At 48.6% G+C, this 234,024-nt stretch overlaps 12 protein-coding genes and 2 long non-coding RNA genes across 46 annotated transcripts; 7 read left to right on the top strand and 7 right to left on the bottom strand.

The window, feature by feature from the left end:
• Positions 1-9,943: 9,943 nt before the first annotated feature.
• On the bottom strand, positions 9,944-38,804 carry ZNF318 (zinc finger protein 318). 2 transcript variants are annotated; one of them, XR_008237972.1, is made up of 11 exons: positions 38,350-38,804; positions 31,916-32,061; positions 26,427-27,060; positions 23,879-25,303; positions 20,772-20,871; positions 19,709-19,995; positions 16,603-16,806; positions 16,021-16,120; positions 14,855-14,973; positions 10,304-14,407; positions 9,944-10,187 (listed from the first exon to the last, which is right to left on the bottom strand). XR_008237972.1 is itself a non-coding variant. In XM_052806214.1 (10 exons), exons 1-10 carry the CDS (start codon positions 38,704-38,706, stop codon positions 10,979-10,981), a joined length of 6,801 nt encoding a protein of 2,266 aa, XP_052662174.1. In that variant the 5' UTR covers positions 38,707-38,804; the 3' UTR covers positions 9,944-10,978. The 2 variants fall into 2 exon arrangements, 1 of the variants encoding a protein (XP_052662174.1); XM_052806214.1 differs by having other exon boundaries at positions 9,944-14,407.
• A 594-nt stretch (positions 38,805-39,398) lies between these two features.
• LOC128150213 (uncharacterized) lies at positions 39,399-41,288 on the top strand. The gene is made up of 3 exons (XR_008237973.1): positions 39,399-39,662; positions 40,295-40,526; positions 40,974-41,288. It is a non-coding gene; the product is annotated as an uncharacterized LOC128150213 (long non-coding RNA).
• Positions 41,289-47,274: 5,986 nt separating this feature from the next.
• On the top strand, positions 47,275-63,669 carry ABCC10 (ATP binding cassette subfamily C member 10). Of its 2 annotated transcripts, none has more exons than XM_052806216.1 (21): positions 47,275-47,471; positions 48,430-49,798; positions 51,068-51,295; positions 51,506-51,662; positions 52,373-52,512; positions 52,996-53,075; positions 53,218-53,389; positions 54,395-54,493; positions 54,727-54,916; positions 55,300-55,377; positions 55,772-55,963; positions 56,395-56,530; positions 56,932-57,127; positions 57,914-58,257; positions 58,417-58,586; positions 58,895-58,986; positions 59,481-59,734; positions 60,060-60,205; positions 60,687-60,784; positions 60,984-61,096; positions 63,152-63,669. In XM_052806216.1, the coding sequence occupies exons 1-21, from the start codon at positions 47,311-47,313 to the stop codon at positions 63,285-63,287; spliced, it is 4,551 nt and encodes a 1,516-aa protein (XP_052662176.1). In that variant the 5' UTR covers positions 47,275-47,310; the 3' UTR covers positions 63,288-63,669. The 2 variants fall into 2 exon arrangements, with proteins under 2 accessions (XP_052662176.1, XP_052662175.1); XM_052806215.1 differs by having other exon boundaries at positions 58,895-59,055.
• A 677-nt stretch (positions 63,670-64,346) lies between these two features.
• DLK2 (delta like non-canonical Notch ligand 2) lies at positions 64,347-78,520 on the bottom strand. 2 transcript variants are annotated; one of them, XM_052806217.1, is made up of 6 exons: positions 78,186-78,520; positions 72,829-72,930; positions 70,766-70,829; positions 68,014-68,144; positions 67,195-67,339; positions 64,347-66,652 (listed from the first exon to the last, which is right to left on the bottom strand). In XM_052806217.1, exons 1-6 carry the CDS (start codon positions 78,256-78,258, stop codon positions 65,875-65,877), a joined length of 1,293 nt encoding a protein of 430 aa, XP_052662177.1. In that variant the 5' UTR covers positions 78,259-78,520; the 3' UTR covers positions 64,347-65,874. The 2 variants fall into 2 exon arrangements, with proteins under 2 accessions (XP_052662177.1, XP_052662178.1); XM_052806218.1 differs by lacking the exon at positions 78,186-78,520 and adding an exon at positions 75,077-75,191.
• Positions 78,521-87,132: 8,612 nt separating this feature from the next.
• On the top strand, positions 87,133-127,766 carry TJAP1 (tight junction associated protein 1). Of its 8 annotated transcripts, none has more exons than XM_052805251.1 (12): positions 87,133-87,292; positions 88,301-88,375; positions 110,563-110,640; positions 112,228-112,282; positions 114,184-114,342; positions 117,376-117,404; positions 118,521-118,682; positions 119,330-119,396; positions 119,865-119,894; positions 121,132-121,239; positions 121,961-122,044; positions 123,750-127,766. In XM_052805251.1, the coding sequence occupies exons 5-12, from the start codon at positions 114,217-114,219 to the stop codon at positions 125,064-125,066; spliced, it is 1,923 nt and encodes a 640-aa protein (XP_052661211.1). In that variant the 5' UTR covers positions 87,133-87,292; positions 88,301-88,375; positions 110,563-110,640; positions 112,228-112,282; positions 114,184-114,216; the 3' UTR covers positions 125,067-127,766. The 8 variants fall into 8 exon arrangements, with proteins under 8 accessions (XP_052661211.1, XP_052661208.1, XP_052661212.1 ...); XM_052805248.1 differs by having other exon boundaries at positions 110,563-110,657; XM_052805249.1 differs by lacking the exon at positions 87,133-87,292 and adding an exon at positions 87,335-87,541 and having other exon boundaries at positions 110,563-110,657.
• Positions 127,767-129,398: 1,632 nt separating this feature from the next.
• LRRC73 (leucine rich repeat containing 73) lies at positions 129,399-136,066 on the bottom strand. Of its 2 annotated transcripts, XM_052805274.1 has the most exons (6): positions 135,368-136,064; positions 134,752-134,912; positions 133,631-133,753; positions 132,297-132,397; positions 131,461-131,644; positions 129,399-129,857 (listed from the first exon to the last, which is right to left on the bottom strand). In XM_052805274.1, exons 1-6 carry the CDS (start codon positions 135,637-135,639, stop codon positions 129,787-129,789), a joined length of 912 nt encoding a protein of 303 aa, XP_052661234.1. In that variant the 5' UTR covers positions 135,640-136,064; the 3' UTR covers positions 129,399-129,786. The 2 variants fall into 2 exon arrangements, with proteins under 2 accessions (XP_052661234.1, XP_052661235.1); XM_052805275.1 differs by lacking the exon at positions 133,631-133,753 and having other exon boundaries at positions 135,368-136,066.
• Positions 136,067-136,553: 487 nt separating this feature from the next.
• On the top strand, positions 136,554-142,375 carry LOC128149823 (uncharacterized). 2 transcript variants are annotated; one of them, XR_008237866.1, is made up of 3 exons: positions 136,554-136,718; positions 137,278-137,437; positions 142,033-142,375. It is a non-coding gene; the product is annotated as an uncharacterized LOC128149823 (long non-coding RNA). The 2 variants fall into 2 exon arrangements; XR_008237865.1 differs by lacking the exon at positions 136,554-136,718 and adding an exon at positions 136,730-137,195.
• Positions 140,688-146,050, bottom strand: YIPF3 (Yip1 domain family member 3). Its single transcript, XM_052805271.1, has 9 exons — positions 145,889-146,050; positions 145,602-145,808; positions 145,406-145,512; positions 144,720-144,765; positions 144,242-144,334; positions 143,766-143,897; positions 143,135-143,248; positions 142,545-142,668; positions 140,688-141,177 (listed from the first exon to the last, which is right to left on the bottom strand). Exons 1-9 carry the CDS (start codon positions 145,967-145,969, stop codon positions 141,056-141,058), a joined length of 1,026 nt encoding a protein of 341 aa, XP_052661231.1. The 5' UTR covers positions 145,970-146,050; the 3' UTR covers positions 140,688-141,055.
• Positions 146,051-146,217: 167 nt separating this feature from the next.
• Positions 146,218-160,658, top strand: POLR1C (RNA polymerase I and III subunit C). Of its 6 annotated transcripts, none has more exons than XM_052805267.1 (9): positions 146,218-146,387; positions 146,473-146,544; positions 146,645-146,752; positions 147,259-147,391; positions 147,484-147,630; positions 147,798-147,950; positions 148,129-148,278; positions 148,851-148,967; positions 160,627-160,658. In XM_052805267.1, exons 1-9 carry the CDS (start codon positions 146,319-146,321, stop codon positions 160,641-160,643), a joined length of 966 nt encoding a protein of 321 aa, XP_052661227.1. In that variant the 5' UTR covers positions 146,218-146,318; the 3' UTR covers positions 160,644-160,658. The 6 variants fall into 6 exon arrangements, with proteins under 6 accessions (XP_052661227.1, XP_052661228.1, XP_052661225.1 ...); XM_052805268.1 differs by lacking the exon at positions 160,627-160,658 and adding an exon at positions 149,107-149,302; XM_052805265.1 differs by lacking the exon at positions 160,627-160,658 and adding an exon at positions 149,309-149,621 and having other exon boundaries at positions 146,219-146,387.
• Positions 152,054-183,939, bottom strand: XPO5 (exportin 5). Of its 10 annotated transcripts, none has more exons than XM_052805245.1 (34): positions 183,740-183,939; positions 183,293-183,414; positions 182,555-182,627; positions 181,917-182,054; positions 180,283-180,465; positions 179,222-179,263; positions 178,311-178,337; positions 177,831-178,016; positions 176,893-177,024; positions 176,468-176,544; positions 175,919-176,018; positions 174,421-174,504; positions 173,879-174,004; positions 173,541-173,631; positions 172,309-172,437; positions 171,436-171,551; positions 170,307-170,462; positions 169,851-169,892; positions 169,168-169,275; positions 167,604-167,803; positions 166,885-166,984; positions 165,794-165,975; positions 160,769-160,869; positions 159,557-159,653; positions 158,918-159,054; positions 158,202-158,299; positions 157,656-157,702; positions 157,353-157,447; positions 156,426-156,488; positions 155,834-155,916; positions 154,962-155,069; positions 154,644-154,781; positions 154,323-154,487; positions 152,054-153,758 (listed from the first exon to the last, which is right to left on the bottom strand). In XM_052805245.1, the coding sequence occupies exons 1-34, from the start codon at positions 183,842-183,844 to the stop codon at positions 153,618-153,620; spliced, it is 3,792 nt and encodes a 1,263-aa protein (XP_052661205.1). In that variant the 5' UTR covers positions 183,845-183,939; the 3' UTR covers positions 152,054-153,617. The 10 variants fall into 10 exon arrangements, with proteins under 10 accessions (XP_052661205.1, XP_052661194.1, XP_052661195.1 ...); XM_052805234.1 differs by having other exon boundaries at positions 178,311-178,334; positions 183,740-183,931; XM_052805235.1 differs by having other exon boundaries at positions 169,168-169,257; positions 183,740-183,930.
• Positions 183,940-184,092: 153 nt separating this feature from the next.
• POLH (DNA polymerase eta) lies at positions 184,093-194,180 on the top strand. Its single transcript, XM_052805255.1, has 10 exons — positions 184,093-184,266; positions 184,369-184,503; positions 184,598-184,827; positions 185,258-185,427; positions 188,731-188,834; positions 189,892-190,011; positions 190,632-190,755; positions 191,412-191,477; positions 192,178-192,341; positions 193,200-194,180. Exons 1-10 carry the CDS (start codon positions 184,130-184,132, stop codon positions 194,050-194,052), a joined length of 2,103 nt encoding a protein of 700 aa, XP_052661215.1. The 5' UTR covers positions 184,093-184,129; the 3' UTR covers positions 194,053-194,180.
• Positions 194,181-196,271: 2,091 nt separating this feature from the next.
• Positions 196,272-208,498, bottom strand: GTPBP2 (GTP binding protein 2). Of its 7 annotated transcripts, none has more exons than XM_052805258.1 (12): positions 208,403-208,498; positions 204,765-204,791; positions 203,942-204,126; positions 203,529-203,637; positions 202,780-202,977; positions 202,326-202,500; positions 201,456-201,675; positions 200,877-201,012; positions 200,411-200,469; positions 199,486-199,657; positions 199,029-199,193; positions 196,272-198,599 (listed from the first exon to the last, which is right to left on the bottom strand). In XM_052805258.1, the coding sequence occupies exons 1-12, from the start codon at positions 208,475-208,477 to the stop codon at positions 198,402-198,404; spliced, it is 1,719 nt and encodes a 572-aa protein (XP_052661218.1). In that variant the 5' UTR covers positions 208,478-208,498; the 3' UTR covers positions 196,272-198,401. The 7 variants fall into 7 exon arrangements, with proteins under 7 accessions (XP_052661218.1, XP_052661220.1, XP_052661222.1 ...); XM_052805260.1 differs by lacking the exon at positions 208,403-208,498 and adding an exon at positions 207,955-208,283; XM_052805262.1 differs by lacking the exon at positions 208,403-208,498 and adding an exon at positions 207,816-207,872.
• A 252-nt stretch (positions 208,499-208,750) lies between these two features.
• Positions 208,751-212,250, top strand: MAD2L1BP (MAD2L1 binding protein). The gene is made up of 2 exons (XM_052805273.1): positions 208,751-209,180; positions 209,821-212,250. The coding sequence occupies exons 1-2, from the start codon at positions 208,776-208,778 to the stop codon at positions 210,349-210,351; spliced, it is 936 nt and encodes a 311-aa protein (XP_052661233.1). The 5' UTR covers positions 208,751-208,775; the 3' UTR covers positions 210,352-212,250.
• Positions 212,246-224,029, bottom strand: LOC128149818 (epoxide hydrolase 1-like). Its single transcript, XM_052805264.1, is given in 11 exon segments — positions 212,246-212,551; positions 213,517-213,642; positions 213,975-214,083; positions 217,490-217,704; positions 218,611-218,740; positions 219,095-219,325; positions 220,127-220,277; positions 220,280-220,312; positions 221,067-221,280; positions 222,202-222,225; positions 223,880-224,029. Coding segments are annotated over 11 exon segments (1,464 nt in total). The 5' UTR covers positions 223,909-224,029; the 3' UTR covers positions 212,246-212,349.
• Between the last annotated feature and the right edge of the window lie 9,995 nt (positions 224,030-234,024).

The raw sequence follows: 234,024 nt of genomic DNA, 5'->3' as shown, positions 1-234,024 counted from the left end.
AAATTATTTTGAACTTTGGGGACAGGGGAGGGGTGTAACACCGTTCACTTCTTTCAGTTGCCAACATCTTCAGAAGGAATGCCATGGATGTGGGTGAAGATGCATTGTTAATAATGGAAAACTCGATTAACAAGATTGTAGAGGATGATTTTGCTTCCTCTTTGTAGTTCTCTTAGGCAGCATTGCCATATTGCCTGGGATGCAGCAGTCCCGCAGAAAGCACATCAGTACTAAAAAGGAAGCATGCATAAGAGAGCAGAGTGTGTTGTAATGGCTAGGCTATGCCAGGGAAAGCCAAGAGCGCTTGTGCCAAAAATAATCCCAGTCCGTCACCAGCAGCGAGCTGATGCTCTGGCAGAGGAGTCCTGGCTGCCTGTACTTCATGAAATTGCCCTTGGCAGGCATAATGAGGAAAAGCAGCGGTCGAATAAGGAGGGATCTTATAGCCTCAAGATAGGTAGGAGGACAAAGAAACAGTACCTCAAAGGGCTAGAAAGAAGAAATTCTTCACTAACAGGCAGCTCAGTCACCGATTCTGCTATTAGAAAGAGGTCAATCTACACATTTAGGGGAAAATTGCCTCCTAAAGACTAAAAACTTAATGTGGAAGGAATAGTATGGGCATTCCTGTTTCTTTGTGTCTTTGCTTCTAGTTGTATAGTGGTTGGTAAAGGGTAACTGTAGGCTATTTACATTTTTTAAAAAACAAAAACAGATTAAGGCTCCTGGCAAGCTGCTTTATCACTGCTGGGCTAAACTTGGCTGTAAGAATTCCCTGCTTTTCCTTTAGTCCATTCATTTTGGGTTTATTCAAAGCATCTCAGGTGTTCTGCCTGGGAGCCTTGCCTGGGTGGGTAGTCCAAGTCAGGGGTTTGGGGGATTGGGTTTTTTCCTCCCAAATTCAACACTGCAGCTGAAGGCTTGTGACACTTGTTTGATGTAATGGTTGGGTTGGGCTTGCTTGCACAGCTGGAAGTATACAAAGCAGGGCAGTATGTCCACAGTCTGCCCCTGCTCCTCAGTTGTTGCTGCTTCTGGTCATGATAATGTTTAGCCCTTATTTCTGAACCTGCATTTTTTCTTGCCCACAGACAAGGACTAAACATAGGGTTTAAAAGCATTCATAGTAGCAAGCAGTACATGAAACAATCATTTTCTTACATGGAGACTGTTTCTGTGTTCACTCGTGAATCCACACCTGTTGAGAAGCAACGATTTTGTGCTAATAATTTCATGGAAATGCTGTCATCTCCTACATTTACTGCAGGTAAACTCTATATTGACACTACTGAGATAAGATAGATAAGATAGATAAGCATAGGCACAGGACATGGGTTGTATTCATCTTGGTGCTCAGCTAACATCTGCCTTTTGTTTATTTTTCTCTGATTTAGTCATGGCAATATGGCAGGGAAAGGACAAGGTGGAAGGCATCCCCTCTAGTCTGTACCGCTCAGTTCCACAACTGCCTTATTTTCCTCTCTGTGCTGTGGGAACCAGCAGTTTCTTGAAAACCATACGGATCTTGTGGCTGGGGAGAACAGTTGGAGATGTGATGCTAACCTGGAGCAGGCAGTTACAATTTCCCCCGAGGACAGGGAAAAGAGCTTTGCTTTGTCATTCTGTGTCTTGTCAGTTGTGATTATTTTTTTCCTAGCTGTGTAAGGGGTTTTCACCACCCTAATTTTAGAGGCATGGGAGGTGTGAATGGCAACTGTGCAGCATCCTGGCCCCTCTAGAAGAAATTCACTTGGACACTGTACAGTTAGTTTTTGTTTTGCATGCAAGTGCTTCTCGAACAAACTAATCTTGTCCCAAACGGTTTGCTGTTGCGCAATGAGATCCATGGCTTTGCAGACCAGTTACTTCTGGGAGTAGCAGCCACTTGGGCTGTCGGCTCACACCAGGGCTGTAACTGGGGTAGCTGATTTCCATGGGCTACCCAAGGCTCTGCAGAAGACTTGTCAAGCTGCAGAACTGAGCTCAGCTCTCCTTATGTTTGTTCTCTCCCTGTTTGGGTTTGTTACGGCTCCTTCCCTCCCCACCCTCACTTGCAGGGAGCTGTAGCTGTGGGAGTCTACATGGTCCTCAGGTAGCTTCACTCCAGCATCCTGGCTTCAGCTGTACATGACTCCCTACGCTGTGTCAGCACTGGAAAAGCCGTGTAATACCAATTTCCCCTATGGGAAGAACCAAACCAGCCCAGACTGCTGCTGTCCTGTCTGTTGGACCCCTGTAAACCCCCTCTGGCCCCCTTAGTGCTGGAGAGATGTGGATGTGTATGGTGGATCTCGGTCAGGTGCTCTCAGGCTGCGAGATACAGGTTAAGAAAGTTGGCAGCCTTTGCGTGGCCTGGGGCTGCACAGCGGCCAGAAATATTTATTCTGAGAGGTGTGAGGTGCTCCGCTGTTCTGATGCCAGTTGTCATTTAACAAAGACAATTGGTTTCCTGTGTATTTGCCTTTTGTGATTGATTGGGTTTCGTGTCCAGGATGATGTGAGCTCTGACTGAAGATAAAGGACTTCCTCCTGAGCAGATTCTCTCACATCTAATAAAGTGTGAGCTGATGTTGCAGCCCCTCCTTCAGCTTTGCACCAAAAGGACCTGCCACCAGAGTGGAGGAGGCTTGTTGAACTTGCCTGGAATGGGTCACTGAGTTTGAAGATATACACCCTGATGGTTTAAACCTCACTTCCATAGTAAACCTGGCCAAAGACAACAACCTTAAGGCAGGCATTATTTAATTACAGCCAAATTATTTTCACAGCATTTACACCACCCCAGCTCAGGTCTTGCCTGTTTGCTCTGTGGTTGTCAAAAATCCCCATGACAGAGGCATCCTGAAATCTGCACTTGTGGAACAGCATGAAACACATTTGAGCATTACAAGGTGCAGTGTGCATGTTAAAGTGCTGCTAATGACTTTTATATCAAAATCAAATTTTTTACTAATTTCTCTGAGGATGCTGCAGCTTTTCGAGAGAGCCTGGATGCAGCAGAATCCAGCCACTGTGTTGCAGATAAGAGCCCACTGGCTGCCAGACATATATCTGTATTTACCAGGTATCTAGGAACATCAGTTCTGGCTCAGACCATGCTCTGGTTAGCCAAATAGCCTGTTGGTAGTATTAAATAAAACCGGATACCATAGGAAGATCAAGAGCAGGACAAGCACGTATGACACTTCCCCTAATACTCTTCCAGCTTCCGACTGCTTTCAGCTCTTCAGACTTTCTTCAGTCCTTACTGCTGTGCTGTCAGGTTCTGCCTGAGAGGATTAGAGATGACAGGGCACCAGGGCCAGCTACAAGGTGGACTGCCTAAGGCCAGTTATTGAAGGGATCCATAGTCTGTGTGTGCCCGTGTTTGTGGATGCAAGGCGGTCTGAGTACCAGCAACCTGAGTGGGGCAGTGGGCCTCGGAGGTGTCTGCAGCTGGAGAGAACAAAGATCCAGGGCCAGCTACTAGATAAATGAGCATCTAAGGCCTGTTACTGGAGAGACCCCTGTTGTATGTATGTCTGTATGTTCCACCAAGGACCTTCATTCCAGAGAGGGGAACAGGATGATGCTGTTGGTCCTGTTTCCACTTGCAGAACTGCCATTTTCTGGATTTATATGTGTTTATCTGCATGGCTGGCCACGTGTATACACATACACATGCTTGTGTGTGCGTACTGGGAGTACACACTCAGCCTTGCTACTGGCTGGACCTGGGGAGATGGAGCTGCAGGCAGCTTCACCTCTGTCAGGCTACCAGGTTTAGCAACTCCAACCAACACCTCTCTCCTACTGCAGGCAGGAGCTAATTTTTGCTAAAGAACAAGGTTAAAACGCAGCCTTTGTGTGGCAGCTAAGTTTTTCACTAGCTATACTGTACCATGTTCCTGAATACCTTATCAGCAGAAATACGTGCTTATTTTATTTTCTAGAGTAGCTGGATCTCTGCTACTCTGCTGCTTTGATTACTGAAGAAGGGGATGAAAGTACAGGCAGTCTCTTCTTGACAGGGTGTTTGAATCCATCCCTGGATTACACCTCTTAGCCAAAGGATGTCAGTGCTATGGTAATTAGTTTACTGGTCAGCCTCTGCAGTAGCAAATTAAGGAAGGAGAAAGGGAAAGTTGATGTATAACACAACAGCAAGCTGAGAGCTGACAATTCAATACTTAAGATTATACAGCTGGGTAAGACTTACCAAGCGCTACTGCTAGGAAACACATTAGCATTGTGTGGAGCTTGTGTGGGGAAAACAAATATTTCTAAAATGCTCTCCTTCCCTGAGCAGCAGCAACAAACTACTTTGTGTTTTTCATCACATATAAATCAGGATGAGCTTATCAACCTACTGTAAAGCAAACTCTTACACATTATTTTCTAGAATAATCAATGGCTATGATAAATCTATGCAAAAAAGCAGGCTGTCTGTTGTTTGTCTTTATTATTTTACGTGCTTGGTAGCTACTGTCAGGACATTTTTGTTGATGAAACATAGCACCATCTCCCTCAGGTGAAATAATTGCAAAAAGAGTTAACAAGGGACTTCTGTGAACATATGACAAAAAATTTGCATGAATAATTTGGTAGCAGAGTTTAAAAATAGCCAGATGCTTCCAGATTAAGTATAGAGATAGGAGTTTTAAAAAGCCTTTTCCCCTGCTTTAAGCAGCTCTTCCAACAGATGTAGAAACTACGTTACTGTAGGGCCATAAAGGCCCTATGAATCAACAAGCTTCAGGATCTAGCACCCTCTCATACCACTATTAATACCTTGAAGTGCACTTTTTTAATCCTCTTTAGAGAATAATTTTTAAACAAACAGCACTCAGGATCCAGTGTTTTTTCATAAAAGTTTAATGTTTGTTTTTAAAATAATACTGTTTAATCAAGAGAAAGGAAGCACCCACACATATACAGTCTTCTTGGATGCTGGCAAAGGAACTTAAATTACAGACATACCCATGAACAGCATGTTTAACCATTAAGAATATAGAAAAAGCCTCACTGATTAATCACATTAATAATAATGAAAAGAATGTGCCCTCATACCAAAGAGAAGACAAAGAGATACCATTCCAGTCATGCAAATCTGCACCCACCTTCTCAGAACAGGATTCCAGAAGTCCAGCAGTTCCAGATAACATTTTCTTAGCTCCTGTGGAAATTAACCAAAAGCCAGCAAAGAGAATGGGCTTGTTACAGCAAACTCAATGCTCATCCTAAAATCCTGCTTGCTGAGCATCTGCTGGGTTTGACTGTCACATTCCCAAATCTGAGGGCCTTTTAATTGTTTTCCCCTCTGCATCAAAAGCTTTCAATACCAAAAGCTTTTGATGTAGTCTGGAAGAAATCTGGCAAGCTTAATACGGAATGAAAACAGCTGTAGCTGAACATACTGTGAATGTAGGTAGTGCACTAGAAGAGATTTGTAAGAACTAGGGTAACTAAAAGCTATGTATTTGATGCTTTTGTCTAGGATGCTAACCTTATAAAGTAGAGGGTTCATGGTACAAACCTGAAATAAACTTTCAACTTGTAAGCCTTTCTTGCATTCTGAAACACAAATGCAACTCTCAGAGGAATAATTACGTTAGTAAGTTAGTATCTTGGATGATCTCTCTTCTGTAGACATTGTAACCAGGTTGAAGCAGGCTGTCCACACCTGTATCTTATATCAAATGCCAGATAGATCAAATGTGAATTATAAAGTACTGTAGCAAATGCAGATATGGCATTCATCCCCCCCCGCCAGCCATACTGAATCCATTGCATGAATTCATTGCACTGAATACATAAAATACAAGTGTGAATTACTTTTGCAATCCTATCTTGGACGATATGGCTAGAGACACAATCAAGATATACTGGGTTTGAACCTAACTGGCAGAGGACATGAAGTTTACACAGTACCTGGAAAGCACCATATTAAATGGGTTTAATTGCATTAAACCTTCAGTTCTTAGGAGAAAAAGCAGTGACTGATACTCCTTTGCTAATAGACATTGTTTTTTCCCCGCTAACCAAGCATTTCTAAATACCCATCTTTCAGATGCATAGCTACATGAGTCCTTCTCTCATCTAATTATCTGGCATTTACCTTTAATTTCTGTTTTTTCATACCTGACAGGAGATGAACACAGCCTAATGTGAGTACTGATGTGACTATTATCCCTACCATTTACCAGATAGCTGTTACAGGGCTTTTCCTATTTCTCACAGCTACCATTGCTCAAAAGGGTTACGCTGTTTCTACATTCATCTAAAGTTTGCAAGCAAATTAAACAGGGCGGTATCCCCAAGTGATCCCTACTGTTTCAGTCAGTGTTGCTTAGGTTCCGCCTAAAGCTCCCCCACAAAAGCAGTTTCTTGAAGAAAAATTATATTAAGAATTGAAAACGTTACCTTGCGTGTGTGCTTTCCTGTCTGTAAACTGAAGATTCTTCAGTCAGCCGACTGGTAAAAGGGAACATCGCTTTCCTTGAAGCAGCTCTGATACAGGTTTTATCTTCTGCAGCTACTCAACTGTTCTCTACCACCTGCCTGAGCAATTCTGATGGCTCTGCTCCCTGCACCCTCAGTTGCTGTACAGCTTCATGGGAATTATTACAGCAGCTTGACTCATTTTACTAGAGCCTAGAACTGCTAACATATGGTAATCAGCCTTCTCATTGCAAGCAAAAAGACAGCCCAAGAAGAGGTGGAGGTGGGATTGCAAAACAAAACCCAGCAACTAATACTGAATATGGAGACTCGGGTTTCTGCTCTAAGGCAGAACGTAACAGTCTGCAGCTGCGTGATTTTGCTCAAGCTGGTTACAACCAGAAATACATTCATATTGGCTGAAAATAGCTAACAGAAAGGATGGTCTAGCAACCATAACCCGCACCTCTCTCTCCTTCTTCATGCTAGACAGATGCAGAGGAGTCAAGTAAAATCAATGTTAAGGCTGCTTTATACTCCTACAGTGGTGGCACGTAGGCTGTTTGCACTTACTCCGTGCAGCAGGCAGAAGAGGACTGAATTCTGTCTCAGAGAATTATTTTGCTCCCTTTACCTTTCTGTAATGTTCTAGGAGAGTAATAAACCAACACAGTATTTCATGAAGTGCCACATAAAAACCTACCTCATGCAACTTTTCTTGCCCTTTGCACTAAAGAAATACAGTTTTATTATGCTTTGGGATGCACTAGTTTGGTGGATGGTTGTGGGTTTGTTTTTTTAAAGAGACTTCTGCCATCATCACTTACTTTCACTTACTATTTCTGACAGCTGTTTGGGGTTTACTAGGCTAAAAAAATAATCTGTCTTTGCCCACTTTTCCTGCTATCTGTTCCCATGGGCAAAATTTTAGATCTTTATGCAGCTTCCCTTAGATAAGAATTAGGCATTTATTTTCACCCTTGGCAAGAATTAAGAAACAGCAGAGACCTTACATCTTAATCTACTACTTGTACTTTTTACCACTAAGACACAAACATTTGGAAAAAATTAATAACAGAATGCTGGTTGATACATTTCTTCCCTGCTCACATGCCATTTAAAAGTCTAAAACAAAGAAACAATCCCCCCAAAAGCCTATCTGCTGCTTAGTTAAAACTTAGTCAAAGACAAGATTCCAGCAAACTAGAAGCAAGATTTGCCTGCCCAAGAGACTACCCCAGGAAAAAAAATTACTGTATTTTGTCTAAAACATTACTTTTGCTTTTAAAGTTTTCTGCAAATTGTAAACATTCGAAGGCTGCTTCTCCTTTCCAAATGCAGCCACAGATGTTAAAAGAAACTGGAAGAAGTATTAAGAAATCACCTGGATGTACAATAGACTGACAGAACACCAGCAGCTTTTCCACGGCTCTTCTTCCACTGCCTCTTAAAAAAGCTTGGTTTTGCAACAAACTTCATCCAGGAGAAAGGCCTTTCTGCCAGCCTCCATCATGGCAAACTAAAGGTTGCAGAATCAAATGAAGGCTTAGAGTTAATCCATTGTCCTTTGAATTTAGTAGGTATTTGTGCCTGGTTTGAAGTAGTGTAAAGAAAGCAACATTCAAACTAGGCTTATTTCCTCCATATCTGCAGCTTTCTAAAAATCAGGAGAAAGGTAACTTCTTATACCTTATGCAGCTTTTAGGGAACTAGGTCGGGAAGGAGAGTTAATGCTGTATTGCACCATTCAAACACACAAGTAAATCCCCTCCATTAACTCACCCCTCCTCCTGAGGATCTGGAGTCAAGAGTCCAAGGCCAGCCTAGAACTTAAGGCTTCCCAGTCAGTGCACTATGCTACAGCTCTGCCAGCACAGGGGACCAGTACAGTGGATAAATCATTTACTGCATGCCTCTGGAAACCACAGCAAAAAAAAAAAAAAAAAAAAGAAAAAAAAAAGAAAAAAAAAGAATATATAAATAAAAATATATGCCATTTCATGAAATTGCAAGACAGTGTTAAAGCCTCTGTCTGCCAATCTGCCTAGATGTCATCACCTACATCATCTGTTTTGTTCTTGTCCATTCCAGCAGTTGGAGGAGTACATTTAGTCCTACCTCAAAAAAGACCAAATTAATCTTTCTTCCAGTGTGAATAAAGGGCATGAAGAGAAGTACTATTTAAGTTGTACCATAGGAAGGTTCAGCTTCTGGAAAGCTGAAGACAAATATGGGATAAGGATCATTTGCAAGGCTCTTGCTTTCCCTTGGTGCTAGCTGCTCTCCATTCGTGGCCAGCCAGGTTCAGCACTGAACACCACCACTACTTGTAGAAGCAACTGTAGGAAAGCAGAAAACAGGGGTATTGGATTTATATTGATGTCCTTTCCCCCAAACTAAAGTTAATCAACAGTATGTCCCACACAGGTAACACAGCATTGAATAAGGTTGTCTGAAGAAGATTGTCCAAATTATTCTGTTTGCCGTTGCATGCACCGAGACCTTCATGAAAACCAATATGGAAAAGGAAACTAACCAGAAAGCATGTCTGTATCCCAAAACAGCACCATCTAAAATGCAGGACTATGGAAAAATTCATCCTTCCCTTTAATATCTCCCTTCCCTGCACTGATATCCCTCAATACAAGGAGGCAAGAAAACCAGTTCCCCTCTTCCTCTGTGGATTTACAAGGGATCAAGCACTTCACTGAAGAAATTGGAGAGTAAATGGGGGGAAAAAAATTTAGCTGTCAACTGTAAACAAATAAACTCAGATATATAATAAAAAAAAATACAGAAGAAAACCAAGAAACAACTACAAAGGACTTTTTCATAAACCAGGATTTAAGCAATCTCTACTCATTACCCAACTCCATTTTAAAAGTATCAAAGCATGTCAAACCTTGCTCTCTTTGGTTTTGACAGCAAATGGTTATTTGAAGAAAGTAGGGCAATGATACTAACAAAGACTTCTTATATTCAATGCAGTAACTGCTTAACATCATAAAAACAGCTTAAAGAGCCTTTCTCAAACCCCTCTTCCCTTCTTAATTACCTTTTTTTTTGTGACGACCATTTATACTAGATTTCCAAATTCAGCTTAGATAGTTCTTACATTTCTAATATGAAAACCACCATAATGACTCTGAAAAATATTTCATACCTTCTTCACACACAGTCATGGAAACAGAAGAAAAATGGTGATTTTTTTCCCCCTCTGGAGGTCCACATGCTGGTAGCGATTACAGAAATATGAACTCTCCTTGGGTTCCCCCCCCCGATGCCCCACCTCGAGCTTTACATAGGGCTCAGGACTTCAAACAAACTTCCGCTGATGATGTTGACGATAGTTCTTCCATTGACTTCAGCTGGGAATAAATAATTTTTTTACTGAGCATGCTAACTGTTGAACATCATCATCATCTACAGTTTCTCTATTTTACCAGCTGCTACAGGAGTTAGAAACTAATTTAAATAAAACAGTTTCCTTGAGTTAAGAAAAAAAAGAAAATCAAGAAGAAAGTCTTGTTGACCACCATATGTTTATTTTTTAAACAATTTACAAATAAAAATGTTATATTTATCCAAGCAAACACATTTAATACTTAGTCTTTAACAAGCTATACAAATGAGAACCATCACACTAGAGCTTTTGATTAGCTCAAGGACCATTCAGGGTAGGCATGCATGTGTCTGTATCACATGAAGCGAGTCCAATTCCTGACACCAGGGTTCTGATCTTCTGCTTCTTCAGAGTTGGTCAGCTGCTAAATGATTTAACACAAATAGTTACTGGATCACAATACAATGAAAGAAAGCCCATTTCAAATCATGTAAGTGACCTCAATATGTCTGGTCCAGGTGTCAGGCCACAGAGCCTTACCGATTAGTCTTCTTCTCCAAAAGCCAGTCGGGCAGATTTGCTCCCCTTGCTTATTGATGTGGCATCCATACATGTGCTTATACAATACAATGAAACAGCTTAAGTACAGATGTAATACAACAATAATTACAAATCACAGAGACAGATAAACAAACAAAATCAACTCTAATCACATTCTTGCATTTCAAACAATGAAAGTAAACAAAACCATGCATTACAGTTTAAAGAAATTTTCAGTTTTAGCTCTTCTGCAAGTCTCCATTTCCTCAAATTCTAAATTGCTGTTCTTGAGCTTGTCCCAGTGGCTGGGCTACTCATGGTGCTACTGACACAAACAGGGTGAGCTGGAAATCATCCAAGAATGGTCAAAGAATAAAAGCCCCCAAAATAAACAACAAAGACGCACGCATTATAAATGAGAGATTCCATTTTAATAGCAGAGTGTAGAAAAGAAATTGGCAAAAAAATTCACATGAAAAAACATTTTACACAATTAATTATGTACAGAATAAAGTATGTGTCTGGTTTCCGATGATGTAAGTTTCACTTTAGTCAAGTCCTACCACAGGATGCAAAATACACCCAAACCCCTCAACTGGAACAAAAACCCAAACAAAAACCATATACATAATCCCAGCTCTGGCTCCTCAAATATTGGGACTGGCTGGGTTCACTTCAACCCACTGGGCTTTCTGCTAAGCTTTCAGCAATTCCTGAATTTGTTGTAGCTTCCAAACTGTCAGCAGTTTCTGTTTGCTCAGTCTTCTTGCTCTGGATGGTGCATACTCCCTTGCTTCCTGAGCCACCTTCCTTTCCATGTGTTTCTTTGAGTTCAGGAAGGAAAGTTTCCATGTACCCAGAAGCCTGACTTTCTGCGTTGCCTCCGTCACAACTCAGTGACAGCATTTCAGCAGCTCCACCTTTGCTCTCCCTCACTTGCAGAAGGATCTCAGACATAGGAGAAATGCCCTGCATTTCTAGAACTGGCATGACCACTTCTGTAGTGTCACTATTTGAGGACTGCAATCCAAGCTGTGGCATATCTTTTTGAGAAATCCGTGTGCAAAATTTATCTTCCTGACTACCAGAAGTCAATGTAGCAAAATCAGTAATCTCTGTTTTATCCACTGTTTTTTCAATGCCCAGCTTCTTAAGTTTATTGGACTCCAACCTAATGGAGGCAATAGTTTCTAGTTTTGAGACTTCTTCCGTATTCTTATTTAAATGTCCCACTGTACAGATGCTGAAGCATTCACGTTTTACCTTAGTATCTCCCAAACTGAAATCAGTGCTTTTAAACTCGAGCTCTGCTTTCTGGGAGGGAGTCTCATTATGTTTCACATCTTCTGATGTCAAAGAAACTTTATCGTTATCCACACAAACATCTGCAGAGAGACTTTCAGATCGCTCAGTGTTCAATCCTGAGTGAGTGCTATTCACATGAAAGTCATTGGCTGCTGAGGTTCTTAAAACCTCATGCTTTGTTTCTCGGAAGTGGACAGCTTCTTCTGAAAGATGCTCCCTATGGAAATCTGCTGATAAAGCAACTACTGACTCTCGGACAAGATCAGAGCGAGCCCTAGAAAAGCCTCCAGTCCCTACTTGTTTTGCATCTCTCTTGATAAAAACATTATCTAATGTTGCATCAGATCCGGTGTGTCCTAATGATTTTTTTTCAACTTCAACTACTAATTCTACACTGGATCTGAGTTCAACAATGTTCGCAGAGCAGGCGTTGACTAACCATGCAACTTCTTGCCTTTGGGTTTGGTTATCTAATACTGCATGGCCTGAAGGTTCAGATCGAACTTTTTCTTGACCTTTTAATATGCTAATTCTAGTTCCTGTGTTGGCAAGACATGTGTCTGGCTGTACCTCTGTCAATTCTGAAGCACTAACTTCATTAGAACCAGTTTTTATTTCTACATTTGGAGTATTTGGTAGATCCCAACCACTTTCAGAACAAGAATGGGTTGTGATGACCTGTTCTCCATTACTACTTCTGGAAGTGTCCCATTCACCAGGACTTCTTGTAAATTCTGAAATCTTATTTTGGGTTTCTGAAATTCGGGGAGCTTTGCCAAGGACTCCTGGCTGAGATACTTCCAAAGCTACACTTTTCAGTTTTACACCTTTTAAGGAGGCATCAATAGAATTCTGTTCTGTCATTACTGCTACTGAAGGTTTTTCTTTTGAGGTGTTTTGAGAATCACAGAGCAAGTCTGGACTATCAGTTTCCGAGTGAGTTCTACAGTTATCACTTAACTTTTCCTCTACCAAATGGGAATTTTCCAAATTTTTAATTTCATTCTGTGTTTCAGGTAACAAGGTCTTTGGGTGTAAGCTAAGCTCAGTCTTTACCGCTTTTACTTCCCAGTCTTTCATCTCTGCATCTTTCTCCAGGGTACCAGGAACATTTGTGTTAGTAATGGAAGTTTTATTTGCATCTTCCTGTCCAAGTTTCTCTTGGACCTCTGTTGTCTGTAGAACACAGAATTCCTGACTGCCTACCTGCTCTCTACCTCCTGTATCCACAAGTCCAATTTCTGCAGGCATCTGGATACCAGAAGCAGTTTTTGTTTCTGGCAATTCTGTGACCAACATTTCCGATAGCTGAGACTGAAGTGGTTTCTTGTTCATTTCAGCCTGATTCTCACTAAGAACCCAATTCCCTGTTACTTGATTATTACACTGTGAGGAATCTTCTTTCAATTTAGTCCGAACATCTGTTGAAAGAGGAAGCTGAAATTTTTGAGCTACGTCTTTCTGAATACCATTTTCAACAGCAGGCCTCACCTCAATATGAAGCATTGAAGTCTCCTGAGTATCAGTTTTCTCCAGCTCTGAGCTTTGCTCAGCTGAGTGGACTTGGCTAACTTCAGTAGCCATGCTCTGAGAATCCTCCTTCATGGAAGATGAGCTATCATTTGTTCTAGGGTTTGCAGATAAGTCTGCAGGTTTTGTTAGGTTAGAGTTTTCTCCATTTGGAAGTGCAGAACTTGCAAGCTTGCTGTCAGCCGAACCCTTTCCACCACTACTGTAGAAAATATCATAGAGATCTTTAGCATTGGCTGTGGCTAAGCAAGAGTTTCGTTTCTCTACCTTTTTTGCCTGATCACTGAAAGCAGTTGAAGGTGGTGGTGGTGGAGGGGGTCTCACAGGCATTGCCAGCATTGTCTGTTCACTTTCAGACACACCTGGAGCTACTTCGTCTGCAGGGATGACAGCTGCCTGCTGAACTGCTGGTGGAGGAGGGCGTGAAGGTGGTATATCAGAAGTTTGAGAAGACTCACTTTTCTCTGCTGCTTTCAGATCCTCCTCTGCCCCTTTTAAAATTACTTCTTCTCCTCCAAAAGCTTTTGAGATGATATCCGGAGGCAGTAGAAGATCTGCATTGGTTTCTTTTACTACAGGCAGTGGTTTGGTGGTAGCTCCAGAGGATTTTATGGATAAAAAAGTGTTCAAAGGTGCTGGTTTGCTAACTGTTGCAGTAGTAGACTTCCTGAAAATCATGGTGGGAACTGGTAGATTAGGTAGAATTTTTGCTGGTGTTGATGTGAAAACAACTGGTGTCCATGGGCTAGTGTGTGGAATAACAGTTTTTCCAGACAGCTTGATTTCAATGGGCTTGACATGGAGTTTCCCAGACTGACACTTGCTCTCCTCTTTGTTTCCTTCTGTACTCTCCTCCTTTGGAATAGCTCCTCCCGGAGTTTTATCCTCTCTCTCAGTCTTTTTCCAGCTGAATTTCCCAAAGGAAGTCTGACTTGGTGATTCCTTTTTAGATTCCTCTTTCTTTTCTTCTTTTTTCTCCTCCTTCTTATCTTCCTTCTTCAGTTTAAGCTTGATACCCATTTTTCGCCCAGAAGAATCTATTTTGCCTTGAGTTTCACTAGTCCCTTCTCCAAGCTCCGGGATGCTCTTTGCTTCCTCTTTCTTTATTATTTTTGGTTTCTTCTCATCCTTCTCTTCTTTCTGTTTCTCAACTAGTTTCCGTTTCAGCTCACTCTGCCGCCTGCGCTCTGTTTCCAGAACTACAGCCAACCCAGCTTGACGGTCTAGATTTCTCCTCTCTTCATAGAGTGGGTTTTCATCTATGTATTTCTGTGGAAATAAATGGCACAATTTTAGCCACTGTTTCCATGAAAAAGAAATAAATAAATTCAGCTCTGTAACAGTTTTGACTTGTTCAGGAAGTGCCATCTCAACACTAACAGAGCAGAAAACTTCTTCCTACCAAGAAACCGCGATGCTACAAACACCACATTCTGTAATTTAATGTGGATTGAGTGGTGGCTTGCAGCAGTGCTGTCACTTTACAGAAGAGTTTGAAAATCAACGCTGGGACTTAAACACCATTTCAACCTCATGCACATAAAAGATTAGTCTCTATGTAGTGGGAAGTTCTGCTTATTTAGTTCAGTAGAATGTAGTGAAGATAACCAAATACATATACTCTGAGGAGTCAAATGTCATTCTTCAGGAAAGGAAGACAGAACAAGTAGAATCTAACACAAGGAATGACTCACTCCTGGTACACCAGTTACCAACCTTGTATTTCTCATTGTGGGGATGACTTTTCACATGCTGCTCTGCTGAGATTTGATCTCCAAAAAATTCATGACAGAGCTGGCAATAATATCCAGTAATGGGAATCAGAAACTCAGAGCCTGAAAAGGCCGAAGAAAACGATCAGAGAAACAAAACTTAATAAATGCCAAGCTCTTAATAAAGCCAGATAAACATATCAAAGAACAACAGCAAAACCTCCAGCCATGTTGCTTTTGGAATAGTTAATGCTGCTCTCCTTAAGCTTACAGTACAGGAAACACCACTACCAGGAGCAAACATGTAAAGTGAAGAAGCTTGATTACTATGATTTAAAAAATTATTTTAGTGCTCTCCATCATATTAAGGCTATCCCCTATTCAAGTAGGTTAACATTTCCTACAGTCTTAATCTATTTTCCATCTTTGTGGCATAGTCTGCTCAAATACTAAACACCTGGTTTATAAAAAGAACGCAAGTATTTTCATTGAAGTTCAGCGAGACTACATCCTTGTGCCTACAGAACCAGCTGCAGTTATCTAACACACTGCAGATTTTCCTTTAGTGGGCACTACTCGAAGTACGTAACAGATTAATAAACTGAGATTGATCACTGGCAGGCCTATTTAGACGTTCAGATTTTAAATCTTGTATTTTCAATTAATTTTCAAATCACTTACAGCCCCTTCCACACAGCTTTCTCAGATTCTCTGTATCCACGCTCTACCAAGTACTTATCAGTGACTTTTCAAGGACACGTCTACTAAAAATGTATTGAATGGAAGAGTCTGTTGCAAGACTGTGTGGAGTACTGCACAAGATCTGCCCAAACACAGCAAGCTCTTGTGGTCATGTTCTGAATTCTAATATGTTAGCAAAAATCACTTCAGAACTATACTGGAGAAAGAAAAAGTCACCTGGTATTCGAAAGAAAAAACTAAACTCTAAAAAGAAGAGAAGGAACCACACTATGTTTTCCTGCATTCTTGCTTCATGACCTTTTCCACAAGAACAACCAGGAAATCAAATCATTTGTCTTTTACCTAATAATACAGTATCTATATGTGCTCCTCTAACAAGGTAAAGGTTTGAAATTCCTTTCTCTGAGCAACTGGAACCTGCTGGAGGGCAAAGGGAGATGATACCCAAGCTAAAAAAAATTAACGTACCTTTGGCAGGAACAGTTATCTTATCGATGCGTTTTATGGAGTCTTGTTTGGTCTCACTCTGGGTCTTCGAAGCCCAAGGTCTGTTGTAAGGATCCAGGGTCTATTTGCACAGTGACAGAGGTATACAGGCTCATATATTACACTAGCAAGGCAAGTACACTTGTCTTTTTCCTTTTTAACATCCTTTCAGAACACTGAACATTAAAATCAACGTGCAAATATTTACAGGAACTATGTTTTCCTCTCCTTCCCCTCCCATTTTGCAATTTATAATGAGAAAATAACCTGTGAAAAGGGTAAAATGTAAATGATAGCAAAGAACAGGTAAACATAAGAAACACAAATATCAAACGCTAGTTTCCGAGTGAACTGGACACAGGCCCCATTTACACTAGTCAGAACACACCGGTACCTGTACAAACTGCTCAAGTCCAACATTAGGGAAAAAGAATTTGATAAGCAACTTCTTGTGTTCATTATTACTTCAGGTTCTCTTGTAAAATGTAGTTCTGTGATGTATGTTTTAGTGTTAACATTTATAGCAATATGAAATGTACTTAGTGAAGGAAGCCTGCAACATACCTGTCTGTGTTTCTTATTATGCATGTGTGTGAAAAAGTCAAACATGGTCCCGCAGATGGTATTGCAGTCTTTGCACCAGTGGTTCCCTGCATCATAATACTCATAAATATTGGCCAACTGGAAAGGATGTTTGGAGGACTGTGAAGAGGATTCTGCTGGCTTCGGGCTTCTACCTCTGGATTTTTCATTAGTAGTTTTTGATTCCTAAATTGAACAAAAGGAAACACTTCTCTAAGACAAGGCAGGACAGACATAATGCTCTAGAACTCAGAACCTGCCTCCAGCAGAAGCCACACACACCAAAAAAAAAAAAAAATTTATCACCTGCTTTTCAGCGCCCAGGCTAATTCCACTGTTTCAGAGAGCTGGTATTGCCGACTAAGACGCTGCATGGCCGCAGTGAAGAGCTTCCAGTAAGGTTCCCAGATGTAATGGCTGGAGGTTGTAGGTAATCAAGGAACCAAATGAACAAATTCCCTATGGCATGCACCCTTCCCACTTTATGGGTTTCACATAAAGATCTGAATAGTTCCAATTTACCATACTAGCCAAACAGTGCCCAGAAGACCTAAAATGGTTCCCCTAGAAGCATTCAGAAATTACTGTAAAGTAGCTTGGATGAAAGCAGAATGAAAAAAGAAGTAAGAATTAGGTGACTAAATGTATTTAACTCAATCAGCTTTATCAGATTATTTGAGAGTTCCTGAATTCTCCAGAAGACTCGTTGCTTAGCATTAATAGAAAGATGGTCTTTTGTTAACTACCTAAGTATATAAGGTGAAGCATCTTGTGATTTAAGCATGTGATATTTGCACTTACATTGAGTTGTACAGAAAGACATCATACATTTCAGGACTCTAGCCAAAATTAATACTATACTAACACTGCAGAGTACCAAAACAAATAATCCCTGAAATAGATCATGAATGAGCCCTGCTAATTTAGATTACAATAGTACTAGATGTATTTTGAGTTTTGAGTTACATTTTCAATGGCTGAAAGCCCATTATGTTATCATTTCTAATCTGCATGGCAGTCTGGAAAGAATAGCATGTTAACTTAGACCCGAGTTGGTTGCATGATTTCTAAGTTATTCACTATTGGTGTTGAACAAATTTACTTAAGCAGATTCAAAACTGTTAAATAACATCTGCCTTACTTGAAATTCCATTTGATAATCAGGGATAGATTCTCTCCTATTAACACCACCCCACACAACATACATTGTAAATCAAACAATGAAGAGACACCCAGGCTACTATGCACCCCACAGACAGCACTATCCCAATACAACCTAGTTCTTGGTAGCAGAGTAGGAAGTGACCGAGTAAATACTTGCATATATTCTGTCTGCAAGAACACTGCAAAGCTGACATTCTCTTAAACAATGAGAAGATCAACTTACGATCTGCAGGAAGTGCATGGAAGGATGTTCATGATGTCTGAGAAGTGTCACTGTTTGTGTTATTTACAGACATACACCCACCCAACATATCCTATAAAAATATTATCTCAATCAGAACTTTTAAAAGACAATGCTTCTCACATAGATAGGTGATAGCCAACTCTTAAACCCAGTTTGTGCTTAACGCCAGCTCAAAGATGCCTTTATAATTTGCTGCTCTTCAGAGCCCACAAGGGACAATCTGTCTGTTTAGTACACAAGGCTCACCTCTTCAACGACTATGTAACTGCAACACACAGACACAGGTTCAGCAGCAAGGGACTACAAAGTAGCTTGCAAATCAGCAGAAAGGCGTACGTTTCTGCCCTTAGGTTGGCAGTCAACCAATCTCAGTGTCAAAAGGCCCGCACCATCTTTCTTTTCATTAAAAAAAAGTTAACTATCAGAATTACAAGGTGAATCTTAGAGACTAAAGGCAGTGTCCTATGTGTCTACAGATATCTGAAAATATTAAATGTTCCTGGCTAGAACTCAGAATTTTCCATGTTAAAATACGGAACTATGAAAAGGGGATCAAGTCATTATGGGCTCGGACAATAGAAACAATGAAAGTTAAAATAATGAAAAATATATTCACACATGCCATATCTCAAGAAAAGAAAGCAATATAACAATGCAATGTAGGATTTAACAGACATTGTTACCTACTTTAGCTTTACAATGTGGTGACTGAAGCAAATGATTTGTAAAATTAAGTGGATACTAAACTTCAGTGATGTTTCAAGAAACAACAAAAACAAAACACAAAAGCAAGTCTTAAAATGAACGGCATCTAATGAGTTCCCTGAACCAGACCGGGATGAAGCATAAGGAAAAGTTTACAGGATACACTGATCCGAGTGACCTTGTAGTTTATACCTCTTATCCTACTAACATTTTCCTCTCTGCAAAAAATATACAGTAAGGTCTACACAAAAAGCATCTACCATCTACCATCTCCCATCAGCTATTTCTGTTAAATATTTGAATAAACATCTGAAAAGCAGGATAATTAATCTTCTGAATACATGCATAACCTTTCAGACATTACTATCATACACTACTTCCAGAGCAAAAACTATCTTCTGGAATGCAATAAACCTGCTTTAGTATATCCAGCACTCAGCAGTATAGACCACGTCAGAGAGACCATACTGATGCATACTGACATTTCTTAAGAGAAAACACATAGCATGTACATAATAATCATTTTAAGCTTACAATCATATGTAAGTCTTGCGATTTGTTAGTATATTCACCCAGTGAGAAGACCAACATGCTCCAAACTTGCAGAGAGCTTTGCTGCTACAAACATTCCTCCTTGACAGGCCATGCCGGAAATGTTGTAGAGAAAAAAAGTCTGTCGTCCTGGTATGGCACTGAGACCAAACAGCTACAAACACTCATGATACTGTTCAATCCAACACCTCAGCAAAACCAAGATCAAAACCAGTAAGTGGTATTGAACTGCACAAACCCTGAGGGAAATTATAAGCACGGATACATTGACTCTCACCTGCATGCACAATCAAAACCAGCATATGAGATGTGATAACAAATGACATCAAATGATCTTCTAGTAAAGGTTTGGGAGCAGCTGCCTCCCCAGTGCCCTCTTCTCTTAGTGGGAAAATCATTAGCATAGAAGCCAGAAGACTTTACCTTGTTGGAGGAAGATGTTTTCTCCAGACCTTTTGCATTTTCTGACTTGCTGTTCTTTTCCAAGGAATCTTTCGTTTCCACGGATGGTTTCCGGGGTTTTTCAAATATGTTAATCCCCAGGATCTGTGCCACTTTGTCAAGCTCAGACTGCTTCTTGTCAGCCGCATCAGATTCTTTATGCAGCTCTGAAATCTCCCTCATAATATTCTCTTGTAATCTGTTCACCTCAACCAGTAAGGGGTCTTTGTGTCCATCCTTCTCACGACGTTTTTTCCTCAACATCTCTCCTGAGCCAATCAAGGAAGTAGAAGAATTGGAAATGCAACAGGAAAATTGTCTTAAGATCTGTACAACTATTCCAGCAACAAGTAAAATACTAATATAAAATATTACAGCTAAATCTTGACTACGGAGTTGTAAAGACGGACCTGACTCTCAGGTACAGCATCACTAAATCTGCACGATCCACCTCTATAAGGATTGCCTTAATATACACCCCTAACAGAGGCACCATAATCCTCGAGAGAGAATCAGTTTAATAATCACTATTTCCCTGTGTGACCAAACAAGCAAAAGTTAATTGTACATTCTACCCTGAAAGTATCACTTTCCAAAGGTGAGGGAAATTAGTATTTACTTGGACCAATCAGAAGTTTTAAAAATAAAAAAAGTTAGTTCTGTCTAGAGAGGACTTTTCCTTCTCCAAATAAGATTCATGAAAAATTGAAAGGCACAATGACTTGTCTTCAATCCCTATTTCTCACTTCTTCAAAAGAAGCGCTAAAACACATGAAGTACAATTCATTTAACTTATCAAGATGCCAAAGAAGATGCGAAAGCAACTATTTGCTTCAGTGTAACAGTCAAATTTTGACATAATTAATTTTAATATAGTAATTAGGTCACTGCTTTCTCAAGAGTTCTGCATTGCCCGGAGTATGAAAATATTAGTTTTAAACTATAGACTATTATTAATATTTTGGTCTTCACTTCTCCTAGCAGGTACTAGGACTTGAGACACACCCCAGTGGAAAAAAAAAAGCAGGGGGGGGATGCACTGTACCTTGCTGTTTACGAAGCCTGTCCAACTCAGTCTTGAGATAGTAAAGCTTCTTCTGCCGTGCTTCTCGTTCATTCTTCAGTTTTTCTCTCTCTTCTGTCACCTAAACAGATTGGAAGGGGACTGGATTTTCTTCTCTTCCAAACACAAGATAATCAGTCTTGCAAGAATGACAGCAAGACCTCAATTTGCCAGTCACAGAACACTGCTCACTGTTCTCAAAATGTTCTCGAGTATTTTAACACAACAAATACACCTCATCCTCTGCATCTGTATGTAACTATATCACGTGCTCACACTTCAACCCTACATGAAGGTGATTTTTTTCTTTTGGGCAGTGTATTCCCCAAAACTGCCTCATTTGTTGCACCATTTCCCAAGGCACTTACACTCAGCTGATTATCTTCTACAGGGGTGAGCAAGATCAAGGCTAAATGGGTCTTCAAAGCTCATGCAGTATCTCTACAGCTAGCATGTTCCATCAGTGACAAAAGACTTCACAGCCCTTTTCCTTGCCTCCTGCTTTGAGTCTGGCCAATTTCAGCTATTATTTAGACTTCTGCTTCAATCTGATCGTAACTGTATCACCAAATATATTTTGCAGGCATAACTGTCTGAAATGAAACACCTGGATGAGGTTTGTTTCTTGCTCAATAAAGTAAACTCTGGCATGAGGAGCTCACAAATCCAGTTTTCACTGGTTTTCATTGATTCTCACAGAAAGAAACCAGGTAATATGCTAAAATGAAACCTGAAAAGTTCTTTCAATTTCCTTTCCAGCTTCATTTTTCAAGAGACAAATCCCAGATTTTTACTTTCACAATGCTCCTAAAGCTTACTACTGACTCCTCCCTTGAACAAACAACAACTGACCCAAGGCCTTGTCTTCCTTAGAGAATCGCTACTACTGTGGCAATGTAAACGTTGGCAGGATCCCTAGATCCTGCCTGGAGTAAGCCCTGGAAGGGGATCTACCAACACAGTTAGGCCACGTCTTAAATGCCACAAGTTTTGGGGGGTTTTTGTGTTGTTTCTTCTAACCACCAAAACACCATCCTCTCATTCTGGGTTTTCTGCCAGCATAGGGGCATCAACTGGAGCATGCAAGTTTTTATACTGCAAGCCATCGCAGCAAAAAAATGGTGGACTAAGCCCAAGCCAAAGACATCTGTAGTACAGACAAAGCCCTAGAAGTTCTGCCAAGATGCATAGGTGAACTACCACGGTATGTCATGGCAGGAGAAAACCACACACCTTCAGCCAACAGAGCTTTTCCAGAAGTGCCAAATTTCATTAAAAACAAAATTTCAACCATGTCAGATGAAGAAATTAATCCTGCAAGCAGTGAAATCTCACTTATCTGCTGATGTAGCACTTTGTGTAAGTACTCCTCTTTAAGTCACTTCAAACAAAAAGCAAAGAGGTTATCTTAGGCTAAAAATTTAAAGTGACTTCTTTTGAGCCTCTCTTGGATTCAGTGGTCCATCCTTCCATGGCCTGATTTGTTCTGAGGAGTATGATGTAACTGAGTAGGCGAAAAGCTTCCAGCCTCTGCCATGTGCTGCTCTTCTACTAGCAGATCTACCAACACAATGTATCATTAGCACAGCTACACTGGAAGAATGTCTCTAATGCAGATACGCATATGTAGATGAAAAATTAGATATGAGCCAGCAATGTGCACTTGCAGCTTAGAAATCAAATTGCATTCTGGGCTGCACAAAAACCATGGCCAGCAGGTCCAGGGAGGTGATTCTCCACCTCTACTGTGTTCTCATGAGACCCCACCTGGAATACCGCATCCAGCTCTGGAGCCCCCAGCACAAGAAAGACATGGACCTGTTGGGGCCATGAAAATTATTAGAGGGCTGGGACACCTCTCTTATGAAGAAAGACTGAGAGAGTTGGGGTTGCTCAGCCTGGAGAAAAGAAGGGTCCGGGAAGACTTTATTGCAGCCTTTCAATATATAAAGGGGGCTTATAAGATGGAGAGAGACTTTTTCCCAAGGCCTGTAGTGACAGGACAATGTGCAGTCGTTTTAAAATAAACGGGGGTAGATTTAAATCGGACATAAGGAAGAAATTTTTTACAGTGAGGGTGGTAAGACACTGGAACAGGTTGCCCAGAGAGGCTGTGGATGCCCCATCCCTGGAAGTGTTCAAGACCAGGTTGGATGGGGCTTTGAGCAACCTGGTCCAGTGAAAGATGTCCCTGCCCACAGCAGAGGGGTTAGAACTAGACAATTTTTAAAGGTCCCTTCCAACGCAAATCATTCTATGGTTCTATGCCCTTATTTTAACAACAAAGATTGAGTGGACACCAGTTTGAAAACCCAAACAACTTTCAGGAATCTTCCAGTCCTTTGATGGTTGTACAACTACAGTTTCCTATTTTCAAATATGTTCTTCACCACTACTCTCTAATTATCATACAAACCAAGGTAACTAGAAGAGGAAAACATTAATACCCATAACCTAAACTGGTGTCAGATGCACAAAGTAAAGAACAGTTTTCCTTAAGTTCTTCTGATTTTGTGATTCTTATAAGAGATAATTAATACAAATGTAGAGGGAAAATTGTATGCAACTGTGAATGATGACATCCTTTAGTATATATTTAAGAATGTCTAACATAAGTATAACCATGGTATTATTGTACCATGTACCATGTTCACACGGAGCCTCCTGTGTTTCAGTTTGTGCCCACTGCCTCTTGTCCTGCCACTGTACACTACTAAAAAAAGCCCAGCTCCATCTTCTTTATACTGCCCTTTCAGGTATTTATAGATTTAGATTCTTCAGGTATTTTAATATCTAAAGCTCAGCAGAACAAAGCCAAGCTGTGGCCACCAGGTGTTTTTTCTGTAAGATTTTGGCTGGCCCCAAGAACTATGGGTATACAACTTTGGGGAATTTTAAACACATTTTTTAAAATTGTCACAGAGAATACAAACAAATGCCTAGAAATCTTTAACAAAAGCAAATATATTCCAACTGCTTTTAAACTGGAGCCACTCAGGAAAAAAAAAGGTGCACCTGAAGAGGAAAAGCTTCTACCCCAGCAATCAAGCAGTCCAACATATTTTGATGTATCAGAACAGATAACATACCTTCTGCTTTTGAGCTGCCCGATTTTTTTCATCCGACATCTTTTCTGTGGTATTTTTGAGAGGGTGTGAAGACAGACGAAGGGGCACTTTGGAATGAGCAGGAGTGGTAGGGACATGAACGAGCACAGAACCATCTCTTTTTAAATCAGGGACATCCTTTCCCATAGAGACTGTCTCAATCACCCGGAGGTTGGGACGTGTGGGGTTCGCTGACATGGCCATAGTAAGAAGACCGTGAGCTTCTGGCAGTGTAGGATTAGGCTGCTGGGCAGGAGGGTACATGGTCCAGCCAGGGGCTGCATATGCCATATAGTGCCCATATGCATCGTATCCTGGAGGAGCCATTGTGGGAGGTGGATAGTTTTGGGGCATTTGAGTGGCAGTGAACTGGGAATAACTGGGAATTTGGTACTGGGAAACAGAAGTAGGTGTAGGCGGCAAACTAGCAGGAGCTGGTGGAACTGAGGGAATGAGAGAGACAGAAGGAAGAGGCTGTTCTGGTGCACGTGGAGGTATATCCTGTCCCACTGGCTTGTTCTTAGTATATTCTGATTTCTGAAGAGAGGGTGCATCTTTAGACTGCTGGAAAGAGATTGGAGGTGATGCTGAGTGCTGCTGGCCTGACTCAGGAGAACGAGTATCACTCCGGCTGCGACGCAAGTCCCAGGGGTCCAGTCTGCGAGGATCTGAAGAGCGACGATCAGGAGAACGAGATGCTAACTTTTTGCCATGAAGACGTTCCTGGGTACGAACAGCCAGTTTTCCAATTTCAGCAACGCCAATGTCGAGTCCAATGGTTTTGAGTAAGTCATGGATCTTCGCATACTCAGCATTAGGCTCTTCTAAAGGATCCAGCTTGACAGCTGGAGCAGAAGAAGGAGGTGGGCTCACTTTCTGGTTTATTATCTCATTGCAACAACTCACTGGAGGCTTCTGAAGAGGGAGAGATTCAGTTTTGGTGTCTTCATCCTCATCACCGTAAAGAAATTTCTCTTCATCCTCAATGTCAGGAAAACTACGCCTCCTCTTCTCCTGAGCACTGACAGAATCAGCCATCATGCCCAGAATTCGGGAAAAACCACTGCCATCCTGACTGGCCCTCTCATGAGGCAGCAGGAAGTCAGAGTGGCGATCAGCAGGCTCTGACTTGGGTTCTAACTTTTCCTTGTGACTTAAGAAGCTTCCAAACTTCTCTTCAAATGTGAAAGCATCTTTGGGAGCCCCAGAAAACGGGCTCCACTCATATAAACCATCGTGCAACTCCTTGTTTGCGGACTCCACAACAGAGTCTTTGTTAAACCGTTTGAGAAAGTTCTCCACTTCAGAGGCAAAAGGAGCCGTGTTGTTGCTCTGGGGCAAAGACGAATGACTAGAAAGAAGAGGAAGATCCTTGCTGGGAGCTGAACTGCTTGAAAAACCCTCAGGCTGAAAGAGAGAGAAGTTACTATTTACTACAGCACCTTCTGAGGTGACCATGCACTTCACAGAACAAACGAACAAACATGTTAATTTCTCCTTGAGTTCACAGCTGAAGAAAAGAGTTAGAAAAAACAATATACAGTTGAAAGAGAACACAGAAGATTACAAAACAAGTTGCCTAATGATTCCAGAATGTCACGTCCAGCAATGAACACTCATCTCAGAGAATACACAAAGTCACAATTATATTTCATTAATTTTTTGCAAGCATAAGAACTGAAACTTTTAAATTGAAACCCCATAACATAATTTTGGCTATGCTTTCAGTTTAATCACAGACAAATAGGATTTCAACACCTTAAGACAGGTAAAAACAACTGCACTGGGGTTATCCCCAGTCACTTCTTCAGATATGCATAATTAATGCCATGTTAAATAGGATTTCTAATAATAGGTATAGAATGGGATCCTCAGTATTGGAGCACCTCCTGAGATAAACATGTCACTGTCAAACCAACACTGATGAGTACCACAGGCAGATCAAAAGTGATGCACTAAAACATGCGAAAAGTCAATTTATCACAGTGGTCGCAACCACTTATCTTTCCATTGCTCTAATTTTGAGACTCAATTGGTATAGCTTGGTAAAAATTAAGTAGGGTTGATCCCAGCCTACAGCCCAAAGGGAAAAAATTAAGGAAGCTTGAAGATGTTTTCAGCCAGAGGTACTGATGATGCATTAGGCAGTTCTCTAAGTCTATAAAGACAAGAAAGAGGCACTGTGACAGGCAGAGAGCTTTGATCAATGTCCTGCCTGCGTGCGGTACAAAAAGACTCAGCTTTTCTATAAAAGCTGGCCCAGATCTCAGCATCCTCGGCTGAATTTCAACAAGGACATTTTATTCTGCCTCAGATTTTATATATGTATGATTCTTGATTAAATGCCTTCACCGATTAAAGTTTCTAATGCAATCCTAACTGCAAAGCTGTAAAAAGATACCTGTCCTCTCAAAGACAGAAAAATTTAAAGATTTGGCTTTTCCATTTTTGAAATCAAACTAACATTCTGTATTATGAAGTGACCATTTTGGAAAGCAGAAACATATAGACAGAGAGACAGAGATCAAACCTGAATAGGAGACTCTACTTCCATCTCCACTCGTTTCTTCAAAATAGATTTTTTGGGCATGGATGGGATTTCCTCAGGCCTATACATATACCGAGGCTCAGAAGTCTGTAGTGTGTTAGTCAAGCCGGGGATCACATAACCACTGCCTGAAACATCATGATTCAAGTTTCTACTACGCTCTTCTTCTTCTCTTTTCCTCCTTGCACGGTCAAGCTCTCGGAATTCTTCATTCAGGTATGATGGGCTCGGGCTTCTACTGCGGCTGTGGCTTCGTCTGCGATAGTTTCGTGTTCCTGATGAGAAACCCTGATGCTCTCCACTCACACCATGCATCTTCTCATCCTTTTCATACCGTGGACGCTTTATTTCTCGTCCCCTCTCTTCTGGCCTCAATGGGTAGGAGGATTTCCTGAGTTTGTCACCGTCTCTGTCAGATCCACGAGACAGCTCTTCTCGACGACCATAATGCAGACTATAATCTGAACGATGGAGGAAAACATCCCGGTTGCGGTAGTCTTCATCATGTCTCATGATGAAGGGACTTGAAGGTTGATCTTCATGCGATGGGTATCTCTCAAGGCCTCGAGGACATGAGAGGCCTCTAGTGAATATTGGACCATCAGCCATATCATCCCTGTGTAAGAGAAGCATAGAATAAACATAAGTATTTGAGTCAGAGTAAACAGTCTCACTCGTACTCAAGAGTAAGAAATTTCCAAATCAGTTTCAGAATAACATCTCCATCACTAACCAGAAGCAACATTTTATGGACTTAAAGGGCAGGGGAGAGAGGGAGTCTTATTTTTAATGGTACTACACATCCCTCCCAGGAAGTCACCTGCAAACACAGTGACATGAACAATTCAATTCATACTGCAGAAGGAGAGCCTTGAAAAATTGATAGGATGGATTTATTTCTGTGAAGGAGAAAGACTACACATTTTAAAAAAAACTTACTATCATATTTCAGACCACAATCCCTTTCCTCACCTCTCCCAGCAAGATGCCAAGGTCACATTTCATATGAATTATTCAAGGTATAATTCAGTTTCAAACTGGCAAATGCAACAAGATCTTCTTTTTCTCTTCAGCTGTAGACAAGGACCACAAATTCTAGCAACATCTTCTATTGCAACCAATCTGTAGACAGGACTGTCACTAATCACATGAACGGCTATACCCAAAAAGAAGCAGTTTTTCATAAGATATCTATGAACCAGGGATAGTAAACGTAATAGTACCATTCCTTTGTGTCAGCCCCTGCATTATTACACACGCAGTGGACGTGCAATGAGCACAACACCAGAATAACTACATCTCTTGGAGTATCTTCTTTTGGACCGATTCCTACACACACATCCAATTAAGAGTACTGTTTTAACTAAGGCCTTTTTCCCCACCCCTAAAAACTTTTCTGGGACTGTTCTTTAGATCGGGCAGAAACAAACCAAACCAAATGTTTAAAATTACAAGCTGCTGGTTTTACTCACAGGTATTCCAAAAACCTAGCAAGATCCTCCAAGAATGGGAAGCAAATGTGCTCCTTAAGTGAAATCAATGTGACCGAAAACACAGAGAAATGTCTGTCCTGAGCAATCAAGACATCGACTTGAGCTAAACTATGTATGATTGCCTGAATCCTCAAAAATCACCTCCTCCTACTCAGAAAAGTCCCTCCATAGATCTGAGAAGGGACAAGTCAAGTCATGCCAGATGACATCTTCAAAAAAATTTGCGATAAATTACAGCCCCAGTTTTTAAAGTCACTAGGCTAAAGAATAACAGACATAAACAGACAAGGTCTTTTTCTTGAGTATTTTCATAGTTTACACATGCATACTTAAGAACAAAACCAGCACAAAACATCACTTTATCTCTAACCTGCATCACTGCAAAGCATTTCATATGTTATTAGACGCTTTATCAGTCCAACACTTCTTATAAGGCAAATATGGCATACATCAGGACCCACAGTATTAGATGGTATCTTCCCAGTTTCCAGCAAACTATACACATGCACCCCCTCCAAAAGCACAAAAATATCTAAAAAGTAGCTAGAATTAAATTTCATATAGGTAAATTTTATAAAGGTATGTCTATCTCCAGTGTCACCTTTTCTCAGAGCCTGCTAAACCTATACAAGCTGCATGAACACATCTGATGGAGTAACAGATGTATTTCACCACACACCTTCAGCTGATTTTTGTGCAAATAATTTGCATGCATGCTTGTCAGGTGTCACCTACAATTCAAGTGCTCTGACCACAGTGACAAAGCAGAAGGAATATTTAATCATACTTTGGAAAGAAAGAAACAGCAAACCTACTATATTTACAACTAGAAAGATGTTCCAAATACACTCTGAACAGCTAAGGTGCAAATTTAAAACCCGAAGATTAAATTCAGGTGTGAGGAAAAGGATTACTTGCCTTACAGAAACTGTGACCCTTTGAAATATGTTTTCTGTGAATACAGTCCAACAGAGATATGTCCCTCTTAACTGGTTTGGGTGCTTTTAGCCAGCAATGTCCACTGCAGGCTATTGCATCCCTGAGAGAAGATACAAGGTGGTACCACTGTGACCATCCCAATTCCTTCACGAACACAGAATCCATGAATTACTGGAATTTGCAGTTTCAGAGAAGGAGAACAGACCACAGACTACATAGACATGATGCCTCAGAGAACTACAACTAGTATAAAGTAAGTTTACTTTTTGGTATACTTATTCACATACACAGAAACAGAAATAAATAATGGTATTCTGCTGTCAGCAACCAATAGGACTCCACCTTAACACACAGTCTTTGAACAGGAAGTCAGATGAGCTGTTCATACTCAAGCCAACTGTCACTCTTGACATTATGCCAAAAAAAAAAAGCTATTTCAGAGCACAGCTTAACACAGACCAAGTCTCTGCAAGGATATGGTCTTATCTTTTGAATTAACCTCAGATGAAAGAATTGGTGGGATGCTGTGTAGCTTATGCCAGCTCAGATAGTAGTAGAATGTCTTAAAAATACTGACAGAGGGAGAGATGGAAGACAGGGAGAGGGATAAGATATATCTTCACTTTGACAGACTGAGATTCTGGAAGACAAAAAAATACTAATCTGTTGAAGTAGAAGACTGAAGCTGCTTAGGTGACCTTGAAGTCACAGGCCAGCAGCATTCAGTATGCTTACTTAGACATGTGCAGGAGGCCAGCTGCCCTAGAAACTCGGGGCAAGTTCTTACAGATGTTTTAGGACCGACCTGCACGTGGGCACGCACCCTTAGAAATTCTCCTGGGGCATCCTGAAAATCCACTGCTGCAGGAGAATCCAAAAGCATCCCTGATTTCCATCCTTTGGTATTTTATTTCCTTTATAGGCTAATGAACCTCTCTACCATCCCAAGGCCCTGCAAATTACAGAAAATAATTTGTAAAAGTGATTGCTGGAAATCTCTAAGTGGAGTAGTTCGCAAAAATAGCTAATAACAACTAAATTCAGAATTATTTGCTCCAATTACTTCAAAATTTGAAAAGACATTTTCAGAAAACACTCCTTTTTTTTTTTTTTTAAAATAAGAATGAGAACATACCACATGCCAAATAAGAATGTGGTATGCCTGGTATTAAACCCAATGATTCACAATAAGGGCTACTTTAAAGCCCAGTGATAGATATAAGGTCAGTGTCCCAGTACCAAGGTAGCCTCTCAGAGGGAAAAAAAAATACATGATGAAAAAATGCATGACAAACAATGTCCTTAACCAAACACAAAGTGTCTTTTAAAAACAACCAAAATGGCTAAACATTGAAGAAATTTGGAAGTCAAAAACAGTACCTAGAAGCTTTAGGAAAAGCTAAGGGATGACTAGGTTGTCACACACTTTAAGCTTCTGGACAGTGGGCACTGCTTAGACAAGTGCAGCCAGCACAAACAGATTGGAGGAAAAAAGTAAATGTAACCACATGGAGTTCTTGCATACCTACGCTACAAATATATGGGAAGTCACTTAAAAACTGAGATCTACACGGTCTCACTTTCTCTTATTCTCATTCTGATTCATCTGTCACTTTTATACCTTTTCAGGAGTCTATTCTGACCTTTTTTTTACATCTATGGGTCCTGCAACAGAGATAAAGTGAAAGTTCTTTGTCATTTTCACTCTTACGTTAAAATAAACTCCAGTGTACCTGATGTTACTTCTAACCATGCATCCTAACCACAAAACAGGTCAAATATAAAACCTCACTGGAGAAAAGGAAGCAATGGGACAAACACGCACCCCCGCCCCGCATGTTCTTAATTTGCCAGAGCAGTGCCAGTTCTCCTACATACCATTTCCTGCTCCTTCCAACCACTGTACTCTCCCTGCAGGCTGCACAGGGGATTTACAAATTGAACACTGATCCCAGGAGAACTGAGGTAGAGGCGTAAAAGTGACAGCACTGAAAACTAAACTCTCACTGGGTTTTCCACACCTGCTGAAACTTAACCTTACACTTGAGAAAGACAGGAAATTCACTTATTCTGCTCAGTTCCCTCTTTTCCTCTCTCTCTTTTTTTTTTTTAAACAGTTGGGGATATTTGTATCAAAAATGGAAGTTACAATGCTGTTTTTGTTCTGGATGCTTATCCCTGACCTGAAACTGCAATTGTGTGCTCTGGGGCACAAACTATGCCATCTTTAACTTTGCAATTCAAGACAAAGAAAACAATTTTATTTGCCCAGAGTCTTCTGATTTTACTTCTTTTGCCAGATTCTACCTGTTCTCCTACTGAAGGCAAGGATTTCCAAACAGTATCTACTAATATTTATACTTCACTGTTCACAGCAGTATTTTGAACATAAAAGATGTCTCTTCATTAACTACGTTTCTCTCCAATTCCAATCAAGGGACCCTAAGAATTCTAACACTTATTTTATCACGTATGAGACTGTCTGATTACGTCCACTTCTCTTCCACAGCATTTTTAAAGTCAAAATAATAAATTTTCTTCAAGCTACACTAGAGCTTTCTTCTGGACTATTCTCAAAAATCAGGAAAGTAGATTATTCCTCCCAATAAATGAGGAAGTTGAAGCTTTACACTATCCACAAACAAGCTTCCTTTCAGTCAGACTAGGTAGGTTCATAAGAAACAGAAGACAGTGGCTGAAGCTGTGAAAGGTCAAATGAAGCAGCTCCCTCCTGCAATATACTCTGGGCACTTTTAGTTTATATGGGTTTTAGAAGCAGTTGACAAAAATCAGAGAAGAAATATGTGTTTATAGAATCACTATGAACACAGGCAGCGACTTTTGTTCAGGAATCCCCTGCACCACAACTTGCTGGAGGCTGGAGGAGTATTCCAGGGAAGCATCACTACATGCTTGCCCTCTTACCCTCATTCCCTAGGCATTCACTAGGCTAATTAGATGTTTGGTCTCACCCAGTACAGCCATTCCCATGTTCTTACTGTTTCATACACTTGAATCCCCATCTGCGGAGGACCATACCTGTCACTCAGGTTATCAATTGGTGAGCCCAGTCTATCAGGCAGCCTCCTTCGCTCTGGTGTGCCAATGCAATACCGGTCATTACCAACAGTAATCCGCAAACTCTGTTCCAGTGAAGACTCAGAGCGGAGACTCGGTGAACGTCTCTGTAAATTGAAGAAAGAGTGCAAGCCCATCAATCAGGGAATTTTAATCTCAGCTACAGAAAGGCAAGTGACTCTGCTCTGCTTAACATATGAGACTTGGGGTGGATGGATCAATTAAAAAAATCAAACTAGAAGAACAATTGTTCCAAATATTTCGATTCTCTTTAGTTACTAAAGAAAGGGGAGGGTATTGACTGCATTTAATTTCTCATCCCAGCTGCCAATAACACACTCTATATTTACATTATCTGGAAGGGAAATTTTCAACTCAAAAATACATTTCATAAAGCACTATTTTGGAAGGTGGAAAAACAGAGAGAAGTTCAAGAAATCCCAGATTTGCTGCTGTCCTCCTTTCTTTGTAGAGGAGAAGCAGCTAAACAAACATTGCATAAAAAACAGTGCCAGGAATTTCTTAATAAAAGTGTCTGGATTTCTGGCCGTTTCCAACTTTAGTAATGACATGAACCAAAGTATAAACCAGTGTAAACAAAGATTTTCCCAGCAGTGATGTTCTCAACAGTTTTCCTCACCTCATGTTGCTTTCAGCAGATAAACGCAACGTAACACTAAAAATGCCAGTGACTATAGAAATACTTTCCATAATAGAATTCCCATTATCATTATTTGTTACTGGTAGAGCTAAACCATAGCTAAGTAAAGTTGCCTTTGAAAAACTACAGCAGTGAAGGCCTGAGCTGACTGCCTCTGCACAGACCTTCCTTTGGACACATACTCAATACAGAAAATGTCATTACTGGTAAGTTATGCTTAACTAGTTACGCCTCGTATCATTCTAGAATATGGCACTAGAATACAGGAATGATCAAAGTAAGGGGAGTTCCATAAGAAACAGGTGAGACTGCCTGAAGACAGAGATACTTGATTTGCTTTTTTAAACCAACATGGTTTAGATTCTACTTAACAGGAAGCAATGAACCAGCTTCAGTTCTGTCAAACCAGTCATGCACTGTATATCGCTTTCACCACCGAAAATTGCAGTAGCAAGCAGCAGGTGCATTATGTTGTCTGCATCCACCCTGAGAAGACGCAGCAGATTCAGCTCAATCCTCCAAGAGACCAAAAGAAGAACAGTATATAATCTCCAATAAGAAAGCAAAAGAATTCCCTCACAAATTTGCCTGAACAAAATTTACTTGCAGTACAAATCTGCACTAGAATCCATTGTGCACATAACCTTGTCCTAAGGTAACATATTAGTGATTTCTGTTTTGCTCCTTTAATCCAAACCCCAGCATTTATCAGAACACATTTTAATTACTTTCTAAGACCAACGGTGTTGTATAGCACAATACAATCCTACAACAGCCTGGCTGAGATACAACATATACAAGGTGCACGTGTCTCATACAAACACACTCTGAAGGCTCGCATGTGCCCAGTATAACATTGAATTTTGAGGGCTGCCTCAAGAAGTGATTATCTTGAAGGGCATCTTCTTGCCATTGAGGCTGTTGGCAAGTTGGGCACATACATGACAACCATCTCCAGGAACGGGAGACAGAGAAGTGATGATTACACCTCAGAACAAACTTCTGCAGAAAGGAAAGAAATAGTTTACATTTAGAAAGTTTGGGATGTTAGGATTGCCTATGACTGCCATACAGATTGCCCAGAGACAGCAGTTACAGTGGTACAAATCTGAACTTCACAAATATTTTTTTTCAGTTTGAGACATTCCAGTTTTAACAGCTTTTTCATTTGGAGCACTGAACACCACCACTAGTCATTCCTACCTATGCACTGCACTGCATCTTCCTCCCTCCTGTTCTGGCACCTAAATCGCAGTTACCATTGCCGTATTATTGCACAGGTTGCATACCAGGTCTTCATTTCTTCTTTCTCTGTTGACCCAACATATTCCAGTCCTCTAATTTCAGCCAATTTTCTTACAAGAAAGCAAAGAAGCTGAGAGAAACTATAAAAAGAACAAGCATGCAGGTCAGCAGGGACAAATAAAAGCACCATGTGTCAGCCTTGCAAGAATAAAGTCCACCAATATCTCTCACTGTACAGCCCTGACCTTCCTCTCCTCCCTTACATTTTTCAATACTCGCCCCAAACCTTTGCTGTCATTCCATGCTCTTCCAATTTCCACAAAGTTTTCCCCAGCTACTAAGGAATTAACAACATCCGTACTTACAATGTCCAACACACAGCTCCACTGGCAGTCAGCATCCCAATTATGCATGAGAAAATGGGCAACAATGCTGATAACCTAGGAATGCAGGCACTCCATCTCAAAAAAAAACCCCTCAAAACCAAAACTCAAACCAACTCCCAGAATCAAGAAAAGGGAATAAGTAATCTCTAAGGCTCCTCCTCCCATACTCCGATTCGCATGAAAGGTAGGGACAATAAGTTGGAGCTTGTACTCAAAACTTTTCTGCACTTCAACCCCATTACCCCATCAGTGTCCTCATTCCACATGCTACATCTTCCACCCTTATGCATATATTCCCCTCTTCTAAGTCCTCCTTCCTTGTTGCAGCTTAAATTCCTCTTCCTCAGTCTTCTGTCCGAATTCATCTCCTTTCAGTGACAGCTCCAAAATGCCACTTACTAACACATTTGTGTAACTCTCCACATCTCCACACTTTGTATCCTCAAACTTCTGGAGAGGAGGTCTTAAATTATATAAATCTGAAAACTTTATTAAAACTTTACCCAATCATGCTGACCCAACGTATCTGCTGTCTGCTTTGTTTTGATCACACTTAGTTCCACTGTTTGGAAAACATCAGCTAATCCCAGCTTTATCTTTAATGAATGCTAATTTTGTAAACAGTACTTCTAAAAAGTAAAATCAACCTGTATATGTATTTTATGCTTTATAACATCACTTTTAAAGAAGTAGTAGTGTTGGTCAAACACCTTTTGGTGGAATTTCCATGGAAAAAATGTGCCCAATATACTCTCCAAGAATTACTTACACTGGGCTTTAGCATATGCAAGAGACGGCAAAATACAGGGTAAAGAGCTACATTTAATTGTCTCAATATCCCTCTTACTGTGAGAGCTGCTTCCGAGAGAAAAGTTTTCCATAAATGCAGTAATATTCCTGTAAATAAACAAAAAATCTATTTGACTCAGCAGTTCAGCACTAGCTAACTTGCTAAAGCCTAATTTCTAGGATGAATAATTTTTCAATCCTTCTCTGAAATTAGAATAGGCAAGAAAAACATCAAGAATCTGCAACAATTTGCTGAGATGACTACTGTAACTTGAGCCAGAAGGGTGCAAAATAACACCGGAAGAATAGCATTTATCAAGAATAATGTTTGTGTAAAGTGGGGGGTTTTGGTGGCTTTTTTCTTTTCCCCAAAGGGGGAGTGGGAGGCTTCCAGTCAAAAACTCCCAGTTCAAACTTCTCCAGGTCTGAACCACCAACACATTTGGCATTGGAAGTTTTGATACAGCTGGCACAGGTTCACAGCCTATCATGGATACAGTGAAATGGCAGACTGAGTGATGGTGAAGTCAGTTTAAGAAAGTTCTGCTCCTGTATATTGGGTTTGCGTGGCAAGTTTTTGGTAGCGGGGGGGGTGGTTACAGGGGTGGCTTCTGTGAAAAGCTGCTGGAAGCTTCCCCTATGTCCGACAGAGCCAATGCCAGCCAGCAATAAGACAGACCCACTGCCGGCCAAGGCCGAGCCCATCAGCAATAGTGGTAGCACCTCTGTGATAACATATTTAAGAAAGGAAAAAAGTTGCAGCGGGCACAGAAACGGCAGCCAGAGAGAGGAGGGAGAACATGTAAGAGAAACAACCCTGCAGACCCCAGGGTCAGTGAAGAAGGAGGGGGAGGAGGTGCTCCAGGCGCTGGAGCAGAGATTCCCCTGCAGCCCGTGGGGAAGACCATGGTGAGGCAGGCTGTCCCCCTGCAGTCCATGGAGCTCCATGGTGGAGCAGATATCCACCTGCAGCCTGTGGAGGACCCCACACCAGAGCAGGTGGATGCCCGAAGGAGGCTGTGACCCCATGGGAAGCCCGCGCTGGAGCAGGCTCCTGGCAGGACCTGCAGATCTGTGGAGAGAGGAGCCCACGGAGCAGGTTTTCTGACAGGACTTGTGACCCCATGGGGGACCCATGCTGGAGCAGTGTGCTCCTAAAGGACTGCATGCCGTGGAAGGGACCCACGTTGGAGCAGTTTGTGAAGAACTGCAGACCATGGGAAGGACCCATGCTGGAGAAGTTCACGGAGGACTGTCTCCCGTGGGCGGGACCCCACGCTGGAGTAGGGGAAGAGTGTGATGAGTCCTCCCCCTGAGGAGGATGAAGCGGCAGAAAATAATGTGTGATGAACTGACCGTAAACCCCATCCCCGTCCCCCTGTGCCGCTGGTGGGGGTAGGTAGAGAATCCGGGAGTGAAGCTGTGCCTGGGAAGAAGGGAAGGGGTGGAGGGAGCGTGTTTTGAGATTTGGTTTTATTTCTCATTACCCTACTCTGGTTGATTGGCAAGAAGTTAAGTTAATTTTCCCAAGTTGATGGTAATTGGTTGAGTGATCTCTCCCTGTCCTGATCTCAACCCATGAGCCCTTTGTTATATTTTCTCTCCCCTGTCCAGCTGAGCACGGGGGAGTGATAGAACAGCTTTGGTGGGCACCTGGTATCCAGCCAGGACTAACCCACCACATCCTGTATTCCAGTTTGTCATCCCCTCAGCTGTGACCACGCAACTGTCCATCGAGCCACAACACAAATTGACATGAATCAGATTAAAAATTATCTCTTTTTAAAAAATTACTTATTTTCAACCTGGGTCTCACCAGCAATGCAGTTTGCAGGGCTACCCCACAGACAACTTACAGGACTGAGATAACTGTGAAATACAGCCTAAAAACAAATAGCCAGAGGCAAGCTTCTCAGCCTGGTTTGGCTTAACTGTCAAATACAACATTATCGTCCTATACCTTCAGGACAGCTCACCTTTGCATAACAAATAGCATGAATAGCTGAATTTTAACTCCACTACAATCACCTGTGATCTCTTCTATGGCAACAGCTCCAAATAAATCCAGTAAGAACCTGTACCACCATCAGAAAGGGCAATCCCCATTCTCTCTTGGGGTCTCATCATGCAATGAATCGTAGCAGACAGTACATTTTTATTGGATTGACTTTCAGCCACATCGTTTCCTCAAACCAGCTCACTCTGCAACTTCACAAGTGTGAGCACTAGGGACGGGGGCAGAATATACTGCAGAGCGAGAGGAAAAAGTGAGTGTACTGTTCTTTTTAATTGTGCACGTGCTAGATTGAGAGACCATGGAACCATAGCCTAAAATATGCCAGTATGAAAATCTCTTCTTACAATACAAAAGCGGAGTGAACCTACTACATACCGCAGGTAACAGTTACCAGACAAGACAATCATTGCACTGAGGAGTAAGAAGAGAAAACCTAAGTGAGTGAATGCCACTCGGTCAAAAAAAAGTTAGGCTATACACTTTGGTTTAGTATGAAGACATCTGCATCCAAAATGGGATCACTTCAGATGCCAAACCAGAGTTTCACATGGCCAAATCAGATTTTGCCAAGACTGAGCGAGAAGACTGGAACACTTTGCGCACAGCTCCAAGTACAAAGCACTGCCTATCAAAGAATACCTCTCAAAGATGTAAATCTGTAACAGTCTCGTTTGTACACCCATGACGGCAGGAAGAACTCAAAGTACTCATTCAACATCTTATTAAAAAAGTTATCTTCCCATAAATTAAACTATATTTACACAATAACACAAACCAGTGTTAAATGGAGGAAAGCGACTAGTTACATCCTTTGCCTTAGCAAAAGATAGCATCATCTTTGAGCCTTATCTAAAATGGCTCTAGCCGATAAAAGAGAAATAAAAATGTAACGGAAATTAAAGGAAAAACATTACTTAAAATGGAAATCAATGATTTTTTTTTTTCCATTGGGTTCTCTAAGAAACAGGGGGGAAATCGCCCTTTCCCTCTGCACAAGGAAAGCCCGGGGCCGGTGGAATTCTGCAAGGACCCCGCCGCGCCAAGTTTGGGGCCCTGGCCCCGCTGCCCCCCGCTCCCGCCCTTCCGCCGGCGGCGACACGGACTGACCCCAGGGCACGGCCGGGCTACCGCTGAGGGGAGGCCGATGCCGGGAGAGACACCCTCCGCCAAGCCGCGGGGGACGGTGGCCGCCATCTCCGGGGGCCGCGGAGGCGGCGGGGACACCCCGCGGCCTGACAGCCCCTGAGGGAAGGGGCAAGCCCCGCACCGAGAGACCTCAGCGCACAGCGGTAGTTACCCGGCTGCTGCTGCCGTCTCCGTGCTCGCTCCCCCGGCGGCCCCGGGTCCCCCCGGGCCCCGGTCCTCCCGGCGGCGATGGCAACCTCCTGCTGCGGTGCGGCGACGGGGATCGGCGAGAGGCGCCGCGGTGGCCCGACGGGGAGCGGTGGCGGCGCGGCGGGGGACGGGGCGAAGCGGAGCGCGGTGGCGAGGCAGAGGCGGCGGCGGGCGGCGGCGGGGGAGGCCGGCCGCGGCCTGGCCCCGGCCCCGATGTGCTGGAGCGGGAGGCGCGGGACCCCGACGAGCTGCCCTCTTTCAGCCGGTGGGAGGAAGACGAGGACGAGGGGCCGGAGCGGCCGCTGCTGGAGCGGTACATGATGGCGCCGGCGGCCCGGGGGTCCCGGCGGCCTGCGCGGGCGCCCCAGCTCCTCTGCCCTGGCCCCCCCCCCGCCCCGGCTGCCCCCCCCCGCCGCGCGTGCGCGCCGCCGGCCGCCCTGCGCGCGCTCCCGAGCCAGGCACCCCCGAGCCCGGCGGGGGGGGAGGGGGCGGGGTGAGCCGGACCGGGGAGGGGGCGGGAGGCGTTCCTTGGGGACGCCCGCAGAAAATGGCGGCCGCCCGGCCCTGGTCACGTGTGGTGGGCGGCCTGGAGCCTGGCGGGAGGTGGGTGCTGCTGCTATCGTGCTCGATGGTACGGGACGCCGCTTCCTTCCTCCGCGCTACTGCTCCCCGGTAGGCGTGAGGGGGACACGCTCGGGTGCGCGCAGCCGGCTGTTCCATCCTGTTTGCCTCTCCTCCGGGGCTTCCCGCTGCGCCGCCCGTCTCAGCGGGAGCCCTCCTGATCGGGAGAGCGGGTGGGGGGCGAAGGCGGTGGGGAGGGCAAAAGGGAGCTTCGCCTGGGCGCCCTCTTCCTCACGGAGGCTGAGGGGAGACGCTGAGGGACGGGCTGTGAGGCGGTGGGCCGTGAGGCAGTGGGCCTCGGCCGGGCCTTGCCGCAGTTTGGTGTGTGCCTGGGGTGATAGCAGCGTCTAGGTTGAAGCTAAAAGCAAAAGGGTTTGGTTTTTTGGGTTTTTTTGTTTGTTTGTTTGTTTTTCCCTACACTGTGCTGTGGAGCTTGGTGGTGTGGGTATTGTCCTTAAGCAGGAGTGTGTTCAAGAACAATCTTTGGTGGCTAGATGTAATGCTCAGCCCGAGCCTCTAGCTTAGAAAATTTCTGAACAAATTTCCTTGCTGTGACTGCCAGGAGCTGAGATGACATGACAGGGAGGAATTGCTTCTCACCTCCTCCCTCTCCTCACCTGAGCACCTGCTACCAACCATGCTTAGTGCAGGCAAGTGAGTATGACAGTTTCGATTCTCTAAGTGAAGCATGAGATGTTTCTTGGCTCATGCTGGGGGCTGTCCCTGGTGAGGAGGAGGAAGAATGTTTTCAATTAAGTGAAATGGGCTACCAGTAGAAAGAAATGAATGCAGAGAAATGAATGTCCTGATAAAATTCTCAATTTCCCAAATTCCTGAGCCTTCATACCTTGTTTAGAAACTGGGAGAAGTTTCATGTGCTAGGTTTGTATTTTATTATTAGCTAGATGATGTGTGAGGGCTTGTATTTGAAGACCCAATCAATTTTTGCAGACTCGGATGAAATTTTGCCTGTGTTTTGGGGGAATGTATTTGCTAGAACATAACATACCATTTGAAGCATACTACTTACAGCAGCAGCAACAAAGAGCAGCAGGCTCATGGGTGGGGGTCTGTCTGATACTATAATAAGGTATTTCTGCTGGGAGTGGTTGGGTACAATTGTGTATTAAAACTAACTGCCCTACCTTGGCATTTTCTGAGTGAGTGCACCACTACACAGGCTCAGGAAATACGCTCTCACGCCAATCATCAAAATAAGCACGAGCTATATAAAGACTATCTTATTTTCTATTTCCATTGTCCACTCCTCCCCCTTCTCTCCTAAGGTTGGTAATGTTCATCAGTGACCTTGATTTAATTATAAGTATCCTGGGATAAGAATTTCATCTTTGAAGATGCCCAGCAGACTGTGGATCTGCTTCTGGTGGGAGCAAAATGCAATGACGGTGGAGGCAATGGATGCTCGCTCAACCTGTTGCAACTAACTACCCTAAGCAGCAGACTTGGTGACACTTCAAGAGGCACAGAGCTCTGCTTTATGGTAACTACAAAACTCATGTGAGTAGGAATTTCCCCTGTAGTTTTGTATTGTAGATCACATCCAAGTAGTTTATAAGGAATATACTATTATTCCAAATGCGTTCTGTTTTTTCATTAAAAGGAAACCCACATTTTCATGCATTAGTGTCAGGCATCTGTGTCAAGCGCTCAGTTTCACCAATTGAAATAAGTAAAAACAGCATAGCAAGAGAGAGAAAATGGACTTGTTTGGTTTTGGACATCTCTTCAATGTTGTTGCTTTCTTTACATCAGTTTTAAAAAATAGTTTTAAACTAGAGTTTGGTTTCAAAACAGTCAAGAGTAAAAAGCCACAAACCCAAGAAACCCAGCAAATTCTTTTTTTTTTTTCTGTCAGTTTTATATAGTTATGCATACAATATCTAAAAGCTTTGCAGAATGCCAGAACATGAAAATATTTTCTAACTTTTTGCCTTGTATCCAAAGGAGGTCTAGAGGAGATGTCCTGGTGGTTTCTGGTGATAGATTTCAGTGGCATTTTGAAGGTGAAGGAATCCAGATACCAATAACTATTCAGAAAGTTCATTAAAATGTCTGTCTGCACACCAGTAAGTAAACTGCTCAAGGAACGAATGGTAAAAAGAAAGCAAACGGCGTACGTGTTGTGGTGTTAAAAGAATTCAGAAGAGGAAAAATTCCACTTGTTGGAGAAAAATACTTGACTGACCAGTGCTCGTTAGCATTTTGTAGCACCCTGTCATCTTACTGAGCATCACTTTACAATTACAATTTATAAACTCATTCTGTACTAGCTGTAGTGTCATCTTTCAATCACAAGCCTTACTGAGTTAAGTTTTTAAAGGGACCACCATAGTGGGATTCAGTTAAATTATTCCTAAAATCAGTACTGAAATTTGGGCCCAGTGGTGCACAGCAAATTGAGTTTTCACATCTTTGCAGGAGCAAGTGCTACAGTTTGTCTCAGGGATTGAAAAAGTCAGGCAAGGTCCTTACCTGCTTTGCAGAGGTCTTTGTAATACTCCTGCAACTGATGCTCCAGACTCTCACTGGACAAAGGAGGTGCCAGTCAGTCTGCTCTGCTACAAGTTCAGCTCCCAAACTCTTCTTTGGAATTCCGAAGCTCATCTTTGAACTTGCAGTTAGCTGCTGCTTGGAGAAATTTTAGCTAATTGGATGCTGAGGGCAATGTTGGGGTAATGAGGTATCCCAGTTCTCATTAGGCCTCAAATAAAGTCACAGAGCAAACAACATTGAGAAAGAAAAGAACAGAATGAGGAAAGTTAGCAGTGGCTCAGTATAAACAAGTAAACAGAAATCACAATTGAAGTTAATTTGGGTTGGATCATTAGGTTAAAAAGCAGTACCATCACAGAGAAAAATATAAGACCCTAATTATAATTTTTTACCTTCTTGCATCTGAGTCAAGACTAGATCCAGGGGCATGAGATGACCATGCAGTACTCCCTCTAATGTTAAATGGCTAGGCTACTAATAAGAACAAAGACAATTTCTGTGTTTTTATTACAAAATGAGTGTCCCTGTGAGAAGGTGCAGTGGAAGATACTCCTCTGTCTTCTGAACTTTGCATTAATTTTTCCCCTGGAAAACAGGGCAAAATATGTATGTTGTGTCTTCAGGTCCAGGCAAAGCAGCCTGTTCATGAAAAGTTTTGGACTGAGCCAAGTAATCAAGCTCGTGGTCATGATGTCATGGAATTTGAGTATGGTTCAGCTGATAGCAGAGCCCTGGCTGGGAGCACAGAAAATGCATCCAAACAGACAATTGCTTTCAGAGATTTTTACATCTATAATTACAAGGCTGATATTTGTGAATTTAAGGCTTGTCTAGTCTGGCTTCTGTTTTGGCTCAATATTTACTTTTAGCTGGGAAGTGGAATGGGCATGGAGCCTACACTCATTCCCTGACTCTAAATCCTGGGAAGGGTATTAAGTAATCTGTTACAAAATAAACTGGTAAGAGAAGGGGGGGGGGGGGGGGGGTAGTCTCCCTTTGCCAGGTAGCTCTTCCTCACTGTGAGTATATCAGTCTAGAGCGTTAAAAAACTCTGAATAATGGACAATGAATAAAATCAGGCCTGCATTGGCCTGTGGGTGTGGATTAAATTAAACCTGATGTTGGGGGGTTTGTTCCATTTTGAATGCTCTGATTTTTTTGATAAATGTCAGGTGTATGATTATTTATAGTGCACAAGGTACTTTGTAAGTAATATACTGACAAGCCTGTACTCCACATGGCGCACATCTTAAATCAGTCAAATACATAGCAGTAAACGTCACAGGCAGCAATATTCAGGAAGAGGGGAGATAGCCAAAAGGAGGAACAGCTATTTAGATTCTTGCTGTGCTCCCATTTAAATGTACTTATGCAGAACAGGCACCAGTGATTTCAGATCAGTTAGGGTGGATTGGTATTCTCCTAGGGTTCCTTTTTGTGAATATCCTTTATGTTTGTTTTCCCATGAGTGTAGATAATGCTGTCTGGAGCAAAAAGGGATCCTTGGCATCTGAAATTTGTCCATCTTTCAGTTGAAGTGGAAGAGTTCATTGTTTTGAATGTGAAGAGGTTAGGAGAGATGAGCAAGCAGAATGCAGCACATGAAAAAGAACACTAGAATGCTATGTGGCTGAAATGGAAGAGCTCTGAGAATGATTAGCTCAAGAAAGAGAGGATGGTCTTTGTCCTCACATCTGAGAACAACTTCTCTGGTATCCTAAGTCAGGGGAAGTGTGTGGGTGGTTGTTTTGTTGTTGTTGAGGTTTTTTTGGGGGGGTGGTTTTGATATTTTTTTTTTTTTTTTTTGGGAGGGGGAAATAAATAAGACATCAGAACCACAAAATCTGAAAGTTTCACTTGTGTGTAGCTCATGCTCCAGCTTCACACATTCCCTATTTGCTGTCTTGAGAGTTTGCTGTTTTCGCAACATTTTTTTGAAGGGAAGCTTCCTTGAGCAGAGAGGACATAAAACTTATTATCAAGGTCTCTACAGGAAAGGTTATTCTAGAAACCTTTGGACAACCTGTGGGAGAAAGAGCAGACTGGCCAAATACACACAGTGTATGGTATTATTGTCCCAAAAGTGGATTCGTTACCTGGTGTGCAATAGACCAATCTCACGCTCTGGAGAGATACTGCTTTTTATTCAGGCCTGGGTGCTCAGTGGACTTTCCACAAATCAAGCACACCAGATTCATCAGGTGTACTGTATAACAGTAACAATTGCATATGATTTATTAAACTACTCCTACCTAGTACATATTCAAACTATCTAATGCATATGCATAGGATTATATAACCATGACACATCACATGCCTTCTCCACATGTCTGGGGATCTCAGGTGGTCTTCAGTGGTCGTTTGGGGAGGTACCCCTTCCTCACTTTGACTGCTAGCTCATTCTGCTGGGTCAGTGGTTCGTTTTTGTGCCAAGAAGGATGTATCATCGATCAGGAAAGAATAGAAAGGATCAGAATGATCTTGGCTACTTCTCTAGGTATTATTAGAATTGTTTGAAGTAGAAAATTATTAACTAACTTAATTTAGTCCAAAACAGGATTTTCTGTATCTGACATCAGAAGCTAGCTTGGTTGTGAAAAGGCAGCCTTGCAACTCTGACACACAGGCAAAGATTACTTTCGGGGCTGTGCGAAATCAGCATCCTCAGAGACAACAAGTAAACAAGGAGGTAGATATAGATATGTAGGTGTCATGGTTTAACCTCAGCCAGCAACAAAGTACCACGCAGCTGCTTGCTCGCTTCCCCCCCCCCATGCAGTGGGATGGGGGAGAACATTGGGGGGGGGAAGTAAAACTTGTGGGTTGAGGTAAGAACAGTTTAATAGGACAGAAAGGAAGAAAATAATAATGATAATAATAACAACAATAAAGTGAAAATAATAATAAAAGAATTGGAATATATGAAACAAGTGATGCACAATGCAGTTGCTCACCACTTGCCAACTGATGCCCAGTTAGTTCCTGAGCAGCGATCTGCCCCACAGGCCAACTCCCTCCAGTTTATATACTGGACATGGTGTCCTGTGGTATGGACTATCCCTTTGGCCACTTTGGGTCAGCTGCCCTGGCTGTGTCCCCTCCTAGCTTCTTGTGCCCCTCCAGCCTTCTCGCTCGCTGGGTATGAGAAGCTGAAAAATCTTTGACTTAGTCTAAACATTACTTAGCAACAACTGAAAATATCAATATTATCAACATTCCCATACTGAATCCAAAACATAACTCTGTACCAGCTACTAGAAAGAAAATTAACTCTATCCCAGCCAAAACCAGGACAATAGGAGATACAGATATATAGGTTTAGGAAAACAGCACTCTCCTGCTCCTTTCATGGAAACTAGGATTAGAGGGTACTGTGGCCTCCAAGCTCTCGCTCTTATCTCTGCTGTTCACACTGCCTCAGCCAGATCACTCTGTTTTCTCAGACAGGAATGTTACTGATACTTTTCTGGCTCAGCACCCCACTGATAACACTTCTAAGCTCAGAGAATGCTTTATTGTATCTCTGATGAGCTGCAGGTTGAAAGTAAAGTTTGCTGCCTGTGATGAATTATTTACAGGGATACACTAATTTTCTCTGGGAAGAGAGAGTACTGAGGGAGGGTTTGGGAAAGTGAAGCATCCAGAGCACCTGCTATAAAAATCACCAGCAGCAGCTAAAATTGCCAGATGGTGTGGTGACGTTTACTGCATGCTCCTGTTATTGTATGATAAGGCTGGATGTCCTCTTGGGTTCGTTTTCTCTCAGCTGGAAAGTTGAGCATCTAGTCACCCCCCAATGCAACGTGCTCTTGTGGTAACAACTGAGCGTCGTATCTGGGGACGCTGCTTGCATGTGTGTTTATGCTCCGGACATAGTGACTGAGCACAATTCAGGTAAAACTGAGTAGTTTTGTATAGCTTATGTTATTCAGATTATTGTATTAGGTTAACATAATGATCTTGCTTTATATGGCTATTGCTGCGCTAGGAGAGCTCTGCCACTTTGGGTATAGTGATGTATTGTTGGCAAAGTGCTCTCGTTAATGTCATCTGCTACGAGCAAAGAACACTGTACCTATAAAAGCACATTTATACCCATGAAAGTACTGCCTGGGCTATACCTGTTGGTGCTGACTTCTGGATGCACAGCAGTGCATAAATATTCCTGTGCTGGTCGACTCGGTTACACTGCAAGTCTGCAATGTGTGTCTGGTGGGTGTGGGTGTGAAAACATTCAGGGAGCATGATAGGAGAAGGAGGGGAGGGATAAATAAGATCACCAGGAAGGAACTAGAAGAATTTTGGGGAAAATCACGTTTGTTTGTGACTGCGGACTCGATTTTTAGTTTGTTCTTAACTGGAAGACAGAAGTCTGAATGTGTTTAATTTGTTTGCTTCTCCTTCTTATCTTGGTCTCACGCTTTTGACCGAACCCCTGAACTCCCTTGGGTTTGCCACCTACCCGGCAGCAGCGGCTGCACGGCACGGCACTTCAAAGGCAGTTCAGCTGGAGCTGCTTGGGAAGAGACGACAACCGCTCCCAAGCCCAGGGCCCGTCTGCGTCGCCTCCCCGGCTGCCTGCGGCCGGGCCTCGGGCCTGGGCCGCCGCCGGGGCCTGGCGCTCCCGCCTCCCAGCGCCTTCCCTGGGCCTGATCGCCCGGTTTGACTCGCGCCCTCATTCCGCCGCCTGGTACTTGGCCCCGCCCCGGACCCCTGGGCACCCGCGCTGCCAGGCCGCGCCCGCCCCGCCCCGTCCGGTGCCAAGGCTGCAGAGCGTCCTCCCGCCCCCGAGGGGGCGCACGGGGCGGCCCTGCGCCTTCTCCTTCCCCCTGCGGTGAGCGCGGCAGGCGGGGGGCGGGGCGAGCCGAGGTACGGCGGGGGTCGAAGTTGGGCGTGCGGCGGGAGCGTGGGGAGAGGGTGGCGGCGCTGGTGCCCGTCGCCCCGCTGGGAGTGGCCGGGGGGGGTGTCCCCGGAGGGTCCCGCCCGCTGCAGGCCACGTGCCGGCCTTTCCGCCTGCCCCTTGGCCCAGCGAGACGGTCGCCGGGCTGGGCCTTCGCCAGGGCTGTAGCGGCGCAGGCCGGGAGGGCCGCCATGAGAGGGCCCCGTCCCCTGGCTCTGGTGGTGCAGTGCCCGGTTCCTGCGTGCCGGGCCTGTGGGTCTCAGCCGGTCCCAGGCTGGAGATGGGACCAGCTGTAAAGCTGGCAAGGACAGAGTCCTGCTGGTTCCCCTGTCCTGTGTAGCTTGCAGGTACCGCCTGCTTTTCTGGATGGACACCCATGTCTTCCTCCCCTGCGATCTGGTGGATGCTAGCTGTTACACTCTGTCTTAAGCAGGACCGTTGTGGGAATTGTTTTGAAGATGGAAATAAAATCGATACATTATTGTTTAAGCAGCTCAAAATATTTTTCAAAGTGATCAGTAGAAAGGCAAAGTCTTCCTGATGTTAGTTTCAAAGGATGAACTGGCTGTGGGAAAAAATCAGCCTGGAAATAAGCAGAAAGCTTCAAATTCCCAGAGCATTGAGGTCCCGGAATGACCTAAGGGGACAAACAACATAAGTTATTCTGAGCTGGAGCTTGATCATTTTGTAAAGTAGATGATACCATAGCAAGTGCACAATAGCAGGGCCTGGGCTGTGGGACCCAGGAAGCTGCTTCTAGCCTTACGTTCATTTCTTATCGCAGTCTGCCTTGGACTGGGGCTGTACTTTTTTCATTTTGTACCTCATGCTATTTTTTCTTCTCTACCCTAGGAACTCCTGTATCTCACATTGAATTCCCAACAAAGGATGGAGAACATCCTGGCTGGTTTGTGTGGGACCAGCCCAGAAGATCCACTCCCTGTGTGGGTTCATGGCAGCATTGGCCATTGCTTTAATCAGCTGACATTAAATGTGATTCCTCATGTGATCCTTGCAGTGGTCAGTGCCTGCTTCCTTGGCACTCCAAGGTATGACAACTAACTTGTCTAGCTCTTGATTATTATGCAGGACTGGAGGTGGGGTGGAAAGGCTGGAAATTAGATCTCCCTATAATGTGCTGAATATGTAATTAGAGAAGGACACAATACTATAATGCTATTATATTTGTCAGCATCTGTCCTAATTCAGAGTATGGTGTACAGCTCTGGTCCCTCTCTTGCAGAAAGGAATCCAGAAGGAATAGAGAAAGTAGTGAGCGTAAAATCACAGCAAATAATTCAAAAGAATTTCAGTGAGTGGGGATTGGGGAAACTGGGAGTCTTCTGGGAGGGGATATAAATCCAAGGTGGCATGGAAGATGTCTATAAGGTAATAAGGGGTTCAGAGAAACCAAAAATTGTTTTTCTGTTTGTCCTCTTCTGAAATTCCTAAACATGGCAACATTCACTGATCTTGAAAGGCCACAAATGATAATGAATCAAGTGATAATGAAATATTTTGTTGGGCAATAGATTATGGACTTTACATACACAGTGTCACTGAAACCAACAATGATAAAAATAATGTTTCTAGACAGAGTATCACAAAGACAAGAGAAATTAAGGATCAGAGATGTAACACAGAGAATTTGATCATCCAGAATTTGTGTTAAAGAGGTTAAATATACTTTTTTTTGTTAATCCTCAAGGACTGGAGTCTGATTTGACCACAAAATATCACAGTTTGCAAACAAATATCTGTACAGAAATGCTATTCTGTGGTAGCATCTGAATCTCTGGTATTGATCAGATACTGGGCTATATTGACCTGATGTAGTTTAGCAGTCCCTACAGTCTGAAAAAGTTACAAATCTAGGGAGGTGAATCCTGGAGGTTAAGTAAGAGTGAACAGATAAAGGGGGGAAGAGGAGGGAAAGCAAGGAGAGTACTGACTGAGAGGTGATGGAATTTCAACTGTAAATTTTTTCTCTGCTCTTTCCTCCTCTAGATCTGGCTCCAGGGTGCCTTGCAAGCCAGGCTGGGGGTGCAGAATTGCTGCCTCCTCTGTACTTGCTGGCCTATTCCTTGCTGATACCATCCCAGCCACCGTCTCTCAGCAAGAGCTTGGCCCTGTGTACCTGGAAGTGCTGGCCAATGGCACTGCCACCCTGACATGGCTCACGCATGGCCTCGCTCTTCTCATGCTCTGCAGGTCCATTCACGGCTCTACCAGGGGCCCTGTGGCCCTGGCTCTCCTCACTCTCCTACCCCTACCTTCCTTCATCATCACACTGGTGTGGTACTACCAAAGCGGGACAGCTTGGTCCCCTCCCCACCCTGCTGCCTCCTCCAGGTTCGCCATTCTCTGTCTGCAGCTGGCCTCTCTGCTTGTGTATGTGATCAGCTACCTCTTTCCCACCGCTGGCAGGCAAGACTTCCTCTCCATCAATTGCTCCTGCCAACAAGACCAGCTCATCTCAGAGCCAGGGATCCCAGTGCCTGATCAGCAGAGAGTGGCAGAAGATGGTGAGAGCTGGCTCTCACGCTTCTTTTATGTTTGGATGAACCCTCTTATGAAATGTGGCTATCAATGGAAGCTGAACCAGCCACAGGATGTCTATGTGCTTCCTCGCCAGCTCCAGGCTGCCAGGGTGTGTGATCACTTCTACTCTTGCTGGCAGAAGGCAGCAGCTCCGCACCAAGTACAGGAGGAGACAGTGTCTCTTACTAGCCCAATCATTGCTGGAGGCGATGGGAGTAGCGATGCCCTGGACAGCTCTCACCGTGCCCAGGAGGCTGTGCAACTCTTCTCAGTCCTTCATGCGGCCTTTGGGCTTCGTTTCTACTCCCTCGGACTTCTCAAGCTGGCCAGCAATCTGCTGGGTTTCTCGGGTCCTCTGCTTCTGAACCTGCTGGTGAACTTCATGGAGTCACGGCAGGAGCCTCTGAGCCATGGGGTTCTCTATGCCCTTGGGCTCTTTGCTGGCTCCTTCCTGGGCGCTCTCTTGCGGAACCAGTTCAGCTACGAGGTAAACAAGGTGACGCTGATGGTGCGGGCTGCCGTTGTCTCTGCCATCTACCGCAAGGCTCTGTGTGTTGGCAGCACCAGCCTTACCTGCTTCACTGTGGGGGAAATTGTCAACTTCATGAGCACGGACACCGGTAGGTTGGTCAACTTCTGCCTCAGCTTCCATGAGGTGTGGAGCCTGCCTTTCCAGTTTGCCATTACCCTCTACCTCCTCTACCAGCAAGTGGGGGTAGCTTTTCTGGGAGGCTTGGCTCTGGCACTGCTGCTTGTGCCCATCAACAAGGTCATAGCTAACCGCATCATGATGAACAACAAGGAGATGCTGAAACACAAGGACACACGGGTCAAGGTGAGGGACAGCTGGTGGCTCTCTGAGTTTGTTGATATTTTTTCTTCCCAGTTGTCCCTAGAACATTGGCTTTTCGGCCACTTGTCATGATCCAAAGCAGATTAATTGAATCACAGCTGTTGGGAAAAACGCTAGAGGGGGCGCACACACACACACAGACACACTTGGTTCAAAAGTGTTTCAGGGTGGTGCAGTTTCACCACCCACAAGACAGTGAACCTCTAATGCTTGTCTTGCCCCCTGGGTTAATTCAGGTTCCCTTGCAGATTTCTTTTCTGTGTGTAGTAGTTAAGGTAGGACTCCTGATTGCTTCCTCTAGAGATGCTTCCGTCCTATTGCTCCAGTAATGCTATCAGTGGTGAGGTGGCTTGCAGTCTGGACAAAGGCAATGATCACAGATGTAGTGGTTTTACATAGCTCCAAGCTTGGCACCCTCAGTCATCTTTTCCACTGCTTTTTGCATATTTGCAGTGCCATCTCTCTCCTCAACGCATGTTGAACATGTGATTCCCACCTTTCAGCCTTGTATCTCTAATGTGAGGGGACAGCACTTCACTTGCCATTTCCATTCCATGGAAGCATGAAACATAAGTCAACTCCATGTCAGAACTGTTGGGAGCTTTAAAAATATTTCTTTTCCCAACAGAAGGTGCATCTAGTTGTATGGGGTATGCTGGACTTTCTCCAATTATTGTAAGACTGGTTTGCTGAGTGAACTCTCTCTTGTTAGTTTTCTTTCATGTTGGGTACAGACACATCTCAGCTTGCTCTGCACTTGCTGACCTGAGAGCAGGAATGAGAGGACAGCATGCTGCAGGGACAGCTGAGCTGCTGGATGTGAGCCAGCCAGGCTCTGGACGCAGACTAGCTGTGTCATGACAGCAGTGGGCCTAAGAGTCGGCTGTTACTACCTCAAGGCGCTGTCAGGCCAAAGTAGGTAAATGGCACCGAGGCTGGAGCTAGTAATTCCACACATCCCGTCACCTGTGTTACACATCCTTCAATTGGGAAGTAGTGTAATATTTTGCCTTTTCCTGAGCCGTACACAGCACAGGTGGCTGAGGAAGCTGGTGGAATGAGTGAGAACAAAGCTCCCAGTAGCTGCCACTTGAGTTTATGTCTTTGTTAGCAATAAATGGTTCCTGGTATCTCTAGCCTGGCCCTTAGCAGGAGGCAACAGCAAACCTGGCCACAGCCAAGATGCCTAGCTGGGATTTGGTGCATTAGGCAGGCACTGGTTGCTCTACGTGCTTTTCCTCTTTCCTGCAGCTTATGACAGAGTTCCTGTGTGGCATTCGTGTGATCAAGTATTATGCCTGGGAGAAGCACTTCAGCACTAGAATAAATGCCTGCCGGGCTAAAGAGCTGCAGAAGTTACGAGCCATCAAGTACTTGGATGCTGTGTGCGTGTATCTGTGGGCAGCACTGCCTGTTGTTGTCTCCATTGCCATCTTCATCACCTATGTCCTGTTGGGTCACCAGCTCACTGCCACAAAGGTGAGTAGGTAGTACGGAAAGCTCCAACCTTGTCTTGTGGAGAGGACAGTCTACAGTGGGGCTGCAGTCCTGAGACGTCTTCTTTGGGAAATAAACCCAGCCTGTGTCTCCCCACAGCTCTCCAGGCTCTCACTGGTGAAGCTGTTTGGATGATACAGGATGTAAGGGAGGTACTGCCTCCAACTCATGGTTGTTTCCTTACCCATGCAGGTGTTCACAGCACTGGCCCTTGTCGAGATGCTTATTCTCCCTCTCAATAGCTTCCCATGGGTGTTGAATGGGACCTTGGAAGCCAAAGTTTCCCTGGATCGAATCCAGCGTTTCCTTGAACTCGCGGACCAGGACGTGGAAGCTTATTATGCCCTAGGTAATGGCGAAGGACTCTGCTGGGCTTGGGACTGTGGGCAGGGGGCATTTGGAGCAGAGAGCTGAAGTGTGAGGCCCAGGGGCAGTACTGGAGGGCAGCTGGCTGTCACCCCATGATTCAAGACATTTGGTTGTCAGATGCAGAATGAAGGCACTCCATTTCTGTGGAAAATGGAAGACAAGGCTATAACACTCCTCTTTACCAACCCTAGGCCATTGCTTGTCCCTGCAGGGCCCTGCTGTTAGTGTCCCTTTAGAACATGCTGCTCCCTTCTCTGTCCAAAGCTCCTCTGACACTGAAGCCATCAACAGCCTTGGCTTTGCCTGGCAGAAAGGCTTGAATGGATGCCCCTCTCCTGAGCTGTCTCAGCTCCCTTTCTCTCCTTCCTTGCTTTTTGCCAGCTTCCTGCCATTCTTTTACCTTCAACAATAATAAAACCAGGTTATCCTTAGTGTCTCCCTGACAGCCAGCAGGTCACCCTGTGTGTCTGATGGGAGCTGGAGACAGGAGGGTTGGAGGGAGTTGTAAGTTCAAGGACACGTCAGTAGGCAAGCATCTCATTCTGTGGTTGGGTCAAAGTCATCATGGCGATGCCCTGTCCATGGTCTCATGCATTTGGGAACAAAGCTGATAATATTTGTGATGCTGGGTGCCTTTCATTTTCTGGCCTTCTCATAGTAGTGCAATGCTGTGCTGCTTTTCTCTTGCAGATAGCCCTTCAGGTACTGCTACTGCCATGGAGATGCGATGTGCAGCCTTCTCATGGACACCAGTTGAGGAGGAAAGCACCAGGCAGCCCTCTTCCATAGGCACTCTGCAACTGCACATTGAGAACCTGTCAGTGAGAAAGGTGAGCAAGGATGCAGGAGGTAACAGAGAAGAATAGCACTAGAGAAGCCAAATAATGGAGCAGGGGTGGCATGTTTTCATATTTTCCTGGTCTTATGAGCTGTGCATCAAAATCTTCTCTTGGTCAAGAGGCACAGGACACATATCACATCTCTCAGAGCTGAAGGGTGCTGGAGGAGATCCCAGCATGGCTTACAGACAAGAGATGAACCAGTTCCCTCTGCTTTCTACCACTGCTGCAGGAGAGGACTGGGCAGGGAACACAGCTGAGCTGCAGAGTTAACATTCCTTGCAGATTTGTGTCCTGCCATATCAAGAGTCCGGTTTACCCAACAACTGTACCTAGCTCTGCTGCTGAACCTGTGAGATAGCCCCAGTTTAAGACAGCAGTCAGCTTTCTTACAGGCTACGTGTGGCTCAAGAAATCTGGACAAGCCACCCTGTATTAGCCCATCAGGTTGCTCCTTTCCATTTCCCTTTGCAGGGGATGCTCCTGGGGGTTGTTGGGAAGGTCGGCTCTGGCAAAAGCTCTCTGCTTGCAGCCATCACTGGAGAGCTCATTAAGTAAGTAGCCTAAAGACTTCTTCCTGCCTTCCATGCCACGGCAGGCAGGGACTATCCAGCGCTATCCCTATTTGTAGGCCATTTTGATCTGCCAACAGCTATCCTTTGTTGCCCTTTCCACCCACTTCTGGTGTGCTTGCAGACAAGGTGGACAAGTGTATGTTTGTGACCTGGAGCAAGGATTTGGTCTGGCTACACAGGAGCCTTGGATACAGTTTACCACTGTCCGTGAGAACATTCTTTTTGGGCGGGCATATGATGCCAGGCTGTACGAGGAGGTGGTGGAGGCCTGTGCCCTCTCCGAGGACCTGAACGTGAGTGCCTAAACTGTAAACCCACCTGGGCCTTCTTGGCCAGCTTTTGCATCCAGCCTGAGCCTCACTGGGAGCAGTTCTCACTCTTTCAGGCTATAGACTGCTTTTCCAATGTCCCAATCACATAGCGTTACTCTGATTACCAATACCAGACCATACCTTGCCCCACGGTTCTTTAAGGTGTGAAGTCATGCTGGTAGCACTTTGGATGGTTTCTTCCGCTGCTGAGCCAAAAGCTCTTGATCCTGGGGAAAGGAGATGTTCTTGCAGAGCTGATGACTGCCAGGTTTTTCAGGCAGAACCTGTTAGCAGCTGATGCTTTTTTGGATCAGAAGGAACTTCCCTGGGATCTGGAAGGGCTGAGTCTGTGGTCCTCCCATGTCAATAATACACATATTCTAGGTTTGAGGCTTATGGCTGTATTAGCCAGTAAACCTGCCTGTTATATATGGTAGGAAGCTAGCCTTCTCCTCCCAGTTTATAACCTGATGCCTGATTTTCTGAAGTGCCAAGCACTAGGAGCTCCTGTTTGCTTTGGCAGGAGCTATGAATAGTCTGTAAAGGCAAGATATTTATTTGAGAAGTAGTAGACTATGCCTATGCTCCAAATGAAGAGGAAACTGTTTCCAGCTACTGAAACTCTTGTAGTTTTTACTGCTAAACTGTATGGATGGGCCCTAGTATGATTTTGGTGCAGGCACAGCTCTCGCTGTCCCAGAAAATTCCCAGGCACAATTTCAGAGTTATCTCAGACTAGAAGTTACTCTCAATGGGTAGTTCAGATGTGGCCACACTATTCTGGAGTGTAAGAGAGTTTAGTTGCCTAAATCCCAAGCTTGCCAGTTGTCTGCAGAACCAGTGTGTAGACTGTTGCATTGTTTAATTTTTTGTAAGGTGTCACCCTAAGGAATTACTGCCAGAGACAGGAGAGGGACCCCAGTGTTCTGGTTTTGAGTTCCCAGTAGTTTCCTGTCCATTCTAAATGGATTTTCTTGAATGTTTCAGATTTTACCAGCAGGTGACCAGACAGAGGTGGGTGAAAATGGTGTGACACTCAGTGGGGGACAGAAGGCTCGAATAGCCCTTGCCAGAGCCGTTTACCAGGTAAATAGCAAAGGAGTCATGCTGTGGCAGATAGTGCCCAGTGACAAGTTAGATGTAAAGAAGCTGGAAGCACCCAACTGTACAATGTGCTCTGGCAGCAGGTCTTAAACCGCATTGTGCTGGCCTAAAGGTGCTGGCAGTGTGCCACACAGAGGTACTTGCACTTTTCTCTACAGCACTACCTGCTCCGGCAGGGCCAGCAGCTGTATCCTTGTCTTTTTTCTCCCTCTCAGGAGAAAGAGCTTTACCTGCTTGATGATCCCCTGGCTGCTGTTGATGCAGATGTAGCGAACCATCTTATGCAGAAATGCATTCTCGGAGTTCTCAAACACAAGACCAGGATCCTTTGCACCCACAGGACGGAGTTTTTGGAGAAGGCCGATGCCTTGTTGTTGGTAGACAATGGCAGAATAGCTAAGACAGGTACACTGGCTGTCTTCTCAGGCATTCATTTGTGCCTGTGTGCCAGCCTCGGAATGGCTTGAGCAAAGATGGACATAAGGGAGTCGGATTAACTAGTGGGGAACCCAATGATAAAGAGTTTGAGGACACTGCACGTGGGCAAAGATGGGGTGGAAGGCAATGTGCAGATGCAGATAGAATAGGACAGCCCTAGAGGTGGGGAGCTGATATGGCAGAAGGCCATAGCAGGTTGTATGGAGCAGGGCCTTCAAGGGTGCAGGTCATGTGAGAGAAGATACGGAATGTTATGAGAGAACAAAACTGGGCCATTTCATAGCAAGAGGCAGTGAGTAGCTGGCATCTGTTCCTTGCAGACTCTAAAGAATTTGCATGTCTCTTCACAGGTACACCAGCTGATATCCTGCCACTCCTGGAAGCCTTCCCCAAGTTCAAGGATATGGACAAGAGGCAGAAGGATAAAGGTCTATACCTGGCGAGCTTAAGGGTGGCTGGGGCAACATAGCTCAGCTGACCACCCAGACAGAACCTGTACCTGATGGCTGCTGACCTTAGAGCAGAGCTCCCACCACCTTGCTCTGCTGTGGCAGTGCTGATCTGTGGGTAGTGTGTGCATAGAGGGAGAGGATGCCCACTTATCATTGGGTATTGGTCTGGAGCAGTATTTGAATCTGTTGTTCCACTTGTGGTTCAGCTTTGGATGAAGGTCTGCCAGGATTGGTGCACCTGTCTTGAAAGAGGAGAGAGGAGGGAAGTAAAGTTTTCCTCATAGCCTAGACTTGCTCTCTTCACAGCAAGAAGCAGCTGCAGGAGGAACTTACATCACACTAACCTTTGCTTTCGTCTCCATTCCCACAGCCCCTGATGAACAGGTCCAAGAAGAGGCCGTAGAGACAGGGTCAGAAGAATCAACCCAACACTATCACCTTGTCCACAAGGAGGAAGAGAAGAAAGAAGGGGCTGTGGCTTTTCAGGTGTACAAGGCATATTGGCTGGCAGTGGGCAGCTGCTTGGCATTATCCATCCTCTTCTCGCTGCTCCTGATGCAAGGTGAGACAGTGGCCCAGCAGCACATCTCTCATTAGACATTCCTCTCCTCTCATTCCTGGGTTGTGTGAAGTCCAGGGAAGAAAAGAGGCCAGGGGTTTAATCACTCTCCCTGCAGCAGGAAGACCCCTTTTCTCTTCCCCAAACTAAAGTAGTGTGTTTGGGAGGGGGCATATGTGGGAACAGGATCTTATGTCTCACTGCTGCAGTTGCATGTCTGCTCCTCTAGCAGTGCCCTGTTGCTGCTGCAGCTCAAGGCTGTTCCCTTGCTTCTGCTCTACTACTAACAGTGGAGAATGAAGGCAGGGGAAGACTAGACTGGGCAGTGAGACAATAATAGAAGTTGTCCAGAAGCTTCCCCTCCAGCTTTTCTGCTTCATATTTGCTGATTCAAAGGTTGAATCCCTCTTTATGCAGTCTGTCTTTCTCTGTAGCATCCAGAAATATCTCAGATTGGTGGCTGTCACACTGGATCTCCAGCATATCCCAGACAGCAAATACCTCTGTAATGGTCTGCTCAGCTTCCCCGCCTTCCCCAGAGCTGCTTCTCTTCTCCATTGTTGGGCTTGTGTAAGTGAATCTGGTCAGGAGATGCCAAAGAAAGCTGGAAACACACTCCCATTTTGCCCTTAAGTGCGTTTCCTGTGAAGATCCTTGTTGAGACCAGGGATAAACTGACCACCCCACTGCAGGGGATCTGTGTGGCTGCTTTGACAAAGAAAGAGAATCAAAATCTCTGACCTGATGAGGTGCTCAAAGGGCTTCTGCCTGGGGCTGATGGAAGACCCTTAGCTGCATAGTAATCAGAGTGTTTGTCCCACCATGCCAAACAAGTGGTCTCTCACAGGAGTATCAGGTTGAAGTATCCTGGTATCCCCTTGAGTGTTCTCCTGGGTTCTCATGCCCTGTCTGTGAAATTACTGTCATGGGGACCTTGGCAGATTCATAATCTTTCTCCTTCTGTGTTCCAGCTCCCCCATTCAAGCTCTGGACACCACCCCAGTCCCTTCCAATGGCTCCCTGGATGTGAATTTCTACCTGATAGTTTATGGGAGCATTGCAGGGGCCAACTCCCTCTTCACCATTCTTCGGGCCTTCCTCTTTGCTTATGGCACTATCCGTGCTGCCACTGTCATTCACAACCGACTGCTCCAGAGGGCTCTAAAGGTAATGGTCAGAAAGTCCAAGGCAGACTGGGGCTCCTGCAAGTCACTCTGCCTTAATGTTCTTCTCATAGTTGGGAGTAAGGGTTTGGGACATGGATTGGGGTTTCTGCTGGTATTAGCTGATGAGCTCCCTGTCGGACTATATCCAAAAAGGGCTGCACCACAGCCAGCACAAGGGGCCAGTGAGCTGGGGTTCACAATGTGTCCTGTAAGGCTTGTTCCATTCCATGGAGGGGTGTTTTAAGGCTGCCACCTCCATCTGTTCGCTCATTAGGCTTATATAGCCAAGATGAGGGCCAGTTGAATCAAAGTAGCTTTTGCAGGATCATGAGCTCAGATTCAGATGAGACTGGAAGGAGTCATTAAGCAAGATGTAGGGATGATGCTGGTATATGCCAGTTAACTTTCTTTAGGATTTGGGCTTCCTTGGATCCTTGGGCTAGAGTTAGAATTAGAGGATTGGAAGATAGGATTAGAGGATTGTCTCACTGGCTACTGGTGGGCCAGTATGGGATCTGAGTGACTGCTATCTTGGTAGCTGTCTGCCATTCACCACGGAAGGGCTCCTTCCTTTTACCGTGCGAACAGCATGAGTTGTTTGGCTGCAAGTGGATGCTGGCTTTGGAGTCTGAGATTTCTTCTCCAGCTGAGGAAAGGAAGGGGGCTCCAGTGGCCACCCCTCTGTGGCCTTATCTGCTTCCCTTGGTGCTGCTCTCCTGGGTGCTGTTCTGTGGCTGGATCTCACTGCAGCTGACTGGCTCTTACTTTCTGGTTCCCTTGTTGCCAGGCCACAGTCACCTTCTTTGACACCACACCAGCAGGCCGGATCCTGAACCGCTTCTCCTCAGACCTGTACTGCGTGGATGACAGCCTGCCATTTATCCTTAACATCTTCCTGGCCAACATGTATAGGCTCTTGGGCATGCTGGTGATAATCACCTATGGCCTCCCTTGGATTGGTCTGGTCTTACTCCCTCTAGCTGCCCTCTACTTCTCCATCCAGCGCTATTACCGGCGCACGTCCCGGGAACTCAAGCGCCTTTACAGTGTCACCCTGTCTCCCGTTTACACTCACTTCTCAGAGACCCTCTCGGGCCTGAGCAGCATCAGAGCCATGCGGGCAACACAGAGGTGAGTAGAAAGAAAGGGCACCCAGAGAACCAGAGCTTTGGCTTTATTCACCAGGGCCTTCCTGATGTGGGGCTGGTTATAGGGTGGCAGGAATGCCCCTAGTCTGGGGCAGCAGGAATGGAGGTTGAGTGGTGCGAACCTCTGTTGTGTGCCTGCCAGGTTTGAGTTGGAGAATCAGCTGCATCTGGAGCAGAACCAGCGCTGCCTCTTTGCCAGCAACACAGCAATGCAGTGGCTGGACATCCGGTTGCAGATGATTGGGGTCGCTGTTGTTACCACTATTGCAGGAGTTGCCATCATCCAGCACCAGAAGCAACTGGGAAATCCAGGTAGGCTGCCAGGGATTCTTCTATGCCCACCGCTAGGCTGTGGCCCACGGGTTCCTCATCTCCTAGCCCAGAGCTGCACGTCTTCCTACACTGGGATAAGATCCAGAGCTCCTGCTCCCTGCCCCTCTACAGGTCACCCACAGTGTACTGCTTCAGCTCCTGTCCTTCCCTCCTCCTGTGTGTCCCCATCCTCGAGTGGGATCCCAGGCTCCAGAATGCTGACTTCTGCCTTGTTTCTTTGTCCTGCCACCAAGATCCCAGCTCCTTCCCTGCCAGTAACATTCTTGCTTATGCTTTTTTCCTCACAGGACTTGTGGGCCTGGCACTCTCATATGCCCTGGCTGTCACAAATCTGCTCTCAGGCCTCATTTCCAGCTTCACTCTGACAGAGACCATGATGGTGAGTGTGGAGCGGACAGAAGAATACACCACAGACATCCCCGCAGAGCCCCATGATAAACTGGTCCAGGTAAAAGCTTGAATATGTTCTCAGTGACTGGCCTATCTTCTGGCTCTGTGCCCTGCACTTGCCTCCTGGGGAAATCACAGAGTTCCAGTGAATGGGTGGAGGGCCCTCACCCACAGAAACTACCTTGATCACTCATCCTTTACCAGTACATCCCCTGGGGGGGGGGGGGTGAGTCTCTGGCAGAAGTTGGTGAAGGCTGGCATGACAGGAAGGGGTAGGAGACCAGAACATGTGCTAGGTCTAAGCTGTGAGAGAAAAACAAGCCTAGGAAGGGGGCTGGAATTGAAGCTGGGCTGTGCGTTGGGTCAGCTCAGAAGCCAAGCTACCATCCAAAGGGATGGATGGGGCTTGGCCTGTGGGGACGTGAGGCTGAAGATGACAGTGGGTCACAGTCATACCCTGTCTCACCTGGGTATCCCTCTTAGGTTGCTGCTGACTGGCCAAGCCAGGGGCTTGTGGAGTTCCAGCAAGTAGTCCTGGCCTACCGAGCGGGCTTGCCTAATGCACTTGATGGTGTGAGCTTCACCATTTACCCCGGAGAGAAGGTGGGGATTGTGGGTCGCACAGGATCTGGAAAATCCACCCTTTTCTTGGCCCTTTTCCGCATGCTGGAGCTGAAATCAGGCCGGATTCTCCTGGATGGTGTTGACAACCAGCTGGTGGGCTTGGAAGAGCTGAGGTATGGAAGGCTGAGCAGAGTGGAGGGTACCTGGTGGGCCTGGAGGCTGAGAGTTGTCAGTGGTTGGATGCCAAATGGAAGAGTGAGGAGCAAAGGACTTACTGTCATGGCACCCTCTTGTCTGATTGTGGCAGCTTCTTATGAGTTGCTCTGTTGTTTCTGAACAGCTGTGCTAAGGAAACAGGCTAAATATGTGACCCATGTCTCTGTGCCTCTAAGATATGCAGCAAGCCAAGACACCCCACCCCAGAAAAAAAAAACCAAATAGGCCTTTGCTTTTCTGCTGAACCCACCCCATGAGCCCTCAGCTCTCATTTGCTTGCAGATCTAGGCTGGCCATCATCCCCCAAGATCCATTTTTGTTCAGTGGCTCAATCCGAGAGAACCTGGACCCCCAGGGAAAACGGACAGATGCTGAGCTCCACGAGGTGCTAGAGCAGTGCCACCTGTGGGATGCTGTTACTCAGATGGGTGAGTCTGAACCCAGTGAGAAGCAGCTGGTGAGCCCTGGTGCTGGAAGAGGGGAGAAGGCCTCAGCTCAGTCAGGGAGCTGAGGAAAAGCGGCCAGGTGGATGCAGTAGGGAATTGGTTAGGTGAGGGCACACTAGGACCAGGGTGGGAACTGGTCAGTGGGTCCCAGTAGTATTCCTTGAGATTTAGTGGCAAGGGACTGGCAGGTGATGGGTTGGGTGGCAGGATCTTGCTGATGAGACCAGGCCCCAGTGGATGTTAGAGCAGAGCCTGAAGGATAAGCTAGCCCCTAGTTCTAGGGGAGTGTGGCATCTCTGTGCCAGATGTTATTTGTGTCCAAGTGTAAAGGCTCTGGTTCCCAAGGCCTGGACCCAACCACGATTGGGATTTTGAGTGCTACTGGGAAAACCCCGGACTGGGGGAGCCATTTGGGGCCCTGTGCAGAGCCTGGTGGGGTGACTGCTGAGCTTGACCCCTGCAGGTGGATTGGACAGCGAGCTGGGAGAAAGGGGAAAGAGTCTGTCCCTGGGACAGAGGCAGCTGGTGTGTCTGGCAAGAGCCCTCCTGACACAGGCCAAGGTGAGTGCCCTGCCTCCATCGGAGCGAGGGGGAGGGTGAGCTGCTGATGGCTGTATGGGGACAGCAGAGCAGAGCGCTCCAGAGTTGGGGGTGTGACAGGAACAGACGTCCTGTGCTACCTTCTCAGGCTGTCTCTGGGCAGGGATTGGGGTCTCCCCTGTGGCGCTTGGGAGCTCCCTTCACTCTCTGTCCCTGGCAGGTGCTGTGCATCGATGAGGCCACAGCCAGTGTGGATCAGAAGACAGACCAGCTGCTGCAGCAGACCATCCGCCAGCGCTTCGCTGACAAAACTGTTTTGACGATTGCTCACAGGTATGGAGGAAGCAGCACTCTGCACCTAAATTCATCCTACCACTCCCAGGGAGTCGTGGCTGCACCTGCCATGCCCGGGCCTTGAGCTGAGCAGGCAGATCTCTGTGATGTGGCTTTTCAAGTGCAAAAGGCTGGACCTTGCCTATTCGCCTTTTCTGCTTTATTAGCCCCTGGGTGCTGGGAAAAACTGGATGTGAAAACGTTGTACCCAGAAATTGGGGGACAGCAAAGGGCAAAACGCCGCATCATATAGCAGATGGCTTTTCCTGGGCACTGCCTACTGGGACCAGGGGAGTGAATCGGACCTTGTGGTTCTGCCAAATTAGGGCAAGGGGCAATGATGAGCTATCCTACAGAAACGAGCAGCGTGGAGACCCGGGAGGAGCAAGTGCCTCTGGCTCAGTAGAGGGCACTGCGGGGCAGGCGGCACCAAGGACTGCAGGCAGCTCCTGGCCAGGGGAGGCAGAACGCTGGGTAGTTGTTTCCCAAAACCCTGAGTTTTGGTCCCAGCCTGCACCCGGTGCAGGCAAGGTAGACACTGCCTGGGTAGGACAGGGCAACAGTGCTTGCCCCACAGCTGAGAGATTTAGTGTAAGAGTAGGAGCAGTAGATGGTTGCGGACAGAGGGAGAAGGGCAAAAGATGAATACTGTGGATACTGAGAAGGGATGGATCTGCATTAGGCGGTGCTCTTACTCTTGCCAAGTAGAGGAGAATTTGGAGGAGGGTTATGCAGTTGTATGGAGGGCGTTTTCAAAGCACAAAGGTTACCACAAAAATAAAAATCAAATGAGCAGGGAGCAGGGGCTGGTGTCCTGCTGCACAGAAGTAGGAGTGATAGATGACAGGCAGGGTGGGCTGGGCCTGGCAAGTGAATCAAGTGGATCTTGTTAAATACATCAGATAGGAGGAAGGCAGGAGGTGTGTGAAGGGAACATGGTTCCTGCACTAGGGATATTATACATAAATAGAGTAGAAAGGTAAGGGCACCGTGGGCTGAGGTGTGTGTTTGGGTTGGGTGGGGAGAGGCCACCTCTGATGGAGGAGTAACTGGAGAGGAGAACCAGCAGAGGAAGGAGTGGCAGAAGGCTAGGCAGCAAGACTGGGTTGAAGATGGCCCTAGCCCCTCTTCCACTGGGATGAAGGGAGATGGGGGAGAGCAGTAAGGAGAGAGAGGTGGTGATGGGGTTGTTTTGTGCCCATGGTTCTCCCATGCCATTCAGCTTCAGGTGAACCGTTGATTGGATGGGTGAAATCTAGGATGGGAAGTGACTCAGTACTTGTCCCTTGCCCCTCCAGGTCACTTCCAGTGCTGCAGCCTGGCACTCTTTTGGGGATGAATGTGTAACCAGAGTCCTGAACTCCATAATGCTTTTTACCTGCTCAAATCCTGTGCAGCATCTTCCTTGTGACTTGCAGCTTTGTCGGGCTGTAGTTTTGCACTGAACAGTGCACAACTGTACAAAGGCATTCCTGCTGCCCTGTCTTCCCTTCCCAGGGCCAGAGGTTGCTGCCCTGCTAGCAGTCTGGGCGGAACTGGGTGCATATGTGTGCTGCCCATGCTGTGGTTGGCAGTCTGGCAACTACAAATCCACTGGTGGTGGCAGCGTAAGCAAAGATGCCAGACTGCTGGGCAATGGCAGCTGATGCACAAGCCCATTTCTGCTGCTCTTAGGAGGTGGTAGGTGAGGAAATGTAGGGGCAAACAGAAGCAACTCAATAACTCCTCTGTAGGAACAGAGACATCTTGTGCAACCCCAGAATCAGGCATGCCCTGAGCTCTCACTCCACAGAGCTTCCCTCTGTGCTCCTGGTGCCCTGCCATGCCCAGCAGCTGAGAGGCATCACTGGGCTCTCTTAAGAGGTGGGGCATTTCAGCAGTCTGCAGAGGCTCTCTGGAGAGCTGGACTGCAGTGTGTCCCTGCGTGCACAGGGAGATGCTCCACAGATCCTGATGTTGGGTGCGTCTTGGGCCACCCCTTGACAGCAGGGGAAGCAGTATCCAGGGTTTCTCCTCAGATCCACCAATGTGTGTCCTGGTGTTTGCTGTCCACAGACTGAACACTATCTTGGACTCAGACCGCGTGCTGGTGATGCAAGCTGGGAGAGTGGCAGAGCTGGATTCACCCACCCACCTAAGCCAGCAAGATGGCTCCTTGTTCCAGCGCCTCCTGCACAGCGGGCAGCAGTGACCTTCCTCCTGGGCTGAGCCCAGGCAGCCCCCCTGGCTCTGTGCCTGGCTTTCCTCTCGCCTCAGCCACCAGCCCTGTCCCTGCAGGGCCAGGAGCTGCTGAGGTGAGGGAAGGGGTTATTCCTGCCTGCAGACAGCAATTGTGTGTCCTCAGGGATGGGAGGGTGCATGGCACTGCGGCCTTTCCTTTAGTAGGGAAGATGGCACCTGGTGATTAGGGCCATGCAAGCCTGGTTGGTGGGATACTGCTCTGATCCAAGGCTCCCCTTTGAGATTACAGAGGGATTTTCTGCTCACTGAAGAATCAGTGACTCCTAGTCTGAAACTTAGTCTCACATGTGCAATTTAAAATAAAGTGGAAACATCCTTGTGAAGCTCCGTTATTTAGGTCCCTGTGTCCTTTTCGCCCCAGACACAGACTTCCTTGTGAGATACAGGAGTGGTGCCCTCTCTGCATGGACAACCCTGCCTGCTCCCAACTACTTTCAGAGGACGCTGAGCTTTCCAAGCCCAGAAGGTTGCACCCAGGGACTTTGCTGCTCTTCCTCCAGTTTACAGTGGAGAAGGCCTTCCCCTGAAGAGCCAGAATGTGATTACATTAAAGGCCTCTAAGGCTAGTTTATTTCAAGACCACTTTTCCAAGGGAAATTCCCTATCCCTCCTGCCCTGCTCCTAGCTGCCCGAATCCACAGCTGCTTTCAGTTTTAGGATCAGATTGCTCTTCCCATTGGCACCCTTGGACTCAGTCTTGGGTTTTCCCCTTCTCTCCAACACTCTAAAGGCAATGTCTAGCAGGTACACACCTTTGCTACACTGTCCTGAGGCAGGTCCCGTTCCTTCCCCCGAGGCTGCAGGAGCCATTTCCACCGCTGCAGCCAGAGCATAGGGCAGGACAACTCCTGTGCCACAATCTGGGTTTGCGTTCTTGGGGGAAGCGATGGAGATGTTCATCCAGAGAAGTAGCTGAGCAACCTGATCTAATTGGATCTGCTGAGAGCAGGAGGTTGGTGTCCAGATGTCCCTTACAACCTAAATTATTTTATGATTCTCTGATATGCTGTTTCTGGGCTTGTAGTTGTTTTATTTGATAAAGGTACATCATCCATTCATGTATTACAAAAATAATCTTTCTGATGAAGTCCCAGTCCCCTCTCCCAGGTCTCCTTCCTGGCTGAGGGCTCACTCCTCTGCTCTCTTCACACCATCTTGAACCCAGCTCTGCAACCCTACAGGCCAGTAGTAGGGTTTGGGTTGTGGGGTTTTTTACCCCGCTGCTTAGCCCTCCGTGCCCATGAGGAGGCACAGAAAACCCTGGCCCTGACAGAATGATGCTGGTTGCTGCACACTGGACCAGCACAGGCAGGAGCAGACCTAGTACAAAGGCTGAGTGACCTGGCCATCTACTGCCTCTTAGCCGTGCTTTAGCAATGGTGGATAAGGCAGTATTGTATCTGCTTCCCATGATCATCCCAGGCTCAGTAGCCTGTCCTCACATCCACTGTGGGGAGCTTAGCCTTCGTTGTATCAAGAAACGCTACAATGTCTGATTTGAGGTTAGTGCCAGCTGCCTGCCTCGGAGTGACTGGGAAAGGAAAGGAGGATCTGGATCTTGTATTGCTGCTGAACCAGCCACAGCACATCTCCAGCCTTGTCCACCTCCAGTTTCACCTGCGAGGGCATATGGGAAGGACCAGCTCAGGCCCAGAGGGCCCCAGAGGGGAGCAGGCCATGCTCCTCCTTGTCAGCAAACAGCGAGGCAGAAGTGCACTCTAGAGAGGGGAAGAAGCTTGGTCGTTTGTGGCCAGAGCAGAAAGGACGGTTTGGTAAGTGGGGGAGAAGACCCCTGTATCATCAGGAGGAAAGTACAGAATGTGTTTGTAACCCCACATCTGACAGCAAGAAGAGGGGGCATTACCCAGGGCAGAAGAAGGGCACGAGGAGACCCCAAATGATCTCCAGAGTCTCTTTGAACTGGCTCACAGAACCACAAGGCCAGGGAGCAAGGGTGTTTGCTCGCTCCCTAGGGACATGGCATCTGAAACAACAGCCTCCAGAAGCAGCCAGGAGCCACCCCAACCAGTACTGGGGCAGGGAGGCCCATGCAGCCATGACTGTCCCGAAGGCCCCAGAAGAAACTTCCCAACACCAGTGGAAACAAGGACAAAGCCCCTTCCAGTAGTCACAGAGAGGAGTTACAAAGGGTCTGGCAGAGTTTGGGCTTGCAAGAAGGCTGTGCCCTCCTCAGCACTACCTGTCCCATTTCTGAGAGCTCATGTTGGACAATACCGGCACTGCATGGCGTGGGCTGCCGCAAGTGGCACGTCGCCGCTTCCCTGCAGGGCTGGCCCAACACAGCCCAGCTTTCAGATGCCCACGGGTGCTGGCTGTGCCGGCCGGGTGGGAGACAGCTCAGACCCAGGTGGGGCCATCACACCAATGCTTGAAGCCCAGGGGTTGTGTTGACGCATTCACTGCCCTGGGAGCCCTTCCCTGCTGCCCAGCTTGTGCTGGCGCGGCTCCCCAGGGTGCAGTTCGAGGTGTTTGCCTGCATGACAACCTGCCAGGGCCCAGCTCAGAGTCCTTGCAGCTCACAGCTCTGTCGTCTTCCTGGGCTCGATCAGGATGGTGTTGAGCATGCCCACCTGACACTCCTGGTCTTGGAGCTTCCTTGCAGCCTGAGAAGGGCTTTGGCACCAGTTTGACCTCTGACGGCCCCTCTGCCAGTTCCTCAGCATTAGCAGGACGGTGATGAGGACCAGCACTGCCGTCAGCACCCCGAACAACAGCACTGTCACCAGCTGGCCTTCACTCAGCCCTGAGTCCCTTTGGGTCACCACCTCCTTCACAGAGATTTTCAACAACCCTCCCCCCAGCTCCTTCTCGCTGTGGTTGGCCACGCGCCGCCCCGTGACCATGGTCCTGACAGGCTCTGGCTGCGTCACCCCTGGCATCTCGCTGGTGGTGCTTTTCACGCCCACGCCGTTCTCATGGTTCACAGGGTGGTAGGGGGGAGCCCAGGTAGGCTCTGGGATGGAGATCTCGCAGGTTTTGCCAGTGAAACGGTCGGGACACAAGCAGTCATAGTCATTAATGCGGTCGTAGCACTTTGCCCCATTTTTGCACGGCTGGCTTGCGCAGTCGTTGATGTTGATGGTGCAGAAACGCCCTTCGAAGCCCACCTGGCACTGGCAGGAGAAGCGGTTGATCCCGTCATGGCAGGTGGCACCATTGGCACAGGGACGCATCAGGCAGTCATCCACATCATTCTCACAGAGATCCCCCACAAAGCCAGCGAGGCACCGGCAGGTGAAGTTGCTAGCAAAGCCGTTTTCGTCTTGACACTGCCCCCCGTTCTTGCACGGAGACCTGCATGGAGAGAGCAAGGACGGGTCATGGCCCTGGAGAGCAAGCAGCTTCCCCTGCCCCAGGGAGGTAAACACACACAGCTGCTTGCATGGCCACTGGGTCTGGCACTGGCTCTCTTCATGGGGGCAGCTATCTCAAGGAGAAGACCAGGCAGAAGTTTCCGCCTCCCTGAGTGAGAGGCTGTGGGACTCCCTCAAAGGCTGTGGCTGTGCACAGGCCCACCATCCACCAGGGATGGTCTTCAGCCAAATGATCTGAAGAGGAAATGTGCCCTCCTGATGCTCCCCAAAGGCATGATGGGTGTCAGCTCATCACACCTACAGCAGCGAGGGATGGGAATCTGTTCAGATCGCAACAAACACCTTGCCCCAGTGAGACCATGTGGTGCACACAGCTAAACCAAAGCCAAAGATTTTTTTGGCTTAACTCCATTAGTGCATGGAAATCCACAGATAACAAGCCAAGCTGGGCCACTGCTTGGCAGTGCGTGACCCGAAGCTAATGCTGTCTGTAATCTTGCTGCCCTCACTGCTGTGTCTCACCCTGCCTTCTCACATGGCCCTGTCTTCATCTCACAGTCCTTCCCGTGGAAGCCTTCTGGACACAGGCAGGAATACTCCCCGTCTCGATCATAGATGCACTGAGCCCCGTTCTGGCATGGGGACTGGTGTTCGCAGATGTGTATGTCTGAGGGGAAAGAAAAAGGTAGGAATTAGTGAGAAAAGAGGGGCAATGTGGCCAATTCAGTTCAAACACAACCCATCAAACCCAGTGGGGATGAGAAATTGTAGGAGCTTCTCCCACCTCTCCTCCAATGGGCACCTCCAGCAATAGAAGTGCAGTGCCTATGTGGTGCCTCCCAGCTACAGTCTGCAAAATGCACAGGCTTAGGGGTGCAGAGAAAGCAAATCGTCCTGCAGATCTGCACAATGTGAAGACGCTTGCGTGCCATCTGGCCGGCCAGGGCAGCTCCTGTGGCACACAGGAGCCTCTGAGGCCAGAGGAAGGGAGTCCACCAGCCACCTGCCAAAGGCAGAAAGCCCCAGGGGAAGCAGGAGGTGCTGTCTGGAGCCCAGCCACTGCACGGGAAAGCCAATGAGTTCATCTGCTCCATTTCCTGAGGCTGGCCAGTGTTGTGGCAGCTCTTGCCATGCAGCCAGGGAGCAGGTGCCGGTAGCCTGACCTCTTCTACAGGAAGGGGATGGTCCCAGCTGCGGCAGCCAGGCAACATCCCATCTCCCGGGCAGCCCAAGCAGCATCACCTGGGTGGCTTCTGGCTATGCTGGCTCACCTGTCCATGCAGGGTGTGCTGGGCTTCTGCCCTCACCACCAGAGGTTGGGATGTCCTGCCCACGACTCACCTTTGTCACAGAACTTGCCAGCCCAGCCGGTGTGACAGATGCACTGCCAAGGCTGGTGGCACGTCCCATGGAGACACCCCGGCATACGCACGCAATCCTCGCAGTACTCGCCCTCCCAGCCTGGATCACACCTGCAGGAGGACAGGGCATGGCAGCATGATAAAACCCAAGCAGGGGCTGCAGAGAAGCTGGCTGCTTGCCATGCAGGGTTCCCACAGATATGGCAGTGCTGGGAAACCCTCCCAAAGCCCTCCATGAACCTGATGGCTCCCTCCTCCAGAGGAGGTCAGAACTGGCATCTCATCTTTCCATGGAAGCAAGCAGACAGAGCAGGAGCAGACTCACCCTCTGCAGCCAGGGAGGGTGAGGGGGCAGAAACAGAGCTCAGCAGCTTCACTTTTAGTGCCCATGTCCCACTGCTGTCCTCCAGCTAACCGCTCTGTATACACCTCTGCATTAGCTGAGCAATTCCTGTGCCTCCCTCATCGCACAGCCAGTCTGACAGTCGGAGAAAAGCCCCATCCTTAACCCTGAACTCCCTGAGGGAAAGGGACGAGGCCCCTGAGGCCCGCATGTTTCATTGCGCCCCTTTGCATTATAACGTGTCATTTTTCGTCTGAAATGCACCGTAATCCAGCTGCAAAACCTTGCTTGCCATGGCTGTTGTATCGAATAGACTTACCAGCCAGCTCACAAGGGCAGTATGATGGGAAAACCTGCAGGACACAATGAGCCTTCTGGCCCTAGAAGAGCAGGGCAGTGGTGCTGGCTAAGTAAAGCCAAGCTGAGTTGCTCCAGTGGCTTCCCTCAGACCTGCCAGCTCCAAGGGGGAAAGCAAGTGGTAACAAGATGAGAGCTGAGTGGAGGTGGCACCAGCTGCCAAAAAAGCTATACTCAAAACAGCACAAAAGTAAAGCTAACAAAACCAATGCAGTCTCTAGAGTAACCAAGGGGGTTCATTTTCATGGCTGGGGCTCATTTCAGCACAATGTGCAGTGACTGCAGCTTTGCCAGGCTGGTCCGAGGCTGCACTTTCACACCTGAACTGGCTATTGTCACTGCAGGTTGTTCCAAAGAGACGAGGAAGGTTAAAAAAATAAATATATATGTTAATTAGAGGCTTTTTGATGGGAACAGAGGTGATACTGTGTGCCTGACAGAGTCTGGGGCAATGCATTCATACCTAGACAGCCATGAGCTTACAGAGGGCTGTGGGCACCCCTACCACCTAGCACCCACAGGGAGCAGGCACTATCAAGTCTTCCCCTTCCCTAAAAGGGAGATGGCCAACCTAAAAATTGCCAGGGAGGGGGCCAGGTAAGCAGCCAAGTCTCCCTGAGTTTGGGGTGATTTCAATGGGATACTGCCCATTTTCAATGGGTTCAGCAAATGCTCTGGAGGCCTGAAATCTGAAGCAGCAACTCATGCGTGCCTCCACTGAAAAGACCTGCAGCTGGGCCACCCGCCACATGGAGATGTGCGGTATCTCTGCCCGGGGCTTCACAGCACCGAGCTCCCCCGACCAGCTACAGCCACCAAAAGGGCTCAGGGAGGAGCGAGCTCTTTGCAGCTGCAACAAGGGGCCCAGCAAAACCAGAGCTGGACGCTCCCTGATGCAGCTGTCAGCGCGGTTATGGTCACCACCAGGCCACATCTGCTCCATTAGGCAAGAACGAGTGGCCCAGGTGTGGTGTGACACTGGGGCCTGTGCTGCAAAAGGGCATGCCCCAGTGAGAACGGGGTGGCAGTAGGCAGTCTGTGCCCTTGCAGCACAAAGTGTCTGGGCCAGCCCAAAGCAGCCTGCTCCTCCCGGGGCTGTTCTACAGGATGGGGGCTCCGGGTGGTCCTACAGTGGGATGAGAGGCAGTGTCCAAGGCCATGGCAGCCCAGGGCAGCCACGTGGTTGCTTCCCAGGCTGAAGTGCAGGGTCAGGCTCTGAGCTTTGCCCCTGCAGGATCTGGGCACCAACTGGAGCTGGGATGTCAGGGATCACGCACGCACTTCTGCTGCAGTAGCCCCCAGCTTGCTGGTGAGCCCTTTATGAAAACACTCATAGAATCATTTAGGCTGGAAAAGACCTTCAAGATCATCAAGTCAACCATGCCCACTAAACCATGTCCTGAAGTACCCCGTCTACTCGCTTTTTGAATACCTTCAGGGATGGTGACTCAACCACTTCCCTGGGCAGCCTATTCCAATGTCTGACTCGGAGATCCCCACCACAGCCCACATTTCTGAGAGGGGACTCCTGATGACCTCGGACATTTATGTGCACACTGGCAGCTCTTCTCTTCCACGGCCCCAGGGAGAGCATCCCCATCATAAACAGTGAAGAGGCCAAGCAAGCTGGCTGACACCCAAGCCTGCCCTGCTGCCTGATGACTTTCCCCATTGTATCTGAGCCTGAAGGCTGCCTCCCATCACCAAGGCATGGCTCGGCTGTCCTAAGCTCCTGTCTAGACAAAAAGGGCTCAGAAGAATGACATTGGTCAGTGTGTAGCGGGGGGGAACCTGGAAGCACTGGAGCAAAGGCTGCAGGGGACCAGCAAGAGGTTGAGGCATCAAAATCTCCCACTCCAGAGGGTGTCAGGAAAAAAGAGAGCAGAATTGTCAATTCCAGGCGTGGGTGAGCAGCGGAGGAGGCGCTTCAACTCGGGGCAGGGGTGTAGGCAACAAGGACACAGCATCAAGGGAGGGAGAGCAGTTACACTCAGGGGGGCAGCAGGAGCAGAGCGCCAAGGACAAGCTGTACCTGCACTTCCCATCCTGGTCACAGCAGCCATGGGCGAGATTACAGCGCTCGCTGCAGTCATCACCTACAAGGCAGGAGACAAGTGGAGTTGCGTTAAGCAGAGACCATAGATGACTCCAGATCTGCCCATAGCCCTACTGGCTCACAGCTTTTTAGTTCCTTCCTAAGCACTCAGCCTGCCCTTCCCCAGAACTGTAAGGTGGGATGTGGGAGCAGCTCGGAACACCTGGCATTTGTTTTCAAGAGTGACCGTTAGAATTTGTTGTGCTGCATGTTTGCCAAGCCTTTGAAGAACTAGTTTCACAAGGTCAGGTTGGAGGATGGCCCTGTGTAGGCCTGGGAAGATGTGGCTGAAGACAGTCACGAGTGTGTCTATGGAATGTTTTTATCTTTAACTGTTCTGAGGACTGGCAAACATCCCAGCTGGGCCAGATATGCCCTCCTGTGTTAGTAGTATTGGCTGTATGTCGTTAGTACTTTCTAGATCTTTGTTGAAACATATATAAGTTGGATTCTTTTGTGAAATAAGGGGAATCTTGCACAGAAAGCTTGAGCGCTTGATTGAGTCGCCGCAGCAGGAGACCTTCCTTTCAATGGCTGGATGCCACACGAGAGATAAGGATTTTGCAGTCACCCAAGCAGCGATAACACTGCCTTTATTGAGAAATGGGACCCTACTTCAAAACTACTTGGTCTCTGATCATCTTCCCCACCCTCTCTCTGCTGCCTCCCTTAGACTTCAGGCCATTCTGGGCAAGAGCTGGCATTGCCTGGGCATTAAGGCAACCTGTGTAATAGGGCCTGACCCATCTGGGACCTTGGTCCCACAGTCATGCAGCAAGTATGGTGGGAAAGCTCAGGGCCAGGTACTGCAAGGGGCACAAAGGGACCAAGGATGGAAATGGAAAGCATGGCTCCTCTTTATCTCCCAGGATGTCCCCATCCCAGGGACAGCTATTGGCATGGAGCAGTCTGGTCGGGGCTCCTGCCCTCCACTAGGACCCAGCTGCCAGTACTCCCCCTCTGGCATGGGGAGGCAGCACTGGGCATCGCATGGGGCCAGGTATCCAGTGCTGTTTATTTATTTAAAGGCCACAGAAGCTGTAACTGAGCCATGGCCTCACCTTGACACTTCTCATCCTCTGCTCAGCGCTGGCCTGCTTTCTGCAGCCAGGTGTCCCCTTTCATCTCCACCTTCCCCTCTCCCCCATCACTTGCTTGCATCTTAGCCCTACAGGGAGCTGGCTCACACCGGCTTCACGGGCAGTAAAGCTAGAGCAAATGTCAGGAGGCAGGGGGTTTCTCCAGGAGCCCAGCATGATCACAGGCCAGACCCAGGAGATGAACACCCTTACCTGACTGAGCCCCTCCACCCTGGACTGGGCCAGGTTAAAGCCCCCATGCCAGGAGGCACGCTCAGGCTTTCCCCAAGCCGTGTGATGTGCTGCCTAGGAAGCGAGCAGGGGGAGATATCCCTCATGCATGTGTGTTTGCTGCAGTGAGGCAGCAGGTTGCACTGCTCAGGATAAGAGCCTCCCAAAACAAGCCACCGTGGAGCTGGAGCAGCATCCTGGGACTGCTCAGCCCAAGCCTGGGTATTGTCGCCTTTCCTATTTGTAACCATGTCTCCTGGCAGGTGGCTTTGGGAAATCATTGCTTATCCGGAGCAGGGAGAGAGCAAACTAATCTTTGGGAAGGGATTTTGTCTCATGGGATCCGATCCGGGATTAGCTGTTCAGTTTTGGGATCTTCTTTCCCCTTTGCCCTGCCTCTCTGAACAGGCTCATCGGTTCAGGGACACATTCATCCTAACTGAGACAGAGCAGCGGGACCTCTCACTGCTGGTCTGCTCAGGCACTGCCGCCCCCGTGGGCACCAGAGTGAGGGTCTCTACAGTTGCCACCAGTCACCCCCCAGGTGCTGGATGACTGAGCAGCATTTTCTGTCTTCTAGGCCAGGCCAGCTCTATTTTGCATGGAAAACTGAGGAGACTTCAGCAATGCCAAGGACAGGTTTGGAAAGATGGATATAAAAGAGAAGGACCCATGTCTACAGAGACTCACCTTGGGCAAGCTGGTGATGGGCCAAGAGGATCCAAACCAAGGACATGAGCTGGAGACAGAAGCTCCTGAGCATGGTCAGTGTGGCCCCACCGAGATGAACACCTATAGGAAGAAAAAGAGCAAGCTCAGAAAAAATCCCCTGGCTCACATGGCAGCTTCACTTCACGCATCCCTTCCGCTCTGCTACCTGGGAGTTTTGAGTTGAAACATCCAGTTTTGTACAGACTTGTCACTGCACTCCTCTGTCCTTCCAGACTCCTTCCTCTAAGGCAATCTTGGAGCACTAAGAATCAAAAAGCCTTTTAAAAGGTGTGTACAGGAAAACTGAGTGTGCACACTACTCAATCCCAAGCATGTAATAGCTCAGGCTGTTACACCACATCTTGGAGCACCTGCCCCTGCTAGCTGCTGTCAAGAGAGCAGAAGTGTCCAGAAATACCAGTCCAGCTGTGGGGACCTTCATCTTTCCTCCCTAGGTTTGGGAGGTTCCTGTGTATGTTCAAATGAATAGAAGAGCTGAGTCTTTTTACAGCACCCAGGCTGCTTTTCAAGCCCTTCAGGAGGGCAGGGAGTCAAGTAGATCTAGCAGACAAGCAGGCGGTAAACAGCAGCCCTGTTTCATTTTCCAAGCAAGGGTGTGAAGCGATATGCACTAGACCTGGGCTGCAGCCCCAGGTAGGAAAGGCAAACACGCACCTCTCGCTAGGTGCGGTCCTTTTCCTGAGCTGTCCTGCAGAGAGCCCTGTCAGCCCAGGGTTCCTGCACCCATCTGTTTTCTGACTGCCTCCTGCCCTCTTGAAGTAACATTAAATACTTTCCAAAAATGCTTCATTCCCTCCCAGCCTTCTGGGGTTGTTAAGGGCAGGAAATTTGAGGGTGATATCATAAATATATTACTATAATGAGATGGGAGGGGTTAAACAGTTCTGCTAGGAGAGTGGTGAAGGTATGGAGCAGACTCCATCCAGCTGCGTGGGTGTGATGGACAGGGGCCATTCCGCGTTCAGCTTGACTCTTTAGCTCAGGAAGGTTGCATTGGGATGATAGTTGCATGAAAGACTTCTCAGATGGGGACAGAAGTCCTCCCACCCATCCACACGTACACATGCATTGCAGGAAGAGGTTTTGGGGTCCCTGCTAAGGGCTTCACCTGCCTGGACCAGGCAAAATAGCCCACAAAAGCAATGATGTTGCTCAAGGCATCTCTCCAGCAAACAAACCATCACCGACGAAGGATGCAGCATTTTCAGAGGTGCTACAGGATGTTACTGTCACTGCCCCAGCCAAATCCCAGGGCGGACCACTGCATCCTCCCTCCCCATGGTCCCCTTTTCACCATGCTCGCAGGACCCTCCTTTGCCTTCTGCCCCAAAACACCCACCGGGCGGTGGCAAACAGCTGCTGCATTACAGGGGAGGGTGAAGCAATTCCTACGAAACTTATAAAATAATTTAGGGCTGAACAGTTGGTATCCTGTTCCTTCAGGGCTGCGAGGAGCTCAACCTCTGACCACATGTCATTGCAAGGGTCGTTTCCCCATGGCTCCCCACAGCCTCCCCATTCGAGGTGCAGCCTCTCAGACCTCCTGACGTAGCCACCCTACGGGTGCTGCTCCCAGCTCCCACCCAGGGGCCGTCCCGGACCCCGGCAAGGCGCCGGGGGCATCCTGGGGGGCAGCCGGTGCCCAAGGGAGGTGTGAGCAGCACCCGGGCAGGCCTGGCTTTGGGTCGCAGGGACACAGGGGAGGGAGCTCTCTCCTCTGCTACCGCCTGGCCGGCTTGGGGGCTACCAGCCCCCCCAGGGGCTGCGGGCTATTAGGGACGCCCCCGGGGGCTATTAACCTCCCCTTCCGGGATATTAGGGACCTCCTTACGGTTGGCGGCTACCAGGGACAACCCCAGGAGGGGGGCTATCAGGGACCCCTCCGGGCTGGGGGTCCGGGGGCAGGGGTGGGAACCCGGAGGATGCCGCGCCGCTGCGGCTCGCCGCTCCTGCCACCCACCCCCACCCCCGCGGCTTTGGGACCACCCCAAGCCCCCAGTGCCCCGCGGAGGGGCACGGCCACTGGGGTCCCCGCCTTCCCCCCCCCCTCGCCCGCCCGGCCGGCCGGAGGGGACGCTCCGCGGAGCTCCGCACCGCCCCGGCCCCGCCGGTCTCGCTGCGGCCGGGGCGGCGGCGGGGGGGGGGGGGGGGGGCCGAGGGGGGCTGCCTGTCCCCGCTGCGCGCTGCCCCCCGCCCTCCTGCTCACCTCGGCGACGCGGCGGGTCGTGGGGCTATCGCGGGGTGCGGCAGCGGGGGGCGGCCATGCCCGGCGCGGCGAGGCGGCGGCGGCGGCGGGGCTGCGGAGGCAGGGGCTGCGGAGGCAGGGGCTGCGGAGGCAGGGGCTGCGGAGGCAGGGGCTGCGGAGGGAGCTGCCGCCGCGTGTGCCGCGCCGCTCCGCTCCGCCCGCCGCCGCCGCCGCCGCCGCCGTGCAGCCCCGGCCGCCTGCCAGCGGCTGCGTGTGCCTGCACATCCCCGCTCCCTCCCCGGGACATCCCGCCTCCCGCCGCCCCAAACCGCAGGCAGCCCCCGGCCCGGCCCGCCCTGCCCGCTCACCCCTGCCCGCTCACCCCTGCCCTGCTCCCGCCGCCGGGGGCGGGGGGGGCCCGGCCCGGCCCCACGCGGGCCCGCCCCGGGGCGGGGGGGGCTGCGTGTGCGAGGGGTCACAGCTCCCGTCCCCCAGGACCGGCGCGCAGAGGATGGAGGGGTGCCCTGGGCTGGGGGCGCCCCCCTGGGGCGCGGCCCTGCTTTGGAGACCCCCGCCCGGGGCTCGGGGGGGCTGCAGCGCTCGCCCCCTTGGCGGTTGCAGACACACGCTTGGGTAGGGGCTTTGGCCCGCTGCTGCCGGCCTCCCGCGGGGCACCTGCGCCTCGCAGCCTGGTTCCTCTCTCAGAAATAGGTGCGGGATGATCCGAGCCCTCATTTCGCTCAGATTATCCAAAATAAGCAAAAACGCTTCCTGCAGCCCCTCCCTGCCGGCTTCAGGGGCCACTAACACACCTTCACCGGCAAACCGTAAAGTTAAGAAGCCCCATCCTTAAAGTAGAGGTGCAACTTGGAGTGGTCACCCCATAAGAAATAAGCCATCTGGTGAAGCTGCAGTCCTCGGCACTTCTCTCGCTGCTGCTTACAAGCCATGGACACCTGCGCCTCGGTGAACAGTAAGACAATCACATCTTCAGGAGGAACAGCTGCCCGCTCTCCTCGTCATCTTGCACGGCCTTTCTGCTACTTGACAAGCAATCCTTAATTAGATTACAGGTTCACCTCAGCCAGACCTCTTCTACCTCTGCACCCTGAGAGTTTTGCTATTTTCCACCAGGAAGGAAGAAGAACCATATCCTACTGGCACTTATGTGGATGCTTCCACATCCCATCTCATCTCACCAGACAAAGCTCACCCCATTCCTGCTCTCACCTTCTCCAGTCCCCCTGGCCCTCTGCAGTTCCTGACAGCCCCATCAGCGCCACACACCCTGCAGAAGCCGTGGGTGGCACTGTGGGCCCCAGCGCCCCGAGACAGCCCAACAGCCAGCAGCCCCGTCAAAGACCAGCTCTCTGCTGGCTCTGACTGTGGACCCCTGCTTGCTCAATCCTTGGCAGGTCTGGACAACACAACCCTGCTGAGCAATAACATGGGAGCCTCCCACCCTGCCCACCGCCGCAGGAGCTGCCTCCTTCCTGCCTCTTTCCTGCTCTCCTGTCGGCCAGGAGCACTTCCTTCCCTTGCCTGCCTCCTCCTGTTTCCATCACCCCACCTAACTGTTCCAAGGTCCCCGAGGGCCAGAGAGGTCCAAACCTCCTGCTGCTCAGGCTGCTCCATCAGCTCCTTGGGTATTTATGGGACAGGTGTGCACCAGCTCTGTTCTGAGATGCTACCTGTGGTTCTCCACCCATTCTCATCTGCTGATCCTTCACATCCAGCTCAGCTTGCTTCTGAGTCCTGGTTCACACCGTATCTAGGGCTTACAGCAAAAGAGAGAGGGGGAGGCTGAGGGCAAAGCACAGCTCCTGGTACTCAGTTACAAACCAGACAGCCTCTCCTTCAGTCACTGCTGCTCTAGGACCTGGGAGGATCCACCTTTCTCCTCTGACCCCTGCAACACCCGGCCTTGCACTGTTTGCTCTGCCAGTCATGGTTGGAGGCCAAGTTTTTACTGGTGGCACCTCCAACATTGAGTGTAGGCTGCTCAGCCTCACCCTCACCTCCTACTTGAAATCCTACTGCCTACACCAACTGTCTCAGATATGACACCACCTCCCACAACATCCTCACCTGCTCTCGCACTCCTCTGAGGGGATCTGCCCTGGTCCTGACTGCACTGCACTGCAACACCATTGCACAACCATGCCTGGGTGCTCTTAAACCTCACTTGGTTAAATGCACCTAAGAAAACTCCCTGGACGCTGTGTGTGCATTTGAACGGGCAGGTAGGAGGGTGCTTGCGGAGGGGTCCCTGCACACGTTGATATCTGTAAGTATCTGTGTCCACAACACGAGTGCTGTGGGAGAGGGAGGTGGGGTTGGGCTGCAGTCAGCAGAGCCAGACATGTGGCTTTCCCTGTGCCACTTCTCCTGGAGGTGAGAGCCATGGCACGGAGTGAGGGCCATCCAGGCTGAGGAGGTAAAGTTGGTTGCTGGACATCTGAATGCCGAGGCAGGGGAATGGAGAACAGAAACCAGGGTGGGATTTCATAGGGGGGGAAATGGGTGTATTTCAGTAAATGGGGTTCGGGGTTTGAGGGTTTGGGTTTGCGTGCAAGTATCACAGACAGAAGCAGGCAGGGATGAGTGGGGGTAAAAAAGGTGAGTACAGAGGAGAGGGAAGGGACCAGAAGGGAACCCCAAGTACCATGGATCTTGGGTGCGCTCCTTCCTCAGCACTAAAGGGCTCCTGTCCCATCCCCAGGCACACTCCCAAGTCCCAGGCTTGCTCTGGCAGTCCCTGGGCTGCCCAGCGTGATTCAAGCAGAGCAGGTCTATTTGCAGACCCAAGAAAAGGGTGCTGAGGAGGGGATGCCTGTGCTTGGCTTAGACCCTGCTCTACTAGGCTCTGATCCCTGCCATGCCATCCCTAGAGGCGTCTCAGATGGAACAGCTGCTGGGTCAGAATTAGGAAGGATTTTTTCCTAGCCATAAGAGTCCCTCCACTGCTTTTCCCTCCGGTGAAGGAAATCTCACAAAGTAGGGACCTGGAGTGGGAACGGGAACAACCTGTCACCACAGTCTCCCCCTCCAATGCATGCCAGCTGCAGGCTCCCTCCCCTGCCGTTCTTCCAATGCACCATCACCACTCCCAGACAGAGGGAGGAATTACCTGTCAAAACCAGCTGGAGCTGCTTCCCTTTCTTCCGGTGTCTGGAACCTGCACCTTGGAGGCAGCCGGACATCAGGGGTGAGGAGCAGATGCTGGGCTGAGGGAACAGGTGATGTCTCTTCTTCTCCTCCACCGAGCAGCCTTCCCCGGAGCAAGGAGAGAAAGAAACTCTTCCCTGTGCAGAAGTCCAGAGAAACTCACCCCTTCCTGCCCACTCTAATCCCTCAGGGGAGGCAGAGGAGCAGCACAAACCAGCTGGAGAAAGACCGCAAACACCTCCAAGCTGCCAACTCAAATGATCAGCCTCTCCCACAGCTTTCACTCTGGGTCACCCTCTCTGCCTTACGCACAGCACCAGCCCGGGGTCTCTGGGTTAAAACAAATGTTCTCCCCCAGCTCACCCCCCTTGCTTTTCCCATTCCACCCCAGCCCACAACAAACATCAGCAGCTCGCTGGCCCTGCAGCCATGTAACCCAACCCCAGCCATTGTTCCCCCTTCCCCAAGGTCTATATTTGACTCTGCAGCAGCACCGTGGCTGTCCGTGTGTGCGCGCACGTGTGTGTGCGCGCTCACTGCACACGCACGCTCCGATATTTGTTCAGAGCCTCATTCCCCAGATGCCCGAGATTGCTTAGAAATAGCTTCCATGGGCAGTAGGTGTTTGTGCCTGCAGCAGGGAAGTGGAGGGAGCAGGCGAAAGAGAAGCAGGGAGAGGGTGAAGGTCGAAGGTGGAAAACCCCTGGCTCTTCCCTTCCAATTTGCACCATCTCAATGATCTGCTGCTCTGCGGAGCATGGCTGGGTTGACAGATGACAATGCATACACTCAACAGCGGGACTGGCAGCAGGTCTGGGGAATGATGGAGAAAAGGCCAAGCTGTGGTCTTGGTAACTCCATCCTGTGTTGCCCTGCCCTAAGTTTTGCTCTCTGGTGGCAAATGTGCAGCTCAGCCTCCAAAAGCCCTTCAAACCTTCCTAGATCTGGTAGCTGAGGCCACCACAAATGGCGCTGGGGAGGGAAGTACCTAATTCCCTTAGCCTGGTGGCTCTGCAAGGGGTGCCTCAGCATATGGGAGTTGCCCTGGGATTCACCCTCCTCTGTTTCAGTACTGCATTAAGGGTAGCCACCCTGGGCTACCCCGGGATGTATTTTGTGTTTTCCCAAAGCCTCCAGGAATGCTGTCCAAGCCCAGTGTCATATTCTCCATGACCCCGGAGTCCCTGGGAACACTGCCTAGACTCGGCATGAGCTTCTTTTATTTGCATCCTTTGCGGCCTGCCAGGACACACGGCAAAATCAGAAATAAGTGCAGTCAAAATGAACAACAGGAAGGATCGCCTTTATCCTAAACACTGATGATCTGGGGAACTCATTGCCACTGGGTAACAAGAAAAGGCATTCATTTAAAAAATAACTAGACATTTATAGATAGTGAGAATAAATAGGAATGAACTCCAAAGACCTGTAAACCCTCTTGCTCCAGGGCACTGAAGATGAGCTCTAGGCCATGGAGTAAGGAGCAGCTTTCCACAAGGGCAGGTTCTTCAGCAATTTTGCACAGAGCAATGCTTGTACCTTCCCCTGAGCCATGTGGACCTAGCCCTGGAAGAGGAAGGATGCTGGGCGTGAGGAGGCACCATCCATACATACCCACTGGACAGAGGGGTGGCCCATCATACGTTTCCCATCACCAAGGCCAAGGGGGGCTGAACTGTATGGATGTTCCAGTGGTGCCTGTGAGAAGTCCTGGAGACGTCATTCCCGGCTGTTCAGAGCCAAGTGTCAGCCTCCATCCAGCTCACCTCTCCTCCACTCTGAGCCAGCTGCAGCGAGTCCCTCATCATCAGGGCTGCTGCTTCTTGAGGGGTGTCTGTACCCTGCACTGGCCGGCAGACAGCTGCTCTCTTGGGACTAGCTAAAATCTGACTGTGTGCTGGGCTGCTCCACTAAAACAGATCGTCTGAGCATAGGAGAGTGCATGTGTCATTGTAATAGACTTGAGTTCAGTACCTGTCAGCCTCCAAACCTGCTGTGAGGAGCTGGAAAAGTAAGCTTAAGACATATGTTATTCTGAGATACAGATTCCCAGCATCCACCCTCAGTACTTCTATCCAAGACAGGACAGAGCCACCAGGAAAAAAAAAAAAAGAAAAAAAGAAAGATTAAATACTAGAGGCAAAAGGAGTTAGACTTGAAGAGAGAGGGAAAGAGACAGAGGTATATAAGGAGGGTGGCTAGAAAGATGTTTTACTTTGCACCCCCATAGCTCAAAAGACTTAGTCATGCCCCTTCAAAAAAAACCCATGAGTTCATTGAGAAAGCGTAGGATCTTGTTTTGTCCTGTAATTTCTGGCTTCCCTCCGCATGCGTGTGTGACAGCTAATGTCAGGGCTCTCCCAAAGGCACAGACTTCAGGGGGTGTACTCGTTCCCCCACCTGCCTCCTGCTGCCAGGAAGAGGTCTGGAAGGACCAGAGCAGGAAGGAAATGTCTTCCAGGCTTTCCCTTTCCTGGCACACACCCGCAGGTGCCTCGAAGCCCACCTTCAGCCATGCCCTCTCCCTTTCCCTTTCCAGCTGGCAGCTCTAGCAATGAAACATCTTAATCTCGCTGGGAGCACACAAGCATTTAATGGGAGCCTCCTGAAGCAAATGTTTTGAGCTTCCTCAGTGCTTGCCTCTGAGCTTGCTCCTGGGTATTTACAGAGGTTGGCATATCTTGGCTTTTGGAGCGAAACCTGGCAGGAGTGCCTGTTGCAGTGAATTTCAAGGTCATTTTACAGAACTACAGCCGGTGCTTAGAAAGGCTTGAACCCTGGGCGCGGAGGAGAGGAGTCCATAATTAGCAGCCCCAGGGGATGTGGACGGGTGTTGGGGGGGAGGCTAATTGCAGACTGACTGGCTCCTTGGCCTTCAGCACCTCCTGTGAAGCAGGGAAGCAGTGTGCTCAGCCAAGCACCAAGCGTGTCCTAGGGAAAGGTAATTGCTCCCTGGCCTGCCTGGACCCGTCCCTATAAACAACAAGAGCTGCACGGGGAGAGCAGTGCTGCAGATTTCACAAAAAAAGGTCTCTGTGAGCTGGAGATGTGCGCTAGGCATGCAGAAGGGCTTCTCAGAAGACGACACACAGCCACATGCCTCTACCTGAAAGAGCCCGTGTGTCCCTGGTCTGCCCTCAGAGGGCTTGGGGGATCAGCTCCTTCCCCCCAGTTTGTGCACCCTGAAGTGTTGTCCCCAATACCCCAGCGTGCAGTGTCCTCCCCTCGCGTGTGGGCGAGCGCTCTGCCCCACACCTGGACGAAGCCCCTTCTACCTGCACACACCGGGGAGAGCCAGCATCACGCCTAACCCCTCCGCCACCTCCCGTGCACTCTGGTGAGACATCCTCCCCCTTCCTCTCCACATACTTTTAACTCAGTTCATTTCAAACACTTTATTAGCATGACAAGCTAAACAAGTTTTGACAAAGGGGAAGGGAGGCAGAGCCCCTCGATTCTTGGTCTGAGATTGACACCGTGACCCCAGCCTTTGCTTCCCATGGGGTTTTGCCTTGCATTGGAGCAGCCATCCTGGCCATCGGGCACATGCGCCATTTCTCTCCACTCCTTCAACAGGCTAAATTGCTGGCATGGGAGGGCGACTGCCCTTCAATCTCTGTTGCATGGCAGCACCCATGCTGGATTTAGCACCCGTTGGGGTGAAGGCTTTTCAGGTAGTGTTGGCGGGGCTTGGGTGAGGCTGCCAGGAGGAGAAACTGTGCGGTGCTGGGGCAGCTGCTCCTGCAGGGAGCTCACCCCAGGGAACAGTGGTAACTGTGGTATGGGTCCCAGCTGGGAACTGGCTTTTTCTGGCAGAATACCCTGTGTAAGGTCACAGCCTGATACCTGGTCCATTGCAGAGCCCTGGAGCCACACAGAGTAAGAGTTGGAGGCACCTGCACAGGGCTCAGTGCAAGAGCCGGGATCAGTTCACTGGCTGAGCATGGTGTGGAGCCGGCGGTGAGCAGGGATGAGGGGGATGCCACGACCAAATACTTGAGGCCAGAAGACCCTGATTTCTGCTGCCTGCCCCCGGGAATGATGCAGCCAGCACAAAGCAAGCGCAGAGAGTACAAATCCACCACTGCCAGGCTCTGCGCTTCCTGCCCCGTGATGAAAGACTGCGCTAGGGAAAGGGCAAGAGGCAAGTGCCAGCTGTTGCTGCACTGTTTTATGGCTAGTTAGAAATGGCCAGTAGGGGTCACTGATATCTATTTATTTTATTCTATTCTATTTTCATACATATGCATTTATAAATATACAAAAAATGCATAGGCAGCAATTGTAATGGAGAAGTGTTGATGTGCAATGTATTCATCAAGTATACAGGTTGGAGGAAAGCGTATGAAATACCAGCGTGAGCTGTGCATCCCTCTCTGCTCAAACTCAGTGATGGCATGAAACCACCGAGCGGTGCCAAGCACCAGGGTACTGCGGCAGTGGGTTTCTGTCATTCTCCAGTTCTGCCTTCGCCCTCCATCCTGTATTGGCAGAGACGGTTTGAGAGATGCAAGACATTCAGAGATTCAAGCCTCAGGGGCAGGATATTGTGTCTGCTTGTCTTTCTGTGCAGTGCCCAGCACAATTACATCCCAGCCGTGATGGGTGCCTTTAGGCAGTCCCATAAGACAAACAGCACTTTGTGTTGGGATGGATCAGCATAGTTCTGTTCTTCAGCTGCTGTTGCTGGGGATCCTGATAGCAAAGTGTTTGCCTGTGAAAAAACTCCAGGAGTTTTTTGAGGGTTGCTTCTTCATGTTAAAATTGAACCCCAACCCTCACTCTTATGTAGCTGTACGGCCTGAATTATACACATGGGTGTTGTTAGCAACTGTTTTACTGGTGGGTTGTGTTTTTCTGCATGCTCTAGGCATACTGGCAGGATGTGTTTGGCTGTCCAATTCTGCATCCACAGACTTGTTTGGTTGTCCCAGGCTGGCTGTGCTTCGCTGATCTTACTGTTCCCAAAATGCAGTTGGTTTTGGGTGCTGAGCTCCTCTTGTACTAGCATACCCCAGAGTGCAAGCTCTGCTCAAAATATGTCTCGGGTTTTTTGGTTTTGGTGGGCTCAGCCCATCCATGAAACCTCTTCTGCCTCTGAGGTTTTCCCAGCAGAGGTCTACGGGGGAATCCTCTGTGCAGCTGGAGTCAGAGATGTAGCGGAGGAGACAAGTGTTTCCCAAGAGTCCCTTCAGGACTGCAGCTACCAAGCCAGAGGAAATGGGACTTCATGCAACTCTCAGGCAGGTGACAGCCTCTGAGCCGGCCACCAAAGGGTGGTCTGCTACCTGCCATCTTCCCTGCTTGACCTGGGTTGGTGGGGAACTTGAGAGGACCAAGCCTGCACTGCCTTCTTCTGGTGGGGAGACATTATTTCTGCCATCTACTTCTTCACTAGCCAAGACCATAGGCACTTTAGAGGGATTTGTCCCTCCACAGGGTGGCACCTGCCCCTCCAGGGGTTCCTTTTATACAGTTACAGGGGTCTATATAAAGTGCTGCCAGCTGGAAAGTATTTTGAAGAGATTCCTCCCTGCTCTTCACTAAGGGTCATAAATTCAGCTGGTATTTGAGAGAATCTCAAATGTACTTCCAGGACTGTTTGCTGAGGGCTTTACATCCGCCAGAGGCCCCTTAAAATAAAAGGATTATTGAGAGTCAAGTGTTAAATTACCTGGTGCTTGTTAATTGAACTTCAGAGGCTTTAGTGAGCAACTGGCTCTAGCAGGGAGCAGCACTTTGGTATTAATGGTGTTATATAAATGAATATAATGTAACCTAACGTCATGCTTCCGCATCATGTCACATCTCTGGGCTCAGGGCAGTGGTGAGTCCAGCTCACAAGCATACTGGATTCGGGAAAAGGCAGGGTGGATGTGTGTGGAGAGGGAGAGGGGTTGGGAATTAAGGCCTTCGGGATCTGAGGAAAGCATTTTTCGGTGCTCAGAGCAGGTGACTGGTTCAGGCATCCTGAGTTCAGTTCCATTCTCCCTTTGGCTGTCTGACCTTAGCATCTGATTTTGAGAAGAGTTGAGTTTAATGGAAGCAGTAAATGCTGAGACCATCTGAAAATCAAACTCTGTCCTTCCTGCAGGGCTTATTTCACCTAGACTTGCAAAAACCTTGAAGATCCTACTCTGACAGGTCACCAAAAGAAAGCAAAGGACTCTAATCATTGCTGCCATCAGTGTGCATCCACGGAAACTTGAACAGCCCACAACTGTGAAGGCTCCAAGGCAGCAAGGCCCAGTGGAAATGAGAAACCTCATCAGCTATGAAAATTTCATCAGCTGGCGCTGTGGAAGCAAGAATCTGGAAGTGCAGAGCAGATGGGCAGCCTGGATTCTTGGAGCCATTGTCCTTCTGCTTGTTATCTGACTCCGGCACAGGGAGGATTTGGAGAATTTATGGGGGCACAAGTACCGAAGGCTTTCTTGAAATATCCCTGGCTGACGAGTGGCATGGTGCAGACGGCACTTGCTGGGTGCGCAGCAGACGTTTTTGCACAATATTCCCAAGGTCACGGAAGTGGGGTCCTGCTGAACACCTGTCTTTTATTGTGTAAGAGAGGGGACCATTTGGGCAGAGTTTGCAGTGCTGTGAGCCTGGTACTACCTGAATGCAAATCTGAAGGCTTTGTAAATGTAGTACATTGAGGAACATCATCCAAATACTACCAGGACTTTTCTAGACCACGCAAATTTCCTCTGGACTAGGCTCCATTATTTACCATGTGAGTAATCAGTTCAGGAGATGTTTGTGAAAGAAACAATAATGGGAAAGGGGAGCAGAGGGTAAGTCTAGGCACCAGGCATGAGAGGCAATGGACAAAGCACCTGTGTGAGCTCAGCGTGGAATAAATGGGGCAATTTGGTTCAAAATTAAAGTGTATTGACTTCTTGAAGTCCCAAGGCTAGAACAATAGAGTGGAAGGGTTTGCAAATAAAGACCAAAGCACATTACCAAATTGTGTCCAGGTTTGACTAGCTCTTGCCCACCTTTGACTGGTACCTGCTGTCCTCAGCCCTCTCCTGTAAGGAGCAGGCAGTTGTCCTTGGGGGTTTTACATGGACTTTTCCATTTACCAGTCTCCCCTTTCCCCCCTCCCTCCTCCTCCACCTGGCCCCACAGATGGGGTAATACGTCCTAGTGACAGGCTGTGATATGCCCCAGACTGTCAGAATGTTTCTCAGAAACTAAGGCACTTAACAACGGGAAGGAGCTGATCCTGGACACTGGCTCCCAGAGAGTTGTCCTGGCTGGCAAAGATGTGAAGAGGGCAGATCACCTGCAGTTACTGTAAGCCCATTTTGGGGTCCTGAGTGCACTAATTGCTGTGACCAGCCTATACCATGTTTTTTCAGTCATCTTCATCAACTCAGGGGTTGAGCTGCCTCTTTTCAAGGTCTGCTCTCAACTGTGTAACCTCGGAGGTAGTCTGTGAGGTGACCAAGGGCTGCAGCCCGGCTTCTCTGTTGGAGCCTCCAGAAGCAAACGCAGGGGCAGGAGCAGGGGCAGGTTCTTCAGCCTTCCCCAGCCAGGTGAGAGGCCTCTGCCAGAGCCATGCAGCGAAAGGCAGCTCAACAGCCTGTCGGCCCATCCCAAGTCCTTGTCCTGGTTTCAGCTGGGATAGAGTTAACTGTCTTCCTAGTAGCTGGTACAGTGCTATGTTTTGAGTTCAGAGCGAAGAATGTTGATAACACTGATGTTTTCAGTTGTTGCTCAGTAGTGTTTAGACTAATGTCAAGGATTTTTCAGCTTCTCATGCCCAGCCAGTGAGAAAGCTGGAGGGGCACAAGAAGTTGGCACAGGACACAGCCAGGGCACCTGACCCAAACTGGCCAACGGTGTATTCCATACCATGTGACGTCCCATCCAGTACAGAAACGGGGAAGTGGGGGGCAGGGATTCGCCGCTCGGGGGACTGGCTGGGTGTCGGTCGGCGGGTGGTGAGCAATTGCACTGCGTATCATTTGTACATTCCAATCCTTTCATTATTGCTGTTGTCATTTTATTAGTGTTATCATTATCATTATTAGTTTCTTCTTTTCTGTTCTATTAAACCATTCTTATCTCAACCCACGGGTTTTGCTTCTTCTCCCGATTTTCTCCCCCATCCCACTGGGTGGGGGGGAGTGAGTGAGCGGCTGCGTGGTGTTTAGTTGCTGGCTGGGGTTAAACCACGACAGTCCTTCAATACATTTGAAGACATCTCAACCCTGCCCATTTCCCACCCGAGGGCACACGGGTCCCGGTGTGTTGGTCTATCCCCGTGCCGTGCCCTCGGTGGTACTTTTTGAGCCGGCTTGTCTTATCAGGGATATTTATTGAATATGAACGTCCACACACAGCCTCGCGGCGTGACCGCATCCCCAGGCATCCCCACTGGCAGAGCCCTGCGAAGGCCTCACGGGAACCTCCTCTTACAGGGGAGCATGGCGAGAGCCCTCTCCATGGGCACGTCGGGGAAGGAGCCCAAACAGACCGGCAAAGCTTTCCCAAACAAACGCGGACCTGCCCGAAGCTGCCACCTGCCCCTTGCTACCACGGCCCCGGACCCCACCGAACCGGAAAGGATAAGCGGTCCCGGCCGGTGCGGCGGCAGGCTGAGCCCGCTGGCAGTGCCGGTAGAGAAGCACCACCCGCCTCACCCCCTCCTGAGGAGAGGGCACCGGCCCCGGCCCCGGCCCCGGCCCCACCGCGCTGGCACTCGGGTTCCCTGACCTCCACCCCCGCGCGGCCCCGTTGGTTTCGTCCTGTCGCCCCTCTCCCCCGCCGCCCGCGCCGCCCCGCCCCTCGCGTTGCCGCGGTGACGGGGGAGACGCGCCGCCTGCCCGCCGCCGCGCCTGGCCCCGCCCCCTCTGTGCTGCCCGATGACGCAGCTGCGCTGAAGCGTGGGGATTCCGCCGGATTACCCGGCGTGCCCCGCGGCAAAATGGCGGCCTGAAGCAAGAGCGTGGGGCAGGGCCGAGCGGGGGCAAAGTTTGGGGCGGGCCTGAGGCGGGGCCGAACCGGGGCAGAACCGGCCGCAAAGTCACTGGGACCCTGGGCGGAGCCGAGCCCGACCGGGTCAGAGCCGGGCTGGGGCCCCGGGGGCGGGGAGCGGGGAAGGCGACCGGCTGGGGACCGAGCCGGGCCCGGGCGGGGCCCCCCGCGCCCCCGGGCCTCGCCGACCTTCCCGGGCGAGCTTCGGGCCGGCGTCCTGCGAGTGGGGGGCTCTCCCTGTCCCTGTGTGTGGCCCGGGGCCGGGAGGAGGTCCCCCGAGGACAGCGGGTCCGGGCGGGTCGCACCGTGGGCGGGGAGAGTCAGCCAGGCGGGGTGAGCGGCAGATGAGGGCCGGGTGCGGGAGGGCGATGGGGTCGCAGCCTCGGCCCCGGGGAAGGGGCCGTCCCCGTGGGGGAGGGCGGTGGTGCCACCGCCTCGGCCATCAGGGCGTTAGGGAGCAGAGCAGGCATGGAAGCACAGGCCGAACCAGGTCCATGCAGGGTGTAGCCTTGTCTGGGTGATGGAGAGCTAGGTGGTGTGGGGGATGAGAAAGCAGTATCTGTGCAGGGAGCATTGCTGGAGTGGGAGCTGCAAAGTGGAACAAGTCTGGGCCAGCGTGTGTGTAGAACCAGAGTATAACTGACAGAGGCAGAGATGGAAGGGAAGGAGCAGCACTCCCCTGGTGCCAAACCTGGCAGGGGGGAATGGGAAATTCTCTACCAGCCTGTACACCCTCTTTAGTGCAAGGGATGCTTCCCACTGTAGAATTGGTGAGCAGCCCCTGGGAACATGGGAAGACTTTAAAGAAAAACAGGTGAACAATAAATACTGAACTGCATCTGGCTCTGGGCTTGAGCACACTGTGTGGAGCAGAGTAAAAGATTGAGTGCTAATAAACGGATTTTTAGATGGTCAGGAGATTGCATTGATAGGCATCAGGGTGTGGAAATGATATGCAAGTCTGGCAAGGCTGAGAATGACCTAGATCTGAGAGATGCCAGGTGGAGGTTGTCTGCTGAAAAGGATCATCCATCAAATATAGATAGTTCTATGCCAGTGAAATCTTTTCAGAGGTATGCATCTCTTTTACAGATTCAGAGAAGGAACTGGGATAAAGGGCCTACATAAAAGGAAGCAATGAATCCTTGTTGAAGCATCAGACAGCAGGTAAGAAAGCCAGGAATGAGCTGATGCTGAGTCAAACTGTGTTCTTTTGGTCCCACTACTTAAATTTTTTGAGAATATATGAACCACATACCTGAAAAACTGTCCCTCTCTGTGGTGTTCTCTGCATCATAGTAGGCCTATATTGCTTGAATTGAGAGGCCAGGGTTGCCAATGAAATGGGAGTGACCCTGAAAAATTCATTAAGAGCTCCTGGGAAGAAAAGTTCAATTAAAGATGTACGCCAGTGCACTTTACACACCATCCAGAGAAGCAGTCTAAAGTCTGTTCTGTCAGTGCTGAAGTAGCTGTGCTCTGTGTGTAATCACAAGAGGTCTACCCAGCCAGAATCTCAATAAAATCCTTTCTGATGATCCTGCTTTTGCGATAATTGCAATGCCAAAGTTAGGTAATTCTAGTGAACCTCTGTTCTGTTAGGTTATTTCTTCCACCACGTTGTTTTTTCCACCCATATTTTGGCTGATCCCCTGATGGGTGGTACAGGTGTACCGCTGGCTTTTCTGTCTTCTCCTGAACAAACTGTTGAGATCCAGTTTAGAGGGGCAGCTGTTTGGTACCCAGCAGCTGGTCCTTTGATCATACCTTTCAGTTACTTGTCAAATCACTTTTAGTACAGCTCCTTTCTTCACGTCTTAGTGAATCGCTGCAGAAAGGTTATGTATCCCAATAGTACATTGCATACAGTGTGTTTCAGCTTCTGGATGTTAAATCAGCATTTAAGCTAGCACGTCTTAGCTGTGGTATCAGGAGCTTTTGGCTTTTCATTCCTTCCCAGGCACCCAGTGCTCTTGAAATCATAGGAATGCATTTCAGCAGGGCCAGCGGAGTTCTAAAGTGCAGACCATGGCTATCTTCATCTTAATATTAACATTAACAAAGCATTGGGTCAGAAGGGGATGAGTTACGTGCCAAGACCTGTTGCCTCCTCAGACCAGCTTTCTGAACCAAAGATGACCTTGCATTCTTCTCCGATCTGTTTCAAGTCATTTGTTGGCTGCTGCTAAGTCACTTGCTTTGCAGCCTTCAAACCCTGAATTCTTATCTCTGCCATCCACTCTAAATACAATCACATGGCATAGTATGTAGGGGAACTAGATTATAGCTTTGAAAGAGGTATAGTCCTTTGCAGGTCTGCCCCCTTTTTGTCCTGGAGCAGTACAAATAGTCAGATGGGACGAGTGATTTTTGGTCCACATGCTGATGTGAATGGTACCAGAGCTGGCTTGGAGAAGGGATTTGTGGCAGCTGGTGTGGCATATAAAGTGCTTTTAAAAAGGTGAAGAAAGCCAAGCTGTTTGAACAATAGCAAAGTAAACAAGTTTCAGTAAAATGTGACTGGGTAGTTGTTTGAAATAGGCTTGATGCTTGTGAGTCCTAGAGGCTGATGATTTTTCTGAAGGTGAGCTCCCTAACCTGTTAAAATGTCTGCTGTGTTTTATGGAGGATCCACTGAAAACTAGACTCTCTGAGATTTCCATGTGTCACCACATCTACAGTGTAGTCCCAAGAAATAGTTCTGGAGGTTAGATTGTAGTGAATTAACCGTGTTGTGTACTTGCTAACAAGGGCTTTGCTTTTACAGCACGGTGTGACAAGAATAATGTAGTAACTAATTATTATTAGCTAATAACCCTCTGCCTTTCATGTTGCTGGGAGAAATACAACATGTAGGGATCTCAAATGAGCCTACATGTGATACAGACTGAGGGCAGGATTCCTCTGCTCAGAAATGAGGGTCTGGCTTGACACATTTTTGACTCATCTCTGCTCTTTTGTCTGGGGTTGTCAGGAACTGGAATTGTCATAATAGAACAGATTTTCTTGGCTGTTTGACTTGATTGATGCTTTGAGAGTGAATTTAAGGTCCTGAAGCTGGGTATGTTCATCTCCTTGCTTGAAGGCTTTGGTTGGGAAGATATCCCCTTTTCATATGACACCTTGAGCTATGGAGAGAGTGAGTGCTTGTGGCATTTGTGCTAGCTGTGTGTATTTCAAGTCACTTGTAACTGGGTAAATATGATCCTCTCTGAAATTCATTTTACACAGGACTGCAAAGGAACTATGTGCGTAATCTATGCAAACAGGGCTAATGCCTTGGGGCATGAAATTGTCCATCCTGTTTCCCTGCCAGTTCCCCTACCCGAGGGCTTTTCCTTAGATCTAGATTGGCTGGGTCTGTAACTGTAGTAGGAAGAATGTTACTTTTTAAAATTGAAGTACCTTTACAGCTGGTTGGAGGGGAAGGATGAGCCTGCAGTCAGAATTCTGAACTGCAACGTAGGATACCTAACTTCTGCCACAGATTTATTGTGTGAATATGTTCAGTTCATTACTGTTTCTTGCTCTCCGTTCTTTGGTTGCAAAATATAATTAATGCCCATCTTATTGGGGATTTGAGGAAGAGTCTGTAAGAGTCTATAAGATACTTAGATACTGTGGCATTGAATGCTTTAGTAAAGCTCAGTGGAGGAGATGAAAAGCCATGACTTCAAAATGAAGCAGACCCCTGTGTGATCCACTGTCCTGCATATTCTGTAGCATGGTGAAATTGCTGTAGAGTGCAAGTCAGGCCCTGCCTTGTTTAAGGCAAGTGGGCACTCTGAGACATGTTCCCCACCCCCCCCACCCCCCGCCTCTTTTTTTCCCTTCCCAGGAGCTGTTTGCTTGTTTCCACAGCTTGTAATGCCTTATCTGGCTGAATCTTTTTGACTTAAATTAATCTTTTCTCTTTTTTGCTCCCTTGTTTGTTCCAGACTTGGAAATTGTTCTCTTCATTGTCAGGTTGTTAATGTATGGTCTTATTGCTAATATGCTCAGAGAGGGCCAAAAGCAGCAGCTTGCAGGCTGTCTCATGTTTGGAATGACATGAGCCACCCTCTCTGGAGTGCCCTCCTGGGAGCTGTGCTTAGGAAGGAAATGGCGTGGAAGGCCATGTAGGACTGTGAGAATAGCATTGCAATGGTTGGAATGCAGGATAAGCATCACTTGGGTGGGCTCAGTTTTCCTCTGCTTTTCAACAATGCTGGGTGCCAAGCCTGAGGAAGACTGCTATGCAGAGGTGAAGGAGCTGGAATGTATTCTTCGGTTGGGGTGAATGCAATTCAGTGAAACAGATAGGCATCAAACTGAATAATCATTTTGAAGTATTTTCACATGACGTCTAATCTGTGGAAATTCACTACCACATAATAGCACCGAGGCTAAGAGCTGAGCGGGATTCAGAAAAGATCAAGCACTTACGGGTGGAAATGTTCAGACTTGCTTTAGCTAAAGAACTCATTCTAGAAGGTGTATCTTTCAGTCATAACCCAATCTCTTAACAGGTAAAGGTTTAAAGAAAGGGCAGTTTGTTCCATAATTGTCCACTGAGGCTTCTTGCTCCATCTTCTAAACCACCTTGTATTGGCCTGGGTCAGAGGCAAGGTATTGAATCACACTTACTCGCTATGTTAGGTTGCCCACTAACCTTTCTTTTTGTGATAACTGCATTAGGAAAAAAAACCCACCAACCAAAAAACAAACCCACAGAGCACTCGAGCTGCTCTGATTAGGCCTGGTAGTTGAGGATTTTAAGCTGGTGGAGAGCAGGGTTCTTGGAAAGATAGTGCAGTCCATAGATGAGGTCTGTCGCATTTGTGAATGTGAAGACATGTATTGTCTCTTCCCGCCAAGTGGTCAGGCAAAGCTCTTTGTGTTCCTTGCCTTTGCTTGTTAGAGGGAAAAGAATGTGTGGAGTTTGGCCTCTCCACGTTGCAGTCTTGTAGTGGACTTTAGTCTGGAAGGTGGCTGAAAGGAAGGGCTTTAAGGCTGTTCAAGTGAGATCTGGCATGTTGTAGCATAAGCCTCAATGTACTAGTGTCTGGGAAGACACAGTCTGTGTCTTGTGCTCATGTCCAATCTGTGTTGAGGATCAAGAGAACCATCAGTGCTGCTTGGTCAAGTAGGCATAAATTTGGTTTGATGGATAGGCTAATAAAGGTAAGTGGCAGTAGTATGGAGATATGTATAAAAAGGTGTGTGTTTGTCATGTTTGCCTAAATGCAAGGGGAACTCCTGAAGAAAAGAGGGGGATTTTCAGAGCTAGGAGCAGGTCATGCAAACCTTGAGATCCCTGTATGGATACCCTCCCTATGGGCTGTTCTGGGAACAACATGTGCTTTAGGGTACAACATAACCCTGTCGTGGCAGGTGTAACGGCTGTGCATAAAGGGTTACTGACTTTCACAGAAGTTTTGTGATGCTGAGAAAGTGAAATGGGTCAGGATTGGAAAGTAAGGTTTTCTGTGGTTTTTAGGCACAGAGGATCTGACCTGCTGCTAGTGGCTAGAGAGAACTGGTTTAAATTTCTGATTTCTAGGGGTCAGCAAATTCAGCAGTCAGTGTCTGCTATGTCTTTGGTTGAGTTCTATATTTGTGTTTTGGCTCTGCGATAAAGCTGGTTTTGGCAATGTTGTAGGAGTCATAACTGGATTTTCTTACTCTTGTGTTTGAAGTCTCAGTTGTCTAGTTGCATTAATGTAACGCTCATGCATGAATGGTTCTGAAATCAAAAGGGACAGATGAGGTAGTTTCTCTAACCATTGGGGAATTATACTTAGGCTCATAAAAAGCCTTAGGCGAGTTTTACTTTTTAGCATTTGTTTCAAGAGAGTATAAGTTATTTTCCTGAGATAATAATTAGATAATCGTTGTGGCAGTAAGGTTTTTGACCGTTATTTTAGCATATGCTACTCAGGGTAACTGCATTTAGACCTGCGTGTATCTTGCTGCACAAGCTCTATACGATTCCCAAAGATGCCTTGCTTCATTGTCTCCTAAATGAGGTTTCATACTGCAGCTTTGCTGTTCATTAGTGAGGACTCTGCTGCTGCCCAATGGGAAGGTTAAAAATATTCTAGGGAGATGACTTGAAATCTGGTCTATCTCACATAACTGAAATGTGATTGCAGTTAATTCTACTGTTCTGTTTTTTCTTGTGTGTTCTTATTTATCATTTTTTCCTTATTGAGAACTCTTCCCCCTTCCCTTTTAGCTGTGGGAGATCTGTACCCAGTGTATTGTGTGCACAGCCCTTTCAAATGGGGGAAAAGAAAATAATGGAAAATGACAGGATATTTGTTTAAAATTAGAGTTGCTTTAAGTAACCTTTCTTGAGAATGGACTTCAAGTTCACATCCTACCTTTAAGTGGTTTCATTTTTCTGCGAAGAAAGTGTCTCATGCGCTAAAGTATGCAAAATACATTTCTTGAACTTTTAGAATTGAATTTCTAAGCATTGCTTGCAGTATGGTTAGGTAAATACTAGGAAATGAAAACTTTGCTCAGAAGGATTTTCTCAGATAACCGTATTTTGCTAGCAATGCGCTCTGTTAGTAGATGTCTGTGTAGGCACTCAATCTGATTTCTAGGGCTAGTACGGAGTGTCATTTTTGGGAAGCTTCTCTTACCAGGGTGGATTGATTCCTGAAAGCAAATCACCCTTGCTGGGCTGCAGAATTTCTGTACAGTCTGCTTATAAGTGTATCCATTTTTCCTTGATTAGATGATGTCTTTGTAAATAGGTCCCCAGGTGTATCTGAAATGGCTATAACAGAATTCAATGTCGTCAAGGCTTCAGCTGGATGGGGAGAGCTGTATTACTATGCAGCTCCAGAGATGATTTACTACCCAACTGACAACTTGCAATATAAACATTAGTCCAAGCATGATCTTGTCCCCAAACCCCGCCTACGCAGGGAGCCAGGAGTCTTCCTGCCACGCGCCATAAATCGTTTATGGTTTGCTCATGCCTGTACATTTGAAAAACAGCTGTGTATTGGGGATTAGCAGTTTGCAGAAGGCCCGTGCGGGGCTAAATTAGGGTCTCTTGCCCTGGTGGTGAATACCGGTATTGGAATAGCAGGAGTGCTTCTCTGCAGTGGAAGGCAATTTACTCTGGGAATGGGGGATGGTTGCAGGGTATCTGTGAGGGTACAGCAGCCAGGGGAGAGTGTTGGATTGCAGTGCTCCAATTTGAGCTAAGATGCCTGATTGATAGCTGCCCAGCATGGTGGGGGATTGAACAATTTATTGTTAGATGCATGGGTTTTTAATTTTATTTATATATTTATTATTTCTATATATTTTACATGTGTGTATATATATACACATACAAAATGCAAGCAGACTACTTCTGCCTCTTAGGAGCTGAAGGATGATAGAGTTTTTGGATCTTTTTTTTTACAGTGTGAAGAGTGGTTTCCCTTTTGCTAGTCCATGGTAGTTGAATCAAATTATATACAAGGCTGTCTGGGGCTTCACAACTAATTTTCAGCTCTTATAAGAAGTTTTACTGTGTCACTTGGATTTGTTACAGCTTTGCAACTTCAAGTCCCAAAGTAAAACTATTTTTATGCTGGCTGCGATAATTTAAATTACCTTCTGGAGCTTCTAATGACTAACTTGTGTTTATGGTGAAGCCTCCCATTTGTCCAAACCCTGGAAGCACAATCTGTTTGATAACTCTAAATGTATTGATGCTTTTACATCAATGTTGAGTACATCAGAGCCTGAAGTCAGTTGGTGCCTTCAGGTCTTTCTGTAGTAAAGAGAACATGCAGATTTTGCTGTACAAATGAGACTAGACAGTACAGTTCAGATGCCTCCTATGTGCTGGCTGAAGGACCAGCTGCTGAATAAAGCAGATATAAGTAGATCATTTTTAGCTGGGTTGGTGTCTCCATCAACAAATCCTTTCTCTGGTGGGTTGAGTAAGAATGTGGGTGGAATGTGTCAGCAAGGTGCCCTCTTCTAGATGCATCAGCTGAACACAAGTGCTTCCAGACTGTACCATGAGCTTCCATGGGGCCATGGGCAAAGCCAGTGGGCTCTGGGTGAAGCAGGTGACTTGTTTCCAAAATGACACAGTTAGAAAGGTTCTTATTATTTTGTTGAAGCTGCTGCACAGGTGTCCCTCTGAAATAAAAATGTTTTCCTGGAGCTTCCTGCTCTGCTCTCCTCTGTCATAGCTTTGGGGAGAGTAGCTGGAAGGGCCCATCCTAGGCTTGTTTGAGCCTAGGAGTTGCCTCCATTTTTCTTACTCCTTTTGGTGAAAGGCTGTATAGTCTGTTTGATTCTTTGTGCTTTGCTGAGATGGAGGCCAGATAGCACCAAATATGTTTGTGGCTGTTTGTGTGGGCATTTGAGATTTGGAAGGCACCTGCTAATGAGTTGTAGGTCATTTCATGTCAGATTGGCTAAGTTTCCATCAGGCTGGTTTGTTGCAGCAATGCATATGGACTATGTATGTTTGGGGATCCCTATTATCTCTCTCGGATGGAGAGGGCTTTCCTCCTGTTTGCTGCCTCCTCTCTCACCACAAGAAAAAAATAATCATCTGATTCTGGAGAGCTGTTAACCTCCAGACTGAATTAGATGTTTTGCTGTTGCTTATATAGACTTTCCAGATACATACAGAGGTTAGAGAGGGGTGTGGGTATGTGATCGTATTTCAAGCTTTCCCTCCTTTTCCTTGTTTTTGATGCTGCTGTTGAAATTCATGCTTCCCTTTTCCTAGGAACTGGTGTGAAGGGAATTGCTGTCACAGAGCAAAGCTCAATCTGCTTGCCTCAAGGCCTTACCTCTCCAGCTTAGGACTTTGCCCGACTTCCATAGGTGGCAGTTTGTTTATGGGCTTACATTACCTGAATCTTCTGGGGTAGGTCCAAGGGGAACAATTCAGGGCAGTGGAAATCACAACTCAGAGACACTGCAATAGGGGAGGGAAGGAAAGAATACTTCACAGTGCAGTTAACTCTTCCCCTCCACACCCCCTCCTTTTTTCCCTGTTTCCTCACCTGCCCAGCTGTGTAGTAGGTTAGCAGTACGTGTCTGTTCTTATTCTTATGAAAGTAGACTTTGTTCTCTGAAGACTGCTAATCATGCCCCATGGGGGTGTAATCAGTTATAAGGTATTTAATACAGTGCAGGCGGGAACAGGCCGCCTGGCCTGGCTGGCAGATTGCAACACTACAATTATAAAGGGCCCCTTTCCCCCACTCACCCACCCACCGGTGGCAGGATGAGGGTTGTAACTTGAAACAGTATTAAGTCTATGAAAAATAAAGATGTAGTGGGGGAAGGGAGAGAAGAGGCTGAAGAGGCAGCTCTTATTCTGGGAAGTAGGCAGACCTACATTCTGCGAGAGTTGCAGCCATTGCAGGATGCACTGTTGAGACTTGTGGGAATTTGGGTGCTGTCACCATTGAAGTGGATTGCACAGGGATGGCCCTTGGCAACCTGTAGAGCAGCAGGGGCTTCTGTCCTCTCTGAAATGGGTTTTCTTGTGGCGGCTGGGGTTGGAGAGGTATGGAGTGGTTAGAAGTGGAGAAGCCCTTTCTCCTGCATGCAGTGATTTAGACACCTAATCTGTTTGGGTGCTTTTGTAAATCCTGCCAGGCTTCTATTTATATCTTTGGATATAAATCTATTGGTAAATCTGGCCTTTCATGCCTCTTTCTTCAAAGTACTGGAGCTAATGCAGCAGCTTACCTTACTGGCTTAGAAGGGAGTAGCTAGCTTGAGGCCTTGAATTTTAATGGGCATGGGAAAGTCTACTGGACCTCATCTGGTCTGTTCTTGTTAACCTAATACCAGACCATTCCCCTTAGCGAGGGCCTTGAAATGCGCATGTGGGGTGTGGAGCAGCTGGGCCACAGCCTTATAAATCATCCCTGCTCCGGCAGCTTGCTAGATGCATCGGCATGTTTCTGGAGCTTGTGGCTACACTGACCTTTTGCCTTCCAGGCTCCCCAGAGATTACAGCGTTTTAGCCCTTTGTGGGTGCTCTTTGAATTTGCTGACACTTTTGTGCAGTGACAGCATAGGGCTCCCTCTGTGTGTGTGCTTTTTGCTTCTTGGAAAGTAGAAGGGAATATGTCTTCTACCATATCTGTTTGTCATTTTTGCCTTATGAAATCCTGCTCCTTTCTGACATCCCTGTGCTTTGCTGAAGTTCAGAACCTACTCTGAAGCACAGCAGATAGAAGCTCTTTTTTTGGCAGCCTTTGGGATATTGGTGTAGATTCAAGTGGGATATATTCTTGCTACAGTGCTTGTGACAGTGTTGGCTCTCCTGCTTGAGAGAACACTGCCTATTAAGTCTCACAGTTGGCCCTTAGCTCTGGGCAATGGGTTTTTAGGAGTGGGTTGATATTTAGTTGTATTACACAAAGTAAGTGCAGATTCAGAATGTGGGGGGTTCACAATACAGCCTTCCTCTCGTGGACTTGAGAATGCTGCTGACAACTTCACCTCCTGATGCATCCTCATCTTTTTCATTTCAGAGTAACTTCATGTTTGGGAACTGTGAATTCTTTGGAAAGCTTTGTGTCCTGGTTTCAGCTGGGATAGAGTTAACTGTCTTCCTAGTAGCTGGTACAGTGCTATGTTTTGAGTTCAGTATGCGAAGAATGTTGATAACACTGATGTCTTCAGTTGTTGCTCAGTAGTGTTTAGACTAATGTCAAGGATTTTTCAGCTTCTCATGCCCAGCCAGCGAGAAAGCTGGAGGGGCACAAGAAGTTGGCACAGGACACAGCCAGGGCACCTGACCCAAACTGGCCAACGGGGTATTCCATACCATGGGACGTCCCATCTAGTACAGGAGCGGGGAAGTGGGGGCGGGGGAATCGCCGCTCGGGGGGACTGGCTGGGTGTCGGTCGGCGGGTGGTGAGCAATTGCACTGCGCATCATTTGTACATTCCAATCCTTTCATTATTACTGTTGTCATTTTATTAGTGTCATCATTATCATTATTAGTTTCTTCTTTTCTGTTCTATTAAACCGTTCTTATCTCAACCCACGGGTTTTGCTTCTTTTCCCGATTTTCTCCCCCATCCCACTGGGTGGGGGGGGGAGCGAGTGAGCGGCTGCATGGTGTTTAGTTGCTGGCTGGGGTTAAACCACGACACTTTGGGATTTGCAGGAGTGCTGCATGAAGGAGGAGTAGTGTTTTTTTCGAACTAGAGCATAGAGTCTGTTCGTGACTCTAAAATAGTGAGGTTCTGAGATGAGAGGTTACCTGATGTCTTGGGTTTTTGTACATTGAGTCTCTCTTCTCTTGATCACGTAAGTGACCAGGTGTCAATGCTGTAGGGGGAGAATAATGTACAATGAAGATCAGATCTGTTTCTGTGGGCAGTGGGGACAGTGTTTACAAAAGGATTTTTGGGTAATGAGTAAGTGTCTGCATCTCGGAGAAGCTGCTTGACTTAAGGTAGAGTGGTTTCCTGGGGGTGGAAAAAGGCCTGGATCCTTCCAAGCACCCCTGATGCCCAAAGTCAGCTTCTTATTCAGCTCTGCCCCCTCAGCTCAACAAGTCTCAGTGTTACGTTTGCCCTTTGTCTTATAGGAAAAGTCAGGGAAATTCCCTTCCCAGGCTGTTCCTGCCCTGGAACGTGGTTACTTCCCAGCCCTGGTGGTGGCTTTTCTCTTCCCCATGGCTTGTGTGCCCAGTTGATAACTCTCCTGCCTTGCTCTGTTTCTCTTGCCCCATGGCTTGGGAAGTTGCCTGGAGAACTCGAGGACTCTCCCACAAACGAGTTTAAGGCTGAAGCTGTTGTTGGGGTCCTGGCAGTGGCAGGGCTGGCATGCGTGGGGAGCGTGGCGGGTGTCAGCGTGGTGGGTGTGTGGGCTTGCTGCTTGTTTTCTTTCCCTGCCTGGTGAGGAATGCAGTGTGTTTGCCTTCCTTGGCCTGTGGTTGCAGCCACATTCCTGTACTGGGAGTCAGCACAGCAGCGGGCGGCGTGCTGTTCATGCCCCCTGGCTACATGCTTTCAGCTCCACATCAAAGGTGTGTTTAGTGTGTAGCTTGTGCCATTCCTGGCCACACCTGGTGGCCTGCAGGCATGCAGGAGGTGGAGCCTGGCTTGTTTGCAGATGGCATTCAGGGTTCAGACTTCTTGCTTGTGGAATGGCTGGAGCTGAGTCCATGCTAAACAACCCCAGGAATGCAGCGGGAGAGCTGAGCGGCACAGTCACTCCAGGGGCATGTCCTAGCAGCAATGTTTCCTTTATAGCTGCAGCAAAATAACTCATGCCTGCTCCTCCAAAGGAACTGGCTGTTTGCTTGGGTGTGTTGTAGGGTTTAATTTACACCGATAAGGCCAATTAAGGTTGGCTCATCCCCCTCTGCAGCCTGTGTGCTCTTGGCAATCAGTAGATGATGGGGTGGCTCATGCCATCAAGCTCTGCTCAGTACAAACTGTGCATGAGATGTTTGCCTGGAGATGGAATGGCTCTGGGATTTAACCTGCTCAAGAGTGCTTCCCCCAGTCAGTGCGTAAATGTTCTTACACATATGTGCTGCAGCCGAACTGCTCCAGCTTCTTCTGGAAAAGCTTCCTTTTTCTGGCTGGTACCTCAAGAGATGAGGACGGGAAGCTTGGTGAAGGATGGCAGATCAGGATGCAGATGCATTATTTTGGGATCCTTGACACGATGTCTGTGAGAAATGGTCACTAGTTTTCTATGCCCCTATCATGTAAGCCATCGTTGTCCTTGTTAGATAAGTCTTTCATTTGCCTAGCACAGGGAAATGTGGTCCCTTTTGGCAGTGTATCTGTAGCCCGTAGGTAAGGCTTGTGGAAAGAACAGCAGAGCATCTTCTGTGTCCTCATAAGCCCTGGGCTGTTCACTTCATTACCAGTTTGCTTTGATCTTTGGGACTTGCAGTTTCCCTTCTGGCAATTTCTAGCAGCCTGAAATTCTGTGACCTGCCAGTCATTTATATATTAAAGTTAGTCTTCTGCAGAAGACCTCCCTACTGCTATCTTAGACAATAGCAGGCATGAAAGAATTGGCTCTCAAGTGCTCTGGCTTTATAGGATAGTTTTTGCTTTTTAGCTGTTGCCACAGTCTCTGGATCAGTTGCTGCAGAGCTGCTGTTACCAGACTGATCTGTGCCACCCTCTCTCGAAGGATGTATCACTTTTCAAAGCAGGACCTCAATGATAGGTGATTAGGGGAATGTTACTTGTTGCAAAAGACTCTTACCATTGTGAAACCTTTGGAAATTATTCACATTGGGCTCTCTTGTCTCTTGATTTCATGTAAACTGTGCGTTTTATTTCAAGCTAGTTGCCACTGACTCTGTACCTGACTTTTGGGGCTTGGGTGTTGATGAGAAAGTGTGTTGCCTGAATCTTCGTTTTCCTTCCTCTGTTCTGCAGTGCCAAACTCAACAATATGGCCAGTGGCAATGTGAGGTGTAGCAAAATATAAGTGAGTCTAAAAATGGATTATGTGGAATGATATTGATAGAACATTTAAGTGTGTATGATCATTGGGTGTTTCAGCTTTGTTGTGCGATATAGGCTATGGCTGCAAAAATGGAGGTCTTGTTTAAGATTAAATGCTGCTTCTGCTGTTGCTTTCTGATTGCCAGCAAGGGAGTAAGGGAACTGGAATGAAATGGATGTGACATTGGCTAAGGAGAAAGGAGGGCTGATTCTTGGCCTTTTTCTTTCCTGTCAGTGAGTTTTAATATGTTGTGGAGAGAAAGTGACTAGTTCCTTGTTTTGGCTTCCCTGGTGGCCTTCAGGACAGTGTAGAAACTGAGTGTCTTGTGTAGGACAGGACTGTCTAGTCCCAAACACCTCTGCCGGGGAGATGTGATCCTCTGGCTACAGCAGTAACCCTCACCAAGTAGCTAGATCTCCCCCTGGTGGGACAGGGAGCAGAAAGCAGGGCGACGGCTGGACAGTAAAACTGGGAATTGGTCTGATTCTGGGGCACCTTGAGCCGGCAGCACAGCTGGTGTTTCTCCAGTTGAGACATTCCTTAGTCCAGAGTCACGGACTCTGTAGAGCTAAGCTCATGCAGCTGCATGAAGCTGAAGGCGTGAGCGAACAGCTTGCTGTTGGCGCTGAACACCTTATCTTTGCAACATCTGCCTGGCTATACACTGGCATTTGTCCATGGTCTTTGCCCTTAGATGACTGGTGAGCGGCTAGTTCTTAGAGTGGTTTAGTCTGACACTTGACCAAAAAAAAAAAAAAGTACCTGGAACATGTTGGTTTGCTTTCTTTAGGATATCTGGGGCCAGTCATCCTCTGCTCTCAGTTACAGCCCCTTTGAGGACAGGTGACTTTGCTTGCAGCTCAACTATCTCTCATTCCTAGCTTGCTCTCTGAAGAGCTGCATGGAGCTTACTTACAGGGGCTTTACAGGGAGGAGTCCTGTAGAGGTGAACAACTTGTCTTCACTGCTAAAAAGGAGATGTTTTTCCTTAACCTCAGAATAATTAACGGGCTTATGCTATCCCAAAGGATAACGGCAATAAAGACGAGGCATTTCAGTCTTACAAGAGCAATGCCAGGCAGGGGATGCAGCGCTAGTCTGGACAAGCTGACCTTGTGGTAAAACTGAAGTGTTGGGCCTTTGCTGCAATTGCCCCTTGAGACAATTTATGCTCATTATTAGCTCCAGCTGAAAAACAACACCGGTGCTAGCAATGATGACAAATGTGGATGGTTGATGAGAGCTCTGACTCTGCCTGGAGGAGGGGTTCTATCTGAGGGAAGAGCTGAAGCAACCCTGCTTGGTCTCAGGTGGGGCATCTGTGGTTATCCCCCCAAAGGGAGGAAGGTGAACCTAGGAGGTACAATACAGTATATACAGAAAGACAAGCAGTGCAGCGTGTGACTGCTGGTGACAGGCAGCCTCCTCACGTGCAGCCTGTAGGGCAGGGGGTGGAGGTGTGGGTCCCCTCTGCTGTGGTTAGGATCCTACTGTTAAAAGGACTGACAGGAGCCCAGGCGAATGGAGAGAGAAGAGCCATAGCCGGTTGCGTGCTTTATACAGGTCACCAATGAAAGATGGCTGGGTGGATCTGTTTGTTTTTCCTAAGCTGGATTAAACTGTGTTATATTTCTGTGACTGAACTCTCAGAATGAAATCTCTCAGCAGTTCAATGGTGCTGAAGACTAAGAGAATCATTAAAAAAAAAAATCTTAAAAAAAAAAATCCAACAAAAAACCCAAATGAGGCGAAGTGAGGCAGATTAACTACAGGGCCACACCACAAAAAAGAGATGCTCCAGGGTTACATTCTGCTTCAGGAGCCATGCTGCTCTATTGTTTACAGAGTTGAGACAAGTTTTGTGCCTGTTCCTGCCCTTGGCTCAGGCTCTGAATCTGCTAGGCCCAAAGCATGTTTTTGAAAGCCGTCTCCTTTCCTTGTTCTGCCTTTGTGGCCTGTTGAGACGACTACTGCCAGTGTGTAGGTGTGGGTGCTCTAACACTCCACATCGTGCCTGGGTGCAGAGGCTGAGTGGAAGTCGATGGGGAATACTTGATGTGGTCTGCAAAGTAAACAGTGGCTGTGGCTTGGGTTAAGTGGGAGGCATCTGTGCCTGGTAGGAATCCTGCTTTGCAAGGGAGACAGTAGCAACATCACTCGTAACCTCAGGGAAGGGAAAGCGGCAGGATGTGATCAGCTTTGGGAGAAGGCTGTGAACCCGTTTGTCTTTTCTCCCTGTGGCTGGATAGGTTTATTCCTCTAACACCACTTCTGTTTCTCTCACTGCTACACTGCTTTTCCCTGCCAGCTTATAACAAGCTATTGCTCGTTGTAGGTGGAGGGAGGATCAGGCGGCTTGGTTGAAAAATGACCCACTGCTATCCTCACACAATGCTGGAGTCTGTAATTTTACTTTGTTACGCTGACTGCTGTCTGTATTCAGTGCCGTAGAGATAATAAAATATTTCTGTGCTAGAAGATCTTCTCTGATGAATAGCACAGAGGATGGCTCAAGTTTCCATGGCAATGCTTCTGAATGTGCTTCTGTCACCAAAGAGGGACTTTCAGTTGATTAAGGTTTGAGGGTTTTGTCTGAGAAAGGGGATGGTGGTGAGACTGCATGTTAGTTTGTCTGCCTTTGGGTAGTGCCTCCAACTGATACATAATCTGGAGAAGGAGGAAGCTGACATTTGGCTAATGGCAGAGACGGACTGTGTCGTGCAAACTACAGCTGGACTCCTGGACATGCTTAACTGTTCAGCTACAGATGTGGCAGCACAATCACCCAACAGTTAAGCCAGTACCATTCTCTGCCTCTCACATCTGACCATCTGCTAGGGAAAAGCTAATTAAACCAAAACGATTCTTGCTGGGATTGAACCCCAGCAGCAGAGAGAATTGAGTATAGTACAAATATTGTTCTCCTACTACTGGATCAGGGTTGCTGCTTTACTTGTACTTATAAAGAATTGCAGGCTATTCAACTCAGTTGCTGTCAGGTAGGTGTTTAGCTCATGCACACTTTCTTTCTCTTTTCTATCCCCGATCACTCTTGTTTTAGGTAGAAGAAATAAGGCTGTGTCTTGCTGAATTTTCCTGCAGTTCCTTTCTTATGACAGCTGAGGCTGTTTTTCTTTAACATGGAATTACGTGCAAAAATAGTGCACAAAGCTGTTTTTTCTCCTAGTGCCTCAATTTCTTTACTTATGGAATGGAAGTTGTTCCTGCCTTCCTCATTGCATATATTTGTGGTGAGCATGAATCCTAGAGTTGGTGTGGGGCCACATAACCTTATAATTACTAGAAGCTACCAGTGTGAATCTGAGACTCAAGACCAAACAGTTTATTGCAAAAATGTGCCTGCAGCCCTTTGAGAGTTGAAATTTAAATCTTGTAAAACAGAAAATGTGGAAGTGTGGTTCCCTTAGCAACTGAACTCCTTTGTGTACCTACAGCCCATGTTGCCATGTGATCAGGGCTTCAAAATAGCTCTTTCAAAAAAATAATAAATTAAACGGACTTACAACTCTGGTTGATTTCATGGCTGCTGCTGGTGCTCAGCTGAAGTGACAGCTCACCACGTTGTTCAGAGTTGTGGCACAATTTAGTTTCTGCAGACCAGTGAGGGATTTAGTTCTCTGCAAGGGGCTTTGAGAGGATTCTTGCTATTGTCTTTCCATGCTGAATATGGAAAACTTGTACTGAAGAGGAAGTTAGTTCTGTGTATGGTAGCTCAGAGACAGCAGTGGAAGGCAGCAGTGAGGAGAGGGTGATGGTTGTGAGGAAGGTTGGAGTGAGCTCGAAGAGACCTTATTGAAGAAGCAGGTAGAGATGAAAGTGAGAGTACCAAAAGAATTAAGATAAAGTAAGTCTTGATATTCAGGAAGAACAGTTCAGATAGTTTTGAATGAGGAATGGAAAAAAACCCTGTAATTTTGGAATTGCTGGAATTTAATTTAGACAAATACGTTTCAAGGGGAAATGCTGTGGGAACTGAAGAGATGAGAGGTGATTTTAGAGTGTGGATTTGTAGCATGTTAGGTCTGTGACCTCAGGCTTGTTTTGTGTAGGTGCTTACCCCACAGTTAGCAAGAAAACTTCGTGTTTTGGTGGAAGAGGGGCAGTTATAAGACCATGCCTGGGGGCAGTTAGATAACGTGCTCTAACTCCACACTCCAGTTTGCTCAGATAAGCTGTTGGTGAGCCATACCCTTAGGAATGAGCGAGTGGGGAACATTGCTTTCCTGGTGTCTGAACTGCTGCAGGTATGTTGGACATCAGCAAGCAAAAGCTGCGTGGGTGTATGGAAAGCAGAGTACGGTGCAAATATTTGTGGTCATACTTCCCCTCTTGCTTGGGGAGAGTATAGAAAATATTATGCCATGCTGGTCTGAGCATTATTATGCTTTTTAATTGGCATAGGAGTAGTAAAACTTTCAAGTCATATAAATGTCAATACCTTTAATACCTTAATATACCTTGTGTAGCGTGGTTAGCTTATATTGATTCTGAGAGAGAGAGGTCACTCTGGGTTTTTTGGAAGAAAAAAAAATCACCATAAAACCCAGCAAAACCTTCTTTGGAATAGAAAAGGGCAAAAAAGGGTTAACTTCAATATTGGTAAGGATTTTGCCATTGCAGGAAAGTTGTACTGATTTAACTTAATCAGATTAGAAACAGCTGTGATTATATTAGTGCAGCATTCTTGTATAGGCATCCTTAATTTAGTTTGTGTCTTGTATCTATCTATTTAACTTAAGTTGATTCAATGTAAAGTGCTCTTAAACTGAATTAAGAACATTTACCCAGGAGGGTTATACTGCTTAACATTATTTTCTAAGTCAATTTAATGTAGTACAGTGTATATGTAGACAAGACCTTGGGGAAAAAGCTGATCCTTTTTATTACTTGCTGAACAGTATGTCATGTTTGGCTGCAGCCATGTGATCGTGGAATGAAAGAGCCTGTTGTGGTGCATGCTGGAGGAGGATGGGCGAACTGATCGTTGCAAGCCTTTGTACAACTTGGTTGTTCTTAGCCATAGTGTTTGTTTAAAGTAGATTGCTCCATCTTATAAATTAGGCTTTTTCTTGTCTAGAACAGATGTGAAACCCCTGAAATATTATTTATTTTAAGGTTCCTCCTCAGCCTGCCAATAAAAGTGCCTGCACACTTGGTTAGTGTGCTGTGTATGCAGCAAAAGCAACATCTCAAAACTTTTGCAAATGTTTAATGTTTCAAAAGATTTCAGATGGCTGAGCAGGTTTGAGCTGGGCTTTTCTGCAACTAGGCAGAGCTTGAAATTTCAGCACCTGCAAGCATCAGAGCTGGACGTAACGCCTCCTCAACATTGCAGATGCTCTGTAGGCTGGGTCACTGCAACAGCCTGTCCATCTGTCCTCTGTAAATAATGTAAATAACATGCTCTGCTCCATTGTCTGGCTGTGTAGATGCTGCATAGTGTGTTAACCATCTGTGCGTCACTGCAACTCATAAAGAGGGGATCTGTTGGAGAGCGTATTGAGGCAGGTATATAGGTGGCAGTAATGGAGCATTGCTATATTCTCTGCTAGAGGGATGGCTCAGTGACATTCAGTCCCTGGCACTGAGGAGCTAGAGACTGTAGTTTTCGCAGAACTTCTGAAACCAAAGGCTGAAACAAGAGGGCTGCTGATATTAATTGCTGGGTGTTGTATGAGACTTAGGGAATACTTACAGGGGCTGAGAGTCTACTTCTCAGTGGTTGAAGAATTTAAGCTGTTCCTAACTTATCCTAGGTAAATGCCTTTTGATTTTATGCTCTAGGAAGGTTATGTATGATTTTTTTTTTCCCCTTTTTCTTCCCCTCCTACACAGCACAGGAGCTGACAGAGGTCTGGGAAGGGAATTCCTACATATTGATTTTCTACAGAAATCTTCACCCACTCCCTCCTTCACTTCTTTTCAAATGTTTGCTTGCTGTAGCTGTTCCCTAGCTTGTGTTTGAGAAAGTTTAAGGCCATGGCTCCCAGATTTCCCTCATGTGATCTACCAGCTTTTTGCCAGATACATGTTGTTAAGAGTATCAAGATTTGCTTTTTCTGTCAGGGCCCAGACAGTTATTTTCAGGAACTTTAGAGAGTTCTCCTCATCTCCATCAGTTGTTTTCTAATGGCCTAGTATACATCTCTTTAAATATCTGAGAAACATGCTCCAAAAGTCTTCCCATGGAAGATCGTAAAAGGACACAGGTAAGAAGACAGAGTGGGGAAGGACATGAAACACAAGGTGCAAAGATGAAGAAGCTCTGGAATTTTGTAGCCTAAACCACCTTGTGACAGTTGAAAGGATCACTGAACAAACTAAAGAGATCAAGCTAACAGGATCACTGAACAAACTAAACAGGCTTCTGGTGTGTCAGCGTTTCCAGATGAGAAGCTGTCATTAGCCCCCGATGTAGCTGTCAGTACTAAAGGTAACTTGGCAAATGACCTTTTGCCAAGCTGGTTCTTGTGCAATTTCACATGTAGCCATTAAAGGTGGTTCTGTACTTTTATATGCATTAGAAAGCTAGTGTTCATTTCCTGGTCAAAATCTCCCCTGGGTATTTTTATTTGCCATTAACATTCCTTCTGGGGATTGGATTCAGGTCCTTTGCTTCCTGTCCTGTTCCTGTTCAGATGTTAATCAGCTGTTGTGTTCTATTCCAGTTACATGTTAGCGGACGTTAGTGTTTCTTGGACAATGCTGATCTGTCCTGGCTTTTATAAAACTGTTAGGGAAGCTACTGTTAACACAGCAAAAAGAATAGATAATAAAATGCATACTTAAGGATATGGAGTGCAACTGAATTAGGGGGACTGGGATCTTTGTATTGTGGAAGGAGGGAGCGGGACTGTAAGAAAAGTGTGATTCTGATTACTTTTAAGAGACTTCCGCAGGGTGCGACGGGTATGACAGACACATGATATGTCCGGTGGTATTTACATTCAACAAGAACTATGTAAGACTGTAAAGTCTAGGGATTTCATTTTCTTTGGAAATATGTTAGGTGTTAAGTAGGGCTTGTTACATGGACTGTTGTTCAACAGCTAGCCTGATCCCTTTTTCTTGATAGCTCTTGAAATTGTTCCCATGCAGGGAACAGAGGTTTCTGCCTAACAGTCAAGGTTAATTGGTATGGAAAAGCAGGAATGAGCAATAATCCTCCTGAAACTCGATTTTAATCCAAGAGTCACTATAATGCTATTACTCGGATCTGAATCACGAGCATTAATGTAGAAGCAGAACTGAGATGCAAGTTCCTGCCCTAGGAGGCGTCATCCTTTTATTTTAAAATGAGCTTCAAAACAGCCAGCAGCAGAATGGATCTGAACATACTTTTAATTGAGATGCCTTCTCTGAATGAAAAGATCTCTCTCATTAAATGTTAAAGTGTCCTTTAATAACCTTGCAGTCCTTTTCCATTGTACTCAGCACCAGTAGTCTACAGGTGCTGCTTTTAACTTCACACAGCTTGTTTGTCTGTCCTGGACAAGACCTCTTGATGCAGTTATTGAATCATCCATCTTGCTGATTAGTTGTCTTGATCAGGCTTACTGCAGCAGCTTCTCACATAGTCTGGCTTGAGACACATGGAGGCTAAGGTTGCCTCTATCCGTAAGCACAGGAAGGCAACTGGACAAATCTCTCTTGCTTTTGCTTCTCATGATGCCAGTGAACAGACACTGTTGCCTCCTAAAGCAGGATGTGCCAATGAGCTGTATTGGATATGCATTTGGAGTATAGGTTGGCCCACACAGAGTGAAAATTCTGGGTTAGCTGTGGTGATCAGATATATGGCACAGGACAGTAGCAGCATTTTTTTACATGTGGGTATTGCATTTGGAGTTCTTTGGGGTACACTGACTCTGTGATAGCCAGTGAATGTTTCTGTAGTGTTGCATTAGAAACAAATGTGACTGACTGTGTTATGGAATGTATTTTCTCTGTCACACAAGTTTATCTTCATGAATAAAAAGCAAGGTTAAAGAAATGCTGCTTTTAAGAGGAAAAGGCTGGAGAGATGACACTGCCTGAAATAAGAAACGTTGTCTGCAACATAATCACCTGTTTTCTGTTGAGGAAGGGAGACTGCTGCCCTGAACACTGGTAAGCAGGCTGTTTTATAAGGTCAGAAAAGGCAACACAAGAGAAGGTGATGATGAGGAAAACCCTGCAAGTCCTCTGCTTCTTTGCAGGGAATGTTCAGCTACTGCAACAGCAAGCAGGCAGGAACTGTGTGCATCCTAGAACCAAAGCTATATATTAGCTACCTCAGCCCTCAAGGGACTTGCCAAGTATCAGGAAGGCAGTAGGTGCCTACAAATATTGTTTGTTTGGGTTTGTTTTTTTATTTTGGTGCTTTCCCTTTTTGTCCAAAGGGTTCCTTTTTGGACCATTTTTTGTATGCTATGGAACTCTTCCTTCTTACTGGAGGCAAAGTGATGCTAACAGGTAGTGTTGTGGTTTTGCATGCATGCCAAGTGGCTGTTAGTTCTGTGGGCTCTGTACAGAATAGTCTTAAGCAATTCTGTGCTAGATCACATCTCTTTCTGGTGTGTGGTAAAGGTTTTGCCTTTCTGAGATCACACAGACAACATAGCTGCTCTGCAAGTGGATTTTACACTGAGGGAAGCTCTCTGGTAAAAACAGCTAGAGTCAAGCTTGTATACTGCCTGTGCAGCTGCACTCACTCACTGTCGCTGCACACCCTCGCTGTGAAGAGGAAGGAGGTTGTGTGTGTTTTGTCTTTGTGAGAGGGTGGAGGAATCCTCAGCTTTTTGCATTAACAAAGCAAATTGTTAGGTTTCCACTGCAGTCTTCTGACTGTTTGTGTGTTCATGTCTGTTTGCCTGGAAGATGTGACTATTGCTGATGCTGATCAGTGTGAGCCCAAGCCTTGTAGCCCTCAATGAGCCATTCCGGTGAAGCTGTAACTTTGGTCAGTTAGCTTAGAATTCAGTGAGCTTAGAAATGAGACTGGAACTACATTGGGTAGTAGCTAGAAGACAGTAGAATTGGAGCTACTGCAGACGATAGCCTGCTAGGAAGAAGACTGTGAATGTTAAGGAACAGAGGTGGAAAGGGCAGATAAAAGGAACCAAGAGGTTAAGTCTTCTGTTCTATAACAGTGCTAATTAGAATAGCTGAAGAGCTACCTCCTGCTGTAGCTCCAGGCTAAAGCTGAGCTTCTCCAGGGTAGTCAGAATGTGGACTTCACAAGCCTCTCTCTGAGGAGCTTGTTGTCAATAAGGTGGTGAGCAGAATTAGTGCTGCCTTCTATTTCTGGGTATTACCTATATCTGTTTCTGCCTTGGAGCACAAGGTCCGTCTATTCTGCAGAGAGTATCTGCTCCTCTCTGAATGGAGGTGTGATGAATTGAGCCACCTTGGGATTTTCTCTCTGTGGTAGGAAAGGATACTCAGGTATTGTAGGCAAGGAGGGTTTAACTGTGCTTTTCAGTGCAGGGAAGTCTGCAGAACAAAATTAGGTTGGTGTGGCAGGGTGGTTGGAGCAGAATGACAGAGGCTGGATTCCTGGTGTTGGACAAGAATGCAGGTGGGGAAGCAGTGACCCCTGGAGCCATCTAGAAAAAACAGCTGCCTTTCAGAGGTCAGTTACTGGTCTGCACAGGCATCCCGCTCAGTGGAGAGATGGTTAAAAGACCTTCCTTTTCTGGGACACAGTGAAGACAAGGGGCTTATTTCACTGGAGAGTCCTGGCATTAGATAGTAGCCTGATGCTGCAGCACTTTGCTGCCGACTCCTGCCCTGGCACCTGGCCATGAGTTGCTCTGCGCATGCCTGTCTGTTTCCATGTGTTGTGCTGATAGGTGACTGACACCAAGTTTCCTTTCTCGTGTTTCAGGAGCTGTTAGCCAGATGCTGCTGGGTGCTGACAGGGGAGAGCTGATTTGGAGACAAGTGGCCAGAAATGTTTGGACACGTCGTCACTTTGGATCTGTAAGTCCTTGTTTGAGGGAAAGTTGCCTGGAGGCACTGTGAGTATTTAAGTGTCTCTGGAAATTCTCAGATCATGAAGGTAGGTTTCAAATCCCGGTATCTTTTCCAGCTAGGTGGGGTGAGATGGCAGGTAGCATAGTTGCTGGCTCTGGGGTAGGAAGCAGGACAGTCCTGTTTGAGCCTGAGGATCTGTGTGCCGAGAGACAGGGAGGCCTTTGGCATGTTCGTTCTGACACCTCTGCAGTGGAAACATGCATGGATCCATGGATGCAGCTGTTTCTGGAAGCCTCTGCTTATCTGCCAGCCCATGCGGCTGGTGGTTTTGCCTTGATGCTGAACAAGCTCCTGCTGGGAGTTGGTGGAAAAGCAGATTCAAACTATGCTGGCCTGGTTCCTTCCTGGAGGTGCACGTTCTCCCTCTCTCTTTCTTTCTCCCCCTGTACTTTACAGTTTGCCCCACAGAGCAGTTATGCTGTAGTGAAGCTGTTTTTTTGCTGTGCTAGTCAAGACCTGACTATAGCATTGTAGCAATGAAAGGGACCAGACAGCTTGTTGGGGCAGGGCCAGCACTAGGGCACCTCTTCAGTTTGTTTTGGCAAAGCTTGAGTTTGTGTGGTCCTGGTTGCCTGTCTGTGCCATTCACCTTCAATCTGGCTCTCCCAGTGTATGTACAACTGCTCCACACCCTGTGCTCCTGTCCTGCCTCGCAGGACTTGGTGCCATTGACAGGGAAAAAGCAGCACAGCAGCAGAAGTGCATCAGGGAAGGGAAGGCTCCAATGCAGTCTCTCTCGTGCTAGTGGCAGAGTGATGGCCACTGAGCTATGCTCTTACAGCTGGCTCCCAGATCACCCCAATTCTCTTCTTGTAGTGGTGGGTACCCTGGGCTTTGAACAGAGAGGCAGGTTGTTTCTGACTTGTGTTGTATCCCTGGTTGGCTGGACACTATTTTACAGAAGCCTGTTAGCAGCAAGGTAGAGCATGGCATCCTGCTTGCTGGAAGTCAGAGAGTAGCTTGCCTTCCTCTCTCATGGAGGTGTGGGTTATCACAGCTGTAGGCATAAGGACGTAATGTTTTGGCTCAAACAAGAGTCTGATAATTGCTGGCTCATTTGTAGGTGAGAAGCACTGATTTAAAAGGACAAGTGAGGTAATTGTTAGCATTACCAAGCTTCTGTACTAAAGGCTTCACAGTTAGCATCCCTCTGTAGTAGCAGGAAAGATTAGCTGGGAGGGTCCCATTTCACAGGAGGTTTGTTTAGTCCTTCCTGGAACCAAGGTTCCCTTGAGGCTATTGCTTCATGAATTTTGAGTTTGTGTGGTCCCAGTTGCCTGAGTGCTTTGGACATGTCCTTGCCAGGTGCCTTTCCAGCTCTTGCTGGGCTATGTGGCCCACCTATCCTAAGTAATTTCATTTAATTTCAGAAGATCTGATGTGGGTTGGGGCAGGTATGAGATGACCATCGGATCGTTGTTGGTTATAAATGTTCCCTATTCCTTATATATTTATGGGGTGAGATTTCAAACTGGCTGTTTTGATGGATGCTAAGCTATTTGTTTCTCTTCTTCAGGGCATCTTGAGTGAGTGTTCCTGCTTCATGAGGCTTTGAATTTAAGCCCAGGCTGGTAAGTGCTGAGGTCTTTGTGGGTTAGCGAAATGATTGTGATTTCAGCTTGGAATATCTCCATGCACATCTCCTGTCCTTAGCCTGGCAGGAATTGACAGAAGAGTCCCCTAGATCACCCGTTTGATGGTGGGGTGTTGACAAACATGCTTCTGGTCAGGATTTCAGCATTCCTGTTTCAGGAAGAGAAATGTCTTCCCAGCAAGCCAGACCCATCTGTTTTGCTTGGGGATGCAATGGAAAGTGCATTTGGTATGCTGGATGTGATTTTTCTAAAGTATTAGAGTTCTCTTCACCTACTTGAGTCTTTTGAGGAGAAGGGACCTTGAGGGAATGACTGCAGCAAGGGGGACTTTCCAGCTTTCTGATGGTGGAGATTTACAAGTTAGTCCTAGGAAGTTGCTCATGTCTGTGGAAAGGTGTGAGAAACTTTTGTGAGCCTGTGTTTTTAGCAGTGGAGGACAACTTGCAAATGTTCCTGTGAAGTGTAAAGCCTGCTGTGGCTTGGAGCCACTCTGTGCTTGGTGCATACACCTCACACTTGCCAGTCCTCCCAGGGGACTCATTCTAAGTGTCAAGAAGACGCAGCTAGGCAAGAGTGGTTAAGAATTGGAGAGAATTCTTGGGGCTCCATTTAGACACTTAACTTCTAAAACTCCACTGGCCAAAACGCAAAGCAAGTGAAGTCTGCTAGGTCACTGACCCAGTGGTATACATTGACTGCCTTGAAGGTGAATGGGAGTCAAATGGCCCTGCCTGTAGAAGAGAGGAGAGGGTGATCTGAGTTGAGGCAGGTCCTGCACTTTGAAGTGCTGCAGGTCAGGCGCTGAGGATATCAGAGATGCTAGGCTTGATCAGCGTTAGGATCCAGCAAGGGAAAGGGAAGGAGAAGTGGGTGCTTACCCCAAATATAGGGGGACTATGAACGATGCATATGTTGTCATCAGGGAAGGTCTGGTATCGGGCTCTGCAGGGACTGCTTGGTATCTCTGAGCTGTCTTGTGTCCAATAGGGTGGCTGAAATCCTGGCTGCTTGGGGGGAAGTCTTCCTGCCCACTGCTGCAGTCCCAAAGTGGAAAGGAAGGAGATTCTTCCATGTGTACAAGATAGTTGCTTTCCTTCTACCCCATTTTTTGCTCTTGTACTAACTACTACTCCTGCAGCAGGAAGAATCCTGCCCAGCGCAGCTGGGGTAAAGGGATTAATCTGGTCTTTCTGCTAGTGGTACTGCTGCATGTTGCAAAATCTGGCCTTAGGTATAGTGTCAATGGCATTTCCCCCTAATTTGATGCCACCTGTGACTTGGGGGTGGTCTTTGTCTTTTCTGACAGAAGTGAGCAGTTGTAATGGTATGGTATCTCCTCCTCACAAGCCTTCTGTGGTCTGCTCCATTGGTGTTCCAGTGTAAGCCAAAAACTTCTGGGTTTGGGCTCTTTAATGGCTGGAGTCTCCTCCCACATAGTCCCTGCTGACAGTGACAGCACATGATCAATAACTCCTGCTCCAGCTGTCACTGCTGCCTGTAAGGCTTGCACTTTCCATATTGGAAAAGGCCTTTCCTAAAGAGCCTAATCAATATGCTGCTGTGAGGTCTGTTCTCGTTTGCTATATATAATCTGGACACACACAAACTACGTGAGTGAGCGCGTATAGAGGGGGGGAGAGGATGTGCCAGCTCTCTGCTCTCACTGGCTGGGAGAAGGACACAGCTACCTCTTATTTTGCTCCCTCTCCTGCAGCTGCCGCTCAAGGCTTGTGGCCACATCCTTTCCTTGCTCTATTAACACTCTGCATGGGGACCTGCTCTGGGACTCCAGGGGAGCTGAATTCCTGCTGGGTCACTTCTAGGGTTCGATGGAGCGCCTGTGACTCTCTCTTCTGTGCACTTTCTGCTGTTGGTAGGTAACCTGCTTTTGGAACCACGCAGGTGGGAGGATGTCGAGCACAGCTCCATCAAAGAAGCCTTACCGCAAGGCACCCCCGCAGCATCGTGAGATCCGCCATGAGGTACCCATCATTCGTGATGACCAGGATGGAGTGATCTTGGCCGAGCAGAGTCAGGTAACGGCTTGCCGGGTGGCAAAGGGCTTAACACCATTGCACCAGCAAACAGGGTTTAGTTACACTGAGGCAGGCCAGCTCAAGCAGGCAGAGGAATTTGAGGTTTGCAACCTGAACTTCTCCTCATCGTGGTCCCTGGAGTCCAGCAGTGAGAAGGAAGTGACAGGGTGCAGAGCAGAGTTGAACATCAAGAGCCAGACTGTCTCACCAGCACTTCCACGTGGTGGGAAGATGGGGCAGCAAAGTGGGAAGCAGTGCCCAAACCGCAGTTGTGGGCACCTCAGCAAATTTGTGAGCCGTAGCATGGAGACAGTTGTGGTGCCTGGAGATGAAAGACACCATCCCACTTGCTCTTTCAAGAGCAGAAGCCTGGAACGCTCGCTTATGTTTAAAGAGCCTCCTGAAGTCCTGACACCGAGGAAGTTTCGGGTCTCCTCTACACACCTGCCTCTCAAAGGGATCCTGAAGCAGACCAACATGACAGGCCCACGCCATGAGAGCTTACGCAAGTCCCACTCAGTAGAGACGCTTTGCCGTGGCTCACGAAAGTACGGTGATCCTCAGCTCTGCCTCAGCCATAGGGAGAAGTGCTCACTGGAGCACAGCAGCAGCAGTGCCACTGACTCTGTCAAGCGCAGGGAGAAGATCACAGAGGAAAAACTGCAGTTCTCCAAATTCCTGGATGAGATTACCCAGCGAGTGCTGAGTCCCATCCGCTTGCGCTCGCTGGGCGAGACCAGGGGAGCAGAACAAGACCAGAACTCTCCCCTTTGCCCCAGAAGCTCTGTGCCAGAAGGCCAAGGGGAAGGTCACCTGCAAGGGGTAAAAACCAAGCGTGCAACTGAAAGATCCCCCTGCCCAAGCAGAAGAAAAGCAGAAATGAAATGTGAGGGTCTGGGAAAGGCTTCGTGCCAGAGAAAGTGTGCTGAGGAGGCTAAGAGAGCTTCCAGACTAAGAAAGAAACCTACCCTTGGGAGGAAGGACAGTAAGGAAAAACTCCTTTCCTTGGAAAGAAGGGTAGTAGATCTGTGTCAGTATGAGCTGCAGCAGCTGACAGACCTGGGGCTGGCAGGGACATCCTCTGGGCAGCAGCACTCACTGTCTTCATGGAAAAGCAGTGCAGAGGACAGGAGGGATGAAAGCAGTCCCTGTTCACGGCTATTACAGCCACACCATCTGTGTGCTAAACTTGGGCAGAAGCGTGCAGTGGAGCCGAACTACCCAGAGAAAGGATCCTTCTCCACTCCAACAGGCTGGAGTCGGGAGGAGGGGCCTACCCCATCTAGATCCTCCCCTTCCTTCAGCCTGGCACTAAACAAGGTACGTGCCAGGGCCACTGGCTCACAGACAGGGGTCTCACAAAGGCCAAAGCCCCCACCTGGCTCTCATCTAGTCTGTAATGCCAGTGGGGAGAGTGAGAGCAGGCCCACAGACCTCATGTTGTGGGTGCTTAATCACCAGAAGCTCCCCTCTTGTGGGTGCCACTCATGGCTGTGCTCCAGGTTGGGTATATCTTCCTGGGAGGAACCAGCTTCCCTTTGGCCCCAGGAGTTAGGAAGGCAGGAGCTGGTGCGGTTGTCCGCACTGCAGACTTCCCAGGTGTTTGCAGGTTGGAGGCCCTCCAGGCTGCAAGGCAGCAGGTGTCTGTAGGAGGTGTTGGGATGCTCCCAGTGCTCTGTGTGTGCCCTATGCCTGGCTGTCTTGGGGTAGTGGATCTTTGTATGATGGCCATTTCAGTTCTTTGTAAGCCTTCTCCTCTTTTCTCCAGCCTGCTTTGGGGCCATTGCCTCGTTTTAATAGGAATCACATTATCCCCTTTGCCTGGTCACTAGCATCTGCTCTGTGTGTATTTGTGGGGGTAGGGGAGGCAGTTGCTAGATAATTCTGCATGAATTAACCAATTGCCATGTGGGGTCAGGATGTAAGAAAAGAATGGATTGATGCTTTGCCTTTAGGGACTGGAGGATGTATGCAGGTGGTAAGGACCATTCTTTTAAAGTGTGAGTTGATGAAGGAAGCAGGCGCATGATATCTTAGGGCCAGGACTGGGGTGGTTTGCCTTCTGTAATATTGCTAGCAGCTCAACAACCTCATCCACAACTGTCTGTGGGATGGCCTCTCAGCCCAGAGCTGGCTGTGACACTTAGTGGACAGTCTAAAGTCTGGAAGCACTGTGGGTTTGTGCAGTGCTGTTGGTACCAAGCACCAAATATAATCCATGGGCAGCTTGGACTTTGAGAGTGGTCACAGTCTTGGGCTTTCACAGGAAATACCGTTGCTTCTAGTGCTAATTAGATCTCTCCCAGTTCTGCTGGCAGGCAGCAGCCATCTCATGGGTTAATGCAGAGAGTGCAAAGGAAATGAGAATAGCTGAGCCATGTGCTCTTGTCACTGTGCTATGTCTCCTTGTTCTGCAGGTCCCTGCTCCAGCCATCTCCGGGGATCTTGCCCAGCACATTAATTTCTTTCACAGGCTTTTCTGACCTTTGGTGTTTCTTCTGCTATCCCAGAATAGTTACAGTGGCTGGTTTCAGATCTGCAGAAAGAAATCCTTTTCAGAGCACAATCTGGGTGGTGTAAATGGTAAACACATTTTTCAGCTGCCATATGATTCTCTTTCATTCTTTTTGTGGGGCTTCAAGGATGTTGTCATTGCTGTGGTGACAATTTAATCCTCAGTGTATGCTGGCCTGTGAGATTCCTGCTCCACACTAACTGTGGATGTGGAGGAAGCTGAAACACCAGCTAAGATGATGATGTTACAAGAGATGCTGAGATTGCAGCATGGGAGAGTAAAGTTACCTAACTTGTGTGGTGGCTTCTAGTGTAGCTCTTCTACCCTGAACCAGAATACACAGTCTGTCTCACAGACAGCTGAGCAGTGTGTAGAGATCCTAGCAGCTCAGAGCTGTCAGAGCAGGTAAGGAAGAGACACGGTTAGGGTCTAGCAACCAAGACTCTGCCCTGTAGGACAGTGTGAGAGACTAACTCCTCCTCTGAAAGAATCTCACAGCTGTTTTCTTCCCTGTGCAGGAACCCTTGACGGATACAGAAAGGATGAAGTAAGTGTTCTGCTCCCTCTTTATGCCCATCATACTGCAACTGTGTGGGTGCTGATTCCTCACATCCTGCCTGTGCCACCCGCACAGCGAAGCTGACTGGCCCTGCAGGCTGCTCTCAGATCTTCAATCTTCTTGGGGCCACGTGGGCAGAGCTTTAGTCTGTGCCTTGCCAAGCTCTACCTTGCATGTCTCTCCCCCTGGATGGGGAGGGAACATAGACCCCCAGTGCAGGTGCAGGCAGAGGAGTTGGTGGGTGTGAAAGAAAGTAGGAGATGAAGCCTTTAATACAGGTGGAGAGAGGAGTGCCTTTTTTAAGTCTTCGTGTTGTTGCCACTGTCTTGGTGTAACCCACCAGAAGCAGTATGCAGAGGCCTGCTGCTGACTGAGGGTGAGAGCTGAGTCCTTTGCTGGTGGTGGTATGGGGCACAGCTGCTAGCACTGAGCTCCAAGCCATAGTGAGGAGAAAGCTTGTGCTGCCAGAGAGAAGCTGTGCTTCTGAGTTTCTCTGAGCAACTGAGCACAAAGGAAAGAAAAACACAGGAAATCCTCCTGAGCACCAGGCATGTCCTGGCTGGGGAGGATTGGAGCAGTTTGTGTTGGAATGGGGCTGACTGGCAGCTGTGATCACGTCTGTAAATGTACCCACCACTTCTGCTTCTGGACTTAAGGCTGTATGGAGTCCTCTTTCCACCAGGTGTTAAAGGTGTTGAGGGCTTTTGAACAGTTTCAGGGGAGAAGATGATTTTGTTCTTTTTGCCTTCAACTCTTCTAACTTGGACTGGGATAAATTATTGAGTGGGTTTCATTCACCAGTGAGGGACACTGGAGCTGCACAGCTCATCTGGCTAGTGGGCTTTATCCAAGCACTGTAACCTGAGAGGGAGCTGGGAGCCATGCTTGGCCAGCTGGCATGTGCTTCTTTGCCCCTGCTCCAAGAGAGTTCTAGTCTCCCTCTCCTGACAGAGATGCACCTCTCGCTGTGTGTGCTGGAGTCTCCTGCCAGTTCAGTTCCCAACTTCCTGGGGCCCCTGTGGGAGGTCTTGGGCCCTGGGGTGGGGATGCTGGTGTGGAGTACCCCTTGTGCACTCAGTGGTACTTTGTTCTTGTGTGCCCCAGGCTACTGCAGCATGAGAATGAGGAGCTGCGCCGAAGGCTGACATATGTGACTAACAAAATGGAGGCGATGGAGAGGGAGCTGGAGTCAGGTCAGGACTACCTGGAGATGGAGCTGGGCCAGAACCGTGAGGAGCTGGAAAAATTCAAGGACAAATTCCGTAGGTATGAAAATGAAAACAAGAGAGGAGTAGAGTTAGAGAGGTCCCTCCCACCAAGGACTCCCTCAGCTGGTGTGAGCAGGCTGTGCCCTGTTGTGTAAATCAAAGGCATGCTGCATCCTCAGAAAGGTGCACCCCCAGACTGTAGGGGAGTTAAAGGCTCTGCAGCCATTACTTCCTCCACGGTACAGCGTAGGAATGCTGCCATCGCGAGGGGCTGACAACAATAGGGAGTTCTTAATCTATTGGATGTAAGGCAGGATCCAGCTTGGATGGTTACCCCACATGTGCAAAAGGAGCCACTGATGGCTGCAAGAAAATACATCACCACTTTCCCTGAAAAGTACCTCAGTTAATCAATGTCAGTCACTGGTCACATGCTTATAGATGACATAGCTCAGAGGAGTCCTCCAAAGTCATTCACACCCTCCAGTGCAAGATTCTTTCACCCAGCCAACCTCATCTTGCCTCCAGTAACTTGGGGTCTGAAGGCCATTATGTGGCAGAGATAAGGCATAGTTAATATGCCTAGTTGTCTTAGTACCAGTCTTTCTGCAGTTGTGGAGAGTTGGTGGTTTCCTTGGCAGCTATGAAGGAGACTTTAGTAGGTGCCCGAGATCCATTCCCATGTATACAATCTTGTTTCTGTAGGTTGCAGAACAGCTACACTGCTTCCCAGAGAACCAACCAAGACCTGGAGGAGAAGCTGCATGCCCTGGTAAGTGCCCTATTAAGTCACTACAGAGAGGAGGTGAAAGAGACCTATGTATTAGAAGCAGTTGAGAGAAGGGGCCCTAGCTTTTACCCAGCAGATGTGGCAGTGGGTGAGGGGTGAGATTCTGGCCATGACCATCTACTCCCCATTCCGGCTGGTGTCATGAACTGTTTTCTTGATTTACTGAGCCCCTACTTGGTCATGCACATGAGCTTTGGTTCCCCACAACATAATTGCATGGTATTCCGTCATGTTGCTTCAGTCCCTCTCAAAATGCCAGGGATGTGTCAACCAGTCTGGGGGTGGTCATCCTGGGAGAATGGGGGCAGTCAGAGCAGAGCCAATGTGCGTGTATGTCTGTTGTGTGCATTCATAACACTCATGGCTGTTTCTTTTCTCTCCCTCCCCCCCTCTCTCTCTTTCTTCTTCCCATGCTGCCGCTGGCACACGCTGGGCACACTCACCTCTCAGGCCTCTCTCAGCCAAAGCTGGATTTTTGCAGTTGCGTCTTTTCGTTTGTGTGTTTTTTCTTTTTCCTCTTTACATGTCTCAGCATGTTGGTTTCATTGTCAGTCCCACATACGCCATCCCAGATGGAGGGGCCCCAGCCCTCGTCCAGCCAAGGGCTCACCTGGTATCCAGCAGCTGCCCGCAGATGCAGCAGGTCCTAGCTTGCAGTGCTCCATCTTAAGAGTGTTTGACTCTGAGCCAGCTGGAGCATGGCGTGTTGGGAAGTGGTGCCCATAAACTGTGGCACTGCACAAGATGTGGATGGCTGTGAGCCTCATTTGCTCCCTTTCCTTCCCCTTCTGGGCTGTAAGCAGGCAAGTCAAACAGCTGAGATGCTGGTTGCCTCCATGCAGCCCAGGATGAGATTTTTTTTGGTTCTAGAACTTGAATTTCTTGGGTTAATATTTATTGTGCTGGTGCCTGAAGAGACTGCATATGTGGGAAGCATTGTCCTCCCCTACCCTCTTGTGTATTGCTGTGCTGTATCCCTGATGCACAGCTGGGCCCTGGTGGTCACAGCCTCAGAGCACCCTTGGGCAGTGTTGGAAGAACTTCTTGAGGACGGGGTGGCTTCGTTGTTCTGAACTGTTGCACCTCTCTGCTGTTACATCTGGGTCTCTATTGGCCCTGTACCTGAACTGTTAGGGAGTCTAAAGAGGCAAGATTGCCTGCTTTAGGGAGGGCATTAACTGAGCTCCAGATGAAGCTACACGGGTCCTTTTTCTTACTAGAGCAAGGCTTAAATTCTTTCAAGGTGGTGTCCTCTCCCTGCCAAAAAAACCCTTTTGTCCATTCAGCACTGACTGCTGGATCTTTATGGGCAGTATTCTTGTTCTGTTGCCCCAGAGAAGATGGCTGGGTATCACAAGCTCAGAGGTCTTTGCTGCCAATGGCAGTATGGGATTGATTGCTCAAAACCACTAGCTTTCCACCAGGCACCATGTGAACCAGGGCAGAGAAGAAACATGGTTGTGCTACAAGAAGAGATACTGCATCAAGGAGGTTCACGCTCAACCTGTTGTCTCTGTAGCTAGCGGAGTGGCTGGCTCCATTTGGCCTTTGGAGTCCCTCCCATGGTAAAGAGCCAGGCTGTCCCCCTTGTCTGTCTGTCTGGAAGTTTTTGTATCCCAACTGAACATGTCATTGTGCTATACTTGGGCTGAGGTGGGTGGTGAAGCCAGGTTCTTCTGTGCTGGGGAGATTTACACCTGGTGTTCTTGCATCCCAGATTAAAAAGGCAGAGATGGACCGTAAGACGCTGGACTGGGAGATTGTAGAGCTCACTAATAAATTGCTTGATGCCAAAACCACCATCAATAAGCTGGAGGAACTCAATGTAAGTGTCAGTCTGCAGACGGCTGTGGAAGTGTGAGAGGTGTTGGCTTTTCCTCTTGTTCCAAGTCATTAGTGTAAAGGAGCATTTGAATGACTTCAGTGTGTATGAAACTCTGGGAGCTGTACACAACAGTAGGGACAGACAAGCAGAAAAGGGCCTGAGGGGTTGAGCAAGGAAGAACTGATCTTCAAGTTTGATGTATTTGCTCTTTTGAGCTTAGGGTTTGACCTGAGTCCAGGCTGTACCAACAGAGGGGTCATTTACTCAAGAGCTGGGAGGGAGCTGATGTCTTTTCTACACCATCAATATAGAAGTTCCTGGATCTGGTGCTTGTTTCTATTAACTGCCCTCAACTCTCCAGTCTGTCTGTCTGCAAGATGCCTGACATCAGGCAGTGTCTTCAGGCATAGCTGAACTCTGGGATGGGATAGCAAATCTTGTGGGACTTTTGGAGATTATTAAAATCCCCAGAGGGAGAGGGGTTTGATACACTGACAGGGTGTATGCCTGGAGCGAGGACTGGAGTTGAAAGGGACACCTTGGCTGAGTTGTAAGAAAATAGACGGGGGGTTGGAGAGGAGTGAATTGCAGGTGCCCTCATGAGCAATTCATCATATGCCACCTCCTGCTTCTGTTCAAGCAGCATCTGATCAGGTGGTGCCTTTTCAGGTAAGAGATTGAGCCTGTCTGCCACTATTGCACACCTTGCCCTTTCTTGCAGGAACGCTATCGACAGGACTGTAACCTTGCAGTACAGCTGCTCAAGTGTAACAAGTCGCACTTCAGGAACCACAAGTTTGCTGATGTGAGTAGCAGTCCTGCTGAGGTGGGGGAGAAGGGCTCATGGGCTCCGCCTGCATCTTGCTTTCTCCAGCTTTCTCTGCCAGGGCTGTTGGCCTCTCATCCTTCAGCCTCAGAGGTGTGGGGGGGCTCCTGTTCCCGCTCCCACTGAGAAGGCAGCACAGAGCCTCTGCCAGCTCCTCTTTCACACCAGCTCCATTTCACAGCTCAGCCAGGAGCTGTTATAAAAAGCACAATAACCTTGAATTTGATAGCCTGCTGGGTGCCTGCTGGGAGCTGGCAGGAGGACAGACCTCTCTCTTACCCTGCTCTGTCCTCTTCCCTTCCTCATCTGGCCACATGGAAGGGCCATGCTGCCTGATAAGGAGTCAAGCAGCAGTAGTCTGGCCCTGCTTCACTTCTTACTCTGAGGAGAAATGTGGGAGGCAGCATTTAGGGTGTCTTTTAGGCCTCCTGAATGGGAGAAGTTGGTACCAACTCATACTCCCCCTTGTGGGGTCTGTTCAGCTCATCCTGCCCTCAGGATGAGCAGAGATGGAGTTTAGGCCTTTCGCATTAGTAGCATCATTTCTTCGGTTGGAAGTATAATTCAGACCCTTATCCTAGCTCTCTCTTTGCCATACCCCTAATCTCCATCCCTTCTTATGTTCCTCTCAGCAAAACCATGTGCTTGTCTTTTTTAACTTAGCAGGTGACCAATATGTCACCCTCCCCCATTGTGTCTCAAATTAGCACTCTTGAGGTCAGTGTATCAGTTACTGCTGGGGTAACCTTGACCTCTCTCCCAGCTGTCTCCCCTCCCTGGAGCTTTGAATTCTGCCCCCCAGAGCGCTGTGTCCCATGTGGCTGCCACTGGAGGGGGGTTGGTGCTGAGCAGCTGTGCAGACAGTCTGCCTCACAGCCAGCTGTTGTCACGCAGTGTGCCCTGCGTCCCCAGCTTTGGACGCAGTTTCCTTCTCGCTGTGGTGGGACAGACCTTGCTGTGCCGCTGAGTGGCTTGTGGAGCTCTGCTCTCCACTTCTTGCTGTGCATGGGTGTGGTGACCAAGGTGAGGGCAGCTTGGCAGGGCGATGGGGAGAGCAGTAGTGCCCATTTGTAGGACAAGGAGCAGTGCTTATCTCCTGTTGTCACCTCGGTCCTGCAGCTTTGGTAATAAACCCCGTGTTTGCCTCTCTGAAATGGAGAGAGTGAGGAAGTGGGATGAAGTGGTGGAGTTGGTAGGAACAAGGGAAGGCATCGATTCTGGTCTGCAGGCAGGCTGCCAAGGCAGCATGGCTGCAATTACTACATTCGGGGAGCACTGCGGATCCCAGCACTGGGGGCAGTTGAGTCAGTTCAGTGCAACCACCAGCTGATTTTCCACAGATCAATAGACCCCTTCCTAGCATGCACTGGCTGGGCCTTATCTCTGTGCTCACAGGCGTGGGGGACTTAGCCCGTGTGCCGTCTTTTCTTGTTCTCTTCACAAAATGGGGCCTGTGAACCATGGCCTAGAAATGGCTGGTGTGACAGCTAGAGAGCCTTGTTAGTCCCTCGTGCAGCAAGTTTGCTTTGGAAGCAGATACCTTTCTCAAGGCAAGGTAGGTGAATGTTAGGGTCAAGATAAGGAGTACAAAGTACACATGAAGGTTGGTTGGAAAAGGCAGATTATTTGGAACTAAATGGCTTGCATGGCAGCCCCCTTCTAATGTCCTTTTCCTTCTCCCTAGCTTCCCTATGAGCTGCAGGACATGGTCAATAAGCATTTGCACAGCACTCAGGAGTCTGCAGGCCCTGGTCAAGAGGCAACCCACACCTTGGCTCCATCTGATGTTGTGCCTACCTCAGTCATTGCCAGAGTCTTGGAGAAACCAGAATCTCTGGTTCTGAATTCAGCCAAGTCTAGCAGTGGCAGCTGTCCCATGGCTGAGGATGTCTTTGTGCATGTGGACATGAGTGGAGCCCCTCCTGATGCCTGCAACAGCACAGGGCAGATGGGAAAGGAGGGAGGAGATGCGGGGAAACAGCAGAACGGTGGCTGCAAGCCACAGAGCAGCGTGGAAAATGTCCCAGAGGAGGTGCCTGCCTTTGAGAAGCTAAGCCCGTACCCTACACCCTCACCTCCCCATCCTATGTACCCTGGGCGCAAAGTGATTGAGTTCTCTGAAGACAAGGTAAGGATCCCAAAGAACAGCCCCCTGCCCAACTGTACTTATGCTACGCGCCAGGCCATCTCCCTCAGCCTGGTGCAGAGCGAAGATGAAAGCTGCGACAGGCACCGGACGCTCCCCAACAGCCCTGCTTCAGAAGGGTGCCGTTCTGCCTCCAGCTGTTCCTGTCAGCAGTCCCCCAAAGCAGCCAGGGCTCACGGCTCTTCCCAGAGCAGCCCATTCAGCAGCCCTCCCCAAATTCCGAGCGCCTTCGCCAGCTCTGCCAGCTCCGAGGAGGACCTGCTGGCCAACTGGCAGCGTATGTTTGTGGACAAGGCACCCCCTACCTCAGAGCGGGTGCTGATGAACCGCACAGCTTTCAGCTGCGACACAGCCCCTGAGCTCCAGAAGAGGTTCAGCCGTTCCATGCAGGAGCTGGGTAGGGCAGCCGCAGCTTACTCGGATGGTGAGGAGTCCGCGCAGAGCTGCAGCTGGACCGTGAGCCGGGACTCGAGTGTGGACACAGACAGCACTGAGTCCAGAGCCCGCAGGAGCCGTTTCTCTTCAGACTATGGTACAGATTTCTCCCAGGATGAAGCCCAGAAGCTGTTGCAGGAAAGCGGTGGAGGCACTGCTGACCCTGGAAGCCCCTCACCAGAGAAGCACAAGGACTATGTGGACCTTGGCTTGCCTGAGAGCCAAGCTGAGGAGAGAGAAATGTTGCTCCAGGGAAGCAAGGAGAGCAACCAAGGAGGTGCCCCAGAGGAAAGTGGAGAAGGCAGGGTCAAGCCTTCCTTCAGTCGGCCACACCGCAGCCCCAAGAGGATGGGGGTCCACCACTTACATCGCAAGGACAGCCTGACACAAGCCCAGGAGCAGGGCAACCTTCTCAGCTGAGGCAGGGCAAGAAGCAGCCGCACGCTGCAGAGCTGTGGAATGCCTCCATCTGTCTACCTTCTGAGGGAGAAACCTCCCTTAGTACCCTCCTCCAAGGGGGCCTCTGCTCTGAAATTTTATATTTATTTTCTTCTTCTGCTACCTGGAAGAGCTGGGGTCCCCCTTCCCTGGCACCTCAGATCCACAGTACTAGCACACACAGTGTGCAGAAGCACACACAAACACACTGCCCCAGCACACTCGCAGCTCTCTTCACAGCCTCACACTGGTGCCTGTACCAGAGCTCGTTCTTGGTACCCCTCGTCCTGGTGCCTGTGCCTCTTTATGCTCGCATCTTCTTTCCCCCTTCCCTCTCAGGTACCTGAGGCCCTGGGTGCTCTCATGCTGGTTGCCCGCAGCTGCTCTGCTCTCTTTTTACTTGTGCCAACAGGGCAGAATGCCTGTGTGGTGGTGTCTGATTCCCTGGGAGCCCCCAGGGGCTGTGAGTGGGGCAGTGGATGGCTATGTGCCCCTGGGGATGTGCTGGAATTGCTGGTGTCTCATTTTCCTGCTGGGTTTTGTTTTCCCCAGCTGCCCTCCAGGTGGTTCTCCAGAATCTGCCTCTGCAGGTCCCCATCGCTGGGCTCCTGTGTTAGGCTCAGCACCCGGCCCCCACGGAGGCAACACATGGATGCTGGTGCTGTGGTGTGGGGCATGGGTGTTGTCTGCCGAGATGGTTCGGGCAGGCACTGCCTGCTAGGCACTGGGGTTTGTGTTTGAGTCTCTGCTCCCTCACACCTCTTCCCCCGCTCTCTGCGCTGTTGTTTTGTTTGAACGGTGCTGATGCTTTGCTCTTGGGTGGGCTTCTCTCTTCTTTCCAAGCCTTTGGTTTTGGGGTGTATTGTTTTTTCTTTCTCCCCGCCCTGCATAAATAGACACAGCCGTTGGCAGCCAGTCCGATGCCTATGTTGAGGGTGTGTTGAGGAGGCTCAGCTCTCAGAGCTGCGCTTCCCTCTGATCCTGGCCTCCAGCCTGCAGAAACCCCTCCAGACTCAAGAACAAGGTCTCGCCCTGGGCAAGTAAGGCATGAAGGATGCTACTGGGCTTTTCTGGGCAGGGCTGGCAGGGTTGCGAGGGCAGCGTGCTGAGGAGCTGCTCCCTGTAGACGCACTACCTCACGGCTCAGCAGCAGCCCTTTGCCAGGGTCTCCTCACACGCCCCCCCTTCTCCGGGGGGCTCCAGGCTGGCTCTGGCGCCTCTCCGGGGCCTCCCCTTCTGGGTAGGGCCTCTCTGCGTGTTTTTCCTAGCGTATCGTGATATTATGTGACTTTTCTTCTCAGTCTTGTGTGCTTGGTGTCTTGGGGGGGGGGGGGGGGGAGGTCTGTAGATGTAGGTATTTTTTCGAGGGCTTACAGAGCCCAGGGGTCCCATTTTAATTTTGTCCTGTGCCCTTGTCTGGTGTTTCTTGGCTCCCCCTGGGGTGCGAGGCAGAGAATAGCCTGGTTACCTGTGCTGTGCCCCCCTCAAACCCCGCTGGCTGTCTTCAGCCTGCTGTCTGGTCTTTGAGTTGAGTTTGTGTTGTCCTCCCACCCTACTCAATGAGGACTCTTCACTGGGCTGTAGGAGAGCAGCCCTCTGTCCAGGAGGGAGCTCCCGTTCACATGCTTACAGCAAGATGTACAGCCAAGAGCTGCCTGGGGGCCCTGCTCCCCTCCCCAAAACCCTGTCTCTGCAAAAGGCCTGCAGCTTGCAGCTGGGGCCAGCCAGGGCTTCAGCTCGAGCCTGGAGGCTCCAGGGCCTGTGACAGGGAGCTACAGGCCTCTCTGGCGGCTGTGTAGGTTGCTTTATGTATCCTGGCTAGAGCTGCTGCCTACACACTCACCTTGTTTCCCACCTGGAACAGTTGTGGAGCTGGATGCCACCCTCTGGTGGGGAGGTGGGACTCAGCATTTCACTACAGTATTTTGCTTGATCCCTGTGCAAACAGGCTGGTGCTGAGAGCAGGAGCCTCCTCTGAGCCCACAGGGTGTTCATCTCCCCTGTCCTGAACGTGGTGGTGGGGTCCTTGCGTTTGCTCTCATCAGTGTCTCCACTGCTGCATTCCTTCTGTTCTTCTGCAGTGTTGCTGAGGGTTTGCACCTGCAGTGGCTGCCAGCTCCTGCCTCACGGACATCACCTGGGGTTGGATGCTCACTGAGTGAGCCCCTTGCTCTGAGGCTGCTAGTGGCCTGCCTGTGGGAGAGCACAGCCACTTGGGCAGTAAGGGAGGCATTGCCCCTCAGGGCTCAGCCCCATCTCCCCTGAATCCTAGCATGCTGATCAGAGGACAAAACCACTCTTGCTGAAGCAGCTGGTGCTGATGGTGCTGGGCAGAACCAGCCTCCCTCTGCTTTTGGTCAAGGTAGACTTAAAAGCAAAACAATGGAGAAATGGAGGGGTGGCAAAAGGGTGCCCAGTGCCTCACCAGACACTTCTGCTTCACAGCATTAGGCTGCTGGCAGAGGTTGAGGGGGAGTGGTGGCCTCAAGAGGAGCAGAGCCCTCTCCCAGTGGGCATGGTGCCTGCCCTCTGCACTCCAGCAGTATTGGCTCTGGGGTCTTGAGCTGACCCCACTTTCAGTGTCCCAACTCCAGACTGTTAATCTGTAACTAATGTGGGTTTTTTCTGAAATTTTCAAACTGATGTATATTTTAAGACCAGAAATAAACTATTTTAAAAGTAGGTGGCAATGGCTATAGTGTTCTCTCTGTTGGTTAAGGCCTGGACTGGACTGATCCTGAGCATGTGAGGGAGGGAGCAGAGCCTGTTGTGGTGCAATGTCCCAAGTTTGCTGAACTGCATGTGCCACCCATTAACTCTCCTGGGGAGAGCGATCCTGTGACTTGTAGGCTTTCCAGAAAGCTGTGAATTCAGTGGTCATCCTGAGTGCCCACTTTAGCAGCAGCCTGGTTCAAGGTGCTTGTGCAAATTAAGTCAGTCATCTATGTTGGAGAAGAGGCGCAGTCCCAGGCAAGAAGTGATGTGTGGGATGAGCAGTGTTTTACTTCTGTACTTGTATCCAAGCTCTGGAAACTGCTGTCTGGGTCTGAATGTAGAGTGTCAGCTCAATGACCAGACTGAGCCTGTAGACCAGAATCCATTGTTCACAGCAGCACTCCTGTCACTTTTGACTCGGTAGCTGACAGTGGCTTAAAAAAGGGGCAGATTATTTAACCAGGCAACTTTGAGAAACATTAAAACACAATGTGGGCAATTTTCACATTACTTAAAGGCTAGGCTTGTCAAAACCTCTGCAATGAAGCTTGTTGTGCTGTAAGCAGCCTCAGTGTTACTCATAAAATTCTACCTACCACATTTCAAGTATTTTGCTGGCTGTCCTTCTGTCTGATCTGTGTCTTGGCAAAGACTTCCACATGCTGATGTAGAGTAGGATGAGGTGTAGCTCATTCTTTTAATATTTGTTGGTTTTCTTGAAGCCCCAGCTCTCAGTCATGTGACAGTATCAGTTCTCCATTTCAGAAACTGAGTTACATGGGAATGTGTAACATACCCCCTCCCTGGAGTTCGTAAGAGTTTTAGAATTCTAGTGTCAGTATTTTGTGGTTTTATTTTGTGTGGGGAGGGAGGATTGGGGGTGATTGGGCATACCCCAGATAGGAAGCCCTCCAAACATGAGAGAGGGAGTTCCTGTAGGATGCTGATAGGTATGCTTGGAAGCATTTCGTTTTCATGTTGAATGGTGCTGCAGAGGTCAGAGATGAAATTTTCTCCATCTCCCAAGTTAGCTGCCTGTGCCCTTCTGACCTAGGTGTATGCAAAACATAACACAGGAAGTTTCTTGTTTCTTTGTCCCCATAATTAATGATTTTATTCTGTGTTCCCTTAGTAGCAGCTGCTGCCACAATTTAATCTTCCAGCCTAGTAAGAGCCTTGGAACATGATCTTCCTTGCCTAGCTCCAGCAATGGGCACTTGGCTGAGCAGTGAAATCTGCAGGGCTGGTGCAGGCTGAAGCCTTCACCACAGGTGCACGGCTGGTAGCAAGCTCCCTGCAGCTGGACTCTAGTCCAGCCCTCTACCTCCTGGGCAGAGGGAAGGCCTGGGGGACTGCAAACTGGGCAGTGACCGACCTCCCTCCAGGGCCGGGCACGCATCGTGGAGAACCTGCCCCTGCAAGGACGGAGAAAGCCCGCCAGCCGGGCGGGCAGCGGGGGGCGAGGGGCTGCTGCCCCCTGCCGACGCCCCGAGCCCCCCGCACGGCTCCTGCCTGCTTCTGGCAGCTGGCCACTGCCGGTACCTGCGGACGCCTGCCCTATCGGGGCCGCAGAGTGATGGAGGCCCACGCTACCATGAGTGGTGCCACATCTGTGACCTTTATAAAACTCTCATCGCGACAGCAGTACAAGCAATAGAAAGAACATCTCTTATACACATCTGAATAAATACAGCCTGTGCCCTGCGGGCACAGCCGGGTGTGGGGGGGAGGCAGGGCAGCGTGAGCTACACATGCAGCGACTGGACAATCACAAGCGGCCGACGGGATGCGTGACAACACAGAGACGTGTGTAGAGATTCGCTCGGACCAGGGTCTGGCAGTCAGAGAATCGAGGGAGGCATCAACAGGATGTGAAATGGGTAAGAAGATGGCTGGGGCAGCCCACAGCAGACAGGGGGGCTGCCGGAGGCACGCTCCTCCAGTGGGCATGGTGCTCTTCTCGGCAGAAGCAGGCAGGGTAGCCCAGCTACATTTCTGTTTCTGCTAAGAGGCTGTCACCGAGACCTGATGTCATCAGGACCATCTGGGAGCTGGAATCTGCGGCAAGAGAGGGAGAAAACCATGAGCCATTTGGGCTGCCTGAGAGTGCAGGGCTGTACTCCAGATCCAGAAGTGAGGATGAGGAATTGGAGCACTGCAGGGTGGGAAGTGAACTGCTGAAAGGATTGTGAGATTAAGTAGTAACTAGGTCTACTTTGGCCATACAGCAGAACAGAATCAATGTTTGGGGGGGGTGGGCAGGGAAGGCAGAGACAGCAGCAAGAGCCCAGGGTGGGGATCTGCATTTGTTATCTGGGCTATCGAGAGGAACATCAGCTCTGAACCCTCCCCATGTACACTTGCAGGTGATACTTGTGCTGATCCAGCCATGCCCTTACCCAGCCCTGCGTAGACCTTTAAATCTGCACTCACCAAGTATCTTTTCAGCTAGAGAGAGCATCCAGGTGGGACGGGCTAGCAGGCTGCAAGCCAACCAAATCCACATAGGGTGGTGGTGTTGCCTTCCCAAGAGCAGGGAATGCAGCGGGCAAGCAGCCATTTTATGGCAGCAAAGGCCTGGAAATCCTGACTTTCTGCGCTGCATGAATGGAGGGTTTGTGCAGCCCTCCCCTGCCTGCCTCAGGAAGGTGAGGGCAGCTTGCTGGCTCTGCGATGGCATAGAGTGCCAGCCAGGAACACTGCGACTCTCCCCACACCAAGTGAATCAGCTGCAAGGAGGATGGGCATGCATAGCAAGTAAGAAACTCAGCAGGGTACCAGTTTCCCATCCAGAAGCCTTTTTAAACAGAAAAAAATTTTTTTTTCCTGGATGTGAGGGAGGAGGTCTTTACTGCCCATGTACTTCAGACCCAGAGTCCTACACATTCAAAACTGCTGCATGGGATTTCTATTTTGGGGATCAGTTTCCAGAAACTGGATCCAAAACTTGGCCAGAGCTGTCAGTAAAGGATTTTTATGGCTCTAATAAGTGAGCATCCAGATGTTTTGAGGCCCAGGGAGTGGTTGTGCTTGTCTGCTGCTAGTCCGATATAAGAATTGGGAGGGAGGACAACTAAAGGTAAAAAAAAAACAACAAACCAACAGGATCACAAGGTAGGCATGACAATATACAATATCACATATACAACCACGACACAACAGGTTACTGCTATCTCCATAATATACCCTTTTTTCTGTTACAAGCAACAGACAGGCTGTAGCACCTGGCTAACCCTTCACATGTTTGGGATGCAGAGATAGGAATAGCTGATGCTGTTCTGGATGCAATGAGGAATGACATGACTTTTGGCTAGGATATCTGGCAAAGGCCCCCAAGATCTTTAATCCTCCTGCCCTTGAGTTTTAAGACTTTGCACAAAGATTTCGTTCCTGCAGCATCAGGGAAAACGCCTCTGAGGTAGTTTCCACTCTGCAGCAGCCGCATTGTCCTTGGAGGCTGCTTTTCCAAGCACGGCTCAGCCCAACACTATTTAACATGAAGGTCGTGCCTGGAGGCTGTCTGAATTCCAGTTCACAGGGAGAAGGGAGAGACGCCATTCAGCAACCCCACCATGAGAGACCAGTGGTGCTGGAAACACCTCAGACACCCCAATTCCTGCCTGTCAGCCCCTCCCCGGAGCCCAGGTCCCAGAGCTCTTACTGTTCTGGCAGATCCAGGGGTTCTTCTCCCTGGCTGTGACTTCACGAGCCTCTGACTCCTCCTCTTCCTCACCCTCTGAGAGCAGGTCAGAGATCTGCTGCTGCAGCTCAGGACTAATGTTGTTCTCCGCCAGGATGAGTGTCCGTAGGGCTGTGGGGTAATTCTCTACCATGTCCAGCAAGGTCTGCGTGGAGAGTGAGATAAACAGGCTAACAAGCAGCACAAACAGCAGCTAGGCTGAATGGAAAGAGCTTCAATGCTCTGTCTCCCTGCAAACTCCAGCCCTCCTCCTCTTACCTCCACCTTCCCTTGGCTTTGACCTCCCTTCACCAGGCTTTCTGAGAGCCTGAGGACTTCCCATCTTTCTGTGGGAAAAGCTGAGCCTGGATTTCCTGGCTCTATCTAAAGAAGGGACTGCTCTACACCCTGTTGCTGCCACATATCCAGGCTAGTCCCCTCTCACCACTGGGAGCTGGGGCTCTGAGAGGAGAGCCTGTGCTAGCAAGCCTTGGCCCCTATCTGTCCATAGAGCTTTAGCTCTGATCCTCAGTCACAAGTTCCTTACTTCTTCCAAGAAAACCAAACTACAAATAGAGCCACGTGTTTCTCCCTGCTGACTTGAGGGAGATCCAGGAACCCTATGTCAGAGCTGTGGCTTATGAGCTCCTCCTGTGGCCAAATGTAACAGCACCCCTGGGCGCAGGGAGGGATGGGGGTGCATGTGGACTCGGGGAGGGGGATAGAGGCAGGTATAGGTCCTAAGGCCTCTACAGACCACCAAGACCCATGCCCTTGGGATGTCAGTGATGCTGTAGAGTAACTGTAGGCTCTCATACCTGGGCTGACTGGTTGGTAAGTCCTGTTCCCTCCAAGTCCAGAACTTCGAGGGTTCGACTGGAGGCCACAGCAACAGCAAGCATCCCTGCTACCTGGTCACCTGTGGGAGAAGCAAACGGGGGCTGTCAGCAGTGCCTGCCTTCCTGCATGTAATACCACATGCCTTCACGGGCCTGGAGCTGTCATGGAAACATCCTCTGAGTATTTCTGCCATCAGAGAACCTCCAAATCTCAGTTATCTTGAAGGGAAAAAAAAGCTGTTAACTGAGAAAAGAGACAAGGTAAAGGCGCAGCATTTTGTGGTTATGGGAACAATCACTGATTATCAGGGGAACACAGTGAAATTGTTTTTATTCCCCAAGGAAACATATCTTCCCAAATCTCCTTCCTACTCAAGGATGGGAAGGCCTTTAACAGTCCCTGTAAGACACCCCAGACGCAGAACAAGGAGCTGAATACCTCAGTCCAGGGGGAGGCTGGAGCCAGACAGAGGACTCCGCATCAGCTGATGGACTGCCTCCCTGGAAAGGGGGCATACTTTTGGGGGTGGATGCAGCAGGACCAGGAGCATTACACACTGATGCTGGTAAAGAGACAAGACTCCAGCATGTCTCCTGACATTTCCCGGTGAGTGCCAAGATACTGTACAACTGTGACATGTTCTCTTGGAAAAAAAACCAAAACCAAGCTGCTGTCAGGTAACACCCTAGGGCCTCTCCTGCCCAAGAGGAGGCACCTGGTCAGACAGACAGGGCCTGGAGGGAGGCTCTGTTTCCAGACAGGGTGAGGAGGGAAGCACCCTGCTGATGCTCAGGGAGGCATGGCCTGGTTTCCTCCTCACCACCTTGCAGCAGAGCTGGAGAGAGTTGGTTTCTATGGCAACGAGTGCCAGGCTCTCCTCTTCCTCCTCCCTGCTCTGCTGGGAAGATGAAGGGGGAGCACAGGGACATATTGCATGTGCCAAGCTAGCATCGGCACCCAGGAACATCGGCACTTCAGGAACAGGGGAGATGTGGAGGCTTGAATGTGCCGACAAAGGCGGTGGAGCGGGCAAGGCACAACCTCCTTTCTGCACTTCCCCACAGGGCACGTGGCCACCTCACACAAGCAGAGCAGCAAGGCTGGCTTTTCCTGCAGCCGAAGGTGCCTGGCAGGGTCAACTCGCTGCTGGCGATCAGAAGGCACCTATGCAAGAAACTGCCCCATCCTGCTGGTGATGCTCCACCACCTTTCTAGAGCTTGTTCCCCAGCCACCCACTGGCGCAAATTGCACGAATGCTGAGAGGCAGGAGTGCAGCGTCCCCTGCTCCTCCTTCCTGGCCCCCCAGCTTACCTAGGGGGTTGTAGTCCAGGTTCAGCACGCGGAGCTGTGAGCTGTGAGCCACTGCAATGGCCAGGCGTCCCCAGCCTTTGCTTGTGACACCTGGGTTGGCGCTCAGCGTTAGCTCTTTGAGGCCTGGAGAAGAGAGAGAAGCCAAACCAGAGCCTTAGGGTCACTAAAGCAGTCTCAGGGGAGCTAGTTCAGCTAACCTGAACAGCTTTGAGTCGTGTCCCCTGGCTCTGACAGGCTAAAGGGTTTGCTTTGCTCTGACAACTGTCATCACATATTTCACTTCAGCAGTAGCCCTTCATTTGCCCATGCTGTGACCACCCCATTTCTCTGCTCTCCCAACCTGTGTCCTGCTTACCCTAAATAGCAAACACAATGGAAACAAGTAAGGGGTGTGCGAGGCAACTGACAAGGAGAAGGAGGTGGCACAAGGTGATAGGCTGGAGAGAGGATAACGGGGACAGTAGGCTCAGAAGTATGCACCTGGGAGGGGTGGCCAGCAGAGATAACAGCATCAGTGGCACTGTGAGCACACAGAGGAGAAGGTGCTGGGGGGAGGTGGAAAGCACTTTGAGAGTCAGGAGAGAGGGGTGGTGTTACCTCATGCCAGATCTCAGCTTAACTGGCTCACCAAAGGCTTCTGACCACCAAAGATCATCCCCTGCAAAGATCTGAGTCTTGGCACTAAGGCTATGACCACGCAACTACACAGAGCGCACCCGCAAGCAGGGACAATTCCGAGGCACTGACAATAAAGCCAAGTGCTGAGGTGGGGGCACACCATGTATTTATCTACGGTCACTATCAACACACAAATGCAAAATCCAAACTGTCCCCTCCTCCAGTTTCAAATGCTCCTGTCATGAACCAGAAGCAACCTGTTGGTCCCTGAGCTCCAAACTGCCAGCAGGACAGATCAATAGCAGAAAACCCATGCCTGCTCGAGGGAACAGCTCCTCTATTGCTTGGCTTTTCTGCTTTACTTAAGTTGGGGAAAGAAATTCCTCAGCCCAGGCAAACTACAAAGCCTGCCTCCTCCAGGGCTGAGGATTTACTGCTGCATGCATCTGCTCTACGTGAAAGCTCCACCAGTCATTGTGCAACCCATGGCCCCTGGTGCTTACCGGACTTGGCCCCGTCAGGCGGCAGGAGGCCACAGATAAGGTTGATGCCTTCATCACCCAGCATGCAGTCTCCTAGATCCAGAGCCACCAGCGAGGGGTGGATGGAGAGAGCAGGGTTGAGGAGGGCCAAGCCTGCATCTGTCAGGGGACTCCCATGGAGGCTGTGCAGGTAAAAGGGAAAATTACTATGAAGCCTTCTTCCTGGGGGCTAACTAACCTGATGGGCCGGGAGAAGCAGACCAAATGAGGAGGATGGCAAATCCTAACCCCAAGTGGGGAAAAAGTGCTAGGAAGCCTCTGCTGCAAGGGTCAGCTGGCCGCTACGGTGGCCCTCCTCTCCCGGCCGGGATGCCAGCGGGGCAGGGGCAGCCCTCACCACCGGGCAACCAGGTTGGAGGGCCCGGCACTGAAAGCCAGGGCCGTGTCCAGCCGGCAGGGGCAGAGGTGGCTCTCTCCCAGCCGGGTGAAGGGCGACCAGGTTACCCTCCGCAACATCAAGGGCGTTTTTCCTCCGACTAGACTTAAATTCAGGGGCTGGCCCTGAGCTGTGAGGCCCCGAAAGACCCGTCCCCGTCCGGGAGGGGGCCAGGGGCACCCCCCTCCCCGCTGTACTCACAAGAGGGACTGGACGGAGCGGTTTGTCTTCAGGGCCTCGGCCAGCTGCTTGACGCGGTTGATGTTGGACACGATGCCCAGGTTGAGGTTGAGCTGGGCCAGGGAGCGGGACTCGGCCGCCCCGCGGCAGACATGCCCGAAGTCCCGCTCGGAGAGCTGGCAGCCCCGCAGCGACAGCAGCCGCACCGAGTTCTCCCTCAGGCTCTCGCAGATGTCCCGGATCTCCGCCCCCGATAGCGTCTCCCCGGAGATCTGGATGGACCCCGGCAGCATCTTCCCCCCACTCGGGGAGCTGCCGCCCGCCGCCGCCCGCCGATCCCGTCGCGGCGGCTGGGCGCCGGGGGGGAGCCGCGCTGCGCGCTGCGGGCCGGGGCCGGGGCGGGCGCCAACGCCGCCGCCGCCGCCGCTGCCGCCGCCGCCGGGCAGTCCCGGCCCGGCCCACCACGGCCCCGGGGGCGTCACCGCGCAGCCTTACCGGCGGCCGCCGGGCCGCCCCGCTCCACCCGGCGGGGCCGCCGCCCCTCCGCGGGCGGCGAGACCCAGGGGAGCCATCGGCGGGGGCTAATCCGGACCAGCGCCAGGCTCTGAGCCCCGCGGGGCCGCACCGCCCCGCTGCGCTAGCAGCGCCGGGCGGGGCCGGGCAGCCCCGCCGCTCCCCGCCCCGCTCCGCCCGCACCTGTCGGGCCGCCCCGCCTCTTCCCTGCCGCCGCTCCGGTCCCTCCTACCGCCCGGGGCGGGCCGCCACCGCCCGCCGCCCTCCCCCCGGCCCCCCGCCGGGCGGGGCGGCCTGCGCGCGGAAGAGGGCGGACGTGGAGGGACCCCCCCATCCCAACCCCGGCGTCCCCCGCCGCCATCTTGGGCTCCGGCGCCACTCGAAGCCCGTGAAGGGCGACGCCGGCTCCCGCTGGCTCCTGCCTGCCGCCCGGAGGCGATGGCGGGGCCAAGGCTGGTGGGGGCTGCGTCCCCGGCGCTGAGGGGGCGCAGGAGGGAGGGTGGGAGGGGTCCCTGGGAAGGGCTCTGCTGTCAGCCCGGCTCCTGCCTGGGGAAAGGGCCAAAGCCATTGGGCCATGGTGTACTCTGGGTGCTTCTTGGTCTGAGGAACAGCAGTCTTCTGCCAGCTTCAGTTACATTTATGCTTAAACTTGCTACACCTCGAGCTTGACCCATGGCTTAATGGCGAGGTCAGCATGAACCACTCCTCGTGGCCCAGGGCTCATGGAGCTGGTGCTCCGAGGCAGCTGGTGAAAGGTGGAGGGTTGGGGAAGTGCTGCAGGCTTCTTTACCCCTGCAGCACACAGCCTGCACCCTCAGCCTGACCTGAGGGGTGTATCTCACACCCTGCTAATTCCCAGGTACAGATCAGAAGGATTTGTTCCCTCTCTCCCCCCCGTCGGGTAATCCTGCACTTGGAGAGAAATAGGAAGCAGGACCCCTGCGTTTTCAACTCCGCTGAGCTGAAAAAGGAAGCCACTGATGCGGAAATTAGGTTAAACCGCCTAAGTAGGCAGCTTTCTGCACATAACTAATCTGGCTGCTGCATATAGCAGTGCTCAAGTGAATTCCAGTCCAGTGGGTAACTCTGGGACAAACCCAGGCTCCTCTGCTTGGTGTGCAGACCAGGGCGGGAGAGAGGGGATGGAAAGTGAGGGGAAAATAGGATCTGGAGGGGGATGTGAAGCAATTCTCCTCCACTGAAATGGAGGAGCAGGTCACCTGAGCCGAGGGCTGTACTGCACATTAGGTCCTGAATGAGACAGGGGGAGCAGCAGATAAGAAGCTGGGCTCAGATGTCAGCTTTAAGACTTTGGCTGCAGCACCTAACTTATGGTGTAGGTGTTACCATGCCTTTTGAGTAATCCATTGCTGTTTTCTAGAGCTATCTACACACATCTCTGTTTCCCTGTTGCACAGGGTTGCATGGGCTGCAAGACACGCCAAGAACAGACCACTGGCCTGGCAACACACATCTTCACTGGGATATGAGCAGCAGCTGCAAGCATCCAGCTGTGGTACAAGTGACGGCTTTCAAAAAAGGAGCGACTGATCTCTAAAGTCACATTAAATGATCCAGGTGAGGACGGGCTCCTGTGTATTGCAGGACTGTGAGGGGCAGAGAGGCTGGATGTCAGAGTGGTGGGCAGGGGAGTGGCCAAGAAAATACCAGTTGCTGATCCATACAGGTCGACTGGAAGACTGCAGTCGGTCTCCCCTCGCAATTACCTCCAGGCACTAATTAACACATGCTTTGTTAAACAGGCTATTATTAGAGGGGTGCTTGGAAGAGAGCCCCTGGGACATGACCCACTTCAATTGATAGCAGCAGTCCTGAAGCATTGATGAAGACGCCCTAGTGCTGGCATTTTCACTGCCTGTTGTGAGGAGCAAGAGCACATTGAGGAGGCAAGCGTCCTGCCTTACTTTACGCTCAAATACATTGAGAAAAGTGGCACAGAAGCTCATGGTTCAAAGCTTTGGCTCACTAAACCTAATTAAGGGCTATGCAGAGAGGAACTTGGCAGTGGTATTTTGTGAAGAACTAGATATTGCTTCCTTGTCATGTGCAGTTATCCAGCAGGTATGAGGAAGGTAGTTTATTGTTTACCTACTGGGGGCACAAGGAATGAGAGTTGACTTTCTAGACTGATGCCATTAAGAGCTAACACATGAACAGAGAAAAACAGTGGATGAGGAGCAGCTAGACTGACACTAGATGCAGGAAAGAAAACAAATGGGAGAAGAAACAGCCTACTTGTAACCCAAAACACAACTAAGGTGACAGTGTAACAGGGATGGGCTGGAAGGATTGGAATCCCAGGTACTGCAGAGGAGAGGAGGTGATCATAGATGCCTTAATACACATTTTAGCTTCCTCTTTCTATTCTGACAGCTTTGTATGTTTATTTAATATTCAATAAAAAGGGGCTTACACAGTTCTCACAGACCTACCCTTCCTCAAAAGGGGGAGGTGATGGGGGGAATTATTTCAGATTTGCTGCAAGGGAGGAGGGAGAAAATTATTTTAGATTTGCTGCAAAAGCCATGGCAGGAAACAAAGGCAGAGATAGTCTGTCATGATAGGGCTGTAAGGCTTGTCCTGATAACTAGAGGACTTGAATAAGCACTGAGATGCCCTCCCCCAAGGACTTTACTAAGACTGCGTGCTCAGCATGCTCCCTGGAACTGCAGCATGCATGCATTTCCCTGCCAAAGTGCATCCCTCTCCGCCAGCAAAAGGAAATGCTGAAGCTCTCAGCCAAGTACTGAATTTCTGGCAGTACAGAACAGTTCAGCTTCCAGCTGCTGCTGCACAGAGAATTAATCAGGGCTGAAGAACTGGAGCAGAGTAAGCCCCACAGCTTCTGAGAGGGTTGTTGGTTGTCACCCTGGTCATCTGTCCCCAGCTGACATGATACACAAGCTGCACAGGGGAAGCTTGAAGAGTTTGCTCACTGCTCTCTCCTGTGCTTTGAGTGAAAACACAGGGCACAGCTTCATCTCTCTGATCTAGCTAAGTGGCTAGGTGCGGGAGGGGACCACAGCACTTCTCCATCAGCATCTGTAGATCAGCAGTGATAAAGTTTGGCGCAGAATGATTTTTCTTCTTGGCTGGACTCATTCTAGCGATAATTGTCTCTTTCTCCTTTCCTTCCCCCCTGCCTGTGCTTGGGGAGTTTGCACCAAGAGAAACAGACCCATTCTAGGCTGCCAGGGCAAGAAGTGCAAGTAAGAAACCAACCTCGTGTGGAGTTATAAAGAGGGAAATACCAGTGTCAGCACTGCAAACTAACACTTCCATTTTGTCAAGTTTGAAAGTAAGAGAAATTCTCGAAGCTTAAAGTGGTTCAATTGGTCCAAAAAATGTGGAGACTACTAGCCCAAATAATTGATTTGATTCCCCCACACAACTTGCTCTGAGTGGTGTTCTTCAGCCAAAATAATTTTCCCAAGGCAGGGGAGGGGGGGTGGCATGGAGAAGAGCGTGAGAGAACATGTCTGTTACGTGTTTGTTAGCAGAAGAGCTTCTTGCTCTTGGAAGGGGAACAAATGATGAACTTGGGAATAAGCAAACAGTAGAGAGCAGGTCTGTGACTGAAAATGCTCGAGTCCTATCCGGTGACATTTTTGTTTTAACTGAAGCAGATGACCAGCCTGACGACAGTAGCTGGTTCTATCTTCCTCTCTTTTATTGCACCTTGGCACTAGTCTGAATGCCACTACAGCTGCATCCTCTCCCACTAATATAAGCAAAGGACCAAAGAGTGCAGTTCTGACATGCTGTCTGCCTTGTGTGCAGCTAACTTGTGGGTACACCAAGAAAGGGAAACATCTTGGGTTTTTTTTCAGCCCGAGCATAAAGGTGAACTTCTGTGAGAGGTGGCTCCTCTCCCCCAATCATCCAGAGCTACAAGGAGAAAAAAGGTGAAAGCCAGTTATCAGCTAACAGCTTTCTACTTTTGGACCAGTACAAGTTAAAACAGTGAGGGAACGCTACATCTGAACTACTCAATTGCAAGTTACTGCAGTGCAAGTAAGCCTAGGCTGGGCTGCTCTGCTTTCCCATCCTTACTGGAGCTTTCCTGCATCAGTATGCTGGAGATAAATGTGTCAACTCTATTACCATAGTACACTCCCCCATTTTTCCCTTTGTTTAATGGAAACACTGGAGAAATGTTTGCCAGAGACTCTCAAGGCTCCAGGAGTCCTTTCAGAAATAAGGCCTAGACTCAGCTTGAAAAGCCAGACAGTATACAGCAAACTGTGTGTCTGGGGGAGCAGGATGCTGCTCCTGCTCAGAGCAATGAGGTCAAAGTCCCATGGCTGGGAGACATGAGAGCAAGCTGCATGAGGGTGGGCTGAAGCAGCTTCTTAACAGAAATATCCACAGGACACCATGCACAAACGTGCTGCCCCCGCAGTCAGCACTGCTGTCCCACACAGCAACATGGGCAGAGAAGTGGTAAGAACAAAAGGTGCTGTGAAACCATGGGGACAGATACATTTCTGACATACACAGGAGAAGGTGATGTGAGATAGCAGCTTGGACCAAGTGAAAAGAGAAGGATTAATCTGGAACGTGACAAGGAAGAGCATGTGGTTAAACATCATGCTGTTCCTGAGAATCTCCACAGAAACTGAAGTTCCTGTGCCTCTTGGGCTATGGAAAAGGTGCCCAAGACAGGCCACATATCACAGAATATTTGAAGTAGGACAGCAGAAAATTGCAAAGAATCCTGCTTTAAGTCTAGGACAGAACAGATAAAGGCATAGAGACCCAACACCACTCTCCCATTACACAAACAGGCTCAAACATAATACACCACTCAGCACCAACATCAATTTAATTCTTCCCTCTTCAGGACAGGAACAGGGCAGATAACTCTGGGGTTACATCAGCAAGCAGAAAGGGGGTAAGGGACAAACTGCGCTGGGAAACCCCAACTAAACATGCAGGCAAGAGAACCACTCTACTGAAGACAGCCCAGACCTTGGTGGGGGAAGAGCGTAGTTCTTCTGAGTCACTGAGGTGCAGTCCACTCAGCTGCCCAAAACTGCAACCCAAAGGACAGGTCCAGGAAAACAAAACCAAGTCTTCTTCCTGCTGTTCTGTCCTGTTCCTAAGAGGCAGCAGGTTATTATGGCCCTATGCAGCCCCAAAAGTAGTGAAGGAAGCAAGTCCAAGTCTGTGAAACTACAGGGTCAATGCAATGGCTTTGGCTGTTGTGTTCAGTACAGCACTGGAAACAACTGGAATGTCTCGGGCAACTCTCTGAAAGGGTGGCATGTTGGGTCCTTCCAATGTGTCCAGGATACCTGTAGGGAACAGAAAAAAGGGGAGAGTGGCAAGAGTTAGTTCAGATGCAGATAGCACATTTCTTCTTGCTTTTCTTTCTGGCCAGGGCAGGGCCCAGGACATGCGACGCACTCGCAGGTGATGGGAGGAGACATCTAGCCCCAAAGACTGAACAGGAGTAAACACCTCCATCCAGAGACCAGAAAGTACAGATCAGAGCTTGTCCTTGAGGCAGGGAAACTGCATGTTCCCAAGAGGAAAGTAGATCATTCACTCTGAAGGTGCCAGATCCAGTCCCCTGCCATTTGACCCAAATGCAGACACTGCCAGGGATGCTGCTCTGCTGAGGCAGATTGATAAAATCCTCTCCCAGCCTCATCCCAGCACAGATCCTACTCTTAGACCAATTGTTTGCTTTCATCCTGAGATGCACTTGCAGACTCACATCAGGAGCTGCAGCTGGGGGTGCAATGTGGAATTTTTATCATGGCAATGCAAACATAGACCATACTTGGCAGGAAACACGCATACCAATGCAAGTGTCCTCCAGTCCCTATCAATTACCATGTCAAGACTGATCATCAGTCTTGGAGTGCCTTGAAGAAAATTGCTTGACATATATTTTATCTTATTTCATCTACTGAAAAGTTGCAGATCAGGGCTCAGAACCTTCACCTTAAGAACGGATCCATGAAAGAACAGTATTTACATCTAAAAGGACTTGTAATGCTATGCTATAACCCCAAATTATGCATATTTATCTGAAATATCACAAACAGGTCTGCAGAATTGCATATTTAGGGATCTGGAAACAATGTAGTGATGTGGTAGGGGAAGACTTCTTTTTTTCTTTCTTTCTTTTTTTTTTTTAAAAGGAGACTCAGACTTTATTAGGAGAAAACAAAAAGAGACTCAGAAAGGGGACCTGAACATGTATAGCCTGGTAAACAGCACCAACTGGGGAAGATGGAGCTTCTACACAAGATAAAAAAGGTGTTACACAAAGAAGGAAGAAGACTTATGACACATTTCCTGATCAGAGAAAAGCAACCCAACTTCAGCAAGATTCAGGAAGGGCCTAGACATCAGCATGCAAGAACAGTCAGTGCTGTTACACTTCAGTTGTGGGGAAAGAACAAGCATTCTGCCTCACAACTTAAGACCTAAGTGCTAAAACTCAGTGCACAGAAACCATCCCACATCTACCTGCTGCCCTACTTCGACAGCTTCCTCTAATAAAGCAGTGCTGGTCATTCTTGGGTTGGAAACTGGCACGGATGCCCTCAGGTCAGATCCAAACTGTCCATCTTTTCTCTCAGAGAGAGCAAAAAGCAGCTCCTCTTCCCCCAGATCTAATAGGATATGTCTTCATATCTCCCTTGCTTACCTTCTACCACCTTGTGATAAGCAAAGTGCAGATAGAGGAGGAAAAGCATATGCAGAGCAGCAAGGGTCCCACACAAGATGAGCCGCTGGGTATGCCCCACGGTGCGCGACACCAACACAGCAACCTAGGAAAAAGGTGATTAGAGACAAGGTAGCTGCTACCTGAGCCTCTGGCATTCCAGTCAGGAGCGTACAGGAGGACAGGCCAAGTAGTGAGAGCCAGCGGAAACACTGCTTGGAGCCTTTTTTGCAGTTTGCACCAACAAATTCAGAGTAATCTGACTTTGTTTCATGTAGGTGAACCTTGCCCAGTCTCACCAAGAGTGCAGGATGGTCAGGCATGACTCTCCACGGCAGCAAGGGCTGTAAGGGAGTAAACCTCCTGCAGCTGTTAGAATGGGTGAGGATATGAATCCAAGTGTCACCTCCATACACCAGTGGCCAAATGACCCAGGAGCATCAGGCTGTTCTTCACAGCAGCCTGAGTGGCTGTGAAATGAACTGCCAGGCCCAAGGAACAGAAAGCAAACAACACTTCCCTCCCTTTTTTCGTCCCCAGAAGAGGAGGGCCCCAGGCTGCCTGTCCCTTACCATTCGTAGTGTAGAGAGTCCACCAACACCCAACCAGAAGATATAGAAGAGGGAGTGGAAGTGGATATTATAGGTGACAAAGAGAGTGATGCAGTGACCAAAAAGACCGTAGCCCTGACAAAACAAAAATGTCCATGTTACAAGCGTCAGTCCCACACAAAGGGACGTTGATCAAGAGCATGGGCAGCCTATTGCTGCAACACTTCACCAAGGCAAAGCTTCGCAAACCACTCATTCAATGCCAAAGAGTCAACCAGCACAACAATTTTAACAGCAGCTCACACCCAGATAATCTGTCTGAAGGATTCAGAGGGATGTCAGAGATTGCCACTTGGGAAACAGATGAAAGAGCTTCTGATTCCAGAGAAATTGGAATCTCCTGGGTTTTTACCACCAGGCTCTCAGATCAGGAACTGCAAAGCAGGAGACCTACACAAAGGAACTGCCTCGTTGTGCTATCACTGTGCCTGGGATGGGGCAGGTCAGAAGAGCATCCTGGAATTCCAGGTTGTCCCAGTGCAGTTACCTGGGACCATGATTTACAAGGACTTTTCCCATGCTCTGGGAAGAGCTTGTGCTGGAATACCACACAGCCAACCTGTTATCTTGGGGCAGCTCCATCTGTACATACCAACAGTGACAGCATCTGCACCATCGTGATTTGGGCGTTACACAGATATGCCAGGAAATAGATGAAAGAGGAGACGCCCAACCAGTAACCGAAGCAGGTGCCAATGGCTGTGCCCATCAGTGTGCCTTCCCTCTGTGGAGACAGCGTCAGGATGAGGAAGACTCAAAGAAGTGACTTGCCAGCACCCAAATTCCACCTCAGAGAGTCCCAGAGCCTTTCTAGGCATTATCAAATAGCTGGCTAGCAGTGTTCAGGGTGCCACATGACCTACACACCAGCTCTCCCGGCAGCAGAGCATCAAGCCTTTCTGATGCGTCCTTCCTCCCATCCCCAAACCAAAAGGTTCTTCCTCAGATCAATCTGCTTTTCAGCAAGATGCTATTGAGTCATGGAAGAGGTTTCTTCTCCATTTCTAGTGTCATTATAACAATCCAGAGCCCAGTCAAACCACAACTTATCATTGAGACTCAACGTACAATGATGGTGTCTGAGGTCTTCATCCCATGCAAAAGGATGGCCACCAGTGTGAAAACCAGCATGAGGGGTCCATACAGCTCACCTGCAATCTTCTACAGGAGGAGACAGATCAGGGAAGGTTTGGTTAGTGCTCCTGAATACCAGGCTCCCCATCCCAAGCGATGTGAGAAGTGCCTTGGATGAAGTTTATCACCTAGCTGCCTGAGAACAGCAAGGCCACTGCTGATGGGAGCCAAGCAGAACAGGTTGTGTGATGAGGAGCCTGGGATGTGTGAAGTCTAGAGGTCTAGAACTGTTCCAGCACTAAAGGTAGCACACTGAGATTTGGAACAACCACAGGAAAGGGTTTACCAACATTTTCAGGGAGATGAACACCTAACAAACTCAGGTCCTTAATAACATGGACTACTTTAGTTTTACAAGGTGTCTGTGGGACATTCCCCTGGCCATGGAGTCTGATTCAGCAAGAGAACTCACCTGTGGGAAATTAATCATCTTCACAGGAATCATGGACTCTAGCAGTCTGCATCACAGCACAGCAGGGAATGACATCAGGAGCAGAGAGGACAATAGTATGGTTAACAAAATGCTTCAGAAGTAAAAGATCCCATACACCCATTACCAGTGTTTTCTGCTGTGGTCACAGGCCTTGGGGGACAGAGATTCCTTCTACAGGGTCACATAAGGTAACTAAAGGAGGAAAGCCTTACTGTCAGTGGGTTAACTTTGCTGGAGAGGGGATTCAGTGAAAACCTTTAGGGAGCGAGCCACGGGGATGAGAAATCATTGACAGAACAGCAGGAAGGAAAGGCACCTTTCTTCATCCAGCCTCACAAAACTTTGCCTTTTTGGACACAGCTCTGTTGCACACCCAACAGAAGCCACGTAACGCAGCTGAGTACTAAAAGGCTGAAGATGCCCCGAAGCCCTTTTTTCTGCCCTGAGCAGCAATGCCGGGTGACAGGTGATAGGGCTGCCAGCCCACCTGGGGGACCTCATTAAGGAGAGCTGGACAAAGCACAGTGCGTTTCCCCATATCTGAGCCTTCCTGCAAGGCTGGCAGCCCACCCCAGCTTGCTCGCTTTGGGGGGACAGCCAGCCTCCCGCTGGTCCCCCGTGCCCCCTGCCGCCGGTGGAGATGGCCCAGGCTGAGCCCAGCCCACCTGGCTCGCACTTGGATAGGCTCCACATCGAAGTACGGCCGGAGGATGTCGATGTTGGCGTAGAGGCTGAAGGCCCTGGAGGCTTGCCTCTTCCCCACCTGCCACATCTGCGGAGAGAAGGGAGCTGGCAGCGGCCAGGGGGGGGCAGGCGGGGCCCCCCGGGGCTGGGGGCGGCAGGGGGCCGCGCTCACCTCACCTGGTCAGCCACCTGCCGCCCCAGCTGCCCCCGCAGCCCCTTCATGCCCAGGAACTCCCCGTCCTCCTCCTCGGCGGCCCCGGCCTCGCCCTCCACCTCCTCCTCCTCCTCCTCCTTCATGCGCTGGTGCATCTCCCCCATGTCCTCGAAGCTGGAGCCTGACGTGTCGTCCATGTTCTCCATGTCGATGACGGCAGAGCCGCCACCCTGCACCGGGGCGGACAGCGTCAGCGCCCGCTCGGCTCGGTCCCGCCGCGCCGCCGCCACCACCCCCGGCCCGGCCCCACCTGCATGTTGTCCTCGAAGCCGCCCCAGTCGGCGGCGGTGCCGCTCCTGCCGCGGCCCTCCGCCACCCCCGGCGCGGACATGTTGCCCGGCCCGGCTCGCGTCGCGCTGGCTGCTGCCGCTCGCCAGCAGCGGAGCACCCGGATGTGACGTTGGCGGTGGGGGAGCCCCCACGCTCTCGCGAGGCCGCGTGAGGGAGGGCGGGCGGCGCCGCCATCTTGTGTGTGGCGCAGGAGGGGGAAGGGCGTAGCGGCGTGGGGGGACGACAAAATAGCGAAGGGGAACGGGCGGCGGGGGGGCGGGAGGGATGCACTGCTGCAGGGACCTGGGGCCGGCCGGCGGCGGGCGAGCGGCGAGGCCACGCGTGGGCGGGCGGAGGCCTGTCACGTGGCGTGGAGCGCCACCTCCCCCCGCCCCCCGCTGGCGGCGGCCATGGCGGCCAAGCGGGGCACCGACGAGATGCGGGACCGCGTGGTGCTGGGCGAGTTCGGCGTCCGCAACGTGAGTGGGGCGCGGCGGGACGGCGGGGGGCTCCCGGCCCCGGCCCCCGCCCCCCTCACGGCCCCGCCTGTCTGCCTCCTCGCAGGTCCACACCACCGACTTCCCCGGCAACTACCCCGGCTACGAGGACGCCTGGGACCGGCGGCGGTTCGAGGAGGTGGGTGAGCGCCGCAGGCGGCTGGGGCGGTTGGGGGGGCGGGGGCGTTCGGGTCCGGCGCGCGGCGCCCGGCGTGACCCGCGGCGCGTGGCCCGTGCAGGCGTTCCGCGTGGACATAATCCGCGAGGAGGAGGGCGCGCTGGAGTTCGACATGGTGGGCATCGACGCCGCCATCGCCAACGCCTTCCGCCGCATCCTGCTCGCCGAGGTACCGCCGAGGGCGGCCGGGGGGGGCGGGGGCAGGGACCGAGGCTCGCCGGGGCGGTGCGGGGAGCTGTAGTGAAGGTCTGGGGGCGCCGGCCTAGGAGCGGGGGGGACCCCGCCTTATGTCAGGCCGTGCGGACGGCTTCTGGGTTTGGAAGAGAAGCGCAAATCCGTTCTGCACGTGTGCCACGAGCCCAAAGAGAGTTAGGGCCTTAGCAGCATGAGCAGTAGCGCTTGTTGCTCTTAAGAGTGCTGTTGGTACTGTCTGTGGATCAACCTGCCCTTCACCTCTTGTGATTGTTTGTTTAAAAAAAAAAAACAAAACACCAAAGCGGGAAGGGGTATATTGGCTGTAAGGGTGTATTGGATAGCCTGGTTTGGCAGAAATACCACTGAAAATAGTCTGCAGGGCAATTACTTATGGGAGAGAAGGGACACTCTAGCTGGATATTCTGTTGGTGTGTATTTCAACTGTCATCTTATGCTGACTTGATCTCTTGTCTCCCTGAGGTGCCAACGATGGCTATAGAGAAAGTCTTTGTGTACAACAACACATCCATTGTGCAGGATGAAATTCTGGCTCATCGCTTGGGCCTCATCCCTATCCGAGCTGACCCTCGACTCTTCGAATATAGAAACCAAGGTGAGAGTCTTGGATCAAATAGAAATATTGAAGGTTTCCCCCAGAGCAGGAAATCAGGGTCACATAAACTGAGCAGAAGTATGTTTCGATAGAGGCTCATGCCATTCTCCCCTTCCCAGGAGATGAAGAAGGCACAGAAATTGATACTCTGCAGTTCCAGCTGAAAATAAAATGCAGTCGAAACCCTCAGGCAGCCAAGGAATCATCCGATCCTAATGAACTATATTTCAATCACAAAGGTGAGATCTCTCCTAAAAATGGGTGCTGTGTTTTTCTCAGCCCTGTGTGCAGTGAGAGCCGATTCCCTCATTCTGCTAAACTTACTTTTTGCTATCTCCAGTCTTGTACAGGTCAGCGACCTGTTTTGAGACAGTAGCTGGCTGATGCTTGTGACTTTTCTTCGCAGTGTACAGTAAACATATGATATGGGTGCCCTTGGGGAATCAGACAGACCTCTTTCCAGATGCTGACTTCCGACCTGTTCACGATGACATTCTCATTGCGCTGTTGCGACCTGGCCAGGAAATAGATGTGCTTATGCACTGTGTCAAGGGTATAGGTGAGTTGTGGGTCCTGGGGCAGCAGGAGGAGGAGTGTGAGTGCTTGGACTAGGGCACAGCTGTGTGAAGGGGAAGGGTGGAGAGCTGGCTTTCCCCCTGGAACTTTAGGCCCCAGCGTTCTGGCACTCTCATTCCCTGAGGCCTGCCCTCATTCTTGATTCTTAACTCTTCATGCAGGTAAAGATCATGCCAAGTTTTCTCCTGTGGCCACAGCTAGTTATCGACTGCTTCCTGACATCACTCTCCTGCAGCCTATTGAGGATGAGGCAGCTGAGATGTTGCAGAAGTGCTTTTCCCCTGGAGTCATTGAGATCCAGAATATCAAGGGTACTTTTTTCCTGCTCTAAGTGCCTTGTTCCTTACAAGCCTTAGCAGAGACTGATTAGAGTATAGAGCCAAACCTTGTAGAGGCAAAACCATGTTGCGATGTTGCCTTGCCAATCAGCAGCTGGTCATGCTATGCTGAGCCTGGTTTTATAGATGAGTGGCTGTCACATGCAAATGTGTTGGGTGATGAACTGGGATCTCCCTGAAATGCTAAGGCATTGGGTGCCTGTCCGCAGAGCTCTGCAGCTGCTGACTGCAGCTTCCATTGCTGTTCAGTTGTCTGCAGGACTGGGTAGTGAGCTTGCTCTTTCCAGCAGCTCTGTGTGGAGAAGACTTCTTGTGTCCTGCCCAGGGGTGCATACAAGCTTTGTGTTTGGGTTGGAACTGTTCAAGAAGACCAGTTCCGTCAGGTTGGAGTTTCATGTTGGGGGTGTGCTAATTCTTTATATTGGTAGCTTCACTGCCTTCGCTGATGGGGGAGTGCATGTTTGAGTCAGTGTAAGTACCCGCTGTGACCACAAAGCACCCATCTGCTGCAGGTGCCCATCTCGTTTCATCTTTTTCCCCTTTAGGTAAAAAGGTGGCAAGAGTAGCCAATGCACGGTTGGACACGTTCAGCAGAGAAGTTTTCCGTCATGAGGGTCTGAAAAACCTTGTGCACCTGGCAAGAGTACGAAACCATTACATCTGTAAGTGCTCCATTTTCCCCAGAACATAGAGCTCTGCTGTGGTTTGTCCAAACAAGCAGAGACTGACCAGCATGTATAGCTGGGTTTCTGCCTCCCCCTTCTTCCCCACATCATCAGCATTCATACATTCATATCCCAGTGGGTAACTACTGAGGTTATGGTTTGGTGTTGCTTTGGGATTGAATGTGTTTGTGCTTCCTGCCGGCAAATGTAACCTCTTCTCTGGCTGTGAAGATCTGGCTTGTCAGAAGAGTGTAAAGGGAAGATGAGGGACAGAGGTCCTGGAGCCAGGTGTTGGCTGAAGCTGCGTAGCGGCTGTGCTGACTTGTGTCTCTGTGCAGTTTCAGTGGAGTCAACGGGTATCTTGCCTCCAGATGTGCTGGTGAGTGAAGCCATCAAGATCCTGATGGGAAAGTGTCAGCGCTTCTTGAATGAGCTGGACTCTGTGCCTATGGAGTGACCAGGCTGTAGTTGGGAAGCATATCCCTGCACTGCTGTTCTGGCCTTGTACCTGCCTGCAGGGGTGATTCCTCTTCCATAGGCAAGAGGTTTGAGACGGGCTTGTTAGGAGTCCTAGGACCATGTCTTTGAATTTGTTTTCTGTTCGTAATGAGTCTCAGTGAAGAGATGCACTAAAATAAAGGCTTTGCTTTACATCTGTCTCCTTCTGTGCTGTTGACAATTGTGAGACCATAATATGCAGAGAAGAAAGTGGCAGCGGGTCTAAAGATGAATAATAGCATTTATTTTAGATTGTATGCAGTGTGTGAAGACGACTGGTACGGCAGCAAAGCACTTCACAGCAAGTCAGTGAGATTTAACAAGTCAGTGTCAGCGCAGGACTGTTTTGCAGGTGTCTCAAAGCAGCTTAGGGGTAGCTAATGTGGTAAATGAAAGGCTGTACTGTGAGAGGGCTGGGACACCTCTCCTATGAAGAAAGGCTGAGAGTTGGGGTTGTTCAGCTTGGAGAAGAGAAGGCTCCGGGGAGACCTTATTGTGGCCTTTCAATATGAAAAAGGGGCATGGAGAAAGACTTTTTACCAGAGCCTGTAGTGACAGGGCAAGGGGCAACCGTTTCTATACTGAGAGAGGGTAGACTTAGATAGGACATAAGACAGTTTTTACAATGAAGGTGGTGGCAAGATGCTAGAACTGGTTGCCCAGAGAAGTTGTGGATGCCCCTTCCCTGGAAGTGTTGAAGGTCAGGTTGGACTGGGCTTTGAGCAAGCTCATCTAGTGAAAGATGTCCCTGCCCATGGCAGGGGCGTGTAGACTAGATGATCTTTGACGGTCTCTTCCAGCCCAAATGATTCTATGATACAGTACTGGGCTTTTCTGTACAAAGGTGGGGTTTAAAAACGTTCCCTGTCAGGACAGACTGTCCCTTCTTAAATATCTCAAGGTAAGGCATTTCTTCCCAGGTGTTAGATTTGACTACTCTGTTCTCCCTTTCAGTGACTGACTGTACTTTGGGCTGACCCTGGAGCAGGACTGAATGGTGGAGGGCAAGCGACAAAGGCTTGTCTCCACCCAGGGAAGCCTGGGAGAACTGGCAAGTTAGTCTCAGTGGTGAGCACTACTGTTACTCGGCACCGGGTAGGTCTTAGCTTGTGAAAGTCTCTCTTGACAAGCTGATGAAGGAACTGGAACTTGTGGGGAGTACTGGTATGGCCCAGTTGCTTAAGTCAATCCTCACTACAAGGTTAGAATTTAGTGTAGCAAATCATACTTTTTCTCTACCTGTTTCACTGGATATAGTTATACTGTAAACATCCTAACAGGTGTTTGGTTGGATATGCTGTAGAGAAGAGGTATGCTTGGCATCCTCCTACAATCCCAACCTGTCCCATGTCACTATAGTGTTGCAAACCCATGCCCTGCTTCCAGATTTTTTTCAAGACAGCTAGTAATTGGTTGCTGCGGAAACTGGCTGCTTCCCTGTCAGGGCTGTTCTGGGAGCTGTCAGTGTTTCACAGCGGTGCTTGCTGACTCCTGCACCTCATCTTTCAGCAGGCTTGCAGGGACCTTGGCTGCTGACTTCTTCCCACAGGGTCTCATTCATCCACCTACCCTTAGAAGGGAGTGTTGGGAACCCAAGAGCTAGGCTGAAGTCCTGTAGTCTGTACCTCCTGGTTTAGAGCTCCTGCCAGCCTTAGCTAAGATGCCTCCCCAGGGCTTTTTCCTTGCTTGAAACTTAAGACAGGTCAGCTGTGCAGTACATGCCTCACCTGTATGAGGAACACAGGGTGTAGTCCCAGTGCCAGCGTAAGCATAGAAAAGCTCCTCTTCCTCTGGACTGTGGCTGGTTCCTAATCAACACCATTTAGGTGTCAACTCCATTTGAAAGACGGCGATTCCTAGCTGGATCCTTTCAGTTCTAACAAGCTAAAGCAGCTTCCTTGCTGAGCTGGATTACAGCTGGGGCCTTGGAAAAATGTTTTGTAACAAAACTTACATTGACTTTGTTCAGGCCCACCTCTTTGAGGCCTTCTGCTTTTGTTGCAAGAGAGACCTTTCACACAACCTTCATTACTTGAGGGAAGAGACCAAAAGCAATAGCTACATCACCTTCCTATGTTACTGAAAAGGTCAGCTGAGAGAGTTATGGCTAAACTACAGCACTATCACAAGACATTGCACCTCCCAGCAATAGCTAGGGTTGGGCCTGGGGGCTACTTCAGTAGCGTATGGACCTTTTCGTGCTATTGCTTCACATATTTCCCATACTGCTTATGGGACATACATACCCTGGCATAGCCATGCCAAAGGGTTTTGCTTTGGCAACATGTACCCTTCAAGCCATAAACTGGGACCTAGCAGCTGTTGGGGAATTAATATAAAGCAGCTGTGAATGACATATAAATACTTTAAAATTCAATTCTCCCCTTGCCTTCTAATTTAATTGTGTAGTCTGGAATGGTTCTTTCCCTCCCTGATAATGTATGTTGACTACCAGCAAAGGTGCTCCCTTTTTGGTAGCTGGAATAAGGAGTGCTGAACAATCCTTAGGAAGGCAGTCTGGGCAGAGCAGAGGCCTCAGATCGGACTGAAACAGATAAAGAATAAAAATGAAACATGACACCATGTGTATGAAACTGGAATAGCTTTACTGACATTCAGAGGTGTAACACAACCAGTTCAGAGACAGCTTCGGATTTAAACATTCCTACAAAAAAGGTTCTAAAAACCATTTAAAAAAAACCCCTTGTGTCTAGCGTGAAGTCACAGAATGTTAAAAATATGACAACACAATAAATACACCCAGCCTTTGCTAGAGCCAGCAGCCATGTTAGCTCAGAGGTTAAAAAAGTTTGAGGCCAGGAGGAAAGTGGAGGGTACTAGTGGAACAGCAGGGGCAGGAGGGTGAGTGGATTCCCAAGGCCTGCTCTTCCTTTCTGCACTCCCACCCCTCCCAACCCCAGCTTTTCTGTCCAGTCCGTCCAAGTGGAGACACAACCTTCTCCACCCACCACAGTTTATTACTTGTTCTGCCTCCCGGATGGCAAAACTGCCAGCTAGCTCTGGACAGACCCTCTCAGCTCCTGTGCTAGCGCTAGGATAGAGCGAGTGAACCATTTGTCATGTAAGAAGAACCAGCTTTGCAGACTGGAGTGGTTTGATAGAGTCCCACCTCATCTAAAACCCAATTTCTGACTTGGCTGCCCCTGTAAACTGTAGTATAAATCCCACTCCTCCTGCCCCACCATGCAAGTCTCCAAGAAGTACCAGACTGGGTAAAAACACAGGCTACTGTCACCTCCACAGCAACAGGGTGAGGAGATCCCTTTTGGTTTGCAGGTGCTTCAGATATTGGTCCAGATTTTGTGTACCCTGCACTGGCCATGTTCTAGTCTACAGGGCATGGTAAAAAGAAAAAATAATTAAAAAAATCTGTCCTGCTCCCCCTGAGAGATGTCCAAGAAAGGCCAGCACAAAGTAAAAGCCTTCCATTTGGCTCTGGATAGAACAAGCTGTACGATCATGTATATGTACATACATATATGTATATATATGTATGACAGTGTCTGCTTCTTTCTAGAGAGCAGCTGCACCTTAGAAAGGCTGATCTCAAGGGAGATCCTAGAGCACTGCTAGGCTTCCTGGCACACAGCCCTCAGCCCAAGGCTCAGCATCCTGGAGGGAAACGGATTCATGAGAATACCAGTCCACTAGGGACAAGTGCTGACAGGCATGACAGGAGTGTCTGATGTGTTCCCTACAAAGCCTGGCTACTAGCACCCAGAGGAAGATTAGGGTAGCCCCTTTTCACATGGTGCACTACTCTGGCTTTTGCATTAATCTTAAACCCCAAGGGATGAAGAGGTGGAGCAAGAGTGACCCAAGGCTACAGGATGACCAGGCTTTACCTAATGGAGTCTATGGGCTCAGCTCCCACCTTGCAGAGAAGCAGAAGTCTAAAGATGTTCTTCCAATGGAGGGGAGGGGAAGGAATCAGGGAAAGCTTAATAGACTGGTTCAAATGCCACCACAGGCCCCATCCCAGTGTAGGGAGGAGCATGGGACATGACCCATAAGGGGCTTTATTCAGACATATGCTTGTGGAGGCGATGACAAGGAGAATCTAATGTGCTTACTATGAGGAGAGACAAAATATAAGGTAGGGGAGGAGATGGTTGCAGCATCCCAGGCTCAGGGCTCAAAGAGTGCAGTGAGGCCCTCTCCATCCTCATTTTCTAGCACATCCGTCTCCAATGATGGCTTCACCTTTTTGAAGAGAGATGGGAGGTTCCGGATATGAACCTCCTTGCGGAACTGCTCCCCGAGGGGCTTCTGCAGAGGACAGACAGGCAGGCATCAGTCATTACTGCCTTCATGCCCCCACCTGGCTCAGGGGCAGCCTGCTTGCAGATCAGAGGCAGACCCCAGATTCTGAGCAATCCCTAGGCCTGGACCCCATGCTGGCATATTGGGGAATCTCAGGCCTGGTCCTTCCCAAGTGCCAAGGCACTGAGGTAATCACCAGTGCACCAGCTCCCCAGCTTCTAATTCAATGCCGCTAGGCTCCAACGCCACCATCTTCACAAAAGCCCAGCACCCACCTAGCAGCTTCATTCAAACATTTTAACACCCTGTACCCCCAAGGCACCCTTGGGCAAGGTACCCCCTGCCTCTCAGTTAAGTCATTGGTGGAGGGGCTGCTCAGTCTGTGCTGCCATCCCCGCTGTAGCTCCAAGTTGAAGACAGACAGAACAAACACTGAGAACATGCTGCAACAGCCTCCTGTCTGGGAAGGGAGGCAGCGGGGGAGAGGCAGGCAGCCTGGCTGCCCCATCACATCAGCAGGGTATGGGTGTGAAATGAAACAGGTTCGTTTTCCTCCAGGATATCACTTACCCCAATGCAACCTGTGATGAGGCGCTTGAAATGATCCTTCCGGCGCTTGTCTGCCACCTTCTGCAGTGTTGGGTTCAGAAGCTTTGAATCAAACTGCTCCAAAGAGTCCCTCTGGATGTCTGGGATCTGCTCCATCACTGCCTTCAGCTCAGCGTAGCGAGGGCGCTGCAGGGAGAAGTACAGTTAACGCAGCTCTGCTAGAAGAGCAGCCCTGCCCTCCTCGGGGGGCACTGGCTCCTCTGCCCTTACCAAGGGGGGCATGGGATTAGTTTTCCACCACTCCCCAGCCAACCTCGCTGGATAAAGAGCAGAATTTCTCACCAAGGCCTCGTAGATCTGGAAAGCCAGGTGGACAAGAGCTGCCATGCAGCCGTCGTGCTGCCCATGTGTCTGTAAGCCCTTCAGCACACTTGTGAAAAACCAGGACACAGCATCGGGCAGGAGGTTTCCTGGAAGCACCTGGGGAAGAGGCACTGTCAGCATGGAAGCAGGATACCGATACATGACTGCCTTTCTGCAGCAGCTCAGTCTTCCCAAGGGAGAAGGTGCCCAGGGGTGAAGCAGCCATGCTTTTCACTACATTCAGAGCTTCATCTCCCAACCCTGCCAGAACTAATCCCTTCTTCCTCCCAGAGGTACCTGTTTGAGCAATGGCCAGCAAAGCTGTGTTGTGGTTCTTTGGCAGGACAAGGTGTCCTTCCAGGAGAGGGATGTGTAGGCAGTGATCAGCAGCGCAGTGCAAACATCCTGAAAAGGAGTCAGGGAGGGAAACCAGTCAGAGGAACTATCTCCCACCTCCAGGGTTCAAACCTGAAGGGAGCCAAGAAGCAATCCAGGTGCTCTGCAGGAGCTTCTTAGGGCTATCTTCCGAGAATCCTGCTGCTGCTGCTCCAGCTGAAGGTACTCAAAGGCACCCAGTGTGCACCATCATAGCCATGACGAACCAATGTCAAGCAAACCTGCTCCCTTCATCTCCCCTGGAAAGGCCCTGAAGCATCCAGGGACTCCCATCAGCTGCTGCTCTCAAGTCACTGCGAAAGCTTCTGCAAGAGCTTGTGAGGCATCCGCAGGAAAGGAGGGCTACAGAGGTATTGGGATGAAGGTACTCTGCACAGTGGGTTGTGTTAACACTGTGGCTCCTGTGCCAGCTCTGGCAGATTTTAGAGAAAAAAAGAGCTGCTGGGTGAAGTTCTTCCTCATGAAGGCTGGAGCCCAGGATGAGGGCAGAGCCAAGGAACACCTTGGCGGGCTGAATGCCCTGGGCCTTGCCTGCAGAAGAGCTGAAACTCTGTAGCTGCATGTTATACTGGATCCCAACCCCCATTTGCTTTGTGGCTTCTGCAGCCATTAAGGAGGCCCTTAAACAAACACCTATGTTCCCAAGAGAAGATTCTCACACTGGGGAATGCTCCAGCAGCCTAGATCTCTGTAGCAGCACCTGGCTGCACCACAGGCAAGCGTGACAAAGAGTACAGAGAAAGGATAGTGGAAGTCGGAGCATATGCTCTTACCTCTTGCTTCATTAGACACTTGCCGAGCTCAGTGAGCTCTGCGCTGGCAGGTGGAGTCACCTCTGTGGCCATCGCCTCATCATCTGCAGAGCAGAGCAAAGGCAGCACTGTGAACATGGCCTTCCAAGGACTGAGGGAGACACAGGGAGGCACAGCAAGAACTAAGCTGGGAGCCAGGAGACAGCATACAGAATCGGTATGCTGGCGCAGCTTGCCAGAACATCCCTCTCCAAGCAGAAAGCACCCACCCTTTGTGGGGCAGGAAGGGCACCCAACTAGCTACCACCAGCTCTCGGGAAGACTATGCACATCCCTCTTCTCCTCAGCCCTCTTCTTGGTACCTTAAGAATCAGCTGCTCCAACATGCTACCTGTGAACCCTACAGCACATTTGTTCCTAGGCTAGATAGGGTTTTTCTGTGGCCCCCAGATACATTGGGCAGGACAAACCTGAAGGCTTCTTAGCAAACCTATACCCCTCACACAAAACTTCCAGCAGCAGGCCAGCCTCTCCCTCAAGAAATGCATGAAGAAATGGGAAAAGTGCTTGTATACACCAAAGGCAGGAAAGACAAAGGTAGGCATTTACTCACCATCTCCATCTACAGCAGCAGTAGTGTTATGCTCAACACCTTTCTTAGAAACACAGCAAACAGCTGCAAAAACAGTTGCAGGTCAAAGGGGCAGAAAAGGGAAGATGCTACTTCAGAACATGCAGAGATTATCCTACAGACTCATGGGCTCACAGCAGCTTCAAGCTTCCCCAGCTTTTACGCAGTATCTGAAGAATCTGAAAGCCCAGTATAAAAGCCGAATACTGCACTACCTGGAAGGCTCAAACACTCCATCCACAGCATCCTCCCACAGTGGCACCTGCTGCACGGTGTCTGCTTCAAACTACTGAGAACCAGGAACGTGCAAAACCATTTGAATAACCTGAGATGAACACCATCTTAAGGCAACAAGGCCAATCAAGAAAGGAGGTAGAAGGTTGAGGTTCTGTAATCTCTACGCAGAATCAATTTTCCCAGCTTCTCTGCTCAAAGCCATGCTGACAAAAACATGACACTGGAGAAAGGGAACACAAAGGGAGATTGCTTTGGGGGAGGGACTCTTCCCTTCTGTCTGGCTAGAGACATGGCAATTACCAGCAAGAAAACTGCTCTACACTCAGGTTGTCCACAAATCCATGTCCTGTATTGGGCTCCAGGGCACAGAAGGGGAGAACCCAGATTCCAAAGGAGGACTGGACTTCTACAGGGACAGTGCCAAAGACATGAAGCCCTAAATGCTAACAAAACAAAAGGAAGAAACTCTCTTCTGAAGGTTGTTAATTGACCTCTTACTAGGTTTTAGCTAAGATTTTGGCAGGGTTAACTGTCTCATACCTGGCTTCTGAGGATTATGTTAAATACTACTGGCCATTATAGTTAAGTTTTACTGCACACTGGAAATTCCTGTTGTCCTCTCCAGGGCAAACTTCCCAGATATCCCAGGGGACCTAGCTTGATTTCACTTACTGATGAGATCCATGACTTCTCGGGTCAGCAGCCTGACCAGCTGTTCCTCAAGCATCTCCTGAGACTCAGGGTTGTCATCTGCAGCTTCATCCTCACTGAGGAGAACAGGTTTTAGTGTGAAGGGAGCCAATGTCTTAAAGCACTCCCTCTGCCCAAGCACAGGGAATGAGTCACCATCAAGGTCAACATAGTGTTTTCCAGCCCTTTGCTGACAGGGCTGTTCCCTGGGCAAAGGGCCACGTAAAAGACCACAGCTCCATCCCACTCCCCATTCCCCCCTCATATCAAGGGGTAGAAGCTTACCAGAGCATGCTTCGCTGGTTGATCACCTGCCATTTCTGAGACAACCTCTGTTCAAGACAAAAGGGAAGATTCAATACCTCCCTAAGGAGCCATGCTGGACACAATGAAAAGAGGCCCAAGTGATAGCTGCTGATAGAAGCACAAGAAATTTAAACACAGCTCTCATGACAAGCCCCATTTTGAATGGGACAAGAACTGCTTCCAACTGTGCTGAAGACACTGTGGCTGTGCTGGCTGTAGGAATCTGAGTGAGCTGCCACAAAAATGAGACGACACAGGCAAAAAAACGCCACAAAAATTCTCAGGGCTGAAGGTTGAGGAGCTAATATCCACAGGTTTGAATTCACAGGAAGGGGTGCTGTGCAACAGCCAGGGTTCAATGCACCTCAAAAGCTCCCCCTAAACAACATCAAAATCATTAAGCATCATAGCTCTGCCTTTGTCTCTGCTGGCTTTGGAGAGACAGACATTCTCACATGTTGCTGCCAGTTGCTACAAGGAGTCTGGGCTGCCAAGGAACAGGCATTGAACAAGCTGTTTTCTTACCGCATGCAGATAGGTAACGAGTGGTCCCAGCATGGGGCAGACAAGGGTTTCGTAGTATTCTGAAGGGCAGGAGAGTACCAAGGGCTTCACAAACACACCTGCACAGACCGGTTAAGGAAGAGATCCAGCACATACGGCCAGCTGCTAGGGAGACTGCAGCACACTGCCCAAACCAGCCCATTCCACTGGGAGGCCAAGCGACAGAGACACCTCAAAGCCCATCTTCTCATAGCCCTGAATTAACAAGTGGCATCTCTATACACCAAGAGCATGAAGTATCCAGCCCCTTTCCCCAACAGTTCAGCTGAGAAAGCTGAAGGTGCTTAGCACCCACTTCCTAGCTGTGAGACTGAACATCCAGCCCTGGAAAGTGGGTTGGGAACCCCAGATGGTGTCCCACACAAGCACAATGTCTAGTCAGAAACCCTACTGCCAAGCTCTTGCACTATCCAAGCCCCCTTTCCCCCCCAGAAGGCACTACCCACCTCTCATGGTGCCTCCGGGACCACACAAATCCTTTACATTTATTCTCTCTGACCCCATGCTGTTTCTGCTCATGCCCTCCTAGGCTCACACCTTATCCACACCAGGTGTATCCCTGTTTGTCACCTCCTCAATCACCCTTCTTTGGCTTGGCTGTACTGAAAATGATGCACATTTTCAATTTATGTATTTAAAGCCTCCCTAGCTGGCCTGAGACAGTGATGGAAGGATACGGAGCATGGGACGGAGTCTGTAATCAGGAATGTTGTTGAGGTTGATGAAAGCTGAGCTGAGGAGCTGAGTGGCGAGACCCTCAACGGTGTAGAAATCCTGTTGCATGGAGGGGCCTGCATTTCCCAGGATGTGGAAACTTCAACAACAAAACAAGTTAATTGCAAGTCTGTCTACTATCATCTTGAGATTAGACAATCGCCATGTTCTTAAACAAATACTGTAGAGGAATTTTAGCACAGTATCTCTTTTTTTCTGGGATACCTGCAGAGGGACAATGAATTAAGCATTTAAGCACTAAAATGCACTTTCAAGTGCTGATGTATTGTAATACACGATTAAAAGTGGCAAAGAGACAAACTAGGTCAGGATATCAGATAAGTGCTCCAGTCCGACTACCCAACTGCAGAAGAGCTAAATGCAGATCCACATTTTGAGGTACTTTTTCCAGTGACTGTGTTCCATGTGTATGCGGTAGGTTACAACCACCGAGTATAGTTCACCACTGCAGCTCATACTTGGATATTAGAGGATACAGTTCACATGAAAAGTCTAACTCTAGAAGAAGTCAGCACCCAGCAGTAGCCTAGTGCTCCAGCTGTGCAATGTTGGATTGCGTGGGGGATATCTGGTGCTCTTACCAGTTGTCGTACAGGGTACAAAAGAAGCCCTGCATCCTTTCTAAGACCGTTTTGTAAACAGGAGAGTCATAAAGCTCCAGCAGAGGCTGAGGGAGACCTGTGGGAAAGAAAAAGCTTCAGCTCCATTAATGAGAGAGCACAGTGCACCTTCAGAAGGTGCTGGGCAGGCCCCAGCCAGCTTGACGGCAGCAAGGGAAGCACTTGGCAAGATCAACATGCAGCCAAATGGAAAGAGGTGCAGCAATCCTGGGGCAGAACCTCCCCTCAAGAGGTCAGCCAAGTTCAGGTCAGTTGTACCCAGAGCAGAGGTGTTCCCACTAGGGTTGTTACAGCCCCCTAATTTCTCCAAAGCAAAACTTACTGGAGCCATCAGAACCTAGTCAGAAGCAAAGCTGACAGTTGTGCAGCTCCTCTAATAGCCCATCCCTTCAGGTTTGTATTCATCTCTGTTGGGACACAAGCTACTGCTGAACTATGATACTAAAAAGTTTAGAGCAGAGATCAAGGCCCTGCTGCTTTATGTGCAGTGGTTCACAGACAGAGAGTTTACAGGTCACAGAAAACAGGTAAAGGAAGCATCTCCTCATTTTACAGATAGGAAATGGAAATAAGAAAAACAAAGCAACTTCCCCTAAATATTTCACTGTCTGTCAGAACCTGAAACTAACCCCCAATTTCCAGAGTCATGGTCCACATTTTATCCACAAGGCCACCCACTTCTGCTTGGCTGGAAAGGCTTCTGTGTTCAAAAGCTCAAACCTGTTTTAAAGATGGTTCCAAAAGCCTCTTTCTAATACACCGCCTAGAAACAAATGACAGGGCCATACTGCAGGACTTGGCTCTTGCCCTCCAGGACAGGTCTCTGCACCAGCACTCAGGGATCCTGCTGAGGACTAATTCTGCTCAAAGGCAGACAATTACAGCACCCCCAGGCTCTCCAGCCTGAAATACCATGCTGCAGAGACCACCACCCAGCTGGAACAAACAGTTTGGTAGGGTACCCTTCATTTCATGCAAAGAAACCAATTTGTCTGAGACCAATAACTTATTTAACTTCTTTGTTTTAGCAGGTTCAAATCATAGCTAATCTGCGAATACTATGAAGAAGCTAGCTTTCCAGCCCCTCTTTGCTTCCACTGCTACTGATGGACCCCTACCTCAAATACCTCTGAGAATCTGCCCACACATTCCTTCCAAAGAGAAGCTCCTTACCTAGGATGGCATTCTTCTCCACCTCCAGCATGTCCAAGGCCTTTGCAAATGTTTCCCCCAGCCTAGCCACCATCTCTGGCATGTAGAGATTGTTGTGAGTCCTGAAACAGAAGAGCACTTGGTTTATATCCATGCGGGTCAATCCCTTTTGCCCTTGACAGTGGGATCCTCTCCTTCAGCTTGTGAACAGCTCCTCTGAGGCAGATGATGAGGAAGGTGAGACCAAGCACGTGTGCATGGGATCCCCCTTCCCCACCTGCAAAAATATTGGGGAAGCTGACCCAACAGAGACATGGAGTGATTCCACCTCATGTCCTGAATCTCCTGGCTGCCCCTTCCACTTATTTCAGTTCACCCCACCCCTTGCAAGCACTGGCAGTAAAAACTCCCAGCAATTCTCCAGGTGATGCTGGCAACAGCTTATTAGCTTGGCCAAAGGGATCAGAGAATGTATTTTAAAAACTGACAAGACACGGATTCTGTACTCTCAAAAGATCTTCTGCACCTAAGGCCCCTGCAGAAGGAGGGGCTGTTTCAGCTCCAAAATGCACACACTGCCCCCCAGGGATGGGTCACAGTCCCCAGAATGGCAGGTGGCATCGGAGGGAATCTAGGGAGAACATCAGTCCAATCAGATGTTACTCGTGGCAGACGTGTGCCCCCTGGACAACACATCCAGCTGGGAACAATTCCGCATCATCAGGAGGCGGCCATGGTCAGCTCTCCGCGAGGGACACCAATTCAGCCACGGGTGGCTGGTTCTTGCCATCCAGGCCGAAATGGGTCCCCTCTTAGCCAGGGTATTGACACTCAGAGCTGGACTCGGCAGGGGGTGTCTCTCTCACCTACCTCTCTCCTTTGAGACCTCAGACCTCCACTCTGGGTGTCGCCAGCTGCACACAGCACAAATCCTGCAGCCTCCTCCAAAACTGCAATGCCATTGTACCTGCTGCTAGAGGTGATCAAGGGCAACTCAGTATCTCCCCCTAGAGCAGCGTTTCCCAAAGCAGGGGGGTACATGGGAATGGCTGGGGGAAGGGAGTGCAGACAGACCTCAGTATGATCTCCAGAGTCTCAGCTTTCACTCAGGTCTTAATGAGTTTTTAAAAAAAATTTTTTTTTTTTTTTGAAGGTCTATGTTCACAATCCTGGCAACCCCGATGCAGTGACATCTGCCTGAGTTTGCAGAGAGCCCGAGTTAGCTCTGAAACGGCAACTATCCCACTTCTCTCTGCAAGTGTTAAATACTTCCCTGCTCACTGCACGTGAGGAAGGCAAGTATGTAAATTTCATAAGAAAGAGCTACACAAATGACTTCTTAACAACTCATACTCTCATACTGGGCTGCATCTAACACCATGCAACAGGCCTCAAAGGGGGCACAAGCTGGTTTTACTTTCCCAAGAGGGGCCAGGGAGCAGCCCAGCCTCCGCAAAAGTTTGGATAATGTTGTTCCACTGACTCAAAAACCTGTGCATTTCTGCCTGAGGCTATCCTGAAACTCAGCTACTAAAATCATCTCCTCTTGTATGGGTCCTGCCTGCTCCAGGCCAACGTTGGCTTTGCCTCATGCTGGGCAGAAGGGCATTGGGGCAAACCCAAGGACTGTGGAACTGTGGTGGTGAACCTTGAAATCCCACTGCTCTAACCCCAGCAGGACAGGCCAGACAGTCATATCCTGAAGCTGTGGTCATGGTCCTTAGTTGTTTCAGAGTCCTTGAAGCATTTTCTCAAGTTTGACAGTTGGGAGGGCAGATCTTCACTCACAGGCCGATCTCCACTCACAGGTTGATCTCCCTTAATTAATACTTCAGCAAGGTCCCAGTGGTAACAGAGAGAAAATGGCTAATCAGCTGCTCCCCATAGGAGTTAAAAAAGCATCCAACAGCCCTCATACTTGATGAAGATGTAGCCCCTAGGCATGTTCCAGGCGAGACTCTCAGCAGTAAGCATCACTCCCAGGCATCCCACACACAGGAGAACATGGAAAAACAAAATTCAAGAGACATTTATGCTTTAGAAAAGACAAGCAAAGGATATGGCAGGACTTAGGGGATTTTCAGCGATGGTCACAGCTCTGCTGGAAAGAGTGTCTGATGCCTAGAGAAATGGGCTTGAAGGCCAGAAGATGAGTCCTTTAGGACAGTCCATGCTTGAAGAATCTTTATCCAAAGCTTAAGCCGTCTACAATGAAAATGCCTACAGCATCCACGTCTATCCAACAATTCTTTCACCAGCATTAATGTCTTGGTAATGTCAGCATCTCATCAAGAGGAGTTCCAAAAAAGCCTTTTTCCATGCAAAGCGTTTGCTGAGCCTGACCAGTCCATTGGTAACAAAACATGAGCAAATCCACAGTAAAGGTGCTGCGCCAATCAGTTCATGCAGCTACTGACTCCAGAAACACAACTTTATCTAAAGGTGGCTGGAGATCACGATTTGGGTTTAAATTCAGGAAAGAACAATTTAAGCCATAAGCTAGGAAGCGACTACATGAAATGAGGTACTGCAAAGGACGGGAGAATCATCACTCAAAAAGCTGTAAGCAGTGATTAACAAAGCAACCTCAAAATAATTCGGTAAATACAGCTACCAAGACAGACAAATATGCATAGGCACAGGAAGGTGCCACTCAAAACTACCTCATTTTCCCTTGTTACTTGGACTCCCTCTCATTCCTCTCAGCTCTCTGGTCTCACCCATGACCTACCTTCAAGGTACTTACCCTGGCAAAGACCCAATGGCTTAACAACTTTCACTGCTTCTGTCTGCAAACACAGCAGAAGAATGCCACATAATATCCAGAAAGCAGCAGACCCAACTGCTCAGCCTGCAAAACACCCTTTGTTTGCATATTGGTGCCTGACTTGGTGCTCAGTTCAGCTGCTCAGTAGGATCCATGCTGCTGCTACTTGCAGATCTGCTCACACAGTAACCAACACAATCTATGAGGACTTCCACATCTGCTTCCTGCATAAGCACATGAGCAACACTGGACCTTGCTTATCCCCACAGAAAGCTGCCTAATGGCACAGAGCTAAGAGAAGCATCCATCCCCAAGCAGTAATGCAACTATGTTCCTGAAGGCATCCTCAACACAGGCAGCTGTCCTGCCAGCCAGCCTTCCTCATATCTCTGTACTTCACATGTGCTGACAGGCTGCTACAGATTCCATATTCTCTTGAGTAATCCATATTAAAGAGGGCCTGAGGAAGCAGTACATGGAAAGGGCACTCAAAGCCAGCAAAAACCACACCAGAAGCTCCATAGCACAAGCTCCAACTTCTCCAGAAAGACATAAACATCATCAACATTTGCAATGAACAACTATGAGCTTGCAGTTGTCATACAAAGAGGCTTCTACATCCAGCAGCAGCCAGGAAAGGTATGAGGTGGAGGATCTACTGCTCTTAATACATCACTCATTAGTTCTTGTTGGCACATCCAGCCTTAAGAAAAGCCTGGATACCTCCGAGTGAAGTACAGGCCACTCCATACATGTTACCACCACATGCTCAGAAAAGATTCTGGTCTGCAGGGAAGATGCTCAAACAACACACATACATTATCTCAAAAAACAGCCAGGGAGCCTCTTCCTTTATGTAGATGGGGAAGCACTGGCAATAGAATATAGCTCATGCGTTTTCCTGGAGGTGGTAAACAAGCAGGCACAGAATTTCTGCTTCTTTACAGGTAGTGATAGAGTTTGACAATAGTTTCCTAAGCTTGTTGTAACAGACATCCCAAGTGTTTTTAATAATGCTTAAGTTCTGGCAAGAATAGCGATCACACAAGCAAAAAGTCTGTTGCAGCCTGTTCAGACCTTGGGCACTGGTTTAGTTGGTCTCCCACAATATGGAGCATGTTCCAGGCTCTGGAAGAAATGGCATGAGGCTACCTCTACTCAGGGAACTCTACCCAACCTCTCCCAAAAGCTCATCAATAGGATCTTCAGCATTCCAGGATAAAAGGCAAAAACACTTCAAGCACAACTCCACAGCCATAACAAGATGGTTCAACCCTGCTCACTGGCCAAAGTACCACCTGCTGTGCTACACAGAGCTTTGTGATGAGAAGCACAGCTAGGGTGGGCCAAGACAGTACATGCTTGTCCTACCAGTTCAGTGTGTTGCTTCTCACTGGAAGCAGCACAGTCCTGAGCTCAGTGACTGCCAAATACACCTGACTAGACAGAGTTCGAGTAATAGGGCTCCTTCCCTCACAGACCTGGGAGCTGAAAAATCTTATGTGGATTTGAAAATACTCTTGCCCAACAGGCTCCTGCCAAGTACAGGGCCTCAAGTTTTCAAGTAAATAACACATAGAGTTATCTCACAAAATTGCCCCCTAAGCCTGGCAAAATCCTAGTATCAGCAGTTACCCTGAGACAGATTCCTCCTTTATAATTCTGGGAACTGTGTTATTCAGGATTCCCCTTTTCTGCCTTCTCTTGCTCCCTCCTCTGGTTGCCCCAGATGTACACAATATCAGTGACGTGCAGAGAGGCACTGCAAGGTAGCAACAGCCTGAGAGTATGCATCCACTGATTTCAATAGCAGACAGCGCTTCAGGAGGCTGGTGTTCATGTTCAGCAAAACCAGCTTAATTTAACACTGAAGAGAGAACAACGCAAACAGGTTGCGACGAGAGCTGGGACTGCCCTGGTGGTGACTGGAGAGGTGGCCTTGTAGCGGCTGAGGGCAGAGCAGAGATGTTAGTTGAGAAACTATTAACTGGGTGGCAGATTCATAGCAGTGGAGGTGGGGGAGGCAACCCCAGCCCAAGCTCCAATTAGCTTTGATGGACTCTTGTAGGCCAGGCCAATGAACATTCAGAAGGCTCCAGTTTCCCCAGTGCCATTCCCCACTGTGAACAGTCAGGAACAGTACTTGGGCACCTGCACCAGCCTGTGTTCCTGCTGGCTTCACTGGGAGAACATGCTCTGAGCACTCCATGTATTTATCACAGTTTGGCTTTCAGAGATTCTTAAGTCAACATAAATTATTTCAAGTCAACTTGACCCACCTTATAAGAGCAAGTAAATTGTCAAGAAGCTTCAGGACCTGCTCAGTGCAGGGATTACGGTAGATTGGACTTCCACTGGGCATGTATCCCACCAAGAATCCTCCAGCTTTCGCCTCTTCAGTTGCAGCAGGCCAACGAGCTCGTTTCACAACTCCCAGAATGGTGTACACGCAAAAGCTTATCTGCAGCGAGAGACGTGGAGAGAGTGTTTCTTAGCCAGAACACAACCCGAGTAAATATGTTTTCAGAGAAATGCATCATCATCCCATCTCAAAGGGAATGCTCTACAGTGAGCCTAATCTGGTGATAGGAACAAACTCTGGTGGGTTTGCTGCCAACAAAACGCACCAAACGATCACTACATTCCATCATCTTCAGTGACCCTGGCTATGGCAGGATGGCCTAGGAACTCACTATTAGACAAAGCATCGACGCATATGGTCTCACGAGTATGCAAGCAACCAGGTAGGTTGCCCTTTAAAAGGAAGGGTCTACACCATCAGTTCCTCATCTCCTTTATGTGATGGGACGGAGGTAGAGATCTGTGATGGCACAGTGGTCAAACTGCATTAGCCCCAAATCACAAGCACAGCTCTGTGGACTGCATTTCAGTGTCTTTTACAGACCTAAAGATAGCAACTCCATTTGCAATCTGTCCAAGAAGTGAAGACATTTCACTAACAACTCAAACAACATGAATCTCCTTGGATGAATTTTAATTCTATTCCATGCTGCAGACTCAGCACAATGCTTCCCATACTGCCTGGCTCAAAAAGCACAATTCACTGCACTGTATTTCCAAAAATCATGTAAACTAATTGCTTCTCCAAAACCAATCTCTGCTACACGAAGAGTAGGGAATAGTGCGCTTCACTCTGCTGAATAATCTGTTTTTGCATGGCCTACATGCTCATTACTGTAGCTTAAAGAGGCAGCCTGTTATTCTGCAGTCTGAAAAACCTACCGATCCACACCCTAAAAAAGTAGATGATCAGGAGAGATCTTGTGTGTAACCACAACAGAAATGGGGGATGGAAGGAGGCAATTCCCATCTCTGTAAGGATTACACCTCTCCTGGTAATGATACTCACTCTAGAGCGGTTCAGGCCACTAGGATCTTCCAAGACTGGATCGGCAATTTTGTTGTCTGCACCCACATAGGAGATAAAGGCTTCAGGATCCGAGAGGACTCTGGCAGCAGCAAAAGACAGCAACGGGGATTACTGTTTATACCAGGGAATTTGAGCAGAGCTTTGCACTGGCAATAAACATCTCAACAAATACAGAGCAGGCTACAGAGACTAGCTAGTGCTCCACACTGTACATGGGAACGTGATAAAAAGCACCAGAGATGTGCACTCTCCAAACACCTCCAGTTCTCTTGGGCCATGGGACCTAAAACCTTTGAATTTCTTATGAAGATAGCCCTGCTGGGAAAACTCTTCTGTGTGCCTAGCTGCCCAGGGCTGCAGGATACCTCAGCTTTAGTAAGGAGAGCTCAGTTTCCTAGCTTCTCCTGGAGATAAGCAAAGACATCTTTTATTTCTCATTTTATGCAAATGCTTTGAGCATGCTGGGAAGTGTTCCTCTACCAACTTAAACAACACTTACCTAGCAATATTCAACAAACAGCATTTAGACTCAGTTGGCAGTTTCTGAACTGCAGGAGAGCTATTACCACAATGACTGCCCAGAGTACAGGAGGTCACAAGGCAGTCCACCACCCTCATTTGGTTTGTGCATTCACTTATTTGGCACAACATTACCTCTGCAACACCTCCAGCTCAAAGCTCAGAAAAACGACCCATACCTCTGCATCTCCGGGGAGAGCCATAAGCCAGCAACAGGAGCCATGAGCTCCTCCAGAAAAACCTTCTGCCGCTCATAGTCCTTGAACTGGTTGCTGATGAGGACGAGGGCCTCCATAAGAGCACACTTCTCCATCTGCGTCAGAAGTAGCTCATTGGAGAGCAGCTGCTTCACATGGTTGTACAACATCTCAAAGTTTGGCTAGAAAACACATCCAATGGAATAGCGTCATGCATTTGGTGTGGAGGAGGGCCACTGTGGGGGGCAGAGGTGGGGTGTACTGTACTACACAGAACAGCTGGAGGAGCATGTCTAAGTTACCTTTTCTCTACGTAGCCATCTCCTCAGTCTCAAGTTTCTCCAAATGTTCAGTCTGAAAGAACTGCTTTTCTTCCCTACCCCTCTATCATCATCCTGCATCCAGTTTAGTCTCCAAAATGACTGAAATAAGCAGAGGAATCTCTCTCTTCTAGGCAGTCATATCCCCTAAAGCAGTGTCACACCTCAAAGTAGTTCTGGTGCTTTTATTTGCTCACAGAAAGTACCTCACTCCTTTGGCTCTCAGGTGCCAGACTTAGGACTCTTCCTCCTCTTTGCTCACAACTAGGTTAATAACGATTCATACAGTTATCACTATCTCCACAGGAATGGCTGAGTTTCTTCCCTACCCACTCTAGTCGTAACCATGTCTTCCTGCTACTTTGTATAAGCATTAGCAATCATCCTCTTCAGCAAAGTCATCTGAACATATTTTGGAGCAGCTCTGGGCCCTTGGCTGTTCCTGTGAGGATGTTTCGCTGGCCATGGGAAAGAGGGAGCTGTAGTTAAAGGACCAGTAGAGTGAGACAAAGACCAACGCACTAGTTCTTAGCAGCTATTGCAGAATGCAGACTGGAACCCCTAAATTACCTTAATTAGCATCCTGAAAAAAAGTCTTTGTTTAAACTAGCAATGTCCTATGGTGCTCCCATAATCCTAGAGCCACTGCACACAAACACCACCGAAGAAAGGAGTTCAGAGCTACACACGTTGCATGCAGGCTGTTTAGTTCAGCAAAACCAAACAAAACACTGGCTCATGGATTTTAAACATGTTTGTTTTGTCTAGTCTCCTCAAGCTAATCCAGAAAACAAATACTCTCCTCTTGCTCCTACATTCTGTTAAGGAATAGAAGTCTGGAGATTAGTCATTGCTAGTGTCTTCAGCTAAGGAATCGATTGAGACCACAAGTGACAAAATGGAAATTCAGCAAAAGTGCCCATAAAATTAATCTAGTGCGGCTTGGATCCTCCTCCTCACCCCTTTTGCATTTAACTCATCACCTTTTCATTTAATTCATCACTTTACAATTCAACTCTTCAGGCAGAAAAATTTTTTTTTGGAGGGATTGGGTGGGTGGCAGGGCGTGGGAAGAAGGGAGGCGCAGGGAACAAAATACTTTGCCATTTGCATGGAAGGAATGTTTCTTAGAAGAATAACAGAATGTAACTAAGGAAGCTGAAGATCCCACAAAATCCAGCTGAAATCGAGGCAAGACTCTTCATAATAGAGTTGCGTTTACATACCAGGACAAGCTGAGGGTAATCCCGACACATCTTTATGATTGAGGAGCATGCATGCCTTCTCACATTCTTCACTGCTCGAGTTCTAGGAGCCTGGACAGACACAACAAACTTCAATGCAACAAAACAAAAGTTCAGACAAATGCAGGGTATCTTCATGAGACAAATGCATTACATGCAGTTTTCTGCACTGTTGAATACAGATCAAAAAAGCATTTCCACAACCCCCCACCCCAAACAATCATGCAACAACCAGATTTCCTCTGGAGCAGTAGCCAACTCAAGAAGATCATGTTTAAACAAGCTGTACTGCAGGAGCAAGGATATCGTGGATCTTACTGTTTCAAGACTCCAAGCACTCCCTAGGTGGCTGGCAGCTTTACAGCCATCCTTCACAGCCACATATACCAACTACTGAAGAATACCGACAGCTAATGAAGGGATTTCACTCTCAGGAAGGTCAGCATAGACCAGGGGACTAAGTGCACTGGCCTTAGACCATACCTGTGGCCTTCTAAGTTCGTGAGCCAGCTTCTCAAGCTATGTCAACCAAGAAGAGATCAGTTGTATCTAGACTTCCCAGCCCTTTCCAGGAGCACGACTATACTTGAGAAACCTACTACAGCAGAGTATTTACAATTTGATCCAACTGTTATAGCTCATAGTAGATAATAATTCAGACATACCTTACTTTCTTCTATAACTTCAAAGGTAACTGAAGCAAACAGCTGTGAGAAAAGGGAGGAAAAATCCAAAAACTCGCATCATTTGTTAATATCTAGCACTCATGCGTGTTTTGAGCTCAAGGAATAGATATAAGTCTTTAGTGCAATCTCATTAAAGTCAGTGAAGAACCCTTGACTAATTGAAAGATGAATCATCAGCACAGCGAGGCCTTGAAATAAAGTATGGTGTTTACTGACCAGAACGTGCAGTTAATGTTAAGATTTAAGGCTAGGAACTGCAAAATTTTTGTTATTCGACATTGTTTCTTCTTGAACAAGACTTGGTCTCTGTTTTTCCCATCTTTAACATGAAGGATAGTCTTTCCCTGACTAGGAGGATTAACTCTTGCAGTTTAGTACAAGGGCCTTGCACCACAAAAAGCCTACCTGATTTTAGCATGGTCTGCAAGTACCTACCTTGGAAAGTACTTGCGGTAGGTATTCTGGTCGGTAAGTGACAAATGGGAAGAGAGCAGACACATTGGTGAGCACACAGGACAGGATGAGAGGATCCTTTGTTTCAAAATTAAGGACAAGCTGCAGCAGATCTATGCCATCATTCACCGGGATTTCCTACAAAGGCAGCAACGGGAAAGAAGGAGGAAAGAAAAAAGGAGACAACACTCAGTACTTCAGCCTGTAGCACACATCCTACGACTCCTAGAGCTAGGCCATGGAGCTGCTGCTATCACATCAGGCCTCTCAGCTGAACACAGCTGTTCCCAAAGCAGAAAGAAAAGCAGTAGAAACCTCAGTTTAACTGTGTGCAATGTGCACTTGCTGAGGGAAAAAGGACAGCAGCATTGCAGCTGTTGGTAGGGCAGTCTTGAGATGTCAATCTTAAGCCCCCATACTATTGCTTGCACCTCCGGGAAAGGCAAATCTCCTCTCTCTCAGTTTGGCTCCCAATTCTGCTCTCGACTCTGTCCAACAGAATCCATGCTCAACCAACTATATCAACCCATATAATTATTTTACTGTGATTAGAATGATGAACTAAAGTGCATGAACAGCCTAATCTAATACAAAAATCAAGTCAGTCTACATCAGACTGAGAAAAAAATGCTTTCCTTCTGATTCAACTGCTGTTGAACAAAAAGCAGAAAGAAACTGCTTCTGATCTCCTACTCCCTGAGCATGAGTTCCTCTCATTTAGTTAGTAGTTAAAAAAAATTAAATTAAATAAAAAAAAAAATCTAATCAGGGGATTACTAAAAAGAATAAACTTAGGAAATTTCCACTTAAGCAGTCCTCTTCTCCTCTAGCAAGGCACTATGTCAAAGCATGCCACCTGAGCGCTCTCCTGTGACTTCTCATGGCATAGTATCCAGAACCAAGACATGCCTGAGAGTAAGCCAGTATGAGTTTGGTCCCATCTAAAGAAGGGTCAGTACTCCTCATGAGAATCACTAACCAAACAATGTGGGGTTTTGCATGGAGGTAACCGGTTACTACAAACTTTTCAAGGACAACATAACTGAAAAAACCCACTCATGTCAACCCAGAACAAGCCAGGACAGCAGGCAAGAGCATCTGATACACATACATCTTTATCCAGGATTCGAAACATTTGGCTGATGACGCTCTCCGAGAAGAAGGTCATGGCATCCCACTGCACAAAGGATGGAGAGAAGATGGAGCAGAGACCTTCGCCTGTCTTAGCTGAAAGGAAGAGAACAGTGGAGCTCTCACCATGCTCCTCCCCGCATGCACAACAGCAGGGTGATAAGCTCCTGCACTGCAACATCTTAGCACTCACAAGTATTTTGGTCACACAGCTCTCCCTGCAGATGCCTGGCAGGGATGCACTGGGAGCAATTGAGGTACTCCAGTGTGATTTGCCTCATTCAAGTGAAGGCTCCTGAGACATAAGTCTGACCTTTGAGATACTATAGGGAGCAACACCAACAAATCACACAAGAGAAAAGAAAAGAAGGGAGACCACATGCTCAGACTCAGCACTGCAGGCAAGACTGCCCTCGGTGTGACTTTGCAGAGCACCAAGTGGCCTTCCTTCACAGGAGGAAAGCAAGGTGACTGACAGAGGGATTTGCCAGACAGGCAGAACTTCCCTGGACAAAAATAATCAATATGTTACAGAGATAATAAGGCCCAAATAATTGTAAAATTGTATCAGAGGGACAGCTGCACCTGTTTTGCAGAGAGATTTTGGGGAGGGAAGGGAGGAGCCAGGGACTTTACATTAGCTATTCCATAGGTAGACTGCAAAGGGTTAAATTTGGGGTGGGGTGGGGTTGATTTGATTTTGCTTTTAACTTGAGAAGACCTTAAAAGCCTGAAAACCTAGTATTGAGCCTTGGCTCCCCCTTGAGGAAAAAAAAAAAAAGGCAAAGAAGTTTCTTCTTGGCTTGAATTAAGAAACAAATCCCACATCCCTATTTTTTTTCAGGTAACTTACAGTTCATGGGTCCAGTATCAACAGGAGCTGTGAGTTGGTACTTCAGCCATTCACCAGCCATTTGGAAGCCAGTTTGAGGGTCCAGACGACAAGCCATCCTCATCACCTCTCCTTGCTGGGCTCGGAAAGCTGCAGTGAAAAATTGAACACTGTGCAAGAAGCTGATGCTGCAAATGCTTCCTTCCCCAAAGCTCACCTGCATCTTTGCAGACCTGGGAACATTATGGCCTGTTGCTCTGGCAAGAGCTGTGTAGTAAGCTCAGATATAGTCAGTAAACTAGGTGTAACAGGATGGGCAGTTTTTGAAGCGATTTAAATGGACTAAAAAATGATGGATTAACATAAAAAGAAGTGCAATTAAAATGCAATATCAATTATGAAAATCTATGCTAAACCCAGATTTACTAGAATTAAGCCACTATTTTTCATTTAAAAAATTCTTCAAACTATGCATGTTTGCTGCTTACAAAGCACCTTGAGACAGGAAAAGAGCATTAGATAACTACCACTTCCTTCAGCTAAACACACTTTTTCTAGATTGTTCAACTTAACCCAGTTCAGATTCTAGGCTGACAAACTAATGTGAACTCAAAAAACCCAAAGAAGTCCAGTTTTCAATTTCAAAGATATTAAAAGCAAAGTACAGAACAGGAATTTCATTTGTTCCAAAATATTCAAGTACATGACCACACAAAAGAATAATCTCTGCTGACTACAGATGCAACTTGCATTGTTTAAAAAAGTTGTTTTATCAAGTAATTTTATTTTGTGTTTCAAAATTAATTGTGATTAAATTTAGTTATTTTAATTGCTTAACTCTAACTATTGGTGCTGAACCAGAAGCTTCTTAGCAGCGCCAAGACAGATTTTCTTTCTGGAATGACATTTAAAGTCTTTTGTAAGCTGCCTTCCTCTCCTAACCTGAGCAGGACTCCAGGCTGTTTCATTTCCTCCTCTAGGTGATGAAGAGACGCATTTTCTTTTGACACTAGGTAGCAAATGCTACTAGGCCACCTACCTGGCTAGCAAGCAAAATAATAGCAAGTAGTAAGTAAAATGAAACACCTGAGCTGCCACAGGAAAACGCTAGATTAATTTAACTCCAAGATCCAGGCTGAAAGAGTCAAGACACAAATGGAAGCTGCCAAGCCAACATGGTAGGCTCCAAGCTCTGCCAGCAACTGAAAGTAAGAGGGAAGGTACAGACAACAGCATCCATACAGGCAACTTACAGTTGAAGAAGGCATTGAAGTCCTCATCGCTGTCAAAATCAAAGCGGGAGTATTCACAACTGGGGCTGTCTGTTTTAGAGGGAAAGCCCACCTGGAGACAGAGCAGACAAGGTCAGGAAGGAAGAGAAGTCACCCATCACAGCTAACAGCAGCTTCAAGGAGATGAAGACTGAAGGCAAGGAGCAGACAGTAAAATGTTGAGACAGAGTTGTTCACTCAGTGGCCTGGAGATCATGACTCTGGCAGGCATGATAAAAATGTAGTTTCTCCCCCACGATCCACAGGCCACGTTCACCTAGGCACCTTCTCAAACCTATCTGGCCGCAGTTCCCACATACCTTCACCAGGTTTGTCATAGATGCACGGAGATACTTAGGAATCATAGCCAGCAACAAGGGGTCACGAGACAGAACTTCATGACGAAAGAGGGCTCCCCATGTGATCTGGGTGGAAGAGCGCAGAAACTGGGGGGAGAAGAGCAAAAAGAGGAAAACAGAGAAGGATTTCAGTGCTGGAATCTCCACTGCTAACATTAAGTGTTGCTATCAGAAGGCAATAGCAAATTACACTGACTATTTGGCTGAGGCCAAGGCACCTTGCATGCACAACCCAAACTTCAGAACACCAAAAGTCTCTAAGTAAATACTAGGGCTGATTGCAAATTCTGCACTTTCTACTCAGCACCTCTGTGTCAGGCACTGTTCCTAATGGGGTGGTAATGGAGGAGAAACCACTCTGCCTTCCAGATGTTCAGCTGAAGTGGAAAGCCTGGAGAGCAGTATTTGGCAGCTGAAGTTCTGCAGTCTTCTATAGGTTAGCTCAATTATGCATTCATACATTCTTGCATAGACATACACGAGACTTTCAGCCCTTTACATACCTGGCTGGGATGGGTTGTGAAGGCTAAAAACGAGTCAAGGTATTTTCCAAAGTTGGCTGGCGTTTCCACATCAGAATCTGAGCCCTATTAGGAAGACAAACAATTTCAGACAAAAGAGTAACTCTATGTCAGGCTGGCCTCACAAGTGGCATGTCTCCAGGTAAAGCAGGAGCACTACATACAAGGCTGTAGACTGTAAAGGAGCAGAGAAAAAAAACCAAAAACACTGAACAACTGTGATTTTTTCTGAAACCAGTATAGTCTGAGGAGTAGCAAGTTCTGCTGACCAGCCTGGGGGTGCTGGAGACAACACCACCCTCACTCAAGAGAAAAGTGTGACTTCTCAGATAGAGTCACAATTTTGCTCCTATTGGGTCAAGCCCACCCAGCAGGACCAAAGTGGAGCAATATGCAACTGTGGATTGCAGAATTTCACAAGCAAACACACCCAGATGATTTCACTCCCATTCCTCCAAATGTTTCCTGCATTTAATGTATGGACATCTCTTACGAATAACTTTCTGGGAAGTTTGTCAGGAAAATAAGTTTTGCCCGGAGCCACAAATTCAAGGTTTTGCTGCTCCTCGCTAACCATATGACCTAGCGCCCTCAAGATCCCTGTTCTGGAACTGTACAGCTCAGTGCTGCCTCTCCCAAGTGAACTTGGACATGAGGACTTAAATCCCCATCTCATTACTTCATTACGGACTAATGGCTCCCACTGCCTAACAGCAAGTGAAGTCACTGAAAGTAGTAACACATCCTTTGTTTGCTGTCCATTCTTTTTAAGGATAAATTCTGAAAGGGTTTTTTTTTTCTTTCCCTCCCTGTGAGAATTTACTTTGCTCTATCACTTGCACAGGCTGGCTGCCTCAGTCTCCCCACAAATAGCATCTCTCAACAAGCCTGCCTTCTTTACTGTAGAAGCACTGTGCTGAATGAAGGGAGCAGGAATTCAGCAACCAGCATGGCATGCAACGTATCAATGTGCATCTTCATCTTAACATTGACACAAAAACATCAGAAAGATGAACAGCAGAAACAAAACCTGTTTCTTCCTTCAGCTTGAGAGAATCTTGGTAGAAGAACAAACAGGTATACTCTTTTGAGTTATTTTTAATAGGGAAATTTAAAAGGCTTCCAACACAAGACTAATTTCCTAGAGTAGTTTTTCCGTAGCAGTAGACAGCAAGAAACTTTACCAATTTTCAGTGAAGCTTCAGCGTTTTACAGAGGTTATAGGAAGTGATTCTTGATGACAACAGAGGCCTTGAATCAGTCAGGATCTCTCCATTCTACATTCCCATGATTTGGCAGGATACAGTTATCCCACTTGCAAGCAGAGCCATTTCTGTCTTTTCCAAATGTGTGGAGAGAACCCCACAGCTACCAAATGTACAGACAGAACCCTGGTCCTACCTTAGGTCAGGGTTGCCTCATCCCCAGCCCTAAAAAACTAGCCTTGCCAGGGTTGCTGTTGGTATTAGTAGAGACTTACTAGTAACGCACACAGCTGGCTGCCCAATGCGCACAAAACTTGGCAAAGTCTCTTCAAGAAAACATAGTGCTTCTCCACCAGGCCTTCTCCATCTGCTGTCCTGGGAATGAGGGGAGGGGGAAAAACAGGATCACAGTTACTCACACTGTAGGTAACAGGCACACTGCTATCTATCTTGTAGATAAAAAGAGGACTAGGGCAATTTGATTTTATTGTGGTGGGATTTTCTTTACTATTATCAAGACGTACTGCTTTATTGGCATCTAAAACCTCTGAAACTGCCTCTCTGAAAGAGTCCCCCCTGATCAGTTTCAGGCTAAAAGAGAAAGCTTGAGGAAGCAGTGACGTTTACAGTACTTTTGTCCTTCAATTATGAGATTTGAAAAAACTTGCAGTTTTTCAGGTTTTGCAGAAGAAATGGTGGTTTTATTCTCTCCTAACCCAGTCCCAGCTTCCTGCAGTTAAGCAGCAATATCTTTTGCAAATCACGTCTACAAAGCCATTTGTATGCAGTTTTACGTGAAACTACAGCAGCAGGATGGTACTCACTGGGCAGCAGAGAGAATGTAGTGCATGGCAACGTCTCCAAACAAGACCATCAGAGGCTTCCGATCCTCCAGCTTACCCTTTGTGTAAAATACACCAAATGCCTCAATTAGAACATAACTATTTATTCCCACCTACATAACTATTTATTCCCATCTGCAAGTGAAACAGGGAGATCCCAGTTGTCCTTCCATCTGGGGAGGGGCTTACAGTCCACAAATGATTTCAGTAAAAACTTGCCAAAAAATCTAAGGTATTCCTGATCTCAAGAAATTTCCCCAAGCAATCCCACCACAGGAACTTTAAACTGAAATAACGATCCTGAAACTTTAACTCTTCTTCACAGCAGACTGGCTAGTTACTTAAAGGCAGCTGATAAACACTCAGCCTTGACACTAAGCTGCTTGTGAACATATGGGTCAAATCACTTGTTTAGATCCTGCTGTTATTTCTCTGAGCTGCCAGATGACACAGCTGGTGACAATATTTCCCACTTCACAGTCATAGAAAGTGGGGGAAAAAAAAGTCAGTGGGGACCTCCAACTTGGGGATCTCCAAAATTGCGAGGAGAGGCAAGCACAGAAGTTGGACAGGGTTCCAACAGTTGCTGTATGTATTGTGTTGACATGACATTCACACTAAATATCATTACCATAAGCAGCCAAATTTGAATTTTGTTTCTTAAATAAAAGGGCAAAGATATCATTGCTCGATCTGAAGATTATAGAGGAGAATAGGAGTGTCCTGGTTTAGGCTGGAATAGAGTTAATTTTCTTTGTAGTAGCTTGTATAGTGTCATGTTTTGTGTTCAGTATGAGAAGAATGTTGATAACTGATGTTTTCAGTTAGTCTAAACATTACTTAGCAACAAGTCAAGGATTTTTCATCTTCTCATGCCCAGCCAGCAAGAAGGCTGGAGGGGCACAAGAAGTTGGGAGGGGACACAGCCAGGACAGCTGACCCAAACTGGCCAAAGGGGTATTCCATACCATGTGACATCATGCCTAGTATATAAACTGGGGGGAGTTGGCCTGGAGGGGATTGCTGCTCGGGAACTAACTGGGTGTCGGTTGGCAAGTGGCGAGCAATTGCATTGTGCATCACTTGTTTTGTATATTCCAAACCTTTTATTATTGTCATTTTAGAATTGTTATTATTATCATTATTAGTTTCTTCCTTTCTGTTCTATTAAACTGTCCTTATCTCAACCCACTAGTTTTACTTTTTTTCTGATTCTCTCCCCCATCCCACTGGGTCAAGAGGGGAGTGAGTGAGTGGCTGCATGGTGCTTAGTTGCTGGCTGGGATTAAACCATGACAAGGAGAAAACAAAGGGGAGCCAGAGAAGCTGAGGAGGAAGAACTCACCTTCCTGCTGACAGCAATCAGGAGACACTCTGCTGCTCCTATTTGGAGCTCAGGCTCATTTAGGAGCAGACACAACATCTCCAAGAGCTTGCAGTTGTCTGCTGTGATGTGGCTCAGGGCCACCCAGTCAATGTAGCCAGCCAAGGTGTTGAGTGCTGCTATTCCCACGCGGCAATTTGCCTGGGCCTGTGAATGGAGAGGATGCAAAAGGTCAGAACCAGAGAGAAACAGCAATTCCCGTCTAAAGCTGTCCACTCCCTGGAATAACAGTACCAGGAACCACCCTGAGAGAGAGACTTGGACCCTTCTGCTGCCACCCCTCACTTCTCCCTTTTCGAGGGCTTTGTATTATGGGTGAACGAATCCATCTGTAAATGAGAACTGCAGGCAATAGACTCCAAAGCCTGGGAAATGCCTACTTCTAAGCAATCTTGGTCTTAACAATGACTAATGCGCTAACTCCCACATAGCTCCACTCACCTTTGGCTCCTGAGCCAGATCAGTCTTCTGAAAAAGAAAACAAGAGATAGTAAGTGAGCAGCTACAGCACACACTTCCACCCAGCCACTGCTGGACAGGCTTATTCTCAAGAACGCAGCCAGAAGCAGCTTCACAGAATGGCTCCCTAGTGAAAGTGGCTGCAACACAGTCTCCTGCTCAGGACATTGCTGCAGCCATCATAACTACCTCTGCAGCCCCCTGGCAGGTAAGACAATAGGACTTTGAATTGCAAGTTAAGCCACAATTTCCTTCTCATCCAAAAGATGACACTCCAGTCAGCAGGCACCAGGGAGACAGAGGGGACAAGAAGGAAAGGCATTTCAGTGCCTCCTGGAAGCTTCCAGGGAAGAAACTTTTGACCTTTTACAGCATCTTACATCCAAAAGCCAGACTCTGAAAGATGCTGGTGGCTTTTACGTACTGAGACTGATGTCTGAAAGGGACAGTGATTTGTCCATGGTCAGAAAGACAGCTGGGTAGAGCTGGGGCAAGAGCTTACAGCCTGACTCCCAGTTCCACACTCTTAACAGCAGCAATGCACTGCTTGCACCATCTTTTTGACTAATGCAAATGAGTCCCTCAGACACTCAGGTCTGATTAGTTTTTCAGATGCAAAGACACCACAAGCATTCCTTTCTGCTGCAAGGTTTCGGTTTGGAAACTCAGTCCATCAATGTATTCAGTGCAGTGATTTTAAGTTAATCTGGTTGTGTCCCAAACATTTAACAACCAAACCACCATACCAGAACTGCATACTTATAAGCACTGCAGATTATTATGGTCTTGGGGAACTGTCCATCATCTTGCCCAGTCTCAGTGTGCAGACAGGTAACTGAACACCCAACCCTCAGAATTTACCCTGTGCACAAACATCCCGAAGATCTGCTAACCTGTGGAGTGGTGAGGGCTTCTTGTTCCTGGGGTGCTCCAACCTTGCCAATCAGAAAGATTCCACCGTTAGCAGAAGCAGCCACACTTCAGAGCCTCAAGCACTGCAATTCAAACCTTACCTGGAAATGCATTTCAACCAGACTACAAAATGCACCAGGGTCTCCCACCCACCACCATGAACTGCACAGAGAACCGTCTGCTCTACAGGTGGGTTTGTTCAGCCTGTCAGTGCATCAGGAAAATGAATAAAAGTCAGGTAGGAGATGGCTTTTTATTGCCTCCCAGTTTCACATTTAGTGTAACTCTGGATTTTAATTCACAGAAAAAAAGATCAAGAGATACACCTAAGCAGCTTATTTCTAGATTGGTTTCTCAATTGTGCTTCACTCTCAAATCCACTTCCTTCTCATAGGAACAGACTGGTGTAGAGACTTGCCTTCACCATCCATCTTGAACACCTGCACATCTCTGACTCTAGGTAAGAATTCAGGAAAGAAGTCTCTTTACACAAAAAAGAAGAGCATTCCTCACCACAACTTGACAAAAAAGGGCTTCCTGACCTGAGCTCTTGGAGAAAAGGACCAGAGAGGCCCAGATGCAACGCTGAGACATCAAAAACTCATGCATTTTTTTGGTGCCTCACCACAAAGAGACCACTGCAGCGTAAGAGAGCAGATGTGAGCCCAGGACGGCATCACTTTACCAGTGTGTTACATAAACTACCTCAAATCTACCCATTTCTGCCACAACCACACCTTCATTTTGCTAAGCCACACACCCCTACTGTCAGCAGAGCATTCCAACAGTACGGATGAGACACGCATCCGCTCAAGCCATTTAGACTAGCAAACCCAAACTACCAACACTAACCCTGTCAACCTTGTGTGTTTAGTCTCTCTGATCAGCACCGGCTTCCTAGGCCACAGCAGACCCCTACCTCACAGTGACAGCAACGGATTTCAGACAGTTTCTACAATTGCTTCACCAACAACTTGTGAGTTGTATCCCATTTCCTAGACACCTCCAGCACTGACTGAACCCAAGGAAAGGAGACTCTTACCATGCGTCTGTACTTGTTAACATTCTGCTGCAGGGTAGTTAGTAGGAAGCTGAAGATCTTTTCCATGTTCTGGGTGAGGGTTTGCTGAATATCTCGTCGTCGCTGGGTAGGCAGAGTTTGAAAAGTCACCACATCCTCTGCCAAACGTAGGAGGATGAACATCACCAGTTCCGTCTGAGTTTCCTGATGTCCCCAAATGAAAAACACTCCATCAGCACGTTAAAATCTCTAGACATTAGCTTAGAGATGTAGAGAGAAAGTGACCATGCATGAAGATACAAGTCACACCTTGGGAAAACAGGACAGGAGGACGGCCCTCTCTCTGCTAAAATAATCTCCTGGAATAACTTAATCTTACAGGGTGTATTGGTTTTGTGTGGCAAGGTTTTGGTAGCGGGTGGGGTTACAGGGGTGGCTTCTGTAAGAAGCTGCTGGAAGCTTCCCCTGTGTTCGACAGAGCCCATACCAGCCGGCTCTAAGACAGACCCGCCGCCGGCCAAGGCCGAGCCAATCAGCGATAGTGGTAACGCCTCTGTGATAACATTTTTAAGAAGGAAAAAAAGTTGGGACGGCGGTATTCGGCAGCCGGAGAGAGGAGTGAGAACACGTAAGAGAAACAACCCTGCGGACACCAAGGTCAGTGAAGAAGGAGGGGGAGGAGATGCTCCAGGCGCCGGAGCAGAGATTCCCCTGCAGCCCGTGGGGAAGACCATGGTGAGGCAGGCTGTCCCCCTGCAGTCCATGGAGGTCCACGGTGGAGCAGATATCCACCTGCAGCCCGTGGAGGACCCCACGCCGGAGCAGGTGGGTTCCCGAAGGAGGCTGTGACCCCGTGGGAACCCCGCGCTGGAGCAGGCTCCTGGCAGGACCTGCGGATCTGTGGAGAGAGGAGCCCACGGAGCAGGTTTTCTGGCAGGACTTGTGACCCCGTGGGGGGCTCACGCTGGAGCAGTCTGTGCCTGAAGGACTGCACGCCGTGGAAAGGACCCATGCTGGAGCAGTTTGTGAAGAACTGCAGCCCGTGGGAAGGACCCACGTTGGAGAAGTTCGTGGAGGACTGTCTCCCGTGGGTGGGACCCCACGCTGGAGCAGGGGAAGAGTGTGATGAGTCCTCCCCCTGAGGAGGATGAAGCGGCAGAAAATAACATGTGATGAACTGACCGTAAACCCCATCCCCGTCCCCCTGTGCCGCTGGGGGGGTGGTAGAGAATCCGGGAGTGAAGCTGTGCCTGGGAAGAAGGGAGGGGTGGAGGGAAGGTGTTCTGAGATTTGGTTTTATTTCTCATTACCCTACTCCGGTTGATTTGTAATAAATCAAGTTAATTTTTCCCCAAACTGAGTCTGTTTTGCCCGTGACGGTAATTGGTGAGTGATCTCTCCTATCCTTATCTCGACCCACAAGCTCTTTGTTATATTTTCTCTCCCCTGTCCAGTTGAGAAGGAGGGGGAGTGATAGAACAGCTCTGGTGGGCACCTGGCGTCCAGCCAGGGTTAACCCATAGCACAGGGATTTCTGAGTCCATCATCAGTCTGTCTCACCTGACCATGAGTGAGTTAGGCTTTCCTCAGGATGATGGAAGACAGAAACCCATACTATGAGCAAGCAGAAGAGAACAGACAGGTGTGTTTCATACCCCTTGCTTGGAGAGGGTATCCAGCTCCTTTAGCATGTCAGGCCAGTGCTGAGGCCATTCACGCTTGATCATCTCCACCACGATGCGAGACAGAACATCTTTAATGTGACTTTCCTCCTCCAGAATACTTTGAGTTCCCTGTGATAGAAGAGGGGCAGAGTTATACAAAACAGCAAACACCAGATATTTATAACTCTAACCTGGGAACCACACAAAATAAAAACAACAAAACAAAACACAACATTGAGCAGCTCTTCATCCCAGCTACCGTGGATGACACTCCTACCCCTCCCAAGCACCCATAGCTAGCGAACGTGAGGAACCAAAAGGCTTTTCCTCAAAAGAAGGTCACTTTGTCACGAGAGCAATCACAATGATAGAGAAAACATGACCAAGATAATGAATGCAGTGTTCTTGCAAAGGATAAGAACAACCGTATTTACTGAATTTCCTCCTAAAAAAAGAAAAAGTACCTTATATATGTTATATAAGCCTCACAACTTCCTGCCATGTCAGGTGACATGGTTATTGACCTGACTACAAGACAGAGAATAGCACTTTTTCATTTCGCTCCCACTTTCTATCTCCAAGTGAGAGAATCATGTTTCAGAGAACAGTCTGGGGTAGAAGATACTTACACTGGATATGAGGCCCATGACATTGTTCTTTAGATAAACCTTTTCTAAACGAGGCATATTGTTCCAGCGGAACCTGTTCAAAAGAGTTTAAAAACAAAAAAGAAAAAGAGAAACAAAACGTACACCAAGTCAAAACCTTTATAAAGATCTCTGACATTATTCTCAATGAACCATCACTTCTTTACCTAAACTAGAGAGAAATGCTACAGCTCACTGACTCTGCCAGTGCCCAATCCCTTAATGAAAAGGCTGAGTGAGTTAAAACTGCTGCTGGCAAATGGGCATGCACCACTGAGGTCAACAGACATGAGAAGCAGCAGCAAAAGCACAAAGCATCAGGTCTGTAGAGGCGGCAGAGAGAGGAATCTCAGAACTGAACTAATACAAAGCCTCTTTGTTAGTATGAGGCTAATGACATAGAACGCCGCAAAGACCTACTGGTAGCCCTACGTGCTTATTTACGTCTTGCGACGTCAACATATCTTAGAGCTCGGTGAACTAACCTTCCTAACCTGCCCGAAAGCCATTTTCTACTCCCTTTCTTTTACAGAGGAGGAAAGAAACAGAGCAGGACAGCAACTGTCCTCTGCTGCAGAACAGACTCTCTGTGTCCTTAAAGTGCCTCCCTGAGGCGGGAGGTGCCGGAACGGGAGCTGAGCCCAGGCCAGCGGCTGTGTGGCAGCGGGCTGGCACCCTTCCCCAGCGCAGGGGCGCGGGCGGCAGGGCGAGCTGCCTTACTTGACCACATGCTCCAGGATCTGCAGGCCGAAGTGCCGGACGATGGCCGTCTGCGTCTTCTCCGCCAGCTTCAGCCCACAGGGCACGCAGATGGGACACTTCTCCTTGAACTCCTCGCAGAACTGGGAAAGGACCGGGGGACACGCGCACGCAATTAAAACACAGGAGCGAGCACGGGGCGGCCGGTAATTGGGGCCGGGGGGGGGGGCAGCCCCAACCCCTCGGGGAGCACGCCGGGCGGGGGGGCCGCCCGACCCCCCCCCCAGCGCCGCGCAGGCGCAGCCCCCGCCGCCTTCCCCCGCCCGCTGACGACTCCCAGCGCCTCGGGGGCTGCCCGGGGCCGGCCTGCCCCCGCTCTCGCCCGCCGGGCCCGAGCGGGCCCCGGAGCCGTGCGGACGGGCCACCCGCGTGGCCGGAGCCCGGCACCTCCCCTCCCCGGCCACGTACCTTGAGCGCCTCCAGACGGTAGCGCTGCGTGGAGGCTGGGTCCATGATCACTGTCACCGCCTTCATCAGCTGCTCGCAAAGGCTGCTCACCTGCTCGGCCGACATGGCGATGGCGGCGGCGGGCCCGCGCCACCGGCCACCTACGGGCGAGAGGAGGGGGCGGCCGGCACGCGGCGCACGCGCGACACCGCAGCGGCTCTGCGCATGTGCGGTGGGGAAGGAGCTGGCGGGGAAAGCGCATGCGCCGCGCACCGTCGAGGCGACACCCCCCCCTCCCCGAGAACTACAACTCCCGGCGTGGCCCGCGGGGGGGGGGGGGGGAACGACTGGGAGTCGGTGGGGCGGGGCGCTCCATGCTGCCGGGCGGGCAGTCAGTCAGTCGGTGGTGGGATGTCGCGGGGGCGGGAGCGTGTGGTGGCCCTGGTGGACATGGATTGCTTCTTCATGCAGGTGGAGCAGCGCCTCGATCCGCAGCTGCGCGGCCGCCCCTGCGCCGTGGTGCAGTACACCGAGTGGCAGGGCGGCGGGTAAGTGCCGCCGGCGGCGGGCCGGCCGTGGCCCCGGCCCCTTGCACTCCGCGCGGCGGTGCCGGGCCGTGCCCGCCCTGCACTGCCCTCCGTGTCTTGCAGGATCATCGCGGTGAGCTACGAGGCGCGCGCCTTCGGCGTGTCCCGCGGGATGTGGGCGACGGAGGCGCGGGCGCTGTGCCCCGAGCTGGCGCTGGCGCGGGTGCCCCAGGCGCGGGGCAAGGCCGACCTCACCCGGTGAGCGGGGCGGGGGATCGGGCCGGGGGTGTCGGCGGCGGCGGGGGCCGCCTTACGCGGGGCGGCGCCTGAGGCTGTGCCCGCCGCCCGGCAGGTACCGGGAGGCCAGCGCGGAGGTGATGCAGGTGCTGTCGCGCTTCGCCGCCATCGAGCGGGCCAGCATCGACGAGGCGTACCTGGACCTGACGGGCAGCGCGCGGGAGCGGCTGCGAGCCCTGCGGGGGCGCCCCCTGGCGGCCGCGCTGCTGCCCACCACCTTCGTGCAGGGGCTGCCCGACGACCCCGACCCCGGCCCCGGCCCCGGCCCCCAGCCCGGCGCGAAGGGTACGCACCGACCCGGGCCCCGCCGGCCCCCCGGGGCTTCGGCCGCCGGGGCCGGCGCTTTGGATACCGCGGCGGGGCGGCTCTAACGGCTTTGCTTTGGGGCTGCACAATGCGGTGAGAAAGGAGCCCGCTGCTGCTGCCGGCCCCGGGCCCCCCGTGCTGTCCCTCTCCCGCTCCATTGGTAACACTCCCTCTACATCAACAGAGGTAGAGGGCGGGCTGCTTTCTCTCCCCCGAAGCAAGAGGTTGGGAAATGGGATCTATGTCTTCCCCAACGAATGGCTTTTAAGGTGCCCGCTTCTCGTCCTCGCTGTTGACGCGCAGTTACAGAAGCGTGTGGCTGTTGGCTGGGGCTGGCCGATGCTACCGGGCCCTTTGCTGGGCTCAGCAAGAAATGCCCACGTTGATCCCCTTTGCATCCTTTTTCTAGAGGAGCTGCGGCAACATGGCTTGCACGAGTGGCTGGCATCGCTGTCTTTCAATAACCCTGATTGTCCTGACCTACAGCTGACCATGGGTGCAGTAATTGTGGAAGAAATGAGGGTGGCTGTAGAAGCAGCCACTGGATTCAAGTGTTCAGCTGGGATTTCGCACAACAAGGTACGTGTGTAACACATCAGCCTGATTTCTTCTGAGTAGCAGAGTCAAAATGTGCCGTAGACACTCTCCTATGCACTCTTCCAAGTCTCCCATAGAAGGCAAGCTGACTGGGGAATGCAGCCATGTGTGAGCACACCTTCAGGGAAATTATAGGACATCTGGGAAGGAGAGGAGTTTTTTTCCCAGAGATGGGGCCTATGCAGTCAGCACTCAACTAATTTACTGCCTGGAGTACCCTAATGAGTTAGCTCACTAGGAGGAAAAGGGTTTTTAAGTCCCCCAGGAGCGTTTTCTTCAGGAAAATAGGAGAGCTTAAAGCAGGAAACCTCTACCTTGAGTTTTAGGTAACAGTGGCTGTGGCCAGGGAATGGTTTTTACTGACACAAATTCCCAGCAACTTGGAGGAAGAATAATACCAGTTTGGGGCACTGAGGTGAGTTGGGTTGCTTTTCCTCTTTCTGGTCAACCAGTCTTTACCCCTGCTGGCCATGCTCTGGGTGATGCTCAGCCAGCTGCTGAGAGCAGCCGCAGGAGCACTTCGTGCATGACAGCAGCTGCAGAAACAAACGGACTTTGATGCTGCAGCTATAGACGGTTTCCTGCTGGGTGAAATGCAGGGTGGTTTGCTGAGAGCACCTAGCACTCGTTTCATTCTTTGCAAAAGGAGCTTATCTGTACAGTTATGACTCTAAAAATGCAGGCTCTGACTAAAAAAAGAAAAGGATAAAGACTAAATGGATCCCTTGGAATTTAAGGAAGATAAATTTCATTTTAGACTGCTGCAGAAACAACTGGCACTATGATCAGCTGTACACAGGTGCTGGAGCTAGTTCTGCTTGCCTTGAAACTAGAGCAGACTGTGAGGCAGAAATGAGCTAGCTGAGGAATATCACTGGTGTAGAAGTTTCCAGTGGGAAGGGATGTTCAATTTGCCTTTTTGCTCTCTTTAATCAAGAATAACAGAGAAGAGCCCTGCTATCCCTAGCAGCTTCTCCCAGCTTCCATTTTCTATGCCAGCATTATTGGTTTTTTTTTTCCTTTTTTTACAAAGGAGTAAGGAAATTATGATGTACTGTGCTATCCCTGAAGAACTGTATATCTATACCACAAGCACAATGCAGAGATTACCAGAGGCTACATATGGCTGTGCAGAACACGCTACCATGCTTCCACAGCCAACTCACCTCTGCAGGTACAAACCTTTTCTGCAAAGAATGAAACGAGTGCTAGGTGCTCTCAGCAAACCACCCTGCATTCACCCAACAGGAAACTGTCTATAGCTGCAGCATCAAAGTCCGTTTGTTTCTGCAGCTGCTGTCATGCACGAAGTGCTCCTGCGGCTGCTCTCAGCAGCTGGCTGAGCATCACCCAGAGCATGGCCAGCAGGGGTAAAGACTGGTTGACCAGAAAGAGGAAAAGCAACCCAACTCACCTCAGTGCCCCAAACTGGTATTATTCTTCCTCCAAGTTGCTGGGAATTTGTGTCAGTAAAAACCATTCCCTGGCCACAGCCACTGTTGCCTAAAACTCAAGGTAGAGGTTTCCTGCTTTAAGCTCTCCTATTTTCCTGAAGAAAACTCTCCTGAGGGACTTTTCCTCCTCGTGAGCTAACTTGTTAGAGTACACCAGGAACCCAGCTGATAAATGAGACCAAATAATTGAATGAGCTATTTGGAAGCACCTGGAGGATGACAGCATGGTTTTATCAAGAACTGCTCTTGCCAAACTCTTTACGTGCCCTCTTTGACAGCATAAGTGGCCTAATGTGCAGGCGAAACTGCAGATGTGAGGTGTTGACCTTAAAGTTTCTAACACCTCACCCTGAGTCGCGTTAAGTGGACCATGACACCCTATGAAAATACACGACTGAGGCTATCTGGAGGGCATGCATCTAGCTGAAGACAATGCTGTTGTTTCCCATAATGATTTTGTTCAGTGAGTTGCACTCAAATTGGGATGTTTAGAGTGGGATCTGTCTGAGGTCCACTAAGAGTCAATATTTTCACTGAAGCCTATGGAGAGGGAACAGCTGTAGGAACCCAGGTGATGCGAAGCACAGATGGGTCTCAGGGCCTGGGTTGTAAGAGTTCTGGGAGATGAAATTAGAGCTGAAAAAAGGCTTGGAAAAGCCCAGAAACAGTCTGAAATCACCGAGCACTGCTTCTTATGCTCCTCACTAATGTTTTCTGTGGTTTATAGCAAAAAAGCAACCAGCAGGCTTTTGGCTAAGTCACAGTAAGTCTGGAAGTAGCCTGGAGTTATTGTGGACAAGCAGCAGGATGAGTCAGTAATATGAGTGCTCTTGTAGAAATGGCAAATGCCATTTCAACACGTGCAAGATTAGAGAAGGTGTCAGAAGAAGTAATTATTTCTTCCCATGAAATCTCAGTGATGGGTTCAGGTTGCAGCTCTTCACTTTATGAATAGTATGGATAAACTTGGAAGAGTCTCCAGTGAAACAAGAATAACAATAATTGTACATCTGGAAAATGACTGGATATGAAAAGTTGAAGGAAAGGGATCTACTTTGTCTAGAAAAGAGTGAGAACGTATGTAAGCCTGTAAAACAGGCTGCTAATAAAGATCATAGCTCAAGAGGCAGAGAAGAAATTCTGCTTAGTTATAGGATGTGTGGTAAAGCAGTGAAAGAGGAAATCGTTACACTTGTTCAAAAAAAAAAAAAAAGCCCCAAACGCCCAGATAAACGTATTTCAAGCTGGTCTTTGTATTCTTGATCCTGTGGTAGATTAGAGTGGGAGGGGAAGCTGTATAGCAGATAGGCTAGAGAGCATCCCTTCCAGGCTAGCAATTCTGTATTTTGCAGATTTCCTTTTGCAGCATTATGCAGCTGTGAACCTTGCAGAGAGAAGATTAACACAGTGACATTGAGAAAAAGCAAGACAAACACAGAAGATGAAGGAGCAAGACATAGTGAGAGAAATAGCCTGGGGAGGATTATGGGGATGCTCTGGAAGCTCTAGCATGCTTGCCTGATGGAATACTAAGCCAACCAGAACAGGTGATAGACCCAGATCCCCTAAGCTGCCTGGAGCGGGAGTCCAGGCCTTTGCAGAGCTCCAAGTCTGGAAGCAGCCGTGCTTTCAGACTACCCAGCCAGTGCGTGCCAAGTCCCGGGGTGGGTACTACCTGGGAGCAAGCAACGGTGCAACCTGCATGTCCTTACTAGCAGCTATTCCAAAGGCAGCTCTTAGAGGTGATGCAGCACAAGCCATTAGGTAGAGTCACAATAAAGTCAGTGCAAAGTTTGTAATAACAGGGTTTCCACCCTATTCTGTGTTACAGACACTGGCAAAACTGGCCTGTGGGTTAAACAAGCCCAACCGCCAGACACTAGTATCTTCGCGATTTGTCCCACAGCTCTTCAGCCAACTGCCTGTCAGCAATATGTAAGTACTGGGGACCTGCCTGCTTTTGTGCAACCTGGGGCTCAGGCTGAGCTGTTCTGTGGCAAGAGCATGTATTTGAAATGCTGGTGCTGTGCTTCCACTATCCAGGCTTTTATCAGGAAGAGAGCTCTGTTTGTCTTCATTGTTGTGGTACTTGCTCCTGTTGGTTTGTCATCATTGCTTATGTGAGCAGAACTAAAGTGACTTGGGGTAGGAAGCTGTTCCTGGCCACCTCAACAGAGAGCAATTTGATGCTAATTGATAGCAGTCAGCAAAGGCTTTCAACTCCACAGTAACTGTTCATCAATGCTTGTAAAAAACGGAGAGGAAATCGTGCCAGTAATCCCTCACAGCTGTGAGCAACAGTTCAGGAGGAGCATGCTTGGGAGCTGCAGTCCTGCTAGTGAAGGGACCACACTCAAAGAGCCCACTAGCATCCTGTGGGCAGCCTTTCCCTGGGTAGAGCTGTGCTGAAGATGACTGCTGGGGTGTATAGGTGTAAGCCAGGAGAAACTGGGAAAGGAGGCCATAGCTGTGCCCCAGTGTGAATGACAGAGCTGTGCTCCCAGAGAGCAGATGTAGTTTGGTTTTGAGCATCCACACTACGTGCAAGTACTTTTCCTGGTGTAGGGAAGAGTTACCAGCACTGCTGCTCCAGAGGAATGGATCCCTGGTCCTGCTCTCCAGACCTGCACTGCTGTTCTCTGCTTTCAGGGTCTCACTAGGGATGGAGGGGGGGTTGTGCGGAAGGGTAAGAGGAAGCAGGCAGCGTGTGAGGCATTCTTCAGAGCATGGTTTGGGACCACGTTTTGAAGATGGAGCAGAGGGAGAAGCACTGAAACTGGGTGAGCCAAGGAGCAGTTCCCACTTCAACTTTTATGTGTCCTGTTATGCGCAGAAAAGCTGTTATGTACCAAGTGTTCCCTTTTTTCCTGCTAGTTCCTGACTGCTTCTAGCTGTCCTGATCTAGGGACAGCTGCTGCAAGAAGAGTTGGCATAGTCTCCACATGGTGCTTCATTTGTGTTTTCTCTTTCTCTTTTTCTTTCTCTGCTGTAGCCGTAACCTGGGAGGCAAACTTGGCACTGCCATCACAGACATCCTGGGAGTAGAGTACATTGGGCAGCTGACACAGTTCAGTGAGACAGAGCTCCAGACTCACTTTGGAGACAAAACTGGGTAATAACCCACTCACCACAACTTGCCTCTTGACAGGAACTGAGACTTCCTTTCAGTCACAGGTGGTTCTGCTGTGATTAGGAAGGTTGGAAGGTAAAACTTCAGTGACATCTTTGAGAAGCATTGGTCTGGCAGGCCCACAAACAGGTTTCCAGTCTTGCCTGCTCCCAGGCACCCTCCCCAGGATAATGTTTTGCCTGTCAGCCAGCTTCTCTGCCTTCCTCTACAGTGCCTAAGGATGGGGCCAAGCTGTGGAAGGGCTCCCTGCAAACTGGGAAGCAGGCAGGCTTGACAGTCTCATTACAGAGAAAATTACAAGGCTGGACTGGAGCCTGAAACACCACTTCTGGGCCCAGAGCAGTGGTGGCTAGGGTGCCCTGCAGACTGGTGAACTGTTGCCACTTCAGGAAAAGGGGCAGAGGAGTTGCGCTGACAGGCAGCTGTGGCCTGAAGGAAGCCTGCCTGTTCAGCTGTGGCTGCAACTGCAGAGCTGGGGATGAGAGGCAGAGTCACAGCTTGCACAGAGCTGAAAGCATGGCTCAGCGGAATGCTGGCTTGCTGCCCAGTGATGCCTGCCTGTCTGTTGCTGCCTTACCTCATGATTCCTCTGTGGCTTTCAGGTCCTGGCTCTATGACTTGTGCAGAGGAATTGAAGATGAACCTGTCAAAAACCGGTACCTGCCCCAGTCCATTGGCTGCAGCAAGAACTTCCCTGGGAAGACAGCCCTGGCCACACAGAATGAGGTAGGAGAAGCCTACATCTAGCACAAGGCTTGGTCTTTGCACCAGAGATGAGAACTCTAAAAGCTGAGACTAGCTCGCAGAACTGCTGCTTTTCTGTGTCACAGTGCCCTGAAACTCAGTCTAGGGGTACAGTGGGAAGAGGTGGTTTGGGCCCCAGATATCAGGGATATCCCTGTTTGACAGAAATGCATTGACGAACTGCAAAAAGAGGTTCAACCTTACTGTAATTGCCACGAGCAAGACTGTGGGTCTGTGCTGTTCAAAAGGTACTCACAGTGCCAAGCTTCAAGGGCTTGGTTACTAGAAAGAAGGTAGATAGCCCAAAGAAAGAGGGAGGACGCACCTTACCTGTTAGCTGGGGAGTGGTTCCCACAGAGCTGTAGGGAGACACGAAGAGAGATCCAGGGCAGGGGACCCAGATTACTTGGCAAAGTCTCGTAGTAATGCTGCAGGACTTCTATGGTATCTCCAATACCTTGCCTCCAGCATTTAATCCTCACCTGGGCTAATTTCTCCAGGAGTACTCCAGCTATGGGGCCTCGTGATAGTCCGCATCCATTCCAGTCTGATGTCCCTCTGGCATTCCCCAGCATGCGGAGCGTTGCTCTGGCCTGGTGGCAGAGGCCCAACCTGTCTGTTACCACTTTTTTGTCCAGGTGCAACACTGGCTTCTGCAGCTGGCCTTGGAGCTGGAATCTAGACTGACCAAGGACAGGAGCCAGGTAAGGAGGAGAGGCATGGGGACAGCATTCTCCTGGCTGGCCTTCAGGAAGCCACGCAGCATGTTTGCACCGTGAGCTGTTTGCAGGAGGCTGAGGGTAGTGTGCAGTGGGGGAGGAAATCTGCTCGCTCTCAGATGTGTGCCTGTGTGCTGAGGTGTCCCAAGCAAAAAGGCATGCAGGACCCCAGTCAGGAAGGATGGTTTTGCCCCAGAACACTGCAGGACTAAGAATGGTCCTTGTCCCGTGCTTTAGGATGCAGGGACCTGAGCCACCGGACCTTCATCCTGCTGCACTGCTGCTCCCTTGCAAGCCCTTTGCTGATGCAGCTCTGCCTGTGCTGTGGGCTGTGAGAGGAAGCAATACGCTCAAATCTGGATGGTAGACTGCAGGCCAGGGTGAGATTAATCGGCTAGCTTCATCCCTGCAGGGCGTGCCAAGAAAAGGTGTGCAGCTGCCTTTGAAGGAAAGCAAGGAGTAACTGCTTCCCATCCTATGTGGCACAGCTGTACAAGCACTTGCTGTCCTGTATCTCATCCCTTGGAGATCAGGCCAGGCAGGACAAGCTGCCATCTGTCACACAGCATCATCGGGAGGTGGTAGCTGATCGTACAGGGTTCTGGGCAGCCGGACGGTCTCCTCGGCCTTTCCTGCTTTTTCCTGCAGGTGTCGCTTGAAACACGGCTACCTCTTCTCTCTGCAGAACCACCGAGTGGCCAAGCAGCTGATGGTGGTCATCCGCATGCAGGGAGACACCCGGGTGTCACGCTTTTGCGCGCTGTCCCGCTATGATGCCCAGAAAATGTGCAACGATGCCTTTGCCCTCATCCAAAACTGCAACATGGCTGGGGCTCACCAGGCAGCCTGGTGAGTGTGGGAGGAAGTCGTTCGTGTTTCTGTCAGGGGTTGTTCTGCTGCAGGAGGTGCAGGATGAGCCAGGGACCTGACAGAAAGGATTAAGAATGTTATGCCAACTGGCAGGAAAAGTGATCCCCAGCGCACGTACAGCAGAGCGCAGTGACCTCCACTTGTTAGCGGTAGGACAGCTGTAAGAGCCTGGCCTCTTCCTAGCCCCACATCTGGTGAGACACTTCTGACTTCTGTACTTAGAGCTGATGCTTGCTACTGGCAGGGTGGTGTCCAGCTGGAGTGAGGCAGTCCTTGCCTGCTGGGCTGGAGAAGCTAGCTAGGCCTTGCTCTCCTCCCCTAAGGACAAAGGTGCTTTTTGGGAGGAGGCTGTTGGGGCAGGAAGGAAAACTAAGGTGTGGAGCTCCCGTATTCAACATTGCTTTCTCCTTTCCTCCTGCTCTGCAGTGAAGGCTGAGGCATAGTTAAGGCAAGAAGGTCCCATTCGGCTTCGACAAGGCTGCTGCTCTCATCTTGCCTGGGAGTCTCACAGCAGCTCTGGCCTGTGGTAGACTGAAAGTCCAGGCTGGCAGCTGGCTGTCCCTGCTCCAGTGCCCTTTCCTTTGGGAAATGCTGTTCTGGGAAGAGGCTTTCTGCTCTGCCCAACACAGCCTGCTATGTCTGTGAGACTCTGTTCTGGAGGTAGCAATACTAACATTTTGTCAGAAGAAACATCTCCTCCCACCCCTTGCCAGATACCCAGAGTGCAGTTCCCCTGTCTCCTGGCTGTGAACATTTTACGTTACTTAAAGTCTTACCTCAAGAGACTTCTTGCTTTCCAGGCTGGTGTCTGAGCTGATGTTGGTCTGTCCTTTGCAGGTCTCCACCACTCATATCGGTGCTTCTCTCGGCAAGCAAGTTCTCAGAGCCTGCTACAGGCTCTGCAGGCATTGCCACCTTCCTGACGAGTGATACCCAGCCTGATGACACTACCACTGCCAGCGAAAACATGTCCTCTAGGAGGCCCAGGGTCAAGTTCTTTAGGAGCCCAAGCAAAGAGTTTAGGCAGAAGCCAGCTAATGCTATTGAGTCGTTCTTCCAAAAGGCGGCAGAAAGGCAGCAGTCACAGATGGTGGCAGCAACCAGCCTGCCTGCTGCTACCATTGCTGAGTCACCTGTGCCCAGCTCTGCAAAGGACCAAGAGAGAGATGGCATTGGACTTGCCTCAGTGCAGTGTGACCTGGAGTCCCCTGTGAAACAGAGTCCCGGAGATGGGAGCCCTACTTCTCCTTACAAGATGCTTCCCTGTGAGAAGTCGCTGTCTGATGCTATACAAACACCCTCAACTCCACCCAGCTCCAGGACCCTTCTGAAATTAGAGCCAGCTATAGAGGGAAATGAGCAGAATTTGCCACCCTCTCCTGAGCTCACCCCACTCCCTCCTGCCTCGCTGGGGGACCACCAGTGCTGTGAGAAGTGCGGCCAGCTTGTGCTGGTGTGGGAGTTCCCAGAGCACATGGACTATCACTTTGCTCTGGAGCTGCAAAGTTCCTTCCTGGAGCCCAGCACTCCCATGGCTCCAGCAGCAGCTCCCAGCCCAAAGGCTGCAGCTTCCAGGTGTCCTGCCAAGGCAAAGAACAAGCCCAAGACTCCAGCAGGATCTAGTGCAAAACGACCCAGAGAAGGTGCGACAAGAACTTTAGATTTTTTCTTTAAGCGCTTACCTCCTTAACTCTCAGCCATGCTGGGAGTTTTTAGAGAATCAGTGTTTTTAAATACAGTTAAAAGTTTTTATACTGCCTGTCAGGTTTTAATGTGGAAAAGTCTAATAAATTATCTCTACCCCAAGTCTAACAGGAACTGGAACTCCTGAATTGCATATGGTGCTGGACGTACCCAGTTTAGCTGGTGGCAGCTAGCTTTTGCCTCTGCCTGCTTGGTGCTACCAGAAGCTGCATTGTACTCGCCTCCACTTCCTGCCATGGGTACTTCCATAGCATCACTGCTCAGCTTTCTGTTCCTACTGTAAAAGCAGGCACTGTAAGCACAGTGGCTTATCCCAGGGCATCGCCAGCCAAGCCTAGGCTTGAACTCCTATCCAGTCACTTAGTATGAAGCCTTTACCTCATGGTGGTTCTCCTCTGGCTGCAGTTGCAGGCTTTGCCCTTACTGTACAACTTACATATGGTAGCTTAGCCCTGTGGGTCCTCTCCACCTAGAAGACACTGATTTTTATTCTACACCCCCCCCCCCCCCCCAAGATTTTTGTTATAGACAGTTTGGCAATTCCCTCTGTGTAGCAGTCCATTGTGTGATGCTTATCACCAGCTCTGGAGTGCACAAGAGAGACTGCTCCTGTCTAAGAGTTGAGGAAGCTGGAGCTGCATGGGCATACTTTTTGCTGGGCTTTTTGAAATCTCGGCACTGGTTCCCGATAATTGCTATTAACACATAAACAGTCTACTGCTAGACTCCTCATGGAAGGGATGGGAAATATGCCAGAGTCACACAGCCCTCTGTGAAAGCTTTCCTCCATTGCAGAAAGAGTGTATAACCCCATTTTACTTCCTCCCCAGACTCTGGGTGATATTACATGCAACTTGATGACAGGTATCTGTTTTGATCACGCTCTGGTGAATGACTTGTTCAGCTCTCTGGGCCACAGTTCACATCAGAGTGGCTGCTCCCATGCTCCACAAATTACAACAGAGCCAACAAAGCATCATCGAGGGGAGTAGCAGGCGCTAAGAGAGGATGAGAACAGCTCCAGGGCAGGTGCCTGCCCTCAGCTGCCCGGCAGGGCTCAGCTCCATGCTACACCACTAGCTGCCTGGAGCCTGCTGGCTTCTCCCAGAAGTGCTGCTGCCAATAATTTGAACTCGGCTCTTAGGGCAGGGGGAAGGAACGTGCCACGTCAAGGCAGCACTGGGTGGGGTTTGGAAACACACTTTGCAGTTTCATCAGCTGCAGGCTTCCCCTCCCTCAGCAGGGGGAGAGCGCGCCTTTCAGGCAGCAGATAATGATGCAAAGTGCAGCTGTATTTGCATGTGCTGTTTCCCCTCCTTTTCTGAACTGCACCATCCTACTTGCAGCTGTTGAGCTGCTCTCCTTCCAGCAGACAGCCTGTGCTGGGAAGCTGCTACGTTACTGTCATTGGGGGTCTAACACTTGACAAAGTTGTTGAGAGATTTCGGGAAGCACAAGAAGCTCATTCTGGTGTGTGCAGCTCTGCTGGTAATCAGCAGAGGAAGGAATTATGGAGTCACTCCCATTGACAGTCCTCACATTGCAAAGCAACAAGTTGCCCAAAGTCCTCACGTAAAGAGAAATAGCGACCAGTCTGGCAGGGTTGCCTCATGCTCCTGTGACAGTGGCACATCTCATTTCCTAAGTGTCTGGCAGGACCAGACTCTGCAGATGCTACTACCTGACACAAAACAAGTTGAGAATGGGCAAATCCCTTCACTGACACAAGTCACCTCCACAGGGAAGCCTTTCTGCCTCTGTTTGTCCCAAGGGAACAACCTGTTCTCATGGAGAGAAGTTAGTCACAAACCCCTCAAGATCGAAGCTATTTCAAAAACAAATCACAAGTTGTGTGCCCTAGAAAGCATCCCTTTAATTAGGCTCTGAGGGAATTTGTGACTGCAAGGAAGCACTCGCCACAGCCTGTTCCACCCACAACAGCCCAAAGTGCTGTGCTCAGAGTGACGTGGCTGCCTGTCACCCCAGGCTGCACACCCAGGCTTGCTCAGATAAGCCAGGAGAGCATGGTTGTAAACAGCAGTGTGCGTGCATTCCTTCCATGCCACAGGATGGTATTTATAGGTCTGAATGCAGGAAGCTTAGGAAGGGGTGAAGGGCAGCCATCTCTAACCGTGACCCAGCTCCAAGGGCAGCAGGGCAAGAGCCCAGCTCCACCCTCACTTATTGTACAACTCAGCCAGCAAGCTCAATAAAACATCTTTATTCTGTACATTTATATATAGATGCTTGGGGAACAGGGAGAACCCCCAGCATTAGAAAAATTCAAGACAACAAAACAGCAATTATGAAGAGCATGGCACCAAGAACAGTCATGCCACAGATGGCAGGGATGAGGTGAGACTAGCCATCAGCTATTTCAGAGGAGGTCACAGCACCCCATGCCTGCTTTGGGGCAGAAAACACCAGGGCTGCTGTGAACAGCTGGGGTACACCCCCCCAGGTAGCTTTCTTTGTGACCCACTAGCACCAAAGGGAAGAGCCTGCTGGCAGCTGGGGCCTTTCCTTGCAGGCATGGGTGAAAGACCATGTCACTGTAACACCAGAGCACTGCCAGGATGGGAAGAAAGGGATTCTGCTTGAGCAGTGACCCTGAGCCAGCAACTCCTGTCACACTGCTGGGCTGATGGGGAAGAAGCAGAGTTTTCAGCTGGGTCAGTGCTCCCCCCAAGGGACAGGTCACTCCCATCACTACTGAGCTGCCTCTGAATCCCTTCATGTATACTACCATTTCACCGGCTTCCCCATACCTCAGCATGCTCTTTGCAGGGTGCAGCTGCCACCTCTCCATCTGTTAGAGCCCAGCCCAGTGGAGAGTGCTGCTTTGTGACATCTACAGATCAGCATGGGCTGCTCAGCCCCACCAGGCACTGCCTGTGCCAGCAGCCCAGAAGCAGAACTTGCTCTCAGGATGGTAGAAGGGCTGTTGGGGTGTCCAAGTGCTATCACAGGCCCTCGCCATTCCCTTCAGTCAGGGCTGGCAGGCCACCATGCCATGTGACAGGACTGGCTGAAGGCCTGTTGCTCACAGCTGACACATTTGGTCTAACAGTCAACAAGAAAATCAAAAGCCTATGTACAGCTATACAGCCCCTGCTGCACCCTCCAAGCTACGAGTGGCCCAGAGTAACAGTCACACAGGGGAGCTGCACAACAGCGAGTGGGGGACAAACGTGCTCCACTCTTGTGCACAGAGTCCTTGCTGGCAACACCAACTTTCCTCTGACAACAAACCCCAGTGACAAGGGAAAGAAAAGAAGTCTTTCTCGAGGAGAAACAGAAATAAAATCACACCACTGTCAAATCACATCTAAACAATAGAAGTCACCTGGTTCTGTGTTAGTAACACAGCCTGTCCTCCTCACACATTAAGGCAAGCGTATGAGGAGTAAGCTGGGCCGGGCCCTGGAATAGCCACACCAGGTAGCCCACTGCAAACCACTGCTGCAGACATGCAGGTGACACCTGCAGCTGAACATCCACAGAAACAACCTGCACACACCAGCACAGGCCCAGGCCCCACTCTGCTCCACAGAATGGCCTCCTGCCCAGCTGCTGCAAGGAACAGATGCAAGTGCCAACTCTGCCTTGCCATCACGCCATTACATCGGGAGGCTGTGCCACTCGGAGCAGCCACAGCTTCCCAGGAGTCAGAAAGCGGGATGCTGAAGGTGTGTACATGTGAGTGGGGAACAGGACACTTGTCCAACAGTAAGACACTCAGATTGGAGTAATGCAAAACCAACACACAAATGGACACATAGCAGATTAAAGCCAACCAAGATTAAAACGGTTAAAAAGTGTCCTGAATGCGTTTTGAGAAGTTCAACCAAGTCCCTGCTGTGGGTAGCAGGGCTTCTTCCATCCCCTGCCCAGAGGGATGTGCTGCAGGATGACTCAAGAGAGGATTGTTATCAACCTAGTGCTCAGAGAGCAGAAATGGGACCAGATCTTGTGAGAGATGGAAAAACATCCCTTCACTGCTAGTCTTCAAGGGTTCTCCTCCTCCCAACCAGTAATTTTCAAACAGTAAACAAAGCCAGAACTTGCCTGCCCAGGTCTGCAGGTGCCTCTGATCTATTCTGAAGGAGGACAGGGTAATGAAAGCTGCAGGCAATGTGGAGAACATGCTTAACTTGCCCCATGTACGGCACTGAATGCGAAAAACTCTCCCAGGTTCCATCTCACTGTGCGGAGGAGGGACACCCATGCTAGAATGGGACAGCAGCAGCTCCAGGCATCACTCAGAGAGCCACAGGAGCTTCCATCCTTCTCCCCAGGTGTTGGTGAGTGGAGATCTCTCTGACTTAGTGATAGTCAGAAGCTCAGCTGTCCAGGCCCCAGGGACTCCTCCAGGCCGTTTTCTTTGGTGATGATGGCTTGGAGGTCAGTGACATGCCCAATGCCTTTGGTGACTCCTTCACGGAAAAGTAGCTTGGCTCCGATCTTCAAGTATTCAGGATGCTTGATGAACCTGAAACGGACGACTGCCTTCTCTCCTGTCCGCAGCTTGTCCTGAAAAGGAAAAGGGGAGAGCTTAGACCCAGCTACCATACCAATGCATGCAGGAGAGGTGCATGTGGATGCTAAGAAGTTGAGGCAAATGAGCAGGTTGCCTCCCTCAGACTGCATGGCTTGAGCCCTTCCCATTATTGTATGCATAAGGCGAGACAGGAAGACACAGGCTCTGGAGAATGGAGAGTTCACCTCCCTTCACAGTCTTGCTGTAGTCCATCACGCAGCTTGTTTTGTGAGGAGGGAATTCTTTAACATGTTGGGAGGAAAAGCAATCAAATGGGCAGGATAAAGGGATGGAGTGTGCTCCTAGGAAGGGACTCAGCTACTCAAGATACCAGTAGCCCCTAGCTTTACTAGAGGACATGGTGGAATCCCAGCAAACCCCACAGGGAGGTCCATCTTCCTCCCCTTCCCTCCCATGCCTACCTTTCCATGGATCTTCTCTACAATAGCAGTCTGTCGCACATTCCCCACGTGCACCGTCACCTGAAAGCCCTTCCGGAAAGTCGTGGCATGGAACAACAGCACGATCTCGGCTTCAAACACTGAGCAGATGGTGGGGTTCATTTCTGGGCTCACCATGACCATGCCCTGCACAACAACCCAAGGTTAGGGTTGTCCCTAACTGTCAGCAGTTAGGGCCAGTCCCCTTGCTTCTGAACAGCCACGAAAATCACAAACACATCTCCACTCTCCGATTGGGCTTGCATCCCATTCTCAGCCTTGTAGTCATCCTACTTCACAGCTTGGCCATTTCCTCCCCTTCCAGCAAGTTGCCTGTAAACATCCCTACTTCATTCCCACCCTACCAATGGGGGATCTCCAGGGAAGCCTCAGTCCTGCTCACTGGACCAGTGATCAACCTGGCAACAGCAGGACTCACCTTGCGCAGCAGGGAGCGGTCGAAGGGTCCGAGGGCCAGCGTGGCTGCCTGCCCAGCCCGCAGTACGCGGCAGGCAGAGCGGTTGCGTTGGATACTGCACACTTTCAGCTGGAGGAACTTCCCGTCATCAGTGGGACCGACCACCAGGTTCTCCCCTTCTCGGCAGATCCCACTGCCCAGGGCAGAAGAGCAGGACAGAGTTCATCAGGAGACAAGGAAGAAATTTCACCCTCCAAGATCAACCTAAACAAACTCCCCAGGGCCAAGGATGTGAGTGTCCTTGGACTCCTACCTGGGACCAACTAACAGGGATGCAAAGCTGGTAGGAACAGGGATTTCCTACAGTAGGAGTGAAAGCCACACTATCACCCCTAAGAATACCAGGTACAGACAGGGGCCATTCTGTCCCCAGTGCTCTGCTACACTGCATTGTTTCTGCTGGAGAGACTGCAGTTGACGCCCGTTCTGCATGGATACGCTGGTAGCCAAACTGTTCTGATCACTCCTGAACACTGAGGGACAGCTGCCTTCTCATGGGGTCGCATGCAGTTAACCACTGCTGGGATCAGAGGACGTGTCCTCTACATTTCCTCTCTCTGCTTGAGGAAGGAAGAAAGCAACACCTTGAGATCATGGCTAACTTCTGCTGCCTCTGGGTCCCAGCATGCCTGCCTTCAGCATGCTACAGGTCACATTCCTAATCCAGCAACTTTAAAGCAGACTCTCTGCTTGCCACCACATGATCAACAGTCTGCTCACGGCACCTCCCAGCACCCTCTAGGGCTTTACCCTCACTTGGTGCAGTCATCTGGCAGCAGACAGGACTGAGCCTTGCACTGCTTCCACTTCTGCAGTGGGTGACTCTAACTTTGTGGGAACTCCAGCAACCATTCACACCCACACTTGTCTGCCTGGCCTCACTTACCTTGACAGAGTTCCTCCCACAACAGTCCCCACCTCTGGCACAGTATAAATTTCATCAACCTGCAGCAAAGCAACAAGAACGAGCTGCTCAGACAGCTGTGAAATAGCACTCCAGAATGAGGCCAAGGAGCCTGACCCTTGTGCAGAGGGAGGCGAGCTCTCTACTGGTCATCAGACACCATCTCAGAACTTTCACCAGCTCCCACTACCTTCCCATTAGAGGAACCTCTGCCTTTTAAGTGGCAACCAGAGAAACAATCTTATCCCTGAGATGGGCATCCCTTGGTTAAGACAGAGCCCAGCCTAACAGGCTTTTTTCCAAGACCGAGTCCTTTCTTTACTTTCACGTGTCCGAATAGTCCAGGAGTTCACCATGTCTCTCCCCATGGTGTCTAGATCCCCCAGATTTTGTCACCTCACGGCAATGAGTGCAGTACCAGAACTGGAAACAAAATATCCTTACGCACCTGAAACTCTGTGAGTTGCTGCATTAGTTCTTCCTGCTCTTTACTGTTGGTCAGTGGAGGGAGGATGTTAAGGAAGACTTTCAAGAGATCCAGGTTCTCCCCAGAAACACTAGACAGTGTGAAGATTGGGGTGATGCTGTCAGACACAAATAGACAGGAATAAGCAGAAGGCCAGAGCGCAGCTGCAGAAGGTGGCTGGGATTCTGAATCTACCGAGTCCAGCAAGAGGACAGAGACTACAGTGATAAATGGCTAGAGCAGGAGGGCACGTGGGCTAGGTACAACTCTGTGATAACCCCTGCCTCAATGGTTGGTTGAGGCACCAATCCCCTGCCAACCCACACTTCTGTTATGGAGGACTAACTCCAGTGCAGCCTTGGGCACCTTCTACTCCCAGAGCCCAGAAAAAGGTGTGGGAGGTGAAAATGCCTTCTTGGAGAATGCAAAGGTAGGAAACTTGATGAGGAGCCAACGTGTTCAAGATGTGGTCACCTCCCCTGTGGTTGCCCTTCCCCAGCTCCGCACAGCAGCCCAGTCTGAATTGCCTGCTCCCAGCAGCAGAAAGGAAAGGTCCCTTACTTGGGAGACTGTGCAAACTGCTGTGCTGCTGTAACAGCATCGTCATCTGAGTTCACAAGCAGGGGGAGCTTGTTGCAGCCTGGCTGCTTCAGGATTCGCTCCAGCTGCTTCACTGTCCGTTCCACGGTGGCTTTCGAACACAAGTCAACTTTGCTGATGACAATGAAGAAGGGGACCTTGAGGGCCATGGCCAAGCCCAAATGCTCTCGTGTTGTTCCTGCTGCAGGAGACAAGTGAGAGTGTAGGTGCAGTAGCAGTCATCACTGTTGCTTGTTTATGTGACAGCTATGTCTCCTGGCTCTTCCACAGGCCCACTCTAGAGATTTCACCCTAACTGCTTAGTTCATCACGCAATGAAAAGTCAAAATAATTCTTTTAAACGAAACCAAACATCAGTCCAGAAAAATAAAAACCACCAAGAGTTTTTGTGACTGATCTGTTTGCTTCAGAAAGATACAGTAGTTTTCATTCTTCGGCTAGAGTTTGCCAGAAAACAGCCACAAAAATGTCAAGGAAAGATGTGGGAGAACTCCAGCTGCCTTTTTACAAGGCTTCAGGATTCAGCACCCTTAAGAATATGTCAAAGGTTTTTTTTGTTGTTTTTTTTTTTCTCTGACAAACAGAGCCTCAAATTCCAAACAAAGCCTCTCTGTCCAGGGTACAGTTTAATGCGGTCCACAGCTGGTAAGAGTATCCCAGCTCTGCTCCCCTCCCAGGCACTCATAGGCACTGCCTTACAAGAAATCAGTGGAGGCTTCAGACTAATACTTTTTTCTGACAACCATTCCCAGCTAACAATGACCCACTTCCCCCATTCTCCATTTCTCTTCACACACTGCTGTCAATCCATGCAGGCAGAGCAACACTCACCAATGCCAGTGTTGGCACTAACCACCAGCATAGCAAAGTCCGGGCAGTAGCTGGTGAGGCCAAAGATGGTTGTTTTCAGATACTTGTGGTGGCCAGCCAGGTCAATGAAAGTGATCATTTTGGAAGAACTCTCACAGATCTCTTCTGCTGTTCGGGAGTCACTGTAATTTACCACCTGAGGAACATAAGGACTTGGTGAGAGAAGGAGCCCCAGCAGGCAAGTGAAGAAAACCCAGCTCTTATCTATCCACTTTGACCTCAGAATTAGTGAGGAGAGATCATTCACCATGGGTACAAGAAACGACATCTGTTGCAAATGGACAAGCAGCACTTGGGTTCGGCTAAAGAGACACAGCTGTGCCCCCTCTCTTCCCTCATGCCCCACTCACGGTCTTAACAGGAGGGTAGCTCTATTCTCTTCCAGCTTTCTGAGTACAGCAGCCCACTCTCTCACCTCTCCTTTGCTGTTGAAGCCGAGGATCTCAAAGCTGATGCTTGACGTTCTTCCTGACTGGATTTCATGGAGGTGCCGGAAGAGGTTGAGGCGTGCTCTGCCCCGCCCGTTGTCCAGCTCTCCTTGCGTTAGGACACCCAACAGGGTTGACTTCCCTGAGTCCACATTCCCCAGCACAGCTACTCGCAGGTCTAAGAACTACAGGAAGAAGAACAGAGAAATCATGAAATTTAACCACTGCTGTGCTGGGTGTGCACTGAACACTACACGGCAGTGGAGATGTGCCTCAGAGAGCTTCCCTCCATGATGGATACTCTGCAGTGTAATCTTGCTCAGATTCTGCTCTTGCTTCCAGCAAACCACTGTCTAGGAGTTGCGACACACTCTCTAGAGTTGTGATGTGACACATCAGGCTTTGATATAACAAAAAGGATCATTTGCTGCAGCAGGAACTCTAAATCCTTCCTTGTCTGCACACTGGCCTGCATCAGAACTGTTGCCATAGAAGTGAAATAATTTCTCACTTCCGATCCAGGCGATCTCCTCTACTGCTATCTGCCTCAAACACAATCTTGGAGATGAAAAGCGTTATCATCAAGCCTCCCTCCGGCAGCTCTTTAAAGCATCTGCTATGGGCCAATCTATGACAAAGTGCCTTTAGGGTTTGGGCTCCCATCCCAAAAGGGAGCTGCTTGTATGAAGCCTCTAAGTCTCCAGCAGGAGAGGATGGCCAAGTTGCAGGTCCCTACCTGCTGGTTGTCAGGCACCTTTCGGACAAGCACCTCCGTTATCTTCCTTGGAACATCACTGTCGTAATCGACCTCCCTCTCCCGCAGCACCGTAATGTCAGCCCCAACCCTGCCATAAACATGAAAAGGAGGAGTGAGATACATGTGTACTCGGCAGCTCTTGCACCTCTAGAATCACAGCTGGCAAAGTGAATGGGATGAAAGCTGGGGACAGCATGGAAGGGAGCCTCAAGCTTCCAGCCAAAAGCCTATAACTGCCTTTGTATTTCCAGAGCCTCATGATGAGGGAATTTCAGTCATACAGGGGCTTTGTAGAATGGAGCCACTGGCTCCTCAGGGGACTCCTGGGGCCGAGCCTCTCTACTGGAGGCTGTTTAGGCCTGCGGGTCCTGCAGATGAAAGGGAACACGTACTTCTCTGCCATACGGCGCAGTGTCTTGAGCGAGGCACGCATCTCCTCCTCTGAGAGGCCCACAAGCAGCCCATTGTCCTCCACGCCGATCTGATAGACAGCCTCACCTCGGCCTTCCTGTAGTCGCCACTTCATCTGTGTCACCAGGTGCTCAAAGCGATATTGCGAGGGATTCACTAGCTTTAGCTGTTTAACAGAGGGGCTAGTTATAGTCACAGCCTGGATGCAGAGGGAATCCCATTGCCCAAGCCAGCAACTCCCTAACCCAACACCATGAAGCAATGCCGCCAACTCTGACCCACCTCTAGAAAACACAGCCCATGTTAGTGTCTGCATAGAAGCCATAGGACAGGTGAGAAAGGGTTTCACAAAGGTGCATACATATGGTAGAAGAACTTTCCTGCATCTTGCCGAAGGAATCTGTACCCTGCCTGCTGTGGGGGTAAAGACAACACTGTGGGACCTATTTCTAACACAGGAACCAAGTAAGTGCAAATGGCAGAACAGCCACAAGAAAGTGACAAATTATTATCGGGGACACCTGCAACTCTCTCTCAAAAGGAAGAAGATTTCAGGAAAAACACAGTGGGTCTTATCTCCTAAAACAGATTCCTAAAAATGAGTACCGAGATCAAATTCTTCCAGCTCCACATACTGGCTATTGCTAGGCACAGAGACACAGAAGATGACTGACAGTTCCTTGGTACAGTGTCTACTTTTCTGTCCCTTCCTTGGACATGCTCCCCATATGCTGTCTTTGGTGAATTTACTGCAAAATAACCCTCTGGGAGGAAGACCTCCTTCTGCAACCTCAAAAGGCTCACCTTGTACTCGATGTTCCCATCTTCTGCCTGGTCAGAGAATAAAACAAGACAGAAAGGTTAGATGCTGTGCCAGCAGGGACTTCTATAGGCACCAGCTGCCCAGATACTCTGCAGCTCGTGCTGATGGTTTCAGAGAGAGCGAAAGTGGCAGAAATATACTGTGTTATGTCACAGCCTCTTCTGCCATTCATTCCTACACAACTGGAACTTACTTTAGGTTTGTTTCTGCTGTTAGCATCCCACATGATGAAAACCAGAGGACAAAACTAGAGAGGGACACAGGGGATAATACTGTTTTGGGGGGATTTTTTTAACTGCCAGTAAAGAATAGGTCCCGTCTAACAGTCACAGAGAGAGAGTTCCAGTTTCAAAAAGGCACAGGCCAGCAGATGATTAAGTCTCCCCTCTCACCCATCCATGACCCACAATGCCATCCACAGCACCCCACTCCCACCCTATCCACCAGCTTCCATCCACTGAATGTGCACAGAAACAGGGGACGGGGAACAAAAGTCGCTGCCTCCTCTCCTGCACACTGATACCCTCCCTCCCTCAGTTAGTTTTTCATTGACTCCATGACTTCCATATCCTTGCATATCTTCTCTCTGCAAGAGAGAAGGACTACAGACATAAAGCAGCAAGCTATTGGCTTCTTTGCAGTCAAGCAGGCTGATCACTGGCCTGACAGTTCTAGAGAACCAGACCTGATCGGGACTGTCTGTACACAACCTGCTCAGAAGAACTTTTCCAGGAAGGGCGGGAGCCTGACTGGGTTGTCACAGAAAGGCCTGGGTACTCATCAAGCTCACTGCAAACACAACAGGCTCCAGCTTTCCAAAGAGAACGTATAGCCAATATTGAAGTAATTTTTCCACTGATTTGGTCTAAGGATCACTGAGAAAGGGCTGGAGCCTGCAGGAAGCCAAGTACTCTGGCAGACTAAATGGGGCCGCGAACACTAAGCAACTCCTTTTCTCTGGACACTGATTTGCATGTCAGGAGAGGCAATAGCCCTCTCCTTGCCTTCTAGCTCAGCTCCTAACCACAGCAGTGCTTATGGTGGCAAAAGGCCAACAGAAGGAAGTTCTGAATTGTCAGCTCAGCTCTCGGGCAGCAGAGTTATGCAGTGAGAAAAGGGTACTTGCAGAAGGTTCTCCTCTCTTACCATCCATCAACTTTCCAGCTCCAAGAAAAACACATTCACATACTGCGCTGTCACCTAAATAAGGGGGTGGGTCTCTTTCAAGGCAGCTGAGACTAGAAAAGCAACAAGCCTAGACTCGCTGGGCCACATACTGCACAGCGTAGCCAGGGACAGGAAGCTGTGCTGAAACCACAGGGGGCTGTCCAGCCTTCAGCTAAAAGGAACAAAAACTAAACTGCAGCTGCAGGGGACAATCCTGCCCGTGGAGAAGATCTAACAGTAGCAAAGCGCTGTTTTCCCTTCTTGCCAAGAGTCACAGCCCTGTGTTGTGGAGGAATTGCTCCCTCCCAGTGCAGGCTCTTACATATTTTACAGAAAGCTCAGCGAGTGAGGCCAAACAATCGACTCCAGGGCAATGTAATGCTCCCCACAGTGGCAGTCCTATTAGTGCGGTGCCAACTGCCTGAACTAACCAACACACCCACTTACTACCAATGCCATTTTTTCCTGCTGCAAGAGCCAAGTGCCTCACATTCTGTCAGTATTGTCTGCATCTCCACGTAAGGCAGTTGCCGAATTAGCTGGGAAGGGAGTCACTAGAACCTGCTGACCAATGCCTATGAGTTTGGCAGCTGGAAAGGGACTTAGATGCACCAGATCGGCTCTCGGAGGGATGTGAACATGGTGCTCGGGACTACAAGTTGAGCAAAGCTTTATTTCCGAAGCTATTTAGCTCCCAGACGGTAAAGCACCCACAGACGGACATCACGCAGCGAGATACTACCAATGGACAGGGTTTGGTGGACCACGCAGGGAGCTCGCTGGCACTGGGGGCACAAGCACTGTGTGCTGCCACGTCAAACCCTGGAGAAGAGACCGGGGCAGGAGGGCACACCGCTCTCGGGGCCGGGCCTGCAGGACCGCCCGCAAGGCTGCTAGCCCAACCCCGGCACGACCCTGCACCAACACTGCCGGGACCCTCGGCCGAACCTCTCCAGAAACTGCCTCCAGCCTGACCGGCGACCAAACCTGCCAGGGTCCGGGGCTGCCGCGGGGCGGCAAGCCCGCGTCGCACGGAGCCGCTCGGGGGGACGCCATCCCACCGCCCCCTCCAGCCCCCGGGGCCCTGCCCGGCCCTGACAGGAGCGGCGCGGGCCCCCGCGGCGCCAGGCCCCGGGCCGGGGGACGCCTCCTCCGCAGCTGACGGGACGCGGCGGCCGTTGGCCCGGCCGGGGGAACTCACCTCGGGCGGCAGGTACGGCGGGTTGTTGGCCTTCCCCCCCCGGCTCCGCCCGTTCTTCTTCTTCGCCTTCGAGCCGCCGCCGCCGGGCGCGGTTCCCCCGCGCCCGCGCAACGGCCCGCCCGCCCCGCCGCCCGCCGGCCGGCAGCAGCCCCCGAACAGCTCCGACACCCGTGAGTCCATGGCGGCCGGCGCGGCCCCGCCGCCCCGGTGCGGCGCCCGCTCCCCGCCCGGGCTCCGCGCCCCAGCCCCGCCGCCCCGGCCCCGGCGTCAGCAACCGCCGCGCGGCGCCACGGGAAACTGAGTCCCGCCCGCCTACGGCTCCCGGCGCGCCCCGCCCCTCAGAACTACAACTCCCGACAGGCCCCGCGGCGCGCCCCGCTCGCTCCTGTATGGGCTCCTTCCGCGGGGGCAGATGGGAGTTGGAGTCCGAGGGAGGGAGCGCCGTCTGGCGGCCGCGGCGCACAATGAGCGGGGCGCCGCCGCTCCCCCGGCCTTGCCCTCCGGGATCTGCCGGTGCCCGCGGGTTTCCCCTTTGGCAGTTCACAGGCTTTGCGGCGGCGCAGAGCCCCGAATCCCCTGCTCAGTGACAGCGAACCGTCACTACCCGTTCTGACTGGCGTCGGGGAGCTGGAACGTTTTTGAAGGCGTTTGGCATTGGAGGTACCTCGTAACTCCACACCGGCAGCAGTCCCGTACAGAGCCATCCCACGGGACGCCTTAAGCTCCTGCCGAGGAGGTGCGGGGGGGGGGGGGTGTGTGAACGACAGCAGAAGACCCTCCTGCCGCGTGCCGCATCCGCTCACCGAGTGTTCCGCCAGCCTCCGATACCACCGCCACCGAGCCTCGATTTTCTCCGCCGCATCCCCTGGGGAGAGCGACGCTTGACTGTTGTAAAACTTTCACACTCTTTGGCGCTTTTACCAGACAGCCAAGGTTTCTGTAAAGTAACCTCGCCCGCCGTCAACGCCGGGGAGCGGCTCCTCCCGCCACCCACCGGCAGCGACCGCCCTCCCCTCGCCGTGTTTTGGAGGCAGCACCCAATGGGGCTGCGGCCACGTTGTTTCCAAACACGGCAGCTCCCACTCGCTGCACGCTCTCCGCCTCCCAGCTGCGGGAGGAGGAGAGCCCGCCGCGGGGAAGGGAGTTCCTCTGCAAGGGACGGGAGCCAACAGGGCTGCCAGTGGGAGGCGGAGGGAGTTCAGCGGCCCGGAAGCGGCCGGCCGGACTTTGCTCTCCCTCACTGCCGCGCACCTGGCAGATGTGCTCCGGGTGGACCCCAGCACAGAACGGAAAACCGCAGTTGACCTGTTTTTCCGGAGCCCCCATAGCATCTCTGCAAGGAGGCAGCCGCAGCTGACAGCGCCCCTGGCCAGGCTGGGGCACCCGGGCCTGCCACGGCCGTCGCGGTACCTCCCTCAGCGCGGCGGTCGTTAGCCCCACCGAGCATCCCAGCAACGGCCCCTGCACTTGCTCCCCGCGCGGCTGCCAAGCCCAGGGCAGGAGAAGCAGGTCTGCCTAGCCAGCCCGCCCCGCGCCCCAGGGCTGGACTGGGCTGCTCACGGGTCCTCCTCCTGCTGGGCCGGGGCGAGCCGCCGGGCGGAATCCCCGCTCCCCCTCACCAAACATGGCGCCCACACCGCCGGAAGCCGCACCGGTTGGGCGCTCCACTACTCCCATGATGCTCCGCGGCGGCAGCCATTCAAATCCCAGCCGGCCGCCTTCCGCTGCCCAGAAAATGGCGGCTCCTGGCGTTGCAGTGGTTCCTGTTCCTGCCCGAGCGACCTCTCCCACGTCCCCGCTCCTCATAGCTGAGGCGCCACCGGCCCTGGATCGTGGTGGCGGGATGAGGCCCCGGCGGAGCGGGCCGGTGGCGGCCTGCCCCTCGGTGTCCGTCGTGTTCCCGGGCGCTGTAAGCCGGGAGAGCTGCTGCCGCTTCGCCTGCGAGCTCCTCAAGCACGTCCTGTACCAGCGGCACCAGCTCCCGCTGCCCTACGAGCAGCTTGCCTATTTCTGCCGACGGGCGGCGCAGGTGAGGGGGCCATGGGGGCCCGGGGGGGGGGAGGTGGCCGACAGGGACCCCTGGGCCCAGGGGCGGCCGTGGTGCGGAGGCTGCGGCATTTGAGTTTTGCCTCTCGGCTAACTATTCTACCTCAGTAAATCGTATTTTAATATGTCAGCTGCTTCTAAAGGAAAGCGCTCCTTGTAGCTGTATCCTTAAATGTTAACACAATTTAAAAAAAAAAAAATAAAGCTTTAGGTTAGGTGGTTAAAGGTCTCAACAAGTTACTGTTTATCTTTTGTTGTCCTAGTTTCTCCTCAAAGCATGTTACTGTTTTGTTGCTCAAACCACTTGAAGAAAAGGTTTTTTTTTTATCTTAAGTGATTTTGAAGTGATAGCTGATCTTTAAAATACAAGGTTTCTAATTCTTGTGGGAATTCATCAGTAGTGTAATTCAGATTCAAACTGAGCAGCTATAAAGCAGCCCTATGTGTTCCTTTTAGATGTTCTGATTCTATATGTAGGTAGCTATATCTCTTAAAAGGAGCATAAAACTCTCTGAACCTTCCTTGACTTTCAGGGATGGGATAGGCCATGCTTTCCAAAGAGTGTATTAGGACTAATATGTCCAAATAATGAAATATACTAATCTCTTTGTTTTGTTTTCCAGGGTGGAGATGTGATTAAGAAGCCACCTTCCATGGACCTGGCAAGCAAGAAGTGCCAGCAGGTGCTGATGGAGCTGGAGGGAGTGCTCCAGCACTTGGAAGTAATGTTTAGTTTGACACTGGTTCCTCGGGTTCTTATTCTACTTGGAGGCAATGTCATGAGCCCCAAGGAGCTCTATGAGCTCAACTTGGAGGGTATCTGTGAGGGCAGTGCTGAGAAGAGCCTGGAAACTGCATCCTGTGTTCGCAAGCTCTTTCACTCACTCTTTGTTGCGGATGTCTTCAGTGAACTTAAGGCTCTCCCTGTCATGGGCACTGTTGTTATGCTCCAAGGACACCGCGATTGTGGTGTTGATTGGTTCCGGCCCAAGCTCAACTATAAAGTGCCAACCCGAGGGAGGAAACTAACTGTTAACTTGTCCTGTGATGGAGACATCAACATAAGTGCCTTGCCTCCTCAGCATATAACTTCTACTTGGGAGGACTATGTATGGTTTCAAGCACCCGTGACACTCAAAGGCTTTCATGAATGACCTGTGCTCTGTAGAACTTTAAAGGAATATTGAAAAACCTTTGGTGCTGCCTTAAGTGATAATAACTTTGTTAAATGTAACTGCATATTCTTATCTATCTGGACCTCTTCTCCAGGGCATCTACTGCCTTCCTGTAGCTCTACTGTATTAATCTGTCTTCATGTCCTGAATTGTTGAAAGCAAATACCCTTTAAGGCACGCTTGCCCACAGATACAGTGATTCTTTAGGGACTTGAGTTGTGGCACAGGAGACGAATTAGTCTGTTGGGAGTAAAACTTTCCTGCCATATACTTACTGAACTGGCAAATACTGGATACAGTGTTCTCTCTCCTGAGTTTTAATGCAGCCATTTCTCTGGTAATAATTACTACATTAGCTGATTGGGACTCTAGATAATGTATGTGATTATTAATACACTTGGCCTTTACTATAAAGGCCATAACCATTCTTACCTACCCTATTCCTGTAAAAGGAGACCTTTCCCTGCAGTCTGATCAGGCTTGAGTACTCAAGTGTTTGCCCATCTAATTGATAAAATGAGACTTCCCCGTAATGTAATTGCAGTTACTTAATAATCCAAAGAGTGGGACTTCTCAGTAATTGGGAGGTCTTGTCCCTGGCATGGTCTTGTACTGGTGATGAAAAGAGGTTGAGCAGTGCTGCGGAGGCAGGGAAGCACATCTTCCTGGTTTTTTTACTAACCTTTAGTCCAACAGCCCTGACAATCAGTTAGATGTACAGTTAAAATTAAGAGTAAGCAGTCTCTGCTCTAACCCTCTTCACAGGAAGTTAGGACTCCTGCCCAATACTCTAGTTTTTTCTCACTTAACAACAAAAAAGTTAGTTTCTTGGTTACTTTGTCTTGGAAATCTTAGAGTCTTAGAGTGTAAATGTTTCTGAAATGTGAAGAAGAGGTGCAGGGAGTGTGATGAAGTTCAGTGCTCTCTTTACCTGTCAAATTCCTGTTTCTAAGTCAGAATGTATTACTTGGAAGCAGAACTTGACCCTTTCTTCTGGCCTGGTGTCTAGTGCAGAATGGGACAGGGAGGGAGGGAGAGAAACCCTTAGAGCACAGTGTGTCAGAACTAGATACCTGCTGGAGTTACCTTCAGTTAGATGGGTATGTGTCTGTAATGTCATGAGCTTAATAGCTCTATCCCATCTGAAGAGGAACTCAAGCCTACTGGTAGCAAGGTTGCTTGCAGTTTCTTGCTAGCAAAAATTGCATGATGGGGTGGTAAAAATCCTTTAAAAGGAGGGTAAGGGTTGAGGTAACCCTCTACACTTGGTGCATATTTTAACTTTGACCTGTTGGAACAGAATGAGATTATAGAACTAAGAGAAAATTAAGTTGATATTTTTGAGCTTGGAGAACACTAGGAGTGCTGTCTCTGCCTTATTAACAAGTGTTTACAATGTGTAGTAACTGCTAAAGCTAGCTCTAGGGGAAAAACTGCTAGAATGAAGAAAGCTGCCTTATGTGCAGCTACCCACTTGAATATGTAATCGCAGGTCTCTTGAATGAAGTACAACTTGAATGTAGGAGTGTTTGTGCTCAGGAGATCAAAACCCTTAACACATCCACAAAAGCTGCTTGTAATGCGTATTTAAGAATGCTAGCACTCAAGTATTTAAAGAAGCTTTTGAACAGAAGCCTTAGTTCTGAGGAGCAAGGGGCCAGTTCCTTTCTACTCTTCTCCAGATGAGTGCAATGTTGCTGCATTAAGCTGCTTACATATTCTGTTACACTTGAACTGTGAATGCAGCAATGATATGGTGCTGGGAATGAAAGAAGTCAAGATGCTTTTTGTGTGTGTGCATGTCTTACGAAGAGCTTTAGAACTTGATTAATCAAGTTTAGTACTATAATCATTATCAAAATAAAATGCTGGCTTCTGTATGTGATTACATTGGACTTATTTAATCCCTCAAAGTAAAGGTTCTGCTGGTGGCAGAAAAACTTGCTTCCATTCTATGTATGTATCTGAACTGCAGGTTCACAGCTGTTCCACCTTTCTGACAAAGTGCATGATGTCTTGTGCCAGAAGCTTTGGCTCCTCAAAGGCAGCAAAATGCCCTCCACGTGGCATGTAAGAGTAAGTGATGATGTTCTTGAAGATATCCTTTGCCCAGACACGTGGTGTATGTACTAGCTCCTGAGGAAAAGCTGCAATCCATGTGGGAACATATACTCCAACCCTAGAAGACATTAGTTAACTGCATTCTTGAAATGTCCTGGGGAAAGTCTATAAAAACCTTCTGACTGTGGTAACTGCCACAGTCAACTGGAGAAGTTTCACCCCAGCAACCCATTTTGTGGTCTGTACTCTGCTGAAGAACTTCATTTGTATTTGGATATCCTTGAGTTTAAGAATGTTATACCCAAAGATGTGTGTAAAGTAGAGCCAACTTTGCACACAGTTCAATCTTGAAATGTTTCAGATTTTTAAGCTTACCGTGTTTTGTGATGCGTGGCAAGATGCCACACCTCTTTGTGAAAGTCAGAAGTGAGCTAGCTCATGTTTACTTTAGAATTTATGGTACCAGCATAACAAATGACTCTCGAGAGGAAAGGTAAACTGATTCAGTCTACAAAGAAAAAGACTTTCCTATTTGTTTGTATGATCAATCACTTGGAGAATTTTGCTCAGCAGTGTTTTCCTGGTCAGCCTCTCTTATTGTTATCTTAAAGCCAACAGCTGTTAGAAGGTGCTTGATTTCAAGTACTGCGCTCCAAATTGCTTCCCCAAGTTTGTGCTTAAGAGTTGTAGTTCTTAGTTTATCCACCAGTAAGCCATATCCTTCCTAATTCAATTTAAACTTGTCTCTTAGAAATGCTTATGATTTTCTGTTGATTTTTTGGTTGTTGGTTTTTTTTTTTTTTACTGAACAGAGCCGTAAGTATATAGATCTGTATTTCGAACACAAACAAGACTGAATATACTTTGATAAATCTTCTGCATTGTCTTGGCCACAAGCTACCTTGTGTGAATTATAGGTTCAAAAGAAAAGTGACCCTTAACTATATTTATCAACAGAAAATAAGAACTTGGATTTTTTTTTTAACTAGTTAATTTTGCTGTTGTAAGTGATCTAAATGTTTATACAGGCAAATGTGGTTCAATCTCATTTGCACATCTGTTTTGCACCTGCTGCTTCCTTACCTGGCATCAGCAGTTAGACCAGGGTCCTTGGAGATGTTCTCCTTGTAGAATTGCATTGAGGACACAATGGAGGATGTCACCCAATAAATCATCACATTGGTCAAAAGCTCATCAAGAGAGTACTTGCTGTTGAGAGAGAAAGATGAACAAGTTTCATCGGAAGCTGTTTCTCAATATGCTATATTGGACTCATGCCCTGAAGAGCAGTTGTTCCTCTTGTTCTCCACTTGTTTTCAAGCAGCAAATTAATTGGCACCCATGTGCCCAGAGCAAAACTGCCTGGTGCTGAAGCAGTAGTTTGCAGGCAGTCTGGTATAAGTTTAAACTACTACTTGTCATGTGTAGTCTTTCACCCTTAAAATTCAGCTTTGACTGGCCAGTTTTTTTAACTATCTCATTGGTTATCATCACTCATTCTTTTAATGACTCTTCTCATGGAAGAGCATCTGTTTTCTTACCTTTCCAAGCCTCCATCATCTTTATGCAGAAATGATTTATCTGTCCAGGTAGAGAATTTCTCCAAAATACATGCAGCAAGCCCCACAGGGGAGTCATTCAGTCCACAACCTAATTCAGGAGAAGAATGGGAGGGCTATTGCAGTTGCCTGACAGTGCAATACTTCAGTGGATTTTAAACTGGACTTTCATGAATTCTTCAGTTTTCTATGAGAATTCAGTAGAGAGTCTGTGTTTTACTAGCCCTGGTAATATTTTATTCTTGACAAATTCACCCCAATGGAATTCTGGCTGTAACTGACAGCACTACAAACCTGGGTAATTCCTATACAAAAGAAGCTAGGAGCTAAGAAAGTCCTGTTGGCTTCTTGGTAATGTGTGGCAGAAGGAGCAAATTCAGATGTAAAGGGACTGCAGTCTGAAAAGAAAATTCAGATTAACTATTTGAAAGCACTGTCCTGTTTAGGATGGATAACCAGGACCCTAGTTAACCTTTTTATCTAATTTAAACAGTGGAGTGTTGTGTATCTGTTATCTGTTCCTGCTGTTGAGGAATGCTAACAGACATTATAAACACAGCAGGTACACAGCATATTGTATCTGTGTTCTTACCTGTAAAACAGGGATAGGGATTACTTCAGCAGTGATAGAGGCTTGCCTTGGGAAAATTCCTGTACCATGCCCTAGGCTGTAGTTTTAAGCATACTCAGTATTGCCTGCTCTCAAGTGTATTTTAGTGTGACTTTAGCACTGAGTGACTTTGTAGAAGATGATGCACAACATGGTCTCAATTTAATAGTGGACATAGCTAATGCAAAGTAAGTTTGTGCATTGGCACAACAGTTTCCCTGCCCTGGCAGGCCTAGAGTGGTTTGCTACAGATTGAAGTAATGTAAATCATAGAATAGAATCATTTAGGTTGGAAAAGACCTTTAAGATCATTGAGTCCAACCATCATCCATGCCCACTAAACCATGTTCTGGAGTGCCTTGTCTACGTGCTTTTTGAATACCTCCAGGGATGGTGACTCAACCACTTCCCTGGGCAGTCTGTTCCAATACGTGACAACCCTCTCTACTGAGAGGGTAAGAAAGAAAAGAAAAAAGAAAAAAAAAAAAGAAATTTTTCCTAATATCCAACCTAAACCTCCCTTGCTGCAACTTGAGGCCATTTCCTCTCGTCCTATCTCCAGCCACCTGACAGAAGAGACCAGTGCCCACCTCACTACAACCCCCTTTCAGGTAGTTGTAGAGAGCGATAAGGTCTCCCCTCAGCCTCCTCTTCTCCAGACTAAACAACCCCAGTTCCCTCAGCTGCTCCTCATAAGACTTATGCTCCAGGCCCCTCACCAACTTGGTTGCCCTTCTCTGGACACGTTCCAGTACCTCAATGTCTTTCCTGTAGTGAGGGGCCCAAACTGAACACAGTACTCGAGGTGCGGCCTCACCAGTGCTGAGTACAGGGGAACAATCACCTCCCTGCTCCTGCTGGCCACACTATTTCTGATACAGGCCAGGATGCCATTGGCCTTCTTGGCCACCTGGGCAAATGCTTTGACAAGCAATGGTAGAGCAGGCTAAACTGTGCCAGCTAGCACATGACCTGCCTGGAGATAAACATTTTTGGGTCTGGAAGCTGCCTCTGAACCACTGTATTCAATGTCCATGGATTAGATACTCAGAAGCACCAGTCTTCTTTGCATCTTATTAGTCATTCAACCTGTACTGCATCTTAGGTACCACAACTTGTGGTGTGTGAAAATACTTTAGCTTTGCTTTAAACCTGTCTAATGAGAACTAAACTGATAATGGAGATATTTCTTGAGACTGAGTAGGGAATACATTTCTTTTCCCCTATTCATTTTCTACATTTCACAATTTTAGTGTGCTAGAATTCCCTGCTCTTCTTTTTCCAGGTTGAAGAGTCCTAGACTATGTACAGTGCTTGTACAGAAGCTGCTTGGTCACTTCAGTCTTCCTTTTCTGCCCTTCCTGTATTCTTCTGATTCTAAAATATATTGGTGAACAGGGGTGCAACAGATTCTGAATATCATGGATTTAATGCTTTGTCTTAGTCTCTTTTTGCTTTCTTTAAAAGTTTCTAAGATTCTCTTAAACTCTGAGCTGGCTGACATTTCAAAGCACTATCCATGAGTCATGGATTCTCTCAAACTAGAGCCCATTGTAATTTGCTTCCTCAACTTGCTTTGGACTTTGTTGACATCAATTTTTATTGGCCAGTTTAATCAACCAGTCACTTAAATGTTTTTGCAGCTCTCTACAGTTATCTTTAGGTTAAACCAAACCCTGGATAGCTGCTGAATTTTCACTTAACCATTAACTTTTATCTGTAGAGAAATTAGGATCATGTTAAAATGTGCAGGTGCCAGCACAGATTTTTGTCATACTCTCCATCCCCTGGAACTTGCTTACTTATTCCTATGCTTGGATTCTCATGTTAACTAGTTATTTTAATCCATTAACTTAATCCTTTTCTTAAGGCAATTTAATTTCTTCAAGAACATTGGGGGAGGAGCCTCAACAAAACTTTTTTGGAAATGAAATATGTTCCATTACTGGATCCACAGCTCTGATTCTGCCAGAGCTGATTTTTGAAGCATGATTTTCCTGTGATATTATCACCTGTAAATCAATTCTCCTCTTTAAAATAGTTCTGCTAGTTTTCTGATCAGAGACTGGACATACTGGTCTTCATTTTTCTGGGGCTACCTTCACTGTTTGGCTCTTAAAAAAACCCAAAACCCAAACCAAACCAAAAAACCAACCCCCCCTCCCCCCAACTCGGTATCTTGTTTGTCTCCTTCTACTTCTTTGGTATTGCTGTCAGTTCAAGTAACAGACTAAGCATTACTTGACATTTCAGTTTGTTTCTTCTTTTTCAGTGAATTGCCAGGATGCGCTGCTATTCATTCTACGGTCTCCACATCTGACACCAGTCTGAGACAGCTCCACTGTCTTTCCTGATGAGGGATTATTTCAATAAAGGGATACCTCATAATCCTTGCTAGTGGGGACTGATGCAAATAATTCATTTAACTTTTCTGAGATGGCCGTATCTTTCTTCAGACTCCTTATCTTCTGTTCCCCCTGACTATGTCAGGCTTCTGGCTTTTCAGGTGTTAGGGCTGTGTCTACCTTTCTGCAAGTTTCACATTGCACTTGCTTATGATATTTTTCTTGTTTTCACCTACATTTATTTCTAGAAGCTGCAATTTCACGACCCTGTGCTTTACTTTAAGAGGCTTTTTGCAAAGGGGTTCTTTCCCCAAGAGAAGTGGCATGCCATTTAAAAGACCTTGAAAAGTGGTATTTATAGTCCTCATCTTTTTTTAAGCTGTTCCTTTTAACTTCCTTTTACACAGTTCTTGTCCCCATGTCTTGCATTCAGTAACCAGAACTCATTGCTTCTCAAATATGGTTGGCCTTTGCTCAATTGTAAGTTTTTATATACTGTAAGCAGTTAGTACACAATGTTCATAGTGATATAGGTTCATTACCTGCAGTGTCTGGTTTGGTGGCTTGGATGTGTAAGTATCCAGACTCTCGCAGAAGTTCATATATATTCTTCTGAATGAAAGGGTACGTACGTTGAACATCTTCCCTAGTGAGGCCTACAAGCCATGGTACATAAGCTCCAAGCATCACAGAAATCATCCTTCTCAAACCTTGTCTGCTGATGAAGACAAGATTCAGATGAAGCCCTTTCACAGATCTAAAATGAAGTTAATGAACAGAAGGTTAAATCAAGCAATTTTCTACAAATTTTCTAGAAAATAAGTCTGACGAGCTGTGATAGAAGCATTTCACTGAGCCAAATACATGAAGTCCTTCAGGTTCATCATGATTCAAAAAAAAAAAAAAAATTATGGGAGTTAGAAATGGTACAGCTGGTGCCATCTCCATCCAGCTGTGCCACTGGTATGAAGTTAGCTTTAGGTACTCAGTTTCTGGATGTGGCATATCCATGCTGGTAGCTCTGGCTGTTGATCTTGTGTTGTTCTGTGCTGTAGGGAACAGGCTGTGTTGGGTATTTTCTGAAAAGATTGAGTAGATCACATGTGGCCACAGTGCTCTGCACGCTGTGAAGCACAACTTTAATTGGGAACAGTGAGCTGCTCAGCCTGCAATCTAACGGCTTTAAGAGCTTTCCCACTTTATGTTGTCTGACTTAAGTGTGGCTGTGGTGCCCACTTCTCATTAAATGCTAAACAATGAGCTGTGGTGCCATCTTCTAAGGAAGGTATTGTGTTTCTTTTCCAATCAGTCTCAACTCTGCATTTTAGATAGGGAAGTCCTATACTTCATGGTACTGTTCAGCTGCTGAAAGGCTGAGATCCTTCCTCCTTTTCTCCCTGCTGATTTTAAATTTATCTCTTTCCTGATTTAGAATGATGATCTGTCTCCTTGACATCTCAAATCAAAATGCAGCAGAGTTTACTTCCACAGCTAGTGAAAGAGAAGCCAAACAGCACTGAAATTTAGAAAGCATGAGAACTGTGCCAATATCAATGCAAAGCATATGAATACAACTGAATGCACAGGGGTGCAGACCATGGTGCCAGAAGGTAGGGTAAGAACTGGAGGCAGCTTTTTTGCACTTATTCCCTTTGCTACTCACTGTGGCAGCATCTGGGCCATGTTTGTGGTAATACGAGATCCCCAGTCTCCTCCCTGTAGGTAGTATTCCTTGAAGCCCAATCTGTTCATCAATTTATGAAATATCCGAGCAGTTGCTATGGTGTCAAAGCCTGTAGGTAGAGAGAAACACAGGAGACCTGTTTGTCCTAGCGTTCATCCCCTGGCCAAAGGTCATGGTGTGACAGAAGCACGTGAGTATGCTGCTGTGTGAAGGCACAGTGTGCTATGCTGCTCTGCCTCACTCCTTGGCAATAAAGTGAACACAAGATGATAGAAATTCAGTGGAAAGTGGAGAAAGTGGAAAGAAGACCTGGCTTCCAGCTACCATTGCCTTCTGGATCTCCACAGCCAGCCCCAGAGCCAAGCACCTGCAGTCACAAACCGCAGTGCCCAGGGAGCCCGGGGATGGCTGAGGTGTTACTCCAAAAACCTTGCAATTCCAACAGAGCCTTTTCATTGCTTACCTTTCTGGTGTGGTGCCTCCGAGAAACCATAGCCTGGGATAGATGGGCAAATGACCTCAAACACCACGTCACCCTCATTCAGGCTGTGCCTGGCTGGCTCCGTGAGCAGAGGGGTGATCTTGTAGAACTCGTAGAAGGAGCCAGGCCAGCCATGGACCATCAGCAGAGGTTGAACAGCTCGACCATGAGGGACGTAGGAGGGCTTCACGTGGATAAAATGGATATCGATCCCTGCCACACATCCAAGACACATAAATTAAAGCTCTGGTTCCATCACAGTTTCTGCTCTGGACTCTGAAGAAGGAGGGTAGCAAAATTGTAATTAGCATTTGCAGCAGAAGTTACACAATCAACCAACCCATGGCAAGAAGATGCCTAGGTGAAAGGGGATGCCTGGTATTGTACCTATGTCTCATCTTTTACATACAGACAGAGGTATTGATCCCAGCCCCAGATATTGGGGTCATAGGAGACTGAGCATCCATCTTCTGAAAAACTGGTGTCACAGTATATAAGTAGAGCTGCACTTAAATGAATAGCATAATGCAGGTAAGATGCATGCAAAAACATGACAAAATTACAAAATACGTGAGTGATAAAAAGAGAAACAGGAAAAAATAAGTGCAAGATAGAAATTTAACCTGCAGATCACTTACCTAAAGTCTGGCTAACTTCACCTGGCTAAACTGCATGGTGGTGGTGGATATTCTAGCCTCAGATTCTGGGTAAATTTTGCAATTTTCAAAGGTGGCTTCAAGCCACCTTCAATAGCAGAAGAAAACCTCATCATTAGTTAGCACAGGTTCAGAGCCAGATGAAGCCCATCTAAAGCAGACCTAATCTTATTGCCACTGTGTAATGGTCTTAATCTATAGAAGATTATTAATAATATAGCCTCTATTAATGATATTTCACTCATATCACTAAGCTGTTATGCATACTGCTGTCTTAAATATTGTAACCTCTTAAATTGCCCCCTTCTCTCTATGTGTTTCAAAGTGAGACCTGCTCAAGCCACAGAGACCCCCTCACCTTCAATGGTGGTTTGGAAGTGGGCATATTTGTTCAGGACTTCCACTTGCTTGCACCAGTCGAACTGGTTCCTCCAGTAGGCCACCACCTTCTGCAGGTAGCTGGAGTTGAAGCCATAGTGGAAGGCGGCTCCTTCCAGGTGCGGTGCGGTGCGGTGCGGGCCTGCTCCAGGCGGCGGTGCAGGTCCTGTGGAGGGGAGCCTTTCTTGTGATGTTGGCCAGCCACCTGCACGTGCCCTGCACCAGGGTGGGCACAGATGGGCTCTCCTGCCTCCACTGGCTTTTGTATCACTCTCTGGGACACCACGAGCCCTTCTGAAGCAGTGCCATACTCTGTATGAGCTCCTGAATCATTTATTTGGGGAATATATTTTTCTACAGGTTACCAGTTACCCTAGGGCACCCAGGAGTACCAGGTCCTACTCTTGCCTTGCTGCTAACTCGCTTTAGGGTTTTTGGCACTAGGAGCTTGCCAGCACTGCTGGCTGGTAGAAGGATAAGAAGCTCAGCCTGAGCTGCTGACTGCTAGTTGGCCAGATAATTAGGGACAGGCATGTCCTTCCCTCTGTGGAAGCCCCTCAGTCCTGCCCCACCAGTGCCACTGCTGTCCTGATGCCCTCCCACCCCACTCCACCATTCACAGACCCACTGTCAAAGTCTGCTGCTCAAAGTGTGGCCTTCCCGCAGGAGCAGCCCCAGGTTGCATGGAGGGTCTGTGGTCTCAGAAAGTCTTTATGGGACATTGCAATGAATCTGAGCTCAATTCCCATTCATAAAGGGTGGTAAGCCAGAGCATCATCCAACAGGGCTACATGGCTGCACTGGCACATATAAGTGCACTGCTGTCACCCCCAAGACATCACCTCAAAGCAGGAAGGTGGGTGATGGACTGGTTCCACCTTGCAGCTTTCTGCCCCTCCTTACATCCCAGCCACTGGTACCTCGATTTCTTTGTCAGATGTTTCAATCTTGAAGGGACGGATACTTTCATCTTCTTTCCCTTTTAGGGCTCTTTCACCTGAGCCCCACCATCCATCGCCCATTTCAATAGTCTTGATCTTTTGTCTAGACCTCATCCAGTAAACCAGCATCCCTCCAAACCCCAGGGCAGCCACAGGGGCCAGGACTGCATTCTTCTGAGAATATTCAAAAGACCTAGGGAGGCATAAAATTGTGTTCAGCAACAGAAGTGTCAAGGGTAAAGGGACTACGTTGAGGCTTGTATTCACATCGGTTGGGCCTGAGCAGTAACAAATGCCTACAAATCCCACAGAGTCAGCAGGGGCTGGGGTTTCTGTTACTGAAGATCACAGGCAAGATTTGGGGCAGGGTTATATCTGCCAGTGCTTCTTAGGGTCCTGAAGTCCTTGCTGATCAGGACTTGCTGATCACAAGGCTTCCTTGTCCCTCTCCTTATGAACGAGGGTGCCCTGGGGGACAAGGGTTAACAGGATATGGGCCAATCTATTTTAAGGCAGGTACTGAAGTGAATAGGATAGTAGCAGCTGGACTTTTCCAGGAATAAAAACTGCACAGACAGAATGGACTGATGAGCAGGAGCAGAGACAAGGGTCTTCAGCTGCCGAAGAGAGCTGGATGTGCAGGATGTATCCCTCTTGGCAGTGCTTTATACATAGCTCCCCTACAGATTCAATCATCTTTTAGGGCAACACTGGCCCTCCACCATAGCTTTCCATGGGTAAGGGTCTCAGCTTGTCTGTCTGGTGCCCCTGTTTGTGTACCAGACAGCAAGGTTTTGGACTTTCTTGAGGTGTGAGAGCTAAGTCACCAGAGTTTGTTTTAACAGACATGCAGCATGTTTCAAAACCATTCAAATGCTTGAGCAATGAGTCCTAAATGTAGTGTACATTCCTGTCCCTCTGACCTGTGCATCAAGCTCTCCAGCTTTCCTTGGGGATTATTAGAGGGGTCTGGGGCTATTGCAGGGGGCTGCAAGGGGACTGTGAATGAAGGTTTTGTTGTTGTCATACAGGGTAGGGAAGGGACTATGTTGTGCCCCAACCAGGGTGCTAATAAAAAGTGGAGGCCTCAGCACAGAGCAGCTATTTTACTCACCTGATATGGGACAAGATGCACTCCCTACAAAAGGGGGGAAAAAAAAAAATCATCCTTATAGTCTGATAGCGTTGTCTGAATGGTACCAACCCTTGGGGATGGTGCAACATCACCTGCCAACACCATTTACTGCCCAGCCATGGGATCACAAGATGTTTGGCCTCCCAGCAACATCTGCCATTATTTTTCCTACTTTTTGGATGGGACAGAAAGAGAGGAGTTCAGAGCACTGCCTCTGCACAGAGAGACAGTGTTTCTGGGCTGTGTTTTAGCTGGAAAGTTTGTTGCTATATTATTCCCTCCTTCAGCACAATTAAGATAAAAGGCACTAAACAACTGGGTAAGTGTCCTTGCATGTCCTTTCATCCTATGAGTGGCTGTGCTACTTCAGCCAAGAAAATAGTTTACTTTGACTGCTGTGTAGCAATAGGTGCACAGCCTTGGCAGGGGACTTTCAGGCTCAAAGGTTATTCTGCTCCTAGCCACGTGGTACTCATTGTGCTGCAGGGCTGGCACAAAGAGAGGCTTGTGGGACATTTCTCTGTTCAGAGTTCCATGAGCTGCTATACCTTTGCTCCTTCTAACTCCTCCTGACTGGATACCAAGCTTTTAGGTCTCATCTGCATGACAGAAAAAGAGGACATCCTCCTTGGTTGTCTTTCAGCCTGGTAGATTCTCTTGCAAGAAAAGTACAATCTAAAATCTAGCAAAATGAGAAGCGAGAAGAGAAAGTCTTTTTATCATAAAATCATAGAATCGTTTAGGTTGGAAAAGACCTTCAAGATCATCAGGTCCAACCATCAACCATGCCCACTAAACCATGTCCTGAAGTGTCTTGTCTACACACTTTTTGAATACCTCCAGGGATGATGACTCAAACACTTCCCTGGGCAGTCTGTTCCAATACCTGACAATCCTTTCAGTAAAGAAATTTTTCCTAATATCCAATCTAAACCTCCCCCGCAACTTGAGGCCATTTCCTCTCATCCTATCACCAGCCACCTGACAGAAGAGACCAGCACCCACCTCACTACAACCTCCTTTCAGGTAGTTGTAGTGAGTGATAAGGTCTCCCCTCAGCCTCCTCTTCCTCAGCACTCTGCGTTATGGAAGGCAGCTAGATTAGGGAGCTGTTTGCAGTCATAATTATGACACTTTAAGACAAAAAAAAAGAAAAAAAGGACATGACACTCCATGAAAAACCAAGTCCACTCGCCAAGTCGCCAAGGCAGTTTGGTAACAATCTCTAAGACAGCCTATGTGTGATTTTTAAGGAGGTATCTCCTTAAACCGCTCCCAGACAAGGAAGAAGAGGGCTCCTAAGAGCCAACAGTGACAGCCTCCACCTCCCTGGAGGCTGACCAGCTTATGCAACAGTTAATAATATCCCTCTGCACTTTACATCCCGGAGTTTAGTGAGTCAGAGGCATGAAACCAGTTATCATGGCAATAGCACAAACTTGGCACTGCTAACAAAGAAAGCATGTCCCAGAAGCAGCTCTGAGTGACACAAAACAAGGCTCAGCCTAATAAAACCTCGTCCCCACTGATGCTCAGGAGAACTCAGCTGCATGCTCCCACCCTCCAATGGCCTGGTGACCCCACAGGGGCTTTCTCCCACCCCAACCCCAGGGACCCCTGTTTGGAGTCCCTCCTCTGCACGCCAAGGACTTCTCACCAGGCATTTGGAAGGATCTCCTGCCACATGTCTGCTCCTCCTCGCCTGGCCACTGCTCTGAGTGAAGCAACTCAGGTGTCTCCTCTGATGGCTTTGTCTTCTGCAGTGACACTCTCTCAGTGACAATGCAAGCTACATCATCCATTAGTGCCACCTATTGCCTAAGTGTGCAATTGCAAATTAAGTTCAACAGAGGCAAATGTAAAGTCCCGCACGGGGAGGGAATAGCCCTGTGCACCAGCACAGGCTGGATGCCAAATGCATGGAAAGCAACTCTGCGGAGACTGGCCTGAGGTCCTCAGCTGACCCTGTGTCAACAAAGTGTCCTTGCAGCAAAGGCCAGCTGCGTACAGGGCTATATAGCAAGCATGTTAGCCAGCAGGCTGAGTGAAATGATCCTTCACTCTCTTCAGCCCACATCTGGAGTGCCATGTCCAGTTCTGGCCTTGCTGGTAGAGGAAAGACTGGAGTGGGCTAGGGCCACCAGGCTGCCAGGGGGCTGTAGCATGTGGCATATGAGGAGAGAGAGAGAGAGAGAGACCTGGGCTTGTTCAGCCTGGAGAAGAGAAGGCAAAGGGTGGAGTCTTAGCACTGTCTACAGCTATCTAGTGGAGAGCGTAGGAAAAATGGACCCAGACTCATCTTGGAGGAGCAACAGTTGAATGACAAAAGGCAATGGACACAAATGGCAACAAGGGAAATTCTGGTTAGGTATGAGGAGAAATTATTTCACCATGGAGGTATTCAGACACTGGGACAGGGGCCCAGAGAGGATGTGGGATCTCCATCCTTGGAAGCATTCAAAATTTGACAGGAACACTGCACTGAGCAACCTGACCTACCTGAACCTGCTCTGAGCAAGAGTTGGCATGAGCTGACCTCCAGGTGTCCTGTCCGACCTGTGTATCACATCGCTCTGTTCCATGTGCACCTGTGATTTGCAGCAGCCAAAACAAAAAGGAAAAGTTAAATTTTCATTTTTCACAGAAATCAGTGTGTATTGGCTTTGTGTGGCAAGGTTTTGGTAGCGGGGGGGGGGGGGGTTACAGGGGTGGCTTCTGTAAGAAGCTGCTGGAAGCTTCCCCTGTGTTTGAGAAAAGCCTATACCAGCTGGCTCTAAGATGGACCCGCCGCCGGCCAAGGCTGAGCCAATCAGCGATAGTGGTAACGCCTCTGTGATAACATTTTTAAGAAGGAAAAAAGTTGGGACGGAGGTATTTGGCAGCCAGAGAGAGGAGTGAGAACATGTAAGAGAAAAAACTCTGCGGACACCAAGGTCAGTGAAGAAGGAGGGGGAGGAGGTGCTCCAGGCGCCGGAGCAGAGATTCCCCTGCAGCCCGTGGTGAAGACCATGGTGAGGCAGGCTGTTCCCCTGCAGTCCATGGAGGTCCACGGTGGAGCAGATATCCACCTGCAGCCCATGGAGGACCCCACGCCGGAGCAGGTGGGTTCCTGAAGGAGGCTGTGACCCCGTGGGAGCCCCGCGCTGGAGCAGGCTCCTGGCAGGACCTGCGGATCTGTGGAGAGAGGAGCCCACGGAGCAGGTTTTCTGGCAGGACTTGTGACCCCGTGGGGGGCCCACGCTGGAGCAGTCTGTGCCTGAAGGACTGCACACCGTGGAAAGGACCCATGCTGGAGCAGTTTGTGAAGAACTGCAGCCTGTGGGAAGGACCCACGTTGGAGAAGTTCGTGGAGGACTGTCTCCCGTGGGTGGGACCCCACGCTGGAGCAGTTTGTGAAGAACTGCAGCCTGTGGGAAGGACCCACGTTGGAGAAGTTCGTGGAGGACTGTCTCCCGTGGGTGGGACCCCACGCTGGAGCAGGGGAAGAGTGTGATGAGTCCTGCCCCTGAGGAGGATGAAGCGGCAGAAAATAACGTGTGATGAACTGACCGTAAACCCCATCCCCGTCCCCCTGTGCCGCTGGGGGGGGTTGGTAGAGAATCCGGGAGTGAAGCTGTGCCCGGGAAGAAGGGAGGGGTGGAGGGAAGGTGTTCTGAGATTTGGTTTTATTTCTCATTACCCTACTCCGGTTGATTTGTAATAAATCGAGTTAATTTTCCCCAAACTGAGTCTGTTTTGCCTGTGACGGTACTTGGTGAGATCTCTCCTGTCCTTATCTCGACCCACAAGCTTTTTGTTATATTTTCTCTCCCCTGTCCAGCTGAGAAGGAGGGGGAGTGATAGAACGGCTCTGGTGGGCACCTGGCGTCCAGCCAGGGTTAACCCATCACACAGTGTTTTGTTTTAGCTCAGGGAATTAGATCTCATTTTCCTCATGGTCGGTAAAATCTTACTGGATAAAGGCTTCTCCTTCCTAAATTGTTGCAGTGTCCTTGCTGTGCTTCACCCCAGGAATAGCTACATTTTCCTGTCAGAGGAAATGATTCCTATCTCCATGCAATGCTCAAAGTGAAGTACCATCACCAGTGAGCTCTGTGATGATTAGGTCTCACACTCTTGTGAATTCATAAGCAGCCACCTCACCATGAAAAAGAGCCATCAAGAAGAAAAGCTTGTAAATCCTTCATCTGGTCGAAGTTCAATTTATTGCTACACCATAGATATTTATGTTTATGTCCGCCTGGGATTACTTAGCTTTAAGGTTCTATTTCCCAAACAAAACCAGCTCTCTTGAGGCCTCTTGGAAGATGGTATCCCTGATTGCAGAGGGACTAGACTCAGAAGACTAGAGAATTATTAGCAACAAGAGGAAAGAATTACAACCCATGTGGAAGGTAGCTGATGACCCCATAAGGTGCCAGGTTGAGGTACAACAGGCTGTGATGTCTCCAGGAGACAAAAGAGACCTCAGGAAAATTCTATTTCTTACTTAGCACTAGGAAAAAGCATAAAGGCTGGTGGAGGAAGGTCTGGCTTAAACATGTGAGAGTGAAATTATCTATACCAGGAATGTGGGAAAAGAGCCAGCAGAGCTAGTTAAAGCTGCAGAGAAAAGATACAAGTTGCTGCTTTGTCTGAAAGATTTGGGAGAATCGCAATGGCTTTTGCTTAAGATACAAGGGGACACACCAAGGCCATTAATACCCTAGGGCTAAAAGACAACCACCCCCCACTGATAAATCTGAAACAGCTGAGACGCCAAGATCCTGTCTACTGAAATGCAGGGTATGTGCAGGAGTTTTGTGTGAGTGCTGGTGGGCAGAGATCAAAGGGTCCCAGATGAAATCCAGCCCTGGGATGCTGCTGCAGCTTGTCCATGGAAAATGAGATTTTTTTTCCCCTCTTACAACCTCTAGTGGCCAAAATGCACAAATCCAGGCAGAACCTGCTTGCTGGAGTCAGCAAGGCTGCCTCCCACGAAATTTTGGTGCATATCCCATAAATGGAAAGGGGAATCCCACATGAAATGACCCGCAAAAGTGTTTCAGAGCATCTCCCTGCACTGGGGCAGGATCCCTTAATCCTTAATGACAGATGTCTTAGCAAACCCATTTTTAAAAAGCCTCCTTGGAGCACTATTAGAAAGTTTTCTGCCTCTGTCCCAGTGCTGTGATTTTGCTGGTTCAGCTGCTACTCTGGCATGGGGCGGGGGGTGGCAGAGAGAGAGAATAACATTTGATATACTGTATCTCACTATTGCATCTCCATCTAAACTTTCAATTGCTGCCATTCTGCAGTCCCTTTACGACTGGCATCATTTCATAAAGGGATTTCATATGTTTCCATTGCACAAATCACATACTAACAGAAAGCTTGTTTCCTATGTTTTTCTCTTGCTCTTGTCACTGACCTGTAGGATCACCCCTGCAGCAATGACAGAAAATGCGCACACGGAAATGTTACCGTAATGTATTTTTCCAGCTGGTTTAGCAGCTGGACACAAACAGGAGGAGCCAAACACAACAAAACCTGCCAGCTCTCCCAAACCCATTCACTAATGCTGGTGTAGTGTGACCTGCTGCTGGAGAAAGCACCCAAAGGCCAAGCAGCAGTTCTGCAAATACTGGGTGCCTTCTAGTGAGAAAGAGGAGCTCACAGTACGTGTAATAGCACTTTTTTTACTATTTGGGCTTCCTTTCTATTTTGGACTTTCTGTTTTTCTCATTGCCAATTGCATACAATCATAATCCAACCTCATAAATACTATTAATACTGAAACCTGAGACACAGGGAGGAACACTGGTGACTTCTGGTTATGAAATTAGCTAATGGACAGGGGTAAGAGTGGAGCACAAAAGTTTTGAACATAGCTTTTTTATAGCTTGAGATGCTGTGGCAACTTTGAAATGATTATTCTGACCTTTAGAGCCATTGCAAGGCCCTCACTGGGATTTATGGCCCCAGCTGTAATGCGCTGCCCTTCATCTTACAATGTGAAGGCTTTGCTGCATAATTTTCCTTTTGCATGCACAAAATCAGGTTCACTGTCTTAAGAATATTACTGGAGAGCAAATGGTGCTTAGTAACAGGGGATCTTTACGAATACAGTCTCCTGACTTACACCAGGAACCAGCTCTCTCCTTTTTATCTGGTCAGTGGCCACTACCAGTGAGCTGCTGGCCAGTGATGTTGCAGGGCAGTGCAATATCTGGAAGCTTCAGATCTCCCCTGTGCTCCTCCGGGCTCCCACAACCCTGCTTGCCTCATGGTATCACTCCATCTTTCAACTTCACCTTCTTCCTTTGCTTTTAAGGAAGATCCTTAAGGCTGATGAGGCTTTCCTTTGCTTCACTGGATTTTTGCTCCTACAGGCCAAAGATACTGAATGCTGTATCTCCCTGCATGACTTCTGAAGGGGAATGGTCCCCATGGTCCAACAGGTCCAAGCTGGGACTGTCCATGCACATGCAATTCTTCTCAATTGGTATTGTATGAAAAAAAGGCCTGCCCAGATATGGGATTGCCTGGGAAAAATCGGAGAGCTTATCATGTGTGGCTGTGTCCTGGGGCTTAAGGAATAGCTCCAAGCACATCATCCTACCTGCAATGGACGAGCAAAGTTTTCACCTTCTCAGTGAGGTCTCAGGACATTCAGCTGGTTGGTGGGAGATTTGTTTTGCACCAAAGTCTACTCCAGCCCTGAATGGCAGGCTCTGTGCTCAGCCTCAGTTATCACATCCCTGGAGGAAACACTGAGCTCCTAAGCACTTCCAAGCTGTTAATTCCTGAATCTTATTAACAAGAGCCAGCTCAAACATCTGAGAACAGATTGCAGCAACACCTTGCTCCTGCCTCCACCAGCAGCCAGCCCACAAGGCCTCTGTGCTGCTTCACAATATCTTATGTAAAACTCAGGTTGCAGGAGCGATGAACAACTTGGGAGGGCCAGGGACAATCTCTCCCATCCCCTCCTCCCCCTTCACAAATGCTCCTTTCTTGCCTAGAAAGCCCATCGTCATTTCTGCAAGTACCTTCCCCCCAACACCTCTTTAGTCCTCTGCTCTGCACTGTATGTTGAATAAAAGTTAGTGTTTTCCCAGCTGGAAATGGCCCCTTCTCTGCCTCCCTTATTCTCAGGAGACCTCACAAATGTTTCACTGCTACCTCCAGCAAGGACTGGCCCCTTCTGTTGCTAATTAGAGAGCTAAGAGGTTTCCCCAGGCACTTCCCAGTGAAACCGAGCCCACTAAATGAATGGCAGGCAACATCTCTGTGGGTAGGGAGCAAAGTTACACAACAGCTGCTTGGAAACAGGCAGTTTGTTACGTGTGCTAGTTTTAGAGACTCAGCAACATTAAAAACAAAAGCAACTTTCAAGTCCCAAACAGTATATTTAGGTCACTGATACCCTGGGGATAATCTCGGGGATATTGGTGATGGGAGGCAGGCAGCAGGTGCTGGGGGCTTGTGCTCAGAGCCTGGATGTGCAAAACGTGATGGTCCCTGCATGTGCACCTGGCCATGCACTGAAAGCCAGGTGTACGGGTCCTTTGTGTGCTCTGTGATATGGGTTCTGCTATGCTGTGCACTAGGAGTGTTAATCCTGGAGTGTAATGTGAGACAGAGCCCTCTTGGGCTTGGACATATTGCTGGCATTTTGGTAAGTGAGTGTGGTGGAGGCTTGTGGGTTGGCTCAGCTAACCCATGTGCCCAGCAGCCTAGACATGAGGAATTTCTTATACAGAAGGAAGCTCCATACAACCAGTACAAATACAACTTTAAACCCTGGTCAGTTATGCCATTTTTGTTGTCTTACAGTCTTAGGAGTGTGTTGTGGATCTCCTGGAACTGTTGCTCCAAGCCATGTAAAATTATCATCTTGAAAAGAAAGAAAAAATCATTTGAAAAAAAGGATGCAACTGACCAAAGGTACTTGAGGGAGGTACTAGTCTTAAGGTCTGTAGGACAATATAGATATAAATATCTTATGGAAAAGAATATCCTGGGTGATTTGTCATTACTGTAGCGACAGAACCATTGAGGGCAGAAACAAAGGCCTTATCTTCAACAAAGGGTTGCAGATAAGTCAGGATGCATAGGGGGTCTATACTCAATAATTTATTTAGTTTAACAAAAAAAAAAATCTAAAAAAGCAATTACCATATTTGAGTGAGGCAAAAAGAAATGGCAGAGAATTATCTCCATTCTTCTCAATAACAATGACCGCTGCTGAGGATCCTATATTAGTAACTATTATCGCAAGCCAGATCCCAAGTTCCTTTTCTCCATCCTTATCTTGGCAAACTCCTGGTCTTGCTTTCAGTGGGCATCAGTGCTCAGTGGCTGCAAGGAGTAGCTGCGTTGCAGGAGAGGGGCAGGTTATCTCTGTCCTGTTGCTCTGCCATAGCTCTGCATAGCCAACTTCCTGAAACTAGCCCTTACAAAGAAGGGCTTTAGAGGGAAAAGGAGAAACCCAAATCTAATCATGGTTTTCCAGAGACATCAGCTGAGCATTAGGCACCCACAGAGTTCCCACAATTGGCACAGGAGGCAGCCGAAGGGCTGCTAGAGTGTATAAGCTCCCCTTTGCAGGCCTGAAGAAACAAACATGCAAGAGGAGAGGTGTTTTTTGAGAAGTCGGTCTCATGATGTGTTCAGTTCATCGGAAAGTTTGGAAAGTTTACTGCTCTGATCCTGTGTGTTATTTCCTCCCTTTTTGGGAACTGTGCTAGCTATTTGGAAACATTTCTGTGGCCTCCTTTCTGAATAATTTTTTATTCTCACTATGTTTTTTCGTACTGTCCATTATTAGTTGTTATGCCTACATTGTATAACAACAACAACCAGTAATATGAAACTCTTCAGGTCCAGAGGCATTAAGAAAATGAAGACTGAATCAGCTGAACTTCTAACATAAGGATATGATTTTCATTTTTCATTAAAAACAGCTAGTCTGGAAAACCAGGGATGTTTGAGTATAATGTAATAACAGCACTGCAGACATCTCATCTAAAGAAAATAGCACTATGGACCTTGAGCCTTATACAAGGACCCACAAATACAGCTGGGAAAATAATTACGTACTGCATTTTCAGATATCGGCCTGAGTATGGTAAACAAGACTCTATCAACAAGTCTGTAAGTATAATTGTTTTCTCTCCTCCAGCTTTTCAGCATTCTTGGAAAGACTTATCTAAGCAAAACCCCAGCATATGTAACTGACCGGTCCTTCCCAAAGGTGCAAGGATAAAGCCCTTTGCAAGTGGCTATTAAGAAAACTTGACAACAACAGCTTGCAGGATGAATCCTTGCCAAAGATTAATAAGCAGTTCCACAAGCAGTGGAACTAATGAAGCCTCATTTCCAACACATCTTTGCAAAATACAGCTACTATTTACAAATACAAAGAATTTGTATTTTGCAAGTACAAACACAAAAACTTTTAAACTGAATTGTTCTAAGACTTTGTTTTCTCTAGGTATGTTTATAAAATTCCCCCTGTACTTCCCAAAGCAATCAGTTTTCATGAAACATGTAGAAACACTTTCAGAACTATTTTTGAAATCTCTGCTTGCTGAATTTGTTGAAATCAGCAAACAGATCAAAAAGTTACCAGGAGGACACAAGTATAGACACACCAAGTGATTGTACAAGCATTGGTTCTGCAGGAAGCAAGGAACTAAGGTGAAGTTGTAAAAGAAAATATAGGAGAAAGCACTCATTTCTTAGCAGTGTTGCATTGACAGGAGTTGCAAGGCATCCCCCATGATGAGTGCTGAGACACACAGTAGCCAAGAATGATCCAATTCCAGCTCCTTTGGTTTCAATGGCAAAATCTTCAGTGCCATTAGTGAGACCACAGCTTACTTTTGCACCACATCCAGAGGATGAAGTGCTCAGTGAGGTTGCCAAGTCCATGTAAGATACGAAACAATCGGAAAAACTTCAAAAGGCCCTAGTAAAGGCTGAGCCTTTTAAACCCGATGCCTGTTTTGGCATTTGCAGTTGGTGGGAGAAGGAATGAACCAAAAGTTAGGTAAGTGGGACAAAGTGATGGGAGGTGGAGCTCTCTGTATGCCAGTATAAGTTAAGGGAAGCTGGAAAAAAATATTTCACTTTTACCTAATATTTAAATGAAAAATTCTGAGTTAGAGTTGATCTCGGGGAAAAGCTCTGGGCACCTCTGTGGATAGTGCAGTGTTGAGAGAGTAAGCTCAGTGCAGAGCAAAGCAAAACCAAAATAAGATGTCGTGTATTAAATAGGTCAGGAATTTATATACTACCATAATAATTCCTGAATAAATCAGCTGTATATCTCCACCTTGAAACCAATGTTAGGTATAGTCACTTCTGTAACAAAGGGGCAGAGAGGAATAGAAAAGGCAGAAAAAAACCTGGCACCATAATCACAGGGACAGTGGAGGCTGTGATGGGAGAAAGGAATGAGTGAGCAGGATGGTTTAGTTTTGTGAAGAGTTGAGTTAGAGGAGAGACAAGCACAATGAATTTCTAATTTGACCTTTGATAAAGTCTCTTGTCACCTTCTGAGCACCTTCCATGACTTTATATGAATTATAATCTAGGAGTTACACAATACCTGGTGTAATAAGTAAAGGAAATCTAATTTTATGATGCATATAATTTTGAGACAAAAAGAATGGCTGAAAAATGTGACCAAGACAAATAGCTGTAGTGATAAAATTAGTATTAATAAGATGGTGATGGTTAAAGTGTGTCAGTTCTTCTGCCTCTTGTCTTAGGATTCCTATTCAGCTTTGTGTAGCTCACTAAAGCTGAGATTCTTCCTGCTGCTCTTTAAGCACAGCAGCATCCACATGGGGAAATACACTTAAAATGCAGAGAGCTTGAGCTGAGGATGGACAGACAGAAAAAGCCACTGTAATCTTGGTTTCTGTCGCAAAGGCATCACTTAAGAGAGCGCAGAGTTATCCTTTCTGCAGCTCCCATGCAGTTAGAAATCTCTGTCCTGAAGATAACAGAGGTGTTTGTTTAAAACTGCGTCTTCTTTCTGGTGTAACCACCTGAGGGCAACATCACACACACGATGGGATACGCAGGGCTCTTGTGCCTGGAATATTGCACTCGCTTCCAGGAACCACATTACCAGAAAAATCGTGCCAAACGAGAAGCAGCTCAAAGAACAGCAACAAAGGTGATTAGGAGGCTGGAGCTACTATGCAGAAAAACATTACAAAAGCAAAATCTAGTTTGCCTAAGGGATGATTGATTAGGAGCAGCATCCTGACCTCCAAATATTTGAAGAGTGAAGAGTAATTATTCAGCATAATAAAGGAAGATAGAACTATGAATAATTGGTGGAAATGAGGCAAGGAAAATGTGCCCGGTCTTCCTGTTGTATTTTTCCTACCTGTGAGATACTGGCCTGTGAATTGGAGGTACTCATATTGTGATTGTCTAATGAAAGATCAAGGCTCTGTCCGGGTAAGCATAGTACAGGCCAGGAATAGAGACCCTTGGTCAAGAAGAGCAGCTCATAGTCTACATGACAGTCAGGAGATGACTAGTGGGTAAAGCACACGAGTGTTGTGGGGGCAGGAACGTAGGGATACCATGAAGTAAGAAATTATTTGAAAAAGAGAAGTCATTCCTCCAAGAAAAATGTCAGAAGTCCTGGGAAATCAAAGCTGTTCTCCCCCATCCACAACTTTCAAAATACATATGGTCCCAAGAAGGATCTTTCTTCTTTGCCAGCCTATGACATATTTTTGGGGGTGCTCCAGAGCAATACTGATTTCAGGCCAGGGCAACTTCTCCACTTTC

This window comes from Harpia harpyja, chromosome 13 (assembly GCF_026419915.1).
Source record: "Harpia harpyja isolate bHarHar1 chromosome 13, bHarHar1 primary haplotype, whole genome shotgun sequence".
NCBI lineage: Eukaryota > Metazoa > Chordata > Aves > Accipitriformes > Accipitridae > Harpia > Harpia harpyja.
This window is presented reverse-complemented; position numbering and strand designations above follow the sequence as displayed.

Coding starts and splice junctions, on each gene's coding strand:
- ZNF318 (XM_052806214.1), bottom strand. CDS start 38,706: ATGTACCGCTCCAGCAGCGGCCGCTCCGGCCCCTCGTCCTCGTCTTCC. Junction 25,304..26,426: donor AAGTAGAGTCTCCTATTCAG/GTTTGATCTCTG, acceptor TCTCTCTTTCAG/CCTGAGGGTTTTTCAAGCAG. Junction 19,996..20,771: donor CAGGCTTCGTAAACAGCAAG/GTACAGTGCATC, acceptor TGATTGGCTCAG/GAGAGATGTTGAGGAAAAAA.
- ABCC10 (XM_052806215.1), top strand. CDS start 47,311: ATGGAGAACATCCTGGCTGGTTTGTGTGGGACCAGCCCAGAAGATCCA. Junction 55,964..56,394: donor CTCGCTGCTCCTGATGCAAG/GTGAGACAGTGG, acceptor CTTTCTCTGTAG/CATCCAGAAATATCTCAGAT. Junction 60,206..60,686: donor GGATGCTGTTACTCAGATGG/GTGAGTCTGAAC, acceptor TGACCCCTGCAG/GTGGATTGGACAGCGAGCTG.
- DLK2 (XM_052806217.1), bottom strand. CDS start 78,258: ATGTCCGGCTGCCTCCAAGGTGCAGGTTCCAGACACCGGAAGAAAGGG. Junction 68,145..70,765: donor GACCAGGATGGGAAGTGCAG/GTACAGCTTGTC, acceptor GTCCTCCTGCAG/GTGTGATCCAGGCTGGGAGG. Junction 66,653..67,194: donor GGGCCATGTGAGAAGGCAGG/GTGAGACACAGC, acceptor CTCTCCATGCAG/GTCTCCGTGCAAGAACGGGG.
- TJAP1 (XM_052805246.1), top strand. CDS start 114,574: ATGGGGCAGCAAAGTGGGAAGCAGTGCCCAAACCGCAGTTGTGGGCAC. Junction 121,240..121,960: donor ATAAGCTGGAGGAACTCAAT/GTAAGTGTCAGT, acceptor CCTTTCTTGCAG/GAACGCTATCGACAGGACTG. Junction 122,045..123,749: donor GGAACCACAAGTTTGCTGAT/GTGAGTAGCAGT, acceptor CCTTCTCCCTAG/CTTCCCTATGAGCTGCAGGA.
- LRRC73 (XM_052805274.1), bottom strand. CDS start 135,639: ATGCTGCCGGGGTCCATCCAGATCTCCGGGGAGACGCTATCGGGGGCG. Junction 134,913..135,367: donor CGCTCCGTCCAGTCCCTCTT/GTGAGTACAGCG, acceptor TTACCTGCACAG/CCTCCATGGGAGTCCCCTGA. Junction 133,754..134,751: donor GCCTGACGGGGCCAAGTCCG/GTAAGCACCAGG, acceptor TCTCTTCTCCAG/GCCTCAAAGAGCTAACGCTG.
- YIPF3 (XM_052805271.1), bottom strand. CDS start 145,969: ATGTCCGCGCCGGGGGTGGCGGAGGGCCGCGGCAGGAGCGGCACCGCC. Junction 144,766..145,405: donor CCTATCCAAGTGCGAGCCAG/GTGGGCTGGGCT, acceptor GCTGTGATGCAG/ACTGCTAGAGTCCATGATTC. Junction 142,669..143,134: donor GACTCTCTACACTACGAATG/GTAAGGGACAGG, acceptor CCTTTTTCCTAG/GTTGCTGTGTTGGTGTCGCG.
- POLR1C (XM_052805265.1), top strand. CDS start 146,319: ATGGCGGCCAAGCGGGGCACCGACGAGATGCGGGACCGCGTGGTGCTG. Junction 146,388..146,472: donor GCGAGTTCGGCGTCCGCAAC/GTGAGTGGGGCG, acceptor GCCTCCTCGCAG/GTCCACACCACCGACTTCCC. Junction 146,753..147,258: donor GCCGCATCCTGCTCGCCGAG/GTACCGCCGAGG, acceptor TGTCTCCCTGAG/GTGCCAACGATGGCTATAGA.
- XPO5 (XM_052805245.1), bottom strand. CDS start 183,844: ATGTCGGCCGAGCAGGTGAGCAGCCTTTGCGAGCAGCTGATGAAGGCG. Junction 159,654..160,768: donor GGAGAAGAATGCCATCCTAG/GTAAGGAGCTTC, acceptor TCTTTCCCACAG/GTCTCCCTCAGCCTCTGCTG. Junction 158,300..158,917: donor CAGACTCCGTCCCATGCTCC/GTATCCTTCCAT, acceptor CGGTCTGTGCAG/GTGTGTTTGTGAAGCCCTTG.
- POLH (XM_052805255.1), top strand. CDS start 184,130: ATGTCGCGGGGGCGGGAGCGTGTGGTGGCCCTGGTGGACATGGATTGC. Junction 184,267..184,368: donor ACCGAGTGGCAGGGCGGCGG/GTAAGTGCCGCC, acceptor CGTGTCTTGCAG/GATCATCGCGGTGAGCTACG. Junction 191,478..192,177: donor TGACCAAGGACAGGAGCCAG/GTAAGGAGGAGA, acceptor TTCTCTCTGCAG/AACCACCGAGTGGCCAAGCA.
- GTPBP2 (XM_052805256.1), bottom strand. CDS start 207,331: ATGGACTCACGGGTGTCGGAGCTGTTCGGGGGCTGCTGCCGGCCGGCG. Junction 200,470..200,876: donor AGCAACTCACAGAGTTTCAG/GTGCGTAAGGAT, acceptor GCTTTGCTGCAG/GTTGATGAAATTTATACTGT. Junction 199,658..200,410: donor GTGGGAGGAACTCTGTCAAG/GTAAGTGAGGCC, acceptor TGCCCTGGGCAG/TGGGATCTGCCGAGAAGGGG.
- MAD2L1BP (XM_052805273.1), top strand. CDS start 208,776: ATGGCGCCCACACCGCCGGAAGCCGCACCGGTTGGGCGCTCCACTACT. Junction 209,181..209,820: donor TCTGCCGACGGGCGGCGCAG/GTGAGGGGGCCA, acceptor TTTGTTTTCCAG/GGTGGAGATGTGATTAAGAA.